We start from the raw sequence: 242118 nt of genomic DNA, 5'->3' as shown, positions 1-242118 counted from the left end.
ATTTTTCAGATGTGCATTATGGATATGATATTTCATGATCATCTCAAATATTGAATTTTCATTACTGTAGTTAATTGGAAAAAACAAATAGTAAGGAAACACATGAGAAAAAAAAATGATTCAACTAATGTAAGCCAGAAAGACTGATTCTAGTCAGTATGCACAGGTTAATTCTTTCTAGAATGAGTTGACATAAGATGATCAAAGAGAGGAGGAGAGAGAGATAGAAAAGAAGAAATGAACAATATTTTGAGACTAACTCATATTTTGGAAGACAGTGTGCAAAGAAACCTCATTGTCAAAGTGAAATAGCATAGCCAGACAAATAATATTTTAATTTGGCAACATAATGGTGCCATGATATAATACCACCACCTTAAATATATAGGTGTGTATATGCATATATATGCATATACACATTCCCTGTCTACAATCACTTTGTCCACTTGAAAGAAAAGTTAGGATTACAGAGGCTCAAGTTAAGATTCAAAGTCAGGTATTTCCTTAACATATATAAAAAATGGATGCAGAATATTAATAGTAGCATAGATGCATGATATATGTTATAGCTATATTGATTCTACATACCTAATTTCAGGGGTGGATTTGTTTGGATACTTATCAAATCTAAGACAAGACTGAAGAAGGCAGAGAGCACACGATTAATATTATAAACTCCTAGCTGCCTCACCAATCTGTAAACTCCTGGCTGGAGCTTCCAGTCTGTAAGGGGGGTTTTAAAAGATCCCTCAAGTTTGTTAAACCCTGTAGAGGGACCCAATCTCTAAGGGCCTGCCCCCTCCCCAACTGCTTCTCCCAGACTAACAAGAATCAAGATTAAAAAACCTCCTTTCAATAAAAGCAAAAAAACAGGGTTTATTTAGAAATAAATGTAGAAATAAGGACAAAGAAAAACAAGAAATACAACCTGTGAACTTGAGACACCAGACTCAGCTGCTTCCCCTGCGCCTCTTGCCTGCCCTCATCTCCTCTGTTGCTAGCTCCCTGTGGATGTAGCTGGCCACTGCTGCCACCATCTGCTTCTCCCTAGCTTGCTGCTTGCCCTATAGCCACCACCTGTGCTTCCTCTTGTCTCTTCTGTCTCCTCTCCTTGGTCGCTTGCCTCTCGTCTACCATCCCCCTTTACCATCTCTACCTCCCAGAATAAAAAAAAAACCCTTCTCTCACAGGAAACTTGGGCCAACCACCCACACACCCCAAGCTAATTTGCTGGCACCCCCAGGGCCCCCGCCCAAGGCTGGCTGGGTGTGCTCAGAGCTTGGGGTTTCTGTGCATACCCCTGGCTGGGCGGAGGGACCTGAGGCGTGTCCCAGGCTTTCTAATTTTAGCCAAAGATGGGGTTCCGAATCACGATGGATTCTTACAATATGAAAGAACACTGTTGCTCATTTTTAAGCCTCTGAGTCATTCACAGATAATCAAGGGAAAAAGGGGAGGGGGGAATGAGTATATTAAGTCAGAAAAAGAAAAGAACCTTGAAAATGTTTAATTATTGTTCTTTTTTTTAATTATCAAAAGAACAATAATAAAGATTATAAAAGTGAAAAAGAAAGTAAAAAGTAGTTTGTAGGTACAATAAATGTTTTATTCAGTAAACCTTAATAACATAGATATCTAAATATCTAATATGTTTTATTCCATAGGTTTTCTGAAGAATTTTTCTTTGGATATTTTGTTTTTTACCTACAAGCCTTATTAAGTTTTTGATACTGTGCATATAGATTCTGATACTGTGTTATGTCTACAGCAGTACTAAATAACATTGAACATATATGAGAGAAATTACAGTGGAATAAGCTAAAATCTATATTCTTATAAAGTAGATGAAACTATAAAGTTTCTGGGTACAGATCACTTCTGAACTCATATTTTAAAAGAAAGTAAACTCATTTGAGTTACTTTGTTTCATACTCAGTGACTTTTCACCCAATGTTTATTGTCAAATTGCTTATCTAAAGAATGTATTTTATTTAGTCTTAGTTCATAACTGTATATGAAAAAATTAAATACAGTTTCACCATTACTATCTATCGCTTTTTGAAGGGAGGAAAACCTGATCATTTATTTGAAAGTGAGTTTCCATAATAGCCAAATAATATCTCCTTAAATCTTCCCCTAAAAGGTTCATAATACAGCTTTCAAGGTGAAGGCCTAATCTACCTTCACCATTATTGAAATGAGGGATGATTTGGGGGGAGGGTTATGTTATACAAAAAGCAGGCAGTTGCTAACAATTGGATATTACAATTTGCTTCCTATGTCATTCTTTCTCTATTGCACCTCAAGACGCACCTAATGTTACCATAAACGAAATTTATCTTTCCCTAGTTGATTGTGAATTGTTTAAAACCTTAACTGCATACCTTGGATAGAGACTTTTCAAAACTACTCTAGCAAGTATACCAGACTGTTTAATTCACAACTTACAAAAAGCTATTGGGAGCAGCTAGGTGGCGCAGTGGATAAAGCACCGACCCCGGATTCAGGAGGACCTGAGTTCAAATCCAGCCTCAGACGCTTGACACTTAACTAGCAGGGCAAGACACTTAACCCTCATTGCCCTGCCTCCCCCCGCCCCACCCCCAGCCAAAAAAAGCAGCTATTTAAAGCTATTTAAATCATAAATTCTGAGCATTAAAAGGAATATTGTACATCATCTAATTCAACTGTATCTGAGCAGAAATGACATCTACAGCATCTCTAATGATTATTCAGCATTGCTTGTAAATCTCTAGTCATGAAGAACTCACTGTTCCCTAAAACAGTTCATTGTGCTTTGGGACAGTTCTAATTGTTAGCAAGTTTCCCTTTTACCAAATTGAAATTTTATTTTCTTCATCTTCCCCTTATTACTTTTTCTGTTCTACTCTCTAGAGTCAAGTAGAACAAGCCTACCCCCCTTCCACAGGATAGCCTTTTAAATACTTGAAGACAGATCCAACTCCAACTCATAGATGTGTACACACCCAAACACATGTCTTCTAAGCCAAACACCGCTTCAATGAGTCCCTATATGGCATGGTTCATGACCCCTCGTCATCCTTATTGCTTTTTTTGGACACAGTCTTTTTGTCAGTGCTCTTGCTGAGATGTAATGCCTAGGCATTATTATTATTATTATTAATGTACTAGTACAGAGCACAATACTCTAGATATGATCTGACTAGGGAAGCATATAAGTGAACTGTGTTAAATATTAAATATAGTTTTCGTACCCATCCTCCTACAACATAATAAAAAGGTTAGCAACATCAATAATATCTCCTATAATTTGTTCACCCAGATCAGAGAAGTCTATTTCTGCTTCTCTTACCAGAAGTAGGTACCTCACAGAAACCAGATCAAAGAATGAATAGGAAAAACATAATAATAATTTATTATTTTGTCCCAAGAAGAAATATTTAACACATGATCATGTGGAGACTCCCCTCCTAATAAGAGAGCTCAGAGACTCCCCATTTCTGAGAGTATATATGGTTTTTTTGTCCACTGATTACAGGGCATTGTCAGTTTCAATACTATGATACAGAAGCAAAGGCAATTTAACAATTTCAGTTATAACAAGTATGAAGGAAATACTGAAGCATCATGATAAGATTATAGCATTCCAAAAAAAAAGGATTTGGCAAGGATGAGGATGCCCAGATGTTACCATAAGATAGGGACTTACTATCCTGAGGGAAAAGAAGTCACCAGGTAGGGTCTTTTATCTGATAGCTATCTGGGTTCAGTTTGGAGTTCAGTTGAAGGACATTTTACTCCTATTAATCCAGGGTTTCATAAAAAATACTTTTGGATAATAAGGTACCTCCATCAAATCCAGGTGATCCATATATTCATATTAACAACTATAACCCCTCATGTTAGTGTACTGTTACTATGTACCCCCATATGCCTCTGCCCTGGACCCACATTCACAGATCATGTTTAAGATTAAAATTGCCCTTGTGACAATTTTCTCTAGGCACCCAAAATTTTCTCTAGGGATTTCTGAAACATAGAGATTCTAACTAGAGTTTCAGAAAAAGTTATCAGTTTTCTCTTTCCATACAGGGCACTCCAAATTTTCTCCAGTGGTCCCCGTACAATCCCCTTAATGGTCGTTTCAAATTTTCTTCAGTTCTTTTCTTTACGAAAAGGCACCCCAAATTTCTTCTTCTACTTGCTAGGACAATTTGAATGGAATTACAAATTCACCAACAATAGAACAAGCAGGCTCGGTTCAAGAGGAAATGAAAGATAAGGTAAGCCCCTAATCATCAGGCTTTCATAAAAGTAATTAAGAATTTGAAGGTGGTTACTTGGTATTTCTAGCCCAGCAGGTAAACCATATCCTATGAATCATAAGGATCCCACAATAAGGGTAAAAATCAAGATCTGTTTTTTTTTCCAAGATCAGTTTAAAGAGATAGAGAGACTATTAATAAACTAGGTAGCACTATCTTAGAATTACATAATTCATACTTCACATACTAATTAAAATACTCATGTTCCATGCAATAGTGCATTAGCATTCAAATAAGCACAAATCACAAAGAAACTGGTATGACTTGTAAGGAAACACATCAAAAAAAGTGCTTGCTGTGCAACTGCAATCTAAAACAAAACAACATGTCAGGTGTTTGTTGTTGTTTTTTCCTAGTGGATCCGAAAAACTAGTGAATCTAATAAGGAATATCCTATACAGAAAATCTTTCCAGTGGGTCCCCACAAATGAGAAGGGTCAATAGCTATCCAGTTGAGGTCTACGTAGACTCGGTAGATCACAACAAAATTACCCTTCCAGGGCCTACCAGCAGAGTGACTGGCTACCCAGCAACAGGAACCCCCCTCCTCACTTGAGCAGCTTGGAAACAAAATTACTCCTTCAAGGGCCTACCCCCAGCAGCAAGGCACAACATCACTCCTCCAGGGCCAGCCACCAGAAACACTTTGTTAACTTTAGCAACACAGTAAAAGGAAGCAGCTAAGCTGTGAAGCTCGGTGAAAACCACCAGCAAGACCCAGACACTCAGCACAAATCTTGGGATAGTTTAAGAATAAAGCCGAACTTGAAAAAAACCAAAAACATCAAGGCACAAAAAAGGCATAAAAGTGAGTAAACCCCCCCCAAAACAACAACAACAACAACAAAGCTTGACTATTGACAGTTACTACAATGATAGGGAAAATCAAGGCATAAACATGGAGGAGGACAATAGTAACAAAATGGCTACAGGTGAAGCTTCAAAGAAAAATGCAAATTGGTCTCACGCCCAAAAAGAATTCCTGGAAGAGCTTAAACAGGACTTTAAAAAGCAAATTAGGAAGTAGAAAAAGAAAACTGGGGAAAGAAATAAAAATAATGCAAGAGAATCATTTTACTGAAGAAAATAACTCCCTCCCTAAAAAACAGATTTAGCCAAATGGAAAAGTAAGTACAAAAGGTAACTGAAGAAAATAATTCTTTAAAAATTAGAATTGGGGGGGACAGCTAGGTGGCACAGTGGATAAAGCACCCGCCCTGTATTCAGGAGTACCTGAGTTCAAATCCAGCCTCAGACACTTGACACTTACTAGCTGTGTGTGACCCTGGGCAAGTCACTTAACCCCCATTGCCCCACAAAAAAAACAAAAACAAACAAACAAACAAAAACCCCCAAAATTAGAATTGGGGGCAGCTAGGTGGCGCAGTGGATAGAGCACTGGCCCTGGAGTCAGGAGTACCTGAGTTAAAATCTGGCCTCAGACACTTAACACTTACTAGCTGTGTGACCCTGGGCAAGTCACTTAACCCCAATTGCCTCACTAAAAAAAAAAATAGAATTTAAGTAATGGAAACTAATGACTTTATGAGACACCAAGATACAATAAAGCAAAATCAAAAAAGTAAAAAAATTAGAAGAAAATGTTAAATTTCTCATTGGAAAAACAACTGACCTAGAAAATAGATCCAGGAGAGATAATATAAGAATTATTGGACTACCTGAAAGCCATGACCAAAAAAATTCCTGGACAATATTTTTCAAGAAATTATCAAACTCCCCTGAAATATTGGAGCCAGAGGGCAAAATAGAAATTTAAAGAATCCACCAATCACCACCTGAAAGAGATCCCAAAATGAAAACTCCCCAGAACATCATAGCCAAATTTCAAAGCTCACAGATCAAAGAAAAAATATTGCAAGCAGCCAGAAAGAAACAATTCAAATACTGTGGAGGTACAGTCAGAATTACATAGGATTTGGCAGTTTCCACATTAAAGAACTGCAGGACTTGGAATATAATATAATGAAAAGCAAAGGAGTTGGGTTTACAACCAAGAATCACCTATCCAGCAAAATTGAATATATTCTTTTGGGGGTGAAATGGACATTTAAAGAAATAGAGGCCTTTCAAGAATTTCTGATTAAAAGACTAGAGTTGAATAAAAAATTTGACCTCCAAATACAAGACTCAAGACTCATAAAAAGGTAAAAAAAGAAACAAGAAAAACTGTAAGAAATTCAATAATGTTAAACTGTTTATATTTCTATATGATAAGGTAAGTCTTAATTATTAGAGCAATTAGGAGTATGTGTAAAGAGAGGATGTGGTCATAAGGTAATATTGAAGGGATGATAATATTTTTAAGTCTTAACAGCTTTATTATAAGAATAATTAGAAGGCATATATGTAGACAGAAGGTGTAGTTATAAGGTGACATTGATGGAATGACACCCCCAAAAACAAAATAAAGGAGTAAAACAAAATTGCATGGAAAAAAGGGAAAATTGAATGGGGTGAATTGTCTCCCCTCCCACACACAAAAAAAAGAGGCATGAAAGAACTAGAAGGTAGGATGGAGGACATGGGAAAAGATTAAACCTTACTCTCATCAAAGAAGGAATAGCAAACACACTCAGTTGGATATAGAAATCTATCTTAAGGAAGTTTAAAAAGGGATGGTGATAATAGAAGGGGGAGGGGTGACTGATACAAGGGAGGGGATATTGAGGAAGGTGGTGAGAAGGGAGAGGGTGGGGGGGTCATAGTGGGGGAGATAAACACATGAGAAATAGCGTGGAGAAAAATAAACAGTCATCATAACTATAAATGTGAATGGGATGAACACACCCATTAAATGGAAGTGGATAGCAGAATGGATTAAAAACCAAAATCCTACATTATTTGTTTACAGGAGTCCCTTTGTCTAGCAATACTCCAAGACTCTAAAGCTTGATTGTAGGCTACATAGGGATTTTCTTAAAAGTTTTTCAATATTCCTCTTAAAGTCTGCATTGTGACACATTTAGAAAGCTTCACTTGCCCCAATATTGCATTTTGGTAAATGGAGGAATCCTGGTCTTGGAGTCAGGAGGACCTGAGTTTAAATCTGTTCTCAGACACTTACTAGCAGTGTGACTGTGGGCAAGTCCTTTGGCCCTGTTTGCCTCAGTTTCTGTAAAATGAGCTGGAGAAGGAAATGCCAAACCACTCCAGTGTCTTTGACAAGATAACCCCAAATGGAGTCCCAAAAAGTCAAGCATGACTAAAATGACTGAACAATATTGTATTAGGCTCAATATAAATGAATGGGAATTCTGCACATTCCTTCCCTCTAAAGGGTTCTATAGAAAGGTAGAGAATCTGCTGTGATTCAGGGAATTTATGAATTTATGAAACTTTCTCATCAAAGCATCAAGTACATTATTGTTCCATTAGTTCTTTCCCCAGGAAATAATTCTTCTCATTCAATTTGTTCAACACAAGGAAATCCTTCCATCCCATTACTGGAGAGAGAAAACTGTTAATTGGAATAAAAATACTCAAAACTGAAAGAATCTAGGACTCTTGTAAGATATTGAATTCAAAGAAAGAAAATGAGTCTTGATAAAATAGAAATTTACCCATTGAATGACTTCTCTCATTCCAAATGGTTTCCCCTTGTATCCACAGTAGCTATTAATTAATCAGGACAAATTTAAATGTCCTAGAACAGAACAAGAGGTGCCCAATAACATCCTTTTCTGTAGCACTCATCTTGTCCATGGGGTTGATGTTCCTTTTCCCAAAGGGAATGAAACCATTGAGTTTAATGTTTTTACTTTATTTCAACCTGGATGCTTATCCTTTTCAAGAATGTGTTCCTCAATAAAAACAGACTTGTGATAGTTCTATTGGGTAAAAGATCAAGAGTGCGCATTTTCTTTTTCTCATAATGAACATTTTTATTTATAGTTTTGAGTTCCGGACTCCTTCCTTCCTTCCCCACCCCACTCCCTGAGGCAGTAAGCAATCAAATGTGGGTTATACATTATGTAAAACATTACCATATTAGTCATTTTGTATAAGAAAACTTGAATGACAGAAAAAATGAAAGAGCGAAAAATAGCATGCTGTGTTCAATCCATATCAGTTCTTTCTTTGTATGTTTCATGATTAGTCCTTTGGGATTGCCTTGGATCACTGTATTGCTGAGAATAGTTAAATCATTCACGATTTTTCATCAAACTATATTTCTGTCTGTTAAGAATGCCCATTTTCAGTCTTCTTTCTTTCTGTGTAATGACCATAGTCCATTAAATCCTAAGCAATATGTACTGAACCATGATTATAGCAAAAGTACTTTTGTCAAGCAATATTATAAGGCCATTGATTGATTCTAGTAGACTATATAGGGATCTTAAGAGCTTTCCTACCATTCTTCTTAAAAGCTATGTTGTGACATTAGGAAAAGACTCACCTACTCCACTGAACTCAATGTAAATGAATGGGAGTTCTGTATCATTCCTTTAAAGCTAGTCCAGGGCTCTACCAGCATACAAGTTTTCCAAGTAAAGCCATTCCACAGAGGGGCAGGGAATCTATTGTAATTCAGAGCATTTATTTGACTTCATACATTCCCCCTATTATCATCAATGCATCAAGTCCATTAAGGTTCTCCTTCAGTAAATGTTCTACACAAAGGAAATCAATCCTGCTATGAATTTAGAGAGACAGCTCTTAACTGGACCCAAAATACCATGGTTATTTTAGTTGTTGCATCTTTCAAAGAGTCTTGATTTATCTTGATATGTGGATGTCTAAGATGATATTTTACTCTATTGAATCAAATATGAAGTAAATACATTTATGTAATCCTTCAAACTGTGGAATCTCATATTGCTTACAAAATCATGTTTATTCCCCACTAGTAAAAATTCATCACTGGGGATTTCAATTCGTGTAGATAATTCTCATGAAGATTTTTGTATAAGAGGGAGAGTGGGCATATATGTCAGCAGTTATTGATGGTCTCTCAAATTTTTTTCAGAATCAATAATAATTATTATATAATAACATAATTGTTACATACTAATTTTCATTTTTTCTTTGGATATCTTATATTCCTCTATGCCCCAACAAATCACATCTATATTTGGTCCAATCAGGCTGCTTTTTCCATCATTGTTCTCTTAAGTTCCATTTCTACTTCTTCCATAAACACCTAAGAAACTGTGTTAGGGTAGTGGTTTTATTATGCTTAAAAAGAATTTGCTGAGGGGGCAGCAAGGTGGCACATAGGATAAAGCACTGGCCCTGAATTCAGGAGGACCTGAGTTCAAAATCCAGACTCAGACACTTGACGCTTATTAGCTGTGACCCTGGGCAAGTCACTTAACCCTCATTGCCCTACAAAAAAAAAAAAAAGAAAAAGAAAAAAGAATTTGCTGAAATGATTTTTACACATTTAAAATTTTTCTTCTGTTTGTAGTACTCTTTCCATTTTCATTCCTGAATGTCCTTGGGGATGACTTTGTTTAGTTGATTATCTTGGCAATCTTTCTCCAAATTTGCTTTACTCTTAATTACCCTCCCTTCTTAATTAGAAGATACTACTCATATTGTTCATCATTCTTCTTCATAAGGTTTTATAGATAAATTTGTATTCCAACTTGATGTTGGAATAGCCATCTCATTTCATTTGGCAACTAGCAATTGACTAAAGAGTCCCCTTTAGGCACTCTTTTTGTTTTCTTGTGGTATTGTATTGGTTTAATTTCTGGATTTAATTTTATAGTCAGTGTTGATGTTATTTGTCTTGTTCATTTTTTGCTATTTCTGACTTTCAATAATATTTGCACACTGTATCCTTTTCTTATAATTATTCTTTTTTTATACCAAATGTAGTTTGTTGTATTCTTGTTTGTTATAAATTCTGATCTTAGCTGTGGTTTGGAAATAATTTCCAAGTCAATAACAAGTCTTATAATAATAAAAAGAAGCAGAGTGGTATATTGGGTAGTCCCTCCTGTGACACATATTAGCTGAGTGATCCTGGGTAAGTTATTTAACCTCTCAGTGCTATAGGCAATTCTCTAAAACTTGTAGAGGTGTTGACCTGTATTAGTAGAGGGAGATACCTATAGCAGTGCAATCACATTCACATAAACAATATTATTGCAGTTATCATTTAAATAAATTATGAATATGAAATATAAATTATTTAATTAATCAAGTTTATTATTTTAGTGTATGCTTGAGATTTGTGTGTTGCTATAACATTGTTATAATTCTTAATTTTATTTTAATAAAATATGAGGTACACAATTCTTTATAGGGATTATTTTATAAAATTGGTAAAGGATTTTTTTTTTTGGCCAAGAACAAGGAATGCATGTTTTCATGTTTTCAAAGCACAGATTTGCCATGAGGTTCACTTAAACAGTCATGTTCCTGGTTCATTTAACATACTGTTTGATGTAAAAATAGATGAGACTTTCTCAATGTATCTGGAAAACATCATATTGACAATACTGATCATCTACAGATTGCTATACAAATGATGTGGGGGGGGAAAGGGAGGGAAGAGAGAGAGAGGAGAGGAGAGGGACAGGGACAGGGACAGGGACAGAGAGACGGAATGAACAAGAACTTTAATATGAGCTTGCAGTTAAGTCTAGGGCTATTTTTCCATGGAGGTTTTATTTTGCTTTTTCACCAGTGTGTTAAATTCTTTTAGAGCAAATAGTCACCCAGAATGCAATGAAAATAAGCTAATTTTTATCTGGAAACAAAATCCTTTGCCATTTTTATAAAAGTTATTATAAAAGTACAAATGGAAAATAACAGCAGATAACTTCTGAGGGTAGGCGTTTGCCAAGGAGAGATAAGGTGAAGAAATGGGAGCAAGAGGAGAGGGGATAAATTTACCAGGCCTCAGTAGCAACAATTAAGAGAAACTTCAAAATCTTGTTAAAGCAGGTCAGTAACCCAGACAAGTTTCCAACTGTTCATAATTATATTCAATGTGGGATAGCAGAGCCCTTCACTTATAATTAACTGGTAACTAGTAACTGGAGCACATCCACATTCCTTCTCCTCTCCCACCTTGGTACTCAAAAAATTCCTAAATTTACCCCATTCTGAATAGCTTCATGATCCTTAAGTCCCTTCTTCCAGGTGGGGAAAAGTAGAGTACCCATTTATCTCCTTGCTGATAAGGTCTACAAATGGTCACAAGATTTCTAACAAGTATTTCCTTCCATATAGAAAGTATATAGAAAGAATGAATAAATGAAAAGGCATTTATTGAGTATTTACTATATTCCAGGCATTGAGCTAAGTGCCTAGGGACACAAATACAAATACAAAGATAGTCCCTACTTCAAGGAGCATCTATCAGGGAAACCAAAATATAGTAGTGGCAGTAGTGGTGGTAATGGCAAGGGATGGGTTTTTTTGGACTATGAAGTCACAGGGATGGTGGGTCATAAATCAACTAACATGATCTTTCTAGTGTGTGAATTAAGGCACACTGCCTCAATTCTGGAGCTTGGCTCAGTTTCCTTTTTAGCCAACTATAGGTCTAGTCCAATTTCTTTCTTTTTAAAAAAAAATAAAATTTTTTTTTCCCAATTTCTTTCTTGTGAGAAAGCTTCATTCTGTTATGGGAGGTGGGTGGGAATTGTGTGAAAAGTTTATTTCATTGTTTGAACCTAGCCCTCTGTGATTGGGAAATGGGACCAACCTCCAACTGTTGTTTAGCGAAACTCAGGACTTGGGTTATGCTGACCAGAAACCCAGTCAGATCTAAAGTGTGATGCAAGTTTTCTCACAATTATACATTTCAAGCAACCCATATGACTTCTCTGGAAAATGGCCCTGTACTGGCCAATCAGTTACTGTTTCCTTGTTCCTTTGAATGAATTTATACACTTAGAAGGGACTGGAACACCTCTTTTCTGATTTCAAGGAATTGCACATGCTCACTCTTCCCCTCCCCTAACTCTTGAAACTTACTCATCCCCTTCCTAACTCAGAAAGCCCCATATCTTCCCTCCAATTAGGAATCAGATTACCTAATCTTGTATTCTGGTTTATATCCTGTTGTTTGCTTTTAACACATAAAAATCTATCTCCCTGGGGTCCAGAGCTAAGCTAATGAGGCTTACTCCCAATTTGTTATGCAATTGGCATGCATTACTTGATATGCTTAAAACTTTATTTCCTCAGTTACTTCAGATTTAACTCATCACACCAGGAACAGTATTGTTTTGACTACTATTTTCAAAGCTAGAGGTGGAAGAAAGACAGGAAGAAAAAGTACAATGGAACAAATATGGCTGGAGAGCAGCACCTTGATAGGATTGGATCAGACTAGGGTGCCAGAATGAAGCTGGGGAGCAGTTTGGAGACAGGGACATAACATTAATATAGCCAAAGGAAAGCCTTAAATAAAAGACAAAAAAAAAAAATCACGTGGGTAGGTTTATTTAAGATCTGCCCAAGCTTTCATTTACAAGAATATTTTCAGCAAAACACATACAACAAAACACAGAAATAGCATTTTAAAATGTTGACACATAAAATTTTAAATTGACAGCATTTACAAAGTAATATACTAGGCCTTTGGATAAATTATACATCCTTTTTCATTATCCATTCTATAACAATTAAAAATCCATACAGGCACAATGGAAAGTAATCTTTCTTTACATTTCACCTATTTACAAAGCTTTTCCCACTGCAGATATGTTTCTTATTGTAACTGCCAAGGTTTAAAAATGCAATATATTTAAAATGTATTTAGCAGAATATATAAAAATTAGATAAAAAGGAAGAACATTTTGTTGTTAAATAAAATGAAATTAAAAGGAGATAATAGAAACACTTCATAGGAAAATAGATTAATATATTCTGTTAGAACATTGTGATGTTTCTCATCACAGAAGGCAGGAACAGCACTTAGAACAAAATGTAGCAATCTAATAGCATTTTAATCCTGAGCACAGAGGATAATACAGCCACACAACTTTGGTCAATAAAGGGAAAAGCTAACATAAACAGAAATTATTTTTTAGTCTTAGTTAATACATTAAGGTAAATTGCATTCCAAGAAACATTATAGATATCAGGGACTATAATTTCATTACCATTTCCAATCTCTTACAATATGAAAATCATGTTAATTGTATGCTTAAAACAGTTAATTAAATGTTTTGCACTGTATTCCAGTTTCAAATCCTATACCATAACTGTTATGAAAGCAAACACAAAGAATTTTTATAGAGGTATATTACCTCTATAAAAAAAAATACTATAGTGAGACTCAAGCATATGTCTGTGTTTTAGATTAAGCATAGGGTATGTGAAATTGTATGAAGTGGATACAATTTATATTGAGCAATTTAGTTAAGATGTGTTTCCAGTTTATTTCATTCAGCAATGCTTGCCTAGTATAGGGCAGAGTATAAAAGAGTACACAGAATTTAATCACAGTTTTCCATTTAATGACTATCTAAATTTGTGTTTAATTGATGGTAATATCTTCATTGGGGTCTCCTGTGTCAGAGATTTGACCATCTTGCAAACTGCGTGCCTTCCAAATCCTCACAGTATGATCACTGAGAAATAAAATATATAAAAATAAACATATGCATACAGTAAAGTCAGGTAAAGAAAAGATTCTTGTAAATTTTCATTAGCTATTGGTCTAAATCATCATTGTTCTACAACTATTTCTGAAATCTGTATTCCTTCAATACTTCAGAAATATATGATTTTATCTCCACAAGGAGTGCAATGGAAATCCTCCCACGTTAGTAACCAACCATCATGAGTTGTTGGGTGGCCAACCTTCTGGTGATTTATCTGTCATCTGATGACCAGCCCGCTTAAATGTGTCTTCATATATGTAAAGACAGAAATAATAACATCCGATAACAGAGATACAGTTTGTCACTAGTCATATGTTTAGGATTTGACATAACTGGCATGGTCCTGGAAACCTGAAGGTTAACTCCACAGCCATATTTCCCTAAGTGACCTGTTAGAACCAAAAAGACCAAAGTGAGGTCATAGCTTCACTTGTTGGGGGACACCAGAAATTTGGCATAAGGTTAATTCAAATCAATTTAGTCTTACAACAATATCATTATTGTGTTTAAAAATATGTATGTGTCTACTTTGTGCTAGGAATTGGGATAAAAAGACCAAAATGAAAGTGGTGAATAGAGAGGATAAAGTATCCAAAGAATAAGTATATTAACAATTAAGTAAAGATGAGTTTGTACTTGCATTAAATGGCACAACTACATGTGCCAACTAGGAGCCCATCGAGAAATGGCACTAAACATTAACATAAAACTTACCAAGGACATAAAAAAGAGATGCTATAAATATGAGCACCTAGGACAAGTTACTAAACAGATATAATCATTATCAGATTCCAATATGCCCCTTTTGTCTAATCTTATAATGACATTAAAAATTAATTGACAGGGGCAGCTAGGTGGCTCAGTGGATAGAGCACCGGCCCTGAAGTCAGGAGGACCTGAGTTCAAATCCGGCCTCAGACACTTAACACTTACTAGCTGTGTGACCCTAGGCAAGTCACTTAAACCCAAATGCCTCACCAAAAAACAAACAAAAAAATTAATTGACAGTCTTATCAGGTGGCTATAAGCCAATGCTAGTAGAACTATTAAAAATGTTGTTTCATAGAACTTATGAAGACATATTAGTGATTATCTAATCTGTTCCTTGTTTTTTGTTTGTTTTTTGTTTTTTTGTGGGGCAATGGGGGTTAAGTGACTTGCCCAGGGTCACACAGCTAGTTAAGTGTCAAGTGTCTGAGGCCAGATTTGAACCCAGGTACTCCTGAATCCAGGGCCGGTGCTTTATCCACTGCACCACCTAGCCACCCCCTGATCCTTTTTTAAATATAGAAAGCACAATGTAGTCAAATGATTTTCCTGTGGTCACAGATAAAGGAAAATATGGACTTCAGTCTTCCAGTATGAAGTTTAGTGCTCTCATTACTATAGCATACTGCCCAGTCTTATTTATAGCTCCTCTAATATAAAAACAAATGAGAATTTTGGTGTTTACCAGAATTGGTAGCCATGTCCAATTCCAGGGTTTGATTGAACCTCAGTGATCTGAAATAAGAATATCTGTTTCTAAGGCTGAGAATCTAATCATGGTAACTAAAACAATTTGAAACCCCACCTTGCCAGATCTAACAATTTTTTAGGTTTATTTTCGCTTTTATGCTTATCATTTCCTATCTTTCATGAGATTTTCATATCAAATAGATGCCAAATATCACAAAACAGGTTAAACTCAGTTCTGCACAAGTTCTTAACAATCTTAGAAACCAAAACCAAAAACAGAGTTCAGATGAAGACAATTGCAAACAAAATACCAACCAGACAGATAGATTGAAGTGAACCTACAAAAATGATAGGGGAAGGGGAAGGGAACATGAACGTTCTAAATAAGGTTAACAAAACTCAGCACTGTTAGCCAAGATGAGTAGTGCAAAGGAAGGAGACAGTCTGTCATGATATGATATAACAGGAATGATGAGAGTAAGTTAGTCATAGAAAAAGAATAAGTAGGATAAATTCTTTTTTTTTAAATTTAATTTAATTTAAAAAAAAATTTTTTTAATGGGGCAATGGGGTTAAGCGACTTGCCCAGGGTCACACAGCTAGTAAGTGTCAAGTGTCTGAAGCCGGATTTGAACTCAGGAACTCCTGAATCCAGGGCCGGTGCTTTATCCACTGCGCCACCTAGCTGCCCCAAGCCACCTAGCCGCCCCGGATAAATTCTTATATGTAGGAGTGTCCAAAAGAAAGAGAAAGGATATAAGTTATGGCTAAAATTATTTCTGAATTCAGCACTTCAGAAAATCATCATCACATTGTTACAATTAGGAAAGACTCCTGTATAAATATATTAGTGAATTCTCTGGTGTAGCATGGTGAATAAATGTTGAATAGGGCTGTCACATAATGTGGCAAGGTACTTGTAACAAATGTTCATGACAATTACTTCACCAGATTAATTTCATTTATTAATAATTGATAATAATTAGTCATTGAGAAGCAGAATGTTATGCTGAATAGAGAAGTGTCCTTAGAATCAAGACACATGACTGGAACCAATAATAATAATAATAATAATAACCATTAATAATAACACAATTAGGGGCAGCTAGGTGGTGCAGTGGATAAAGCACTGGCCCCTGGATTCAGGAGGACCTGAGTTCAAATCTGAGCTCACACACTTGACACATACTGGCTGTGTGACCCTGGGCAAGTCACTTAACCTTCATTGCCCTGCAAAAAACCCCAAAACAAAACATGATATAATAATAACACAATTATATAATTGAAGATAATACTCATTTCCAAATCACTTACTAAAAATCTTATCTTCTTTTATCCTATAAGGTAATAAGAACTACTACTATTTCAAATGTAGGGAAGCAGGCAAGAAAGCATTAAGTGACTTGTCTATGTACAAGGGACTAGTGACAAGTTATATAAAGAAGTGGTAGAGCCATGATCTTCTGTGAAAAAATGGCTTTAAAAATTAGTAATTTCTGAATAATTTTTAAATTACCAAGAAAAAATTAATGACTTAAAATTATTAATGAAAAGTACAAATGTTTAATAGAAAAATGATATCCACTATTTCGATTTAATGTGAGAAAGAATATGTATCTCCCCCCCCAAGCATAAATGAGATATCATAAAGAGGGGCAGCTAGGTGGCGCAGTGAATAAATCACCAGCCCTGGATTCAGGAAGACCTGAGTTCAAATCCAGCCTCAGACACTTGACACTTACTAGCTGTGTGACCCTGGGCAAATCACTTAACCCTCATTGCCCCGAAAAAAAAAGAAAAAAGAAAAAAAAAGAAAAGAGATATCATAAAGAAATCTTAACACAGAGATCAAAGTGATTATATAAGTTATAGGAAAAATGAATTTTCTAGGTTTGAGAGAAGACATCTTATAAAATAGGTTTGAGAGAAGACATATATATTATAAAATGTCTCTGAAAATTAGACACAATATAAAAAACACAAAGAAAACCATATAGAAAACAGACTTACTCAGCTGCAGTAAAAATCTGGGTAGTATTGACACAAATGGCATTTATAGGACTATCATGACCCTTCATCTCTCCAACTGGCACAAATGTATCCACATTCCAGAGTTTCAAAATGCCTCCTCTGCAACCACTGAGCAGGATGGGATGGCCTGGAACCATGCCTAAGGCACACACCCAATCCTTATGTGCATTTGGAACTTGCTGCAGGACAGAAAGAAGAGATCAGAATATAAATGGAGGACTTCCCAACCCTCCTCATATAAAAAAAAGGGTGAAAATAACTGAAACAACTAAACAGGAATAGCTTGAAACTTATCTAAACTTTCTGTAGAAACAATTCATGGTTTAAAGAATAAAAAGAAGAAATATATCTTTTGTAAATGTATTTTCCAAAGATGAAGGTGAACAATAAGCTTTGGTTTTTTTTGTTTGTTTGTTTTTTGGTGCTCTATCCACTGCACCACCTAGCTGCCTGAAAAGCTTTGTTCATAAATATAGGATCATTATTATAATGACATCACATATTCGACGACTTCAGAGGCCATTTTACTGGTGAAGAAACTGAGGTCCAGAGAAGTTAAGTGACTTGGCAGAGGTCACAGAGGTAGGTTCTCAATTCAGGTGCTCTGGCTTCAGAGATCTGACTTCCACTGTTCTTTAAAGTTGGAGAGCTAACCTAATGTGTGTGAGTATATATACATATGTGTATATATATAGACATATATACTGCATATCATGTAATATCAAGTTACTTCCAAGCAACCCCTTAAGACTCTTGAGTTATAGACCAGTTGCCATCAAGAGAATGTTTCTTCATTGGGAGTTACTATTAATATAAAATATGCAGACAAAAAATAAATCTTAAATGATCATGTTACATCATCTTCTCCCATCTTCTAGTTGTACAAATGATGTTTTTTAAGCATAGGATTTTCTATACAATGACATTCATTTTATTCAGCCCACTGTCTGAGCCTACCCACAAAGAGGTCTTTGGATTAACATTCTGTAGTTGCCCTCCTCTCCAAAGAAAAATTTGTCTGTGGAATGAGAACAGCTGTGTAAAACAAATCCAAATTGTCTGTGTCTGAAAATGTCATTTTCAAAACATCTAGTCCTAAACTTCATTTTACATATGAATAGGATGATTCTCAAGACAGGTGCAGGGTCTTATGAAAAGTAGCATAGGATTCTTTTCCCACTATAGCTACAACTAGCATATTTCCTCATGTTTTTGGCAATGCATTCGTCCATTCTTTAAGTGCTAGAACATCAAAGGTTCATTTACCTAGATAAACAAGAACCAATATAGTGTAGTGGAAATAGTGTTAGACTAGGTGTCAAAGAACCTTAGTCCAAATTCTGGCTCTGTGTATCATTTTTGGCAACTCTTTAAAAAAAAATTTCTCTGGATATCAATTTCCTCAACTGTAAAATGAGGGGACTAGAACAGATGATTTTGTAGATGACACAAAAATGGAAGGGAAAGCTACCGTTTTGTGTAACAAAATCATGATCCAAAAATATCTTGATGGGATAAAAAGTATGTGCTGAATGTTAAAAGGTAAGATTTAATGGAGATAAATGTTAAGTCCTATACTTGGGTTAAAAAAAATATCCAGGGGCAGCTAGATGGCGCAGTGGATAGAGCACCGGCCCTGGAGTCAGGAGTACCTGAGTTCAAATCCGGCCTGAGACATTTAACACTTACTAGCTGTGTGACCCTGGGCAAATCACTTAACCCCAATTGCCTCACTTTAAAAAAAAAAAAATATCCACTGGGGCAGCTAGATGGCACAGTGGTTAAAGCACCGGTCCTGGATTCAGGAGTACCTGAGTTCAAATCCGGCCTCAGACACTTGACACTTACTAGCTGTGTGACCGTGGGCAAGTCACTTAACCCCCATTGCCTAAACCCCCCCCCCAAATATCCACTGTACATAATGTATGCACACAGCAACTTGTGTGAAAAAGATCTGGGGGGGGGGGATCATTTATATAGTGCTCACTATGTGCCAAGCACTATGCAAAGTTCTTTACAATTATTATCTTATTTGATTCTCACAAAAAACCAGAGAGGTAGGTGTTATTACTATCCACATTTTAAAGATGAGGAAACTAAAGCAGAGGTTAAGTGACTTGCCCATTGAACTCAGATCTTGCTTAACTCCAGGTCTAGTGCTCCAGCCACTGAACCACTTAGATTACTAATTATTAATCTCAATACGAGTGAATATTTGACATGCTAGGTTGGTGATCTATTCTGCTTGGAAATTTTTGAGCTAGATGGGATAAAAGATGGAAAAAATAGGAAGCTTTGGGGTCTTTGGACCCATATCATTAAATTTATAAATGACTACATAAAGCACTTTTTATTGTCTGTGTGTGTGTATGTATAAACATATATAGAGAGAGTTACATAATAACTATAAGCTGCTCTCTCGCTTTCTCTATATATAGAGAGCACCTTATAGTTTTTATGTATATTTACATATTTTATATGTATATTTTATAATTCAGTTTATAATACATTTACATTATATTTTATAATTTATTTTATTATATATTTACATATGTTATTCTCATTTGTTCCTTATGAAAACAAAGAAGGTAGTGTAATTATTATTCCTATTTTGCAGTTGAAGAGGGCTGAGGATCAGAGATTAAGTAGTCTTGCCAGAATTTGGTGAGTCAGGATTCAAACCTAGGACTTTTAGCTCTAAGTCCAGTGCTCTTTTCACTATATTAGGAGTTTTTAACCTTTTTGTTCTGGATCTCTCTGGCAGTTTGATGAAACCTGTAGACCTATCCTTAGAAAAATATTTTTAAATACATGAATGTGAAGGAGACCAATTATACTGAAACACAGCTATCAAAATATCAAATTACTTATTAAATTAAAATGTTCAATTATTTCTAATATATTTAAAGGAAAAACCAGCCTAATGGGGGCAGGAGTTAGGAAATTGTTTCCACCACAGATTACGTTGTTATTGTCAAATTAATATACATAGTTCAATATGCCAGGTCACTCTAATTTTGTGAATTCCTTTAATTTCTTACAGATGTAAGATGTGGCCATTATTCTATACCTTAGACTGTTAAATTCATGTTTGTATGAAGGAAGGCAGAGCTTTGCAGCACTGCTATATAAAATTCACATTTTCTTCTAACTGGATATTTTGCCTAACTGGAATTAAAACCTTGTTATGGTAAGTCCTGATTAAGAAGATCCTTAAAAGACATTTAGGTAGAAATTGTGCATAGAAGTTGTAGGGAACAGGCAATATGCTTTACTGCAGCATTCAAAGATCTTGTATTACCTGAAGAAGGTCTTTTTGAGACAAATCCCATTTCTTTATTCCATTGTCTCTGGATCCACTGAAAAGATTGTCCCCTTGTATAGTAAGGGCTTCAATGCCATCATAATGAGGGGGTTCAAAATTGTGAGTAGGACTTACAGTTCCAAGAGCCCCTTCAGTTACATCAAACATCTAAAACAATAGAAAGAAAAGGGTGAAATATTTATAACGTTAAGAAACAACTGTTTTCTTTTGAACTAGAGGATTTCATTGATATAGGGGAATTTCCCCATGAGGGAACATCTGTTAGCTATTTGCTACGCTATTTTGTCTTAGCGAGGTTCCTGGGGGCAGTAAGAGGTTAAATGACTTTTCCAGAATCATATAGGTAATTTCTGTCAGCGGTGGTACTTAAACCCAGTTCTTCCAGGCTTGAAGGCCATCTTGACATTATGTTTCTACTCTAAAATAAAGATATTATCATAAAATCGTCAGCACAAAGGAACTAACATGGATAAACTTGAACTCCAGTTTTTAGGCAATCTTTTGGGGGGAATGTGTTCATTTTTTATTATGAATTTAAACGTTTCAAAATACAATGAACAAAAGTGCCAGCCCTGGATTCAGGAGGACCTGAGTTCAAATCTGGCCTCAGATACTTGACACATACTAGCTGTGTGACCCTGGGCAAGTCACTTAACCCTCATTGCCCTGCCCTCTCCCCCCAAAAATACAATGAATAAAAAGGAATTGAATATGCAACTGTGAATATCTATTACTAGCCTGTTTTTGTTTTTGTTTTTGGTGAGGCGACTTGCCCAGGGTCACACAGATAGTAAGTGTTAAGTGTTTGAGGCCATATTTGAACTGGTCCTCCTGACTCCAGGGTCAGTGCTCTATCCACTGCGCCACCTAGCTGCCCCTCAACTGTGAATATCTATTACTAATTTGCCTTTTTTTCTATTATTGCACTTTTTACTTTTTTATAATTCAAATTTAACATTGTGGTTTCAACCTGCCCTGGATGTCTGTGTTCCTGTCTAACTTCCTATTTTTTTTTCCTGTTTGCTGATGTTCTTTTCTTCCCCTTTTAAAAATCTTTTATTTTTCTTCCAACTCCCTCCTCTCCAAAGAAAAATTTGTCTGTAGAATGAGAACAGCTGTGTAAAACAAATACAAGTTGTCTGTGTCTGAAAATGTACTTTCCTTTTTATACGTCTTTATTTTATGCCTCTTGATTTCTCATGTCTTGGTGAGAATCATGTTTAATCATATTTTCTGGAGTCCTGATTAGTTGCTGCATTGATCATTCTTAACCCTGTCACAGTTGTATTTTTATACAGTGTTGTAGTTATCATAAAAATTATTCTGCTCACATTACTTAGCATCAGTCCAAATAAATACCTCCATATTTCTCTTATTTTTCTCTTTTGTTGTTCCTTATGGCATCCATAAAATCAAATACTTTGTAATTTTTCTCAGCTATTTTTCAACTGATGAATGCTCATTTTGTTCTACTTCTTTGCTAAAATCAAGTGTTGTTATAAATAATTTTGTACATAATGCTTAGTAGTGGTATCAAGAGGTCAAAGAGAATACATTTTAGTGGCTCTTTGTCACTAAATTATTTCTGTTTTTGTTTTTTTGCAGGGCAATGAGGGTTAAGTGACTTGCCCAGGGTCACACAGCTAGTGTCAAGTGTCTGAGGTCGGATTTGAACTCAGGTCCTCCTGCATCCAGGGCTGGTGCTTTATCCACTGCACCACTTAGTTGCCCCCACTAAATTGTTTCTCAGAATTATCGGACAATTTCACAGCTACTTGAGTACATCTGTCCTCCCAAAGTTCTTCCAACAACTGTCATTTTCCATTTTTTAATAATTTTCAATAGTCTGATGAGGTAATAAATGAGGGTTATTTTAATTTATATTTCTTTTATTATTATTCATTTGGAACATTTTTTTCCTGTGGTTGGTAATAGTTTTCCTTTCTTCTTGTTTGTATCCTTTGATCATAACTCTTGTTCTTTTCTGCTTCGTTTCTATGGGAAAGGTTATAGAAAGGGTAGGAGAAGTTAAAAAAAATTGAGCTGAATATAGAAAAGAAAACCGTCTAGGTGAGTTAAAGAGGATTGGACTAGTGAAACTGAATTTGGGAAGGAGAAATTTGGCAAAATTGGGAACTGAAGAAAATTTAAAGGAGAATAATTTCCAGATCAAGATACTGGTCCAGATTTGATTTATGGGTTAAAAGAGAAGCAGGATCAAGGACAATTAAGGAGGATCAAGGAAGATTAGTGAGTAGAACATGAAGAAATACTCTCAAGAAAAGAGAAGGTTGATGAAGAAATAAGTGAAACAATCAGAGGGTTAAGTAAAGTGATCTAGTGGATTGTCCACCAGTCATTAAGCATTTATTAGGCACCTACTACTTGTTAAGTTCTGTGCTAAGTGCTAGGAATTGGTAGATGGAACAGAAGGGTGCAACAGGAATTTAGTACAAGGCTGAAGAAGAGGTGACTATAACCACAGTTGTGGTGTTTTTGAGATAAGGAAAATGATTTGAGTGGAGTTGTCAAGTTATTAAATTGTTGATAATTAGCTGTAAAAGTTTTAACTAGGTGCTTAGGGTTGAGGTATAAACACCACAAATAGTTTAAAGAATTAAGGCTGAAAACATCATCAATAAAGAAGAACAGAGGAAACTGTGCAGTCACATGCACTTGAATGTGTATTTGGTATTTCTACCTCAGCCTAGTGACTATTATCTGTGTTCCACATTGTAGGGTGATCTCCATCCTTGAGAAGGTGAAAGGCTATAAGGAAAAAATGAATGTTGATTCATGGGAAAATTTGGAATAGATCATTAAAGTGATAGATAACAGACATCATGCCCTACTAACCACACTTCCTTTTTGGTCAGTATTATTAAACAAATTGATGAGGGCAATATTGTAGATACAGACTACCTCAATTTTAGCAAAGCTTTGGATAAAATATATTACTTGATTCTTGTGAAAAATATGAAGATATGGATAAGATGATAATACAATCAGATAGATTTAGAACTGGTTGGTTGTTCAGCCTCAAAGAGTAGGTGTTAATGGTTATATGTCAATGTCCATTTCAATGTTAAGATTATTTTTTAGGAGGATCAGCAACATTTCCAGTGTCATAGGAATAAGAATCTGTAGCTTCATTATAAAAGGTTTTAAAGAACTTTTAGAAAACAGGAAATGGGAAAGAGGCATAGGGGATCCCCTTGCTTAATAAATGTTTGTTGAATTAAAAGAGAAGAATCCTCTATCAGCATGTACACTTGTTCTCATGCCATGAAATTTTAACTTGATACTACAGTGCTAGTAAGTCAAAAGACAAATATAGGATTGAAAACTAGAAAGATCAAAGAATCATGGTAGGGACTTTGGTTGTCAGCTAGTCCACTCTTCTTCACTGTATAGATGAGGAAACTAAGGTCCAGAGAAATTGTGACTTGTTCAGGAAGCAAAGGTGGAATTTGAAACTCAGTCTTCTGACTGAGGCAGTGCTGTTTTCACTACTGTTCTGTCTAAGAACAATATTTGATGAAAGAATTAATGAATGAAACAAACAGGAACCCCACACCTGGAACTAGGAAGTGCAGTGCTGAATTGAACTGCATGCTTTATCATCCATTATTTAATTTAAAAAGGCACAGTCAATAAAATGGGAAAAGATTGGTTGTAAGGCAAGAGCCTTGCAAACCTTTAAAGATTATAGAAATTCAAGTTATTATCATCTAAAATCCTGGTGGGCTTTGCTCAGTTTCAGAGATCTGAAGAGTTCCCATTGACTTTCAGGACTTATCAACACTAAAAAGTTATGCCACTATATGAATATATGTACATACCTTAATGTAGTGATCTTTGGAACCAGTGATGATCAAATCTTGCCCATTAGAAATCTGATCTACAGTAAGGCACATAACAGGGCCCAGATGACCAGTTAACTTTCCTGTTGACTGAAACCTTAAGAAAAAGAGAGAAAGAAAGAAAGGTAATTTGAGTATATCCCAGAATCTCAAAGTTAGGAAGAACTTCAGAGATTATCTTGTCCAGTTAAATAAAAACTTCTACAACATATCTGATAAGTGGACAAGACAATTCTCAGCATAAAAAAAAAATCTAAAAGTGCTAAGATAGTAAATTTCATTGATTTTTTCCCCCTAAATCAAAAAGGCAGACCTTTCTAATAAGTCTTGCTTCTGATTCTTTCACTCTATATACTTGAAGGCAGAAAAAAATGGTTATTATATTTAAAGGGGGAGATAGGAAGTAAACTTGGGAAATGAAGTCCAAAGCTGACTAATTCCAATAGTAATTTATAATTCCAATTTTACTGGAAATTTATTGGAAAGAACAGAGGAATTGGGTTCAAATCCTGGCTTTTGCCAATTCCTAATAAGGACAAGTAATTTAAAACTCCTAGCCTCAGTTTTTTCACCTGTAAAATAAGGGGGCTGTACTAGATGATCTTTTAACTCTATTACTAACTCTCTTAATTCTATTACTAAATCCTATTGTCCTATAATCTAGGTATTAGTAAAAATAAATAAACTAAAACAACATAAGCATCTGATTCTAAATCTAACAAAGTAACTCTATAGCTTTAACCATAATCCAAATGCCCTACCTTACTGAAATGCTGAGTTCTTAAAACATGATGGAAATTTTCTGGTATATATAGCTAATAATAATCTGTATTTTAGACTTTGAAGTAACTATAACATGTGAGTAGTGACTCAGTATCATTATGGGAAAATCTCTGTCATTCTAGGTCAGATGTAGCAAATATGAATGTGTAAGACACAGCTACCCTGGATGAATACTATGAAGAGGTTGAAAAGGTATGAAAATAATTATAATGGATAATATATTAAAATATAACTAGTCTGAAAACATCAGAACTGGGTTCTTGTCTTAACTCTGCCAGTAATTAGCTGTATGACCTTGGACAATACAGCTTCACCTTTTTTTTCATCTGTAAAACGAGAGGGTGGACTAAGGACTTCAGTGATTCCTAAGTCTTCTCTATTTCTAATCATTTATAAGTAATCACAGACACCTAACTTTTTTGAAGGTCCTAAAGTTGAATGTCTTTAGGTCCAAAAATACTAAAACAGTTTTTCTTTCTATATAAGGGGTTACAAAGATGCCTTAAGCTTAAGGATGCCAGAATTTCCTCACTACTTGTCTCTCAAAATTTTGACAAGATGAGTCCAGAAAAGTCTATTTTTGAGCATAAGATAAAATTACACAGAGCATTTAAAAGGTGATTGATTGATCACGTTGGCAAGCTTTTCTGTCTTATGTACAATTTTATCAAACAGAATGCTCCACTTTAAAACAAAACTCTTAGGTGCTCTTCCTGATCTACTCCATTTCCCAGACTTTTAGAGAAAGTTTATGTTTCATATAGTGTTTGGTGGCATGATTAAGGGTTAATTGTTTAACCCTAATTTGTTTAAGATTGAGAAGTATGCACATTATTACTCTAACTTTACCTCTAATTAAACAGTAATATCACACTACCATGAATATTGTTATCTTTTTACATAAAAATCCAAGTGTCCACTCTCAAGAATGAGATCCTGGAGACACAAGAGAAATAAGTCTTATGAGGTGGAAAAGGGACAGTTGCATAAACAAACTGGGATACAGGAGCCTTACTGACCCACTTGGATTTTTAACAAATATCCTATGTGCAATAGGATAGAGGCAAAATCAAGTAACAAGGTGAATATATAATTATGAAATGGACTTAAAAGATGATCAAGAGGGCAGGAGCAGGTGCTAATAGCTATAATGAGAACATCAAACTCTGTACCATTTGGAGGCTACCTATTACAATAAACTCTGGGACAGTATTTCTGAATTACCTGTAAAACTAAAGGTGTTAGAAAGAATAAGGGGCAGCTAGGTGGCACAGTGGATAAAGCACCAGCCCTGGATTCAGGAGGACCTGAGTTCAAATCTGACCTCAGATACTTGACATTTACTAGCTGTGTGACCCTGGGCAAGTCACTTAACCCCAACCCCAACCCCAACTGCCTCAACCAAAAAAAAAAAAAAAGATGGAAAGAATGGGAAAAGAAAACCATTTGTGACAACATAATGAGAGTCTGGGGAGTTTGGGCTTCCACTGTAATATTTATTTGTGGTCCCCTCTGTTGCATATGTCCCTGAGAAAGTCTGGTGCATCTACTATATGCTATAAAATGGCTAGGTCATGAAAAGGATTCTACCACAAAACAAATGACAGCTAAATCCTTGACAATGCCATCTCAATTATCCTGTATCTCTTAAATGGGCCTTTGTCAGTGGATCTGAGACCCTAAAAGTTAGCACTTGCAAGACACCTAGCAGCATTTGGAATCAAAAGATCTTGGTTAGAATCTGAGCCCAGCTGCTTCCTAGCTGTGTGATCTTGCACTTTCTGAACCTCAGTTTCTTCATCTGTGGCAGGGTGTTACAAGTACACAAGGTTGTTGTGAGAAGCAAATGTTGTACTATACAACTTTTAAGGACAAAACATTATCATTTTTATTTAATTACATACCTCTTCAGGTCCCACATTCTCACTGCATTTCCAGAAGCTGCATAAAGAAAAGTGCCACTTGGGTTGAGTGCAATTTGATTGATCTGATTCTCTCCAGAAGGAATAGTAACTGTACGGTTAGCACTTGTAGAGCAGGCATCACCGGGCATAACTTGACCTGAAGACCTTAACACAGACGAAGAAAATTATACTTCTTTATATGACTTTGTTGTAGGACTTCTGAAATTCAGTAGAAACAGTAGACTTACTCATTCTTTTAAAATTTTTGTTTTAAATTTGTATTATTTTAAGATAATGCTAAGAGTCATAAATCAAGCAACTCTGATTTAGCAAACATTAAACATTTAACAAACATTAAAAAAAATAGCCTTGGTAGATTTATAATCTCTTTTTTTTTTTTGGCAGGGCAATGGGGGTTAAGTGACTTGCCCAGGGTCACACAGCTAGTAATTGTCAAGTGTCTGAGGCCGGATTTGAACTCAAGTACTCCTGAATCCAGGGCCGGTGCTTATCCACTGTGCCACCTAGCCGCCCCCGATTTATAATCTCTTAGAAGGCCAGATTGTATGATACTTGCAGGGGAAATAGTATATCTTAGAAAATGCGGTGGGAGATCTTGCATAATTTGTTTATTGCTGAACTGACCCATTCTTCTTGAATAAAGTCCTTGTTTTCATGGAACTTATTAGACTAATATAGGAAGAATTAGTGATTTCATCAGCATAGGGGATTCTCACAGTAGGAACTCATTCTGCCATCTTAGATGGAAATCTATCTATGACCAGGTAGGTAAATTCTAGGAAGTTGTTTGAGTGGGGCACATTGAGTTTAAGTGATTTGCCCAGGGTCAAAGAGCTAGTCAGAGGCAGGATATGAGCCCAGAACTTCTTGATTTTGAGCTGAGTACTCTGTTCACTATGATGTATTACCTTTATTTTGCTTCTATCAAAGTAGGTTCTTAAAAAAACAATGCCCTCACAAATTTATATTTATATTTATTTATTCAATATATTTATAGTAAGATTTATAATGCTTTGGGCTATGCTGCTTTCGCCACTGAATAGATTTAATCAATGACTAATATTCTGAAAATACTGTTATTGTTTCTTAACTTTACTTTGGTGTATTATGACAACAAGAAAACCTGATATTTGCACATAGTTTTTGTTCTAAATTACTAAAAGAATATAGATGTTAGAAAAAAAAATTGTATTGCCTTCTTTTACTTACGTCAATGTTCGAATACACTTTGCTGAATCTCTAATGTCCCAAACTTTAATGTAAGATGTTGAAATAGTGAAGACCAAACTGGTGTAATTACAATATTTCACAGACACAACATTATTAGGATGACCACCCAGTGACATTATCTCTTGCCCAGTTACTAGATTCCATACTTTACAGGTACGATCTTAAAAAAAAAAAGTAAGAAAAGGCACATAATAAAATACATAAACATATTTAGGTCTGAAGGTATTTTAAGTGACACAAAGAAATAAATAAGTATTTAACTTTAAATAATATACCATCTAGGAGCAAAGGTACACGCCTAGGAGGGGTGATATCAAGCCATCTATCAACCTTATCATATGTGTTAATGGGGATGATAAGGTTGATAGATGGCCTGAAATCAGAAAATTTGATCTGTCTTGTGCTAAGCAAATCAAGTGTACACACTAAGTGGCTCCCATATGGTGAGCCCCTTAGAGTGGGGGGTATGCTAATTTGTTAAAGGAGAGGTAAACCAGAACAGATCAGAAATGGAGTGGGTCAAAACTCCATTTCTTATCAGTCCACGAGTGGCCGTTGCATTTCCAGCCTTTCTTATTATGACAACAGAGAATTCATTCCTTTACAACCTTCACTACTGTCAAATAATAACCTCAATTCTCCAGCCAAAATCTGAGATCAGGACTACATCAACCTGGTGAGTGGAAAGTAATTTTTAATCTATAAAGATGATGGCAAAGGTAATGACAAGATCCTGAAGATGTGTATCAAACTACATTATCCAGTACTCTCAAAGCAAACCAATAATGCCTAAGCAAATATTATAAAACTTTTGAAAATTACTCTCAGAGTTGTACCAATTGTACTATTATTGTGCTCAGAGACAATAATTGTTTCCATTTATTTGAAAGTGACTGATCTCAGCTCCAGGAGAAAATACAGGGTTAGGGGAGGGAATCATTTGGGCTCAAGAAAATGTATAAAAATAAATTGGACAGAATATTTTATATAATATTCTCCATAATGTGCATTTGGTTATTGCCATAACTTCAGTGTACAATAATAAATTCTAAAGTTGTTGTCTCCTAAAATCCTACTAAATAATTGCATTTCGAGTACTTGATGTAAGGCTTTCTTTTGTCAGGATTTTTCTTTACTTTTTTCCTAAACTCACAAGGTGGATGAAAGCCCCTAAGAACCCCTTAATTGCCTTCTAGCTTAATCTGGATAACCAGTAACTTGTTGATGTCAATCTCAATCAGGAAAACACATTTGTTTCAATTACATTTTTTTGAAGTTGCTTATAGGATCACAGATTTATGTGGTACTGGATGTCACTGAATCTACTCCCTCATTTTATATGTGAGAAAACTGAGGCCTAGACAACTTATGCAAGGCCACACAGCTAATAATTGACAAAGCCAGATTGAATTTAGGTCTTAAGATTCTAAATCTTGTGTTCTTTCCATTACAACACACTGCCTTCATGATTATGCTAGCAAACTAAGTCATATCTGCATTACTCTAATGTAACTTTAACTTCTTCTTTTTTTTTTTTTAGTGAGGCAATTAGGGGTTAAGTGACTTGCCCAGGGTCACACAGCTAGGAAGTGTTAAGTGTCTGAGGCCGGATTTGAACTCAGGTACTCCTGATTCCAGGGCTGGTGCTCTATCCACTGCACCACCTAGCTGCCCCCATGACCTTAACTTCTGACTACTAACTTACATTTAGGAAAGAAAGAGTCCATGATTTCTGGCTTTGACCAGTGGTTGTCCTCCTGGATTTGCTACAACCTTATGTGTCCTCATGATCTAATATTTCTATCCTCATGCACCAGTTCCAGTGGTAGCCCTGATGTAATATTGAAAGTTTGAGGTTATCTGTCTGAGTATATAAAACTTCAATAAGACTCTTCTGGACAAAGGGATTTTAAATTTCTCAGACCAGTTTATTTGGGTAGTATAGAGTAGAAACAAATTTCATTCATTTGAAATTATGCCTGCATTAGAGTTCTCTCTTATTTCGTCTACAACTGGATATTAGACATTGGAGCCTATCCCATTGTGTGGAAATGACCCTGGGCCCAGTGGACTCCAATGCTAATGGAACAAATGTCTTGGGAGGTCCTATAAAACTGGAACAATTCTAAATATGGGCTCAATGATAGACCACATATCACCCAAGGACCAGCCTAGTTAAGTTTCAAGAGATTTATTACCACAGGACTAAGTATAATGTGATGAGCATTTATGTTGACAGTAACTCATGATTACTATCTACTAAAGTACAATGCAGTTGTACAATACCAATAAAATAAGGGATGTTTGGGGTAAGTATAAAATTATTATTATTTCCTATGAACTATTATTAATTCCTATTATTAAGATCAGGAAGCTGTTCTGAAACTTTAATAACTTACTGATGGCTCAATTCTTGGCTTTTCAGTGTATCATTCATATAATGGGAATTTGTCTCTTACTGTGTGTGTGTGTGTGTGTGTGTAATATATATATATATATATATATAGAGAGAGAGAGAGAGAGAGAGAGAGAGAGAGAGAGAGAGATGATAAGAAACAGATACACACACACAAATTTGAAGTTTGAGTTAGATGATCTCTAAGTTTCTTCCCATGTCTAAGATTCTATGAACCTAGGATTTCATTAAGTTTATGTTAATATTTTAACTGTACTCACCTTTTGATCCAGTGAATAGAAGATCATCAGTGGAATCTATACATAGTACAGCTTTTGTATGCCCTTCAGCAATGTGAATGCACTGAAGTGGAGAAGATTTGATACTCTTTGAAGCAGGAAATGGGTTGATTATTCCCCTGAGGGGAAAAGAGGGATATAGTTGTAAATAACTATTACATGGTGTTGTATCCTAATTCATTTTTTAATCTTTGACTTTCAGAAGTCTTAAGTAAAAATATCAATGCTACATTCCTATTTCTATTATTTGAATGAAATGGCACAGTGACCACACAACATAGAAATAGGGAAATATAAAACTCTGGAAATCTAATAGGAATATAACTGTGCTATAAAACATATTACAAATCAGATTTTTAAAAAGCATGTGAACCATTATAGGGAAGATCTACATTAGGCAGAATTTATATATTTAAAAAAAAATGTGGGGTAATACAAACTCAATATTGGTCAACAACATGATGATACTGCCAAAAAAAAGCTAAAATAATATTAACTTACATTAATAGAAGTAGGATATAGGATCATAAACATAATAATTTCACTATACTCTACCTTGTTCACATCAAATTTGAAGTATCATAATCAGTTCTGGGTGTTACATCTAAGATGAATGTTGACAAAGAACATCTCTATAGGTGAGGAACCAGAAGGGAAAAGTCTGGAAGCCGTAATATTTGAGAAAGGAACTAGGGATATTTATCTTGGAGGAGAGAAGATTTAGGAAAGATGTGGTAGATGTTTTCAAATACATTGAAGGGATGTCATATCAATCAGGAACTGAACTGTTCTAACTTAAAACAGCAGAAACTAAATCCAGGAGATGGAAGTTATAGGTAGATATTGTTTGATAAGAGAATGTCTTTGAAGAAATGGGCTTCTCTTTATTAGAAGTATCTAAATAAAGGCTACATGACTTCCTTGACAGGGAGGATATAATAAAGGAGATGCCTTCAATAATTCGAAGGTTTCAACCTTACAGCTAGAAAAATCATCTAGATCAGAGGACCTTAACGTTTTTTATGCCATGGATCCCTTTGGCAGTCTACAGAAGCCCAAGGTCCTCTTCTCAGAATAATGTTTTCAAATACATAAAAGTAAAATACATAGGATTGCAAAGGAAACTCATTATATTGAAATATAATTATCAGAGTATAAAAAATTTATGAAACTGAGGTTATGAAACCCTGATCTACACTAACCCTCTCTTTATCTTACAGACAGAGGAACTGCAGCCCAGAGAGGTAAAGTGACTTGCCCAAGATCAAAAAAGTAATAAATAATAGAGAAATCTTGAACCCAGGACCTTTAACTCCAAAACCAGAACTTTCCCCACTATATCACGTTGCCTTTCAAGAAGATTATAATACTGTAAATATGCCTTCTACATTTAAGTCCCTATGATTCTAAATTCTTAGTATAGTCCCTATAACAAAAAATATTATTCAAAGTATAACATTTATTTGAATGCTTTGAGGACCAAGAAAAGTACAAAGTAAGGACTGGATGAGGTAACCTGAGGCAAAAGAAACAGATACCATAGTCATTTAGTTTAGGAGGGAGAAAAAGGAAAGGGGAACATATAATTCAAGGATGAATAGAAAGCTCATGAAAAAATCTTGCAATGAATATTTCTTCTTTAATATTGACAAATTAGGCTTGTATTAAATCTATAAACTAAAATATGTGTTGGGAGAAAATAGGTGATAAGAATAGTGGTTTTAACACATATATTAATGTCTATAATGCAAAATAATACATGTGAGGAAAGTGTTACTAGGAAGGAAAGGAAAAGTCATTAATCACAAGAAGAGAGGGCATTTAGGGTAACCTTCAAAGGATGACTAGAGATTTAGCAGCCAAAGAGGAGTAGGGCTAACAATTTAGTTATAAAGAACAGAGTAAAGGCATTGAGGTATATTTTCTCAGGGGGAATTATGATCAGTTTGGCTAAAGAATAAGAAGAACTGGAAGAGATATGGCTATGGTAGGGAGTAGCAGATTGTGGAAGAACTCTGAATGCCTAACAAAGGAGTGTGAATAGTTCTCAGGAGACAAAGTGGAACCATTGATGATTTTAGAGGAGAAAAATGACAGAGCCAGATCTATGGATGCATGAATGAATATGAATGTACATATAAAAATATGAACATTATTATGTAAAAACACATGCTAAATGTTAGGTTCCTGCCCACATTCTAATGGGTGAGACAACAAATATAGTAGATTTCAGCTATAAGTAATTGGTCCTTATGGTCTAGCATGAAGTTGTTATTAACATAAAGGCTAGATTATAGGGAGAGAGTAGAGATGGGAAGAACTGTCAGGAATATATTACAACAGGTAGCTGAATGAAGTCCTAGAGAAAGGGTAGTGGCAGTGGAAACTGAAGAGGGAATGGACTTAGAAAGATGTTGGCATATTGCTATCTACTGTTAATATCTGCTATATTATTACTACTACTAATACAGGTAGATGTAGCAGAATTAATGCTTTATTCATAAATAGTGGATAGTAAAATATCTCTGACTAGATTTAAATACTATTGTCTGGAGGAGGGGTTGTTTAATTTATTAACTTTGATTTTCCTCATGTATCAATTTGATATATTAGTATAAGTTCATTGATTTAAAGTTCTCACAAGTTTGGTCAGTTCATTTCAGGTTGTGTTCTTAAAATTCACATCTTTCTCTTTGGTCAGAAGCCAGTCAGTTAATGTTTGCTGAAAACTTAAAAAAACCCAAACAAACAAACAAACAAACAAAAAAACCTGGTACATCCTCAAAAAATAAAAATCTAAGTCTTTTCTATGCTACAGATTCTTAGTAGTCATACTCAGGTTGGGCTTAATATATTTATATACCAAACTCTGTGTGTGTGTGTGTGTGTGTGTGTGTATGTATGTGTGTTATTTTGATCATTCATATCATTCAAGAGGTGTCACATTTCTTCATCAAGTAAAATGTAAGGTTTCAGCCACAAGAATTATAGAGCAGTTCATTCTTTGGTTAATGCTCAGTGTGATAAATAGTTAAGAGTTAAACAGAACATAATTCATCTAATTATGCAATCTTCTATCTTAAGAGAAGCAAAACACTACAGTTGTTTTTACTTTCCTCCTTAGCTGTTTCCTAGGTGATGTGATTTCAAATGCTATTATTATAATATTTAATAATTTTAAATAACATTTCTCCAAATACTCGCCCTCTCTGATTTGACATACAACTTACTTTTCAGTAAACTGGATAGCTGAAAGAGGCCTGGAACTAATTTTTTCCCCATTCTTTTTTTTTTTTCTTTTTGGCGGGGCAATGGGGGTTAAGTGACTTGCCCAGGGTCACACAGCTAGTAAGTGTCAAGTGTCTGAGGCTGGATTTGAACTCAGGTACTCCTGAATCCAGGGCCAGCGCTTTAACCACTGCGCCATCTAGCTGCCCCCTTTCCCCCCCATTCTTAAGAATTTTAATACAATCATAAAAATAAGGAGAAAATTTTAAGTTGGATTTTGATTTTTCATTACAGAGAAATAGCCTTAATTTTTTAGTTTGAATGTCAATATAAATTAGGAATACATATAACATCCCATTTAAAATAATATTAATATGAAAAAGTCAAATTTTGAGTATTTTAAAGTAGTACAATAGAAATAGTTGTTATTTTTCAGCAAAAACTAAATTGAAAAAAAATTCTTAATTTTTCTCCAGGACATCCATAAAAGTGTTTAGCAATGAATGAGAACACTTCATCTCACCTTCATCCTGCCTACATTCTAGAAGACTGGCTGGTAATCAACAAAATTCTAAATAACAGGAAAAATAAAGAAACAAAAATAAACAAAGGGAAGGAGGAAGAGAGGGCAAAAAAAAAATGATGGAAAATTCCAAAAATCAAGTGTTATTTTTTAAATTTAAAAATCAATCATGGGGGCCAGCTAGGTGGTACAGTGTAAGATAAAGCACCGGCCCTGAATTCAGGAGGACCTGAGTTCAAATCCAGCCTCAGACACTTGACACTTACTAGTTGTGTGACCCTGGGCAAATCATTTAACCCCAATTGCCTCACCAAAAAAAAAAAAATCATGAATGTAATACCATATATTAAAATCTTATTTTCCTTTCTTTTAATTTTTTGGTTTGTTCTTTTTTTTCCTTTTCTTTGTCATTCATTTCATTCAAGAAACCTGTTGCTTCATAGGACTTCTTAAAAATTCTCAATTTAAATGAATATTTATAGCCATAAGTATCTCACCCAGAACCCCTCATTTCTATGAACTAATTATAGTTTAAAAATGGGCAATAATCCTTATTAGCATCTATGTATGTATAATTTTTAATTTTAAAAAATATTGTGCACACAGACAGCAAGCAAAGACTGTAAATTTTAGAAACCACCATAACAAAAAAGTTTACCCCTATTTCCCCCTAAAATGCATGCTTCCAAAAGGGTATATTTCTGGCAGGAAAAAGTAAAATTCAATGCAGGTATATGGTTTAGAAGAAAGAAGTACAAAAGAACATGCAAGAAAGTGAGATTTGCTTAGAAAATTCTCGAAAGACATTTTAGGAAATCAGTAAGAAAGAGATCAGAGTACAGGAAAGAAAGAGACAAAGTACCTGTGTACCTCCGACAGAGAGGAATCACTGTCATCAGACCTATAACGAACCGTGGTAATATCATGAGAAGAAAGAATACAGGTATCAGCATTGTAAAGTTTCTGAATGAACTGAACATTAATAGTACGGCTAACCCACAAATACTGCCAACATTTTGCTCATGGTGTTTTGCTTTTCCATTTGGGTAGATAGCAATAATTTTAATGGATAGTAGTCTAACTTTTACTCCTGGTTTTTTCTGTTATTCTAGGTGTTCCAAGTTATATCTTATTTAGTGGAAGAGTATTAAGGGCATAGAGAATGTGGGAAGGACAATAAGGGCATAAAATAAATTCCTTCAATTTAAAACAATTACTATTAATTTTCTTTAAAATGAAAAATTTTAAATCCATAAAAAGACAGCCTCTAACTTGGAAGTTAGGAATGAGTAAGGTGAACTTCAATTTCATCTTCAAAAGATGCATCAAAAATATTAAGACATAGGAAAAATCATTTTATGTTTATATACCAGTTACTGGGGGAGTCAAACTATTGGGATTCTGTGACATAAGCCTTCAAAAAATGGGGAATGGCCATGTAATCCTCAATTAGGCTTAGGAAAAGAATGGAATATAGGGTGGGGTTTGACTAGGGTGTAAGCCTGCATGAGACAAACCTCAAAGTCTGGAATTAGTTTTTGTTTAGTTTCCAATGCATTAGTATAATAAATGGCCTAGGAACTATTCTAACATATGACTGTTTGTTGAAAAGGAAACTTACTGAAAATAGAATGGGAATAAAGGAGTCACTGAAGGAAGGAAATGTATTGTGCATTTGGGGATTGATTATAGGTTATAGTAATTTTCCTTTTTATAATCAAAACTTTGCAAATAGCTTTCAGCTTTAAGAATATTATTTATAAAGTCAAATTAAGTTGGTAAATTTCAGTGGGAATACAGAACTATGTACAAGTTATCTGAATTATTCCAAATCTGGAAAAAAATTTCTTAGGACAGTGAAAATTACCATAGACATTATTTGGTGTTTTTTAAAGATACTTAATGAATGAGTAACTGTCAAAAGGAATACTCAATTTATTTCCCAAATATTGCCACAAGTATTTCTTAACCTAAATGAAAATAATAAAAGTTGTAGATATAAGCAAAAATAAATTAGAACCATTTTGACTTCACTTAAATTATTTCAAAACAGGAATTTTAGTTATATCCACTGAACTACATATTTTGTCTGAAATTTAGCAGAAAGTCCTACAGATTAATTTTTAAATGGCATTTGATGGCATCCTGTAAATTTTATGATCCACTTGAATACCTGAAGAAAATGAATAGCACAGAAAAACAAGCAAAGAAAAAACACACATACTCTCAACATGCTATTTAAATTTAAACTTGGCAGTACTGAGTTTTTTCAAGAGAGATTCTGATTCAATAACTTTTTTTGAGTTTGTTTTTGAAATCCTAATGCTCATTTTGTCAGAATGTCAAAAAAAATTAGACTCTTTTTTTCCAAAACCAGAACTGATACCATTCTTTGGTAGAGATGTTCTGATTCCTCAAAAGGATAAAGTCTACTTAAGAAAAGTCATTTATAAAGTAAGTGGATTTGCCTCTAGCAATACAGAATATTGCAGTGAGAGGAAATCATAAAAATTGAATTGTGCATGTAAACTTCTAGGGGGTCTTGAAGATGCATTTCTTTTGAAAGAATCAGGCAAGTCAAGCTCTGAAAGTACCTAAGTACTAATCTAACAGTGAATACATACTGAAGGAAAATAGTTTTCTCTAATTTTTACCCTGTATTTCATTTGAAGTCCACTAGAAAATAAAATTTTAAATATAGCAAGTGTTTAACTTGGGAGGAGATGAAAAGATATTTTGGAAACCACACTAAAGAACTTAGAGTGCCATGGAAAGTCCAGCTTTCCCCCTGCAACTTACTTATCCTGCTGAACTGATGTGTTTCCCTGAGAAACAGTAAGACGACTAAAAACATTCAGTTCATTACGGGGCCGGCTTGGTGGGGAAGAAGGAGGTGAAAGACTAGCCTCTGAGGTTCCAGAATCTGAGCTACAAGAAAAAAAGATTAAAGATGTGTCTTTAGTTGGTTATGATTTGTTAGAAAAGGTTGAATGAAACATGCCTAACATAGCTTTAATTAGATGTTTCCAGTATAAAGAAAAGATAAGATAGCATGCATTCTTACAAGAATTCTGATTAATGAAAAAACCTGCTGTCTGGTATTCTTATACTGGTACTTCAGAGAAAATTCTGTCTAAGGAAATCAGAAGTCAGTGTAAACATCTTGTTCCAATACATGCTCCAATACATGTTAGATTTCTTTATTCATAAGTTATTTATTTGCTTTATTCCTAAAATACCCTGAAGGATTTAATTCAGTACTATCAGTTAGGCAAAGAACATAAAAATCTGAAGCTATGTCTCTATGTATCTTTAGTTAGACAACTAAACAATCAGAGGATTGCCTCTCAGAAGTATGTGATAAATCAATGTGGTTAAAATAATTTGTATTATGGGTTTGCACTTGGACAGAGTCCTTTCTTGATATTTATTTTTGAAAAGCAGTTTGGCTAAGTGGATAGAAAGCTGGCCCTGGAAACAGTAAGACATGGGTTCGAGTTTGGCCTGACATATACTGGCTGTGTAATCTTGGGCAAATCACTTAACTTTTCAATTTCTAGGAAACTTTCTGATTATTAATTGCAGAGATGGTGCTGACCTGCATTGGTAAGAGGGAGACAACTTGCTGGGAGTTCTCTAGAGTAATGAAATAACAGCTTCAATCTCCACCCTAAGTTACAGATACATTATCACCGAAAAGTATTTTTTATCTGAGAGATGAATGCTATAGCAACTTACTGTTTTTGTTCCCTAGTTTTTGATTTTTCTGCTCTCTCAAATGCCTTTCTCTTTGTTAAAGGTGAAGGTTCTGGTATTTTCTTTTCTGGTAGAGATGGTGGTTTGGAGCTAAAAGGACATTAAAAATTTTTTGTAAGTATGAAAATTTAAAAATTGAAATATAATTTACCATATTGCCTCATTTATGAGGCTATTTGCCACATAAATAATTGTTTTACCTAAAGGAGAAATTTAGAAATGAGCATAATGTGAAAGAAGATTAAAAAAAGAATAGAAACTAAGGACAAGAAAACCTTACAAATTACTTAATTAAACAAATCTTACTAAATATATACATTTTTATGTGGTTTCATTTGAGATTCAAATATCAGTGGTACATTATTCCATGTCTATGCTAAACACACTTTAAATAGTGGTTAAATTAGATGTAAAATTGAACCACTAATTGTCAAGAAATTAATAAGATATGAGATATCATTGGGGTTTTTTAAATGAAACATAAAAATTACACATTTGACAAAAAAAACCACAACCATATAAATGATTGTTAGTTTTATTTAATATCATGGTAAATTATGGGAATAAGAACTCATTGAATTCAATTCAGGTAAATTCAACAAACATTTATATTTGAAAATTCAACAAGCACCTACTATGTATTACACTTTTTTACCTTTTTTTGTTACGTTTTAGTGTCCCCTATCCTGTCTAAATTTTATATTGTCTTATTCTTATTTTTTTATTGCAACAAAATCAGCTACGAGGCAGCTTATTTGGGAAAAAATCTTTGCTCTATATCTATCCTTGAATACTAAGGATTATTTTTGAATGACTTAAAGGAAATTTTAAAAGCATATTCCATAGAATAAGTGGGGAAAACGTGACTGTCAAAGCATAGGATATTTACTTATCTTAAAAGATGAATCTAATTTCAGTCATTTATTGACTAAATCTTTATCATAATCTCAGAAAAAATATACACAAATTAACATTTAACAAGGAGACATAACCAAGACAATTGTGCCTTCCATGATCAATAAAACCCATCACAAGGGCTAAATGATAAAAACTGCAAAAAGGCAAAAAGAAGATATTACCTGAATCTGGATTCCAGGCCATAGTCTTGGAGTCTTGAGGCTCCAAAAGTTTCTATTCATCTGACAGACTAAATATTTAAACATGCATGCTCCTAAAAAGCCACTCTAATCTTTTAAGCAAATTTTATCATGAGAAAGCACTGAAATGCTCAGCTGTGTCAGTTAGCAGTCAATAATAGCAACTGCAATTATATATGCCACATGCAAGAGATATCTGCCATCATTAAAATAAAATCTAAACTGAAGACATCAGATATAGCTATAGAAAATGAAGAAGGTAAAAGAACAGATTTTTTTTTGAGTGAGAAAAATGTGTTAATTACTTTATCTGCAACTTTCAAACCTGAGGTGGTATATAGATACAGATCATTATTTTTAATAGTCTTTAATATAGCCATGCTATTGGATCCACAAATTATGTGGTAAATTGTGTGTGAGGGTTAGTATGAAAGACGTCAATAAAGATCTGAACCAGAAAATGGCTGATAAAAATATTATAAGAGCTGTGGGGATAGGTTATAGTATTTGACCCACAAAAGAATATAATTTTTAAAAAGAACTATCTTTCAGCTATAGTTTTGTGTGCAATGAAAAGAAGTATTTGCCAGAATGTCATGTGAAAAGATTATGAAGGGGCTAAGAGTTGGGCTTTATAGTGACAGGGATGGATTCTGCAGTCCCTACTTGTGATACTTTAAGAAAAATATCTTTTGCTGGGAAATGCTCAAATGCAAGAAATTTCATGGAATGAAGGATTATGTAAGTTTTTAAAATTATATATTTCAAAAATAAATTACAAAGGATTAGTGGACATCTATTGTGTTCAAGTTCTGAAAATTAGGGCATTTGCAATGGGTTTGATATATTCTAATTCAGATGTTTAGAATTAGGATTAGAATTTATGTTTATGCAAGTGATCCTAAAACAAACAAACAAACAACTTTCCATTTAAAAGATCATCCCTAAAATTTAGAAACAAGACAACTTTAATTCTGGAAAAAAAAATTCACCCAGAAAGATCCAAAATCCACATAAACTTAAAGGTATGAAAAAAATTTTACTTAACACTATTTAGGAATACATCTAATACTTAATAGTCTGGAAATTACAGATCCTATAATTTTTAAAAAAAATGTTTAAACTACAGAAGATATTTGCTACATGCATATAAAAAGCCAAAAGACAGAAAGTTAGTTTAGCTAAGCCAAACTTACATGCTGCCTATCTTAGAAGGTAAGCCAGACGGGGGAATGAGCTCTTTTTCCCTAGCAGAAGAACCACTTGTCTCTGTATTCATTCCAATCTCTTGCCCTTCTGCAACAGGTGTAAGAGGGCCAGACAAGATGGCATCTCCTGTACTAGTATCTGAAGCTAGTTCACTGCTATCTGCATAGAGCAATTCCATTTGAGTTGTGGTCCTCCTTCGTGCCTAATACCCAAAGGGGGAAAAAAGCAGTTATAAGAAAACTATTATTCAAAAGATTAAGAAATATCTTAAACTCATGTTTTCATTTTTAATATTTAAAAAAAAAGTGTGCACCAGGATGTCATATGAGAAAATGAGGGGCTAGAGCTGGGCTTAGAAAGCAAATAAATGAAAACTTAAAATCTGCCACTTAATTACAGAACCACAAGTTAAAGCTTAATTGCTTCCTCTATAAAAGACTGAATATATTTAAACCATCTTATAATTGTTTCAAATTATAGTTGTACTATCCCTACAGAATCACTGTGCAAATTAGTTCTACCAATGATATATGAAAGCAGTTAGTAACAGCCTTAATAATTAAATTAGCGGGGCAGCTAGGTGGCACAGTAGATAGAGCACCAGCCCTGGAATCAGGAGTACCTGAGTTCAAATCTGGCCTCAGACACTTAACACTTACTAGCTGTGTGACCCTGGGCAAGTCACTTAACCCCAATTGCCTCACTTAAAAAATAAATAAATAAAATAATTAAATTAGTAGTACGGTAAGCCACTTTGAAGATTTCTGATGAAATCTACATATTTTTATAGCCTAATTAAGATTAAGCCCATTACAATGTCTTTAGGTGCTAGGTGACAACTTGGATGGGTGATTTAAATACAAGTAGATAAAGTGCACAGATGTGCCAATGAAATATTAGTAGTAAAAATTCACATTTTCCTATTATCTTTATTTCATCTTACCTTGTTCTTTGGCTTAACTTCACCACAAAGCTTCATGAGGTCGGAAGATAGTGAGCTATATGTAAATAAATCATTGAAAGAATGCTTAAAACTCTATTTCACAAATATTTATGGCTAAAAATTCTTAACTGGACAGTTTATCTTTGTTTTGCTATTACCATATTATTATGCCATAGTACGAATGGCAAAAACCATGCTAGTGAAGCACAAGCTCTGGAAGCTTTAAGATGCTGCTAAGGATTTAAGTAGGCAACTTAGTGGTACAATGGATAGAGTGCCAGGCCTGGAGTAAGAAGACATCTTCCTGAGTTCAATCCTGGCCTCAGACTAGCTGTATGACCCTGGGTAAGTCACTAAACCCTGTTTGCCTTAGTTTTATCATCTATAAAATGAGCTGGAAAAGGAAATGGCAAATTATCCTGGTATCTTTGCCAAAAAAATCACCAAATGGAGTCACTAAAAGTCAGACACAACTGAAAAACAACTTAACAACAAGGACTTAAGTGTGGTTCCAAGTAATAATGTCAACTTTCTGAGGACCAGTATTGTAGACAGGACTAGAACCAGCTGTTAGGCTATCCATAAATGTTGGCCTAACTGTTGGTTCTCTAAATGAGAGATCCTTATCCAATTACCAATGAATGTACTGAATGTACTGAAGGAAGTTTTCAATATAAGTGAAACCAGAAGACAAAAGTTAGTGTCAGTCAAAAGGAAGGATAACTCAAAAATTCTTCTTAAAGAAGCAAATAAAGGAGTGTGCAGGGCTAGTTTCATTGTACATCCAAAGATAAAAAGAAACACCATAATTTCTTGGGACACTTGATGTGTACTCATGATGAGCACTTGCAACAAGACAACTATGAAGATAACTGTGGATTATATATCAATATTTGTCATAGAGAATGAGGAGGTATGGAAACTCTAGGAAGATTACAAAAATATTCTTGAGGTTTTATCAACATATTTTTATCAGCATTGTAAAGGTAAGGGGCAGCTAGGTGGCGCAGTGGATAGAACGCTGACCCTGAAGTCAGGAGGACCTGAGTTCACATCTGGCCTCAGATACTTGACACTTACCAGGTGTGTGACGCTGGGCAAGTCACTTAACCCCAATTGCCTCACCAAAAAAAACCCACAAAAAAATAAAACCAAAAAAACCCACTGTAAAGGTAGACACTGGGAATAATAGTTCAAAAATAAACAGAAATATTTTCAGGATTAGGAAGTCAAAGGCTTGCACACTACAGCTAATTTTAATGCTTGTATAACACAGATACTTTCTTCAAAAATTATCCAGTTACTGGACATAGTGATTGGCTACTGTTGTGGCAGACATTTCTGAATCTGATGAAATGTATTAAGACTACTAACTAGTTATAGCGAAGATCTAAATCAATACCAAATTAGAAGAAAAAATTAAAATGAAGTAATGTGGGATAGTGGAAGGAATACTGGATTTAGAATTAGAAGATACAGATTCAAATCCCAGGTCTGTCACTACCTATGTGACCTGGAGCAAGTCATTTAACCCCTCATTATTAAATAAGTGGGGCTAGAATAGATGACTTCTAAGATCCCTTTTAACTTAAAAATACATGATCCTATGGAAAAAAGTATCAATCTATATTTTAATCAGACTGTATGAAATCAGACCCAGTATAAAAAATTCCTCCACCAATGCAAATGGAGACTTAGGTTATCTGAGGTTCTAAAATGTTAAGTAACTTGCGTAGGGTAAATGTGAGAGGTGGGTTTGAACACAGATTTTCCTGTCTTCTGTACTCTATGGAGTCTTCTACACCCTACAAAGTATGCCAAATAACCTCTCTGAAAAGATATGGTGTGCAATTAATAGAGTTTCAACTTTATCTTTTAAGTAAGCTATTGACACCAAGCAAAATGGAAAATGGATGAAAGGATTAATGTAGACTATCACCATTTCCTCAGAAAGCCAATAATACAGGTCAATTGTAATAGTGAAAAGCCCAGTGAATTATATTTGCAAAGGGTGTCTGCCACTGTCACATGAGTATCCAGAGCAGAGTCCATATCTAAGTCTAGATGTTCCTATTGGTGGGTAACATTTGGCATTAGGCTGGGCCTTCTAAATGAGATTCAGAATCACTCAAAATAGTTCCTTGAAATTATCTGCACAAGAAAAATTAAGTGGATGAAGAACACCAATTATGTAGATTATGATATGAAACTGGATGAACAGCCCAAAGACCAAGTGTAGTGGTGGTGGTACTTGTGGTAGTTGTTGTTTGGCTCTTTCAGTCATGTCCAACTCTTTGTGACCCTAGTTAGGGTTTCTTGGCAATGATACTGGAGTGTTTTGCCATTTCCTTCTCCAGCTCATGTTATATAGATGAGGTAACTAAGGCAAACTGGGTTAAAGTGATTTGTCCAGGGTCACACAGCTAGTAAGTGTCTGGGACCAGATATGAACTCAGGAAAATAAGTCTGACATTCTATCTACTGCACCTAGCTGCACCACCTAGTAGACTGATGGATATATATGTATGTGTATATATATATGTGTGTGTATATGTATGTGCATATATATACACACACATACATATACACATGTATGTATACACATATCGTTGTGTATACATATACATACACATACACACACACAGAGTGTGGTTGTCACTTAACCCCATTTGCCTTTAAACATCTGGGGCCATCTCCAGTTGTCCTGATATATATCTTGTCACTGGACCCAGATGGCTCTGGAGGAGAGAGTGAGGTTGGTGACCTTGCACAGCCCTCCTTCAGTTAAATCCAATTCAGTGCAAGTCATGGTCCTCTTTGAAAATGAAAGACAAACAACAATACATATATACACACACGAGAGAAAAATAAAATAGGAACAGTATTTCCTAGGGCCCTATCACATAGGTTGGGCTAGCTTTTCCTCAAGTTTTAACAACACAGGCTCCATTAGTTTTCCTTTAAAAGCACTGAGATTGGGGGCGGCTAGGTGGCACAGTGGATAAAGCACCGGCCCTGGATTCAGGAGTTCCTGAGTTCAAATCCGGCCTCAGACACTTGACACTTACTAGCTGTGTGACCCTGGGCAAGTCACTTAACCCCACTGCCCCATAAAAAAAAAAAAAGCACTGAGATTTTATCAGTTCAGGAGACTGAGGCTTCAACACTGACATAACTTCCTGGTCAACTGAGTACAAAAAGGGGGGGGGGGGGATAAGGAGCTCAGATTACTTTCTCAGGATTCTGACTGCAGAGAGGCCAGAGCAACTCAGAGGCAGGAAGTTATGTTCATTTAAATCAAGGCTATCTCCTTATTGAGCATCTTCTCCGTGCTACATCCTTTTGTCAACTACTAAATGATGAATGTTCCACAAGTCCCTCATTTCATTCAATTTAGAAGCTGAGGTACCAGGATGGCCTGACCTGACCAGACCTAGCCTACTACAGATGGACAATGGACTGAGCCCAGAATTGAAATGGAGGAAAACAGCAGACTGGATTTGCATTTGAGAAATTGCACTATGCTTTTAATTACTATAAGCTTGTCCCTGAAACAAAAGCCTATCTTTTAAAAATATAAATGCTTCTGGTAATACTTCATGGCTGCAAAAAGAACATCATAGTCTCCAAAGAATTAAAGGTGATGGAATGGTGTATTACTAATAAATAACTGAGCGCCAAAAACCAGCACAAAAGCTAGTATCAGAGATCGAGGTGGGATAGTCATATTTGGAGAGGCAAGCAACAACCAATGGACAATCAAATACTCTTTTATTATCCATATAAAGTAAAAGAATCCATAGAAAGGCCCTAGCACCTATGTGCTAGGAGCTCCCTGTGAAGCACTTGCAGAAAGGGGGAGGTATAGTGGATTAAGATATGCACCACTGAACTGAGTATCCATGTACATAAGATTTAAAATCCATTAAAATGAAGGATGTAGATAATATTCCTTTAGTTAAATAGTTTAAATAGTTTTTTCTACTGTACTTTAACACAGTTGATGTAATTTCTAAAATGGTGTTAAAACAAATCAAATACATAAAGTTTTTAAAGAGCTAGGGAAGTCATTTAACCTTTGCCTTAGTTTCTCCATTTATAAAAAAAGGAGATAATAAAAGCACCCACCACCTTAGGATTGTGACAATAAAATGATACGATATTTAAAAAGCACTTGGCAAACCTTAAAGTATTATGTAAATGATATCATCGTCATCATTATAAAAATAATTTTTACCTTCCCTCTACTCCTGGGCTGCTCAATGGTGCCTCTTCATCAGTACTATCCTCTATATTCTCTAAAAAACATTTCCAAAAAAAAATTAGATGTTATAATTTAAATCATAGCCCATAAACCAGCTAGAGTAAACACACACACATTTCTGTCCTAGTGATTAAAGAGAATAAAACATCAAAGAAAATTATTTTTAAAACTGCTTCTTCACTAGATTTTTTTTAGAATGAGGCAAAAGATAAATTTTTAAAATGGGAAGAAGGGTAATATAGAGCATGACATATCAAGAGTGGGAAAAATGCTGTGGATTTGGGAACAAACATATCCTTTGGTCCAAAGACACATTTTTACTGTATAGTCTCTCAGTCAGAAAAGAAAATCTTAGATTCCACCTTGGTGTATTATATCAATACTGGAAATCAACAAATACATATAAACTGTGTAAGTGTACTATGAAGCAAAACATGTTTAATTTACATTAATTAAATCAAGCTTGCAAAATAGAAAAAAATACCCACAAAACTGTGCCTGACACTAACACTGATCTGATTCACAAGTATATGAAAAACAAAAACAGATTTGCATTCAACAGATGTTAGCAGTTATGTAAACTTGTCCATAATAAACGTAGCTCCAGCCATTTCAGATAAAGCAGCAGACTAATAAAATCTAAAATATACAAATTTAATAGAGCCAGGAAAATAAAATAGCCACTCTGCCTATTGACATTCTATTATTTAAGAAATGGGGCAGCTAAATACAGTGGATAGAGTGCTCAGACTAGAGTCAGGAAGTTTTGTCTTCCTGACTTCAAATTTGGCTTCAGATCCTTACTAGCTATGCGACCTGGGGGCAAATCACTTAATCCTATTTACCCTCAGTTTCTCATGTGTAAAGTAAGCTAAAGGACATAGCAAACCACTCCAGTATCATTGTCAAGAAAACTCCAAATGGGGTCACGAAGTGTTGGACACAACTCAAATGATTGAACAACCATTTTGAGAACTTGCTTCCAATTCATTTAGTTTGTGCCTTTAAAGGAATATCATTAGGGAAATGATACTACTTCTGATCTCTTACATCTATACCCTTCTTTTTAGGCACAGAGCCACAAGCTTGGTTAACTCCCTCATCACTTGAAATAACCTTTTAAATGGCTTTCCTTCCTCGAATCTTTACTATTTTAATCAAAGTTGCTAAAGTGATACTTTCTAAAGTACAGGTCTAAACAGGTCACTCTCTTGATTAAGAAGGCCTAGTGGATAAAACTGCACTGAGAATAAAATATAAACTTCTTTAGTTTGATATTTAAAATACTTCACAATCTGGATCTTGCCTACTCCAGGACTATTTCACATTATTCCTCATCACATTCTCTACATTCCAGACGAACTAGCCTTGTTCACCATACACAATGTCATCACCCATCTCCATGTCTCACCTCACCTATTTTTAAGATTTTTGTCACTAAGGACTTGAAAAACATCAAAGAATATGAACATTTCCCCAAATAAAGTAGAACAGAAAAAAAAATGGACTACACAATAAAAACCCTGACTTGCAAGGTTTTATAAAGCATATTTCAAATTTAACATGTTAGTTTCAATGACCTACTTCTCTGTTTCCTTCTGAGCTTCCTTCTGTGTATTTCTAAAAAGAGACTCAATGATACTCCTTTCTTACATTTCTAAAATATCATTACTCTCCCCTAAATCCCTCCTTTTCTCACAATCCTGAGAGAAATAAGAAAAAAGTATAACCAAATAAAATTAATTTAAATATTGTTCATTTGTTCAGCACCTCTAATCCAATTCTCTGCCAGGAAATAGGAATCCTGAATAATCATCAATCTTAAACTTTGATTAAAGGTCTTAAGTATTTAGAAGTTTTGTTTAACAAAGCTACATCTTGAGTCCATTACCTTTCATTCAGGAGAGTAACATGGATAGCATGCTTTTTCACCTGTTCTCTGTAATCATAACTAGTCACTGCAATGATCAGAGTCCTTAAGTCTTTTAGAGTTAATTTGGCATTGCAATGTGATGTGATAATGATGTGATGTGATGGTATACATTGTTCTCCTGGTTCTGCCCACTTCATTCTGCCTGAGATCATCCAAGTTTTTCCAGGTTTCTCTAAAATGGATGAATTTTTTACATCACAGATTAGTTCTCATTAGTTCATTAGTTCTCCACTAGGACCATTCTACAAACCTCCACATAATGAGAATTTACTCTTTGATATGGGAAAAGGAGCTACAGAGGGAGATAGGAAAGGGGACCATGCACCCCTGGATGGAGAGGGTCAGAACACAGTACAAAGAAATGTGGGGGCCATGGATAGACATTCCGAGTTCATATGGACAGAAGGTAAACATGGGGGCAGGTGGGCACAGGAGGGCAAAAGTCTCTTCTCTTGGCACTAGTAGTCTTAGGTCAAGCCCCCAATCCAGCTACGGTGGTGATGGCAGTGGTCTCTCTGAAGGTCTGTCCTTCAGCTTTCACTTGGAGGATTTTTTTAAAAAGGTTTTTTGAGATCGAAGCTGTGGAGGGATAGAAGGCCAAGGAGCCCTAAGACAAGGGGCAAGAGTAAAGATAGCACAGTACTATACAGTAATATTAACATAGGTATTTTTTTTTTGGAGTGAAGATTTCTATCAGAATTATTTACTTAAAGTTGAATTTGAATTTGTATAATGTGAATTTACATAAAGCAAGAACTGTCCATATTTCTTATAGCACAATACTGTTTTGCTATGCTGATATATAATTTGTTCAGGTATTTCCCAATAGATGGGTATACACTTTGATACCAGTTCTTTGCTACAATAAAAAGTATAGCTTTAAACATTTTTTTTTTACACATAGGCTTTTGCCCTTTATTTGATTTCTTCAGTATATAAGTATAGAGATGGTATTGCTAGGTCAAAGGACAAATGACATTGTGGCTATACTTGCCACAATGTTGGATCCGGTTAAAATTCTGCCAACAATAACGTGGCTATCTTCTTGTATCCAGCAACTGTCATTTTCCATTTTAATCATCTATTAATCTGATGAGTATGACATAGAATCTCATTATTATTGATAGAACATTGTATATGTAGGCCCTATATTAATTTTGGAGCTTATTCATTCATTCAATAAACATTTATTAAGTACCTATTATATACCAGATGCTAAGTGCTTATTGTTGTATATAGTATAAACTTGGTCTGCCCCTAATTTTTGACAGACTTCTTTCTAGTTCTTCCAAAAGCCTTTGTGATTAATAAGTCCTTACCCCTGAGGTTTTTTTTAAGTGTTTTTGTAGTCCCTTTGCTAATATTTTATTGAATTTTTTACATAAATATTCATTAGAAATATTGGTTCATCATTTTCTTTCTATGTTTTATTTCTCCCTGGCTTAAGTATCGAGATAATATTTATCTCACAGAAGGAGTCTGGTAGGATTTCTGTTTTTTCTCCAACAATTTATGCAATATTGGAATGAATTTTTTATGTTTGATAGAATTAACTTATAAATACATCTGGTCTAATCCCCCATTCCTACTCTTCTGGGAGTTCATTTGTAGCTTATTCAATGTCTTTTTCTGAACTTGGGTTATTTAATCCTTTATTTCTTGTTCTGTTATTCTCGATTTTAAAAACAATTTGCAAATATTTTCATTTATGTTCTCAGTTTTTTTAATGTATAATTGGGCAAAATAATTTTTTCCTCTTTATTGAGAATTCTTTTTCAATTTTCTTATATCAGAAATTTATTTTTCTACATTTAATTGAGGCTATATACCCTAATTCATGGTCAATTTTTATAATGGTGTTTATACATAGCTGAGAAATCTTTATATCCCTTTTTATTCTCAGTAATCACCAGAGAAATAGGATAGCTAACCTTCCTAAAAATGATATTTAGTTTCTTTTCTTATTTCCTCTTTCTTAGATATATTTAGGTCTACAACTATTATAATTTTAATTTCCACTTATCCTTGGAGTTCAATTAACTACTTTTTCCTCAAATAGCTAGGTACTATGACTCTTAGCACATGTGTATGTATATAATATTGATATTATTTAATTATTTATGGTTCAATTAAGAATAACACAGCTTCCTCGCTTATCCTTTTCTGACCTTGTCTATTTTTACTAATGAGACATAATGAATTTTATCTGTGTAAATCTTTAGGCTTCAAGTGTGTTTCTTACAAACAACATATTATTGAATTCTTTCTAATCCATTCTGCTATCCTCTTTCATTTAATAAGGGTGTTCATGCCATAGACATTCACTATTGTGAATGTTCATTTTTATTTCTCTTCATATTCTTTTTCACCTCTTTTTTCCTCTCTTCTCCACTTATCCTTTACAAAGAAGAAAGAAAGGAAAGAAGAATTTATTAAAAACTGAGAATGCTGTTAAGTTCTAGGAATACAAATACAAACAAAAAAGCCAGTCCCTGTGTTCAAGGATCTTACATTATAGTAGGGGGAAAGTACCTAGCATAGGAACATGGTTTTGAAATCCAGATGCCAAAACAACAGGGTCAGGAAGGGAATGAAAGATGACTCGGGCCCGTCTACACAATGGAGGCTCCAAGAGGAGCAACTTGAGGAATGGTTACATGTTTCTAGGGTTAGAAGGTCCCAGGTGCTGAGGGAGTTCCAGCAAAAGACAAAATGGTTTCAAAGTCTGAAAGATAGAACAGGGGTGGGAGGCAAATGGCTCTTTGGCATTTCAAATTTTTTAATGAAAGAGGAGGGAAAGAAGGAAACAAGAAAGGAAGGAAGGAAAGATTAAGCACCTTCTATGTGCCAGGCACTGTGTTAAGTGTTATACAAATATTATTTCTTTTGATCCTCATAACAACTCTTCAGATAAGTGTTATTAACTCCATTTTTCAGTTGAGAAAACTGGATCAATTAAGTTACTTGCCCAGAATTATTTAGCTAGCAAGTGTCTGAGGCTGGATTTGAACTCATCTTCTTGATTCTAGGTCCAGCACTCTATCCACAGTGTTATCTTAGCTGCCTGAGTATGTAAATGGACTCTATTTCATTTTTCTCTCTAAAATTATACTCAGTTTTGAAGGGCAAGTTATTTTTAGTATTTGTCTTTATCTTTTGCTTTCAGAACACTTCATTCCAAGATTTCTTTTCCTTTATTTTACTTACTGTATAACCTTGTATGATCCTGACTACAGTTCCATTATAGCTCCTTTCTGGCTTTATGTAGTATTTTTTTCTTTAACTTAGAAATTCTAGATTTTGACAATAAGACTACTGTCTCATTCTCTCCTTCCCTCCCTCTGTCTCTGTCTCTCTCTCTCTCTGTTTTTCTCTATTTTAAGAGGTATTCTTTCCACTTTCACTTAGCCTTCTAGATCTACTAGAGTTGCACAATTTTCTTTTGTGACTTCTTAAATGGCAGTGGGCAGATATTTGTTGTTGTTTCAGCATGGTAAACAAACAGTTTGGTATTTCTTAAAGTTATTTCTAATTATCTGTTTATCAGAACATTTGTTTTTATATTTTCTTCAAATTCACCTCCCCATCATTGGATTTTATTCTAGTACTTCTTGTTGTCTCATGGAGTCATTGAGTTCTTTTATCTCCATGCTGTTTTTTCAGAAGTCCACAATTTGGGGAAGGCTTTCCACCATTTATTCTAAGTTATTTATTCTCCTCACAACTTCTTTTCCTCCAGAAATCTTAAATTTCATTTTTCATCTCCTATTTCACTTCTTCCAGTTACTGTTGCTACTTGTGACCAAGTCATTTTTCCTCTGTGGCTCTGCTTGTGGCTAATATGAATTTATTCTCTCCTGGGTTTACCTCTCTAGCTTCTCATTCCAAAAATATTTCTTCCTTGTGTTTTCTTCTGATATATGTATTTATCATATATATATGTGCATGTATATATGTACATATGCATATGTGTATGTATGTGTGTATATATACACATATGTATATGGATGTGTATTGTGTATATACTTTAGCTTCAGGATCAATCAGGTCTGTGTGCTCTGACCAGTCTTCTTTTGTATTCTTGGACAGGTTAGGTAGGCCATGTTTGTTCCTTTCCCTCTTGTACCATGGATTCTGCTGCTGCTGCTTTTCTGTATGCAGTGGTGTGCTAGGTCCTCTCCTCTGCCTTAATTCCTTAATTCAGTCTGATTCTTCTGGTGGAGTCAGGAGAAACACAAAGATTTAAAAGCAGGAAGAACAGGATTCAAATGGTAACTCAGGCACTTACTAACTCCTGAGCAAATTGCTTAATACTTCAGCACTTCAATTTTCTCATCTAAAAAATAAGAGATTTTGACTCACTGTGCTTTAATGTTTCTTCTAGCTATAAATATATGGTCTTATTTTCCACTAACAGCTCTAGCCAGTCTTTGTCTCCTCCTTGCACAAAGTTCCATGCCTTGGTAGGTTCTAGCCAGATGTAGGAGATCATGCTGGTCTGATGCTTCTAGAACCCTGGTGCAGGCACTCTGGCCCTGTCTTCATGGTCTATGACCTACAGAGGCTGCCCTTGGATTCTACGTTTGTTCACACAGGCCAAGGTCAGAATCTTTTTCAGCATTCCAATTATTGGCTTGTGACCCTCCTTGTCAGAGTACCAGTTGGCTTCAAGATTGAAGGTGGCTTCACTGGTGTGGCACCTCTCTCAACCTTCCCTGTTTTCACCCATTGACCAGAATTTATACTGGTTTCCATAGGAGAATCCCTCTTCCCATCTTCATGGATTCCAGACTATCTGCAGAATTCAAGTTGGCTACCTCTGATGTGGCCCCTGTCCTAGACTCCACTGACTTTTTAATTTTTTAAATTTTTTTGTTTTGTTTTGTTTTGTTTTGTTTTTGCAGGGCAGTGGGGATTAAGTGACTTGCCCAAGGTCACACAGCTAGTAAGTGTCAAGTGTCTGAGGCCGGATTTGAACTCAGGAACTCCTGAATCCAGGGCCGGTGCTTTATCCACTGCGCCACCTAGCTGCCCCCGACTCCACTGACTTTTAGTCATATTTTTGTGCAACTCTGGACTGAATGGAGGCACTTAGTTTTGTTTCTCTTGAGTTTTCTTCACTTTAACTCTCTCTGGGGCTCTTCTGAAATATTTGCTGGAACTTGTCAGGGAAAGCCAGTCTCCTTTACAATCCTTTTACATCACCATCTTAACCAGAAGTACTATCAACTCCGCACTGGAGAAACTCTATCTTCCTTCAAAGTTCAGCTCAGGTACCATGAATACTTTTGTGATCCTGCCAACTACTTGTCATGTAACACGTATATATCTTCTAAGAGGCAATGAGATTTAGTGAATAGGAAGTTGGCCTAAATCAAAACAACCTAGGCTCAAATATTCCCCTCAACCACATGTGACCCTGAGAAAGATATGGAATGAGGGCTACATTTTTGGATATGACTAATGTAGGAATTTGTTTTATCTGACTATGCATAATTTGATATAATGGTTTTAGTTTTATTTTTATTTTTCAATGGGGGAAAGAATAGATGGGAAGAAAAATTAAATGCTTAATTGAAAAAAATTTAAATTTAAAAAATTGCAGAATATAATTTGCAGAGAAGGTGCCAACCTGCATTGGTAAAGGAAAGTAATCACTGAAAGAACTGTGCATTGATGAAATCACAGGCCTATACCTGTCAGTTCAATGCTTTATATTGATTCATATGTATACATCTTACTTCACCTCAACAGAATTGAAGCTCTTGAGAACAGGGACTCTTTTTGTCTTTGTAACCCCAATACCTAGCACACTTATAAAATATTACTATGTAATATATACTACTATATTAATAGTATATATTACTATAATAATATATAACATTAATAATATATTGGTATATTAATACTAAATGTTAATACAATAACAATAATAGTTATATTATTTATATTCATTATATATTTACAATTATAATAAATTGATAATAGTAATTATTATAATGCAATATAATTTAATAATAGTAATTAAGTGCTCAGAAAGCACTTATTCCAACAATATATTGTTTTAAAAAAATACTTGATACGAAGATTTTACAGGGAGTTAAATTAAGAAGCTGGAACAAAACTGATTATGATCTAAGACAAAGAAACAATAAAAAATAAACTTAATTAGATGAGACACTCAGAAGAGACTACATTTTGCTGAAAGGTACTATTAATTACTCAAAGGATCTAGGGACTTCAATAAAGTCCTTTCATATCTAGATAAAACTAACCAAATAAACAAGAAACAAGTAAAGCATATGAATGAAATTCTAGAAAAGCTGTGTATGATAAACCTCTGGAGATTAACCAACATGTATAGAAATGAGTACACATATTTCTCAGCTGTTTGGGGCACCTTTACAAAAAGTGACCTTAAAACTTCACAAATTAATGCAGAAAAGCAGAAATACAAAATATCTTTTATGGACCATAATATTTTTAAAAATCAAATTCAATAAAGGGCTTCTAAAGAAAGGATTAAAACTAATTGCAGACTAAGTAATCATAAAAAATGAGTGGGTAAAAAATAATTTCATTAAAGACTGAGCACAATGAGGTAACATTCCCAAAATTTGGGGGATACAGAAAAGGCAGTCTTTAGTGGAAGATTTATATTTCTAAAACGTTCCATCAATAAAATAACTGATCAATTAATTAGTTATAATTAATGTAACTAAAAACCCTAAAAATCAACTAACTGAAAACCCCTAATTAAATGAAGAAACTAATATGAAAACTATACCTCAAAAGCTATTAAACTGTATATCTTTTGACCCACTGAAACAACTGTTAAGATTATACCCCAAATAAATCAAAGAAAGATGAAAAGATCAAAAACATTTCTAGCAGCACTTTTTGCACTAACAAAGATGTGAAGATTTAAAAGGGCAATTTCAGCAAATGGAGAATGGCTTAACAAGTTATGATTGGGGCAGCTAGGTAGCGAAGTGGATAGAGCACTGGCCCTGGAGTCAGGAGTACCTGAGTTCAAATCCGGGCTCAGACACTTAACACTTACTAGCTGTGTGACCCTAGGCAAGTCACTTAACCCCAATTGCCTCACCAAAAAAAAACCAAAAAAACAAGTTATGATTAATGATTGTGATAGAATACTATTATGCTATAAAAATGATTAAGAGGATTATCTCAGAAAAAAAACTGATGCAAGGTGGAAAAAAACCTGATGTAAAGAGAAGTGAGTAGAATCAGGAGAACAATTTACACAATACCAACTAAATTGTAAAGTTAAACAAAGGAACATTGATCAATATATAGTGATCAACCACGATAACTCATGATGAAACATTGTGCCTGCTTCAGGATAGAGAGGATGGACTCAGAGTGAAGAATAAGACCTATTTTTTGGACATAGCCGGTACAGGAATTTGTTTTCCTTGACTATACATGTTTGTAACAAGGGCTTTATTTTTGTTTTTCTGCTTTCTTGATGGGTAGAGCTGTGAAGAAGAGAACATTAGGAAGAAGAAAAGATGGATTTTTGTTGATTGAAAAAATTTTAATTTTAAAAAGAAATGAAATGAAGTCTTTGGAATGCTATAAAAAAGATTAATATACCGTTTCAATCATCTGAAAATTATATACACATATTTACGTGTGTATGTGCATGTGTGTGTGTGTGTGTGAGAGAGAGAGAGAGAGAGAGAGAGAGAGAGAGAGAGAGAGAGAGAGAGAGAGAGAGAGGGAGAGGAGAAGAGAGAGACACAGAGAGAAAGAGGGGGGGGGAGGGGGGAGGGAGAGAGAGAGCGCGCACACACAAGAGCCTGGACCTGAGATTTCAGTGGAATTTGATAACATTAACAATGAGGACACTTCTTCCATGATGACTTTTCAGTACCTGTTCTGTCGTAGAATTTTGACAGGACATTGAAGGATTAAGGGCCCAAAGTCCTATAGTCAGTTTATATCAAGGTCATAACTTGAACTCAGGTCTCCCCAATTCTAAGGCTGGCTCTCTGTCTACCCTGCCCTCCCTTCACACAATTATTGGAAAATCACATCATCTAAACATTGCTGATTATACCATTTAACTAGTTTAATTGTGAATTATAATGACTATTTAATCCACGTGGTCTGAACACAATTTTCCATTTAACTTTTCAGTTGCGTTTCCCTGTCCTTTACCTATGAGACTTTAAAGAGATTTTAGTCACTTCTTAAATTTTCCAATATAAAATTAATTTTGTAAAAATAACACTTCGTGGAAAAAGAACATTCCAAAAGAACCTTTCAGATTTTACCTTGCTGATGAAATTTATCTAATACCTCTGGGTATTCAGGTGCAAAGTCAAATACAGAAAGGCTGAATTTCCTAATATTATGTGTAGAATTACTCTTCTTAAACTGACAAAAAATAAAATTCCACATATAAGCCATGGAAGCAGTTTGAAATGCATGCTTGTCTCAATTTTTCAATTATAAAAATTATAAAATAAAAAATTATAAAAACACAAATACCTTAGTATACAACACTAACATTGATTAATAACGACATAATATGCAAATTCACAAAGAGCTTATGTTCCAAAATAAGTTACTTTGTAATGTTAAAACAAGGAATAGAAGTTAATAGATATGTCCTTAATTAATACTGACTCTACATTTCATTTATCTCGGCTGGAAGGAGAACATAAATGAAGAACATAAATGAAATCACAAGTTCTATAAAGAAATAGAAGATAGGAAGGTAATTAACGAAGGTATATTTCTTGCTTTTACCGTAGGGTGGTTAAGTGATGAATTGAAACACTAAATAGTTTTGAATTATGGGTAAAAGTAACTCTGTGATGAGTACATTTACAAAAACAGTACATGCAAAAGCAGTTGACTATTTAAAAAAACAACAATTACAACACTAAGATGCACCACAGTTAGTGAACATGAATAATTAGTAATTCATGCAGCTGTAGAGTACACAAAAAGCTAATATACTTACCTAATGATATGCTATCTAGATCTGTGTAAACAATAGTAAAAAGGAAACAAAAAGCAACACTCCAATCAAAACAGATCCAACTTCAAAAATTCCTGCATAAAATAAGACTATGTCCTGTTTAACTTCAGGAGAAGCAGAATAGATGCGGTAGCAAACACAATTCCATCCAAATATACATAAAGCAAGTAATAAAATCTGTTTAATGTCTTAATAGTCTTAAGGACATTCAAGAAGCTTAGTTGAATTTTTTAAATCACAAAAATGATAAATGGGATTAAATGTATTTTTAAGTGATTTTTCCTTCTGTTCTGGTCTATCTTCAAGAGTCCCTGCATGCAAATTAAAAATAGAATAATTTTCAGAAGCATAAGTAAATACAGCATCTATTCACAAAAGTAATAGAAAAAATATCTAGCACAGCAGGCAGCATGAGCTAAACAACCATGCATTGTATTAAACCAAAATGTAATCAAAATTACCTTGTAAAGCATGTCCTAGTAAAGCATCTAGCTCAGGATTTAATTCTGCTTTTTCTTTCAACATATGGAATAAAAGCTGATTTTGAGTGGCACTAGTAATTTCTGTTTGCTTAAGTCGACCTTCAAGAACTTTAATTTGGGCCTCTTTCTGCGCTGCTTGGAGACCCTGAAATATAACCAAAAATAAAAATTAAGAAATGGCTTCTTTGAAAACATGAACAAAACATTTCTCCTCAAATATCTGTATCATTGAAAGAAGATAATTCTCACCATGGGAAAAAGGGATATGAATCATAAAACAATTTAACATGAATTAGCCATAATCATATTTTTTACTCATTTCAGAATAAGAGGAGAAAGATGTCTTCCAGTCCCAGGTTTCAAATTAAAATGAAACCATACATTTAGATGTTCTTAATGAACATCTAAAAATGAGTACTAAGCCAAAGCAATAATGCTGGGATTCTTCAGACTTATAGGGCTTTTTATCTTTGCTTAGTGAAAAAGGGAAATCATTTTAGCATCTTTATCTGTTCTTTAGAACAGATACTATCTTAAAATAGTAAAAGATAAGCTAATAAAAAACAAATAGCAAAAGTGATTTCTGCTAGCTTTAACTAGCTAAAAAAGGATACATTACAAATGAGGGTCTAAAGTGAAGAAAACTAAGTTTCATAGTGGAAATTAGGTAAGTAGTTAGAAGTAAAAGAAGAGTTAGGATTTTAAAAGTCATCTAGGGGCAGCTAGGTGGCACAGTGGATAAAGCACCGGCCCTGGATTCAGGAGGACCTGAGTTCAAATCTGGCCTCAGATAGTTGACACTTACTAGCTATATGACCCTGGGCAAGTCACTTAACACTTATTGCCCCCCCCCAAAAAAGTCATCTAGTTCAAACTCTTATTCAATGTAGTAATTTTCTGCGCAGCATCCCTAAAAGATAAGCATATAAATTGTTTCAATAAGTCTAATTCTTGCTATACAGATATACATGGCTGGGATATATAGCCATATCTCATACAACACTTGCCAATCAATGTTTTTTCACAGTAACATCATTAATACATAGAATCCTAGAGTTAGAAAGGACCACAGATTCCTGACTAAAGCATGATGTTATAAAAAGGCCTATCTTAACTTTCCATTTGATTCTGTAGATCACCTATGACTGACAATTCCAGTTAGTACCTACACAAATCACTTAACCCTGTTTGCTTTCCTCATCTGAAAAATAATAGGGAAAAGGAAATGGCAAACTACTCCAGTATCTTTGCCAAAAAAACCCCAAATGGGGTCACGAAGAGTCTGACACAACCAACTGACAAAACAACAACTACCTAAGTCCAATGATATGAACTCCCCATAAAAATCAGTTTGAAAATAAAAGCCATTCCTGAATTGCTAAATGGTCAAAGGATAAGACCAATACACAGTTGTAAGGACCAAAAATTTTAAAAGGTTCTGATCACCACAAATCCAGAGGACTCATGATAAAATATGCTACCCACCTTCTGATAGAAAGGATGGACAATCTGATGGTTTGCCACCTCAGGGAGGGGGAAGAGAGGGGGGAGAGGAGGGATATATAGTTGTTAATCAATAAAAATTGGAACCTAAAACTATAAATAAAAATGTTTACTTTATATGTATGTGTGTGTGTGTGTGTATAAAGTATGGACTAAGAATTCAGATTGAGACATTTCTGGGGACATATCCAATACAAGAATTTGTTTTGCTTGACTATACAAGTTTGTAATAGAATTTTTTTTTTTAGCTTTCTCAACTTGGGGACTAAGGGATGGGTGTGGGTAGAGTACTAGGGAAAAGGTGGAAGGAAGAAAAAGTGGGTCTTCATTAAAATAAAATAAAATTTAATTTAAAAAAATCAATTTGACATATACATTAACATGTTTTCACAGAACCAATGAATGTTATTAGACATGGTAGAGGAGCTTACATAGAACTGGGCTGGATTTGACCAACATATTCCAGGATAGTATAAAAATATCATACTATATTTAGTATACTCACTAAATCATGTATTCATACTTTACCTTATTAATGCCCATTGACAGAAAATGGTCTAGAAGATACCGAGCTTCCGTAAGAGTACAAGCATTTATCACTGCTGTGACATCCAGGGTCTCTCCTTCTTCCTGAAGAAAAAACAAAATTGTGAACATTAATTTGAAGTAAATGAATTAACAACTATACATTGAATGCTCACTGTCTTCAATGTTGTAACAACTAATTTCTGGTAATGTAAATATTTTAACTTTTATACTACCATAGACATATGTAACTGAAAAAGTAGACATCATTTACTAAGAACAATAGAGTTGAATACTACTATGACAACTCTAAAATATAAAAATCAACAACAACAAAAAAATCACAAAAGGAAAGCCTCCAAACTATTTAGGTAGATCTTTTATAGAAGGTTTATGACAAAACATGGAAAAAATTCACAAAGGATTAGAAAATATAAAAGAACAGTAATCTCCATTAGTGGAAGTAGTACCTACTAATGACACTGCTAACTTGGAAAAGCATAAAACGTAGTCTCTGCCTTTAACATGCTTACAATATGTTAGAAAGAAATATGTGAAAAGAATTCTCTTAGCAATGAATTAATTGGCTGATTAAATAATTAATTAATAATATGAGGCAACACAAGGGACATATGAATCATAAGTCAGAAGGAAAGACTATGTCAGCGAAGGGTATCATAAAAGTATAGAATCCCAAAGTCTGAAGAAGCCAGAGAGACCATTTATTCCAAGTCTTCCCTAAGGTATGAATCTGTAGTATTAAAAAAAATTGCATTCCTACTTCATGGTAAGAAAATTATTCTTTTCTCTACTTTACAGGTGAGAAAGCTGGAGCTTTATGTAAGGTCTGAGCTTACCATTAATGGTTTGGTATTTAGCTATGTATTTAGTATGGAAGAGAGCATTCTAGGAAAGCAGGAACACATGATCAAAGCCATGAAGGAAAGAAAGAACATTCTCAGAGGGAGGGGTAAAAGAGTAATGAATATCTATTTGGTTAGAATGAAAAGCATTATCTAATGGGAAATAAAGTTGGAGAAATAGGTAAAAACTAAATATTGGAGAGTATTAAAATTTTGTTCCTACTTCAAAGTTATTTAGAATAAGAGATATTGAACAAAAGTCCCTAACCCTTAAGGTTATCTCTGTTCTCCCTCACTTCTGGAGCTCTTAGCACACAGATGGTATAGGGGTTGGATAACTGGTCAGAAGGAAATTATTATAGAAGATCCTTTGCTGGCATGGAGGGGTGGGAGAAGGGCAGGAATCTGTTGAGTTGCCCATAAATGGTCTTGGGTTGCAGACAGCACAGTAGAGAATGTGGTCATAAGGGAGAGGGGTCCTGGGTCACAGTCCAGGGTAGAAAAGAGAGCTTGTGGTTGCTCACAGACCAAGAGGGCAGTGATCACACCTCTCCTTAGATCATACCATCTTAAAAGAACTGAAAATTTACAGCCTTCCTCCCTCCTCCCCCCTGCCCTTCCCCAAACAAGTCTTTAAAGAGAAGTACAAAAAATCTGAAGCTTGGGATTGTGTCCCCAACAGAAACATAAAAAGGTAATCATGAAAGAGAAATTATAAGTGGTTCAATAAAGTTAAACTTTACATTCCTATATGGGAAACGTGATCTTTGTAGCTCCTAAGAAGTTTATCATTATTAGGGTAGTTAGAAGAAATGTACAGAAGACATGGGTATGAGTTAACTTTAATAGGATGATATTTTTAAAAATAAAATTAAGGGGTAAAAAGGAGGGATGCCCTGGGAGAAGAGGGAAGGGAGAAATAAAAGTATCTTTCATAAGAGAGACATGAAAGAGCTTTTTTAAGTGGTGGAAGACAATTCTTGAACCTTACTCTCATCAGAATTAGCTCAAAGAGGGAATAACATACACACTCAGTTGGGTATAGAAATCTATTGTGCCCCACAGGGAAATAGGAGAAAGAAGGGAGGGACAGATTGCAGGTATGGTGGATAGAGAGAGGAAGCAATCAGAAGCAAAACACTTGAGGGAAAGGGTGAAAGGAAAGAGAAGGCTAAACAGAGGAAAAATAGGATGAAGGGAAATATACAGTTAGCAAACATAACTGAAAAAAAAATTTATAAGTTTTTCTGATAAAGGCCTCATTTCCCAAATAGAGAAATCAAATTTATAATACAAGTCATTCCCCAATTGACAAATAGTGAAAGGATGTGAACAGGCAGTTTTCAGATGAAATCAAAACCAGGTCATATGTCATATGAAAAATGCTCTAAATCACTATTGATTAGAGAAATGCAAATTAAGACAACTGTGAGGCACCACCTCACATCTAACAGATTGGTTAATATAATAGAAAAGGAAAGAGACAAAATGTTGGAGGGAATGTGGGAAAATTGGGACAATAAAGAAATGTTGGTGAAATTGTGAACCAATTCAACCATTCTGGAGAGCAATGTGGAACTATACCCAAAGGACTATAAAACCATGCAAACCTTTTGACCTAGCAATACCATTACTAGGTCTGTAGCCCAAAGAGATTTTTTAAAGGTGTGGAAAGAGAATAAGGACCTATTTGTACAAAAATATGTATAGCAGCTTCTTTTGTTGGTAGTAAAGAATTGGAAATTGAAGGGATGCCCTTGTAGTATATACTTGTGTTATAAGAAACTATGAGCAGGATGTTTTTAGAAAAACCTAGAAAGATTTACACAAATTGATGCACAGTGAAGTGAGAAGACCCAGGAAAACAGTATACACAGTAAAAGCAATATTCTATGATGATCAACCGTAATTACTTAGCTATACAATGATCCAAGACAATTCCAATGAAAAATACTATCTGCCTCCAGAGAAATAGCTGATGGGGTCTGAATGCAGACCAAAACACACTATTTTTCACTTTAGGTCTGTTTTCTTTCACAACATGACTAATATGTAAATTTTTTTATGAATGCACATGTATAACATGTATCAAATGGCTTAAGTCATTAAGTCTCAGGAACAGGGAATGGGCAGGTGAGAATTTGGATCTCAAAATTTTAAAAAAGGAATAATAAAAACTATTTTTACATGTAAATGGAAAAAAATTCAAAATTAAAAAAAAATACATGCAAGGAGAGAAAGTATGGAATATTGGAGAGCCTTGGAGAGCCAGTTTTGGAGTCAAAATCTGGCCCTGACAAATCCTGCCTAGGTGATCACGAGCAAGTAATTTAATTTTTTTTTTCTGTTTAGAATTTTATTTTCTAAATTACATGTAAAAACAAATTTTGACATCAATTTTTTAAACTTGGTGTTCCAACTTCTCTTCCTCCCTCCCTTCCTACCCCCTAACCCCAAGATCTCAAGCAATTCAATCTAAGTTATACATGAGTAGTCATGGAAAACATCTCCACATTAGCTAGGGTGTGAGAGAAAACATATAAAAACAAAACTTCAGATTAAGGAATTGTCAAAAAAAAATGTGTTTCAATCTGTTTTCAGATATCATCAGTTTTCATAAGTCCTTCAGAGTCATTGGATCATTGCCTTGCAGAAAATAACCACATGCTTCCCAGAAAATAATCTTACATTATTTTTTTGTTTTGTTTTGTTTTTCATCTTACACTATTGCTGTTATTTTGTATATGGTACATTTCAGTCTGCTTCAGTTCATGTAGGTCTTTCCAGGTTTTTCTGATAACATCCTGTTCATCATAACTTTTATACAGTACCTTAAACTTGACAAAGAATTTTCTTCATAATTGCACAGCAGAGTAGGTAGCATATGTTTTGCCATTATAGTCAATCATCATAACTATTTCCCTCTATCCTATTCCTTTCCCATGATATTTACTCTATTTTCTATCTTCTTTTATTCCTCCTCAAAACTGTTTTACTTCTGACTGCCCCCTCCCCTGCTCTGTCCTCCCTTCTTTCACCCTTCCCTCCTTATCCTCTTCCCCATCTACTTTCCTGTAGGGTTAAATAGATTACTCCTCCCAATTGGGTGTGTATGTTATTACCTCCTTGAGCCCACTCTGATGAGATTAAGGTCTGTGTTCTAAATTTTTCAAAGTGTTTTGCTTTTTACTGCTCCCTCTCCCAATCTGTCCTTCCCTCAGTCCCCTCTTCACGCCCACCCCCTTATCTCCTTCCCCTCCCTCAGGGCAAAAATATATTACTATACCCACTTGAGTATGTATGTTATTCCCTCTTTGGGCCAATGCTGATGATAGTAAGATTCACTCACTCCCCCACTCCTTCTCCCTCTTCCCCTCCCCTCCATAAGCTTTTTTCTTGTTTCCTTCATGTGAACTACCTCTCCTCAGTCCACCTCTCCCCTTCCTCCTCCCCCAGTACATTCCTCCTACCCCATAACCCTATTTTAAAGATGTCATCATGGGTTAGCTAGGTGGTACAGTGGACAAAGCACCAGCCCTGGACCCAGGAGGCCCCAAGCCCAAATCCGGCCCCAGACATAAAACACCCCACCCTGCTTGCCTCACAAAGAACAAGGATAAACAAAAAATAAATGCTTTACAGATATTATCCCTTCATATTCAATTCACACCTGTGCCCTTTGTCTAAGTATATTCCTTTCAGCTGCCCTAATACTGAGAAAGTTTTTATGGGTCAGAAGTATCATCTTCCCATGTAGGAACGTAAACAGTTTAATCTTTTAATATCCTTCATGATTTGTTTTTCCTGTTTACCTTTTTATAACTTTCCTTCACTGTTCTCATTTCTCTTTTCATTCTTTCCTCCACCTCTAAATCCTCCTTCTATCTCTCCTACTTTCTCTGTCCCTGTTGAGTGCTTCCATGGCCTGAGACCAATTCATCTTTTTCTTGGAAGCTTTGAATGTTGGGGCCCTGAGGTTGTTATCCTCTTCTGAGGGTGCACCCTGATCTCCCTTGTAGCTAAAGAAACTTTCTATAGTTCTCAACTTTCTCTGCTTGCTCATCTTGCTGTCTTTTACTTGACTTTTAACTCCCTCTTAAAGTGGGGCCCTACTTCCAAGCTATACTGTCCCAAGTTTTGGTTTGAGGGAGGGCAGGTTTTTCTCTTCCCTGGCCTGTTCTCTGGTCCGAAGATAACCTCTAGCTGTGATAAAATAATGGAATTTGGCAGATACTCAAAGCCCCACCTAGAGATTAATCTAAATTGTTTGAATTAAGTGAGAGTGATTGACTGCTGATTAGCCTACTTTAAGTTAACTAGATTATAACCACACCTGGCTAGCCCTTAAGAAGGTATTGTTGGGGGCGGGGGGGGGGGGGGGGGCAGCTAAGTGGCGCAGTGGATAAAGCACTGGCCTTGGATTCAAGAGGACCTGAGTTCAAATCCAGCCTCAGACACTTGACACATTTAACTAGCTATGTGACCCTGGGCAAGTCACGTAATCCTCATTGCCCTGCAAAAACAAAAAAACAAAACAAAGAAGGTATTGTTCTCAGAAGCTAAGGACTTTGAACTCAAGTCCAGTGAACCAATGGATTTGGATGACTTCTACCAAACAGCTTGAAGCAGTGTGGAAGGACCACCTCTGCTCCAGACCTATAAAAAGCTTCCACACCCAGTTTGGAGGAGTTCACAGCTGATTTGGAGGCTCAGGGGTAGCATGCCTCTTGTGCAGCATGCCTGGGGTCTGTGTCGGTGCAATCTTGGGGTTGGACTCTGTTCTCAGCCCAGCACAGCCCCCTTTAATCTGTGTTTTGCTGGAAAATAATTTCATCCTGTCTTTTTGTGGCTTTTGCTGCTCCATGGCATTCTTTTATTGCTATTATTGGGGTAATTTTGTCAGGAGCTCTGTACATTTAATGTCTTTCCTCCACCATCTTGGCTCTGCCCCCACAAGTAATTTAATTTTGCAACACTTCAGGAAACTCTTTAAAATATAAATGGAAGAAGACGTGTCTATCTACATTGGTGGAAAGGAGTTTATTAAACTGGAAAATCCTTATACTAATGAAATAACAGGTTTGAACCTAATAATAACAATAATAATGCAAAACTTTCAGTGATTCCCCATTACCTATGAAATAACATATAAACTCAGCATTCCATCAAAAGTCTACACAACTTGGCTATATTTTCTAGTACTCCATTACATATACTATATTTTGTAACCAAATCTTACTATTCCCCATTCCATAATCTCATAATCTCATCCTGATCTTGCATTTCCAGACCATAAATCCTAGAATGAGATTTTTCTATTATCTTTCTCTGTTGAAACAAGACCTAGCACAAGTATAATCTCCTCTATTAAGTCTTTCTGATTTTCACATCCCACTTCAAACTATATAAATGACCTCTCCCTCCTTAAGTATTTCATATTATTTTATTTGGACCTCTCAGGTCCAAATAGGAACACATGGAACAGGAAGTTTGAACTATGTTTGAAGTATGGTAAATGTATGTACATTTACCATGTAAGTACATCTCATGTGCCCATGTGAGATTACATAAATTGTACTGAGGTCCTGTCTAAGGTTTGTACTGAGGTGGTCAGCAACAGTCTTCAAGGAGAAAGACAGAGGCGTGGAAGAGAGAAAAGACTGTAGCAAAGGCAGCCCAGGGCCAAGAATGCTCAGAGACTTCAGTATAGGCAGTGTCATGAGCTACCCCTGACTGACAAGTGGAATATAAACCCCATAGTTAAGGAACTTTCCTCCAGCTATGAATCCCAGAAGCTGAGGGAATGTCTTTTTTCACTTCCCATTTTCTCTATACTCTTTCTCCTCTCCAAAGAGATTTAAATCTGAAGTTTCCTGTTTCATTGTTAAGTTACCTTTTTACTGTTTCAATGATATTTTTGTTAAGCCTACAGCTTTATGAGGAGACTATACTAGACATTCAGCTTCCTTTCTCCATTATGACAGGTAGTAGTTACATTATCATATTCTATCTTTGTATCATGGTGATTTGTCTATATATCCCATTTACTAGAACATGTTTCCTGAAGATACAGACTTATTTTATCTTTGCATCCCTAGTATCTAACAGAGGACATGAACATAGATATTTGATAACTATTTTTTAAATTGCTAAATTTTTGAACTAGTTATAACCTTTAAAACACTTCAAATAATAATGATTTATTATTACTTAAAGCACCTAATTTTAAATATAGATATTTTTATATAACAAGAATATATAGTTAAAATCAAGTAAAATGAAGTATGTAGATTGAACAAACTAACTCAACAGTCCTCCTCACAGTGCTGAAGAAAGTGCCTTACAAAACATGCCCTAATAAATGTGCTGAAATACATATAAATTTCATAGGGCAGAGAGTAGAAATCTATCATATCCTATAGGGAAGTAAAAAGGGAAGGGATAAGAGAAAGAGCAGAGTGGAAGAGGGTACTGATAGAAGGGAGGACTGGGGGAGATGGTGGTTTTTTGAGGAGGGACAGGGTGAAAGGTACGAGAGAGAGAATGATAAAGGAAAAAATAGTATGGAGGGAAATATGCAGTTAATAATCTTAACTATGAGTATGAATGGGATAAATACCCATGAAATGGAAGCAGGTAGCAAAATTGATTAAAATAGAAAATCAAACAATATATAATTTACAAGAAACTCATTTTAAACAGAGAGACACACACAGAGGGTGTGGGGTAAGGGGCTGGAGCAGAATCTATTATGCTCCAACTGAAGTGAAAAACAAAGGGTAGCAATCATGATCTCAGACAAAGTAAAAGCAAAAATAGATCTAATAAAAAAAGATAAGGAAAGAAATTATATCTTACTAACAGGTATCATGCACAATGAAGTAATACCAATACTAATCATATATGCACCAAATGGTATAGGATATACATTTTTAAAGATGACGCTGAATGAATTACAGAAGGAAATAGACAGTAAAACTATACTAGTACGGCACCTGAACTTTCCCCTCTCAGAACTAGATACATCTTAAAAAAACAAAAACAAACAAGAAAGAAGTTTAAGGAGGTGAAAAGAATTTTAGATATGAAAGATCTCTGAAGAAAACTGAGTAGGAATACAAATGAATTTATGTTTTCTCAGCAGTACATGATACCTACCAAAAAAATTTACCATGTATGAGGGCATAAAAATATCACAACCAAATGAAGAAAAGAAGAAATATTAAATGTACCCTTTTCTGTTCATAATGCAATAAAAATTAAATTCAATAAAGGGCAATGGAAAATAGATTAAAAATTAAACTATGAGCATAATTGACCATGTCAATAATAAAATCAAAAGAAATCATATGATTATCTTAATAGAGGCAGAAAAGGCCTCTGACAAAATACAATACCCATTCCTATTGAAAACACTATAGAGCATAGGAATAACTGGAGCTTTCCTTAAAATGACAAGTAATATCTATCTAAAATCATCAGCAAGGGGGCAGTTAGGTGGCTCGGTGGATAAAGCACAGGGCCTGGATTCAGGAGGACCTGAGTTCAAATCAACACTTACTAGTTTTGTGACCCTGGGCAAATCACTTAACTCTTATTGCCCCACAAACAAACAAAAATAATAATAAAAATAAATTAAAAAAATAATTTGGATGCTATGTTTAGTATTTATAAAATCAAATCAAATCATCAACAAGCAATATCTATAATAGAGATAAACTAGAAGTCTTAAGAGTGAAGCAAGAATGCCTATTATCATCATCATTCAATATTGTACTAGAAATGATGGCTATAGATTGCAATAGAAGAAGAGAAAGTGAAGGAATTAGAATAGGCAATGAAGAAACAAAACTATCATTCTTTGCAAATCATGTGACAATATACTTAGAGAATACTAGAGTATCAACTAAAAAACTAATTGAAATAATGAACAAGTTTAAGAAAAGTTATAGGATATAAAATAAACCCCCACAAATCATTAGTGTTTCTAATTTCAAGTCCAGCAGTAAGAGATAGAAAGAGAAATTCAATTTAAAATAATTGTAGACACTATAAAATATGTGGGAGTCTACCTTCCAACACAAATTCAAGAACTATATGAACACAATTACAAAATACTTCTTACACAAATAAAGTCAAACCTAAACAAGATCAAAAGGTCAAGAATATCAAAGGAAAAAATGTGAAGGAAAGTGGCCTAGCCAGATCAGATTTCAAACTATATTACAAAGAAGTAATTATCAAAAAAATCTGGTACTGGCTAAGAAACAGATTGGTGGATCAGTGGAAAAGATTAGATATACAGTATGTTGTAATAAATGACCATAGTCATTTAGTGTTTGATAAATCCCAAAATTCAAGCTTTTGGGACAAAAACTCATTATTTGACAAAAACCACTGGGAAAATTGGGAAACAGTATGGCAGAAACTAGGTATGGACCAACATTTCACACTGTATACCAAGATAAGGTCAAAATTGGTACATGATTTACACATGAAGGGTCATACCATAAAGAAATTAGGAGATCATGGAATAGTCTACCTGTTGGATCTATAGATAAGGGAAGAATATAGGAACAATGATGATATAAAGAGCATTACAAATTATAAAATGGATAATTTTGATTTCATAAAATTAAAAGTTTTACACAAACAAAACCAATGTAACCCAAAATAGAAGGAAAGAAGAAAACTGGGGGGGGGGGCAGAAATTACAATAATCATCTCTGATAAGGGCATAATTTCTCAAATATATAGAGAAATGAGTCAAATTTATAAGAATACAAGTCATTTCCCAATTAATAAATGGTCAAAGTATGTGAACAGGCAGTTTTCAGATGAAGAAATCAAAGCTATCTACAGTCAAGAGCAAATGCTCTAAATCACTATTGATTAGAGAAATGCAAATTAAAACAACTCTGAGGCACCACCTTATACCCAGAGCAATATGACACCAAGGCTAATATGACAGAAAAGGGAAATGATAAATGTTGGAGGAGATGTGGGGAAATTGGGACACTAATGCCTTGTGGGTGGAGTTGTGAACTGATTCAACCATTTTGCAAAGCAATTTGGAACTATGCCCAAAGAGTTATAAAACTGTGCAAATAGCTAGGTGGTGCAGTGGATAAAGCACCGGCCCTGGATTCAGGAGGACCTGAGTTCAAATCTGACCTCAGACACTTGACAGTTACTAGCTGTGTGACCCTAAGCAAGTCACATAACTCTCATTGCCCTGAAAAAATAAAAAAAAATTTAAAATTTAAAAAACAAACAAAAAACTTTGATCCAGCAATACCACTACTATGTCTGTATCCCAAAGAGATTAAAGGAAAAAGAAAAGGACTTATATATACAAAAATATTTATAGCAGCTTTTTTCGTAGTGGCTAAGAAATGGACATTGAAGAGATGCCTATTAATTGGGGAATGGATGAACAAGTTAAGGTATATGGTTGTAATGGAATATTATTGTGCTATAAGAAATGATGAGGAAGCAGATTTCAGAAAAACCTGGAAAGACTTACATGAACTGATAGAGTAAAGTGAGCAGAACCAGAACCAGAACACAGTAACAAAAATATTTTTGCAATGAACACCTGTGAATGACTTAAATATTCTCAGCAATACAATGATCCAAGACAATCGCAAAGGACTCATGATGAAAAATGCTTTCTTCTAGAGAAAGAATTGATAGTGTCTGAATACAGACTGAAGCATACTATTTTTCACTTCCTTTCTTTTTTCTTTTCTTCCTTTGTTCGGGTTTTCTTTCAAAAAATAGCTAATATGGAAATGTTTTACATGTATAACCTATATCAGATTGTTTACTGCCCAAGGGATAGATGTGGAGAAGGAGGGAGTAATAGAATTTGGAACTCAAAACGTAAAAAAAAAAAAAAAAAAGAATGTTAAAAAATTTTTTACATGACTTGGGGAAAACAAAATATTATTTAAAAATAAAAGACAAAAATAAGAATTTGATACAAGCACTTTCAGAGGACCAACTTTAGCATTTATGGGCATAGTGTTATGATATTATGATACATTTATTGTTTGTTTTTGTTTTGCAGGGCAATGAGGGTTAAGTGATTTGCCCAGGGTGACACAGCTTAGCTAGTAAGTGTCAAGTGTCTGAGGTCACATTTGAATTCAGGTCCTCTTGAATCCAGGGCCAGTGTTTTATCCACTGCACCACCTAGCTGCCCCAGAGTAGATATAAACAGCTAAACCATATACTACCTTCACTTCTACATGTTTACCAGTTCATAGAAAATTCAAGTATTTTATGTCAAAAATTTTAAATTAAATGTTAATTTAAAAAATTTTCTACTACTCTAAGTCATCAAGTATTTTTTTTTTAATTACTGACCTTTGCTTCTTCCATCTGCATGATATTGGCTTGACAATCAGAAATACTATCGTTGATGTAATCTATATTTGCAGTTAGTGACTCCAGCTCTTCATTGATGTTAAGTACATTCCTATCACTATCTCCATTATCCTTGATGATTTTTTCCTTTCTTTTTGAAAGTTTTTCTCTTCTTTTTGTGAGTTCTTCACGTTGCTATTGCCATAAAAAATGGATATAAATGAAATAATCACAAAATCATCAAGGTTAATTAAAAACAAACTTTTAAAATATTTGTGTATTTGATCATGGAGAGAGTAATTTGAAAATAAAATCAAAATTGAACTATTATATGTCATACCTTGAGAAGTCTATTCATATCAGTCTCCATATTTGAAATTGTCATTCTTTGCATAATAATGTCTGTGACCCTACGCTCAAGTAGCTGCCATTTCATCCGGGCTGTCTTTGATGTAAACACTCGACTAGTCATTCCCTTTCTCTGGTATTTATTTCTGTAAAAATTTGTAAAAAAAAAACCATTTCTGAGTTATGAAATACAAACTTTTTCATTTATGTTAGACACAGGATACAAAGACAAAAATTGAACTGTTCTCATCCTCAAGAAGCTCCTATTCTATCTGAGCAGACAACACATATATCCATAAGTTTATGCAAAGTATTTGGCGGGTGGGGAGTGAGGAAAAGTTTCACATAGAAGGTGACAACTGAACTGAACTTTAAAGGGAACGTGGAATTCTAAGGGGTAGAAATGAGGAGGAAGTGCATTTCAACTACAGAAAACACTCTGTGAAAAAGCATGGAGACAGGAGAAGGCAAATGTGGTGTGATATGTGAGGAACAACAAGAAGGTTGGTCTGGCTAGACCAAATCATGTATGAAGATTACTAATGTATAAGGCTAGAAAGGTATGTTTAAGTATAACATATAGAGACAATACCTAAAATAACTTTCAGGAGAAAAGGAGAATTATTTTTACCTGGTACCATTCACTGGAATAACTGGTAATGCCTGAACTCTTGCAACTGGTATTTTCATTTTCTGTTGTACTACTGCTCTGGCTGAATCTGAATCTACAGAGGTTAGGCTAGAACCTGAATCCTGAACAGGGATATCAGGTGAGCTCAGCTTCCTTGCAACTTTCCCAGCTACTTTATCTGACATGGGTCGTACTTGCCGACGAAGAGCTGTAACCTAAAAGAGAATAGATGAATTCATTTCCTTGATATGAGAAACTATTAAATTTATCATAAAATTTCCAATAAATCCCATTACTATACCTCTTCTGTTTTACGACGAAGAACCACTTCTTGGTTTCTCTTTTGAGCTTCCAGGAGTCTGAGTTGATGCTACAAATAATATTAAAGAAATTAGAGTAGTAAAAATAAAAACCTATTATCTTTTACTTTATTCCATCCTCACTTTATTCCATATGGAGAGAGAATATGCTGTAGTGTAGAACAGCTGTCAAAAAAGCAGCCTGTGGGGCAGCTAGGTGGTGCAGTGGATAGAGTACCGGCCCTGGAGTCAGGAGTACCTGAGTTCAAATATGGCCTCAGACACTTAACACTTACTAGCTGTGTGACCTTGGGCAAGTCACTTAACCCCAATTGCCTCACTTAAAAAAAAAAAGCAGCCTGTGAAAAATTTGTAGCCCATAAAACTCTTAAGTGTAGTTCAAATCAAATTAAAATATAATTGGGAAATATTTAATAAAATAAATAAGGATATAACAAAATAGATATTGCATTTTAAAATTAAGTTAATAAATGGCCTGCAGAGGCTTTATTTGAGGTTTATTGGTCCCCATTTCTATTTGAGTTTGATAACAATGGTGTAAGAGTATTGAGCAGAAGATTTGGATTCAAGTAGAATTCTATTCAAACTAATGGGACATTTAATCTGAGACTCATTTTCCTAATCTACAAAACTAAGTAATAACATTAAACTACCTATTTCACAGAGTTGTGAGGATCAAATGAGATGATGTTTGTTAAATGTTTTATAATCATAAAGTGCTATATAAATGTAATCTGTTATAGTTTAAAATTTTTCCAAGTTACTTTACTTTCTTATTTCCTTAAGACTGATATATCTAGGGGCAGCTAGGTGGCATAGTGGATAAAGTGCTGTCCCTGGATTCAGGAGGACCTGAGTTCAAATCCAGCCTCAGACACTTGACACTTACTAGCTGCGTGACCCTGGGCAAGTCACTTAATCCTCAATGCCCCACCAAAAAAAAAAGACTCATAAATCTATTATGTTATTTTTTATTTCTACCAATTCTTATTAGAGGTGGTATCACATAGTAGATAGAGAGAAAGCCTTGAAGTCAGGAAGATAATAATTAAAGATGCACTATCTACACTGGTTGTATGTACCTGGGCAATTCATTTAATTTCTTAGTGACCCAAACACCTCTCTAAAACTATAGATGAAGAATAGTTACCAACTGACATTAGGAAAGGGATTTTCCTCACCAAGACCTCCTTATATTAATGAAACCACAAGTCTAGATCTGCTTCTTATCCCTACCCAAATAATTATTAAATGCTATGGGGCAGCTAGGTGGCACAGTGGATAGAGCACCGTCCCTGGATTCAGGAGGACCTGAGTTCAAATCCAGCCTCAAACACTTAACAATTACTAGCTGTGTGACCCTGGGCAAGTCACTTAACCCCAATTGCCTCACCCCCCCAAAAAAATTATTAAATGCTGAGATATCCATTAGTCAGTTGCTGATAAAATGGATATAGGTGTTTCATTGCAAATCATCAAATCAAATGAATAAAGCAGGATATCTAAAACCAGAGTAATCTCTAGCTATATCACACAGTTACAGGTGGCAGCACTTTGCTTTGCTTGCTTTTGAGATATGAATGAGAACATATAGATAATACTATAAATATCAAAACTACAAAGCAAAAGTTATGATAATGGTAGAAAATCAACCAAAATAAATACTTCCAACAGTGATATGGTGCAGTAGAAAGTCTTTTGAAATTGGATTCAAAAAAGCTTTGAGTATGAATCCTTTTTCCTACATGTAGTATCTGCATGACCAGAGGTAAGTCTTTTAAGATCTTAATCTTAGTTAATCTGGGGGCGGCTAGGTGGCGCAGTGGATAAAGCACCGGCCCTGGATTCAGGAGTTCCTGAGTTCAAATCCGGCCTCAGACACTTGACACTTACTAGCTGTGTGACCGTGGGCAAGTCACTTAACCCCCACTGCCCCGCAAAAAAAAAAAACAAAAAAAAATCTTAGTTAATCTGTAAAATAGGGATGAAAATATCACCTGAGCAATGTTAGAAAAATCAACTGAAAAGAAGCTCATTAAATTCAAAATATCAGTCGTGACTATTTTCAGTAGCAGGCTCTTCCAATAAAAAAGGTTAATATAAAATATAATATATATAGGTTTCTCCAATATAAAGGGTCACTTTGGGCTGCTGAAATTCAGGCATGATCTTATTGTTATCAGTGTTCAGTGGCTATTTTTGGAAATATTAACTTGTAGAGATAGGCCATATCACTTCTGTGTTACCAGGTTGTTTTCAAGTATTCCAGATAATGCCTAAGAATAGGGTGATAGTATACTTGAGTAAACTTAAGCAATATATAAGAGGTATGCTAGGGTATAGGGGGAAAGGCGTCTGACTAGCAGACCTGAATTCTCTGGCCTAATCATGGCACTGCCAAAAATTCCATATCTGTCCCTAGATAAGTCATTTCACTTCTCTTTGCTCACTTTCTTCATCTGAGAAAGGGCTGAACCAGATGATCTTTAAATTTACTTTTAGCTGTAAAATTCTATCAACTATATATAGTTACTACTATGAGTCAAATACAAGTGAGTTGAAACTTCTGTGGAACAGAAAAAGATAAGGAAATCACCAGACAAAAATTCAGTTCCCATGAAACTTGACTTGCTTGTAAAAGTAAATCCTATGATTTTTGTTGTATTATATCTTTTGTTTACAATGCTTTTCAATTTGACATTTTAGTGTTCCAAGTAGAAAATATTATTGCAGAATTTATTCAATACTTATTATTTAATAATTTAATTTAATTATATGTCACTATTAATAACCTAACTTTGAAGTTTTTTTAAAAGTCTTGATTAGGGGCAGCTAGATGGCGCAGTGGATAGAGCACCGGCCCTGGAGTCAGGAGTACCTGAGTTCGGGTCTGGCCTCAGACACTTAACACTTGCTAGCTGTGTGACCCTGGGCAAGTCGCTTAACCCCAATTTCCTCACTAAAAAAAAAATTAATTAATTAATTTAAAAAAAAGTCTTGATTACCTGGGAATAAACCTCAGAATACAGAAAAACATTTTGTCCTTTCAACTCAGTTATTTTCACGGTATGAGTCTCATATTAGTTCACACTCTAAAAGTCACAAGATTATGAAATGAAGAGAATCAGTACTCAGAAGATATAAGGAGCTCTCATCGGTGTTGAGTAGTCCCAGTGAGGGTATTCCCTCTTCTAATGAAAGTCAGCATCTCCTATGTAAAATATATTCTTAAATTGTTGCCTAGGACACCAAGAGAGATCACAAAACTAGTAGGTGTCTGAGTAGGACATGAATCTGGAGCTTCCTGGTTCCAAAGCTACTTTTCTATCCACTTGCTACTCTAGCTCTTTCAGAAGCAATTCTCAATCAAGAAGAACTCTGAAATTATTTTTAGGAACTCTTTTTTATTACATGCTAAAAGTCTCATTTCTATCTAGAATCCAAATTCATTATAACTAATAATAAATGACATTTAGAGAGCTTTAGACCCATTATGCATCAGTTCTGAGAAGTAGTACAGATAATTATTATTTCTAATCTATAGATTTTAAGGCATAGAAAGGAATTTGTCCAAGAACCAGTACATACTGTAACCTATGCCTTCTGAATTACAGAATCAGAATTACAGACTCTAGGAGTTTGGAAAGGATCTCAGATGCCATTCAGTCAAACCCATTCCTTAATATGAATCTTCACTGAAATGTATAATACAACACTCTTTGTTTATAGACCTCCAAGGAAATTTATTTTATTTTTGGATAGCTCTAATCATGAAGAACTTTTAACTGACATCAAGCCTAAATATGTCTCTTTACAACTTCTACTAAATTGATCCTAGTCCTGCTCTCTGGAACCAAGAAGAACAAGTTTCATGGGCCTCATAAGTCTTCTCTTCTCCAAACGAAACATCTCCAGATTCTTTAATCAAACCTCATATGGCATCATCACTAGGCCATTCCACTTTGGTTGGCTTTCTCTGTACACTTACTAGTTTGTTTTCTAAAATGTGGTACAATACAGTATAGTATTATAGATATAGTCTGATCACAGCATAGTTCAAAGGTACTGTTACCCTCCTTTTCCCTACACCTGGACACAATGCTCTTCTTAATCCAGTCTACAATCTTATTAACTTTTTTAGCAGCTATATCACACCTTTGACTCAAATTGAACTTGTAGGCCACTAAAATACTAAAAATCTTTTTTCAAGTGAATTGCTACTTTGCCATGCCTGGCCCATCTTACACTTGTTAAACTGATCTTTTGAACTCAACTGCAATAATTTACGTTTAGCCCTATTAAAATTGGATCATAATTCCATCTAGGATTTTTCAGGATCCTGATTTTGTCATCTAATATGCTAAATGTACCTCCTAATTTTGTGTCATTGGTAAATTAAGTAAATGTGCCACCCATGACTTTATCAAAGTCATTGATAAAAAATATTAAACAGGACCAAACAGGACCAGGAACAGATGCTAAAGCACTAGAGGCTTCCTTCCAAGTTAACATTGCACCATTCCTGACTACTTTTTGGTTCAACCATTTAAACACTTCCAAATCCATCTAATTTTGATCCTGTCTGTTTTATATTACTCTGTCACTTCATTATAGGAAGTGTGGCATAGTAATGAAGCCTCAGAGTCAGGAAAATCTGGGTTTAAGTTTTTCCTCTGCCATATAATGACTATATGACCTTGAGCAAATAACTTAAATTCTCAGTACCTCAGGAAACTTTCTATTGTAAAACAAGTAATAACTGCAGTTGCAGAAGGAATTTTTTCTCTAGAATCTATCAAAACAGGTGGTCTAGATGGAGAAGAAAAAGTTGCCAAACATATAAACGTTAAACACGGAAACCATTTTGCTAAAATAAAATGCCTTATCTCCCAACCTCTCTCTGCTTGCCCAAAGGTCCATTTTTATTTCCTGAAATCATATACATGTTATTGTCTTCAGGGAGGGTTCATAGAATCACATTCTAGTCCAGTATATTATCTGAACAGGAGTTTCCTGCTGAGAAGTGACTCATTTGAAAACCTCCTAAACTGATAGAGAACCTATTACCACAGAGGCAGCTCATTCTTTTTAGAATAACTATTTATTAGGAGGTTTTCCTTTGCTTTAAGCCAAACTCTGCCTCTCTGCAACTTCTACCTAAGTTTTGCAAGACCTGCCTGCTAACATAGAGGTGAACAAAGAGAGAGAAAAAATGACCAGTGAGAAATCCTTTTCTGATAAGTAACTTTTTTGAAGCTCCAGAAAGTTCTGTTTAGAATGTCTGATAAAAGAAACAGCTTACTTCTTGTGTGACTTTGGACAAGATGCTTAGCCTCCCTGGGCCTCAGGTTCTTCATCTGTAAGTGGTGATGTTAAGACTAGATGGTCTCTGAGGTCCTGTCAGACTCTGAATCAATGGTCCTCTGATCTTATTACCTTAGAGATACTCAGCTTCTCTCACTATTATTCTCCCTATGATTTTATTTACTTATACACACACATATACACAAACACATATATAATAATATTATATATTATTATACAATACATTGTGTTATTATATAATTATATATAATATGGTTCACATAATTTATATATAATATTACATACCTAAATATAAACTACCATTGTGGAATAGTATGGTTAATTTTAATTTTTTCTCTTCATAAATACACATATTTATCCAAGGAATTTTCCTCTAGCAACTTAAGAAATGACTTTGATGTCTACAAAAAATAGAATATTTGTGGGAGAGTTGAATTTTGGGAGAGCTAAAATCTTTAGACTCACATCTCGTTTACGCTGATCCTTTTTAAGTTGTGCAATCTCTCTGTTTCTCCTAGATTCTGTCATTCTGGCTTTTTCTTGTTCTTCTTTCATTTGTTTCATTAGGCGCACCTATATAAATTAGAGATAAATATCTCAGAATCACAAGAAAGAAGATTATACATACTCTATGTAGTTTATTTCATAGGAAAGCATTTGTAATTTTGTTGTAAAATTTTAAATGACCAGTTGGTTTCTGTTGGAGTGTTGGTACAAGATTAATGGAGAAGCAGGATTCTAATGTATTTTTATGCAAAATCTTCTATTTTATCCTTTTAAATTCCATGTACTGAGGTCCCAAGCTTGAATTTGTTAATTAAGAGTTATACACACAAGCATATTGATGTAGTGCTTCTAGAGTTGTTCATGCTTGGCCTTTTTAGGAAACAAACTGTTGTGTCATCTTAAAAGTGAACCAGTCTATCCATAGAACAAGTTACAACTGAGGGTCTTCCCTTCCCAGATTCATTTTAGTTTTTTTGACTAGGTAAAAGCAGTCAGTCTTTGCCTCATTTCTTACTCAGCCTTAATCACTAAATGGGTGCTGCCTCAGACAAACTGGAAAAGACCTTAGCTTAAAAAGTTCTCCCGCTGCATCCCGGACCATCCCAGTCATCCTGATCTTTTTGCCACTGGACCCAGATGGCTCCGGAGGAGAGAGTAAGGCTGGTAACTTTGTACAGCCCTCCCTCACTTAAATCCAATTCACTGCAAGTCATGATATTGATCTCCCTGATGTCATGGTCCTCTTCAAGAATGAAGGACAAAGGGGGCAGCTAGGTGGCGCAGTGGATAAAGCATTAGCCCTGGATGCAAGAGGATCTGAGTTCAAATCCGACCTCAGACACCTGATGCTAGCTGTGTGACCCTGTGCAAGTCACTTAACCCTCACTGCCCCACAAATAAATAAACCAATAAATAAATAGCAATTAAAGAAAAGAATAAAGGACAAAAACAATACAAATAGTATTTTAAAATTTAGAGAATAAATACATAAATAGTGACAAAATCATAAGAATTTCAACTGAATTTCAGCTGCTGTATAGGACAACAGTTAAAATGAAAACAGCATAAAGTCAATTATATCTCCACAGCCATAGTGGTAAGTGTCATTTGCAAGACTGAAAATCACTTTGCAGAACAAATATAGTTTACTGTCTTCTAACCTCAAATGACAGGTATTCCAAATAGCAAAATCTCTTTGGAAAAAAAAAAATCAATACCTTTGTTTTTTTCATCTCCATCACATCCTGTTGTAATTTCTTCAATTGCTTTTCATATTGGGATTGATTTTTCAACAGGCGTGCATGTTCTTTTTGAGCTGTTTGGAGTCGCTGCAGCTCTTTGTTCATAGTCTGAAGTTTTTTCTCATACTCAGATCTAACTTTTTTTGCCTTTTCTTCCGAGCAAGATTCCACAGAGCCTAAATAGCCCAAAAATATTTGAATTGTCTCAATGTGACACTCCTTGGCAAACTCATCACACTGTGCAGTGACCATCTTCATCTCTGTCCCAGCTCAGAGGTGAGCTTTTGCCTTATTTTGCCCAGAGCCAGACCTCCATGTCACTTTCAGGCATTCTCTAAACCAAGGCTTCTTAAACTTTTTCCACTCACAACCCAATAAATTTTTATGCAACCCCAGGCATATAGGTACATAAAATAGGTATACACAACTTTTTGCTGTTGCCAACTTTTTTGCAACCCCCACATGCAATTAAATGACCCTATATGGGATAAAGACCCACAGTTTAAGAAACTTTGCTCTATACCACGTCCCTACACTTATTCTATTTCCCCTTTCAGCCACCCATTATGCATTGTTTTCCCTCATTAGAATATAAGGTCTTGGGGGCCAGATATTGTCTTGCTTTCTTGTCTGTCTCCTCAGTGCTTAGCAGAATGCCTGGCACATAACTGTTCATACATGTTTTTCTCTGCCTCTGGTTCTCTCTATCTAACCTATCTCCACCTATCTACTTATCTATATGAGTTGCAAGTTTTGACTTCATCGATTCATAAATCAGGACTTTAAAGAGAATAATTACCCACCACAGATTATTTTCTAATAGACAAGATTCTAATAGACAAGTTTGTCTTTCTTCTTGAATGGAGCTAGATAGAGCAGTGGATAGAATGCTGGGCCTGGAGTCAGGAAAGTTTGTATTAAAATCTGACATCTAACACTTACTAGCTGTGTGATCCTGAGGAAGTCACTTAACCTTTGTCTGCTTCAGTTTTCTCTATTTTAAAATAAGGATAAAAATAGCACTTAACTCCTAGGATCAAAAGAGATAATATTTGTAAAGTTCTTAGAACTTTAGCATAGCATAGGACATAGCAGGTGCTTAATAAATGTTTTTTTCCTTCCTGATCACCCATTCCACTGCCCATGCTGATACACATGTAATTTTTTTAATTTTAGAGAAAAGTATGCAAATATAAATCAAGACATTAAAGGCAAATTAATTAAACAGCAGTAAGTAGTCTGAACTTTGTACAAAGTCTTTGTACAAATAGGGTCTTTAAAGGCTACAAGCCTGGGTAAGGAGGACAAGCTACGACTATTTAGTATAATGAGTCTAATTAATATTTTCATCTAGCTTCTCATTTTATAATTCTTCCGTCCATTAAGAGAAAGAAATGTAAGATAAAATCAACAATGATCTGTGAACATTTACTTAAAGTATAATTCTTACCTAAGTTTTGTAGCACCTGATCTCTTTCAAGTTGAGTGTCCCGAATTTTATGTTGTAACATCATTAGCTTTTCTTCATATTGCTTTTTCAGTGTCTGTAGTCTTCTCTGGCTATTTTCTAATTCATCAATCAGCTTTTGTTTTATTGCAATTTCACAAGTAATATGTGCTAAGTCTTCCTGATAATTGGCTATTTATTAAAAAAAGAACAGAAACAGTGAGAATGTGCCCAAAAGATGATCTTGGGCATAAGTTATTCAAAAAGAAAATTACAGGGCAAACCAGAAACTAAAGTCATTGAACATATGAAGCACCACATTAGTCTGACACATCAAACATTTCCTGTTTGAAGTATGAAAAAATCAAACAAAGAATCATTTTCCTATAGACAATATGAAAATATGGGTCAGTGGTCATAAAAGCTACTTTTGTGGAAATGAGAAAACAGTTTAACAGTTTAGACAAGTTCCCCAAATACATTTTAGGTATTAAAGAACAGGTACCTTTTTCATCTGACTCAGAATCAGATTCATCAGTGCTTTCACCAGCTTCAATGTTATCCTCATCCTCTTCTTCTTCTTCTTCATCTTCCTCATGTTCACTTGCTTCTTGGTTTTCTTCCTATAAGGTAAAATGTAATGAAAATTATTATTGGCAAAAATGTTGGTTTCCTTGTTAACAAGATATTGCTAAATGAAAAAAATATTACTTCTATGAAAAAAATTAAAAAGGCATTTTTCAAAAATCTCAAAATGAATGAAAGATTTTAAATAATAATGATAGATGAAAGACCAATTTTCCCATAAAACAAAAGTGTATCCCAAAACATCCCAGACACAGACCATTCAACATGCTTTCTTGATGACAGAATACAAGATATGCCAGTATATGAAGCTAACAGGAGGAAAAACATGTCCTTAATAAGTCTATAATCAAAGCAATAATTTATATCAGTATGCCACTTAGAATCTTGTTTTCAAAATATATTAAAAACAGGTGCTAGGAGTTATAAACAACAAAATCCAGTGATTAAAAAATATTCATTCTTTCATACTTACTACTTCAATTTCATTATTTTCTCTTTCTGAAATGCCCTTTTCTTCTTTCCTCTCCTGTTCAGTGTCTGTATTTTCCTCTTTAACAACACTAAGAGAAATGTACAGATATAATATTAAATTAAAGATGTTATTAATTTGCTTCCTCCTTCATCTATCTTCAAAATAATATTCTATGACTATTTATGAGAAGGTAGTCTCATAACAGATCAGATGATAAGGCTACATACTATAATGTCATGCTTCAGAGGAAGATGGAAAACATCATTCACTTAGTCCTAATTCACAGGACAACAGATCATTTCAAGAACAGACAATGAGAAAAGGATGAGATTTTTGCCCTGAAGCATGAGTGATGACACAGCTAAGAAGTGTCATAACTATAATTTGCTAATCAAAATGAGCACTAATCTTTTTTTCCCTTCTCCCACAAGAATATATATTTTTAAAGCAAATTTAAAATATACATATAATTTATCACAGCTAAAAATAAGGATACAGTCTGTGTCTCCACTGATAGCTCCAGTCAAAGTGGACCATAAAAACCAAGCTCAATTTTGCCTTGATGAGTTTGTCCACAATGCTGGACCTTTTTTCTTTAGCCATCTCCATAGCACTGGACTATTGTTCCTCCTTGTGCTATAACTAAAGTAGTTATTTTTTGTATCACTATCTTGAATATCCAGGTTGAGCTTTGAATGGATATGAAAATTCAAGTGGCTTCCTACAAAATTTATCACCCAAATGAATGCTTTCCTCTTCAATCATCAAGGACCAGCACCAATCTAAGTATAAACAGACAGCCATCTCAGATAATTGTTCATTCATTGTTCACCCAGTGCTGGATTTTAATGAATAAAAATGGGGCTTTTAGATGACTAGAGGCTCCTTCAAACTACAAATAATTCAATAAATAATGACTTAATGGAGACATTGCCTTTGGATGTTAAAAGGGAATTAACATGCCCTAGTTCATTAATTCTAGAACTAATTAGTTCTAGAATTTATCCAGATAAACCATCTAAACAAAATTGTTCTTTTACAGGATCATATATTTAGAGCTAGAAGTAACCTTACAAATCATTAAGTCTAACTCCTTCATTTTAGAGATGAGGAAATTGAGTTCCTGAAAGGTTAAGTGAATTGCCCAGGACAGAAATTTTAACGAGCCTTGATCTAAGATTGTACTTAAAAAGCTAAAATGACATTCTAAAAGTCCTAAGAATCAAAAGAACACTCTAAGAAGATATTAACAATGAAGCTTTTAATATAAAAATCCCCTTGTAATAAGTGAAGCACTATACCAGAATAACTTCACAAGGGTTTTGTAGATATTTTTTAGATATTCTGATGCTTCTTAAAAGTTTCCCCTCAAATATATAGATTTTTAATGTCTAATTTAAAATATAATTTTATTAAGATCTAAAATTCCTGAAGCATTTGATAAGTAAAAACTTAAAATCTACTATGTTGTTGCTTTTAGCAAAGAAAAGTTAATAAAAAAAATTTTAAGTAGAAAATAATGTGTGAACTGAACCTTTTTATTCAATTTTAAAGGATCAACAATTGTAAAAGCAAACAAGAAAGGAATATATTTATGGTGGTAATACAATCAGGAAAAGCAACATTAGAATTAAAAGTAGCCTATAAAAGTAAATTAGAAACTTTTTATTTCAACAATATATATACTCTGCCTGATATTATGGGAAGCAATCAGTATATGACCTTTGGGGAAAGAATGAGAGTGAAATTCAATGAAGCTTCACTTGTTCATGGATTTCCCATCTCCATTCAAACCAGGTTGGCCCCTACCTTCAAAGAATTCCCAGCAGTACTATAGCTTTTGTGAAACACTATAAATACAAGTCTGATGTATAATGAAGATGATGCATCATTATATTTCCTTTTTTATAAATGAACTAATCACAAGGGTATATTATGCAATACATTATATGTAAAAAGACAAGTTTGCATTATTAGAGAAATTTTGTATTCAAAACAAAGTGAATGTGCATATGTGTGCATCTTGGGCACACATGTATCTTATTTAAGTAGGTAACAAGGATTCACATATCTCATACGTTTCAGGGTCAGGATGATGATGAATAGAATCAGGAACCTTAAAGTAGGCTGCAAATAAGGGAGATGATCATATAGAAACATGATCATCTTCCTTATTTGCAGCCTACTTTAAGTTTCCTGGAAGAAAGTATGATTCTATTAGGAGAAAGAAATGAAGGGGATACTAAGAAAATTATGTTCTAACAAGAGAGGAAGGAATAAACAAACTGAGCAGATTTAGTGATTATTATCATATTACCATGATACAAAAGTTTGGTCTGAAGCAAAACAGATGCCACTGAGAAAGGATTTTTTGTGGAAAAAAAATTACATGTGCAATATACTGAATGCTTCTCTGTTATTCAATGTATCGGAACTGCTGATTTTTCTCCATCATAGAATCCCACTTGAAAATCCCGAAAGGTAAGTTAAACTCATTTACTTAAATACCAAATCAAGTGTTATCACCTAACAATATATCACTGGTAACAACTTGAGGCTTGGAACAAAGAGATAAAACAGGTAGCAATGAGAAAATAAGAAATCTGGAGGTCTTATATCCTCTATCTCTTCAATACTTCTTTAAATATATTTTCCTCTGGTCCTTACTAATCCAATCTAATTCCTCTTTTCCCCATTCCTATCTATTTCATTCATATTAACTTGATAAACTTCAAGTTTTCATAGAAATGCCCAGTCAACACATTTTTATCTCACTCTTTTACAACATTCAGTTCAGTGTCCCTCTTTTCTCAAGAATACTTAATTCTTAGTTCCAGCATTCTCTGAAAGTAAGTGGCCCATAATTTTTTCTCGTAGCTGATTTTCTTAAATTGGTTGTAGTATTACCCACTAAATCTGATTTATGTGAAACAAAGAAATGATCTTTCTGCATGGATTTTTTTTTAAACTTATACCTATGTAGGAGGGGAATCTGACTTTCCCTGGGTCACACAGCAAATCTGTGTCAAATGTGGGACTTAAATTTATTTTTTCCTAACTCTGAGACCATTATGCCATATTGTCTTTCATGCATTTTATGGATTGCTCTGTCCACTAGGGGCAAACTTATGTCTACATTTGTCCCCCTACTGAATGAACTCATGTTCATTTAAATTACAGCCAAATGGAACAAATTTCATTAAAATTCCAAATCAATCTTGCCAAATTTTATAACAGAAAAATCAGCAGTCCTGAACTATTAAATTAATTTAATTTACCTTTACATGTCACTTTTAAGAGTTTGCTTTTCTTTTTTTTTTCTTTTTTCTTTTTTTTCTTTTTTGGTGAGGCAATTGGGGTTAAGTGACTTGCCCAGGGTCACACAGCTAGTACGTGTTAAGTGTCTGAGGCCGGATTTGAACTCAGGTACTCCTGAATCCAGAGCCGGTGCTTTATCCACTGTGCCATCTAGCTGCCCCCAAGAGTTTGCTTTTCAAATCCAAATTTATACTTCACTATCCTAGTGTATGAGATATGGAGTGCTTAATATTAATGAGCCAATTTGTAATCGAAAACTAACCTGAAGCATTAGTTATGTTTTAAAATACTCTTTACATTCTAGAATATAGATTAAGCAGTCAGGAAGTAAAAATTAATGAAGTATTATTATACTGAAAAGTCATTAATCTGATAATTTATAAATCTTGTTAATATAACCATTTTAGATAATGCAAAGCACAGCTAATTTCTTAATGATACTTGCTCAAACTACAAATGTATTAGAAGTGTGACTTAAGGATGAAATGAAAACAAGTTATAAAACAAAATTATATTTTAAATTCAATTTTAAGAATCACCTTTTAAAAGTTCCTTCCCATTCACAAGCTTCAGTTTTTCCTTTTCTAAAAAACTTTTTGGCAATTTTTCTTACTAAATTTAGATGGCCTATTTAAGAAAAGAGAATCATAAGATCATAGCTCTAGAGCTGGAAGAGACCTCAAAGGCCATGGAATGCAACACTTTCATTTTACAGTTGAGGAAACTGAGACCCAAAGAAGTTAAATTATTTGCCCTTGCCATACAGACACATCACAGATGGGACTTGAGCCAAAGTTCCCTGAATCAAGAGCCTACTATGTCAGGGAATTAAAGACAACTGATGGCTTATCATATTCTACCATAAAAGATAAATTTCTCAACTACTTTGTTAATTTCCAGGCTGTTCAGCAGTTTATTAAAGATACTGATTCTTTTTTAAAAAGGAATTGAATAATGCAGTTTATTGTTGGATTGTTTCCAGTACTCTTCAAATTAAAGCTATGTCACCCCATTTACAATAGTCTAGTCTAATATATGAGGTTGCCTCATTCAAGTGACTTGAGTTGTTCTGTTTTACTTTGTTTTACTTTTAGGACAATTAAAAAAAATCATTCCTGATAATCGGATCTAAATCAATCAAATAGTAGATTTTCTGTGTGTGAATTGCAACTAAATACTGAAATAACATTTTAATTTTTAAAACCTGGGAAATATTCCAACCTTTTTTCTTCTTGATTTCTTTCCTCAAGTTTCTGAAGCCTTCAAGTACACGAAGTACAGTATTGGAAAGCCAAGCCAATGAAGGACAAATCAGACAGTAAGAAGTGAAAGTAACAAGAAGGTAAAAATGAAACATGAGCTTGAGGGCTTAAAATAAGTTTTCAAAGATATCATCAAAGATATCATCAGAGGACAATACACAGTAAAAAGGCAATACATTTTGCATGAATAAAGAGTAAGCAGAAAACAACAAAATCAATAAAATTTATAGTAGCTACTAAATTTATGCTTAGCAGTTATTGGAAACAATACTTATTTTAGCTTCTTCTTTTCCTCATCTTTCCCCCCAAAGCCTGCCTTCTTCCTGCAAAATCTTCTTAAAAGACCTTTTGACAGAAATACTAAAAGGCCATTTGAAAAAGTCTTAAAATTCAAAAAGTCATGCATTTATACCAAAACAAGAAGAGTGCTAATACTGGATAATAGATCACTATTTTAATACATTTATATTTACATTTTAATAATCTACACATTAACATTAAAATCTATAGAAAATGCAAACTTAAAAATTGCTAATGATACAACATTATGGTCAAATGGATATGTTTACTATGAAATCAGTGAAAAATTACAATTCTTGTATTTTAGTATTGACTCATAACAGTCGATTAAAGATTTTAGGCATTTCATTGCTTGTTAGAAACCAACCACCAAAAGAACAAATCATAAGCAATGGAAGTGATGAGATGGAAAACAATGCTTTTCACTAGTAATATAGAAATATATTTCATGTAAAAAAGTAGATGGGAAACTTTCAAAATAGGATTAACATCTTAAATGACATATTAAATATTTAATACATGAATGTTGGGCCATTTATTTATACTAAATACAAATATTTGTGTGATGAACAAAAACAAAGACCTGTTGTTATAGTCTAACAAATTTTAAACATTTTTCAAGTACCATCATTACTTAATAAAGAGAGAAGCTGAAGTAGTGGACAAAGCAGGCCCAAAGCAAAGTCTTCTGACTTTCATTCCAGAAGTGCGTATGTATATATTTTTTGGTTGTTTCAGTTTTGTTTTACAAATATTTTATCCACTGCTATTAAAAGAAATATATATCCATCTTTGAGAAGGAAGTACAAAGAATGATTTCAGCTATAAAAAGCATAATTTAGTAAATAGAAAAAGAAAAGTAAAATCACTAGTGGAAAGAACAGTTTCAACTCTTTACCACTGAAAACCAAAGTAATGTTTGAATATGTATTTAACAAAAATTTCATAGATAGGAAGGACATTTACAAGTAAGATAGTCAAAAAAGTTTGTGAATCTATTTAATTTACATAGTAAATATGTTAATATACTGAAAAATGTTTATATTTGAATTTCATACCAAAAATGAATATAGTGTTCATAAATTCCTACAGCCTAAATAAGCATGACAGTGACAATTATCTAAATAGCAATGAAACACACAGGTTAAATAGATTTTTCCACTAAAAAAGAAGATAGACTTAACCTCTTATTAAGAGGTAACTTGTGGTTTAGCTAAGGACTTTCTACCTTTGAACTTTATCTAATTACTTTCACATATTATATTCATATAGGTATGTACTTTTATTCATACCTGTATGAATGTATATAGACATTACACAAAATTAGAGCAGTCTTTCATATGAGTGTTTATAAGTCTTCTTTTGAAAATTTCCAATTTTTAACCATATTAATAATAGCCATATAAAGTGGTTTGTGAATTTATCTGTGACAAGTAATAATTTTGATACCATCTCACTTTTTTTACAGTATTGATCATACGTGTACTTCTACCAACAGCACACCAAACTGACCAGTTAAAACCAGTTGATGCTGTTTCCTCTAACTATGAATTTAATTCATACCAAACCGATGTTTCATTACTCTCTTTTGCTGTGTTTTAAAATACGCAGTCCTAAAGAATGGAAATTACTCCATGGAAGTATGTCAAAGTTCTAGTTCTTAAAAAGCACACTTCATTGAGTGTCAGAATTGTTGCAACAGCTATTGATGTGAGGGATTAATCAGATCTACAATGAAACAGAATCGTCAATGTCAATCGTCAATGTCAAGAACTAACAAACTATTGCTGTGATACATTTTAAATAATTCTCAAAGAATAAACAAAGACCTTTAAAGGGACCTGCTGGAAGAATTGCTGATTACAGTACAGTATAAGTTGTATCACAGGTCTCTTAAAGTTGAAGGGAAAGCCAAATTTGAGTTAAAAAACAAACTGATCATAAGCTAACCATTGCTATGATAGAGTGCACACACAAATACACACACAAAATCCCAACTTACCTGTTATGGGCATGAGACAATGCAAAGATTTAAGTACTGAAAACTGGGAAAAGGGAATCTTTACTGATAAAACTTACTTTACTTTATCAAAATGAACTGAAAAATATGTTGATATACTGATAAATTTAAAAGCAGAATTATAGAAATTTCCAAATGGAGATGGAATACCACAGCATGTCTTTGTAATATGCTACCTGTCATGAATAGTCAAGAAATTTATTCAAGACATAAATATCCTTCAATTGCCTGGAAACTCACTTGATTTAAACCCCACTAAAAACCTGTTGATTACGTTCAAGACTAACAAACAATCTGTTCATCAAAAGTATACTGTGTATTCAATATAATGGGCTGTGTCAGAAGCTTAGGAACTCACTGCCAATTTATGTGAAACAAATGAGGATATATAAATCACTAAATTTAATTATTTTACTTTTTTGTCAAGTAATTCACATACCACTCTATGTGTTAATTACCCATACTGTATTCTCTCTACATATAGATATGATATATATTTGATATCTTTTATATCTATACAAAATTTTTAATTTCAAGATTTTTCTCTACTCAATTTTCTTTTATCCTAGCTACACTGATTTTTATTTATGTGAAAGCTCCTTAATTTTATTTAAATAAAATTGTCTATTTTCTCTTTTATTTATTTTTTACAAAATAGATTATTATTGATCTTTTTTGTTTTTATACTGGCTAGATTTCTCCCTATATTCTTCTACTTCCCACTCCCCATAGGGCCATACCTTATAAAAAAGAATTTAGAACAAAATTCCACAAAACCTACCAATATATCTACACTTATAAGGAGGCTCCCAACCTCACCTCTGCTAAGGAGTGGAGGGAGGTGGTTTATTATATCTTCTTTGGGGCTGAGATTCTTTATTGTTTTGTACATTTATTTTCCACTGTTTTGTGGTAGTTGTTCTTTCCATTTCCATGTTGTTGTAAATGTGCATACTGTTTCCCCGGCTTTGCTCACTTCACTTCATAGCAGTTGATAAAGTCTTTTTCATGCTTCTCTGTATTCATCATATTCATTGTTTCTTAGAGCACAATAATATTCCATTACATTAATGTACCATGATTTATCTAGCCATTCCCTAACTGATGGGCATCTACTTTATTTCTGATTCTTTGCCACCACAAAAATTGTTGCTAAAAAATCTATTTGCAGCCTCTCTTTTTGTCAAAGACATCTAATCTGATCCTAGTGATAGAAGCTTTGGATCAAAGCTCTGAACATCTATCTACTTAATTTGCTTAATTCTAAATAGCTTTCCCTAATGGCTAAATTAAAAATGCATTAAAATTAACCCACATTATTAGTGATCTATAAGACTCTTTCATTTGGTTGTTTTTTTATTCTTCTTTAGAGAACTCTTTGATCACATCACTTAACCACAGTTCCTCCCTCTTTTAGTCAAACTCCTACACTTGCTCTCTTTATTCCTTTTTTTTCCCCACTTGTTCAACAGCCCTTAGAAATTCAGCTTCTGACCTCATCATTCAACTAAAAGTCTTCTCTCCAAAATTACCACTGATCTCTCTTTCTCTCTCTTTTTTTTTGAGGGGGGGGGTGGGGGGGTTGGCAAGGCAATGAGGGTTAAGTGACTTGCTCAGGGTCACACAGCTAGTGTCAAGTGTCTGATGTTGGTTTGAACTCAGGTCTTCCTGAATCCAGGACTGGTGCTTTATCTGCTGCACCACCTAAGCTGCCCCCACCATTGATCTCTTAATAGCCAATGGTCTTTTCTCAGTCCTAATTCTTCCCCTGGAGAACAGGGAATATCTTTTGTCTTTCTTTGTACCCACAGTGTTTAATACAGTGCCAGCCACAGAGGAAGCTTAATAGTTGATTGCTCTCTTGATTTAATGTTATAAAAAATAGTACATATGCATGCATTATAAAGCTATGTACATATGTACACATTATGTAAATAACAAGGGCTTGTAAAGATATAACATTCCATTATGGGATTTAAGTCCTCAGAGTCCCAATCAATTTTATAAGATATAAAGTATAGTCAGATTGTCTATATGCAACTTGTGGAACAACTTTACATACTCTGAGTTCCCTATTCTGATTATATCAAAAAAGGTCTATCACTAATAGATGGAGGAGTTGAAGTAAAGTAGAGGTCACTGAGCAGAGGACCCAAACCAAAAACTTCTGACTCTCACTTTAACAGTGAACATTCTCAAGATTAATTTTTTTTGCTTGTTTCAGTTTATATGTATGCATGTATAGATGATATTTTTTATTTTTACATAACTTAATTTTCTCTCTAATTATCCCTCCTTCCCCCTCTTCCCTATGCCATCTCAGAGGAAAAAGGATTTTAAAAAAAAAAGAGGAAGGGGGAAAAAATCAGCAAAATTGGTCAAAATATAGAGAAAAAATGTGAAAACATGCAGTACTCCACACACAGGGACCCTGCACTTCTATGAAAGAGTGGGAAGAGGTCTTCTCATGGATTTCCTTTGGGGACTTGTTTATTCTTTGCAATTTTGCAATGGATAGCAATCCCTTATTTGAGAAATTTGATTCAAAGAATTTCTCCCATTCAACTGCTTTATTATCCTATATGCATACATTTATTTGTTTGTGCATAGGTTAATTTCATGTAATCAAAATAACTATGTTGTCTTTTGCAATTTCCTCTTTACCTTCTATGGTTAATAATACATTTCCTATCTATAGCTACAAATGGTATGTTTTCTGCTTTTCTTGTCATCCTGCCATGTGATCTTGCTTAGTATCTTTAATATTAAAGTTTTCTCCATTTTAAGTTTATTTTGGAATATGATGTAAGATATTGGCCCAAGCCCAATTTCTGTCAGACTGTTTCTACTTGTCCCAGCCAGTTGTAAAAAAGAGAGTTCTTTTTTAAATAATTTATGTTTTAAGTTTATCAAACACTAGGTCCATTGTTTCTGATTCTCCCTTCTTTAATCCATTCAATTGATCTATATCTCTATTTTTAAACCAAAATCAAATTGTGTTGATGATTGCTGTTTTATAAAATACTTTGAGAATTGGAAATGCTATTTCCCCTTTATGATGACTTCTTTTCATTATTTCCCTTGATATTCTAGATTTTTTTCCCAAATGAATTTTCTAGTTCTGTAAAATATTCCCTTTTTATTATACTGACAAAGCACATCCATGAGCACTAAATATTTCTCTTGTCATTTAAATAATCCTTATTTCTTTGAGGAGTATTTTGTAACTGAATATGTAAGCATTTTGTGTACTTTGGTAGCATGACCTCCAAATATTTTCTGCAATGTGTAGGTTTCATTTTAAAATGGGATATCTCATACTATTATTGACTCTTGAATGTTGTTTCCATTATATAAATATGCTGGGGTCTTGGTAAATCTATTGTATGGCTTGCATTTACTGAAGCTATCCACTGTCTCAATTAATATCTTTCGTTGATTCCCTAAACAAACAATCAGGTCATCTTAAGAAAGGGATAGCTATCTATCTTTATATGTTTAATTCCTTTTTTTTGTCCTATTGATATTGGTACCATTTCTAGAAGTGTATCAAACAATAATGGGGAAAGTGGGCACCTTTGCTTTACTACTGTATTTACTGAGAATGCTTCTTATGTATTCCTATTATATGTGATGCTTGCTTTTAGTTTTAGATATTTTTTATGATATTAAAATATAGTCCTTTTATGTCTATATGTTGACAGTGACATTGAGATCTGCCCATGATCACACAGCTACAGTGGTTCAGAGAAAGGATTTAAATAATCCAGATCTCTATCCACTATGCAATGCTGCCTTTTTATAATCCCTTAGTGCTCTTGTAATTTATTCAACCCATAGCATGATATCTGACAGAAATTGGATGATGAATTATATCATATAAGAATATACTCAAATATTAATCCCACAATAAATATTAAGATACAGAAACTTCTCCAAAGTAATACTTATTCTTCTTGTAACTGACTGCTTATGATTTCTTATAATCATCTCACACTAATATAACTCCAAAAAGTATTTTATAGTTATTATCTTTGTGAACCTATGATCAATATTGAAATCCTGTTATCTGAATACACCCTCCCTTTCTTCTACTTCTTGTGTTCGAATTTACACTAAGCCTTATTGTCTTCATCATGACCTCTAAAATGAATTTCTCCTTATTCTCCCAATCTATTCATCAACTATAATTTCTTTTACTTTCCCAAGAAATTTTGATTCTATCTTTAATTATTTCAGTGATTTCATAGCCACTATCTTAGCATTCTCTCTCTATTCTGAACTTTTACCACTTCTGCCTTGCAAATTCTTAAGCCTCAGAAACCTTACCGTCAGATTACTTCCTTTAAGTAACAAAGGCAAAGTAACAAAGGCATAAGAATTTTATTTCATTTTTTTTTTTGCTGGAAAACCTCAAACAGAGTCACTGCTGCTTACCAATTCTTTTACTCAAGGCTCATTCATGTTAAGTCTCTTATCCCACTTCTAACTCACACATTCATAGCAATCAACCTCACCTCCCACTTTACAGAGATAATAAAGTTCATATGAAGTGAGCTCCCTCAGTGACTCTCAATTCTCTTAATGCCTCTTCAACTACTTTTCAATATTTCCACTTTTTCTTAATATCTTACTACTGGTTTTCCCCATTTCTATCCTCATTCTTCTTCTTTCTCTTCATTTTCTATCTGAGAAATTTCATTTACTCCTACAAGTTCAACAAGTGTCTTTATATAAATGAATCCCAAATCTGTATCTTTAGTTCTAAACCTGCATTTTCATCAGAATAAGTAGTGGATAACTCAAACTGCAAGCTCCACTAGCTCACTATAGCTAAAACAGAAATGATTAGTTTTTCCCCTAAAATTCTACTCTTCTTTCTGACACCCCTACTTCTGTCATTAGAATAATTAGTAAGCCAAAAACCAGATTATCTGCCATTATCTCCCCTTTACCTCCTACATTCAGTTGCAGCATTCTCTCAATTCTGCCTCACAATATTTCTCAAGTCACTTCTCAAAATCATTCACATATAATTCCCTTCTGATCTTCCTGTCTATTCCCAATGACATCAACCTTATCCAGGCTTCTATTATAGAAGTCCTATCTGGACTTCTATAATAGCTTTCCAATTAGTCTGCCCACTTCTCATCTAACTTTCTTTTTTTTTTTTTTTTTTTTTTTGGTGAGGCAATTGGGGTTAAGTGACTTTCCCAGGGTCCCACAGGCAGTAAATGTTAAATGTCTGAGGCCGGATTTGAACTCAGGTACTCCTGACTCGAGGGCCAGTGCTCTATTGACTGTGCCACCTAGCTGCCCCCAACTTTTAATTTTTTTCAATAAAAGTTTGTTTTGTTTTTTGTTTTGTGGGGCAATGAAGGTTAAGTGACTTGCCCAGGGCCAAACAGCTACTAAGTGTCAAGTGTCTGAGGCCAGATTTGAACTCAGGTCCTCCTGAACCCAGGGCTAGTGCTGTATCCACTATACATCTAACTTTAATAACATTTCCATATTAACAATCCCAACACAAAAAAACTGATCAAGTCACTCCCCAAAATTATTCAATTGCTTCCTGATTTAATTATAATATATAAAAACTTCTGACTTGATCCCAAAACATAAAACTGGTTGTCACCCCACAAAATCATTCAATAATTATTTACTAAGAAAACTTAGTTCTCACTACTTTCTACCATATGTTCTATCTACTCAAACTTGACTAGCCCTGCACGTCTTGACATTTTACTGCATTTGTGCCTTTGTCATGCCATTCACTAAAAATTCTATTTGCTAAATTCTATATAAACTTTAAGACTCAAACAAGAAGTAAAAAAAAAAAAGACAGGCATTTAGTAGATTTCAAATTCAATGAGTCAATAGAGTAATCTGGCAGTCAAAAAAGCTAACTACATTTTCTACTCAACAAAGAGAGAAGCACTGTGTCCCATGTAGACTTTGCTCCCACATTCTTACTAATATTTATTCTTTCCTTTTCTACTCACTGTTTCCTTGATCCTTGCAAATACATCCATATCCTCTCAACCCCAAAAAACTCTCACCTGATCCATCCATTCCCCCCAGATGTTGTCCTACATTCTGGTTCCCTGTTATCTGTAATTGGTGCTTGCAACTAGAACTTTGTATTTGATTCTGAGAACCATATTTTAAGAAGGACATTGTCAAATTAAAGCAAGGATGGTAAGGATACTTGAAATCATACAAGAATTATTTGAAGGAACTGAGGATGTATAATCTAGGAAAAAAAGACACAACTTGTGCTCCCAAATTACAAATTTAATGACAGCAGGAATTACATCCTATCTCCTCCAGTACTGCTCTAGTATGATACTCTAGAGAGCTTAAATAAAAGTTTGTTTTTTAACTGAGTTATCTATGGTGTTTATTTACAATTCTTAAGACGACATTTCCATCCAATATGTCATAGGGACAGGTAGCATTCTTCCCTCAATTCACCAAGTAAAGTGGCATTCAAAATGTACATTATACTGTGCGATATTTTGTGAACACCTAGACCTTTGTACAATTAAATAACAACATTTGACTTTCTAACTTATGACAATGACTTTTAAGTCATGTTACTAGTCTTAATTACTCTATTGGTAATTACACTTTATAAATGGGTAACTAATTACAATGTATCCTCCTTTATATTGCCACATTCAATCATCTATTTTTTTTTCTTTTTTGCTGGGCAATGAGGGTTAAGTGACTTGCCCAGGGTCACACAGCTAGTACGTGTCAAGTGTCTGAGGTCAAATTTGAACTAAGGTCCTCCTGAATCCAGTGCTTTACCCACTATGCCACCTAGATGCCCCCCACATTCAATCATTTATGATGAACATCTTTTAAGATGTTTATATCTTAAGTTAATAATTTCATCTACAATGCTTCCTAATGAAAACTATGCAATTCCTTGTGCTAATTATTCTGATGATTCTTTTCAACTCATAGCACAGAACAGATCTCAGTGGAAAAACTAAAATTTCTAATAATTTTGTTCAATACTCATTGACTGTATAACCTAATTTATGTTAGTTAAGCAAAAATGTCAAATAAACTCTAAGTCAAATATAATACTTTAGAACTGGAAGTTTGGCACAAGAATATACAAATACATACTCAGGAGGCTTATATAATAGATTGGCAGTTTTATAAAAATGAGTAAACACAGAAAATTTAGCTGATAAGCATTCAAACACAAAGACAAATTTTCATTTTCCTCTTCTTCCTCTGTCCAACCATTTTTTTTTAAGTGAGGCAATTAGGGTTAAGTGACTTGCCCACGGTCACACAGCTAGTAAGTGTCAAGTGTCTGAGGTCAGATTTGAACTCAGGTCCTCCTGAGTCCAGGGCCGGTGCTTTATCCACTGCACCACCTAACTGCCCCCTGTGCAACCAATTTTTAAAAAACATTGTGCTTCTCAAGAAAAAGTACATGAGCTGTTGACAAGAGATCATTTTCACCAAGGAAAAAACTGGATTGGACACATCCTTTTTGGAAGAAAGTTTTTTTAAAAAAGAAAACAACAATAATATAAAGAGCTACTGAATAATCAAATTAGAAACCTTACTCAGAACATTTAAAAGATCTAATGACATTAAATGATATTTGTAATAATCAGTTTTTCCTTTAGTTAAATACATCTACATAAAAATTTGAGGATATGCATGAGCCAACTTAAATGCATTAGAGAATTAGAAACAAATTTTAAAACTGAAAATATTGAAGTGCATATGAGTTTTGTTGAATGCAAGATGACTAAAAGCAAAAGTAGCTAATTCCACAGAGAGAAAAAAAAATCCCATAATTATACTTTTACTGTCAGGATCAATAAAGTAGATAATAACATGATAATTTATCTAAAATAATTTCTCCTATATATAAAAATATACTTGTAAGAAAAAAATAAAATCAATTTAATTGCTCTAATTTTAATTACTTTAAAACATTCTTATTTTGACATATACAGGAGGCAATATACTATATCTTGAACGCAAATTAAAATATGCTTAAGAAAAGCAGTTACTTAAAATCACTACCTTTTCTTCTTCTTTTTTTCTTTCCTTTTCAGTTTTTCTAAATCTTTTTTAGCCATATCTATAATTTCAATGGTTTCTTTCTCTGAGGAAAGTATGGAAGGAGAGAAAGCTGATGATCCACTGAAATATGGTGATCTTGCTGTAGCTCTTGTCAGGTTACGTCGAAGGTTCTCATTAGTTGCTTCACTTTCTAATAATTTTGCCCTGGTGACCAAAAAACCAGAACAAAACAAAACAACACACATACACACACAAAAAAATTCAGAGGTATTACTTAACATGCTGAAAGGTAAATTTAAAAAAACTTTATGAATGTAAATATTAAAGAAGGCTACTCTCCTTTATCAAAATTAGAGCCATTCCCCAAATAGACAAAGGATATGAAAAGGCAGTTTTCAGATAAAGAAATCAAAGTTGTCTATACTCATATGAAAAAATGCTCAAAATCACTAATAATTAGAGAAGTGCATATTAAAACAACTCTGAGGTACTACCTCATAAAAAGGAAAATGATAAATGCTGGAGGGGATGTAGAAAAATTGGGACACTGATTCACTGTTGTTGGAGTTGTGAACTAGTCCAACAACTCTAGAAAACAATTTGGAACTATGCCCAAAGGGCTATAAAACTGTGCATACCCTTTGACCCAGCAATCCCTACTTCTAGATCTGTGTACCAAAGAGATCAAAGGAAAAGGAACCATACGTACAAAAATATTTAGAACAGTTTTACTAGTGGTGAAAAATAACTGGATATTGAGGAGATGGCCATCAACTGAGGAATGGCTGAATAAGTTGTGGTATATGTTGTGATGGAATACTATTGTGCCATAAGAAATGACAGGCATGATAATTTTCAGAAAAATGTGGGAAGACATATGACCTGATGCAAAGTGAAATAAGCAAAACAAGGAGAACACTGTACACAGTAATAGCAATATTGTAAAGATGTGAAAGACTTAGCTACTCTGATCAATGCAATGATTCAAGACCTTTCTGTAGGACTTATGATGAAAAATGGTATCCAATTAAAGAGAAAGAACTGACGAAGCTGAGTGCATGTTGAAGCATAACTTTTTACTTTATTTCTCTTCATTTTTATTTATAACATGGCTAATATGGAAATATGTTTTGCATGATGTCACATGTATAATTGATATCACATTTCTTGCCTTCTCAATGTATTAGAAAGGGGCATGAGGGAGGAATAGAATTCAGACCTCAATTTTTTAAAATGAATGTTAAGATAAATAACAAATATACTTTAAAAAAAAAACCTGGGGGCAGCTAGGTGGCACAGTGAATAAAGCATTGGCCCCAGATTCAGGAGGACCTGAGTTCAAATCTGGCCTCAGACACTTGACACTTACTAGCTGTGTGACCCTGGACAAGTCACTTAACCCTCATTGCCCCACAAAAAACAAACAAACAAACAAAAAACCCTGGGCAGATCTATATGAATTGATGAAAAGAGCAGTGAGTAGAACTATGAGAACACTGCACATAGTAACAGTAACAATGTAATAACAATCAATTGTGAGACTTAGCTACTGTGATTAATATTAATAATAATATGTGACAACTCCAAAGGATTCATGATAAAAAATGTTATCCACCTCCAGAAAGAACAGATTGAACTCTGAAAGCAGACTGCAGAATTTTTTAAAAAATGTATTCTTTACAATGTGTCTAATGTGTATATTGTGTATGAGTTCATATTTATAATGGGTATTTCTTGCCTTCTCAATGAGTGGGGAAGAGGGTGGAGAGACCACAGAGATATAAAAGGAGTAGTAGCAAAATACCATTGATATGTTAATTTTGTATATGTAAATTACTTCTAATATTACAAACTGGAGAGACAGGATTCTTTCAGACCACTCCTATAGCAAGGAACCCAAACTATGTCACCAAGGCTACACATTCTAAAAATATGAGTGAAGCTGGTAAACTAATCCTAGAAAAATGTGAACATACATTGAGCTCCAGACCTATTAATTATCTCTACTATAAAAATCACAAAGAAACTCTTTTTCAAAGGAAGAGAGAATTATTCTTGTACCTATAAGAAAGATAACAGAGAGGTTTCACTGAATAATGGTATCTGTCATCAAGTCCATATGATTGCAAGCCCAAAATAAGAGGTAAAGAACTCAAAATTCACTAAGGAGTAGAAACTGTATTAAGAGTTGGCAAATGAATTTGATTTAGGCAAATCAAGCAAGTCAGAGAGAAACTGAACAGGGATGATCTTATAATTTGTAAAGGCCTAGAGGCCTAGAATAATGTTAATTATTTTTCTATTCCCTTTTCAGTTTTCCCATTAGAATGTAGGCTCTCTGAAGGCTGGACCTATGTGATTTTACCTTTGTAAGACAGGTGCTTAATAAATGTTGAATTGCTCAACTCCTTTTTTCCTTTTCACTTAATTCTTTAATAAAATTTCTGTTTTGAGAAATTCCAACATTATTGCTGTTGGTTGTCCTTTGTTTTCTTTTTCTTTTTTTTGAGGGGCAATGAAGGTTAAGTAATTTGCTCAGGGTCACACAACTAGTTAGTGTCAAGGGTCTAAGGCCACATTTGAACTCAGGTCCTCCTGAATCCAGGGCTGGTGTTCTATCCACTGTACCACCTAGCTGTCCCCCTGTCCTTTGTCTTCAAAGACAACCAATGTGTGTGATTTAAGTGAAACAGAGTTGCAAAAAGTCATCAGCCACAGAAGTCCAACGGCAAGACAAAAGTCAAAATGTGTTGATGGCCTGGGATGCAGTGGATGACCTTGGAGTCTTTGATGTCTGACCAAGTTCTAAGTGCTCCACAGCACCTGCTTCAGCGACTTTCACAGCCATTGGAACAAATTGTTCTCATTCACCCCTTCCATCAGGGAGAGTCTGAGGGGTTTGAAGCCTGTCAGTTACCCTCAACCTGATTTAGCCCACCTACCAAGTCAGTTTTACCAGGTTTTGGCCACTGTGCATGCTAAAGCTACTTGAAGCCACTGGTGAGAATTGGGTGACTGGCTAGACGCCAAAGGTGAATGAATAGTCCTGACACCAGAGGTACTAGTCCTCCCTTAACACCACATACACCCCTGAACTAAGGGGAATATTTCTAAACCTAACATAGAAAATACATAAATTCCTAGAACCCAGGTGAACTCTCTTAGTTCAGAAGAGCTAGTGGACCAGGGGTAGAGAGTGGAGAGATGGAGAGTCAAGGACAATCATGGACAAAGTTTCCTATACTTTCTTACTTGAGACCTCAGATTTGAAAATGGTAATAAGAGTAGAACCTGAGTAACGTATAGGTTCAATTCACTTGACAAGTGAGTAGCAGTCCCATAACCCCAAAATATCATAGAAATCTCCCAAGGCAAATTGGGATGGCTGTTTTAGAAAAAAGGCCTACAAATTACAAAAAATACGTTCTCTAAGGGAATTCCTAAAGGAATGAGTAGAGCAGGAACAATTTTCCTTGGAGCACAAGAAAGATGGGGTGATTAAAGAAGTAAAAACATAAGAGGCGCAACAAGGCTTGCAAGGTTTTGTTTTTTTCTCTATAATTTTTAGATGAAAAAAACTAAGTCTGGTTCAAAGTACCACATACAATTGATGATGTAACATGCCACTGACTGAAGAAACCAGTGAATCCAACTCCCTCATTTTAAAGATGAAGAAACTGAGTCAAAGAGAGATTAAATGACTATGCAAGGATTATGCAGCTAGCAAGTATCTGAAACACATTTTGAACTTAGGTCTTCCTGACTTCTTGTCCAGAATTCTGCCCACCATTACTGCCCAGCTGCCTCAATTTCATATCTAGTAACTAGCAGAGACAAGATTAGAACCCAAGTCTTCTGATTCAACACTCATTGCTCATATATATAAATGATAAATATATTATTTGCCTTGTTCCTTAAGTCTAACATGACTCAAGGCCTAAAAGATTAAAATTACAACATTCTGAAATAATTCTTTTTCTGTTAATATAATTGTTTGTAAAATAAAAGCAAAATCTTTTTAAAAAGTGAATATAAGCATGTACATCAGTAAGATCGAGCCATACCTGAGATCTTCTATTTCTTTGATATAGTTATGGATCATATTGCTGATCTCCTCATTACCTTCTCCTGAAAAATGAAAGGTAACAGAAAAATTTAATAAAAAATTTCGATGAATTCAGAACATCAGCCAAATAAAAAGTAAAAGCAAAAGAAGTTTGAATAAGTTTCATACTGAGATCAATTTAAATGACTAAGTAGATGAGAACTGGGTGAACTATGTGAGTTGTTGAGGGAAGGTTTTAATGTAAAAATATTAGGCAGTGAGCTTAAATCACAACTTGGAAAAATGTTTGTGTTATTTAATAAATGGCTCAAATGATAAATGAATGATTTAAATATGCTAGATACACTGCCTTGTCTTGGCAGAGAGGATTGTGAAGCTCAATGAAACTATGAGCAATGCCATGCAGGGTTATAGTTCAGACAAAAAGTGATCCACTAAAGAAAATGGCAAACTACTCCAGTATTTTGGCCAAGAAAACCCCATGGACAGTACAAAAATGATAAAAAAGATGACATCAGAAGATAAGTCTCTCAGGTCAGAAGGTGTCCAATATGCTACAGGGGAAGAGTGAAGAACAACTACAAGTAGCTCCAGTACCAATGAGGTGGCTAGGCCAAAGCCAAAAGGAAGCTTAGCTGCAGATACAACTGGTAACAAAAGAAAAGTCAGAGGCTGTAAAGACCAATTTTGCTTGGGAACCTGAAATACAATACCTATGAAGCAAGGTAAATTGAATGTGGTCAAACAGAAGATAGATTAAACAATGATATTTTGAGTGTCAATGAACTTCAATGGATGGGAATGGGTGAATTTAATTCCAGTGATCACTAAATACACTACTGTAGACAATAATCCCTTAGAAGAAATGGAATAACCATCATAGTCAATAGAAGGGTGAGAAAAGTAGTACTGGGGTATAATCTCAAAAATGATCAAGTGATACCCATGTAAATCCAAGGCAAACCATTCGACATCATAGTAACACAACTCCACCCACTGATGCTGAAGAGGCCAAAGTCGCTCAGTTCCATCTTCTAGAAATAACGTCCAAAAAAGATGTCACATACATCAAAGGGGACTGGAATGCCAACAAACTAAAAGTTGACACTACACAACATATGGTCAATATGGAAACCATATTTATTATATACTTTGTAGTGAAAGGTGGAAAAGCTCTATAGAGTCAGTTAAAACAAGATCATGAGCTTCTTATTTCAAAATTCAGACTTAAACTGAAGAAAGTAGGGTAAATCATGATACTATATAGGTATGACCTACATAAGATCCCTTAGAAATATATTTAATATATTTAAAGGATTAGATATGATAGGTAGGATGTCTGAAGAACTAGAGACAGAAGTTCACAAGATTGTACAGGAGGCAGAAACACAGAACATTCCAAAGAAAATGAAGAGCAAGAAAGAAAAATGGCTATCTGATGAAGCTTTACAAATAACTGGAGAAAGAAGGAAAGGAAAAGGCAAAGATATACCCAACTAAATACAGATTTCCAGATAATAGCAAGGAGAACTAAAATTTGCTTAAATGAACAATTCAATGAAATAAAAAAAAAAAAAACCAGAATGGGAAAGACAAGAGATGTCTTCAAGAAATTTAGAGATAACAAGGGAAAGTTTCATGCAAAATTGGGTATGATAAAAGACAAAAATTATAGGGATTTAACAGAAGCAGAAAAGATTAAGAAGAGGTGACAAGAATACTCAAAAGAACTATACAAGAAAGATCCTAACATTACCAATACCCACAATGGTGTGGTTACTGATCTAGAGCCAGACATTTTGGAGAATGAAGTCAAGTGGGCCTTAGGAAGCATCGCTAACAAGTCTAGTGGAAGTGATGGAATTCTAGCCAAGCTATTTAAAATTTTAAAAGATGATGCTGCTAAAGTGCTACACTCAATATGTCAGCAAATTTGGAAAATACAACAATGCCCACTGGATTAAAAAAGATAAATTTATGTCCCAATTCTAAAGAAGGGCAATGCCAAGGAATGTTCAAATTACTGAATAACTGTATTCACTTCACATGCCAGTAAGATTATGTTTAAGATTCTGCAAACTAGACTTCAGCAATATATGAACTGAGAACTACCAGAAGAGTAGGCTGGTTTTCAAAGAGGCAGAGGAACTAGAGACCAAATTGCCGATATTCGCTGCACTGTGGAGAAAGCAATGATGTTCCAGAAAAGCATCTATTTCTGCGTCATGACTACACTAAAGCTTTTGATTATGTGGATAACAACAAAATGTGGCAAGTCCTTGAAGAGAGCTTGTCTCCTGAGGAATCTGTTCATTGGCCAAGAAGCAACAGTTAGAAGAGAACATGGAACAACTGACACATTTAAGACTGAAAAAGGAGTACAAGGTTGTATATTGTCACCTTATTAATTTAACTTATATACAGAGTATATCATATAAAATGCCAAGCTAGATGAATCAAAAGTTGGAATTAAGGTTTTCTGGGGGAAACATCAACAATCTCAGTTATTCAGATAATATCTCTTTGATGGAAGAAAGTGAAGAGGAATTAAGAAGCCTCTTGAAGAGGGTGAAGAGAGTACAAAACTTGGCTTGAAGCTTAACATCAAAAAAACTAAGATCTTGCAGCTGGTCTCATCATTCCCTCACAAATAGAGGAAAAAGAAATGGAAGCAGCATCAAATATTATATTCTTGAGCTCAAAGGTCACTGCAGACAGTGACTGCAGCCATGCAATTAAAAGATACTTGCTTCTTGGGAGGAAAGCTATGGCAAATATGGACATCATCCTAAAAGATACAAATATCACCTTGCTGAAAAAGGTCTGTATAGTCAAAGCTATGGTTTTTCCAGTAGTAATGTATGCTTGCGAAAGTCGGATTATAGGGAATGCTGAGCACCACAGAATCAACACTTTGAAACTGTAGTGCTGGAGAAAACTTTTGAGAGTCCTTTGGACAGCAAAGAGGTCAAATCAGTCAATACTTAAAGAAATTAATTCAGATTATTCACTGGATGGTCAAATACTGAAACTGAAGCTCAACTACTCTGGCCACATAATGAGAAAATGAGAATCACTGGAAAGGCCCTCAAGTTGGGAAAGACTGAAGGAAAAAAGAAAAGCAGATGGCAGAAGATGAGATGGATAGATAGTATAATGAAAAGAACAAACATGAACTTGGACAGACTTTGAAAGATAGTGGAGGAGCCTGGTGTGCTATGGTCCACGGGATCACAAAGTCAGACACAAGTAACTGAACAGTAATTACAGTATAAGAATTGTCCTTACCTTTTTATTTTCAACATTCACTTAAAAAAGAAAACCAAATTCAGAATACCTGCTCTTGCAAGGATCTGGTTGGCTTGATCACTAACAAGTTGTGTTATTCGGGTTCTTAATGCATCAACAGTTTCTTGCATTGCTTTAATTCTTACACGCAAGTTATTATTTTCAGTTTGTAGCATGGCATTCTCATGAAACATGTCATTGATACTTTCAACGCCTTCCTCATCTATAATTCTTTTACCCTGAAAAATGAATTTTTTTTGTTGGTTGATATACTTCAAAATAAAGAGTTTCTAAATAAGGACAGAAATTAGACTACCAAAGCATCTAGTTCTTTATTCTTGGCCTGAACCAGTCATAATACAATAAAAGTATCTCCTTCCTTCTATTAAGATCTTCTATAGTGAACACATCATTGTTATTAATATTATTAGAGTTTTCAATGAGTTTTACATTATTATTGATTAGGGCTAGGAACTATACCTATGACTTAATTGGCATGGGGATCTCTGGGGTGAGGAAACTCTCTGAATCAATGCCAGTGCGCAACTAATAAAGTCTTAGAGTTGCTTAGCAGTGAGAAGTTACTTAAAGTCATACAGCCAGCATGTCTCAGAGAAAAGACTTGAACACAAATCTTTCTGCCCCAAGGCCAAATTCTTTATTAACTATAGCAGGCTGCTTCTAATTATTGGTAAAATTCATGATAATATAACAATAACTCATCTACATAATACTTAAGAGTTTACAAAGAACTTTCCTCATAGCTTTTCTATAAAACAGGAAATAATAACCAATATATATGTAGTGCATCAAAGTCTATGATGCACTTCATTATCTCATTTTAATCTCACAACAACTTTTTAAGGCAGTTAATGTAATTATATTGCTATCTTGTATTTTAAAGATAAGTAAATTAAGGGTACAAGAAGGTAAGTAACTTTAGCTTTAGCTAAGTAACTTTAACTAGCCACACACACACACACACACACACACACACACACACACACACACACACACAGTATAGTTCCTCAAAAGCATTCACCACATTCTGTTTTGACTTAAAAATACAAAGTTAAAACACTCAAATGCATTGGCTTACAGTTTTGTACTCCATGAGTTCCATCTGAAGTCGTGTGATTTCACTACGAAGTGCATTAATCTGTTGACTGGCTCTGTCCTGATTGACCATAACCTTGTTCTTGATATTTCGAGCACGATTGGCATATTTTAGTGTATTCAAAGTTTCCATGAAATCTCTGTCTGATGGACTGACACATGCTATCATGACTGTTTGGCTGTTAAGTTACAAATATTACTTGTTTACTGCTGGGTGAAAATGAAATCCAACACAGAAAATAATTATTTTGTATTTTTGCTTTTTGATCAAGGAAGCAGCACTTTGGCTACTATGTTCTAGGCTCTGGTAGTAACTGCTACTAGAGATACAAATATAAAGAAAGACACAACTTCTACTCTCAAGGTTTTTTATATATATATATATATATATATATATATATATAATTATATATTAGTGAGGCAGTTGGGGTTAAGTGACTTGCCCAGAGTCACACAGCTAGTAAGTGTTAAGTGTCTGAGGCCAGATTTGAACTCGGGTACTCCTGACTCCAGGGCCGGTGCTCTATGCACTGCGCCATCTAGCTGCCCCTCAAGGTTCTATTTTAACATATTTTCTTCCAACAATATAAATGACTTCTATACCATTAGTTAAGAAATACAAGCAGTTTTTGAAAAGCTAAACAAAGGAATAAAAGTTTCTCATATTATTCACTGTTTGGAATGCTCCCCCATCTCCATCTCTGTTTTATAAAACCTAGTCTGTCTTTCAAGAACTAAGTAATATTCTATCTCCTCCAAGTACGACCTCATTATTCCCCTCATCTTTAACCTATAATATTGTGTACTGCTTCCATGAACTGATCATTATACTTTAAGCTGAATGAGCATGTCATTATCTCTACTAGCACCTCCCAGTGTACACAGTTAATGTTTGCAAATGAACTCATGAATAAGTGAAAATCACAGCATGACAGTAGGTAAATTATTTTTTCTAGCATTCAAGTTATATGTAATGTAGGACATTTAGAATTAAGAGAAAATATAGCACTATTTACCTTGCTTATTTCAGAATTTTATACAAATTTTTTAAAAAATTAATGCTGTCCAGTTCAATTCAACAAATATTCATTATGTATTTACTGAATGTTAAGCAGTACATTAAACATTGGGGCTATAAAAATAAAAAATAAGTGAGACATATACATAAAAATCTATAATAACAAGTTGGAAAATGATTAAGAGCACAGAAACAGTAAAACAGAGTAGCCAGAGAAATCCCAAAGGGGAGGACCATAGGTATAGGAGGGGGACACCAGAGTGAGGTTTTAAAGGGTAAGGATTTCCACAGGCTAAGATTTGGGTGATGGAAATGGGGAAGGTTCAAGGCCTGGAGGATGGCAGGCTTAAAAGCACATAAAGTGGGCAGGATTATCATGGAATAGTGAGTAACTTGGTTTGACTGAAGTATAGAATATTCAAAAAAAGTTCAAATAAGGCTATAAAGGTAAGTGAATAGTTTGTTTATCGCCTTAAACACCTGGAGTTTGTATTTCAATCAGCAGATAATAGGGACCTATTAAAGGTTTTTAACCAGGGAAGTGGAATGATCAGACAGACATATACATATTTGGATTTAGCAAAGACATATTTTATACTGAACATTAAGAGTATACACTGCAGTCTTACAATTAATATAGTATTAGCACCGGAATTTCAAAGTTGTAGAATTTTTAAGATTCTAGTCAAATTACAGTGGAAAATAAAAAGAACACATTGCTTTATGCACTTTGTTCTAAGTCTCCCCTTACAACATAATGTAAGTGAAAAGAAAGGGGTTTTTGTTAAGCATGCTCCAATTGTTACCCCTATGAAAGACATATGTGGACATTCTCATATATTGGCACTCCTACATTAAGAAAAGTGGAGGGGCAGCTAGGTGGCACAGTGGATAGAATACCGGTCCTGGATTCAGGAGGACCTGAGTTCAAATACGGCCTCAGACACTTTACACACTTACTAGCTGTGTGACCCTGGGCAAGTCACTTAACCCCAATTGCCTCACCAAAAAAAAAAAAGTGGAAGGGGGTAGTTAGGTGGCACAGTGGATAAAGCACTGGCCCTGGATTCAAGAGAACCTGAAGTTCAAATCTGGCCTCAGACACTTACTAGCTGTGTGACGTTAACCCTCACTGCCCTGAAAAAAAAGAAAGAAAGAGAAAAGAAAAGAAAGAGAAAAGAAAAGAGAGAGAAAGGAAAGGAAAGGAAAGGAAAGGAAAGGAAAGGAAAGGAAAGGAAAGGAAAGGAAAGGAAAGGAAAGGAAAGGAAAGGAAAGGAAAGGAAAGGAAAGGAAAGGAAAGGAAAGGAAAGGAAAGGAAAGGAAAGGAAAGGAAAGGAAAGGAAAGGAAAGGAAAGGAAAGGAAAGGAAAGGAAAGGAAAGGAAAGGAAAGGAAAGGAAAGGAAAGGAAAGGAAAGGAAAGGAAAGGAAAGGAAAGGAAAGGTGGATATAGCAAAACTGTTAGTAGATATGTCATGTGAATGACCACTTGATTCCTTTAAGAACTGTCAGCTTATCCAAGTGTCTTGCAACACAGCAGACATTCAGTCATATTTGGTCAATTGATAACTGCTGATTTTTGCTTTATGAGAACCAATACATTATAATTTAATATAAGAAGTCAAACCCAATATTTAACTAATATTAAAGTGAAATAAAATATAAAATATTTTCTTTGAAAAAGCAGTTCTATCAAAAGTTTAGATTCCTGTCATGGAGGATATACTGCATAAAGTCATAAGAGGAAAGATTCCTTAAATATAATGAAGATCTCTATATGTTTTTGTTGTGTTGATTGTGTTAAGCCATAGAATCTCTCTTCAATAATATATGTGAACATTCAAAAGAGATTTATTTAGATACAGGAAAAATAAAGTCTATGAACAAGAAATATTGTTCTGATTATAACAGTTCTAGGGTAACCCTGAGAAGGACGATTTAGAAATGTGAAAGACAGAAGGAAGGGAATCTACTTAGGAGGGTATTATAATGGTCCAAATAGAGGAGGAAAGGACTATACAAAGATTGTAGCAGTATGGGTAAAGAGAAGAGAATAAATGTGAGATATTCCATGTTATGAAGGTAGAACTTAGGAAATGGCATCTTATTGAACATGGAGTATAAAGTAAAGGGAAGAATCCTTTTTCCTCACTAATTCTTTGTGAAAGATGACTCTTCATGGTAGGATAAAATTGTCCCCTTAGTTGTTAGTAAATTGTTATGTATATACCTAACTATTTATAAGTTGTATCACCTCAGTAAAATGTAAAGTGCAGGAGGCTGGTTTTTGCTCCTTTTTTCTTTTGGTCCATACTAAGTGCTGAATAAATGCGTGTTGGACTGGAATCAAAAAGACTAAAATTTATTATCAAAATGATATAGGACAGAAGTGGTACATATGCAGTGAAAGACAAAGCAGAAAGATAAAAGTAAAATAGTGTCCATAGGGTGATTAGCTGGAAAGTGATTCCACAAACAGAAATAGGGAAAAATAGGGAGGAAGAGCAGTTTCTTCCAGAGAGATGGTAAGTTCAGTTTGGGATCTAATGAGTTCAAGATGCTGACAGGACATACAGATGGGGATGTCCAACAGGCAACTGTAGATGTAGGAGTAGAGTTCAGGATCTGAAAGTCATCTACACAGAAATGATCACTGAATCATGGGACTACATGATTTCATTACAGAAGGGTGGAAAGAAAAGAGATGAAACTTTGGAGGATACCCATACAAAGGGAGAATAATGAAAGTAGAGAACAAAGGAACAGTCATACAGGTAGATGAAAAACCAGCTGAAAATGGTATCACAAACCAAAGGAAAATGAAATGAAATGTACAAGAGCCAAATGTTGAGAGGAGTGGCTCAGGGCGGAGGGGTGTGGGGTATGGGGGGAATTGGATATAAAAATTTAGGGGCTACTGGTGACTTTTGAAAGAGCGGTTTCCAAAGAGTAGTTTTCCAAGAGTTTCCAACATCCTGTAGATGTTGAGGAGTAAATGGGTTGGTGGGGATGTAGACAGCAAACATCAACTATTATTTCCAATTCAGACTTGAAAGAGAAGAGAAATAAAAACCCAAAGTTTGTGAGACTGTGTCAAAGGAATTATTTAAATAATAGAGTATCTGAACATTTTTGTAGGCAACAGGGAAGGAGTCAGTAGACAGAGACTGAAGATAAGAGGAAATGATTAACTTGTTAAGCTCCCCAAAGAAATAGCAGTTGATAGGAGTAAGAGCAGAAGTAAAGTCAATTTCAGCAAGGATAAGAGCCACCTCATCTAAGATTAGAAAAGAGGAGAGAATTCGTGAAGATGCAGGAGATTTTGAGATACAGAAAGGGGTAGATGAGGAAGTGTATGATCAATAGCCTCGACTTTCTCAATAAAACAGACCAGGTTGCTTGCTTGATAGCTGAAGAGGAAGGAGTTGGATGAGAAACAAAATAGCAAAACTGTGGAGTGATACCAAGTACTGAATAAAATGGATTTGCACGCAGGGGTGAGGATAAAGTTAAATAAGTATGAACCTGCAGTATACTCCAATCAGCAATATAGATACCACTTACTAAAGAGGAAGAAAGAGGATATAAAGCAACTTTATTTAGCTATTCCCTGCCTTAAATTGTGAATGGAATTCAAATTTCCTAGACAACTCATTTGGTGAATCCTTATTAATACTCCATTATACTGTGAGTTCCTCAAGGGTAGATCCTTCCTTTGTATCCCCAGAGCTTAGTTACTATCTGGTACATAGTAGACACTTAATATGCTTAACAGTAGACTATAATGACTGATAGGCAAATTTTTTAAATTCTTAAACTTAAAAAGCCTAAGTGGGATTAATGTATCATCTAATTGATGTCCTTTGTTTTCGTGTACTTGAAAATGCTACAGATTAGAAAATTAAACTGGTTTAATTTCCAATTATGAGAAATCTATTTTCTCTCCCTCCCACTTAGCACACATTGAAAACAAAAATCCCCATAACAAAAATGCACTCCCATTGGTTGTGTTCAAATATATATATTTCATTTTGTACTCTGAATCCACTGTCTCTGTCAATTAGCGATAGTATGCTTCATCATCAGAACTTTGGAATATTCGATAGTTTTTGCATAGATCACAGTTCTTAGAACTTTCAAAGTTGTCTGTCCACTAATCCATGGTTGGTGGAGTTGTGAAAAGATCCAATCATTCTGGAAAGCAATTAGGAACTATGCCCAAAGGGCTATAGAACTGTGCACACCTTTGATCCAGCAATACCACTGCTAGGTTTATATCCCAAAGATATCCCCCAAAAGAGAAAAAGACCTATTTGTACAAAAATATTTATAGTAACTCTTTTTGTGGTGGCTAAGAATTGGAAATCAAAGAAATGCCCATCAATTGGGGGATGGCTAAATAAACTGTGGTATATGATGGTGATGGAATAATACTGTGCTAGCAAGCAGGATGACTTCAGAAAGGCCTGGAAAGACACGTATGGAAAGATGTATAGTGAAGTGAGCAGAACCAAGAGAGCATTGTGTACAGAGACAGCAATATTGTTTGATGAAGAACTGTGAATGCCTTGGCTTTTCTTAACAATACAATGATCCAAGACAATCCCAAAGAACTATTGATGAAATATACCTCCAAAGAAAGAACTGATATTGATGGAACACAGACTGAAGAATGCTATTTTCCACTTTCTTTCATTTTTTTCTTTTATTCATTTTCTTATACAAAATTACTAATATGGTAATGTTTTATATAATCACATGTATCTGATTGTTCGCCAATTCAGGAAGTGGGGAGGGAAGGGAGGGAAGGAGGAATAAAAATTAGAACCCCAAACTATAAATAAAAAATGTTGACTACTTAACTTAAAAAAAAAAAGTTGCCTGTCTTTACAATGATGCTTTTTTGTTATTGTCATTTCAGTTATGTCTAACACTTCATGACCCCACTTCGGTTTTTTTGGCAAAGATACTAAAGTAGTTTGTCATTTCCTTCTCCAGCTCATTTTTACAGCTGAGGAAGTAAGGCAAAAAAGGATTAAGTGACTTGCCCAGGGTCACACAGTGTCTGAAGCCATATTGGAACCCAAGAAGATTAGTCTTCCTCACTTCAGGCTGGCACTCTCTCCACTAAGCAGTGTAGCTGTCCTACAGTGATACTACTGTTGTATAATTTTTTTCTCTTTCTGTTCACTTCATTCTTCATCAGTTTATAAAAGTCTCATTCTCCTAATTCTGCTTAATTCACTTTTCATCAGTTCATACAAGTCTTCCTATGTCTCACAAAAAAAAAAAGAAATAATCTGTTTCCTTATTTCTTACAACACAATAGTAATCCATAATAACCATTTGTTTAGCCATTTTCCAATTAATGGGTATCCCTTCAATTTCTGATTTTTTGCCACTACCCTCCCCTTTCTCCGTCCCCCACACACACACACGCGATAAAAATTTTTGCCATGTAGGACTTTTTCCTAATTTTAACTCATTTAAAAAGTACAGAGCTAACGGTAGTATAGCCGAAAGAAGGGTATGTACTGTTTAGAAACATTTTGCATAAAATTCCAAATAGCTTTACAGAATGGTTGGACCCATTCGCAGTACCACTAATAGTGAATCAATATGTTTATTACCACACTGCCTTTCTAATATCTATCATTTTTCCTTAATCTTTGCCAATCTGATCAGTAGTAGGCAAAACCTCAGAATGGTTTTAATTTGCATTTTTCTAATTAGTATTGGAGCATTTTTTTCACCTCTGATTTTGTTGAAAAGAATTCTAGTTTATATTCATTACATATAATGCTCACTCTTGCTTTTATACATATACTGTCAATCATTTTAAGAAAAGCTACATTGATTTCTGTTTTCTAGTATTTTTAACAGAAATGGGTATTTTTTTTTGTTAAAAACTTTTCTGTAACTATTGATGTAACCATATTGTTTTTGTTGGGCTTTTTATTAATATAGTTAATTATCATTTTCCTAATATTTCCTAATATTATACCAACCAACTGGTTTTCAGGCAGGCCTTCTTAGTATAATCCAACATAGTCATAATAAGTAATCTTTGTGATATTTTATTTTAGCCTTATATATTTTTTAAATTTGCTTCTATATTCATTAGAAATATTGGTTGATAGTTTTCTATTTTAAATCTATCTGGTTCTGGTTTATATGTCAAGACCATATCTGTGCTTCAGAAAGTATAAGATAGGATCCCTTCTTTTGCTATTTTTGCAGTATAAGTAACATTGGAATTGTTCAGTGAATGTGTGTGACAATTCAGTTATGAATCTATTTGGTCTTGGATTTTTTTCTGACTTTGGAAGTACATTTATGGCTTATTCAACTTCTTCCTCATGGATGGAATTATTTAAATTCACTATTTCTTGCTCTGTCAATTTGGGTATTTTATATTTTTGTAAATATTGATTTATCCCAATTAACTTGTCGGTCTTATTTGCATATAGTTGGGCAAAATAGTTTCTAATAACATCCAGTATTTCTTCTTCATCTGCTGTGAATTCACCTTTTAATTTTTGATACTTGTAATCTTATTTTCTTCCTTTGAATCAAATTAGTTAATAGTTTATCCCCCACCAAAAAGAAGCAGCTCCTTACAGTATTAATATAAATGGAATTTTTTTCAATTTAGAAATATAAATTTTTCTCTAAGAATTGTTTTTGATTGCATCCCAGAAGTTTGTGGTCTCATTGTTGTCACTGTCTTAAAGTAAAATTATCTATCATTTCTATGATTTGTTCTTCTGCCCATTCTTTTTTTTTGGGGGGGGGCGGGGCAATGGGGGTTAAGTGACTTGCCCAGGGTCACACAGCTAGTAAGTGTCAAGTGTCTGAGGCCAGATTTGAACTCAGGTACTCCTGAATCCAGGGCCGGTGCTTTATCCACAGCGCCACCTAGCCGCCCCCATCCTATGAACTTTTAGATAAGAGAAAAAGGGAGCCACAACAATCTCACATGACAGCTCCCTCACTATGAGCTTTCCATACTATGCATGATCAGATGAAGTCATCTGAATAGGCTATAGCAATATGGTTCAGATTATTTGTCATTTAAATATAGTATTGACAAGACGGTGGAGGAAAGGCAGTGAGTTCTCAAACTCATGACACAATCCCTCCAAAAAACATCGAAATAATGCTACAGGACAATGCCTGGAGCAGCAAAACCCAAAGAAGAATGTGCTGAAATCATCTTCTAACCAAGAATGGCTTGGAAGGTCAGAAGGAGGGAGCTGCCGTGCTGAGACAGGAGTGGAGCCCAAACCCACAGTCACCCTGACACAGATCCAATCCCAGGAAGGCCTCACCAGAGAAGGAGACCCCCAGAGCCTCTGAATCAGCTGAAGTGCCAGTGTTGTCTGGAACTAAACTCACAGTCTGGTGAGAGGGCTGAGCCCTTGGCAGGGGGGAGACTACAGGGGTCTATACTTGTGCTGAGGCAGAACTTGGGTCTTTCACCCCTGCTGAGAACCAGGAGGTAGGCTTGAGTAGCAGTGGCCCAGGTGGGGGAGGGGCACAGGCTAGTCTGAGCTGACAACTACAACACACAAAGCTGGTTGATTAGCAAGTTGGTCTGGGGTCATCTATGGACCAGGGAACAGGCCAGTGAGTGAAGAACCTGATCTTCCTTAAATCATACCACCTAGGACTTCTGAACCTTGGGATACTGCAGCCTAGAAACAGTGCCCCACTTTGAGGAGCTAAAAAATCAAGTAAAAGAAAAGCAAGATGAGCAGACAGAGAAAGGTGAAGACCATAGAAAGTTTCTTCAGTGACGAGGAAGATCAAGGAGCACCCTCAGAAGAAGATGGCAACATAGGGCCCCTATATCTAAAGCTTCCAAGAAAAATATGAATTACTCTCAGGCCACAGAGGCCCTCAAAAAGGACTTTGAAGATAAAGTTAGAGAGGTAGAGGAAAAAATGGAAAGAGAAATGAGGGTGATGCAACCATTCATCAGTTGAATAAGCCCCTATGGCAAATCCGTGGTACAAAGCTGATACTTAAGAACTCCACATTTTCTACCATAGAGAACATCATGACAGCATTAAATCTGTGGTACAAAGTCCATGCTGAAGAACTGCACATTTCCTACCATAGATAACATTTTGATAGCATTAGAAAAAATCAAGGACAATTCAGAAACCCCTTCCACTTTGGAGTGCAGGGAATTGGGGAACCAGTTAAAACAATGTGGTATACCCCAAACTCTAGCAGCATAATAATTTAACTTTAACAAGCTTTTCCTTCTGCAGGTAAACCACTAAAGCACATGGCCTTGTTTTCTGGCCTACCTCAATCTCCATCCCCTCCCCCTACTTAACCTTTGTTCCTTGAAACTGTCTTTTGTTGTTTTGTTTTGTTTTTTAAAGGCCTTGGAAAGGCCTGGAGTTTCATCACATCTTTAAGTTTCCTCATGAACACAAAAGGGTGCTTAGCAAACCTTTTGCATTTTTGTTTTTGTTTTTGACTTTTATTTCTTTTGCTTTCTTTTTAACTCAATTTTGTAAACTAAATGAATTTTCAAAGACATTTTAAATATATGCTGTGGGGCCATTGGGCCTCAGAAGCTATCACAATTTTTTTTTAAAAGAACCATGGGTTTGATGAGTTTGTTTATGGGATACTGTTTTTTAAAAAAAGGGTTATTGAAACCTATTGCTTGATTTATCAATGAACATATTAAATATTGAGTCTTGCTGATTGAAGTTTTATTTCTTTTTGATAAATTGATTATCACTTTAAGTATCTGTTACTGTCATACTAAGTAGAGAATTCATGTATAAGATGATGTGTTTACTTGCTCAAAGAAGATTATGGAATAATGTCTATTATTATCAGCTGTTTACATTCATTTATCATTTATATGTCATTATACTCTGGGTATGGTTTGGAATTATTGTATATATTATAAGTATATCCTCAGTTATGCAGCACAATACACTTTTACCATCATATTGTCTTTGGTGAAATTAATATGAGATTTATGAATTATGGAAACTTATCATTTCAGAGACTAACTGCTCTTACAATGAGCTTGATGCAGGCCCTGGAGAGAATATATGTACAACAGGAAGAAAGACAGGTACACATAAGCCCATGGTTTGCTTAGGATGGCGACTATGTAGACCACAATTGCTGGACATAGTCCGGTTTCTTCCTCTCTCCCTCCTAAAATAGCCTGGTGTCATGGAAGCTCCAACACATGCACCTAGTTTAACTTAACTTGTTTTCTTTTTCTTTCACTCAGTCTGATAGCATGGTCAGAATCTATCCACCTATGGCCTAGCACAATTGCCGGATGTCTCAAACCATGATATGTGGTACGGTAACCTTTCCATAACATTTTCAGGTCCCATGGACACATTACCAAATTTGGCTTTGATCCAGACACATGGTGGTAAGAAGTGTTATAGATTGCATAACTACCTCAACCCCATAAAAGAGAGGAATGTAATATTTTTTTTTTAGTTTGAGTATGAGTTATATTTTTAAGAATTCTCACTGTTTAATTTGATCATTGACAATGGTATGCTAAGGATTAGTAAAAATCCAGCAGTTCAACAGCTAAAGAAGTGAGTCCAGAGACAACCAGAGTCCAGACCAGAGTCCAGACTAGAATCTAGTTTTCTCCTGATGACTAGTCCAAGAAGACAAGAGCTCAGAGACTTTAAATGAACAGTTCTGTTTTGTTGTTTTTGTTTTTCCTTCTGTTATTATATACACCATTTGTAACATGTACTTTCTGCAGAGGCCCTCCCTCTGCAGGTCAGTGTCAAAGCATCATGAGGGACCACCCCTCTAGACAAAACTTTCCTCTCTCCCTTTTCTATATTGTCTATATGTCTATTAACATATTGTCTATATGTCTATTAACATATTGTTTGCTAGCATAAGGTATTATATTATGTTATTTTTGGCTGTTTCATTGAGCAAACCACACGTTTTACAAAGAAACAAAGGGGGGGAATGTGGTAAAAATTATTTGTGATAAAATTTATTTTATAAATAAACACTTTTTATAATGCTTCTAAGAAGTTTGAGAAAAGTTAAATAGTGTACTATTTTATTTTATTTTATTTGTACTTCACAAAGTACAAAATTTTGTTGATATTACGTTATTTTGTATTTACATAATTACACTGTAGCTTGCAGCCCTGACACCTGGTATTTACCTTTAGTTTGAAATAATCATTTTTCCTAGATGATAGAGTACTTAAGAAAAATATGTGATATTTTATTTAAATGTGCAAAAATTGGTTATAAAAATTCAGAACAAACTTCTTGACATTGTAGAAATGTTCTCAGCAGACAACATATATTGAAGTGATAGGCAATTTTTGATGACAGGAGGCAAAAAAACATGAAAAAGTAAGAACCAATAAAAGCAAATTAATAACTACATTTTATGACACTTAGACTAAGAAGTCTGTCACACACTGTCAGAAAAGTAGCAAAAAAAGTATTCAAATACTTGTAATAAGTATGCTTTGTACAATCACTTTGCAAACTTGCTTTCTAAACAATTCTCACAGCTCATTTGATGAATAATTAAAACCAGGCATTTATTAAATAAGAAATATGCGGGTAAAGTGTTTATTTTTCATACCTGTTACCACCAAGGGAATCCTGCAGTAGTCTTGTTAGTTTAGAGTCTCTATATGGTACATGAGTGGCTCTCTTACTTTTATCTCCCAATGCACTTATTACATTTCCAAGTGCCAACTTAAAAAAAAAAGATGCAAAATCATACAATTATAATTAACTTCAAAGAAACTATGAGTTTGTGGAAAATAAGATTAAAAACTGGTTGCAACAATATTTAAAGCTCTAAAAAAAATTTCAATAGAATCTGCTTAGCATATACCACAGCATAAGACATATGGAAAAGTAACAAAGTCCTGTTAAAGTCTCTAAAAATAGAATTATTTCACTGCTGGTGATATCTAAAAATTTACAGAATTAACAGGATATCATTTAGTGCTTTTGCAAAGTCATTAACTCACACTGCTAAGCTAGAATACACTTCAGATATCATATAGTTCAACTTCCTCACTATATAGTTCTCCTTCCTTCTATGACCACAACTATCAGAATGCAGCAAAGCAGACTCTGTCATCACTGAAGAACTGATCACATTAGTGATTAAGTCTATTGAATTATGATCTCTTTTGGTATTGTTACATATTTACCAAATTCATAAGACGAATACCTGTCTATCTGTATCTCCTTTTTTCCACAGTCCTTCCAAGTTGTCACAACACCAGAATTGTCTAGTCTTTAGAAACTATGTCTCTCAATAAAGGAAATAAATAACTCATGCTCATTTAAGAGACAGAATAAAAAATATACATCAGCGACTATTCTAATAATGGTTCAACTCTCTAACTTATAGTGCATTTCAAAAGAGTTTAGAATGCTCAGAATCCTGAGCCTAAAACACTACCAGAAAGAGTAACAAATCCCTACACATCTCTTCTCATCACAAAAATAACTGAAATCATTCCCATAATGCCAGCAGTTTCTGCAGTTGCTATTTTCTTGCTGTGCAGGGACAGACTACCAATATTGCTCTTCCTCAGAACTTCACAGCAATTATTAAAACTCAAGAATATAATCTTCTTCTCAGTTCAATGTCCAAGCCTGATAATGAGATCATTAAAATGGGCATCAAAATAGGTATAAAAGTCTGGCCTCTCTTGTTCTATGCCTTATTATCCAATGGATCAGAAAGCAACCCTGGTCAATTGCTTCCCCTATATCTTATCAATGACAGACAAAAAGGGATCACACTCAGAGGCCTCAATCGCAGACCTAGAGTAGAAATGGTTGATGAAGAAATGAAGGGAAGCAACACACCCTGATATGGACAAGCAATATCTCAAATTGCCAGTACTGCATATAGATGTCATAAGCACTAAGATGAAGTATCTTGGCATAGAAAAACATGTTCAATTTTGTAATCAAGTCATGCAGCACTCATTACAAAAAAATTTATTCTACAAGGAGCTTCATATACTATCTCTTCCATATGTCCAAAGACACCTTCCAAGTCCAAGATATCTTCCAAGTCAAACTTTGTTCCTAAGCTTTATGGAAATAACAAACTTTACTCCAAAAATAAATGTGTTTTCCAAGATAATTTAAAAATAAGTTTTTTTCTTCCTACAATTTTAAAATTTCTTTAACTTTCACATGTTATTCATATATTTAATAACCTAGACGGTCCTGAAATTTGAAACAATTATTTCTTGAAAATTATCAAAATTTAGTATAAATTCAAAGCTTACCTGAAAATTCTTCTCCCCTTTGATTATGTTCAAAATCATCAATATATTTTGATTTAATTAAAAAGATTTTAAAATAATTAAAAGGACTTCACAGTAATTAATTTTATGTTAATATCAAGAACAAAATACAAATTAACTAAATTTATAATTAGGATTGTAAATTAAACAGATACCAATAAAAATAATTTTAACCAAAAGTAATCCAATAATTAATGGGAAAAACAGGATCTCAACTTGAATCAATATACTGGTCATTAAATTAAATTATAATTTCATTTGTTAGTTTCTATCTAAAAATCCCTCAGTGATCTGTTTATGTAAATATTTTCTCTTAGTATATTATGAATTACAAAGGAAAAGAAAGACTAAAGGAGTCCGTTGGTATATTGACACTTTTAATCAGCTTAGCATCTTTAATCTTACTAGACCACAGTTGATGGATATTCCTTCTTTGGCTCTTTCTCCAGTAGCTCCTGTACGTTTTAATCTTTCTGATCCAGCGAGATCAACAAAATGAAACTTTGCAGTAAGGGTTTCAAATTCATTCATTGGGGCTGATTCCATTATCATCTTATTATCAATTACATTTTCCTGCAATTAAGGAAATAAAAATCCAAGAAATCTGGTTAATATAATAATAAAATGCCATATCCCACTCTGTGTGTACAACATGAGAGGCAAACTGGAACAATGAATGGAGCCTCAGAGTTAGAAGAACTATATTCTATTCCTGCCTTTGAATCACAATGTCTATGTGACCCTGGACAAGTTACTTAACCTCTCAGTGATCAAGGCAATTTTCTAAGACTATAAGTTGTAGAGAAGAAGATGAGCATTAGTAGAATGTTTCCTCATTGGGAGTCCTGATACCAAAGAAATCACAAATCTTGTTCAAAAACAATGTGTAACATAGCCAAGGAAGTCAAACACAAAAGTCCACATAATAACATCCAAAGCCTGGATGAAGGAACAAGCAATAGGAACCTTCTTAAGTGTGTTAAATATTAAATCCATTATACAGATCAAATAAAAATTACTTCATTGGTACATGTTGGAAAAGGAATTATAGTGGCATGTCTATCAAGCCTTGTTGTTGCTGTTGTTTGTCCTTCATTCTCAAAGAGGACCATGACACTGGGGTGATGTTACGATTTGGACTGAATTGAATTTAAATGAAGGAGGACTATGGAAGGTCAACAACCTCTCACTCTCTCCTCCAGAGCCATCTGGGTCCAGTGGCAAGATTATAAATCAGGTTGACTGGAGATGGCCCGAGATGTTTAAGGCAATTGGGGTTAAATCACTTACCCAGGGTCACACAGCAAGTAAGTGTCTTGAGACATTTGAACTCAGGTCTTCCTGAGTCCAGGGCCAGTGCTTTATCCACTGTACCACCTAGCTGCCCCAATCAAGCCTACTACAAACATAGATATCACAAGAACTGGAATAGAAGGGCAAAAACTATGTTCAGCCACAATCACAGCAATGTCTAAACTTGTCTCTTAATTTTACTAACATGCCCAGTGGCAAGGAAAACAAAAATGTTGTTGAGACAAAGAATGGGAAGATGATACAGCTGAAAAGGTGATGAAATGCTACTTCATTAATAACACTAAAAGACTAAGAAAGATGATGTTAATGAAATGTGATACGTGCTAGTCAAATGCCAAATTGACTTTCTTTCCGTTCCTCACACATAGCACTCCACCTCCCAGCCTCAGCATTAGCTGTTCCATCTCTGTCTTGTAGAATGCATTACTTCCTTGAAAAGCAGTTTAAGACTGTGGACTGATCCAGCCATTCTGGAGAGTGGTTTGGAACTATGCCCATGGGGTTGTAAAATTGTGCATACCCTTTGACCCAGCAATACCACTATTAGGTCTTTATCCCAAAGAGATCACAAAAAAGGCAAAAGGACCCACATGTACAAAAATATTTATAGCCGCTCTTTTTGTGGTGGCAAAGAATTGGAAATTAAGGGGATGCCCATCAATTGGGGAATGGCTAAACAAGTTGTGGTATATGAATGTAATGGAATACTATTGTGCTGTAAGAAATGATGAGCAGTCAGATTTCAGAAAAATCTGAAAAGACTTACATGAACTGATGCTGAGTGAGATGAGCAGAACCAGGAGAACATAGTACACAGTATCAACAACATTGTGTGATGATCCACTGTGATAGACTTAACTCTACTCAGCAATACAATGATCCGAGATAATTCTAAAGGACTCATGATGGAAAATGCTCTCTACATCCAGAAAAAATAACTGGAATCTGGATGCAGATTGAACCATACTGTTTCTACTTTTCTTTTTTTTTTTTTTTTGGGGGGGGGGGCAGGCACGGCAATGAGGGTTAAGTGACTTTCCCAGGGTCACACAGCCAGTAAGTGTCAAGTGTCTGAGGCTGGATTTAAACTCAGGTCCTCCTGAATCCAGGTCTGATGCTTTATCCACTGTGCCACCTAGCTGCCCCTTTTTTTTCTTTTTTGAGGTTTTCCCTTTTGTTCTGATTCTTCTTTCACAACATGACTAATGCAAAATTTGTTTAATGTGATTGTACATATATAACCTATATCAGATTTCTTGCTGTCTTAGGGAGGGGGGAGGGAAGGAGAAAAATTTGGAACTAGAAATCTTATAAAAACAAATGTTGAGGGGGCAGCTAGGTGGCACAGTGGATAAAGCACCGGTCCTGTTTTCAGGAGAACCTGAGTTCAAATCTGGCCTTAGATACTTGACACTTAGACCCTGGGCAAGTCAATTAGCCTGCATTGCCCCACAAAATAAATAAATGAATGAATGAAATTTTAAAAATAAATAAATAAAATCAAGGAGCTGGACTGCATAATTCCTATGGTCTCCTCTAGCTCTAACATAATACACTGATATTTGGGGAGAATAGAAATTTCAAGCCTTCTCCCCAATCATTCTATCTGTTTACTGTTTTTAAAAATAGCTTCGGGCAGCTAGGTGGCACAGTGGATAAAGCACGGGCCTTGGATTCAGGAGGACATGAGTTCAAATCCCGCCTCAGACACTTGACACTTACTAGCTATGTGACCTTGGGCAAGTCACTTAACCCTCATTGCCCTGCCCCCCCCCAAATTAAATTAAATTTAAAATAGCTTCATTTTGAAAACAAAAAAATCCATGTAATAATCAGTGTTGAAGGCACAATTATCCTTCCAGTCATCCAGATTTACTATTTTAAAGTCATTTTTTACTTTTCTCTCTACCTTACTCCTTATATCCAATCTGTTGCCCAGTCTTGTTGATTCTACCTCCACAATACATGTCATATACAACCTCTTTTCCACACTTACAAAATCAAAACCTTAGTTCTGGCCTTTATCACCTCTTACTTCAACAATTGCAAGAGCCTCTTAAATGGTTTCCTAGCTAGTCTCTGGATTCTCTAATCCTCTATCCAGCTGCTAAATTGGCATTCCCAAAACAGTTCTTGTTGCCTTCATCTGCTCAAAACAACAACAACAAAAATCCAACCCTCTTACCTGTAGAATATACCCTTTGTTTGGCTTTTTTCTTTTCTTTTGTGAGGCAATGGGGGTTAAGTGACTTGCCCAGGGTCACACAGCTAGTAAGTGTCAAGTGTCTGAGGCCATATTTGAACTCAGGTCCTCCTGAATCCAGGGCTGGTGCTTTATCCACTGAGCCACCTAGCTGCCCCATTTGGCTTTTAAACCTTTTTACAACATAGCTGCAGACTACAGGTCTAATCTTATTGCATATGCACATTTCTTTTCCTCAGCCCTTACATTCTGGCCAAATTGGCTTGCTTGCTGTTAACTAACAAAAAGCATCAAGTTGTTCCCTGTGCCTGGAACTTAAGTACTCTCTCTTCACCTCTACCCTGTAAAATACCTATGTTCTTCAAAGCTTCAAGTGATAACAGGAAACCTACCCTGATCATCCCAGTTGCTAATGCCCTAACCCCCACTCCCCACACCTTCCCACAAGAAATTGGGTATATATTTTCTAATTTTCTATGTATGAAGCATCTTGGGGTGGAGCCAAGATGGCGGAGAGAAGCCAGCGAGTTGCCTGAGCTCTCTTTCTGTTCCCTCAAAAAGAACATTAAATCAAGCCTCTGGATGGATTCTGAAACTACAGAACCTTCAAAGAGAAGGTCTTCCAACCAAAGATAATTTAGAAGACTTCAGAAAAGGTCAGTCTAACTCAGGCAAAAGGGAGGTGTAGCACACCGTGGGTTGGGGCAAGTCAGCAGGAAGCTGTAGGCCACAGCCAAGCAACTGAGGCCCCTGGATCCTGGCTCAACAAGCTGGTGGCGCAGCGGGACAGTGGCAAAACCCACCTGTACCAGCAAAAAGGGCAGGATGCCAGCTAGAAGGCCACCCACAGGACAGGCACAAACAGGCCTAGCAATGCCAGCACCTGCTGCCAGCAAGCCCAGGGCAGTGAGAAATCCACAAGCCATAGGGGCCTCAGTGTAGAAAGCCAGTGACACAGCCCCTATACCCCAGCACAAGAAGCTTGAAACAGGGACAGTGGTGGCCCCAGAGCAGACCTCAACTTTAATTTTCTATGTACATGGTGTTTCCCTTGAAGATTATACAAGACTATCAAAGAAAAAGCTTTCAATATTGTATTTATATCTCCAATGTCTAGTAATAATAATTATTAGCTAACATTTATGTAGCACTTTAAAGTTTGCAATGTGTTTTAGATGTTATCTCATTCGATGCTCAAAACAATATTGTAAGGTAGGAATTATTATTATTATTATTATTATTTTTATTATTTTATTGATGTGGAAACTGAGGCTGGGAAAGGTTAATTTTCCCTTGGTCATGAATTGTCTGAAGCAGGATTTCAAACTCAGATCTTCTGAATTCCAAGTCCAATACTATCAACTGCTCCATCTAGCTGCCTAGGATAGTGCTTGGCATATACTGAATAATTTACGGAAAATCAAATTTTAATTTAAGGAACTCAAAGAGTTTGAGAAATTAGGAAAAGAAACTTACAGCATCCATTTTGGGACACACTCTGGTCTGACACAAGTGAATGGTAAAAATGGCATGTGAACGAGAACTCTGCACATTCATCTGAGTACTCGCAGTGGTTCGAGATAAAGCACCCAGCTTTAAACACTGCATCATCTAGAAAACAGAAAAAAGAGAAAAGAATAACACTTGACCAATATTTAAATGGCATACAACCTGACAAAGATTTACCTTAAATGGTTAAACAAATCATTTACTGATGTATAGAATAGAGTTGATAAGATACTATTTTACATCATTATTGTAGGTGCAGCCAATTTTTGAGATTAAATACAAAGTGCAATAGTGTATTATTTTAATAGAGGAAAAGCCTATAGGATTTATTGGTTCAATATGTTTTAACATTTGCAGTTTTATTCCAAAATTATTTTCCTAATTAAGCTTTTGCACAGACTGAAAACATATATGTAAATATGCATGTACACACACGCCGCACACACACACCAAGTCTTTTGCTAACTTAAAAAAATTTTTCACAGTAGTCTCCTTTAAGAGATCACAATAATATTAAAACTGTAACAGCAAATAATGCAAAAGGATTCTGATTCTGCCTCTCATCCATTTTTATCCCATTGTAAATTTATTAAAAGAAATGATCTTTGTATTTCAGTCCACAGCCTAAAGCTCTAAACACAGTAAAAGCTTTAAAAATGTTCAATAATTATTTGAAATATAAGGTAGTTATCACCTCTGATTCTGTATTCACACTACGTGTTGTAACTCCCACAGTATAAATTCCTCCAGTTGAATCTTCATGGATTCGTATATTGGACTTTTTGTTTTTTGCATCAATGTCACGTGTGGTATCAAAGAGGTCAAGAACCTCTTCATTATAAAGCTAGCAAAGTAAAATGTAAAATGTTAGTCTTGATGAAAATTTCCTTTTAGATACTACAAAATTCCTTTTCCAAAACTACTTATCTCTCAGCTATTTATAACTATATCTCTTTAATAAGATTACCATTTAAAAGCAGCTAATATAAGAGGCAATTAAAAGTAAAATAAACTCTACTAGAAAACAGTATTCACAAAAGGAGTTGTTGAAGGTACATAATGTAGAAAAACATCAAATGACTTTTTAGATGAAGATAGGCAAAATGGAAAGATCAAGGTAAAAATTTCCTGTTAAATGGGGTAAATAAATGAAATCAAAGCTTGAAAATAGATTTGAAGGATTTATATCACATAGGGAAAAATATATACCTCACTTTTCACATATCCTGAAAAATTACTTTAGGCACTCCAAAATAAAAACTTAACATTTCAGTTGGTTTAATATAGTAATTAACAAAGTTAGGTCTTCTTGGAAACAAGCTGAGCAAATCTTTGTCAGGCAGGTCAAGGAATAGGTCCCAGTAGTTGAAAAGCATACATTCAATCATGTAAAATGTAAATGTATTTAGGAGCAATAAGTTTATTGCTCTAGAAAGTTAAAAATATTTCTCAGGTGAACACTGTTTCTTTTAGGGGATTTGGAAATCATCAGCTACACCATCCCTTAATAAGCTATCAGTAAGTCATAATAATATCACCATCATAATAAGACAATAGAATATAATATTTTGATATAAGCTACTTCCTTGGTAAAACACATATTGTTGTACCAAATTCAGGTATCTTGATCATATATGACAGTTTGTTTAATTTGTGACTTGAATGTTTAACTGTGAAGAAGATGAACTATGAAGGGGCCTTGCAAAAATGATTTCAGTGGTCTAAATGGGAAACTTTAATAACTCAATCCATTTTATGGATTAAATAACTAAATTCCTTTAAATGGGGAACAAAACAAACAATATTTAATTTGAACTTCCTAGCACATAATTTTATTAGTTTAAGTGTAATCAATACTTTTTTGTTATTTTGATAGATCCATGAACTCCCCTGTCTCCATCAATGTACTCCTCCAAGGGGCAGCCGTGGATAGAGCACAGGCCCTGAAGTTGGGAGGACCCGATACTAGCTGTACAACCCTGGGCAAGTCATGTAACCCCAACTGCCTTAAACATCCAGAGGCATCTCCAAAATCCCTGGTATGTATGTATGTATGTATGGTTGGTGATTTTGCACAGGCCTTCCTCACTTAAATCCAATTCACTGCAAGTCATGACATCATCCCGATGCCATGGTCCTCTTTGAAAATGAAGGACAAACAACAACAATTCCTCCAAACCTTCCTGTCATCCTGTGCAATTCTTGACCATGCTTTTCTCATCATTTCTCTTCACAAAGTATCTAATATTCATAAAACTACCAATATAGTATTCTGACTAATTTGTTCCACATGACAGGCCCTACTTTTCTGATCATATATGCCCATGTGATGAATTTTTCACTACTTTTAAGTGCAAGTCACATTGGCATATTATACAACCTACATACAATTTGTTTCTGCAATTTTGATTTTTCTGAATCTGTAGCATTCCATGGTTCACACACATATAGTATCATTGTTAAGTACACTGGGGTTGAAAAGATGGGGTCTAGAGACAATGAGCAGCTTACAATATGGAAGGCAAAATTAATAAAACTGAGAAAAAAACCAACTCATTGAATAACAACAAACATTTGATCCTTACAACAATCCTAGGAAGTGGGTGCTATTAGTATCCCCATTTTACAGATAGGGAAACTGAGACAAATAAGTTAAGTGACTTGCCCAGGGTCACACAGCTAAGTAAATATCTGAGACAGAATTGGAACTCAGAACTTCTTCAGGCTAGGCCCAGTGTTCTATCTATTGTGCCACCTATCTGAATTGATAAATACAACTAGGAGCTGTTTAAAAACAAAAGCCTAACTTAAATTAAAAAGAAAAACAAATTAGCATATCAACATTATAAAAATGAAGAAATTTGAACACTTTTATAAGCCAATAAAGAATTACAATAGCAGAACCATGAGAACAATTTAGAGACAACACTAAAAATAAACATCTCTGAAAGCTATAAAAATTATGCATTGCATAGCATCAATGATACTATTCAATGTAAAGGTGAAGGCTTTAAGGGAAAGAATGAGATAAATTTCTATGTACAAACAATAGGTGAATTTGTTTTGCCTGACTATGAATATTTATTACAAGAAATTTGTCATTTGTTTTTAAATAGAGAGGTGGGGGATGCTTTAAATGTGAATTGTTACATGAACTTTCAGATGAAGTCAATGCCCAAATGCAATAGGTATTCTTTATACAATTTCCCCCCAAATATCTAGGGCAAATTCTATTATAACATTTTAATTTTTTTTAATTAAAAAAATCCACCTTTTCTCCCTCTCACAGCAACCCTCTCTCCCTTTCCCAACTGAGAACGAAAGAAAACAAACATCTCATTGTCAACATTTAGTCAAGAAAAAGAAATTCCCAAATTGGCCATGTCCCCCCCAAAAATGTCTCATTCTGAACTTTGAATCCTTCATCTTTCTATCAGGAAGTGTTTTATCATATCTTCTAAAATAGTGGTTAATAATATGTTTATCAGAGTTCTTAATTCTTTTAAAGATGTTTTTCGTTACTATATTGTCATTAATATACTTTTTTCTCCTGGTTCTGTTCACTTCAGTTTGCATCAGTTCATACAAGTCTTCCTCCATTTCTAAAACCATCCCTTTCAACGTTTCTTACAGCAAAATAATATTTCATCACATTTATATACCCTAACTTGTTCAGCCATTACCCAATTTATGGACAGCCCCTCAGATCCCCATTCTTTGCTACATCATAAAGAGCTGTAAATAATCTTATGTATCCTTGGTTAAGTTTGTTTTGCTTAAAACTAATCCCTCGGGGTGGCTAGGTGGCGCAGTGGATAGAGCACCAGCCCTGGAGTCAGGAGTACCTGAGTTCAAATCCGGCCTCAGATACTTAACACTTACTAGCTGTGTGACCCTGGGCAAGTCACTTAACCCCAATTGCCTCACTTAAAAAAAAAAAAACAAAACTAATCCCTCCTTTAACCTACCCTAATTCCCCTTTCTTCCTTCTTCTCTTTCCTATTTCCCTTTGTGTGTATGTGTATTTTCCCTTCCTTGACCAGTTCAGAAGAGAACAAGACCCATATGTCAGCTGCTCTTTCTCATCCCCTCCTCCTTTTTGTATAGAACTACTCAGATTAAATTACATTAAAGATATATGAGGGACAGCTAGGTGGTGCAGTGGATAGAGCACCGGCCCTGGAGTCAGGAGTACCTGAGTTCAAATCCGGCCTCAGACACTTGACACTAGCCGTGTGACCCTGGGCAAGTCACTTAACCCCAATTGCCTCACTTTAAAGAAAAAAAAAGTTATATGAGAAAAATATTCTGAAATGAACAGTGGTTCTTGCCTGGTATAAACATTTATCAAATTTTTTATTCATCATTTGTCATGTAGTTTTCTTATCAGAATGAGTTAAACATTCATGTCACAGAATCTATCAATGTACAAAATTAAGCACAAATAAAAGGTTTTCACAAAAGATACAATACATTTCAAAATAGCATAGTACTATATGCATATATTAATTAGTAAACACAAATAAACAGCTCTTTTGACTCATGATGAAAGATCCTATCTATCTCCAGAGAGAACTGATAAACTGTGAGTGCAGACTGAAGCATATATTTTTACTTTATTTTTCTTGCTATGGGTAATATAGGAATGTTTTATATGACTTTACATGTATAAATGATATATTTATCTTTTCAATGGGTCAGGAAAGGGCTAGAGCAAGAGAATTTGGACCTGAAATTTTTTTAAATCAATATTAAAATAAATAAATTTTTAAAATCAGTACCATTTAAAAAAATAACAAGTGTTTTAAAAAACAATCTTAATGTTACTACATGTTTTTAATTATCATATGTAAAAATATAAAAATAATTCTTGCTGAACCACTTAACTGAAGACAAAGTTTCTTAAAAGTTGAGAAAATAATTAAATATTACCTCTAAGAATTGAGAATTAACTTTAAAATCGGGAGGTGGAACTCCATTTTTAATAGCAATTTCTTTTTTTTCTTCAATACACTTAAAAAGATGTTTAACAGCACGAGAAATGATACCCTGTTCTTCTTCAATGATATTAACATCAAATCCTGTTCCCATAGTGTATGTTTTGCCAGCTCCAGTCTAAATATAAGAAAAAAGGAAAATGAACAAACTTACCAAAAAGAAAATACAGTTTTAGACAATGTCAAGAATAACAATAAAACTGTACTGAATCAGCATTTCTGTTAAGGAATGGCTTGATCTATTTTTTACCATTTAGTCATAATTTAGTACTTACTTGTCCATAAGCAAAAACTGTAGCATTGTAGCCCTCAAAACAACCTTCAATTAGTTTTTCTATACATTGTGTGTAGATCTGTTCTTGCTGGGATTCAATATCAAACACATAGTCAAAGGTAAAAGCTTTATCTTTCCCTAGAAACACTTGAGGTTCACCCGGTGTGACAGAAGTACAAATATGGCATCCTTCAATTTTTTCTTTTGCAAGCTGAGGTCGAATTCTGTGAAAAACAAACATACAAATAAGATGATTGGGCTTTATTCTGGAGTACTACTTAACACCTATTATATTGGCTAATAGGAAAGAAGAGGAAAATGACAAATACTGACAGGGATGTGGGAATTGAGACATTAATACATTGCTGGTGGAGCTGTGAACTGATTCAACCATTCTGTAAGAGTAATTTTATATGCCCAAAGGGCTATAAAATCACATATGCAATACCTCTGGCCTAGCAATACCAAAACAAAAAGGAAAAAGTACAAAAAAGTACTTATAGCACCTTTCTGGTGGCAAAGAATTGGACACTGAAGGGATGCCCATCAATTAGGGAATGGCTGAACAAAGTGGTATGTGATTATGATGGAATACTATTTCTGAGAGCAGGACGCTCTCAGAAAAACCTGGACTTACATGAACTGATGCAAAGTGAAATATACTGTGTACAACATAACAGCAATGTCGTAAGATGACCAGCTGTCAATGATTTAGCTATTCTCAGTAATAAAATTATATACAAGACAACTCTGAAGGACTTATAATAAAAAATGCTACACAACCCCAGAGAAAGATCTGTCTGAATACAGATGGAAGCATTATTTTTTTTACTTTGTTTAATTTCTTGAGTTTTTTATCTGTTTCCTTTCAGAACATAACTAATATGGAAATGTTTTCCATGATTACACATATATAACCTATACTGAATTGCTTAACATCTCAATGAGAGGTTTAAGGAGGGAAGAAGGGAAAGAATTTGGAGCTCAAAATTCTAAAAATGAATATGAAAAATTGTTTTTACATGTAATTGGGGAAAAATAAAATACTAAGTAAATTCAAAAGAAAAAAAATCATTGGGCTTTCATTAACTCAGGGTCTTTTGCTTAGCTGTCAGTACAGGTAGCACAACTACCTCCACCATAAAAAGCAACAAGAGAGGGCAGCTAGGTGGCGCAGTGGATAAAGCACCGTCCTTGGATTCAGGAATACCTCAGTTCAAATCCGGCCTCAGACACTTAACACTTACTAGCTGTCTGACCCTGGGCAAGTCACTTAACCCCCTCTGCCTCTTAAAAAAAAAAAAAAAAAAAAAAAAGCAACAAGAAATATGGTGGACTAGAGTAGCACAATCACTGTCAGCTACTATTTACTTTCACCACAAAAGAGTGACCTAAACTTAAAGAACTAGCTCCAAGAATGAAAAAACAAACAAACAGAAACTTGCTAAAGAAAGACCCTGGTTTTCCAAATTATCTGCCCTTAAAGATGTTGAAGAAGTTGTTAAGGATTTTTTAACCAAAGTGAATATGAAAAAGGTGTTGACCACTTGAAAAATGTCACAGTTGTCTATGGACAGCAGGTATTGCAAGTTTTGTTGCAAACTCTTCCACCACCAGTGTTCCAGATGCTAGGCTATTAATAATTAGTTAGAGAATTGTTAAATAAATAAAGTTTATTTGAAGATCATGTGGAATGGGAAGCTTATAGATATAATAAAATCAGGATAAACTATACATATCTTGAATTCTTAATCAAGAAGATCGGTAGGAGGGAGAAGCTAGGTGGTGTGGTAAAAATTATTTGGGGTAAAGATTAATATTCCCATTTTTAGCTAACTCATTTGGGAGGGGCCACACCTGGCCCACCCTCAGATTACAAAGGCAGCTTTTTGAAGGACCTTCCCTTTTGGGGAGGGAACATTGAATGCTCCCAGAAGGGAGGTGGGTGATTTCTGGTATGGAAGCTAGCTTCTTTCTTTCTGCTTGGGCCCTTGAGGTGGCAGCCATGCTGGTTCTCGGTCTGGTGGGCTGTTCAGGTTTGGGTGAGTTAATGACGGAAAACCCCTAAATTCCTTTGAACTAGCTTAATTGGAAATCAGTCTGGGTTGGATAGGTTAAGTTTAGAGTTAATAACATTCATCTGCATTTCCATTTCCTATTTCCTTATCTTTGATTTTTATTAGTTTCACCTTTGTTGTTTTAATTCCCAAGTAATAAAATCTGATCTTTTTGTGAACTAAAGCTTTAGACACTCCTTTCTTATTGGACTGGGAGAAATATCTAAAAAAGGGGCTGTTCAGAGGGGAGGGTTAAATCTTAAAGTCCCTCATATTTTCCGGGGCCCCAATATTAAGGCAAGTCAACCCAAATAACGCTCAGTATATCAAATTTTGGCCCTCACAGTGGTTGCAGTGGATAAAGCACTGGCCCTGGATTCAGGAGGACCTGAGTTCAAATCCCGGCCTCATACACTTGACATTTACTAGCTGTGTGACCCTGGGCAAGTCACTTAACCCTCACTTGCCCCACCAAGAAGGAGGTGGAGGAGGAGGAGGATAGGAGGGGATAAGAAAGGGAAATGTACTGAAATCATTCAAAGTTTATTTTAATTTTATATAGTTAAGTCTGCCTTGACTATTTAATAAATGTTTTGGTTATAAATTTTAATTACATAAACATATGGTGTGAATTATTTAAATTTCACTGTTACTATATAATTATAATGTACATAAAACATTTATATTAAAATACCTACAATTCTTTTTTTTTTTTTTGCGGGGCAATTGGGGTTAAGTGACTTGCCCAGGGTCACACAGCTAGTAAGTGTTTAAGTGTCTGAGGCTGGATTTGAACTCAGGTCCTCCTGAATTTCAGGGCCGGTACTCTATCCACTACACCACCTAGCTGCCCCCACCTACAGTTCATTTTTGAAAAGCAAAGTTAAAACAATAAAAGAATTTTTGCACTTTGTGTAAAATTTTTAAGATTATTTGAAATCTGTGATATATATAATTCAAAATCATGACACTTTCTAACTATATAGAAAACTTTTTAAAATATTGTTTTTTTCTTTTACACTTACTAGCTGACACTGCCATAAAATATTGGTTAATGCCTTTGAATTGAAAATCCTAAGTGAATTTAAAATGTATTTACTTTGAAATTAATTTTAATTTTATTTAAAGACTGACCTTACCAACACATCAAAAGTATTAAAGTATAATGACTCAATATGGAAAGTACTCACCAAAAGCAATACAAATTCTAGAAGAATACTTTTCTTCAGCTAGGTATAAAAATGTATTCTTAATAAATTCAGCTACTTATCTCCACAATAAAATTATTCTTCATTTTCTCTTGAAGGATTGGCTATAAGCAAAAAAAATGGGGGGGGGGTGAAGCTGGGAAATTGATATTTGCCTCTATGCCTTTTCTTTTCCTTCTACTTAGTCTCATGTCCTCCTCAATCAGTGACACTGACCTCACTCCACACCCATCCCTCACTTCTCACCCTACCAGCAACAAGGCTGTACTAGCACATCCAATGACAAGACATAGATTTGACACTAGACGAATAAGAGACTTCTTTCTAAATGTACACAGAGGGCATGAATCACAGAATAAGAGTCTAGAGTTGCCAGAAAAAGGATGAGTAACGAGAGAGTAGGAGACTTTTTTCTTTTCTTTTTTTTTTTTTTTGGTTGCATGAAAAATGAAGTTTAAAAAACTAATGTATAAGAGTAGTTGAATGGGAGGAAAAATATAATTGCCTGAAAAAGGAAAAAAAATACTGAAAAGAAAAAAGGGAGGGTCTTTGCTTTAACCTGAGATGTGAGAGTGAATAAATTAGTACTCCTCAACAGGAGATAGGTAGCATGTATCAGGAGAGAAGGAGACATATTTAAGAGATGTTGCAAAAGTCTATAGGCCTTGGCAACTGATTGGATATGGCATGTGAGAGTTTAGAATTTAGAAGTGAGGATCACACCAAGGTTGTGAGACTTGGGTACTGAGTGAATTGCAGTGCCCTCAACATTAATAGGGAAATCTGGAGGGCAGGGAGGTTTAGGAGGAGGATAAGTTCAATTTTGGACATATTGAGCTTAAGATGTCTAGTGGACATGCAGATCAAGATGTCTAAAGGCAGTGGAGATGAAAGAACAGGATGTGCACAAAGAATTTAGGGCAGACTAGGTAGATTTGAGAATCATCAGCAGAGAGATGATAAAATCTACCATTGCTGATGAGATAACCAAGAGAAATAGTATAGAAAGAGAAGAAAAGGAAGGCTTAAGGTTAGAAGAGCATGAAGTGACAAAGTAAAGTCAAGGAGAATAAATTATGAAACAATGTAAAGACAAACTACTTTAAGAGACTTAATTCTAAACAAAGCCAAGCCAACCCATGATTACAGAGCACTCATGAGAAAGTATGCTGCCATTTCCCTGATTAAAGATGACAAACTGAAGATTCAGAATGAGATGGACGTGGCTAATGTGGGATTTTCTCTTTTTTTGCTTGACTATGCATATTTGTTGCAAAGGTTTAATTTTCTTCCTCCATGGAAATGTGAAAAGAGAAAATAAATGTTTAATTGGAGAAAAATTTTAAATTAAAAAATATCTCTCTCCACAAATGACTCCTAAATAACATCCAAGCCAATTTATTCCCCTAAACCTATCATATCAACCTCAATATGTTTACAAATTGAACTCATAAATCCTTCCTTCCTTCCTTCAAAATTCCCCTATCACCACACTTCTAGTTACCCAGACTTGCTACCGTAAAAGTCATCTTTGACTCTTCTTTCTAATAACTAATGACACAACAAACAATAATAGCATTTATATAGCACCAGCTATATGCCTATTATGTGCTAAGCCCTTTACAAATATCTCATTTTATCCTCACAAACAATCCCTAGGGTGGTAGGTGTATTATTTTCAGTTGAGAAAACTTGAGGCAGGGGTTAAGTGCCTTGATAAGATCATATAACTAATAGTATTTGAGGCTGATTTTAATTCAGGCCTTTCTGACTCCAAGCCCAGAACTCTATCCATATACCTACAGATTTGAGAGAACTCTCATTGTCTGTATCTAATCAACTGCAAAGTCTTATCAATTCTACTTCTATTACAAAAATCCCCATCTCTCTACCTATGGTCACCAAGCTAGTTCAGACCTTCCTCATCTCTCCCCCCTAACTACTTTAAGTTTTGGAATAGGCTTCTCTCCCCCAGTCCTTCATTTCTCTAACTGAATCTCCACATAATTGCCAAAATAATTTTGTTAAGGCACAGATAAATCTAATCATTTCCACTAGTCTACTCAAAAATCTTTAGTTGAGTCCTAATATCTCAAGAATAAAATATACATTTCTGAGTCTAGCATTCAAGGTTTTCTACAATGTCTTCTTCCTAGCTTTCTTTTCATGCTACTTCCATTCTCAAACTCTTTATCTTAGTCAAACTGGATTACTAGCTGTTTCCCAAATTCAGCATTCAATCCCCTAAACTACATCCTTCAAAATATCTCCAATGCCTGGATTCTTCTTCATTTCTACCTCTCAGAATCTTTGTCTTACTTGAAGACTTGGCTCAGATGCCACCTTGTCCAGAAAAAGTCTTCTCTGACCCCTAAACAAATTGTTAATGGTTTCCTCCTTCCTCAATTTACTCTGTATTATGACTATGTTCATTTTATATTCCTCCATCTAGTACAGATGCTAAGCAACTTTCTTTGTATTCTTTTTTTTTTGGTGGGGGGGGGGTGCGGGGTGATGAGGGTTAAGCGACGTGCCCAGGGTCACACAGCTAGTAAATGTCAAGTGTCTGAGGCTAGATTTGAACTTATATCCTCCTGAATCCAGGGCTGGTGCTTTATCCACTGCGCCACGCAGCTTGCCACCCTTTCTTTATATTCTCAAGAACTTTCATAACTTTATTATATTGAATTGAGCAGGAAGGTGTTTTTTGTTGTTGTTTTAAATGTACTGAAGAGTTTATTTTCTCATAATTATACGCTCTACAATATAAACTATTGTTTGAAAACAAAAGAGGAAGTCCTAAAGGGAGCCCAAGTCTTTGTGAAAAGATTTTGAAAATCCAATTAAATTTTAAATACAAGTTACCTCCTAGTAGCAGCTTATCCGTAGTCTTCAAGAACAGAAACAAGCCAGAGTCAATAAGAGTGAAACATCAGAAGTTTACAAAATTTTAATCCCATACAAGAGAGCATGAATACACACACACACACACACACACTTTTTTTAGTAGCATAAGATTAGCATTACACTTATGACATCAAAGTTGGTACAGACACTAAACACTTGCCAAATGTTCCCATTTTTTGAGCAACTACAATGCTGTTTATTTTCCCAGTGTGAAAGAGGTTGTTTTCCTGAAAGAACAAGCAAAAAGGGGAGGGAGGAGAGGAAAAGTACCTACCACCAACCAAAATAAGTACCCTCCTTAATGACCATTACAGCAGGATCCACAGGTGAGGAAGCTACAATGTGGGAGCTAGATAGGACAGTGGATAAAAATGGAGCTTGGAGTCAGACAAGATTGACATTAGTCTTGCAAAGGGAGGCCTCTGCAGAGAGTACATGTTACAGATGGTGTATATTATAACAGAAAGAGAAAAAGAAAAAAAAACAACAACAAAACAAAACTGTTCATTTAAAAGTCTCTGAAAGTCTTTTTCTCAGATGTCCTCTAGTGTAGTCACTGGAAGGAAGTCTTTTCAGGGGTTGATATGTAGGATGCTGGTAATAAGCCAGGAAAATTTCCTACAAAATTGAGCTTAACACAACTTTAAAATAGCTTTGTCAATAATTAAATCAAACACTGAAAGTTCTCAAAAACATGTCTAAGTTGTTACACATGAAACATATAATAAAACAAAATTGAAACATTTCTTTAAAATTAATATTAGCTATAGTCCCCCTTATGGAGGGTAATTAAGAAGACAATTGCTGCGATATTAATTTTTAAAAATAATTTTTATCTTTGTTTCATCACTTTTTGCATCATCTGCCTAATTATCCTCATGCCATTATGAGAAATTTAAAAATCTAATATAACTGGGTAACAGATGTCAAAGCCAAATTCAACATGACACCTCAGACACTCACCGGCTGTGTGACCTTGGGCAAATCACTTAATTCAGTTTGCCTCAGTTTTCTCAACTGTAAGTGAGGATAATAACAGCAACTTATTTCCCAGCATTGTTGTGAGGATAAAATGAGGTATTGCAAAAATGCCTGAGCCTCTCTAGATGTGTCAGTTGTTATTGTTGTTAACTTAAACATTGGGGGAAATCAGTTCTTGTTTCATTTCTAGGATGTTACCTGGAAACATTTATATTTTACAAAAGCAAATGGTACCAAATGATTTTAAAATGGTTACTTTCATTAGAGGCCAACTATATACTGGGGGGTGGAAAGAAGCACAGAGAGTCAAGGAACTTAAAAATGAAATCAAGTGGGTTCTTTTTAACAAATGGAGAGGCACTAAGGTCACTTTCATTAATACATGTCAATATGGTCTTGTTCTGGTGACCGTAGGGAACTTATCACGGATCTAGGGGAACAATTTTCCTATTTGCTTTCTATAAATTTCATGGACAGTTAATAAGAATTGTTTTAAAAAAAAAGGCAAAAGGTTACCTATCTTGTTGGACGTCTCTTGGTTGCTAATGTAGTCATTGTTACTGGAGGTGGGTCTAGTGAACTTAGAAACAAACACCTTGTCAGTTCAGGGACTGGGCTTTTCCTGCTAGATGAGGTCCAGACAATCCGGAAGGGTTGTTAGAATTCATCTATCCAAACTCATTTTACATATGGGGAAAAATAAGCCCAGGGAAGTGAACTGTCTTGCCCAAAAGGCAAGTAAGAGCCTGTGATTTAATCATGGGACCTCTCCTACAGGTCCAACTCTCCAATCTAAAAAAGATTTGTTAAATTGAGTTTTGAATTATGTGCAAAATTAGTGATTTTTGTCTGCTTCTTTCAGTAATTAACTACATAATACATAATTCAAATATCCCACAATTCTCATGAACAAAAATAAATTTTTTAAGCGTCCAATGTTGAAAACAGTGTGATTACACACTTCAATTCTTAATAAACTACAGAGTGGACAATCTTTAGGAGGAGCTAAATGGATAGAGTGGCTAGAGCACTGGGCCCAAGTGTCAAGAAGATTCAAATTAGACCTCAGACACTCCCTGGGGTGCCTCTGGGCGAAGTCTCAACCCCTATTTGTCTCAGTTCCTCATCTGTAAAATAGGGGCACACTGGAAAAGGATAGAAACCCCAGGGACTTGGTCTGCAGGTCACGTGGCGGCAGATACAACCTGAACAACTCTAAAATATTGTGATCTGATTTTTATACAGAAATCATATCTTATCAACCAGAAGGCTATACTTTCATTTTTTAGTGGTTGATAATCCTAGAAAACAAAAAATTGGTTCACATAACAAACACTTAAAACCTTTCAAAAGCTTAAAGAATAATACTAATACTGGCAATGCAGATAGAAGTGAAGGTTTCAATAGGACTGCATGATAAACTGCTTGAAAAGCTAGGTAAAGGATCTTTTTGAATGTGCTGTTCCCCCCTTTTAAAAATATTCTTTACATCAAGCATTTAAGAAACAAAAAACTATGGTGCTTTTCTATGTAGCTGTTTTATAACTGGTGTATATGAAGTTCAAAATAACTACTAAAAAAGCTCTACAGTGTTGTTGATTATTTTTGCTAACAAAAACTTTCTCTATTTTTAACAGAAGGCAGACTGTTCACTGCCATCCCTGAAAACACTGAGTTGGTCATTCTTAATTGTGCAATTGGAAAAAAATGCAGAAGAAAATAATTAATTCACTCAATAGGCTCACAAGGGAAAGCTATTTTCTTCCTGGAAAGTCTTCATGTTAAGAAAGATTAGTCATCATCTATATACTCCTATATTTTTTTGATGAAAAGTTTAAACTAAAGTTCAAAACACAAAGTAAAACAAACAAAAAAACCCAACTCAGTACTAAATAGTATTAAGATTTAAAAGCCCCCAATTATTTTCAAACAATATTTAAAACAACAAATGAAGAAGACTCAAGCCCAATGTAGTAGGAACTTGATGTACATAGCTCCCTATGGCCTCCAACATCAAACACAAAACACTCTGCTTGATAATCAAAACCTTTCATAACCTAGCCCCATCCTGTCTTTCCAGTTGTCTCAAACTTTACTCCCCACCATGTACTCTGCAATCTAATGACACTGGCCCCACGGCTGTTCCATGAACTATATACTCCATGCTCCATGTCTTGTCTGGGTATTTTTCTGGGGCTCTCCATGCCTGGAATGCTCTCCCTTCTCAACTCACCTACTGACTTCCCTAGCTTCCTTTAAGTTGCAATTAAAATCTCATTTTTATAGGAAGCCTTTCCAAAGTCCTCTTAATGCTAGTGCCTTCCTTATGTTAATTATTTCTTATTTATCCTTTGTGCGTGTGTATACACACGCGCACACACATTTATATAATGGGAGAGACCAACACGCAAAATAATATATATAATGTATCCTTTGTGTATAGATTATATATACATGTGTTTATATATATATACACACACAAAGGATAAATTGTGTATGTGTATTGTTAAGGGCTAAAATTCTAGCTAGTCTGTCTAAAATATCTAATGAGTGGTCGCCAATAATTATAAGCTTTAGCAAGAGTTAGGCTTTTAAGCATTTATTAAGGAGAATAAGGAATTTGATAAAGAGAGAGAGAAAGGCCTACATTCATTTATCTATTAAAGGGAGAGCGCATTTCTAGCTCCCCTCTGCGCCAGAGTCCACAGAGAAAGAGCGAGTCAGAGCACCTGGCTCCCCCTTCTTCCTCCCACCAGCGAACATCACTTCCTGATGCCAAAGAAAAGACGCACGGTCTTGCCCTCAGAGAGGTTTCACCTCATGGCGCAGCTTTTCTACAGTAAGTTTCCAGCAGGTGGCGTCATTCCAATCGTTACAGTATGTGTGTGTGTGTGTGTGTGTGTGTGTGTGCACGCCTGCGTGTATTGCATGTTGTCTCTCCCATTATATTGTAAGCTCCTTAAGAGCAGGGGTTGTCTTTTGCTTCTTTTTGTATTCCCAGCATTTAGCAGAGTACCTAGCACCTAATAAATGTTGATTGATTGATTATGGCTATAGTTTTGTTTATTTTGGGTGTTTTGACCACTGAATATATTCAATTTGGATCTAAGATACTTACAAAATGATTAAAGAATTTCCTGGTGCTCTCCATGAGAAGCATTCCTGAAAGCTGGGGGATGGGGAGAGTATTCAATTGTTTCTATTCTCAAACAATCAATCAACAAGCATTTATTAAATGCCTGTTATTTGCCAAGCACTGTGCTGGTGAAACACAGCACACATCAGGCCATGCACACCACCATGCATGTACCCACAATCCCTATTCTCAAAGGGTTTGCATTTTGTCTAGGGAGGCAATGTGATGTAGTGAAAAATGCACTGAATCTGAAATCTGGAGAGCCTTATATTTAAATCAAGCTATTTCTGGCACTTAACTATGTAACCATATGCAAGTTGCTTAACTTCCTTCAGTTCAGTTACATAATTTCTAAAATGGAGAAACTATAAGAACTTTACTTCACACTTCACAGAACCCTTGTGAGGATGACATGAGATAATAGATTTATATATATATATATGTAAAATCATATACACATATATACATATATATTATGTTCATATATTATGAATTTTTATCTAGTGTATACACACACACACACACACACACACACATATATATATATAAAATATTCTTACTGAAATCCAGCTCAAACACCACCTCTTATGTAAGGCTTCCCCTGACTGCTGGAGCACACAACTGCTCCCTGCCCTCCTCTACACTCTGATATTATTTATGTTCTGCATTATTCATTTGGCACTTACCCAGCATTAGACTCATGACTCATGCCAAAGTTTTAGACCTGGAAGGAACTTTTTGAGAGATCTTCTAGTACAGTATCCTCAATTTAAAGTCCAAAAAAAGTGAAAGGACTCACCAAGGTCACAGGTGATAAGTGGTAGTGAGGTATAGAACCCAGATTATTTTACTCCTACTCAGTGTTCTTTCCACTACACAAATTATTTCTCTTCTAAAACACTGATTTTCCCTATAAAAACAGCTTTTACATCAATATCACCCTTCTACTCATCATGTGATCTAGAATCTCCTCATTTAACAGTCAGATTACTGCAATATCCTAATTTCCCTCTGTTTCCCTTTTCTCCTAACTTTAATCCTGCTGCCAGATGCTCCTAACACCTACCTCACAAGGCTATTGTGAGCATCAAATGAGGTAATGTAATTAATTAAAATGCAAACCATAAAATACTATATAACTGTGAGTTGTTATGATGACAGTGATGAAGGTGGTGGACAGACGATGATGGTGATGATGATGACAACAATGATGGGCCACAACTAGACAATGAAACTTTGGCCCAAATAGCAATTCTAGGTATTATTAGCTAGTCCAGAAAAAAATTAATCTATAATAGATATTATGCTACATATTTTTCTGTTTTAAGAATATACAAAATATGTGATACAAAATATCACATAAACAAAGTAAAATTATTTCAAATACAACATTCATAAAAGTTTGGCTTTAGGATTAAGGAATAATCTGGAGTTCTGTAAATAGTATCTAGTATCCATGTTTTTTCAATCAAATCACCAAATATTTATTTGTGCAATATTATGTGCAACTCAATTACATTAGGTATCAATGAGTAAAACAACTGTAAGCCCTGGTCTCTACCCTCATATCAAAGGAACCAGAATCAGGGAAGCATACAGTGCTGATACCTAAACCAGAAAGAGCAGGGAAAAACGTTAAAGAAAGAAACTTATAGACCAATTTCCCTAATGAACTAATGAAAACTCTAAACAGAATATTAGCAAAGAGATTACAGCCATTTATCACTAGGATTTTGTACCAGGAATGTAGGGCTGGTTCAATAGTAGGAAAATCATCAACAAAATCTACCACATCAATAATAAAACTAACCAAACATCATATGATTATCTCAACAGATGCGAGAAAGCTTTTGACAAAAATAACAGCACTTATTACTACTAAAAATACTAGAGAGCATAGGAATAAATGGAGTTTTCTTTAAAATAAGTAGTATCTATCTAAAACCATCAGCAATTATATACTTAATGGTGGATAAGCTAGGAAGCCTTCCCAATAAGAGTCAGGGTGTAAAGCAAGGATGTGCATTATCACCATTATTATTCAATACTGTATTAAAAATGTTTAGCTATGGAATTATGAGACAGAAAAAAATTGAAGGAATTATTGAAGGCAAGGAAGAACAAAAATATCACTCTTTGCAGTATGATATAATGGTATACTTAGAGAATCCTAAAGAATCAACTAAAACTTGCTTGAAACAACAACTTAGCAAAGTTGCAGGATATAAAATAAACCCACATAAATCATCAGCATTTCTATATATGAACCAATAAAGCACAGCAGCAAGAGATAGAGAAATTCACTCAAAATCACTGCAGACAATATAAAATATTTGGGAGTCTACTTGCCAAAGCAAACCCAGAACATTTTTCACACAAATAAAATCAGATCTCAACCAGGTAAGCTGAGCTATAATAAAAATGACAATTCTACTCAAATTAATTTACTTATTCAGTGGCCATTACCAAATTATGAATACTTGTTTCATAGATCTAGAAAAATTAATAACAAAATTCATCTGAAAAGAACAAAAAATCAAGAATATCAAAGGAATTTAATGAAAAAAATGCAAAGGAAGGTAGCCTAGCTGTACCAGATCTAAAACTATATTATAAAGTGAAAACCATCAAAACTATTTGGTACTGGCTAAGAAATAGAGTGGCAGATCAGTGGAATAGGTTAAGTACAAAAACACAGTAGTAAATTAATATAGCGATCTCCTATTTGATAAACCCAAAGACTCTAGTCTCCAGGATTAGAACTCACAATTTGACAAAAAACTGTTGGGAAAACTAGAAAAGAGGATGTCAGAAACTAGGCAGACACCAACATCTTACACTGTATACCAAAGTAAAGTCAGAATGGGTACATGATCTAAACATAAAGGGTGATACCATAGGCAAATTAGAAAAGAAAGGAATAGTTTACTTATCAGATAGATCTATGGAGAGGGAAAGAATTTATGACCAAAGATGAGATAGAGAATATTATAAAATGCAAAATAGATCATTTTGTTTATATTAAATTAAAAAGCTTTTGCACAAACAAAACCAATGCAACCAAGATTAGAAGGAAAGCAGGAAGATGGGAAACATATTTTACAGCCAGTGTTTCTGTTAAAGGCCTCATTTTCTAAACTATAAAGATAACTGAATCAAATATATAAGAATACAAGTCATTCCCCAACTGAGAAATGGTCAAAGGATAGGAACAGGCAATCTTCACATGAAGAAATTAAAGCTATCTATAGCCATGTGAAAAAAAAAATGTTCTCAATCACTACTGATTAGAGAAATGTAAATTTTAATTACTGAGATACCACCTCACACTATTCAATTGACTAATATGACAAAAAAGGAAAATGATAAATGTTGGAGAAGATGTGGGAAAATTGAACACTAATGCACTATTGGTGGAGCTATGAACTGATCCAATCATTCTGGAGAGCAATTTAGAACCATGCCCAAAAGGCTATAAAACTGTGCATACCCTTTGACCCAGCAATAACACTATTAGGTCTATATCCCAAAGAGATCATAAAAAAGGGAAAAGGACCCACATATACAAAAATATTTAAAGCAGTTCTTTTTGTGGTAGCAAAGAATTGGAAATTGAAGGTATGCCTATCAATTGGGGAATGGCTAAATAAGTTGTGGTAAATGAATGTAATGGAATGCTATTGTGCTATAAGAAACGATAAGCAAATGGATTTCAGAAAAACCTGGACTTACATAACTTGATGCTTAGTGAAATGAGCAGAACCAAGAGAACATTGTACACAGTATCAACAACACTGTGTGATGACCGACTGTGATACTTAGCTGTTTTCAGCAATGCAACTATCCAAGACAACGTCAAAAGATTCATGATGGAAAATGGTCTCCACATCCAGAAAAAGAACTATGGAGTTTGCATTGAAACATACTATTTTCACTTTTCTTGGGTTTTTTTGGTTGTTGTTGTTTCTTCTTTCTTGTGTTTTTTTTTTCCTTCTGATTCTTCTCTCACAACATGACTAATGTGAAAATATGTTTAAAAGGATTGTAATGTCGGGGCAGCTAGGTGGCGCAGTGGATAAAGCACCAGCTCTGGATTCAGGAGGACCCGAGTTCAAAGCTGGCCTCAGATACTTAACACTTAGTAGCTGTGTGACCCTGAGCAAGTCACTTAACCCCCTTTGCCCTGCCAAAAAAAAAAAAAAAAAAGAAAAAAGAAAAGGATTGTAATGTCTAACCTATATCAGATTGCTTGCTGGCTTCAGGAGGGAAGAGGGAAAAAAATTTGGAACTCAAAATCTTAAAAAAATGAATGTTGAAAACTATCTTTACATATAATTGGAAAAAATATAAAATACTATTAAAATTTTTTTAAAAAAAAACTTGTTACTGTTTCAAAAAGCATGAACCTATTCTTATAAGCTACTCTTCACAAAGATTCCCAAACATTTTTGCTCATTTGGCAAGTGATAATTGTGTTGCCTTAATTTTCTATGACTATAGAGTGTATCAAAGGGAAAAATAGGATTGGAATGCTGAGATGAACTCCAAGTCCAGGTTCATTACTTGCATTACATGGCAGAAAATTCACTTTAAAAAGTATTGCATGAAAAAGTGATCAGAAAAAAAAAAACCAACAACATAGGATACTGGTTCTGAAGACATCATTATTATTTATTGAGTTTTTCAAGTAATTGTAGCAATTGAACATTATTCTGTCCAAGAATGTATCTTGCACTGGGGGCAGCTAGTGGATAGAGCACTGGCCCTAGATTCAGGAGTACCTGAGTTCAAATTCGGCCTCAAACACTTGACACTAGCTGTGTGACCCTGGGCAAGTCACTTAGCCCTCATTGTGCACAAAAAAAAAAAAAAAATTGAATGTCTTGCATTTGTCCCCTCATAGTATAGTGAAAATACCATTGGATTTGGAGTCCAAAACTTGAGTTATTATTCTAGATCTGACTTTACATTGACTTTACATTGGTCAAAGTGTGTCCCCTAAACTTTAATATCAGTAAATAAGAGAAGTGTCTAAGGTCTGTTTCAATAGAATCCTGTGACTTCTTTCTCACTGTCTCTACCATTTATTCAGGTCCTCAGGTCACTGCCTAACCTATTGCAATAGCTTGCTAACATTCTCTATATTACCAATTTATCCTGCATATCACTAGGAGAATAATCTTTTTGTGTGACAGATGTGATCATATAACTGCTTGGCTTAAAAACGTTTAATGGCTCACCACTGCTATCTAAAATAAATTCCTAACCTCCCAGGATGTAATCTAAAGCCTTTCCCAACACACCTTATTCTTCCAGGTGTATCTCCTTTTGCTCAACTGTCCACTCACTGTCCTCCCAAAACATGTTATACGTTCCTATCTCCCAGTCTTTGCTTGCAGTGACCCCCTCTACATAAAACATCTTCATTCTTCTCCCAACTCTACCTAGTAAAATTCTGCCTATTCTTCAAAATGATGTTTGCTATGAAGTCTATTCTTTTTATTATAAAATTAACAAAATATGAAAGCATTTTATATGTATAAAAAGAAAAATGATTGCATAGGAAGGTACAAATATTTATTATGCAGATTGTTTTTCAAGGATACATTAAACTTTCTCTGCTTTTCTATATACCTTTCTGGACTATTAAATTTATGATAGTACCATTACTTTCTCTGCTTGTCTATATCCCTTTCTGAACTTTCACTCTCCTCTTTGTATTTTTTAATGTTTCATTGACTTTTTTCTTTCTTTTCTACTTTTTCTTGCAACACAATGACTACCTACCAACCTTCTCCCCAAAATTCTTCTCCTCCACACCTAAAAAGCCTGCCTTTATAAATAAGTATCATCATGCAAAAACAAACTCATACATTGGTCATATCTGAAAATCTATGTCTCATTCCACACCTCTAATGCATTAGCTATCTACAAAGTATGGAAGGTATGCATTTTTCTAGTCATGACTGGAAGAAAAAACACTTTAAAGACATAAGAACTGAGATCAAATACCATGAACAACCATGATTCCGGTGGACCCATGATAAAGTAAGCTTCCCATGGGGGCAGCTAGGTGGCGCAGTGGATAAAGCACCAGCCCTGGATTCAGGAGGACCTGACTTCAAATCTGACCTCAGACACTTGACATTTACTAGCTGTGTGACCCTGGGCAAGTCACTTAACCCTCATTGCCCCACAAAAATAAAATAAAATGAAAATAAAGTATGCTTCCCACTTCCTGACAGAGAGATGATGAACTCAAGGTGTAGAATGATGTGTATGTATATATGTGTGTGTGTGTGTGTGTGTGTGTATAAACACAAACATACACACACATACATACATACATATATCAGAATCATGTATGTGTACTGCACTTGTAGGGACCAATTTTTAATTGGGGAGTGTTAGCTAGGCGGCTCGCCACAATATTGGGGCAAGGAAGGATACCATCCCTCAAAACGGAGCAGGATTTATTTAACAAGAATGAACTTAAAAAAAACACAAACAGGATCAGGAGGATTAAGGGCAAGGAAATAAAATGGGGAAAGGGAAGTAATACAACCTGAATCACACCACCATCCAGGAATCAGCTGAGAACACACAGCAGCGTCCTGTCGCCTTCCAGCTTCAAGCTAGAATGGCAAAAAACCTCCCTTCTTCCCAGGAGACCCCAGGCTGACCACACATAGCCCCCAGCTGGCCGCTCTGACAGTCATATGACTGCCCTCACTGGGCTTCCAATCATTATCATTTTCCCAGGCCCATGCAGGCGTTGGCGGTGGTGATGACATGAGGTGCCAGTGCCATGGCGATGGCTACAACCAATGGGCGGAGTACTGTGCCATTTGCAGAGGCCCAGGCCAGTGCGTGCACCAAGGATTTTTTAAATTCTAGCCAAAAGATGAGGTCATAGAAACCTCAAATAACAATTAATTCTTTACACGCTGAATTCAATAGTTACAAATAGCTATATACAGAAATAGATATTTATGTATGTATATATGCAAAAGAGGGGGGACAGATATATTTCAAGGAATCATTAATGAAAACTGCTCAAATCTATTATAATCTGAAGGAAATTTTGAAATGGAAAGACTATACTATTCATGTCCTGAAAGAATCTCAAAAATCAAAATTGCCAAAAACATCATAGCCAAAATCCCAGTCAAAGACAAACACAGAAACCATACACAAACAGATCAAGTACAGAGGACTCATATTTATAAATCACATGATACCTGCCTAACAGTTAAGAATAACCTACTCAGCAAAACTGTAATCCTACATTAGAATACTGAGCCAGAGTTTGAATGCTGGCACTGCCATTTAATACTTAGTTGAGGGGCAGCTAGGTGGCACAGTGGATAGAGCACTGGCCCTGGAATCAGGAGTACCTGAGTTCAAATCCGGCCTCAGACACTTAACACTTACTAGCTGTGTGACCCTGGGCAAGTCACTTAACCCCAATTGCCTCACTAAAAAAAAAAAAAAATACTTAGTTGACTTTGCGCAAGTCGTTTTACCTTTCTGGAAGACAGCTTCCTCATCTGAAGAAGGGGGGGAGGGGGGTTGACTCAATGATCTCTACAACCCTTTACAACTGATTCTATAATTTTAGATTTCAATTTGTTTCTACAACTAAATGTACAAATGTACAAAAAAAAACTGCTTCAGATTAAGCAAAATTGTGAAAAATATAACAGAACATTAAATAAGTTACTTTTCTTATAAATAAGCATTGGTTTTTAAAGTCAAGGGGTTTTTTGGTTCATTTCAATTATTGGTTTTGTTTGTTGATTACTTCTGAACTTTGATTTTCTAAGTTAAAGGTTTCAGCTGCTAAATAAAATTTAAGTCAGAAAGGTAAGCCTAAAGGAGCATACCTATTTCCCAGCTGTAAATGGCACCTTCACAAAAATTAACCATATATTAGGGCATAGAAACTCAACCAAATGCAGAAAAGGAGAAATATTAGAATAATATTTTTCAATAAAAATTATATTGAATAAAGGGCCTTTGAAGGATAAATTAAAAGTTAGATGGAGGGAGCAGCTAGGTGGCGCAGTGGATAAAGCACTGGCCCTGGATTCAGGAGGACCTGACTTCAAATTTGGCCTCAGACACTTGACACTTACTGCGTGACCCTGGGCAAGTTACTTAACCGTCATTGCCCCATTAAAAAAAAAAAAAAAAAAGAAGATGGAAACTAAATAATCTAATCCTAAAGAATGAGTGGATAGAAGAACAAATCAGACAATAATCAATAATTTCATCAAATATAATGACAACAATGACCACATACCAAACTTTATGTGAAGCAGCCAAAGCAGTCCTTGAGGAAATTTTATCTCTCTCAATGATTCAGTCATTTTTGAGTCCTGTCAGACTCTTCATGACCCCATTTGGGGTTGTCTTGACAAAGATACTGGAGAGGTTTGCCATTTCTTTCTCCAACTCATTTTACAAATAAGGAAACTGAGGCAAACAGGATTCAGTGACTTGCCCTGGGTAATGCTATATTTGTCTGAAGCTATATTTGAACTTGCTCCAGGCCTAATTTTATAGGGGGGTGGGAACCCTGATTAAATAACTGATTAATTTTATTTCAAAAAAGAAAAAGACAAAATAACCAATATCAAAAATTAAAAGGGTGAAGGCACAAGCAATGAAGATAAAATTAAAGCAATTATTAGGAGCTTTTTGCCCACTTTTACATCAATAAAACTGACAGTTGAAATGAATAATAATTACAAAAATATAAGTTGCCCATTTAAACAGAAGAGGAAATAATATTCTATCTTAGAAAAATAAATTGAGCAAGCCTGAGGGGAAAAAAAACACACAGGACCATATGGATTTAAAAGTGAATTCTGGGGGCAGCTAGATGGCACAGTGGATAGAGCACCAGCCCTGGATTCAGGAGTACCAGAGTTCAAATCCAGCCTCAGACACTTAAACACTTACTAGCTGTGTGACCCTGGGCAAGTCACTTAACCCCAATTGCCTTACTAAAAAAAAAAAAAAAAGTGAATTCCACCAAACACACTAAGAACAATTAGTTCAAATACAAAATAAATTGTTTGAAAAAATAGGTAAAGAAGAAAGTTCTACCAAATTCTCTCTTTGATACAAATATAATTTTGATACCTAAACTAGGGAAAGCAAAAACAGAGAAAAAAAAACTACAGGCCAATTCCTCTAATTAATATTAATGCAAAAATTTCAAATAAAATACTAGCAAGGAGATTACAGCAATATATCACAAAGATCATATAGTACAACCAGGTCTGAAGGGCTTGTTCAATATTAGGAAAACTATCAGCATAATTTACCATGTCAATAATGAAAACAACAAAAATTATATGTAGTATATGTCAAAAACATATTTTTTTAAATAATAATAAACATTTTTATTTAAAGTCTTGAGTTCCAAATTCCGTCCTTGCTTACCACCTTAGGGAGGGGAGGGAAGAAAGAAATCAGATATAGGTTATATATGTCCAATTATGTAAAACACTATTACCCTAGTGGTCATTTTGTTTAAAAAAAGACATTGAAAGTAAAAAATAGCATGCTTCATTCTGTGTTCAGTAATAGGTGTTAAAATTAGCCTCAGGCTCACTGAGTGGAGCTGCCCCTCCCACTCTGTTTCAGCTGGGGGGGCGGGAGACCTCTGAGCTGGGCTAAGCTGTGGGAATGAAAAACCCCAGGCCCCAGGTGTGGCGTGGCCCGTGTGCACAACAGAGAGGTTCACGAAAAACTGGAGGGACACCAGGGTTTGCTTCACCTAGCCCCCAGCTCCCAATGCATGCAGCAAGGGGCTTGGCCGGCCCTGGGGCGGTCAGCCTGAGTTTCACCTGAGAGAGGAGGTTAATAAAAAAACACACTGGGAGTTCGCAAGAGGACAGAGTAAGGGGCTTTTGGGGGGTCACTACGGTACAGAAAGGGAAGAGAGACGCAGGTTCACAGCTACGGTACAGAGCAGGGTTGGAGAAAGAGCTAGTGAGAAGGTAGAGACGCTGAGAGGTCAGTGAGAGAAGAAGTGCAGGGGTTCGTCGCTAGAGTACAGAGAGGGAAGTGAGACATTAAGGAGACTAAGGGAAGTTAGACGGAAAGGGGGATGCTAGAAGAGGGTCGGAAAGCAGTCAGGTTGTACATCTTATTTTCCTGTATTCTTATTTTTAAATTGTATCTCATAAATAAACCCTCTGCTATTAAATTGGAAGAGGCTTCTTAATCTTTTGCTTATCAATTTGGGAGAAGCAGTGTGGGATTTTTAAACGGTCCTAACAGACTGGCTTAGGAAATTAATAGCAGTCAGATAGCCAGCCAGTCAAAGTCCACAGATTAGGGCCCAGTAAGTAAAAATATTCTTATGAATGGCAACCATGAAGGGACTTACATCCCAGATATAATTTTTCTTATAGACATAATTTTTCATATAGCCCACAGTTATAATTTTTTCATATTAGATATAAAATTTTTTTTTTACACAGTCAATATCAGTTCTTTCTTTGGAGGTGGATAGTATGCTTCATCATTAGTCCTTTGGGATTGTATTGGATCATTGTATTGCTGAAATTAGTTAAGTCATTCACAGTTCTTCATCAAACAATATTGCTTTCACTGTGCACAATGTTCTGGTTCTGCTCACTTCACCATACAACAGTTCATATAAATCTTTCCAGGCCTTTCTGAAATCATTCTGCTTGTCATTTCTTATATAGTACAGTAATATTCCATTACAATTACATACCACAGCTTGTTTAGCCATTCCCCAATTTATGGGCATTCCTTTGATTTCCAATTCTTATCTGTTCTTTTAATTTGGGTTGCAATGGTACTGTTTGTGCAAAACCTTTTTAATTGTATATAATCCAGATTATCTATTTTACATTTTTTAATGCTCTCTATATTTTCTTTGGTCCTAAATTTTTTCCTTATCCATAAATCTGACAGATAAACTATTCCATGCTCTCCTGATTTGCCTGTGGTATCATCCTTTATGTGTTGAATTTTGTTGTTCCTACGAAGAAAATGCTGATGGGTTTATTTTGTATCCTGCAACTTTGCTCTTATTGCTATCACTTACATTCCAGTACAATGTTGAATAAGAGTGATGAAAATAGGCAACCTTGTGTGAGAAATAATTATTAATAATCAATATCTTGGGGCAGCTAGATGGCGCAGTGGATAGAGCACCGGCCCTGGAGTCAGGAGTACCTGAGTTCAAATCCGGCCTCAGACACTTAACACTTACTAGCTGTGTGACCCTGGGCAAGTCACTTAACCCCAATTGCCTCACTAAAAAAAAAACAAAAACAAAAACAAAAAAATAATCAATATCTTGGGAGATCCAGTGGTCTCGCCTTCTTTTTTAGTCCTTTCTTCCTCTTTCCCCCTGCCCCAACTCAAAGGTCTAGTTAGTTCTCTACTGTTGGTTGAGTTGTGAATGGATCTAACCATTTTGGAGAGCAATGTCTAAAAGTGTGCATACCCTTTCATCCAGCAATACCGCTGCTAGGTTTATATCCCGAAGACATTCCAAAAAAAGAGAAAAAGACCTATTTGTACAAAAAAAAAAAAAATGACAAACAGGATTATTTCAGATGTATAGTGATGTATAGTAAAGTAAGCAGAACCAGGAGAATGTTGTGCATAGTGATAGCAATATTGTTGGATGAAGAATTGTGAATGATTTAACTATTCTCAGCAATACAATAATCCGAGACAATCTCAAAGGACTAATGATGAAGCATACTATCCACCTCCAAAGAAAGAACTGATATTGACTGAACACAAGCTGATGCATGCTATTTTTCACTTTTATTTTTTTCTTTTATTCAAATTTTCTTTAAATGACTAATATGGTAATGTTTTACATAATTTGGACATACATAACCTATATCTGCCTCAGGGAGGGAGAAAGGGGGAGAGGGAAAAAGGACAGAATATGAATTCAAAATTTTAAATAAAAATGTTTATTATTATATTTTTTAAAATAAAATAAAACCACTGAGGGGGGGCGGGGTGTAGGGGTGAGCAACAACAACAAAAACAACAACAACAACAACAAAAAACACCAGTAAAGAAAGTAGGCTTCATCTGGGTCAAACCCAACCCAGGCTTACAAAGAATCTTGGGTGGAGACAGATCAGTTTCTCTAGATAGCACCCAGGTGGAAACTATTGTGCTCTAATCAGCTTGGGTGGGGGTCTACATTTATTTTCCTCTGCTGTCATCTTACTAAGATTTGAGTAACCAAAGTCACTCAAAAAACAAAGACTCCATTTTATAAAATAACTCCAAATCTTGTCAACCAATTAGATCTGATTGCTATGTGATGGACCTCCTAGTGTCTTTGGTCTGAGAGAGACAGCCAATAGACCATCCTTTTATTAATAACCTGTCGGCCTATTAATAAAATTATTGAATTGACCAGAAACTATGTTTTGTCCCACTTGATTCTCCCCTGAACATACACATGATACTTCCTGAAGGCTTTTGATAAATATTACTTAATCATTTTAAGGTAAGCTCCATTTATTCCTATGCTCCCTAGTTTTTCTTTTTCTTTTTTTTTTTTTTTTGGTTGGGCAATGAGGGTTAAGTGACTTGCCCAAGGTCACACAGCTAGTAAGTGTCAAGTGTCTGAGGCCGGATCCAAACTCAGGTCCTCCTGACTCCAGGGCCGGTGCTCTATCCACTGTGCCACCAAGCTGCCCCCTGCTCCCTAGTTTTTCAATAGGAATAGGTATACTTTCTCAAAGGCTTTTTTTCCATCAATTGAGATACTTTTGGTATTTGTCTCATTTTCTTTAATGAAATCATCAATTATTTCTATGACACTTATTTTTTAGGATTCAATTACATAGTTTCCAATTAATTTTAATCTATCTTTCCATTGCCCATTATTGAATGTAATTTTTATTGTATTATGATCTGAAAAGAATGCATTTATTATTTCTTCTTTTGGCATTTGGTTATGAGGTTTTTATGACCTAATCCATGGTCAATTTTTGTGTAGGTGCCATGTACCACTGAGAAAAAGGTATATTCCTTTCTATCCCCCTTCAATTTTCTCCAGACATCTATCATATCTAACTTTTCTAAAATTTGGATACTCTACCATTTGGTGCATATATGTTTAGCATTGATATTACTTCACTGTGTATAATACCTTTTAGCAAGATGTAGTTTCCTTCCTTATCCCTTTTAATTAGATCTATTTTTGCTTTTTCTTTGTCTTAGATCAGGATTGCTATCCCTGCTTTTTTTGTTTATAATTTCAACTTAAACATAATAGATTCTGCACCATCTTTTTACCTTTACTCCATGTGTATCTCTCTGCTTCAAATGTGTTTCTTGTAAACAATTGTAGGATTCTGGTTTTTAATCTACTCTGCTATATGCTGAAAGAAGAGCAAGCATGTTTCTAAATACTATTTTCTATAGCAGATCATTTTTAGTGGTCTCACAATGGAGTAAAATGGGTAAGATGGGTAAAAATGTAAGATCTCATTGTCTTTTATTTAATGATTTTTTTTAAAGCATTTAATCTATAGGACAAAATGAAGTCCTTGAAGGCTTTCTGTAGACAAGAGTATCTCCCATGTATATCTTAAAATTATATATAGAAAGACCTCTCTTACATTTTTCTTGAGACTTAGGAAAAAATGTTGTGAAGAATGGAAAAATATATAATTTGATTACGCTGATTTTCACATTTTATATAGGTAATAAAAATACTGAAAAAGTAATATGGTCACTGTGGACTTTCCTTATTCCAGACAACCTACAACCCTTTATCAAGAGACAAATTTGAAAGTACCTCGAAAGGTACTTTTGAAAGTACCTATAAAGGTATTGAGTACTTATTAAAACTTTGCTTTGAGACTTCAATCTGAAGGATTTTCATAATATCCCTGATGATAAAACAAATACAGAAAAAGAATGGGTCTAGCAAAATAAAACAACTATTTAACCAAGTTCTTCAAGGAGAGAATACATACATACATACATACATACATACATACATACATACATACATACATGTATATATATATGTGTGTATATATACTTTTAAATTTTTTCCATAGTCATTTCAGATAGCAACTCTATAAAAATGATTAGCTAAAAAGAATTAATGATATAAAATTAAACCTCTTGCTCTCCTTATGTGCTACAATTTTGAAGCTGAATATTGCTATGGGCTGCCATTTTGAAGCTGGATATTTTTATAATTGTTGGCCTATAAGTGCTGGTAGGTTAGATGATTGGAAAAAGACAGACACAACTGATATTTATTTTGAATAATTATTTTTTAATTTTAATTTACATTTTATTTTGTTTTTATCAATTAAATAGCATTTATGTCATGTGCCTTGCACATTGCTCTCTTCAATAAAACAAAAAAGCAATTTTGTAGATGCAAAAATCTAGCCCCAGAGTAAGTGATAAGGGGTTACCAATCTTTTCCTAGTACTGTGTCTACTCAGAAACAGTTTGCATGTACCTGAGATGGAGTTCAGTATACTTTTAACTATCCTTCCCCAGGACCACTCCAGCTTCCTCAAACTGACACATTATGGGGGGCAGAAACCTGAAAGGGGCCTCCCTTCCTGAGGGCATTGATATATACCACTACATTGAGGACAAAAAGTTGATTAGGGTCTCATGATGCCACAGTAACAGAAGCCCTAGATCAAATGGTGGTCATATGAAGAACAAAGGCCAAGAAACCAATCCTAAGAAAATCCAGGGTCCAAACCATTTAACCAAATTGGGGGGGGAGGGGGGGTCATCACAATAGGTGGGGAAAACCCACAAGATTCCAGACATTGTCCAAAATAAGCTACTGACACTGACTTCCCCACTATCTAAGAAGGAAGCCCAGAGACTTATTGGACTCTTCAGGTTTTAGAGAGCCCACATTACCCAGCTAGGTATATTGATAGTCCCCATTTACCAAGTCAGCCATAAGTCTTCTTCTTTCAAGTGGGGTCCAGAAAACACTATAGCCTTAGAAGATTTAAAGCAGGTTGTCCAGTCTGCCCTTAAGCCTTTATGACCTTTCAAGGCTCATGTTTCAGGAGGTCTCTATCCATAAGGACAAAGCTGAATCAAGCTCTTAGCAGATGCCAAGACATGACCAGAATAAGTGACTGTCAAGTTTCATTCATTCATTCAATTCAATAAACATTTATTAAGTGCCTGTTATGTACCAGGCACCATGCCAAGCTCTGGAGATACAAAAAAGAGGCAAAAGATAGTCTTGACCCTCAAGGAGCTTACAATTTAATGAGAGAGACAACATAAAAACAAATACATACAAAGCAAGCTATCTACAAAATAAGTAGGAAATAATTAAAAGAGGAAAAACACTGGAATTTAGAGGGGTAAGGGTTCTGGAATTCCAAGTTTCCCAATGTGGCCCTTTGTACACTACTTTTGAACAGCAGTTGTTTATCTGTTACAGGTCCATAGTTGCTAGTGAACAGATGATGCAAAGTTATACAATCACCCTTTGTCCAAAACTGCCTATGAATTGGGTGATGCAAGATAGTTCCTTAAGAACACTGTTTTGCCTGATTTAACAATGGCTTTATCCACTATGAGAAGCACATGCAAACACGCTTCAGCAGCTACTTCCCCAATGAATCCCTGGGAATGGGTCCCTAGCAAGTCCTCTCAGTGGGTTGAGCTCTAGGCTATATGGCTGGCATGGAAGAAATCCTTGAGGTATAAGGAAGAGAATTTATCCCTCTACATCAATTCCTTGAAGAATCAGGGGAACCATGGGTCTGGTGAAGTGGTCTGGGACCAGGAAGACACAAGACTAGACAATCAAAAATTTATCAGGACCAATGAAGGAATTCTACCAATATACCACTTCATATAATTGCTTGTGGAGCACGACAGCACCCATGAGTGACATTATATGCTGTGCAACTAATATGGAGCAATCACAAGAAAAGAAGAGGTCAGGGAAGGGGTCCATTGACAATATGGATAATTGGGAATGGTGATGCCATGTGGTGCTAGGCACAGAACCGTTTTGATATCTGTAAAGGACAAGGAAGCTATTCCTGCCCAACTGGGCTGCTTGTACAAGTAAAATTGCCCATCTAACACAAATGTTCTTCAACTTGTCTCCAACTGTTAAAACAGCACTTTCCTACCTCAGTGCAAGAGTTTTGCCCCCTGCTAATCGAGAGCTGCATCATCTCTGCTACTTTATTGTCCAACTACCTAGGAGCAATGCCACCCAAGGAAAAAGAACAACTCTCCAGTCTCCTGGTTTCTGGGATCTAGCCTCCAGGAAGATTTACCTGGAGACATATTAGGATAAGATAGGATGGGTAAAAAAATACCTCTCTGCTGGTTATTCTGCTTTACTAGTTAATATTACTTACACTTCCAAAGTGATATGATAAAACTACACAAAAAAAGTTACATATGACGTTTGCATGATGCATAGGCCTTTACTTCACTAAATAATTTCAATGAATTCTATTTGCCTATTCTATGATCAATTTTTTTATCATTTTATCCATTGAATATCATCAGACTTCATCAAAGTCATCAGAGCAGTTTAGGAGCCCAAGAGGACCAAAAAGAGAGCTAAGGAAGGGAAGAGGAAAGGATTCCTAAGTGCTATCGGGTCTTTCAACTGTCTGTTTGTCGCAAATAGTATATGGAAAAAGAAGAGTAGAAACAAAACTAGAGAATCCTATGCAATCTATGCAGGAAACTCAAAGACATATGGGTACAGATGGTATTTAGTGCATTGTTGCTAGCTGAAGTTAGGGACACTAATTAGTTTAGATCCTCTCTACCTTTTCCCAGTATATCACAAGTACTGAGAAACATAAGAAACCAAAATGAAATAATAATAATAATAATGTATCTCCATAAAAGTCTCCACTGTAAAACAGCATTTAATCACATATTCTATGGAAGCATTCCCACCTTGGATTTTAGAAAATTTTCAAATATATAGAAAGGTACTACTCAAGAGTAGTAAAGGAAACATTAACAGAAATTATGGAAGAGGGCAGGAAGGAGGGTATATTGCATGCAAATTACTACCTCTCTCAACATACTTATTTCTCATTTGTCTCTTTAATCTCTACACTTGTTTAAGTGGGAGACTTGAGGAAGGAGAAGAAGGGGAAAGTGGAGGGAAAGCCTTGGCTGCAGGGGTTTAAGTCTGTGCACTGAACACAATAGCAAAGTTAGTCACATCAATGTATATGGGTTATTTGTTACCCTCTTGTGCTTAATTAAGCAAGTGGTCGAGAGGATGACTAAAAGTCAGATTAGTGAATGTAAGGAATATGTTATAGTTGTGTAAAAATAATAACACTAAAATAATTGTTAAAACCATTACTGGAGGAGCAGCTAGGTGGCGCAGTGGATAGAGCACCGGCTCTGGAGTCAGGAGTACCTGAGTTCAAATCCAGCCTCAGACACTTGACACTTACTAGCTGTGTGACCCTGGGCAAGTCACTTAACCCCAATTGCCCCACCCAAAAAAAAAAAAACCACCAAAAAAAAAAAACCCATTACTGGAAAGGTTAGAGGCATGGAGAGAATTGATGCAATGAGTACCTCAAAACAGTTCTATTTAAAAGCTAAAGGGAAACTGAGAGTGTGAGAAAGTCTTTTACTTTTGGGTGAGACAATTTAATTCAGTTCAACAAGCATTTATCCTGTTAAGTTTAAGGAACTGAGGACACAAAGAAAAAAAAAAAAACAATCCCTGCCCTAAAGGGCATTATACTAGAGAGATAAACATGTACAGAAATATGAATACAACATAATTTGAGGAAGGAGAAAAAATAATAAAGGATGCAGAAATTCTTATTTTAGGATGTTGTACCTGGGATGAGCCTTGAAGGAAAGAATGACATTTTAGTATATGATAATAAATTGAAATAGGAAAATATGTAACAATCTATGATTCACTAACAGACAATAGAAACAATCACTATAAAACACTTTTTAAAATACAAGACCAATAAAACTTCATACATATAATCTAATTTATTGTAATTTGGAATATTCCAAATGCATTAATGTTTTGATAACAGAGAGGTAGTGGAATGTAGTAGAAAGATGATATAATGCTGATTGAACCATACTATTTCTTTTGTTTTTGGTGCTGTTGTTTTTCTTTTTCGAGGTTTTTCATTTTTGCTCTGATTCTTCTCTTATAACAGGACTGATGCAGAAATGTTTGATGTTATTATATATGTGTGTGAGAAAATTTTGAAATTGGAAATCTTATAAAAACAAATGTTGAAAACTATCTCTACACATAACTGGAAAATAATAAAATACTTTTATTAAAAAAAAAGTAAAAGATGATATGACTTGGAGTCAGAAAAGACTTGGCTTTGAATCCTTGAATCCACTTAATTAAACTATCTTCTGTATGAAAAGAATAACATTTGGGCCATCTACCTCACAGGATCATTGTGAGGAAAGATTTATGAGATAAAACTTAAAGAACTATGGAAATGTGAGTTACAAGAATAACATTTTATTTTCAATTATTTTCAATTAAACTAATTGAAAAATGTTAAACTCATGTTTAAGAGTCTAGAATGTGTCACTCCTCCACCACCCCACCCCCAATGCTTTTGATCTAAAGTAAAACTGTTTAGGCATGCCATTAAAGAGTAGAGTTCTCTGAGGTACCACTTCACACCTATCATAGTGGCTAATATGACAAGAAAGGATAATGTTGGGTGTTGGAGGGGATGTGGGAAAAATGGGACACTAATGTTCTGTTGGTGGACTTGTGAACTGATTCAACCATTCTGGAGAACAATTTGGAACTATGCCCAAATGGCTATAATACTGTGCATACCTTCTGATCCAGCAAAGGTCTATATCCCAAAGATATTTAAAAAAAAAAAAAAAAGGAAAGTTCTTTTTGTGGTGGCTAAGAATTAGAAACCAAAGGGATACCTATCAACTGGGGAATGGCTAAACAAGTTGTGGTATATGTTTGTAATGGAATATTACTGTGCTATGTAAGAAAGGACAAGCAGAATGATTTCAGAAAAACCTGGAAAGATCTGCATGAGCTGAAGCATAGTGAAGTGAACAGAACCAGGAGAACATTGTACACAAAAACAATCAATATTGTTCAATGAAGAACAGTGAATGACTTAGCTATTCTCAGCAATACAATGATCTAAGACAATCCCAAATGGCTGATGATGAAGCATACTATCCACCTCCAGAGAAAGAACTGATATTAATTGAATACAGACTGAAGCACGCTATTTTTCACCTTTAATTTTTTTTCTTTTATTTAAGTCTTCTTGTACAAAATGACTAATGTGGAAATGTTTTCCATAATTGCATATATGTAACATAGCTGATTGCTTACCATCTCAGGGAAGGGAGGAGAAGAAGGAGGGCTAGAATTTGGAACTGAAAACTTAAAAAAAGAAAAAAAAGAAAAAAAAAAGAATAGAGTTCTACAACATTCTCATCAGCATAATCCCTAATTCATCTATAGCAAACCACAACTTGACCCTCTCCAGAGTTCTCTGAAGATCACTGGGACAAAAGGATTTTGGTGTGGATCCTGGTTCTGCTCATTTCTATCTATATGGCCTTGGACAAGTCACTTAGAAACTACCTGGGCCTCAGTTTGCTTCAGGTCATAGACTTAGATCTGAAAATGATCTTAGAGGCCATCAAATCAAACTGTCTCATTTTACAAATGAAAAAAGTGAGATACAGAAAGGGTAAGTTGCTTGCCCAGCTCTTAAGTCAGCAGCAAATGGTTAGTCTCAACAATATCTAAAGCCCTTTGAACTCTAAAAATTATAGTCCTTTTTGGTATAAACCTACTTGTTAATCCCACTTCACTACTAAAAAGTATAGACTTTCGAGTCTTCCCCAAATATATTTTATAATAATATCAATTGAGTATAAAAGCTACTTTGAAAGAAGTTTCCTGAAACATGGAAAGTCATGTGTCTATACTGAAACAGATTTAACAAGCCACAAATTTGAAGAGATTAAAAATGACAGAATTTTAAGAGCTGTTATAATTGCACCTCGTTTTTAATTTGGCTGGTTGGTTTGCCTCTGGTGCTATAAAAGGGTTCTTAACTCTCCTCATTTTCTAATCCCTCAGATATAATAAAGTTGAAATATCCTCCCTGATTCCTCTCTCACAAAAAAGAAGTGCTTAATAGAATGGTCGGGAGAGGGATGGGCATGGAGCAAAAATCGACCTCTATGCTTAGAAATGCAAAATGTGAGACCTTCAAATTGCACTGATTTGTTGATAGAAATGCTGAAGACCAGAGATTCAGCAAGGCTGAATATTTGAGGCTGAATATTTTTTATCATATTAATAACTAACTAAATTGTTAGTTATAGAACAGTTAAGAAATTGTTATATTATATACCCTTTTGCTAATTAATTTACATAAATATTTATTATTAATACAGACAATTTTATTATACATTCTGTGGTATGCATACAAACTCTAGAGAGCTAACTTTCAGCATGACCATTTACACTTCAATTAAGCACAGAAATCTATCCTTGATTCATTGTTTTGTTGGCTATAACTTAACAAAGTGATGGAGAAAGTATAAATAATACAGATTAAATTCAAAAGTGTTTCGTGAGTATTTTTTTTTTATTCTGGAAAGCCAGGTATTAATTACTTATCAGCACACCCCATATGGGAGACAACACAAAAATATCTGCTACAGCTACAACATTCTCCTTAGTGTTTGAAATATAAAACATGGAATAAAAAAGTACATAGAAACATTAGTTATTCCTTCCACATTAAGGAATTTAGGGGTGCTGTACCCCTGTGATCTGGAAAATCCACATAAATCTTTTTGGCCTTCCCTTCATACCAATGAAGAAGGCTGAATTTTTTCCTTTTCTTTTATGGAGTGTTTACAGTACCTCATTGTATAAGTTGGGTTAAGTATTTGGTTGTAGGTTCTGCTGACCTTCGTCTGTTGTCTGCGGCTTCTGCAAAACTCCCCAGAAATTCCCATTTAATTTCTTATGCTGACCCATGATATATGGAGACCTCAATAGGGAAAGTCTCAATGTGAAAGGGATAATTGTACTGATGATTCAAATCACCCTCTAATTGTTAGAAAAAGTCAAAGAACTGATGTATACTCAGAAACTTTCTGCTTTTGCTCCCATATTTATCTATGTGACTTGGCTGCCTCTGCCTTGAAACAGCTGCCATCAAAACAATATTAAAACTGACAGGAAGTATATAGCTCAGTGAATTTGTCCATGATTTTGCACCATTTGTGTAGTGGATTAGATAGATTTGAATTTTATTGCTAAACTGAACAGTGTAGATTGATTTTTTAAATCTGCTTCTGAGCACTAGTAAGAAGTTGTCTTCCTTGCAAGGATAGATGGTGGCATATATGTAATAGTTAACTTTAAAGGACTGATTTCAAACATTACGAAGTTTGCTGAAAAAAATGCCCAAATTCAGAGTATATCAGAATCAGTGAATCCAGCATTCACTCATAATATACTTTTTTGCACTCTGGTGCAAATATCCCAGAATTAAGTACTAACTAGAGTCAGTATCTATTGTAATAGCAATCCCCCTCCCCTCAATTTAAAGTTTAATTCTGGATCCAAGTTTTTTGAAAACTGACATTGAATATACTTTGATTTTGCAAACCTTATCATGTTCCAAGATTAAGTGTTTCTCAGTCTTGATTTAACATGGACATACCATTTAATAGAAATACTTACAGAGTCTCTATGCAGATTCAGAAGTGTTTGGGTTGTGTTACCTGGCAGATTGATTACATATAAAATAGGAAACACTCTTCCCACTTATGCCTGTAACTCTGGGATATATGGATCTGGATCCTACCAGTTGGTCAAATTCATGTTTTAGATACAAATTGTACCTATGCCCATTATTGTTGATTTTTTTTATAAGGCATGGCCAGAGCAGCTTCAATAAATGGATCTTCTTCTTTCCCTTCTCCCTAAAATGTTGAAATGGGAATTACATTCTTATTTATCATAAATACCCATGACTGCTATTACGTAGTATAATAGCACTGTTTCTTGTAAATAAAACATTGCAATTTTCAAAGCCATCTTTGAAAATGGACCTATTTTTACATTTTGAATGGTATTGTTTTTCAAATAAAGATGAAATTCTAAGTAAAAAAAAAATTATTTTGTTAGCAGGTTTTCAAAAACAAATCATATTGGGGCAGCTAGGTGGCGCAGTGGATAAAGCACCAGCCCTGGATTCAGGAGTACCTGAGTTCAAATCTGGCCACAGACACTTGACACTTACCAGCTGTGTGACCCTGGGCAAGTCACTTAGCCCCCATTGCCCCACAAAACAAAACAAAAAAAACCAAACAAACAAAAAAACAAATCATACTAACTAGCCCTAGAGAACAAAATATTACACAAGTACAGGTATAGGAAAGAAGAAAAGAGATTATTAAAAAAAGAGATGGCTAAATCACACAGAGTAATGAGAGGAAAAAGTCATAAATTCCCTCTCTCACACCCTACAGTTGCCAACACCAAGAATATCTAGCAGTAGTTCACAGTTCATAGAATCTATTCCCAGAACCAGAATATCCAAAATGTAAAGCAGTCTCTGACATAACTTCATGCTCATTATTGGGACAGGAACTAAAGTACAACTGTATAATGATTAAAAAGCAACACCCCAAAACACTATTTTCTCTAACAATATTCAAGACATAGTCACAGGTCACACGGGCCTTTCTCATCCTGTGGAATAACTTACAATTCCTTTCTTGCTTATTTGAATATAGTCATAGTGATATGCTGAACAGTACACAATATTCACTAAGTTTCTCAATCACCAGAGCAAGAGGATAAATTTACGAGAAAAAAGAATAAAGGTTTTTGGAAGACCAAGGAAGGACCAAGAAAGGAACACATAGGAACTAGTAAGGACAAGTAGGGATATTACATGTTACCTAGTCTCTTATCTGATAAGTGAGGAATCTGAAGCCAAGAAAGGTTAATGACAGCATATAAAGTGCTTGGTGAATCTTAAAGCACAATTATCTAAGTACATTATTACTATAAGGAATTAATTGTGATTTGGGGTTTTCATAACCCTATCTTTGCTTTATTATGGTCAGACTGAAAAAAAATGTAAGCTTGAAAAGCCTAAGAGAGGATGGGTGTGTACTCTGAGAGATAATTGAACAAATGGGAAGAGTTCTGGCCACAGGGAACATTTACTGAAACTAAGTAACTATGCCTCCCTCTAATAGCTTTCCCATGCCCACATCTGGCTAGATTATAATGGGCCAGCCCATGTGGGTGTGCTGAGCCAATCAGAGACTCAGCATGGCTTCCCTTCCTGTGGGAGAGTCAGTTTCAGTTAGACATACAGTTGAGATTCAGTTAGAGGGGTTAGAGATTCAATGAAAAGGCAGTTAGTTAGAGAGAGTTCTGAGAGAAACAGGGAAGGAAGGCAGACATTTAGAGGAGCAAAAACAGAAGAGACTGCATAGCTGATTCTCCTGAAAGCTACAGATTTTGGGTGTGGTGAGTTTGTCTGTGTTTTCTTTGAGGCAAAACCAGCTCTTGGGAGCTAGCTGAGCTGGAGGCAGATTCAGGTGCCTGGGGTCTTTTTACCCCAGAGATACATGCATTGTTTCTAGTTCTATTAATCTCACTTGTATGATTCAGATAGTGTTTTAAACTTGTTCCCATTAATAAACCTGTTTTGTTTTTGAAAGAGGCTGTTTCTTTTCTTACTCAATATTAAGGTGAGCCACCCAATTAACTCTTTCCATACTAAATTTGGCCCTTGCACTACTATTACTGCTGCTGTTATTACTATTACTACCACTATTACCACTACCACCACTACCACCATTACTACTACCACCACTACCACCACCACCACCCAATGTCATATAGCTAATTGATTAGATAGTATCCTATCTAATGAGAAGATCTAGGTTCAAATCCCGTGACAGATACTAATCAACTCTGTGACCAGAACAAACTAACATTTTTTTGAGCCTCGGTTTTCTCATCTGTAAAATAAAGTTAATAATATTTGCACTATCTGACCTAAGGTCAGCTAGGTGGCACAGTGAATAAAGTGCTGGGCCTGAAGTCAGGAAGAGTTGAAGACATTTACTAGTGTGAGAACCAGGGGCCCCTGCCCTCTGCTGAGAAAGCATGAGATGACCTTTCTGAGGTTTCTAATGTCAAATTGGCATCCCAGAAGTTCATGGACCTCCTTTAAGTCATGTCAATCAATGGACTTGAATGAGTCCAGCCAATTAGCTTGGAACTGTGGGTGGGGACCACTGGCTTCCTCTTCCACAGGGAACTTCCAGTCTAACTGATGGCTAGGGTAAAGAGCTTTTTTTTTTCCCCTCTCTCTCTAGTGTAGATCTGAGCCAGGGTTTTCCCATTCCTTCAGAGACATGTGCACATGCTCTAGTGCTTTCTCTCTCTCTCTCTCTCTCTCTCTCTCTCTCTCTCTCTCTCTCTCCCCCCCCCCTAATTTCTAATATACTTTAATAAATGCTTAAAAGCCTAAACTGTTGCTGAATTTAAAAGTAAATCCTAGCTAGTTTCCCCACACACACTGGGGGGCAGGTAAAGACACACACATTAGATTTTAAATGTCACACTTTGAGATTCTGGGGAACTGTTAATTTCTGTCTAACTCAGTTTCTTCTTTGTAAAGTTCTTAGCATAGTATCTGAAATAGTATTCTATAAATTCTTGTTCTCTTTCTGTCTTTCCTTCCCCACAACCATTTTGTAAACCTTACAGCACTACAGAATTGTGAAACATTCAACAAATAATTTGATTAAACACTTATTATGTGTAAGGCTCTGATGATATAATTTTTTTAAATAAATGTAGTTATTATTGTTCTTGGTTGATAATGCCTTGCCCCTCTCAATCACTTTTTGTGGGAAGATTTTGGAACCCTAGAGAATCTGCAAAGTTAGGAATGGGGCGGGGGGGGGGGGGGGCAGATAAAGAGTTCTGTTTCAGAACTTCAAAAACTAAAATACATTGGCAAATGGTACAAAATAATGAATAAATGAACCTAAAAACACATTAAGTATTTAAAATTATAGTTGTACAATTTTTTTAGTCATGTCCAACTCTTCATGATCCCATTTGTGGTTTTCTGGGTAGAGATACTGGAGTGGTTTGCCATTTCTTTCTCCAGCTCATTTTACAGATGAGGAACTGAGGTAAGACAGGGTTAAGTGACTTGCTAGTCACATAGCTAGTCTGAGGCCAAATTTGAACTCGGGAAGAAGAGTCATCCTGATTTCCTGACTTCAGGTCTAGCACTCAATCCACTGCTGAGACCTAATTTTTTTAAAAAATTCATTTAGGGGCAGCTAGGTGGCGCAGTGGATAGAGCACCAGCCCTGGAGTCAGGAGTACCTGAGTTCAAATCCAGCCTCAGACACTTAACACTTACTAGCTGTGTGACCCTGGGCAAGTCATTTAACCCCAATTGCCTCACTAAAAAAAAAAAATCATTTAGACATTATTCACAGAAAAACTGAAGGAGCTAGGTGGCACAGGGAATAGAGTAAGGAAGACCTGACTTCAAATTTCACCTCTGGTACTTACTAGCTATGTGACCTTGGGCAAGTCATTTTGCCCTTGTTTGCCTCAGTTTTATCAAGTGTAAAGTAGGAGAATAGCCCCTACCTCTCAGGGTTGTTTGGAGGATCATCAGATAATCTTTATGAATCACTTAGCATAAATGTTAGTTGCTATTATTGTTATTGTTGTTGTTATTATTATTATTCCAAACTCAAATTCTCCTTTGAGCAAGAAATATGTGAATAATAATTTTTGATTAATGAATAAAGTGGCTTTTAACTATACAAAACTTTTCTTTGTATGCTCCATATTATCTGGCACACACAGTCAATAAGTAAGTAGCACGTCTTCCCTTACTCTGAAACTCATATGACAAAATGGCATGTCTAATTTTGACAGAAAATAGTATGACCAACAAATATTTATAGTCATTATCACAGAAAGGAGTCATACAGGTGTTTGCAAAAAATTAACCAGAAGAGAAATTATTACACAATTTCTTTCTGGGGGAAGTAGAAAGAGTAGGGCAAATTATGAGACACTGCCTAATTGTTGGTTTAACTGCCAAAACACTTTCAGAATTCACTGAACTGGAATTTCTGGTGCATCTTTCCCTACACCATAATTATGCCCCCAAAACATCACCCAATTGGCATGCAAGAAGGTAAGAGCTTAAGAAATAGTATGAAAACATTAAGGAAACACTCCTTATACTTTGCCTGAAAATTATATCTAAACCAATATTTTAGAAATCAAAAAATGTTCTCATTTACTTATGTTATAATTTTATAGATTACTTATCTTCATTTTTAAAATCATTTTCAACTGGATCGCCTAACACTTCAAATTTGTTCCTTTTCTTTTTCCCATATGAACACTAAGTCAAATGATCTGTGTAAAAAAAAAAAAAACCACCAAAAAAACCCCCAAACTAAAATGCCCAAGGGAAGTGTCTATTTCAAAAACAAGTATATCCTCTAGTAAAGTAAGAATCCTAATATCTGGTGTCTGACTCTCTATTTGCCAGTCTGCCATTTCCTTCTCCAGTGTGCCCCCATTTTACAGATAAGAAACTGAGGCAAATAAGGGTTAAGTGACTTGCACATGGTCACACACTATTATGTGTCTGGGCTTAATTTGAACCCAGGTTTTCCTGACTCCAGGTCCAGTGTTCTGTCTACTGCACCAGGTTACATATATTAGATCATTTGATTTATACGACTCTATGAAGTCTGAAATTCAGGTATTATCATTGCAATTTCACTTATGAAGAAACTGAGGTTGAAAGTAATTTCTCTAAAGTCACACATCTAATAAGTGTTATTGTTGTTTGTCCTTCATTCTCAAAAGAGAATGATTTGCACTGAATTGGATTTTAAATGAGGGAGGGCTGTGCAAGGTCACCACCCTCACTCTCTTCTCCAGAGCCATCTGGGTCCAATGGCAAGATATATAACAAAACAACTGGAAATGGCCCTGGATATTTAAAACAACTGGGGTTAAGTGTGAGCGTCTTACTTAAACCCAGGTTTCCTTCAACTAAATCCAGGGCTCTTTACTTCATTTAGGTATATCATGAATTCAACTCAAAACAGAACTAATGATTCTTTTTGAAATGTCAACTATATTTTATTAATTACTTAAAGCCACAGTTTGCTCATCTGTAAAATAAGAAAGTTTGATTAGAATCTCTAGATTTCCTTCCAACTATAAATCTTATAACACTAAGATCAATCTTTGTCCTAATATCTCTATTTGAGAGGCTCTTCATTCATTAGCACAGTATGATTCAATATTCAATGAATCCATGATCTTATCAATGTGGATATCCATTCCATTTGGTAAAGATTCAAACCCATTCATCTACACCTCATCCTCTGTGATTCATATCTGTCTCCATTTTCTCCACAGGGGATCCATCCAATGGATTCAATGGAAACTTTCATATCTTGAAAATATTTCTATGTCATATAACAGGAGTGCCAGCCCTGGAGTCAGGAAGACATCTTCCAGAGATCAACTCTGACCTCAGAAACTAACCCAGACTCTGGGAAAGTCACTTTACCCTATTTGCCTCAGTTTCCTATCTGTAAAATGAACTGGAGAAGGAAATAGCAAACTACTCCAGCATCCTTGCCAAGAAAATCCCAAATGAAGTCATGAAGTGACATGACTGAAAATGACTAAAAAAGAAGACTAAACAGGTCAAATGTTTCTGGGCATTTTTCTCTGGAAAGATAAATTTGGTATGTTAAAATAATGTACCAGGTAAAAGATTTTCTGAAATTCAAAATTTTATCTGAAAGATCCCTATCAATGCCAACCCAACATTAGTATAAAAGGTTGGTAAAGAAATACACTTCAAAGAATTTTATCAATCTTTTGAACACTTTTGAGAAAATTTAATTGTCAAGTAGCTGCTTAAAGATGGGGGGAAAATCTAACTCCAATGACATCATATTATAGCATCAAAATAGAAGTAGTGCCTAATACCTATTACAATTAAACCTAGGCTGTAAGTTTAGATTAATAAATCATACCTGCAAAATTAGATTAATAACCTAATAGGTTATTTAAATAATTTATTAAAATGAAAACTAGACTGCATTGCATAAAATTCAAAATCAGGTTCAAGGATACATATTCTTAACTCCTGAACAAAAGTAAGAAACAGAGCAATTTCCTCTGCATCTGATTTTTTTTTCCTTGCTCCTGACATATTTTTGGAGTTGACACCCTTTAGGGAATATGTCATCTCCTTAGGAAAAATAAAGTCTGAACTTCACTGAGTCAGTCCTATGAGGACAAGAAGTATTAAAAAGCACATTTACCAATAAAGTCCAAAGTTTTAATTATTTATATTATGGCAGAGGGCCTTTCCTCATCTAGGAGTTCCCTATGTCAATGAAATAAGAGATCCTGTCCCTATTCCCTATTATCTTATGGGATACATATTTTAACAATAAATTGTTCTTATTCAGTTGTTGCTTTCAATATGCTCCTTTATTTTTCTTTTTTTTGTCAATTGCCAAACACCATTAAATTCAATAAACATTTATTAAACATCTACTATGTGTAAAGTATTATACCAGATATTGAGGATACAAAGACAAAGATGACAGAGAGTCTGTGACTTCAAGAATCTAGGTAAGTCAAGCAGTAGATAGAGTACCAGCCCTGGAGTCAGGAGGACCGGAGTTAAAAATCTGGCCTCAAATACTGGACACTTACTAGCTGTGTGACCCTGAAAAAGTCACTTAAACCCAACTGCCTCAAAAAAAGAAAAAAGGCCATCTATTTGGAGGAAGGCTACAAAGTAGAATGTTATAGGGGCAAAAGAGACAACTAGACAAAGTATACTTAAAAAAAATGTTTATTACATGTTGACAAATCTCCTTAAGAAAAACAATCTATAATAATGAATATTTTAAGTCAGCTTCTCACAATTTACAAAAAAATTTTAAATGCTCCAGAAAGGAGGCAGCTAGGTGGCTCAGTGGATAAAGCACCAGACCTGGATTCAGGAGGACCTGAGTTCAAATCTGGCCTCAGACACTTGACACTTACTAGCTGTGTGACCTTGGGCAAGTCACTTAACCCTCATTACCTGCCCCACCCCCACCCCCCAAAAAAGCTCCAGAAAACTACATATCACATTGAGTTCATTCAACAACACTCAACAAAATCTATAATACCAATGAAAGGCAAGGTACTAACTATGCTAGGCTACTGAGGGAAAATACAAATATGAACAAGACAAAAACAAATAACATTTAGTCCCTGACAAAAAGGAACTTATAATCTGGTAGGGAATACAACAATAAATAGAATACAAAGTATGATAAATGAGAAGTACAAAACAAAGTATGAAATTTCAGACAAGGGAAAAATTACTTCTTTCTTGGGGGTAGGTGGGTAGGTGGATGGAGGTTGAGCAGGGAAGAAAAAAAGGAAAGTTACATGGAGAAAGTATCATTTGACCTCGGCCTTAAAGAATGTGAAGGATTTTAACAGATGAATTTAGACAAAAATTAGCAATGTGAGAAAATAATGGGATTTTGGGAGCCCAAAGGCCCCAGCTGAGGGGATTGATTGGATTAAGACTGATTGGATTGGGGGTGGCTAGGTGGCGCAGTGGATAAAGCACCGGCCCTGGATTCAGGAGTACCTGAGTTCAAATCTGGCCTCAGACACTTGACACTTACTAGCTGTGTGACCTGGGCAAGTCACTTAACCCCCATTGCCTGGCCAAAAAAAAAAAAAAAAAAAAGACTGATTGGGATTGATATCTCTCCCCGTGCTCACCCATCTCGTACTCTTTCCGCTATCTTGCAGTGCCACCACCATGGTGCGCATGAATGTCCTGGCAGATGTTCTCAAAAGCATTAACAATGCAGAAAAATGAGGAAAACAACAGGTTCTCATTAGGCTGTGCTCTAAAGTAATCATCAGGCTCTTAACTGTGATGATGAAGCATGGTTACATCGGCAAATTTGAGATCATCGATGATCACAGAGCAGGAAAAATTGTTATGAACCTCATAGGCAGATTAAACAAGTGTGGTGTAATCAGCCCCAGATTTGATGTTCAAATGAAAGATCTGGAAAAGTGGCAGAATAATCTGTTACCATCCCATCAGTTTGGGTTCATTGTGCTTACAACCTCAGCTGGCATCATGGACCATGAGGAAGCAAGATGAAAACACACAGGAGGAAAAATCCTGGGATTCTTTTTCTAAGGGTGTAAAACACACATACAAATAAAATGTTCCAATGGACAAAAAAAAAAAAAAAAGATCCATTGGATTGACTGCTGATTAACTCGCTTAAAGTTAATTCAATTAAAACCACACCTGCCAGGCCCTCAAGAGGATGTGTTCTTAGAGGGTGTGAACTCTGACCTCAACATGGGACCACCCTCAAGTCCAGTGAACTGTAACGATTGGAATGACGCCACCTGCTGGAGACTTACTGTAGAAGAGTTCCACCCATGAAGTGAAGGTCTTTGAGGGCAAGACCAGGAGTCTTTTCTTTGGGAAAAGGAAGTGACGCGGGCGAGTGGGAGGAGGAAGGAAGAGACTGGCGCTCAGTCTTGCACTCTTTCCTCTGGACTCTGGTGGAGAAGGGAGCTAGAAATGTGCTCTCCCTTTAATAGATAGGAATCTAGGCCTTTCTCTCTCTTTACCAAATTCTTATTCTCCTTAATAAATGCTTAAAAGTCTAACTCTTGCTAAAGCTTATAATTTATTGGCGACTACTCATTAGATATTTTAGACAGACTAGCTAGAATTTTAGCCCTTAACAGAACCAATGGATCTGGTTGATCTAGCCAATTAGCTTGAGGTAGTGTGTAAGGGCCACCTCTCCTCCTGACCCATAAAAAGCTTCCACACGCAGTTACTCAAAGTTAAGCTCTCTGAGGTGCTCTTAGTGGCAAAGGACTTGGAGGAAGAAGCAGGCCAGGCAGGCTGAGCTCTATTCTCTCCTCTAAGCTATCTAGGCTTTCCTATCTTTCAGAACCATGCTTGCTCTCTTTACTAATATTTAATATACTTTAATAAATGCTAAATGCCCCAAAGCTGGTGCTAAAGCTTCTAATTTATAAGTAACAACTATATTAGGAACCCCAGCTAATTTTCCCCAAATTTGGAACAGAAATAAAATGACCACATTTAGTTTCACACACCACAGCATCTTGGTATCAGAAATGGTATGTATGATAAAAGAAAGAACATGTCTCCAGAAAGCAATAAGTCGAGACTAGCTGGTGTATGGGATATGTGATGGTAAGGTAAAGCTGGAACCAGATTCTGAAGTGTCCTGAAAGCCAGGCTAAAACATTTGGATAGATAAAAGGCAACAATAGGTTCCCAATGTCTTTTCCCATACCATTTTAAATTTTGTTTTTAAAACAGTTCTTGTTTTTATATAGCAAACTGACCTAAAAGCAAACACTTGGTATTTGTTTTCTTAGTCTATGAATACAGTAGGCAGTAGACTAGAACAGTATTAGCCATGACAATTTCATTCTATGCCTGACTTCCTCCCATCTTGAAAGATAGAGAGGGACTAAAGTTGTGATTACATTAGCAAGGGAATCAACCAGGTGGAGAAACTCTGCAGATTAGCATGTCTCTTCAATTTACAATCTTTTTTTTTAAAGTGAGGCAATTGGGGTTAAGTGACTTGTCCAGGGTCACACAGCTAGTAAGTGTTAAGTGTCTGAGGTCATATTTGAACTCAGGTACTCCTGACTCCAGGGCCAGTGCTCTATCCACTGCGCCACCTAGCTGCCCCTTCAATTTACAATCTTAAGAGCAGTTAAGTGACTCAGGCCAACTCTCCATCCACTATAGCATGATGCTTCTATAATAAATAGTTTAAAAAGCCAAAAGAGAAATAGTAGCAAGAAAGAGAAAAGAAAAATGCACTATGGATTTGGGTTCTCTATTACTCACTACCTGTATGACCTTGGACAGACTCTCTCTGAGCCTTAATTTCTTCACCTATAAAATAGGGTTGTTAGACTTGATAGGCATAGATTTAGAGTTGGAAGGAACATCAGAAGCCATCAATTCTAACCTCTCATTTTACAAAGGAGGCCCACAGAGATTAAAAGACTTGCCCAACATAGATGTTAAGCATCAAAAAGGATTTGAAGTCAGGGGCTCTGACCCAATTGTACCATGCTACCTCCCCTTACTCCAGTCTAATAGGACTAGCTGCCTTCCAGTGACTAAGACCCCATATAGTTCTAAATTCTATGCTTCAAATAAGCAAGGTAATATATAAGCAGCACGATATAGGAAGCAAGTTAATTACATTAGTACTTCAAAAATGTTCTAACATTTGTATCACACCCTAAAAATGATGTTGGGTATTTTTAACCATAAAAACTGAGAGTTATGACTATTAATTACAAATTTTCTAACTTAAAAATATTGTCACCGAAATGCTATTACTGTATACAACTGAAGACAGCATTTTTTAAAGTTTTAGACACAGAATTATACATGAAATGAATAGAACAGAAATGAATTCTACGTGGATATTTACTCTTTACATCTTTGATGTAGTATACTTGTCTTATAGATATATAGATGCATATGTATGTAAATATTATATGTATATATTTCATCTCACATCCGGTATTTTGGGGATGGATTTTTATTACTTCTGGGGGGGGAAATGAATACGAGAGAATACTAGTACTTAGCTAAACTAATGCATTTGTTCTACCTGAATACTTCATTAATTTTTCAAGAAGTGCACAATGATGTTGCAATTTTCCATAAACACAACGGTCATATCTTTACTTCCAGAGAATAAATGAAACTTTTAAGTTGTAAAGTTTAAAACATTCAATAATGGTTGTACATTCCATTAGAATTTGCTGGCCAAAGTATAGTTTGATGAAGGCCATACAGTCTCAAAACTGCACATATAGTATCTGACATAATTAAAATATTATCTTGGAACCATTGTGTTTAACCTCAGGATGTTTTATTCATTCAGAATAGAAACCTATTTAATCCCTCTACTCCTGAAGGGATCATAATTTTCCTCTTGTTACATATGAACTATAATGGTTCCTACCTAGTGTTTAACAGAACACCCAAATAAACAAGTAGGTTACACACGTACACAAAGAAAACAAACAAAAACCTCCCAGGCTTATCTGGTTCTTTCAAATGCTTAATAAAGCATTAAAAATGTGAATATTTTTAGTGTTACACAATAATCGCGAGGGCCTTTCACAATCTTTTATTTTTTGTTTTTTGCTTTACAAAATTGATACTTGTATGACTGTCTGTAATAATAAAAATAACACCAGAGCCTAAGAGGGAGAAGGAACAATTATACCAGGCCAAGCAGGACAGGCAGTCGCCAAGGGCAGCCAAACATTTAGTAATTGTCCATTGTGTGTATTGAGGGTGGGAGGAGGGAGAGAGAAATGTACTTGTCTCCATGTGAAAACAGACACCATAGCTCAGGGGGTGCAGCCACCTGCGAAATCTATGAGCCGAAAAGGAAATCGGGATTACATCCCAGTATGTCTACATGCCTCTGTGCACACACACACATTCGTACGGGAGCGAGTTAAGAGGTAGGAGAGATGACGGAGCCTCATCTCCATAGTCAGTTCCTACAAGTCTCTCCCCGCGCTGCTCTCCAACAAGAGACTGACATGGCCGGGGCATCGACGTGTGCCAGTAGCTCAAGACTTTCAAACGCTACACCAACATCACACGGACCCCCGCCCCCACCCCGCACGAAGCGCCCGCACACTTCGCCTCGAGTCCTTACCTGACAGCTACCCTCACCGAGCTCTCGTCCTGGGCGCCCCACATGCTCCCGGTGCTCTGCGCCCGCTCGGCCCGGGCCAGAAGCGGACGATTGGGACAGCTCACACACTAGGGGCCTCCACTGCCCGGTGGCACCGAGGGAGGGAGGGGGCCTCACGGCTTAAAGCGGAGGCCAGAGGCGGGAGGCGGAGGCCACGGCTCACCTCCAAATCACTCCTGCCATGTTGGGTGACTGAATGGAAAGGTGGCGACTGGAGAAACGGGAGGAGGTGGAGAGTGATTCACCAACCACTCCGAAAGAAGCCGCCCCTCCCTCTTCTCCTCCCCCAAGAGGATCTTAAATGGATCGCAGGCCGGTTTTCCGCCTCCCTCGAAGCCCTCCTGACCCAGTCCGAGGCCCGCCCCCTTCCTTCCCGGCCCTGCCTGCGGCCTCCCAGCAGGCGTGGCTCCGGCTCCTCCCGGTCCTGCAGGTTCCTAGCTCCGCAATGCGTCAGGAGCTGCAGCCGCTCCGACCCGCCTTCCTTTCCCACGCCCTGCTCTGTGGGCTCCCACCCAGGAGAGGGGAAACAAACATACGCATGGACATAACACTGTCTGTGCCCATCCCTGCAAGGAGGGCTTGAAACTAGGCAGATGGTGTCCAACTCAGTCTTTGTTTTCAACCTTAGCTTTACTAGTATTCTCCCCAGCTTGGACTCCTCTCCCCAACCCTCCCTACCACCCCCTCCATACCCGACACCCTCTTTGCCAAAAAGCCTTTCTGCCAGGCAAGCGCTTTCATTGTCCATTAACACGGTGCTCTCTGGCTTTTTAATCAGTTACAATGTATAGCATTGGGGGTAAAAAGGGAAATTATCTACTTTGAGAAGCCTTACTAGATTACACTTAAATCATTTATAAATTATGATAAACGCAGTTGGGAACTGACTGACTTTATTTAATTTCTTTCCAAGGCCAAAGAATTGCCCGGGGCCGACCAGATTTTGTCAATTCTAGCTTCTGTTTATTTTGTAAATCTCCCCCCAAACTCTCTTCCAGAGATTCCCAAGGTTTCTTCCTGATCTTCAGCTTGTGCCATTTCCTTCTCCACTTGAATTAATTGATCCCCCAAAATAATTACCAACCACACAAGAATGCTGTATAATGAATTGGCCTTGAAGCCAGGAACATCTGTGTTCAGATCCCATATTGGCTGTGTGACCCTGGGCAGATCACTTTATTTTTCAGTATTCTAGACCAGGGCTTCTTAAACTTTTTCCACTCATAACTCCTTTCCCTGGAGAAATTTTTATGCAATCCCAGATATATAGGTATATAAAATAAGTATACATAACCTTTTACTGTTGCCAAATTTTTCATGACCCCCACATTCAGTTATGTGGCCCTATATGGGATGGCAACCCCCTGTTTAAGAAGCTAGGCTTTAGGCAACTCTAAGACTCTTCGTTGAAAATAAGGTGCCGGGGCAGGAGGACCTGAGTTCAAATCCTGCCTCAGATACTTTACACTAGCTGTGTGACCCTGGGCAAATCACTTAACCCTCATTGCCCCACCAAAAAACAAAAACAAAAAAAGAAAAAAGAAGGTGTCAACATGAATTAGTAAAGGAAATTCCTTTCTGGAGTTTCCTATGCCAGTGAAATCACAGAGCTTATTCTTATCCTCTATAAAAAATGGTAAGGGGATGGGGGCACCAAGGAGAAGAGGTGAAGCATAATAGGACAATACCTTCAAATGCCTTAGTGTAATTACAGCATTGGATCATATCACTTCCCTACCTCCTGTGGCTTCCCCTTGCCTATAGATTCAAGTCCATACTTCTTAGCCTGGAATTCAAGGTCCTCCATGTTCTTCCCCCTCTACATTTCTGTATTTATCTTGTTTATAATCCTATAGTATATTTCAGCGTAACTAGACTGCTTCTAGCTTCCGATTGACATTCTTCCTGCTATTCCCTCAGCCTGAAATCTGTTCCAACACTCTTCTCTGACTATCAAAATACTACTTAAGGGGCAGCTAGGTGGTGCAGTGGATAGAGCACCGGGCCTGGAATCAGGAGGACCTGAGTTCAAATCCAGCTTCAGACACTTAACACTTACTAGCTGTGTGACCCTAGGCAAGTAACTTAACCCCGGTTGCCACACACACACACATACACACAAAATCCTACTTAGAAGTCTTAACTCATACAGGTGTCTTCATAAAAATTTTTTCTGATGTATTCAACAGAATGTTATCTCCTTTATTATTTATTTCTCTTGTAAAATTTTGCCACATTTTTCCTTATTTTGTAATTAGTTATATATTTGCCTTTTCTCCTCCACTAAACTATAAACTATTTAGGGAAGAGATGGAATCTTGTTCCTTTTTGTATCACTCCACTACCACTACAGAGCATAGAAATCAGAGATGTACATGAAAGAATATATAATGGACTAGCTTTCCCATTGGGAATGAGGTAATTCAGTTCAACCAAGAGACAGTGTTCCAGATCTTGCCCAAGAAGTTCCCCAAAGCCTCTATGGTAGCAAACTGGGAATAGAGATATTATCAACATCTCCTCTAATGTCAGCTTCTTCCCAAAGTCTTTTTCCTTTAGCAACCTGTAGTGACATTGGCATCTTCTATCCTCTTTCTCAGAGTTGGAAGCCAGAAACACTCAAATCAACTGCAGAATCTGAAGAAACTTGAAGAGAGTCTTGAGCTTGAAGACACCTAAAGAAGGTCTGAAGAGATTGGCCCTCTCCTTTTTCTTGCTCTTATTAACTTTGCCTCACTGCTCACAGTCACAGGGTGTAGATTTCCACAGATGAGAGGAGTTCTATAACAATGGACTTTGGGAATGGGGTACAGATGAATTATCCCCAAAATATATATTCATATTTAAACACAGAAATTGTTTCCAGAAATCCTTTGTAAATGTCTAGAAATTTAAAGAAAGAATGTTTCAACTACATGAAAGAAAATAGAGAATTATAGATATTTTAGGAAACCCTGCAAACTAAGGACTCTACATTTCCCCTCCATTTTGGAATAAAACAGAACCCGGATCCATGGAAGTCCCATTCCCTTACCTACCTCATAGGTAGAAAGTTGGATTAGATAATTTCTAAAGTTTCTTTAAACTCAAAAATTATTATACAATTCTTTAATTAAAGGCTTATCCTATAGCATAACAGACATTTGGATTTGTTAAATTATGTTAAAAATTGTGATAAGCTATTATTTAAATTCTTCTAATTATTTGGGTTGCAATAAAGCCAATCTTTTTTAAGTAATAAATATTTTTATTGATAGTTTTGAGTTCCAATTTTTATCCCTTCTTCCCTCCCTTCCCTCCCCCCCTCCTGAGCAATCAGATATGAAACAAATCTCTTTTTAAAAAACTTTATGGGACAGATTCAAGGTGGCAGAGAAAGGGCAAGAACTCTCCTGAGCTCTCCCCAAATCCCTCCAAACAACTTTAAATATTGACTAAAATTGAACTCTTGTTTTTTTGTTTATACTTGGATCTGGGTGAAAGGCCTGGGTCTCAGTCCCAGAGTAGCACACTAGAGCTTGTAGAAACTCTGGTTACAGTTCCAAGGTTCAAAAGGGTGCTTTTGACTACTCACAGACCAGAGTACAGGCTAGGAGTGTAGTAAACCACCTCTTCCTAGATCATACCATCTTAAAGGAACTGAAAACTTATAGGTCCCCAGAATTATCTCTGAAAATAGCTGCACAAAAGTCCTGAAGTTTGGAACAATGCCCCTTCTACCCCCAGAAGCAGAGCCCCACTTTAGTATGGAATTAAAAGTCTACAAATATGCTAGAAAAATGAGCAAACAAGTGAAAAATATACTTACTATAGAAAGTTACTATGGAAGTTACAAGGAAGACCAAAACACAAACTTAGAAAAAGACAACAAAATCAAAACTGCTACATGCAAAGCCTCAAAGAAAAAATATGAATTGGTCTCAGGCCATGGAAGAGCTCAAAAAGAATTTTTAAAATCAATTAAAAGAGTTAAAGGAAAAATTGGTAAGAGAAATGAGAATGATGTAAGAAAATCATGAAAAAAGGGTCAAAAGCTTGCATGCGCGCGCGCGCACACACACACACACACACACACAGACTGAAAAAAATAACACCTTGAAAAACAGAATAGACCAAAAGGACAAAAAGGCACAAAAATATGATGAAGGGAAGAATGCCTTGAAAAGCACAATTGGTCAAATGGAAAAAGACATTAATAATTTCACTAAAGAGAACTCCTTTTAAAAGCAGAATTGACGTGGGGGACAGAGCCAAGATGGCAAAAAAAAGGCAGGGAATTGCCTGAGCTCTCCCTGAAACCCCTTTGAATATCTTCAAATAATGCCTCAAAACAAATTCTGGAGCTGCAGAACCCTCAAAAGGATGGGATGAAATGAATTTCCAGTGAAACACAACTTAGAAGTTTGTCAGGAAAGATCTGTCACACCTTGGTTATAGTGGAGCTCAGTACAATGTAGACTAGCACAGACTAATTCCCAACAAACCAGGAGTAGGCCTTGGGGGGAGGGGGGAGGTGTGGGGAGGGACAACTGAATCAGTGGTGGCCATGGTGCTTTCCAGACTTCTCAGCCCAGAGATGATAAGAGGGTCAGACAACTGATCAAAAGGAGACCCACAGGCATCTTTTTGCTGGCACAGGGGGCAGACTCTGTAGCTTTGCCCATACTCAGATGTGGGTGGCAGTTCCAGTGTGAGGAGGAGCACTAGCATGCCAGAGTTTGTGACCCTCTGGGAGCAGGGACCCTGGTCACAGTTCCAGGGCAGAAAAGAGTGCTAGTGGTCATTCACAGACCAGAGCACAGGCCAGGAGAATAGTAAACACACCTCTTCTTAGATCATACCACCTTGTAAGAGCTGAAACTTAAAAGTCCTCAGAATAATCTCTTAAAATATCTGCACAGGGGCAGCTAGGTGGTACAGTGATAGAGCACTGGCCCTGGATTCAGGAGGACCTCAGTTCAAATCTGACCTCAGACATTCAACACTTACTAGCTGTGTGACCCTGGGCAAGTCACTTAACCCCAATTGCCTCACAAAAAAACAAACAAAAAAAAGAAAAAAAAATATCTGCACAAACACCCTTAAGCTTGGGACAATGTGTTCTCCAGCCCCAGAAGCAGAGACATACTTTAGCAGAGTTAAAAGTCAAGATATAGGCTAGAAAAATAAGCAAACAAGAGAACTATGGAACTATGGAAGTTACAAGTAAGATCAAAACACAAACTCAGAAGAAAACAGTCAAAACTCCTTCATCCAAAGCCTCAAAGAAAAATGTGAATTGGTCTCAGGCCATAAAAGAGCTCAAAAATGATTTTTAAAATCAAGTAAGAGAGTTAGAGGGGAAAATGGGAAGAGAAATGAGAGTGATACAAGAAAATCATGAAAATCGAGTAAAAAGTGTGGCAAAGGAAACACACACACACACACACACACACACACACACACAAATACTGAAGAAAATAACACCTGAAACAACAAAATAAGCCAAATAGTAAAAGAGGTACAAACATCCAATGAGGAGAAAAATGCCTTGAAAAATAGAATTGTCAAAATGGAAAAAGATATACAAAAATTTACAGAAGAAAAGAGCTCCTTAAAAAATAGAATTAGCCAAATGGAAAAGGAGACATGAAAGCTCACTGAATAAAATAATTCCTTAAAAATTGGAATTGGGCAAGTTGAAGCTAATGACTTTATGAAACATGAAGAAATAAAATAAAGAAAAGAAAATCAAAAGCATGAAAAAAACTTTTAAATGTGAAATATCTCAGTGGAAAAACAACTGTCTTGTCAAATAGAATTAGGAGAGATCATTTAAGAACTATTGGACTGCCTGAAAGCCAGGATCAAAAAAAAAGGGCCTAGACATTACCTTTCAAGAAAAATCAGGTAAGATTGCCCTGATATTCTAGAACCAGAAAGTAAAATAGAAATTAAAAGAATCCACTGATTACTTCTTGAAAGAGATGCCAAAATGAAAACCATCAGAAATATTATAGCCAAATTCTAGAGTTCCCAGGTCAAGGAGAAAATATTGCAAGCAGCCAGAAAGAAATGATTCAAATATCTGAAGCCACAGTCAGGATAATGCAAGATTTAGCAGTTTCTACATTAAAGGACCTGAGGGCTTGGAATATGATATTCTGGAGGGCAAAAGAAATAGAATTACAACCAAGAATCACCTACCCAGAAAAGCTGAGTATAATCCTTTTATGCAATCCTGACGAAAAGACCAGAGCTGAATAGAAAATTTTCTAATACAAGACTCAAAAGAAGCATAAAAAGGTAAACAGGAAAGACAAACCATAAGGAACTCATTAAGGTTAAACTGTTTACATTCCTATGTGGGAAAATTATACTTATAACTCCTAAAAACTTTTTCATTATTAGAGCATTTAGAAGGAGTCTACATAGACAGAGGACATGTATATGAGATGAATATGATGGGATAAATATCTAAAAAAAATTAAATTAAGGGGTAAGAAAAAGGAATGCACTAGGGGAAGCAAAAAGGAAGGGTAGAATGGGGTAAATTATCTGACATAAAAGAGGTATGAAAGAGCTTTCACAGTGGAAGAGGAAATGGGAGTTATTGGGGGAAGCATGTGGACCTTATTCTCATCAGAAATGGTTCAAAGAGGGGACAGCTAGGTGGCGCAGTGGATAAAGCACTAGCCGAGGATTCAGGAGGACCTGAGTTCAAATCTGTCCTGAGACACTTGACACTTACTAGCTGTGTGACCCTGGGCAAGTCACTTAACCCTCATTGCTCCTCAACCCTCCCCCCCAAAAGAAAGAAATGGCTCAAAGAGGGAATAACATACATACTCAGTCAGGCACAGCAATCTGTCTTACCGTACAGGAAAGTAAGAGCAGAAGAGAATAGCGGGGAGAGGTGATAGAAGTGAAGGCAAATTAGAAGAGGTAAAAGTCAGAAGCAAAATGCTTTTGAGAATGGACAGGGTGAGAGGAGAAAGAGAGTAGGATAAATGGGGAAATGGGTTAGAGGGGAATACATAATAATCATTGTGAAAAAAAATGTATAGCAAGTTTCTCTGATAAAGACCTATTTCCTCACATATATAGAGAACTGAGTCAAATTCATAGAAATAAAAGCCATTCCTTAATTGATAAATGGCCAAAGGATATGAACAACAGTGTTCAGATGTAGTAATCAAAGTTATCTATAGTCATGTGAAAAAAATGCTGTAAATCACTATGGATTAGAGAAATGCAAATTAAAATAACTCTGAGCTACTACCCCACACCTAACAGATTGGCTAATATGACAAAAAAAGAAAATGACAAATGCTGTCAGGGGTGTGGGAAAATTGTTCACTGTTTGTGAAGTGGTATACTGATTCAACTGTTCTTTAGAACATTATGGAACTATGCCCACAGGGCAATAAAACCATGTGTACCCTTTAACCAAACGATATCACTATTAGGTCTATATTCCAAAGATATTTTAAAAAAAAGGAAAAGGATCTATATGTAAAACAAATATTTATAGCAGCTCTTTTAGTGGTAGCAAACACTTAGAAATTGAAGGGATATCCATCAATTGGGGAACAGCTGAACAAATTGTCATTTATGATTGTGATGTAATACTATTGTGCTATAAGAAATGACAAGCGGACTATTCTCAGGAAAACCTGGAAAGACTTAAATGAACTGATGTAATGTGAAATGAGCAGAATCAGAAGAACATTGCATAACACTAATAATAATATTGCATGATAATCAAGTGAATAACTTTATTCTCAGCAATACAGTGATCTAAAACAATTCTGAATGACTTATGATGAAAAATGCTAACCATCTCCATAGAAAAAAATATTGGAGTATGAATGCAGACCAAAGCATGCTTTTTCTTTACTTCCTTTATCTTTCTTAGATTTTTTTCTGTTTTCTTTCACAACATGACTAACATGGAAATATGTTTTGCATGAATGCAAATGTATAACTTATATTAAGTTGCTTGCCTTCTCAATGGGGGGGGGCAGTGAGAGGAAGGGAAGGCAAGAATTTGAAACTAAATTCTTTTTTCTTTTTTCTTTTTTTTTTTTTTTGGTGAGGCAATTGGGGTTAAGTGACTTGCCCAAGGTCACACAGCTAGTAAGTGTTAAGTATCTGAGGCTGGATTTGAACTCAGGTCTTCCTGACTTCAAAGCCAGTGCTCTATCCACTGTGCCACCTAGCTGCCCTGAAACTAAAATTTTTTTAAACAAATGTTAAAAATTATTTTTGCATGTAATTGGTGGAAAAGTAAAATTTTAAATATAAAAGAAAAAACTTTATAGGCTCATTTTGCAAGCTTTTATAACCACTTAAAAACCACATATTTTAAATAAATTCCTAATCACTTTCTTTAATTTTCTCTAGCTCCTTCTTCTTCTCCCCCCCCCCTCCTTTTCCTGGTTATTTTCAAAAACTAATAATTATGACATTTATTAATTCTTATTTAAGAGAAAATAATGAAATTATAGTCAAAATTTAATACATGTGCTTACCAGAATCAGAATTTAGATTTTTCAAATATACTGAACATCTTGTGCCTAAATTCTAGAGTAAAGAAGAATGTCAAAGGACAAAATGTTTTCTCATAGCATGTGAAGTTTTGAGAGATTTTAGGTTATAGCTGATACATTTGGTCTAAAGAATTTCATGCTCACTATAACCCAGTCTGCTCCCCCAAAGACCTAGACTAATTATTTTCAAATGTAAATTATCCTTCTTAAGTAATGTTAGTAACTTGAGCCAAGTTAGTAATATGAATTCTTTTTTCTAACTACACAAGACTGAACTTGATTCTATAATAAATAAATCTTCCCTTTTTCTACTTTACCTCCTACCCTACTTCATTCCTCATTTATTATGCTAAGAACCCTGACCTTTACTTTCTATTCTCATGTAAAGAAGATACAAGGAAGTAGAAAGAAGTTTTCATAATTATTTTTTCCTTTAGGAATTGTAAATAAAATCTTGAATCAGACTTGATAACATTATAAGGCAGTAATGCATTGGCTGACTGAAATATTATTCATGTTTCTAGTTGTTTTTAAAAAGTTAACTTGCAGGCTTATAGGTCATGTAAGAAAAAAAAAAGGGAGGACTAAACATTTTCTGTGATTCCCCACAATCTCTCAAACCTTTCCAAAACAGATATGCACCAAAGATAAAACAACTTCAACTCTCTCTGTGGTTTGGATCACCAAGAATCCAAAATAAGTTAGTTAGAATAAAAACAAAAACCCATGAACTCTTTGATCCTCAGTACCCTTCTACCACCTCCCAATACTACAGGCAATGAAGCTTTATTAGAAGACCCAAGATTCAACAGAGGTTTACATGAAAATCCCTAAGTTTCCCTTCCTCTATCCAGTGCTATGGAGAGCCCAGCACCAGGCTACAGAAGTTTGTTCACACCTTGAAGGGCTATGGCCCTTCAGGAACAAAAGCCTTCTGGGTACTGCAATCCAGATGCACAGTATCGTAAAGTTCCGAACTTCCAGTGCAAGGCTGGAGAACTAAGAAACAGAGGGATTAGAACAGTTCAACAGCACAGGATACCACAAGTTTGCAGGCTACACTCTACCAAGCCTAAGGGAAAGAGCACAGTAACTAGCTGTAACCAGTTCTGACCACCTAAAAGTCACTTGTGGCAGAGGATACCTAAGCTGGTGAATTGCCCCATTGTGGGAGGAGGCTGACACACTTCAAGATGCAGACCCCAAGGAAACTGCAATCAAAAGGGAGGGAGTTAAAAAGAGAATGATGGGGAAAATAAGAGGGAAAAAAGACTGAAATTACCAAAGATTTCAGGAATAAGAAAATTTAAGACCTTGAATATAAAAAGATAAGTCAACAGAAAAAAAAAAAACAAGCACAGTTACAACAGAAGGAAATAGGGCCCTCCAGATCTAGAACATTACTCCAGGTATCCATAAATAAACATTACAAAACAAATGAAAATGATCTAACACTTAATGAGATGGAGAATCCTGTGGAATTTGAAAGAAAAAAACTGGAATCCTAACACACTTTCTGAGTGTTTTAAAAGAAATGAGAATTATGAGAGCAGAATTTATGTCCTGTACTGCAAAAATAATAAGCAGGATAGAAAAACTAGAATCTGCAATGGCAAGCTGTGCCAAAGAAACAAAAGAGAAAATGATAAATTGGGAGTGCAAATACAAAGAAGTAAAAGAAAATCTAGAAGAAGAAAAGCAAAAAAGAATATTAAAAGAAAATATACTCATACAATCTTATCTCAAAGATATATACATATACATACTTATCTCAAAGACAAGATGCATAAACATAAACACAATAGAAGACTACAACAAAACAAAAAACTTTAGCACAATAATGTAGAAAATAATAGAAAACTACCCAGAACTGCTGAACATAGAAAATAAAAGCCCAATGGAAAGAGTTCACAGATCACTTACAGAAAAAAGCCCAAGGCTTCAAACTCCAAGGAACACAGTGCTTAAAGTTAAACAATTCAAATTAGATACAACAAGGTCTAGAAGCCACCAGGAAGACTTTCGAAATACAAAGGAAATGACCTTTGAATAATGTAAGATTATTCTGTACCCACTAGAAAGAGGTAGAAAGAGCTATAGAGCTCAGGATGCAGCCCATCCTGTCCTCCAAGTCTGAGTTTAACCATAAAGGATAAAAGATGCATGTTGTAAAGAATTAATTGTTATTTGAGGTTTTTATGTCTCGGCACACACATGTGCCTGGGGCCTCCAAAAAAACTGCACATGCTTCCCCCCACTGGTTGTAGCCGTTGCCAGGGCATCTCGGCACCTCATGATCATCCACCACTCACTGACGCCTACAATGGGCCTGGCAAACATTATAATGATTGGAAGCCTAGTAGAGGGCAGTCATTGACTGCCAGAGCGAGATCATCTTATTGGTTAAGGGGCTTGAAGGCTCTGTGGAGTGGGGGGAGGCATTTCTAGGTTTGGGGGAGGAGAATTGGGCATTCTGAGGTGGAAGCTGGAAAGCGACAGGTGTTCTGCTGCATATTTCAGCGATTCCTGGCGGTTTTTTTATCCAGGTATTATAATTACCCCCTTCCTCATTTTATTTCCTTTCCCTTGATCCTACCAATCCTGTCTGTGGTTTGTTTTTTTTTAAGTTCGTTCTTGTTAAAATAAATCTTGTTCTGTTTTGAGGGAGGCTGCCAGTCTCCTTCCTTGCCCCAATATTGTGGCAAGCCCTTGAGCTAGCACTCCCCAATTAAAATTGGTCCCCACAATGTTCAATAATAAAGAAGAGTTTGAAACAATTTTAGGGGGGAAAACCAGAACTGAAGAGATTACTTGCTTCTTGAATATGCCAACCATCAGAAATTTGGGAGAAATAAACGTAATACAGCAGATAAGGACAATCACAGCAGAATGACAACAGAAAGACCAGTAAGAGATTTCTTTCTAAACATACACAAGGAGACAGGGGTAATGGTGGAAATTTGATAACAGAGAAGAGTATATTAGGGAGCATATGAACAGATCCTGGCAATAACCCTGCCTACTGGTGAATCAATGCCTTTTTCTGTGGGGCTACATTACAACATGGGAGGGACAAAAGGGGGCGGGCAAAGGAGGAGAGAGTATGTGTGATGTTCCAGGGTCAAACTCAACTAGCAATGAGAGAAAGGTGACCTTTATGGTCTTCAAAAGAGAAGAGCCTACAGGGCAATGGGTGAGGAAGAGCAAGAAAGATTGAAAAGGGAAGAGGGGATAAGGAAGGAGGTCTTACTTCAGAACCTTGAGAGGCAACTGGCACCTGAACTAATGGCAGAGCATGGAAGCATTTTGGACTCAGAACATTTTGAGGCAAATGTGGAAAAAAGGTAACTATGGGAAGGTATAGGTCAGTAGTGGGCTTCATAATCAGCATCCTCTTTGACTCCCACAATGACTAGCATTGTTCTGGAAATGAGGTACAATGAACAAGGGGAATCTGAGGACCAAGCCCTATAAGGCAGTGGCAGAAAGTGCCTAGAGGGCAAAGCCTAGAATGGATACATGAAGAATACAGAGAAAACAGAAAGATCAGGTAATTATAGATATCATGAATCAGAGAATGAAAGTCTAGTATAGACAGAAATAGAAGATAAATAATGTATAGAGTGAGAGAAATCCTTTTTGGAAATGAGTACAAAAAATGAAATTTAAAAAACTAACAGGGGCAGCTAGCTGGCGCAGCAGATAGAGCACCAGCCCTGGAGTCAGGAGTACCTGAGTTCAAATCCGGCCTCAGATACTTAACACTTACTAGCTGTGTGACCCTGGGCAAGTCACTGTATGAGATGATTATGGATTTGAGTCAGATTAAACTCTGAGGATGGGGTCTGGAAGGTACCCCGCCCCGCCCCAGTATAGTTAGTTTAAAAGTTTATTGCTTGTCAAATTCTCACTGTCTCCTTTAAGTTTTATTACCAATTAACAGTATTTTTACTTCTGCTCAGTCTCCCCACTTGTCAGCTACATATTAGTTTTATCTGGAATCCATCATGCGTCAGAACCCCAGTCCCTGTTGAGTGGGTCGGGGAGTTTGCCCACCAATTCAATACTTGGGACTCAAGAAGAAAGGATGGGGCTCAGCACAGGATGTGGCAATTAAGTTGAGACCAGATGTTAAGTGACATGTCTCTTTTTCTCAGAGCAGAATCCCCTTGACCCAACAATGGATATTCTTTTATTCTTTATTTCTATTTCTTTGATTTCCCAACATAGCCGAAGATAAATTTTAACCCTGTCATCCTTCTAAAATTAACACAACTACAAAACAATGCTGAAACACCTGAGTGACTCTTCCTGTTATTCAAGTTGAATATCTTTAGAGATAGGGGCCAGGAGAGGGGAGTCAGTGGGAACTGTGAGATCTGAAATATCTGACTGTCACTCCCCCGTTCCCTCTTCCTTTGGTTTGACCTTGTTCCCCCTCCCCTTTTCCCCCTTGTTCCTGGAACACGTATGCATGTCTCCATACATTGATCACGAGCTAAACACGCACCCTGGGTGAGACAGGATTGGATGTTAGATTGTGAGCTCGCCCTAGTGTGCATGGGGACTTCCCCTCTGACCAACATTCCTATAAAAGGTCAAGGCATGTATTAGCTATTGCGACTCAGTCATTGAGTTTGCCCATTCCTGCAGGAATGTAATAAATCTGTGTCTGCTTGACTTGGTGGTCTCTTCGAGTTATTTGGGTAAACTGAGGCAGTTTGCCCCAAACACCACTTAACCCCAATTGCCTCACTTAAAAAAAAAAAAAAACTAATGAACAGCACTAGCTGAATATACTTGACCAATAGAGAGGGGAAAAGAGGGGGAAGAAATATATAACAAGATCATAACAGAAGAGAAAAGGGAACTAATAAACAAAACCCTAAAGGGAAAGGGCTGACAAATGAGAAAAGAAGAACAGGAGTGAGAAAAAGAGAGACTAGCTTCAAAATACAATTAAAGTAATCAAGAGAAACATAGTACTATGTTTAAAGAAGAGGAGGAAACATAATATTTTTTAAAAAAAACAATTTTAGAGACAAGTTGAAGAAATCATAAACCTAACTCATAACTTTGAACATGAAAGTATTAATCAATCCAATAAAATGAAAAAAGTGACAGATTGGATAAGAAAATACAACCCTAAACTTTGTTGCTTACAAGAAACACATTTGAAAAAACAAAGACATACACAAAAATGAAGGGGTGGGGAAAATTTTATTATGCATCAAGTGAATCCAAAAAAGCAGGAGTTGCAATTATGCTATCAGAAGAGACAAAAACAAATACTCAAAAATTTAAAGGGATTAAAAAAGGAAACTGTACTATGCTGAGAGGAATTACAGATGGTAAGTTAATATAAATAAAACATACAAATTTTAAAAGGAAACCTCTGAGCTACATGAGACAGTAATGCAAAAAATGAGAGAGAATTCAATATCCCCTCTCTCAGTTTTGGTAGTCTACTAAGAAAAAAAGCCAAAGGACAATATGAAAACAACCTATTTCTAGATCAATTAGAGGTTTTTCACCCATTTATTTAGAGTTTGAATTTTCCCTCTATTACATGTAAAAACAATTTTAATGTTTTAAAACTTTGTGTTCCGAGGGAAACTAGGTGGTGCAGTGGATAAAGCACTGGCCCTGGATTCGGGAGTACCTGAGTTCAAATCCAGCCTCAGACACTTGACACTAGCTGTGTGACCCTGGGCAAGTCACTTAACCCCCATTGCCCCACAAAAGAAAAAAAACAACAACAAAAAACAACTTTGTGCTCCAAATTATCTTCCTCCTCCCCACCAAGAACACAAATAATTCAATATAAATTATATATGTGTACTCATGCAAAACATTTCCACATCAGTCAGGTTGTAAAAACCAGAAAAAAAAACTTAAGAAAAAAGAAATAAAAAAAAAATATGCTTCAATCTGTATTCAGACACCATCAGTTCTTTGTCTGGAGATGGATCACATTTTTTACAAGTCCTTTAGAGTTGGATCTTGGATCTTGGATCATTGCTTTGCTGAGAATAACCAAGTCATTCACAGCTGTTCATCTTACAATATTGCTGTTACTTTGTATACAGTACATCTCACTTTGCATCAGCTCATGTAACTCTTTCCAGGTTTTTCTGAGAGCATCCTGCTCATTATTTCACAGTTACTATTGCTAACCAAATTTCCCTCTATCCTATTCCCTCCCCATGTCATTTACTCTATTCTTTATCTCCTTTCACCCTTTCCCTCCTCAAAGGTGTTTTGCTTCTGACAGCCCCCTCCCCTAATCTTCCCTCCCTTCTATCACCTACCCTTTCCTCTCCTACTTTCCTGTAGGGTAAGATAGATTACTATACCCAATTGAGTATGTATGTTATTCCCTCTGAGCAAATTCTAGTGAGTAAGGTTCACTCACTCCCCAGCACCTCCCCATCTTCCCCTCCACTGTATAAGCTTTTGCTTGCTTATTTTATGCAAGATACTTTACCCCATTCAGCCTCTCCCTTTCCCTTTCTCCCAGTGCATCCCTCTCTCACCCCTTAATTTTATTTTTTTAAAGATATCATCTCTTCATATTCAACATACAGCTGTGCCCTCTGTCTAAATATACTCTATCCACCTGCTCTAATAAAGAGAAAGTTCTTATGAGTTACAAGTATCATCTTCCTATGTAGGAATGTAAACAGTTTAAGCTTTTACTACCCCTTATGGTTTCTTTTTCCTGTTTACCTTTTTATGCTTCTCTAGAGTCTTGTATTTGAAAGTCAAATTTTCTATTCAGATCAAGTCTTTTCAACAAGAATGCCTGAAAGTCCTCTCTATCATTGAATTCCCATTTTTTCCCTGAAGTATTATACTCAGTTTTTCTGGGTAGGTGATTCTTGGTTGTGATCCCAGTTCCTTTGCCCTCTGGAATATCATATTCCAAGTCCTCTGATCCTTTCATGTAGAAGCTGCTAAATTTTGTCTTATCCTAACTATGGCTCCACAATACTTGAATTGTTCCTTTCTGACTGCTTGCAATATTTTCTCCTTTTACCTGGGAGTAATGGAATTTGGCAATAATATTCCTGGGAGTTTTCATTTTAGGATGTCTTTCAGGAGGTGATTGATGGATTCTTTCATTTTCTATTTTACCTTCTAGTCCTAGAGCATCAGGGCAATCTCTCTGACAATTTCTTGGAAGATGACATCTAGGCTCTTTTTTTTTTTTAAGTGAGGCAATTGGGGTTAAGTGACTTGCCCAAGGTCACACAGGTAGTATGTGTTAAGTGTCTGAGGCTGGATTTGAACTCAGGTACTCCTGACTCCAGAGCCGGTGCTCTATCCACTGTGCCACCTAGCTGCCCCTAGGCTCTTTTTTTGATCATGGATTTTAGGTAGTTCAATAATTTTCAAATTATCTCTCCTAGGGGCAGCTAGGTGGTGCAGTGGATAAAGCACTGGCCCTGGATTCAGGAGGATCTGAGTTCAAATCTGGCCTCAGACACTTGACACTAACTAGCGGGTGACCCTGGGCAAGTCACTTGTCCTTCATTGCCCCTGAAAAAATTAATTATTATTATTATTAATAATAATAATAAAATTATCTCTCTTTTCAAGTCAGTTATTTTTCCATTGAGATATTTCACATTGCCTTCTATTTTTTCATTCTTTTGGTTTTGCCTTATTGTTTCTTAATTTCTTATAAAGTCATAAGCTTCCATTTGCTCCATCATAATTTTTAAGGAGTTATTTTCTTCAGAGAACTTTTGTGCCTCCTTTTCCATTTGACCAATTTGGGTTTTCAAGGCATTCCTTTCCTCATTGGCTTTTCATACCTCTTTTACCGTTTGGCCTACTCTGTTTTTTTGATGTGTTGTTTTCTTCAATATTTTTTTGTGTCTCTTTTACCAAGCTGTTGACTTTTTTTTCATGATTTTCTTTCATCACTCTTATTTCTCTCTCTATTTTTTCTTCTACCTCTCTTACTTTATTTTCAAAGTCCTTCTGTGGCCTGAGACAAATTCATATTTTTCTTGGAAGCTTTGGATGTAGGAGCTTTGACTTTGTTATATTCTTCTGAGGGTGTATTTTGATCTTCCTTGTCACCATAGAAAATGTCTATGGTCAGCATTTTTTCTGTTTGCTCATTTTCCCAGCCTATTTCTTGACTTTTAACTCTTTGTTAAAGTGGAGCATTGCTTCAAGGGCGGAAGGTGCATTGTTCCAAACTTCAGGGGGGTTGTGCATCTGTTTCAAGAGATACTTCTAGGTTTTTGTAAGTTCTTAGTTCTTCCAAGGTGGTATGATTTAAGGATAGGTATGTTTACCATTCTCCTGGCCTATCTTCTGGTCTGCAAGCAACTAGAGGACTGATTCTCTGCCCTGGAACTATGAGCAGAATCCCACTCCACTGTGGAGCTTAAAAAGACTTTAAAAATCAAATAAGAGAGGCTGAGGAAAAATTAGTGGGAAAAATGAGAGCAATCCAACATAATCAAGAAAATTATGAAAAGAGTCAACCAATTGAAGAAGAGATAAACAGGGAAACTACATTATGATAAAAGATACCCTAGAAAATGAAGCAATATTAATTCTAAACCTATATGCACCAAATTATATAGCACCTACATTTTTTTGGTGTGAGGGCTTCCTAGCCCTTTTCAGAGCTGCTTTCCATCTTTGCTGCTTACCAAAAACTCTGTAGCATGCACAGTGGCCACACTGTAAGCCCTTTTGGCAGACGGGCTAAAGCAGGTGGAAGGTCACTGAGAGGCAACAATAGAAAATTTGACTTTCAAATACAAGACCCTACAGAAACATAAAAAGGTAAACAGGAAAAAGAAATTAAGAGGGATGTTAAAAGGTTAAAGTGCTTACATTCCTGCATGGGAAGATAATACTTCTAACTAATAAGAAATTTCTCAGTATTAGGGCAGATGATAGAAATAAATTTAGACAGAGGGCACAGGTGGGAATTGATTATGAAGGAATGATATTTGTAAAGCATTTATTTTTTGATCACCTTTTTGTGGGGTCCTTGGAGTTGGATGACATGACATGTGTCTGAGGCTGGATTTGGGCTCTGGTCCTCCTGGGTCCAGGGTGGGTGCTTTGTCCAATGTGTCACCTAGCTGCCCCATGATGACATCTTTAGGGTAAAATTGAGGGGTGAGAGGAATGCCCAGGGGAAGGGGGAAGGGGAGAGGTAAAATGCGGTGAAATCCCACATAAAAGAAATCAGAAAGGGCTTATGGAGTGGGGGGAGAGATGGGGGAGGAGCAGGGCAGTGAATGAGCCTTACATTCATCAGAACTGGCTCAAAGACCTTAATCTCTTCAGAGTTGGCTCAAGAATGGAATAACATACAGACTCAATTGAGTGGAGTAATCTATCTAACCCTGCGGGAAAGTAGATGGGGAAGGGGGTAAGGAGGGAGGGGTGAAAGAAGGGAGAGCAGATTGGGGGAGGGGGCAGTCAGAAGTAAATTACTTTTGAGGAGGGATAAGGTGAAAGAAGACAGAAAATAGAATAAATATCATGGGAAAGGGAATAGGATTGAGGGGAACAGTTAACAATAGAAACTGAAAAAAATTTTGAAGCAGAGGAAAGAGCAATGTAAGATGATGATTGATTGATGGATGGATTGATGATGATTCAATGAAAATGGGGATTGATGACAATGAGGATGGATTGATGAAGATGATGAGAATTGATTTGTGGTAAAGATTAATATCGGAAGTTTTAGCTGAATCATTTGAGAGATTGTGCATGCTACTGAAGCAGCTTTTAAAGGACCTCCCCTTTTGGGAGGAAAATGGAGAACGCGAGGAACTTCTGGGACACCAACTTAAAAGTGAGGGTGGAAACGGAAGTTTGCTCTCTTTCTCTCTCTGACTGCTGACTTAGCCGTGGCAGTGCTCTGGTGAGGGGAGTTTGGAAGGACATGGTTGGTGTTCAGTCTTGGGTGTGCTGGTTCTCGGCCTGGCAGGCAGTTTGGTATTTGGTGAGTTTTATAAAGGAAAATCCTAAATTCCTTTAAACCAGCTTAATCTCTGGAGTCGAATAGACTAAGCTTAGATCTAAGACTATTCATCTGTATTTCTACTTCCTTATTTCCCTAATTGGTTTCACCTTTGTTGTCTAATTAATTCCCAAGCAATAAAAACTAATCCCTCACAGATTAAAGCTCAGAGGCTCCTTTTCTTATTGGCCTGGGATATATATATATATATATATATATATATAAAAGGGAAAGTTCAAAGAGTGAGATTAATGCCCTGTATGTCCAATTTTTAATCTCACAGATTGATAATGATGATAAACGTATGGTACTTTGCTGGGCTATTGTGAAGAAAATTCTTTGTCAGGTATAAAGTACTATATAAATGCTAACTATTACTGTTGTTGCAAGAATCAACCTCATGGGTTTATTGTAAGGAAATCTCTCTTTAAGGTACTATATAAATGTAGTTTACTATAAAAAAAAATGATGAGCAGGATGCTATCAGAAAAACCTGGAATGACCTACATGAGCTGATGCAACGTGAAATGTACTGTATACAAAGTAACAGCAATACTGTAAGATGATCTGCTATAAATGACTTCCTTATTTTCAGCAATGCAGTGATCCAAGACAACTCTGAAGTTCCTATGAAAAATGTAGTCCATCTATAGAGAGAGAACTGATGCTGTCTGAATACAGATTGAAGCATAATTTTTTTTGTTAGTTCCTTTATCTGAAATTTGTTTTTGTCTGTTTTCTTTCATAACCTGGCTAATGTGGAAATGTTTTGCATGACTGCTATGTATAGCTTATATTGAAATGCTTGAGTTCTTGGTGGTGGGGGAGGAAGGGAGAAAGAGAATTTGTAACACAAAGTTGTTGTTTTTTTTTAATTTGATGTCAAAATTTGTATTTATGTATAATTTGGAAAAATAAAACTTAATGGGAGAATTAAAAAATTAAATTAAATTAAAAAATAAAAATAGGGGCGGCTAGGTTGCGCAGTGGATAAAGCACCAGCCCTGGATTCAGGAGTACCTGAGTTCAAATCTGGCCTCAGACACTTGACACTTACTAGCTGTGTGACCCTGGGCAAGTCACTTAACCCCCATTGCCCAGCAAATAAATAAATAAATAAGGAAATACAAGTAATGAATAATATTAAAAACCCAAATAAAAACTCCCAAACATTCCAAATTGCATGATCATCTCTGGACCTATAACAAATGATAGTGGGGAGAGTAGGCATCCTCTGCTCCCATATTTATTGGAAAACCTTTTTTTTGAATCCCCATTGCATATGTTATTTACTTTTGGTTTTATAGATCATTACTTTCTATGATATTAAAAAAGTCCCCTCTCTGCTTATACTTCATAGGAATTTTAGTATAAAAGAGAAAGGGAAATATTGCTCTAAATATCTACAAAAATCCATAAAATATCTTGGGAATGACCTACCCAGCATACCAAAGACTTATATAGATTCAAATTGCAAAATGCTTTTTAAAGAAATAAAGAACTAAAATAGTTGGAGAAATATTCTGTGTTTAAGACTAGGCCACGCTATCATAATAAAAATGATAATACTACCAAATTTAATTTATACTTTAATGATAAATCAATTGAATTATAGGGGGATTTTTTGGAATTTGACAAAAGGATATGGAAAATGGAAAAATTATTTTTTTCTCTGATCAAATCTCTCACTATCCAACACATATAAACCATTATATGCATATGTATATAATATATGTATGAATATACACACATACCTATAAAACTAATAGCCATTCTCCAAAGGATAAGTAACCAAAGAATATTTACAAACAGCTCTCAAAAGAAAAATTACAAAGTATTCATGACCATATGAAATTTTTTTTTCAAATCCCTAATAATTAGATAAATGAACATCAAAGATTTTTCCTCACACCTTGAAAGTGTGCAAAAATGACAAAAAATGACAATGTTAGAATGCTTCTGGAAGTATAGGCAGAAAATTTTGGTGGAGCTGTGAAATGGTAGATTCATTTTGGAAAGCAATTTGGAATTATGCAAATAAAGTGATTAAAATGTCCATACCCTTCAAACCTGTGATAAAATAATGGAATTTGGCAGATGCCCAGGGGCCCTACCAGATTGATTTAGTATTGTTTGAATTGGGTGAGAAAGAGAAACTGACTTAATACCTACTTAAGGATGATTGGATGGAGGCCACACCTGGCCAGCCCTGAGTGACATGTCGGTGTACTACTGACATCAGCAAGAGACCAACCAACCAGCTTGAACGACCTCCTCTTTGGGGGAGGGAGAGAGGAACTAGGAAGTGGATGCTCTCTCATAGAAGAACTCTCTTTTTGGTGAGGAGGAACCAGCTTGGCGGCAGATGGAGAATGGAGGGATGGGGGTGGGGGGCCCTCTTAGTCATCCGGACACCAGCTTGGTGGTGAGAGATTTCATGTGGGCTGCTATACCAAATTAGATCCGAGCTAGGATTTCCATGTTATAAGGAATCTGTTCTCAATTTCTCTCTTCACTAACTTATAATATATATTTAAAGAAATCTTTAAAAGCCTAAACTCTTGCTGAATTTATCAGTGATTTTAGCCAGCCTAGTAACTAAACTTCAGTATAAGAATTAGAAGAGGCTTCAAATAGTTGGGGGTAGGGAGAAAGAGAAAGACAAAATAGAATATGAAAAGGAAACACAGTTTGGGTAAAAAGTAATAGCCATTAGGCTATTAGGGAGATCTGTCTCTCAATTTGTGTGTGTCTTTGTGTGTCTGTGTGTGTGTGTGTGTGTGTGTGTATGTGTGTGTCTGGTATTGATTGTTATTAGTGATTGACAAGGACTGGGAGCAGGGCTCCTATACTGTCAGGTGCTTCTCCTGCTTCTCCTTTTTTTTTTTCTTTTGCCCAGCAATGAGAGTTAAGTGACTTGCCCAGAGTCACACAGCTAGTAAGTGTCAAGCATCTAAGGTCGGATTTGAATTCAGGTGCTCCTGAATCCAGGGCTGGTGTTTTATCTACTGAGCCACCTACCTGCCCCCCAGGTGTTTCTTAAGCAAGAGAATGACTATGCTTGAGGAGCATAACTTTGCTAGTTGTATAGTAAATGAATTGGAGTTAGAAAAGACAATTTCATAAAGAAAAAAAATTACAATAACCCATGTAAGAGGTGAAGAAGTCCTAATGAGAACAATAGCCATATGAGTTGAAAAAAAGGTGACAGATATGAGAAATGTTATGTGTTAATTGTTAATATTGTTAATTGCCAAGAATTGGCAACTAATTAGATACATGGGTTAAGGATGAGTGGAGACAAGGATAATTCCAAAATTGAGAACTAGGTTGGAACATTAGAATTATCAAGTCACATAAAAATGCTTTAAATCACTAATAATTAGAGAAATGCAAATTAAAACAACTCAGGTACCACCTCACACCTAGCAGATTGGCTAACATGACAGAAAAAGAAAATGACAAGCGCTGGAGAGGATTTGGAAAAACAGGTACACTAATGCACTGTTGGTGAAGTTGTGAACTGTTCCAGCTCTTCTGAAGAACAATTTGGAACTATACCCAAAGGTTATAAAATTGTTGCATATCCTTTGTTACAATAATATTTAATTTCTCCACAATTAGATGTAAAAACAATTTTAACATTCATTGTATTTTTTAACATTTTGAGTTCCAAACTCCATCCCTTCCCTGAGATAGTAAGCAATCTGATATAGGTTATCCATGTACATATACTTTGTTTCACACAGCAATACCACAACTAGGTCTGTATTCCAAAGAGATCAAAGAGAAAGGAAAAGGACCTATATGTACAAACATATTTGTAGCAGATATGTGTGTGTGTGTATATATATATATATATATATATATATATATATATATATATATATATATATATATATATGTATTTTTTAGGGGGGCAGTGAAGGTTAAGTGACTTGCCCAGGGTCATATAGCTAGTAAGTGTCAAGTGTCTGAGGCCAGATTTGAACTCAGGTCCTCCTGAATCCAGGGCCAGTGCTTTATCCACTGTGCCCACTAGCTTCCCCAGAGAGGATAACTATTAATGAGAGAATGTCTAAAGAAGTTGTGGTAAGTGACTGCGACAGAATACAATTGAGTTATAAGAAATGATGAGGGGGACGGTTTCAGAAAAAACCTGGGAAGACCTATATGAATTGATGCAGAGTGAAGTGAGTAGAACCAGGAAATCATTGTACACAGAAATAGCAATCTTAGTAACATCTTATTGTCTTTGTTACCTGTCCTTAATCTCCTGCAATTTCATCAACTAAAACTAGAGGAAATCAATTGATCATGGAATCCCCTGCTCAGTCTTTCTGTTCCTATCTACCATAACACATCCTACCCCCATTAAATACTTGTCATCTGCAGTAAATCAATTGGGGTGTTTTGGGCATATTTATCCATATTATTAATTCTGCACAGCTCTCTAATGACTTACAGAGGCTCAAGCATTGTTTGGAATACCTTCCATACCAATGAATTGTAATAAAGTTTCTAATAAAATCTATATCATAGTTTTCGAACAATCTGGAAATTGGAAATCTTCCATGAGGGCACAGGCCTATCATAACTAGTTGGCCTAGAAGCCTCACTATAATCTCTAAACTCACCTCCAAATACATCATTCCACAATTCAACAAATAAACACAATTTTACAAAATTCTTACAGTTTGTACACCTGTCTCTTTGTGTACCAAGACTTATCACAATCTAAAGACAATTAGAAAAGAAAGAGAAGTAAACATGATATAACACCATTTCTTTTACAAAACAATATTTGCTTTAAAAGACATAATTGGGGCAGCTAGGTGGCGCAGTGGATACAGCACCGGCCCTAGAGTCAGGAGTACCTGAGTTCAAATCCGACCTCAGACACTTAACACTTACTAGCTGTGTGATCCTGGGCAAGTCACTTAACCCCAATTGCCTCACTAAAAAAAAAAAAAAAAAAAAAAAAAAAAGAAGACATAATTGCAAATATACAAATTTACTCCCCCTACAAGTAGGAAGCCTAATTCCTTTTCTCCTTAAGCCCGAGTCTTAACTCAGTTCCTATAAAGCACAGTCCCAGTTCTAATTTCAAAATCTTGCTGGGGGTTCAAATCCCAGGCAGCCTGGTTTCTCAGGGCTTCCATACAGCTTGGTTGGCTACACTGCCCTACCTGCAGTTCTGATTCCAAGGTCATCATGTCTGGAACTTTTGGTCCAGTGAGAATCTCCTCTAACACTTGAAAGTAAGGACAGAACAGAAACAAACATTCCTAGGCCCATTTCTCATAGCTGAGGTAAAAAAAAAGGACACTCCTTACCCTCACACTGGTTCAGTTTGTGGCATCCATGCTAGACACAGCAGATAGGAGTCTCTGAAAATAGTACAGGAAAAAAATGGCAGAAAAGGGTGACAGCTCAGTCTCACCAGATTTAATGATGCATGCACCCAAACAAAGGAAGCCAATCCATATACACTGTAGGGGATGCAACAGAATCCTTGTTAGATAAACTGGACATGCTCGAAGACCCCTTAAGGCCAGCTCTCTGTTAGAACCAGGCATTTTCAGAGAAGTCTGGGTTACAATGGAAAAAAAAGAAAAAGAAAGCTGGAAAGAAGGAAAGAAGGAAGGAAGGAAAGAGAGAAGGAAGGCAGGCAGGATTAAAATCATGAGCTTCACTTCTCAAAGGGAAAATCTAGTCCCAAATAATCCCTTAGAGCATGTGGGGCTCCCCAGCAGTGAATGGGGACCTGGGGTCAACTATGTCTCCCCTTTACTTTCAGATGAGATACTAAACATATAGGGCATTCCAGATGGAGGTCCAGACTCATATGTCACTAAGTATAAATAGCATACTAAACTAAATAAATAAGCTATCTTAAAAGTCAAGCAATCCAAAAAAGTTTCCAAAAATCTGTGGGACTCAAAGGTATTTTTTTTGTGGGGCAATGAGGGTTAAGTGACATGCCTAGGGTCACACAACTACTAAGTGTCAAGTGTCTGAGGTCATATTTGAACTCAGGTCCTCCTGAATCCAGGGCTGATGCTTTATCCACTCCACCACCCAGCTGCCCCCAAAGGTATTAAACATTTGGGGTTGATTGCTTGGGTTCTCTAGATAGACCTTATCCTATCTCGGTCAAGCTGAGAGACTCATGACACAATAGACATGCAGTCTGGATATGCTCAAAAGTAAAATGAAGCAATCAATTCCCACAGTGTGATTTAGATGTATTGCTAGGCAGCAGTACTATAGGGAAATAATATCCATACTGCTTATATCACTCTCAGTACTAAAATGAACAGCATAATAAACACCATAATGTAACAGATATCAGTACTTAGTCATTCAACCATGTAAAATTCTTCTCAAAATAACTGGTCAAACTCTCTTTATACCTTACCCCACTTATACTTGGAATCCAGTGACACTGCTATTCCTCATACACAATACTCCATCTCAATATTTCTAGTATTTTCACTAACTGTCCCCCATGCCTGGAATTCTCTGCTTGTTCATCTTTGCCTTCTGATTCTCCTGGCTTCCTTCAAGTCCCAGATAAAACCCCACTTTCTATAAGAAGTCTTTCCCAATTTCCTTTAATGCTCATGTATTCTCTCTGTAGATTATCTCTAATTTATTCTGTATATATCTTGTTTGTACATAGCTGTTTGCATGCTGTCTACCCCATTAGACTGTGAGCTCCTTGAGAGCAGGAACTGTGTTTTCCCTTTCTTTATATGTATAATGCTTGACACATAGCAAATGCTTATTGACTGACATCTATAACTGGAAGGATTCCCTTTTGTCCCACTACCCCTCTTCTACAATCTTAACCCAGATCCTTATCACTTATTCTATTGTTTTTCTATTTTACTCTCCACTTAATTTTTTAAAATTTTATTATTTTTTTTAGTGAGGCAGTTGGGGTTAAGTGACTTGCCCAGGGTCACACAGCTAGTAAGTGTTAAGTGTCTGAGGCCGGATTTGAACTCAGGTCCTCCTGACTCCAAGGCCGGTGCTCTATCCACTGCACCACCTAGCTGCCCCCTTACTCTCCACTTCATGATCTACCTTCCAAAGCTAAAATTTATTTTTCTTGTGGCTATTCTCTCCCTTCCTCCTTAATTCCTTCCTCTCCTCTCTCCTTGTCCCTACTGTTTCTCTAATGAGTTTAATTTCAACACCAAAATTTGTATTTGTGTATTCGAGACTCTTTTGTCCCATTCAAATAATAATGATGTTCATGTGATGTCAGTTCTCTCCACTCCTCCCTCTATGTTTGCATATTCTTTTTAATATCTATTATGAGAAATAGTATGTTTCATACTTTCTTCCCTAGTGTATTCCTCTTCCTCTTTCCTCTCTTTTTCTCTCCTATGACCATCAAAACAGACAGACTCACCCCACCAATATTCTACTTGAACTCCTATGATTCTTCTTCTTCTTTTTTTTTTTTTTTTGCAGGGCAATGAGGATTGATGTGACTTGCCAGGGTCACACAGCTAGTAAGGGTCAAGTGTCTGAGGTTGGGGATTTGAACTCAGGTACTCCTGAATCCAGGGCCAGTGCATTTATCCACTGCGCCAACCTAGCTCCCCGAACGCCTATAAATTAGTGAAGTCATTAAGATTCTAGATAAAACAAAATATAAGCCTTTATCACAAAGTCTATTTTCTCAACCATTATAAAGGATGCAGAGGGCTTAGGAATTTGATATTCAAGAAGGCAAAGGAGCTAGGATTACAACAAGAATAACCTACTCAGAAAAACTGAGTATAATCATACAGGAGGAAAAAGACAAAAATGAAATTTAATTTTTTTTAAAGCATTCCTATTGAAAAGACCAGAGCTGAACAGAAAATTTGACATTCAAATACAAGACTCAAGAGAAGCATAAAAAGGTAAACATTAATGAGGAATCACAAGGAAATTAACAAGGTTAAACTGTTCATATCCCCATGTGGGAAGTGTAACCACTAAGAACATTATCATTAAGACATTTAGAAGGAGTCTACTTAGAAGGCACTGGTGTGAGTCCATTGTGTTGAGATGATCACAAAAGAAAAGTAGAAGAATGAGAAAGAGAGATGTACTGGGAGAAAGGGGAAGGAAGAGGAAGAATAGGTGAAATTATCTCACATTAAAGAAGCATGCAAAAAAAAAAAAGCATGCAAAGAAGAGTTTTTACAAGGGTGGGGTAATGGGGGAGGTAAGAAAGGCTTGAACCTCATTCTCACCTGAACTGGTTCGAGGAGGGAAGGAGATACACACACACACACACACACACACACACACACACACAGAGTTGGGTGTGGAAATTTATCTTACTCAAAAGGTGAAAGGCTTATATAGAAAGGGAGGAGCAATAAGAGGTAAGGTTGATTAATGAAGGCATGGTCAGAAGCAAAACAGACTTTTGAGTAAGAGACAGGATAAAAAATGAGAAATAAATAGAAAAGAATAGGATAGAAGGAAACACACAGTTAGCAATTATAACTGTAAATATGAATGGGATAAACTCACCTACAAAATGGAAGAGGATTTTTAATTCATTTAATAAATATTTGTAAGTACCTAATATATGCCAGGCACTTGTGTTAAGTGCTGGGCATAAAAAAAAATATGCAGGGGCAGCTAGGTGGCACAGTGGATAGAGCACTGGCCCTGGATTCAGGAGTACCTGAGTTCAAATCTGGCCTCAGACACTTAACACACACTTATTAGCTGTGTGACCCTGGGCAAGTCACTTAACCCCAATTGCCTCACTTAAAAAAAAAAATTAAAAAAAAATATGCAAAAGACAGTCTCTGCTATCAAGGAACTTACAATCTAATAGGGCAGAAAGGATTCAAACTAATATAATACAAAGTGAGCTTCATATACAATAAATAGGAAATAATTAAAGGGGAGAAGGCACTGTAATTAAAGAGGTGTTAGGGAAGACTTCCTGTAGAAAGTGGAATTTTAGTTGGGACTTAAAGGGACCCAGGGAGGTCAGAAGTGAGAAAGGAAGAGGGAAAGTGTTCCAAACATAGAGGACAATGAGAACAAATGCCCAGTGAGGAGAGATGAAGTGTCTTGTTTGTGGAACAGCCAGGAAGTAAGTGTCACTGGATTGAAGAGTCTATGTTGGGAAGTTAGGTGTAAGAACACTTGAAAGGTAAAAGGGAGCTAGGATATGAAGAACATTTTGTAATTGTTCCTGGAGGCCATAGGGAGCCACTGGAGTTTATTGAGTAGGGAGTGGCAGGCACAGTGGATAGAGGGCCAGGCCTGAAGTCAAGAAGACCTGAGTTTAAATCCAGCCTCAGACACTTCCTAGCTGTGTGACCCTGGGCACACAGGCTTCAGGCTCCTCACCTACAAAATGAGGATAATAATAATACTTTCCTCCCAGGGTGGTTGGGAGGATCAAATGAGATAATAATTATAAAGAGCTTAGCACAATGCTTGGCACATGATTAGCATTATGTAAATGTTAGGTATTTTTCTTTTTTCTTTCTTCTTCTTCTTTTTTTTTTTTTTTGCAGGGCAATGAGGGTTAAGTGACTTGCCCAGGGTCACACAGCTAGTAATTGTCAAGTGTCTGAAGGTGGATTTGAACTCAGGTCCGGTGCTTTATCCACTGAGCCACCTAGCTGACCCAAATGTTAGCTATTTTTATAAATGTTAGCTATTATCATCATCATCATTATTACTTAATGTTCTAGGCAACAGTTAAGGTGCTGACCTGCATTGAGAGAGGGAATTTTCTCTTCGGGAGTTCCCTATAGCAATGAAATTACAGTTCTTATTCCTATATACCTACACCTTTTACCTAAGTCCAGCATCTATACCCTAACTATCAAAACTATAAAAATCTAAGGAGACCTGGTTTACTTATTGCAATACTCCTTATTATTACACCAAGTGAGTAAACATTCCAGTAGTCCTGGAAATAAAACACTTTTCCAAAGGAAAAAAGAAAACTTAAGTGTTTCTTTTTGTTGTTTAGTCATTTTTCAGTCATCCCTGACTCCTTGTGACATCATTTGGGATTTTCTTGGCAATGATACTGAAGTGGTTTGCCGTTTCCTTCTCTAGCTCATTTTATAGATGAGGAAACTGAGGCAAACAGAGTTAAGTGACTTGACCAGGGACACAGAGCCAGTAATTGTCTGAGGCTGGATTTGAATTCACGAAGACAAGTCTTCCTCACTCCAAGCCCAGTTCTATTCACCACCTACCTGTCCCTAATGTTTCTTTAGTTCTGTATAAATGTTTATCATTCTATGCTATTTGGAATAAATTTTAAGAAGCTTCCTTTGAAAATGGAAATCATTATGTAAATACAAAAATAGGAATTCTAAGAGTTTGGACAACTTTCCCTTGATATAAAATTCATTCCTTGCTAAATTTTTATTCCCACTATTCCCATTTTTATTCCTAATGGGAGAAGGGGGCCAGCATGGCAGAAAAATATTCCAGGCTGAAAAGGCCCCAGGTGCTGAGGGAAGTTCTAGAATGAGAAGCTGAATCATAGTGACAAAGTTTAAAATTAGAAGCATAGCTGAAGAGCACCGGCCCTGGAGTCAGGAGTACCTGAGTTCAAATCCGGCCTCAGACACTTAACACTTACTAGCTGTGTGACCCTGGGCAAGTCACTTAACCCCAATTGCCTCACTAAAAAAAAAAAAAAAAAGAAGAAGCATAGCTGAGAAGGTGCACTAGAAGTTAGCACCATTTCTATATTGCACTGGCCTCCCAAAGTTACATTAAAATGCAGCATTACCACTGCATTTCAAAGGCCATTCCTGAATGTCAGTTCTTGTTCCTTGGGGCTTCAATGCTAACCTGACTCCAAAAACAAGATGTTGATATACCATGACACCAGAGTGTCCAACCCCTTCACCTAGAATGGAAAAGAACACATGCTAAAGCCGCATAGCCTTGAATTCACAGGTTGCATGGAACTCCCAAGGCCAAATACCCTCAGTGAAAGAATCCAAGAAATCTATCAAGAACAGCCCAAAAGAAAAATGTCTGGTACTCTCTCTCTGCTTACTGTTGTCTTTTTGAAAGCCTTTATATCCAAAGAACTTCCTGTTCACCACATTGATAATCAACTAGAAACAGTTACAGAATATCTACACATGTTCCAATGTCTCTCCAAGGCACTTCAATTATGTGTCATGATGAAGTAGCCTCCCTAGCCTTACCATATGGCAAGACTATCAGAATCACTCTGTGGATGTGCTATTTTACCACAATTGTGTATCATACAAAGTCCTGATACTAGTCCAGGTGATAATTTAGATGATAGAGACATATACTTTGGTTGCTTTTTGTTTGTTCTTTAAAGATTAATGATAAAATTAAGCCACATGCAGATGATATTACATGATTACTCTCAATCTAGGAATCATGGTAAAATGGCCCTACTGAACAAGAGTCTATTATAATGTTGTCACTTTGTGTATACTGAGCCAATGAAGAATATTTCCATATGGCATTGTTTTGAGTGATTTGGCAATATTAATGATTCAGATGATTTAAAAAATCTCTGCTCTGTAGTCAAGATATTAAGCAGTATCTCTGACAAATGTGTCCTTTTAGAGGGATGGATGGTTATTGTAATTCTTTAACTTTTACTGATGCTTTTTAAAAATACCACCATCATTTTATAGTACTATCTTCCCCCAAATAGAACTACCTCTTGTAACAAAATATGACAGCCAAATATGTCAAACAACTGACATATTTCTCATGTCAGATAGTACATGTCTAATTCTATGAGTGTAGCCTACTCACATCTCTAATGAGAGGAAGGAAGTATATCTCATCATTTATCTTATTGTTGATATAAATAAAGGCAGCCTCATATATAAACAATATAAGCAGTCTTCAAGGTTATTTCTCAGTAGTTCTTTGCTACCTCTGGCAAAATTGGTGATAATGGCTATATCAGTTTGGACTTAGGGACTTAGCCCTTTAACAGATAGCCCTCACCCCATTTCCTGATGAGGTCTCATAGGACTATTTCACCTACAACTTATATTAGATTACATCTACAAAGCAAGATTGGCATTTAGTGAAACTCAGGGATGAGCCTTTCTGAGGCTCATGTTCCATCTGATTTCACTGAGAGAAAGAAATGGGAGCAGAGTCAAAGCAGAACTCAGTGGACAGCTATTATTGCATCCTCCCTCCTGGAAAAGAGCAAAACGTTCAGGTTACTGTATCCTACATACTTCCCTTCTCTCTGTGTGCCCTTCCCTCTCTACTCAGGCACAATACCCAAACCTGGCTGGGAATCTGCAAATACTGGGTACACTGTCTATCTGCGTAGACTTTCCTATTATAAAATGCTGACTGATGCAGATTTTGGTTTAATTTGATCTTAGCATTGACTCACAAGTTAATTTTTCCTTTTCACTTTGGTATGAATTCTATTTTGCTCCCTTCTGCTAAGTACCTGTGATTATACACACTTCCTCTTAAAAGATCAGAGACATTTGTTCCATAATAGGCACTTAAGCAGAGTCAGAGGTCTCAAGGCTTACTAAGATCATTAATAAAACCTTCTAACATTCCCTATGGAAATGAAACTCCCTCGATTTGTACAAATGGTTTAATGAAAGTCTAAGCGATTTACCTAAGATCACAAAGCAAGTCAATTGTAAATACCAGTTTGGAAGCCAGGAGGCTCGATTGAGAGGGGTTTTTTGTAACATCTAAATAATACTTCTGTTTTACTTGTTTCACAATTCAATGTGATCTTAACAATACTTCAGTGAGAGTCTGCCCAAAAAGACAACAGCACCTTTCTGTTTTGTAATATGATGCCTATCTCTGCACATGCAAAGTGAATTTTCTATCAGGCTTCACTGTGGAAAGTTAATGAACTACTTCACAAGATCATGACAAACTAAATGGGTAAGTAAACCTAAATTTCTTTCATTATAGGTGCTTTACCAATATTGGTCGCTCTTTTAATATTGGAGTTTAAATTTTTTCCTACTACCCACTTCACTTCACCCAGATCTTTCTAACTCGCATATTTATAGGGAAGACACAGATCCCATCATTTTTGTGAACCAGACATTAGCCATTACAATATTCTGGCAAGATGGAAGAGAAGGTGTTTTATGAGCTGTCAACACAGAGGCCAGGCCTGATTCAGGTCAATCCCCAAATTGTTTATCTTCAATACTGTAATAAAATCATACATTTGGAGATCAACAGTTAATAAAGTTTGAGTTGGAAGGATCATGTCTTTTTTATTACAGTTTTTTTTTTTTTTTGGTGTGGCAATGAGGGTTAAGTGACTTCTTGCCCAGGGTCACACAGCTAGTTAAGTGTCAAGTGTCTGAGGCTGGATTTGAATTCAGGTGCTCCTGAATCCAGAGCCGGTGCTTTATCCACTGTACCACCTAGCTACCCCCTTTTATTACAGTTTGTATAGCTTTGTAACTAATTGTTCTCTTAATGTCTGAGAGAATTCACTTATAATCTATCTGGGCCTGGAAATTTTTTTCTTTTGGGAGTTCATTTACACCTTGTTTAACTGGATTCATATTGGGTTATTTAAATAATATATCTCTTGTCACAAGTTTTTGTTGTAACTTTTGGCCAAAAGTTTGTACGCAAACTTTTAAGTTTTATGTAATCAAAATTGTCCATTTTACTTTCTATGAAATCTCTGTCTCTTGTTTGATCATAGAGACCTATCCAGAGCCTGATGCTTGCTCCTCTAATCTGTTTATAATTACACCCTTTATATCTAACTATATTTGGAACTTGTGCGCAGTGTGCAGTGTGAGATCTGGTTTATATGTAGCTTCTACCAGACTGTTTTCCAGTTTTCCCAACAGTGTTTGTTGAATGGTGAGTTCTTGTCCTAAAAGCCAGAATATTAGGGTTTATCAAATAATAGGTTACTGTATTTGTCTGTTCTACTGATCAACTTCTATTTCTTATCCAGTAACAAATTGATAATTATAACTTTGTAGTATAGTTTGAAATCTGGTACTGCTAGGTCCCCATCTTTCTAACTCCCCCCACTTAATTCCTTTGATATTTGATCTTTTGTTTATCTAGATGAATTTTGTAATTATTTTCCATAATTTTATAAAGTAATGCTTTGGTATTTTGGTTATTATGGCACTGAATAAGTAAATTTAAATTAAGTAGCACACACTATTTCTCCAATTACTTAGAGCTGTCTTTATTTGTGTGAAGATTGTTTTCTTGTTTGTTTTGTTTTGAGTTTTTGTTTTGTTTTGTTTTTGTGAGGCAATTGGGGTTAAGTGACTTGCCTAGGGTCACACCGCTAGTAATTAAGTGTCTGAGGCCGGATTTGAACTCAGGTCCTCCTGAATTCAGGGCTGGTGCTCTATTCACTGTGCCACTTAGCTGTCCCAGTGAAAATTGTTTTGTAATTGTATTCATATCGTTCCTGTATGTATAACCTATAGTTATTTTAAATGCAATCTCTCTATCTCTTCCTGCTGGAATTTATTGGAAACATACATAAATGCTGATAATTTGTATGGGTTTTATTTTATATCCTACAATTTTACTGAAGCTGTAATTGTTTAGTTCACCCTGAAAAGTTCTATTAGGAAACTATAATTTTATCTGCAAAAGGTGATAATCTTTTCCCTTTGCCTATATTCCCTCAATTTCTTTTTTTCTTATTGTTAAAGCTAATATTTCTAGAAATACATTAAATGGTAATGACTTATCCCTAATCTTATTAGAAAGGCCTTTAGTTTTATTCCTAGTACAGAAAATGTTAGCTATTGATTTTAGATAGATATTATTTATTAATGTGATGGAATACTATTGTGCTATAAGAAATGACAGGCAGATTTCAGAAAAACCTGGAAAAACTTACATGAACTGATGCAAAATGAAGTGAGTCAAACCAGAGTTTTGTATACAGTATCAGCAACATTGTGTGATGATCAACCATAATTGACTTAGCTCTTCTTGGCAACACAATGATGCAGACTTATGATGCTTTCCAAAGCAAAAAGAAATTATGATGTCTGAATGCAGATCAAAGCATATTATTTTTACTTTCTTTATTTTGTTGTTGTTTTTTCCTTTTGTAAACTATATTAGTCTTGTTAATATGGAAATCACTAATATGGAAGCATGTTTTATGTGATTGTACATATATAACCTATATCAAATTGCTTATCATCATGGGAGGAAGAAGGGAGAAAATTTGGAACTCAAAATTTTATAAAAAATGAATGTTAAAAGTGTCTTTACATGTAACCAGAAAAAATAAAATATTACTTTTAAAAAGTATGGTTTTTGTGGGGCAGCCAGGTGGCGCAGTGGATAGAGCACTGGCCCTGGAGTCGGAAGGAACTGAGTTCAAATTCGTCCTCAGACACTTGACATTTACTAGCTGTGTGACCCTGGGCAAGTCACTTAATCCCCATTGCCCCATAAAAAGGCAAACCAAAAAAAAAAAAGTATGGTTTTTGTCTTATAGAAGATTTAAAAAGTTTTTAGCCTGGATGATTATTCAAAAGAATAATTCTACCTCATAGTGATATTTGTGTGTAAATTAAGAAATAACCAGTTGGGTTTTCAATTTTTTTAGAACTATAAATGAATTGAACAGGAGTAGATTAGGGTTGGAGGAAGTTTCTCAGTACCTTAGTGTTCCAAGCATATGTTAATTTCTATTTTTATGTTTGGGCTTTTTCTTTGTCTATTTGAATACCAATTTGTAAAGGGTGGGATACCTTTTTTTTTTTTTTTTGGTGAGGCAATTGGTGTTAAGTGACTTGCCCAGGGTCACATAGCTAGTAAGTGTCAAGTGTTTGAGGCCGGATTTGAACTCAGGTCCTCCTGACTCCAGGGCCGGTGCTCTATCCATTGTGCCACCTACCTGCCCCAGTGGGTTACCTTTTACTGGCAAATAGTGACATTACTAGTGCAAAACTATGGTTTACCAGGACTTAGTTTTGATCATGTCCCATACATTGACTTAACACTTTAGAAGAGGAAGTATGCTAAATGGATCAAAGAGGCAGGTAGGTAGCACAATGATTTCAGGACTACATCTGGAGTCTGGAAGACCTGAGTTAAAATCTAGTCCTGAGCAAATCATCTAAACTTTATTTGACTCAATTTCTTCATCTATAAAATTGAGATAATAATAATAATAATGACTTTCTCTCAGGGCTGTTGTGAGGATAAAAATAATTAATATTTGTTAAGCACTTTTAAAACTTTGAAGTGCTATATAAATGATAGCTACTACTACTACTACTTATTATAAAAACCCTGTAGAATGGGGGTCTGGCATATAGGCAGACCTTATCAGATTATTCATATAGTGTCTTTCTACATAGAGGACACTGAGGAAATACCTTTCAGAAGAATAATAGTGATATGGAAGGGAGGTATGTTGGGGACACTATGGAGCATGGGTAGACATTCCATACTTGGTTCTAGCTGGCTTTGTTGGAAGGAACCTTTTCAATTGGCTGAGTATCTCAGAACTATCTGCATCTTCAAAAAGCCTGAGTCATCTTCAGTTTTCTTTTTGTTTCATTCATGTCTGGGGAACTTTGGTGACCAGAAAAAGGCCATAAATTATAGAAAAGGATTTAAGGCCTCTTTGAGAACACATGGTCTCTGAGAAGCTGCGCCTCCCTGACCTTTTGGTTCATTCTAGGTGTCAGGAATAGAGTTTCCAATAATAGGAGAGTGAGATACAGAAATCAGAATCTAAGCTGCCAGCCAGCAAGGAGTGATCTCTGGGACCCCAGGAAAGGGGTTCATCTGGTAGTCATACTGCACTGCGATCCAGATTTGATGGAACAAATAATACATAGGAGTTGAGTTAAATTATGAGTCAAATTCTTCCCCCTCCCCCAAGATGGTATAGGAAAGGTGATATCCGCAAGGTGTTGGGGAAAATAAACTTAATATTCCTTTATAAAAGCTAACTGGTGTTAAGTGGTATAATAGAACTTCTTGACTCAGCCTTTCATCAAGGACATAGCTATGAGGCAATTATTGCTCATCAACCTGATTGAAGCTGATGGGAAATATGTTTGGAGAGTCAACATTGAAGCTCTAACCCAGCAGATGAATACAATCATAGACTTCCCCAAGGTCCAGGCATCCTTGACTGGCCTTACCTCAGTGGTACCAACTCCTGATTTATCCAATCTAGTTACCATATTGAGATCACATGTCTGTTGCCTCAAACTCAGATCCTCTCAGTCCTAAGGGGTTGGCCATTGGATCCACACTGACCTACCCTAAGACTTCCTGGCCAGTGTCCTTCAAGGCTTCTGTCCTAGCAGTTAGTTCTTATTCCTTCCCCAGCTCAGAAAACCCTAGGATAACCCTAGCCTGTGATTTCCCCCAGACTGAAGGACTATATGACAATAGGCCCATATTCCTGAATGAGGTAGAGGTGCCTTTTGTTTTGTCCTTCAGTGTTGCTTACACAGGACTTCTTGAATCCTTGAAGTTAGAGTTGTTCAGTAAGGGCCCTAAAATAAATTTAAGTAGTAGAGATTCTCAGGGAGACCCAAAGGACCTTACCACCAAAGGATGTGGTGTAGTGAAGGTAACATCCTAACTCCCTTGTAGGCAAGTTCTTCTTTAAAATGTATTGAAAGGGGCAGCTAGGTGGCGCAGTGGATAGAGCACCGGCCCTGGAGTCAGGAGTATCTGAGTTCAAATTCGGCCTCAGACATTTGACACTTACTAGCTGTGTGACCCTGGGCAAGTCACTTAACCCCAAATGCCTCACCAAAAATAAAATAAAATAAAATGTATTGAAAATTGGGGGCAGCTAGGTGGCGCAGTGGATAAAGCACCAGCCTTGAGTTCAAATCTGGACTCAGACACTTGACACCAGCTGTGTGACCCTGGGCAAGTGACTTAACCCTCAATGCCCCGAAAAAACAAAAGTATGGAAAATTACATTGAGATTTGATTGACTTAAGCTGTGGACATCATTCCCTGGTCACTTGAGTATAAAATAACCATGAGGGGCTCTGTCTAAGGCTTCTCTGGAGGACCTCAGAAAGCAGGAAGCATCACTTACTGAATCAATGTGAGGTGATTTTGTTGAGTTTCTCTCCTTTCCAATGACTAAGCAAAACTTTTTAAACCTTTTGAATGACTTAAGAGTCATTCTACCTGTATTGTTCATAAACTACCAGGGTCCTGACCTCAGTCAGGCCTGGCCTAGAATGGGAGCCATATTTTAAGCCTCCCCACAATCCCCATGCAAGTTAGACTAGCTTTTTTTTTTCCTTTAAAGGCTTTAAACTGTCCTTGAGACCACTGATAAAGTTTTCTAGTTAAAAAATAGCCATGGCATGAGGGATGAGAGCTCCGCCCTTAGGCTTCTGACTACAGACTAGCAGGATGAACAAAACCAATAAAGGAGTGCACAGCTTAATCAAGGCTATACATGGATAAACAGCCAGTCATGTTAACTGTTCAATGGACTACAATTGTCTCATTTCATTCTAATTTTATGCCTAAACTATCAGGGAAGTGACCCAAGTCAGGTCTGGATACTCAGCTCTTTACAGGCTTCCAGTATTTATAATTATCTAACTATTGAGTTCTTATTCACATAAATTAACACTGAGGTCTTTTATCACAAGGTATACAATACACCTATCTTTCTACTAGTAGTCCTAGCTTCCCCTATATTCACACAATCTCCTTTTGTTTTTCCATATTGCTTTGTGTATTTGCTTAATATGTAATTCCCATAAATAATCAGCATGATAGAACATGCACTGTGCAAATGCCACTCCTTGGTTGTGTTGTGAGAAACATTGAGAAAAATGCCTAAACATTTTCATACCTCTGACTGGCATGTTTTATTTTTTAAGTTTTCAATAATAAGTAATTTGGGGAAAGAAATATACATGAAAACAGTTATATCTCTGAAGAAACTTAAAAAAAAAATTTGCCCTGATCCAGAAGTAACCATATCTGAAAACAATCAGAAGATACACCAGTAAGAATTTTGACTGGCCAAGATAATGAGACTCTGCATGACTAGATTGGGTGGAGGCTCTAGTTCAGAATAGTTTTTAAAAATTAAGAACAACAAACAACAATTGTCCAACATAATTAAGAGCTTAGCAAAGCAAAACTTTCTTCAGCTGGGATCCAAATAAAGTCATTAATATAGGGCATGTTTCTGCCAAGTCTGAAGTAAAGTATATCAGTGACATACCTTCAGGAATCATGAGACCACAGATATTTCCAAGTATAATACTTCTCCAGCCAGTTCTCCTATTGGGAAGGAAGAAATCAGCAAACTCCCTGAACCTAATGAGAGTCCCCAAATGTCCAATTTATGGCTTTACTTAGCCTATCATTTAATCACTCACTATGTCATAATTTCCTCCCCCTTCTAGACTGACCTACCCCACTCCATAAGGGCTGAATTTGTGTTTTTAAATGTTAAGTAAGAAATAGTTTTGCTTTGAGAATTTTGCAAACATTATCCCTTGTGATGACAGGGTACTCTAGGGTGTCATAGAACTGGGGCTAGGAATCACTACCATGAAGTGTCTGACTCTCCAGTATTCCTTCAATAGAGCTGTGATCTCATAAATGGGGGTGTTCCTTTGAAAAATATAGATTGCAACTCAATCATGCCTGTTTTTACTTTATTATATCATGAAGCACCACAGTTCCTTAATGGAATAAAAGTATCATCTGTTTGCTATGGGGTTTCCCCCCATATTTGGTATGAAAGATAATGCTCACTGAATTATGTCACCTTTTGTTACATAATCTCAATCTGGGTTATTTGGCACATGGGATAGTTGTAATTTTCCTACAGTTTATCTCTATCAACCCTTTAAGTGTGAATAACAATAGCACTTTGTGTTTCCAAACAGCATCTGTACCAAAGGAAGTGAGTCTAAATCTCTGAAAAAAATCAATAAATTTGCCTGGGACTTGCTACTAACAAATTTAATTGGTCTAAAAGTATTTTAGAAAAGACTCATGGGAGCCAAGAAATGCCCTCATTCCTTGTTGGGGATGTGTAATTTAAGATTCTAAATGTGGATTCTAATCTGTTCCCCCAGTTTTGGGGGAAACTGACTAAAAATCACTGATAAAACGAGTTTAGGTTTTTAAGGGTTTATTGGAAAATAGAAAGAAAAAGATTGAGAACAGAATTCTAACAGCCTGGCATTCCTATCTTTCCTCAAATTTCCTGTGAAGTCCTCTGCTGCCACCACCATCAAGTCAGGAAGCCAAAAAGCCCCAGCGCTCTCTGAGCAAGCTCCCTTTCCTCCTTCGTGTCTCCTCCCAGACCATAGGAGGCTCCTCAAGTTGATTGGCTGGTAGCCTTGATAGACAGCACCCATTAGCAAACGTCATTTCCTGACGCCAAGGAAAAGCCACAATGCCTCTGAGGCATTTTCCTCATGGTGGAGCTTTCCCACAGCAAGTCTCCAGTAGGTGGCGTCATTCCAATCATTACAGTGATCTTATCCCAATTTTGCTCTTTACTCATTTGCTTTTTGTAAAACAAGGGACAATTTACTTTTCCTTCTCAGTTTCTCTCCCTGTAGAAGTAGTATATTATTTATATGCTGAAGAAATTCCAGTAGGCCAAGTGGATTAATAACAGCTAATAATAGGTATCATTTATATAGTGCTTAAAGGTTTATGAAGAGTTTTACATATGTTATCTCACTTTATCCTCACAACAATGGGGGGGGGGTTATCATTAGCTTCATTTTACAGAAGAGGAAACAAAATCAGACAGAGGTTAAGCAATTTGCCCAGGGTCTCACAGTTAGTAAGTGTCTGATGCTGGATTTAAACTCAGGTCTTCTTGACTTCAGGTACTACATTCTATCTACTGTGCCACCTAGCCACCTACAAAAGTCTTTTGAGGTAAAAATTGTAAATTTCTATTTTCGTGTCTCTAAAAGAGTAATGACACGTCGGTGGATTCTCAATAAATATTAATTTCAATGAATTACTTTTTGCATAAAAACATAAAGATATTTAAAAGAGTTTTAGGGTGTTAGTCTCTACATAGAAGTAAATACATTACTTTAAGTTATCCCTCATTCAGGCTAGTCCCTCTGTAATCATTTTGTTTAACACTACCATCTCAACTTTGAATAAGGGTAATATAATAGGGATTAGAGCTAAATGCCCCATCTCTCAGATCAGCTTCACTCATAAAGTTTTGGTTGTGGGGGGTGGGGGGGGTTGCCTTTTTTTTTTTTTTTTGGTGGGGAAATGAAGGTTAAGTGACTTGCCCAGGGTCACACAACTAGTAAATGTCAAGTGTCTGAGGCCAGATTTTAACTCAGGTCCTCCTGAATCCAGGACCAATGCTTTATCCACTGCACCACCTAGCTGCCCCCTATAAAGTTTTGAAGTATAAGTTCTGCCCCTAAACAATAGGGGCAGAAAACTGTAAGATGTGCGTCAGTGAAAATACTCAAACTGTTATGGAAAAGGGAGAATATCAGTCAAAAAATTCTTTCTATCTATGCCTCCTTTGACTAAATTCCAGTACTCCACTAGTAATGAACAGGCAGCAAAAATCTATCAGTCCTATAAAATCCAGTCAGTGAGTTAGCCTGCCTAAAAAGCAATGAGAAGGAAGGGTTAGAGGTACCAACTAGAGGCAGAACTGTGATAGTGAAGCAGAAACATCAGGAGTTGACCATGGTAGCTTTTTTCAACTGACTGGACTTTGACATTTTGGGAGATCATGAATAGAAAAGTAGATGGAAGAACACCTCCAGCTCCTAGTGAAATTGATCAAGTACAACCACCTGAAGTATAATAAGGAAGTCCTGGGTTTGGGGCATGCCTATAGGTTCATATCTAAAGGGTAGGAGAGGATAAGGACACAGCCTGTACATTAATTGTTTTAATATATTTTTATTTTATTCCCTTCATGTCTGTGTTAATTAATGAGTAAGGTATTACCCATAGTCAAACCTTGCTTATATAGTATATATATATGCCAAGCATGAGTGAAGAAAGTAGAACTTCTTTTGTCCTGGGCCAAGAGAGTAATTGGACAAATCTATATAGACAATTTGTGGACACAAAGTAAGTGTGTCTACCTTTCAAATGGAGATAGGAGACAGTGGTCACCAGCAAGACCCAAGCAGAGCTAGATTTAAGCACAAGAAGAGTTGACTTTTGCCTATAATAGATGACATTTGTACAGTGTCTTACAGTTTATAAAGTGTTTTATAGAATCTGAATTAAACCTCCCCCATGAGGTAGATAATATAAATATTATTACACTCATTTTAAGATGAGGAAACAGAGACTTCTAGAGAGGTTAAGTGACTTGCCCAAGGTTACACAGTGGCTCAATGACAGGAAAAGATTCAAACATGAGTCGTCAGATTCTAATCTTTTCACTTTACCATATCTGCCTTCCTGAAGTTATGAAAGTTAAGTTTGGAGGAAGAGAGCAAGGCATAAACTCTCCTGTCATTGCACTGAGAAGAAAGTAGGAAGCTGGAAGGACCACTATCATCACAATATCATGAACATCATAAAGTATGAACATTTCCATATATACAGAAGAGCTAAAGAATATTGTACTTAAAACCAAGAATCTCCACTATATACAGATTATACTTTTTAAAAAAGATGTATATTTAATTCAACTTGCTAATTTTGATACTATCCTGCTTGTCTGTCTCCTCTTATCTTTCACTTATTTATTTTTTGGAATTGTTATTATCAATCTCTTTCCAGTGAAAAATACCATGCTCACCCCTATCCCAACCCCAACCCCTACACAACAACAACAACAACAACAACAAAAAACCCAAACCAACAAACCTTCTTTGTGTAATGGAAGGACTGGCCAATGAGGGCTTAGTCCTTGAAATATGCTCAAATTTCTCTTTCCTGGTGAAATGCAGAGCATGCCCAATAGTCCCTGTCTCTCCCCTAGTAGCTTTCAAATGAGAGACACTTCTGTGAGCAGCCTGGTAGGGTTGAAAGGCAGTAGTAAACTGTATTCTCTCCATGTGTTTGTGAACACATCATGTCTCTATTTCTTTTTTGTTTAACATTTCCTGGTCTTGGGTCAATGAGCAACCACTGAGACTCAGGGCCTCCTACCAAGAACCAGAGTTTTTAACAGTTAAATCCAGGTAGAAGCCTCCTGATTGACCTTCTTCTTCTTTTTTTTTTTTTTGGTTTGTTTGTTTTTTTTAGTCAGGCAATTGGGGTTAAGTGACTTGCCCAGGGTCACACAGCTAGTGAGTGTTAAGTGTCTGAGGCCGGATTTGAACTCAGGTACTCCTGACTCCAGGGCCGGTGCTCTATCCACTTCGCCATCTAGCTGCTCCCTGATTGACCTTCTTAACACAACTCAGTTGTGGATTAGCCTGTCAGCTAAAATGACACAACTTCCAAGGATCCAGCTCAGCTGACCAAGGGAGCACCTTGCCCTAAAGCAAACTTAGTGGGGACTTTTAATAATTGTAATCTTTATATTGTTTTATATAGCTAGTTATGATAGGACTCCAATACGAAGTCATTTAGGCTAAATGATCCTAATACTCATAAAGCATATAGGCAAAGAGAGATAAAGGATTAGGACTAAGAAAAGACAATTTGGCAGTTGAGAGATCATTGATAACTTTGAAGATAGCAGTGTGAGAATTGGAATTATGCCCCCTGCTGGAGAGATGCTGTAGGGAAGCTCTGCCATGAGGAGAAGGCATATGAGGATAAGCCATGAAGCATTAGCGTCCGGAAGCTGGCTGGCTTGCAGCTGTAGAGCCACCTGTTAGTTCTGTCAATCAGGGCTGCCAACCAATTAGCATGGGCGCTGTGTGTGTGTGTGTGTGTGTGTGTGTGTGTGTGTGTGTGTGTGTGTACGGCCCTATTTCTGGTGGGAGAGGAGGCTTCTGGGACGAGGAAGGAAGCGTTGGGGCTTTGGGTTCCTGACCTCAGGTTAGAGAGGTTGGATGATGGGGTCTCTTAGAAATAGTTAGATCTATTACCTCTTTCTCTCTCCTCTCCAAATTCTTATGCTCCTTAATAAAAACTTAAAAGTCTAAACTCTTGCTAAAGCTTCTAATTTATGGCGACCACTCTATAGATTTTTAGACAGTTTAGCTAGAATTTTAGCCCCTTACAGATGGCAATATTACAGCAGTTTGAGTTTAGTGATGAGATTAGAAGCTAGATTTAATAGAGTTGAGAGGTGAATGAATGAGAGGAGGGAAAGTGGAAGCAGCAATTATATACAGCTTTTTCAAGGAGTTTGAGAAAGGGAGAAGAGATATAGTATTATAGTTTTAGGGTAACCTAGGATCCAGTGAAACTTTTTAAGGATGAGAGAAATTTGGGCATGTTTGATGGCTGTAGGGAAAGAACAAATAGAAAGAAGTTAAAGATTAAAAAGAGAAAGGATGATTGAAGTTGCAATCTGCTGGAGAACATGGAAGGGATAGGAACAACGGCACTTGCCAAGAGAGCTTTGTTAAGAAGAGCTATTTTATCATCAGAAGTTACATAAAAGAGGCAGGGGTGATGAATAGTTTACGAGGTCAAAAGGTTTTGATATGGGGAAGCTAGGTGGATAGAGCACCGGCCCTGGAGTCAGGAATACCTGAGTTCAAATCCAACCTCAGACACTTACTAGCTGTGTGACCCTGGGCAAGTCACTTAACCCCAATTGCCTCGCTAAAAAAAAGGTTTTGATATGAAGAAAAAGGGAGAAAAGGTATCTCAACCCCAAAGGCTTCCATTTTCTCAGCAAAGTAAAGAGGTGTGGTCCTTGGAAGAGAGAGATGGAAATGTGGGGATTTTGAATAAGAGAATGTTTGAAATACCTTATCTGGGGAGTGAGACTGATAATTATGGAAGAATAAAAAAGATTGACTTGATGTAGTGAATTAATTGGATTGTAATTAGGTAGCATGAATTTTAAATGTATCTAGTCAGCAGAGTTGTGACACATCCATATATTCATCCATATGTGACACATCCATATGTTCAGCAGCCTATGAAGATGTGCAGAGGAAGCTGCAATCTAAAACCAATCCAAAGCTTGTTTTGGCAAGAGATGAATGGTGGTAATAGGACATCTGAATGAGATTACCTAAACCAGGCTCTGGAAAATGTATGCCGCACAACTAAAGGACACAGTATGAATTCGTAGATACTACTAGGGGGTAAGGAACAACTAGAAAAGTAAATGTTTTCTTTTTGGAGTGTTGTAGCATATTTTCTTATGCAAAATATAATACTTTGGTTAATAGAATCATGGGATCATATATCTGAGTCTGGAAGGGATCTCAGAAATTAGCTAGTCTAAATCTTTCATTTTATAGGTAAGAAAACTGGGAAGTTAAATTTTTTCCCCTCCCTCCTCTCCCTCCCCCGCCCAAGACAGCAAGTAATCTGATATAGGTTATATATGTACAATAACATTAAACATATTTCTGCATTAGTCATGTTATAAGAGAAGAATCAGAACAAAAAGGAAAAACCTCAAAAAAGAAAAACAACAGCACAAAAACCAAAAGAAATAGCGTGGTTCAATCTGCATCCATATTCCGCAGTTCTTTTTTTTTCTTTTCTTTTCTTTTCTTTTTTTTTTTTTTTGATTTGAAGAGGCTTTTTCATCATGAGTCCTTTGGAACTTTCTTGTACTGTTGTATTGCTGAAAAGAATCAAGTCTATCATAGTTGATCAACACATAATGTTGATGATACTGTGTACAATCCTGGTTCTGCTCATCTCACTCATCATCAGTTCATGCAAGTCCTTCCAGGTTGCTCTGAAATCCAGTTGCTCATCATTTCTTACAGCACAATAGAATTCCATTACATTCATATACCACAACTTGTTCAGCCATTCCCCAATTGATGGGCAGCCCCTCAATTTCCAATTCTTCACCACCACAAAAAGAGCAGCTATAAACATTTTTGTACGTGTGGGTCCTTTTCCCTTTTTTATGATCTCTTTGGGAAAAAAGATCCAATAGTGGTATTTGCTGGGTCAAAGGGTATGCACAGCTTTATAGCCCTTTGGGCATAATTACAAATTATAGAGCGTTTTTTTTGTGGGGCAATGAGGGTTAAGTGACTTGCCCAGGGTCACAAAGCTAGTGTCAAGTGTCTGAGGCCGGATTTGAACTCAGGTCCTCCTGAATCCAGACCCGGTGTTTTACCCACTGCACCACCTAGCTCCCCCAAACTCAGGTCCTTCTGACTCCAGAGACAGCACTCTCTCCACTGCATCATTTGGCTGCCCCTCTGGCACATAGTAGGCACTTATAAATGTTTGCTTGACTAACTGAAAATGAGCATTGGATTTGGAAGTAAGAACCCAAGTTTCAGTTCTGCCACTGTGGGTAAGTTAAGTGGCCTTGAGCAAGTCACAACCAACCTGTTGTACCTCAATTTTCTTATCTGTAAAATGAGAGGATTAAATGAGATGATCTTTAAGGTCTCTTCCAACTCAAAAATTCTATGGTTCTAAAAAATAGCTTGGGGGCAAGTAGGTGGCACAGTGGATAGAGCACCGGCCCTAGAGTCAGGAAGACCTGAGTTCAAATCCGGCCTCAGACACTTGACACTTTGAAGTCCAAGGGAAGAAACAAGCCCAGTCTCTCCTCCTAGGCACTCCATTTGGGATTTCACTGTGTGAAGCCTCATAGACAAGAACAATTTTAACAGAAACTGTTAGCACCTAATTTTCATAATTTATTGGCTTAATTACAATATTGAAATAATTTTTGTTCTTTTCCAATAACACCAATTTTCAATCAGAAAATACCTGTCAATTTTGATTAAATAAATATCATAATCAGCAATTATCAGCAGAACTATGACAACCTAGTATATACATTAAATTCATTTCTGTTGTCATCTATGATATTATGGTTGTTAAAATTATTTTGGGATTGTATTGATATGATTAAGATTTCTTAATTTTAATTACATTAGTTAATCTTAATTAAACTACTTTTTGTGTTTCTGCAGAGACTGACATTTCAAAGTCTTACAGGTTGACTAGATATTGTTCATATGAAGAAATTGTAATGGGAAATGTAAGTGGAATAGCTATATTATTTTCAAATTCTTAGAAACGGTCCTTTGAACAAAATTAAAAATCTTTAAGAAACTGACATGATAAACTACTAGAAGAATATTTTTAAAATGAGAAAATTAACATCATATGCTAAATAAAAATGTGACTATTGAATCTATTTTTTCAAGATATGTTTTTATATGTTGAAAATATCCAATACATTAATAACATTGGGGCTATTTTTATACTTCCAGTTTGCAAATGATGACAGAAACTTAATTTAGCTTAAGCAATTAGCTAGCATAACTCACTTTAAGCATTTAATTGCCATCACCTGGGCATGATATGTTGAAATACAAAATCATCTTTTTCATTAGTTTATGAACCTCCAATTAAATATATCTATATGTGAATGAATTCACTTAGATATTGTTTCATTACCAATGACCAGGATTGGGGGAAGCTAAGTGGTGCAGTGGATAAAGCACTGGCCCTGGATTCAGGAGTACCTGAGTTCAAATCCAGCCTCAGACACTTGATACTTAATAGCTGTGTGACTGTGGGCAAGTCACTTAACCCCCGTTGCCCCGCAAAAAAAAAAAAAAGTAATTAGTATATTCCAGAAAAAAATCACAACCTGACCAGGTGATTTACATTATACAGCCTAGGACTAGCATGCTTTCCCATGGGAACACATTTCCTTATAAGTTCTTCATATTAACAATACTTAGACTACCCATAGGCTTTTTATTTTTGTTTTTTTTGTTTGTTTTTTTTAGTGAGGCAATTGGGGCCAAGTGACTTGCCCAGGGTCACACAGTTAGCAAGTGTTAAGTGTCTGAGGACCCATAGGCTTTTGAAGTAATGGCATGCTCTTCAAAGAATGCAATTAGATAGGAGCAGTGTCCTGAATCCACACATTCTTCGAGTACAATTTATTTAGCCATTCCACATTCAGTAAGCATCTATATTGTTTCCACTTACTCACTACTAAAAAAAAGTCATAATAAAAATGACTAACAAGGATTTAGGTTATTTTCAAATATTTATTATTGTCTGTTATGTGGCTAGGCACTGTGCTAGGTTGATGGGAACACAAAGCCAAAAGTAAAACAGTTCTTGCTCTCTAAGAGCTTACTATCTAGTGTGATATACACACATACATATATACATGCATGAAGATGTACATGCATACAAAGTAGACACAACATAATTTGGGGGAAGGGAGGCAACAACAACTGGGGGATGAAGGCTTGATCTAAGCCTTGAAGAAGCCAGGAATTTCCAGAGGTAGAGATAAGGAGGGAGTGCATTACAGGCATGGGGGAGACACCGATTTCAAAGGTGCAGAAATAAGAGATGTCTTGTGCAAAAAGGTCAACTTGGCTCTACTGTTCAAAGACTATAATGCAATTTATTTTATTCAGTCCTCATTTATGTTGATCTTTGCTATGTTTGACTTATTTTGCTAAGCAAGCTAGCCTGCAGAAAGGGACATTTTAAATTTGATCCATTGGGAAAAATGTTTATCTCCTTGGAAGTGTATGTATACAACACACACTATATTGGTATGCATACAATGCAAACCAGTATGCATATAAGTTCCACTATATCTGTTTTCTGGTGAGATGTCTTTCCACTTTTATCCTTTCCATTCTTAAGCCTTTTTCCACTAGAGAGCAAAGGTCCCAAGTTAGCAACTTGGATTAATCTAGTATTTCTGTATTTAGGTCATTTTTACTTCCAATCAATCTAGATACATAAGGTTGTAATTCACATGATAGAAATCAAGTAATATTACTAAATTGCACAGCAAATAAATTATAGTTATTTAATATTTAAAATAGAAATTACATTTATTGCTACATTGTTCATAAAGGACATTAAATAATATAAAATTTCAATAAAGAAGTGTTATTGAAAACTTATCCATTTCACTATTTACACAGAAACTAGAGAAGAAGAATAAACTAATTGTGGATTATAAACTTTTTAAAATGTGTTAAGTACATGCAATTTTGGTTATGCACTAGGTAGATTATACATATTAGATTTTTCAGAACATAGTTGTTCTTTTATTTCTTCTTAAGTCTTCTTAATATATGTAGCCCTCATTCTAAGTAAATTTGAAGTTACAGAATTGAAAAAGAAGGGAACTAGTTAAATTTTACATGACTTGAAGCTTTAAACTTAATGAATACTTAAGGAACATCATATATTAGTAGATCATGTAGTCAGGAAGACTTGAGTTCAAATCTGACCTGAGACACTGTGTGACCTTGAACAAATCATTTAATCTCTGTTGCCTCAGTGTCTTCCACTGCAAAATGGAAATAATAATAGCACCTACCTTGAAGGGTTGTTGTGAGACTTAAATGAGATAATATTTATAAAAGCACTAAGCACAGTACCTGGCACATAGTAGGTACTATATAAATGCTTACTCCCTTCCCTATTAGTTGTAGCAATTACTGAAGTATAACATAGTGTTAGTGTCATCTATTTCATATTGAAACTATTCTAAACAAAAGAAGGGAACAGGGGCAGCTAGATGGCGCAGTGGATAAAGCACTGGCCCTGGATTCAGGAGTACCTGAGTTCAAATCCGGCCTCAGACACTTGACACTTACTAGCTGTGTGACCCTGGGCAAGTCACTTACCCCCCATTGCCCAGCAAAAGAAAAAGAAAAAGAAAAAAGAAAAAAAAAGAAGGGAACAAAATTATGGGAGTTATGTAAGAAGTTTCAAAGAAAAAATGTTTATAGTTGAAGAATGGTTCAGAGTAGATGATCTTAAAGCAGAGAAAATCATACAAAGAAAATGCAAAGAATGGTCATAGAATGATGGTTCTCAATTTTTGTACCACAATGTCCAACAGGCCAAAGAGACATTCATCTGCTAGCTATCTTTTTATTTTAAAAAATTTTAACTCTATAACTTGAAGAATTTGTTTATGGGATCACATCTATAATTTATAATATTAGAGAAATCAAAAGGAAAATACAGCTCATAAATGTGCTTTTCTTACATCTTTGCTAGAAAGCAATTATTATGTAAAGTAAGGACCTTACATCTGATCTCTTAACATTTTATATACATACATACATATATATATATATACATATATATTTAAAAACAAGAGCTGATCAAATAAGCCAGTAAAATTTAGGAGATTTGAAAACCCCACAAAAATTAATAATATAAGAAAGACTTAAGCTAATAAATGAAACATATAGAATAATTTATTTAGTGCCTACTATGAGAACAGCATTGTGTGTCAAGGATCATGGGTTGTATAATCTGTAAATAAAAGTCTGTGTCATAACATAGTCATTTAACTCAATTAACTAATGTACTATTTTCCTCCCATGACTAAATGCTTAACTCTAATCAAATATCTTTTGTTTTCTTATGCTCAAGCTACTAAAAAAAAGTATAAAAAGAAAGATGTGGGCTTAAATCACTACATATTAGGCAGCAAATACACTCTGAGGCAGTCATAGAGAGTCAGTCACCTTCCAATTTAACGACATTTTTTTTTTTTTGGTGAGGCAATTGGGGTTAAGTGACTTGCCCAGGGTCACACAGCTAGTGTTAAGTGTCGGAGGCCGATTTTGAACTCAGTTACTCCTGAATCCAGGGCCAGTGCTTTATCCACTGCACCATCTAGCTGCCCCTAACAAACAGCATCAATAAATCTTTTTTTTTTTTTTTTTTGGTGGGGAAATGGGGGGTTAAGTGACTTGCCCAGGGTCACACAGCTAGTAAGTGTCAAGTGTCTGAGGCCAGATTTGAACTCAGGTACTCCTGAATCCAGGGCTGGTGCTTTATCCACTGTGCCATCTAGCTGCCCCCAATATTCTTTTTGACATCATTAAGTGAAATTTATCTCTCACTAATTTTTATTAATATAAGGTCAGTTTCTAATTCAAGAAACAAATTATTTTCCTGGGTTTATGGATCAGGAAATTATGACAACCAGATTTCATTTATTATTTCATGCTAATCTTATTATTAATCATGACATTTTACATAGAACTAATGATTCAAAAATTTTTATCTTCAATTTGTATAAAAAGAAACCATTCCATATGCAAGTAAGTGTGACCTTGCTTAATTTTCAAGACATATTATAGTTGACATAATCCAGAATGATTTGATATGTTGCCTTTATAGAGGATACATTGTTTTGGCATCATGCTTGGCATATTGTAGAAATAATAGTGTAATCTTTTCATAGAATGTAATTTGCTTTCCAAGTTATAAAAATTTTTTAAATAATTTTTTAAAAACTAAGTTTATATTTCATCATGGAAGTTTTCTTTACTGAAGACATTTAGGTAGTGTGCAGGGTGTAGTTTGAGTATTAAAGTATGTACATGTGGGTTTTCTCTTCTCTTCATTCCTTGATGTATCCAAAGATAGCTGCTTGATTTCTTGATTTTTTTCTCGTTTTCCAATGAATATGATAATGGGAAGAGAGAAATATGATACATCATAGTGGATCATTATGGAAACAGCTTGAATGTTATTAGAAAGTAAAAATTTTAATAAGCCATTCCCACTGTTAGGAAACAACTGAAAATAAGAAGGTACAAAGAATGTTTCTCAAGGAACATGTGAATGTGGGTGACTTTCAATTGGCAACAATGATTTTTAAGTGCACCATGAAAATGTTATTATTCAAATCTCATCCAATCTTACATGTGACAAATAATGCAGTTGTACTTTATTATATGGATAGAATGTGCATGAAATGAGAAACAGGATGGCATAGTGAATCAACAAGGCCCTTAGAGTCAAGAAAATCTGGGTTCAAGCCCCACATCTGAAATATTTTGGCTGTGTGGCATTGGACAAATCACTTAACCTCTCAGTACTCTAGGCAACTGTCTAAAACTATCAGTTGCAGAGAAGGTTCTGGCTTGCAATGGTACAGGAAACTTCCTTATCTAAGAGTTCCCTATGCCATAGATCTCCCTGGGAGAGTCCTGATGCTAAATACTCAATAGATGCTAAGGGTTTAGAAACTATTGGATTTTTTAAAATCAGAAAGTAATGAAGACATAACAGTCAAAAATAGTAGTCCAAATGAAGCCTTTTTATTTCTTTGTTTTTCCAATAACTTCCTTTTTCATTCATGAAATTTGACCTAGAATTTAACAACTAAGAAGGCAAAAATGGTGTTAATGCTTATATGAGTCATTAGAACCTGAGGACACTAAAAGTTTAGATTGTTCTAGTTCTTTTTTTCTGGTCAGTCAACATGGTGTCACAAGCACCAGAAACCTCAAATACTGTTTTTTCATCTGTTTGGAATCACTGAGCTATAGAAAGTAAAATTAATTGAAACTTTTACTTATATCACTATATAGAGCAGACATATATGTAATGTGCTTTGTAAAATTTAAAGTGCACTATCATGTTAGCTATCATTATTTTAACCCATGTCACCTAGATATTCTGTATAATAAAACAAAAATATCAAGTTAATTGCATAGGAATAATTACTTCTTATGTACTCCTTATGTGCCTACTATATGCCAATGACTGTGCTGTGTTGGGGATACAAAGAAAGGCACAAAAGAATTCAAGCTCTGGAAGACAACATGCAAGGAACTGTGTACGAACAGGCTTCTTGTTGAAGGTGGGATTTTATCTGAGATTGGGAGGAAACCAGGAGGTGAGAATAAGGACTATCTTTCCTTGTCCCTGACTGAATAAATTCTAATGTCACCCACACTTTTTATTTTATCATTGTTACTTAGCCAACAATAGTATTAACACAAAAATGATTAAATCCAGTTTTCCTGTCAACACATCAACTAATCTGCTTTCATTTCCTAACCAGTTAGGTTTGGGGAAAGATGATGTTCTATTCGTTTCCATTCCAATATTTTTGGAAGGTCTATTTTTTGTTATAGCATAAAAAATAATTTGGCGCCTCTTCTATTAGAGACTCATAAATTTTTCATTTCTGGACTATGGTTACATGTAGCTACATAGAAAATAATAAGTTGAATCAAACATTTTAGGGGATCGTCCTTTTTTGTTTTGGCCATTCATTATTTGAAATTAAGGGGCTCTTAACAGATGTGAAATTCTCACTAAAATGAATTGATGCTACATGCCGGCATCAAATTGTTTAAAGTCTAAAATTATACATGAACAACTAAACATATATATCATTACTTTCACAATGTTTTGGGTTTTCCAGTGGAAGTTTTCAACCACTCATTAATAAACTGCTTTCTTTTTGTTGAAATTCAGCAGCCACTAGGAATAATGAATAACATAAAACTTAAGTATAAATGTACTGGAATCCTATATAAACATTTTGTCTTATGCATCTGTACATAAATTTCAAACCTTATATTGTTTCATACCTGCAATAAATTTCATTTAATATAGTAGGCACATTAAGTAGACTGAAGAGTCTGATATCTTGCCTATATTCATTCAGATTGATAAAGTCTCCTTTTGCTGATGAACTGGACTTTCATTTGGAATTAGAATACGCCATAGTGATTACTCTTTTCCCAATGCAGTTGTTTATTTTCTTCTCAAAGTTCAAAATATATTCTGTCTCCATGCTGAAATCTCATAAATCATTTTTGGCTGGCTGATTTTTCCCTCTGTGTTTAAGTTAGCACATTGCACGCATTGCAATAGTGTCTTAGAACTCATTAAAGTCTTCAACAGCAATGACAAAAATTTTTAAAACACATCAGAATAGGGGCAGCTAGGTGGCACAGTGGATAGAGCACTGGCCCTGGAGTCAGGAGGACTCAAATCCGGCCTCTGACACTTAACACTTACTAGCTGTGTGACTCTAGGCAAGTCACTTAACCCCAATTGCCTCACCAAAACCAAACAAAAAGACAAACAACAAAAAACCCACGTCAGAACAAATTAAGATGTTTCATCTTCTTTTCTGATAGTTTTCAGCACTGAATCTTCTCCCAAAATTTCACATAGTTCATTGAGTCTCTGCTGCATCTTGGGAATACCAGCTAGTTGGGATTCCAGTTTTTGTTTTTCTTCACTCAGTGACAAACGAATAGCTGTATCCAATTGTTCAAAGCGCCAACCTCCTTCTCCATCAAACTGTAATAAATGAGTATGGTATTTCCTGCATAAGCAAATTAAATTAATACTATTAGCAAATGATTGCAGAATAAGGAAGATGCTTATTTTGCAAACAAAAGGTATATAAGGAAGAGGCTAATCACGATGGGAGTTTAAAGTCTTTATTCTTGTCCCTTCAAAATGCTTATTGTTTCTATCCTCTTTATTTTATTATGGAATATAAAACAAGTCATGCTAATGCATTTGATCATGTTCTGTGATCTCTGAAATAACCTTAGCTATGTACAAATAATATACAAAGGAATAAAATATTACCCAGTATCCTGAGGGAATGAGGGGTTCCAAAAGCATACTTTAAGTGTTGGAACTTTTTTAAAAATTAAGCATTTTTATAAAAATCTTTCTAAAAGATACTACACACTTTATGGGCATTTTTCTTCAATTTTCCACCCTCAATCTCGTGATTTCATGAGAATAAGAGAATAACTGGTATGGAAATACCCTGCACCTGCAACTTATTTGTAATTTTGTAACTTCTTGCATAGAGAGTTGCCAGGGACACTGAGGGGTTAAGTAACTTCCTGTTCATACAACCAGTATGTATCAGAGGTAAGACCTGAACCCAGGTTTTCCTAAATATAAGGCTGACTATCTACTCTGCCATGCTGCCTATCATATCCTATATTTTGAGGATTTAAAGCTATCATGAGGAATACCAATTACTAAAATAATAGTAACGGTTCTTTACAATTTGCCATATAGCTATAAAGAACTTTGGCATAATTTTCTCATTTGATCCTTAAAATAATTCCATGAATTAATTCAAGTATTATCATCAGCATCATTATTGTTTTCACTATGTTACGAATGAAGAAATTTAAGCTCTGAGATTAATTAACATGTACGAGTTTACATAGCTAGTAAGTGCCAGAATCAGGCCAAACACAAGTTTTCTGACTCCATGTTTAGTCTTCTTTTATTTTTTTTAACACTAATAATGTGCCTTTACATTTAATAATTCCAGTCTATGGCATTTTATTAGTTTTTATATCTGCTTTTTATATTTTTTTCTGCTTCCCCCTTCACCATCAGGCTATCAGCTATGACTATTGTCCATGCTCTGAGAAGCCCTCAGCTACATTTGATAGGCTGCTTCTAGGCTTCTACAAGTTTGTTATAATTTTACCTGAAATAATAGTAAATGCTCTCTGCATGAAGACTTGACAAATGCTTGTGTTTAATAACAGGTTTTTTTGTAATATAGAAACCTTTCCCCTAACTTCTAAGTATTTATTTAGCTGTTTGAAAAAACAAGCAAAACTTGAGGCTATTTTCCCCTCCTTTGTGCATAAGTAAATAACAGCTAGTATCTGTATAATGTTTTATCTGTTTGCAAAGTGCTTTTCTAATATTTCATTTTATCCTCATAACCCTGGAATGTAAATGCTATTATTATCTCAATTTACAGATAAGAAAACTGAGGCAAAGCTTGTTCAGGATCACACAGTTATGTCAGAAGCTGAATTTGAACTCATGTCTTTCTGACGTTAGGTCCAGCACAGTATCCACTTCACCACCTAGTGGCCACTCAAGTTAACAAAATGCACAAAGTCTAAGAGGACATTGCCTTTGCCTGTAGCAATAAGATATGCATAAGATTTTTAAAAAAGAGAAATAGAAATATCCCTAAAAGGAGGAAGAAAGAAAACAAAAGAAATGAGGAAAAATAAATGAGAGGGAAATGAAGGAACAAAAGAATATATAGGCTCCTTTATAGCATTTTGTCTATTGAACTTCTGTGTTTACCTAGGTTAACATTAGCATCCTACACTGAGGAGCATTATTAGGATGCCATAGCTATTACAATAATTTTTAAAATGACATACTTCAATCCTGACCAAGCTCTTGCCTTTAACTTCTTATTTAGGTTGGGCCCACCACTCTGTTCCTACAGCATTAATTGACTTCTAAATAGGAAGAGAAATATGCATAGGTGTTCCTTGTCCAGAGTTTCAAAAGTATGTCCTCTAGGTGTAAAATATCTTAGGGCATCCCTATGTCAGAAGAAAGAAAATATTGCTGCGACTAAGATTGATTGCAGTTAACCTATAATATACTTCCATCAAAAAGAAAAAAGTGCAGGAAAGTGGTCAGTGAAGAGCTATAATTTTATCCAGGAATCTAATAATTTAATAAACTTTTGCAGCTTTGACATTTACAGATATTAGCACTGATTTTCTACTCATCTATTACATGAAAAGTCAATAAAATTTTCTCTGTGCTGGTACTCTGAAGCCCTATATAATATAAACCTCTCAGAGACTGAGGGGAGCCTTCTTCTGACTTTCCTCTTGTACCAAATAACCTAATAAATATCTAAATTTATTTTGGGGTTTATTCTCATGGCTAACATGATTTATTTTAAAATGTCAAATTAACATGCCTAGAAGGTAACATGGTATTCAAATTCCAGAATAGCAGGATAAAAATTTTTTTCCAAGTGTACATGAGAGACAAGTCTCTTCCTTTTCCATTTAACATAAGTTAATTTGATTTGGGACCAGCTCTGGAAATATAGTTCAATACTACACAGGAAGAACACAAATTGGTCGTTATTGCCTTGGCAGAATTCCAGAGTAAAGGTATAATTGGCTTAAGATTTCATTCATTAATTCAATAACAAACATTTATCAAACTACTACTGTGTGCAAAGCTCTATATTAGATACTGAAAATACAAAGATATAGGTATATATGAATATATGTGTATGTATGTATGTATACACACATATGAACTAGACCTTACAAGGAGTTTATAAGAGTACTAGATTTAGAATCAGGAAATGAGTTCAAATTCGCACTCTGTCAATCACTACCTGTGTGATCTAAGGCAAAGCACTTAATCTTTCTGGATCTCATATCAATCTTTTAAATGAGGGGTGGGAGAAGATGATCTTTATGTTCTCTACAAATCCAAATTATATTATCCTATAATGATAGAGAGGAAGGACAGAGAGGAATGAGGAAAATATGTACAAAAATAACTATGTCCAAAGGAAAAATTTCTTTATTTCTCTCTCCAGAGGCCTTTTCTCAGTCTTTATCTTTTTTTTTACTTCTTTTCACCATATGACACAGTTAACCATCCCTTCCTTCTGGTTTTCATGATACTTCACTATCCTGTTACCTTCCTCCCCCTCTGACTCATTTTTCTCAGTTTACTTCCACATGTGGGTGTTCCCCAGAACTCTGGAACTCTCTTTTTCTCTCTCTACACTGTCTCTTGGTGATCTCATATATTCATTTATCATTTCTATTCAATGGTTTCCAAATCTACACATCTCTACAATCTACCTCTCCTCTCCATTGCCTGCTAAACATTTCTACCTGATGTACTACAGACATCTCAAATCCAAAATGTCCTCAACAGATCTTATCTTTCCTCCCCCCAAATCCATTTCTCTTCCTAACTTCCCCATTTCTCTTGATAGATCGTATTATCATTCTTCTATCCACTGTGATTCATCCTAGATTCTTTGCTTCCCTCACGTCTAAGATACAGTTATTAATTCTTGATGTTGTTTCATATTCATTCCTTTCTCTGAACTTACATAGTTATTACCCTATTTGAGGCCCTCATAACTTCTTGCTTCAACTATTGCAATTATTCTCCTTGCCTCCATTCTTTTCCTTCTCCAATCCTCTTGCCTTCTGAGGCCAAAGTGATAGTCTTAATGTCTGACCGTAATCCCCATGCTCAAGAAGATTCACCAGATCTGTATTGCCTCTAAGATAAAATATAAACATCTGTTTGCCATTTAAATACATTCACAATCTGTCTCCAGACTGCCTTTTCAGGATAATGAAACATTACTTCTCCCTAAAGCACTCTCAGGTATAGTTAAAGAGGTCTATTTGTACCTTGTATGTGATAGTCCTCCATGATTGGAATGCTTTCCCTCCTCACCTCAATCTTTTTGAAACCCTTGCTTCCTTCTAAGCTCAGTGCTACCTTCTGCCTTTCCTGATTCTCTTAACTGTTGGTGCTATCCCTGCCCCCTTCACTTTGAATTTATTTTGTAAATATATATCTTACATTTTCTTAATTGACCATGCTGTATACCCTCCCACCCACCAGAAGAATATTAGCTTTTTGAGGGCAAAGTCAGCTTTATTTTTGCCTTTATATCCTTAGTCTCTAGTATAGTGACCAGCACATAGTTGGTGCTTAATAAATGCTTGCTGACTAATGTCCAGGTGAGGTGCTTTGAGAAATCTGAAGAGAAAGAAATCACTTTCTCCTGAGGGCAGCTTTGTGGAAGAGGATAAGGAATACTTTCTGGAGGACCTGGTCATTGGGTTAGATCTTAAAGAAGGGTGGGTGGGGGAAACAGCTATTAGGTACTAGACACTGTTAAGCACTTTATAAATATCTCATTTGATAACAAGCTTGGGAGGCAAGTACTGTTATTATTTTCATTTTATAGTTAAGGAAATTGAGGCAAACAGAGGTTGTGACTTGCCCAGGGTCACACAGCTAGGAGATGTCTGAGGCCAGATTTTAGTTTGGGCCTTTCTGACTCCAGGCTCTGCTTTATTTAGGCTCTATTCACTGCACCACCTTGCTGCCTAAGGGAGGGACTTAAACAGATGGAGACGGGGTGAAGACAGGAGAGGAATGCATTACAGATATGGTTTGAACAAAGGCATTGGAGTCTGAGAAGGGAAGTTATAACTATGGAACAGAGACAAGTCCAGTCTGTCTATAATATAGAAAATGCATAAAAGGAGTGGTATTTGACATTTTTGGAAAGGTAGGCTAGAGCCAGATTGTAGAACACCCTTAATGTCAAGATCAGAGGTTTAATATTATTAAATAGTGTCAATGTTGGGAATGGGAACAACAACAGAGTGTCTGAGAAATATATTTCAGGCCAAATATTTTGAGTTCTCCAGGAGGGGAGTCTCACCTGAAGAAGCAAAGATTCCCTGAATGAACAATACAAAAGATTTCAAAGAGTTAGGAACGGGGTAGGGGATGGGACAAAAATTGATTGGTTAAGGTTCCTGTTGCTGGGACTTGAAGCTGATCTGGTACAATAACCCTTTTACCCCATTTCAAGGTTAGGGGTTTCTGTATACCAGGATGTGGGAGGTGAGGTTATATCTCAGAACAGCTTGCACAACATATCATGTCCTAATTGGGGTTGTTTGCATTGCAAGCACTAAAAGGAGAATATAGATATATGCGTGAACAAAATTCAGTGATTCTCAAAATGAAGTGGCTCTGGATCCATAGTAGGTAATCTGGAGCCACTGAAGGTTTTCAAATAGTGAAGGATTATTGAATTATTCTTTTTCTTTCTTTTCTTTTTTTAGTGAGGCAATTGGGGTTAAGCGACTTGCCCAGGGTCACACAGCTAGTAAGTGTTAAGTGTCTGAGGCCGGATTTGAACTCAGGTACTCCTAACTCCAGTGCCGGTGCTCTATCCACTGTGCCACCTAGCTGCCCCTTATTGAATTTTTTTATTTTTGGTGAGGCAATCGGGGTTAAGTGACTTGCCCAGGGTCACACAGCCAGAAAGTGTCAAGTGTCTGAGGCCGGACCTGAACTCAGGTCCTCCTGAATCCAGGGCTGGCGCTCTATCCACTGTACCACCCAGCTGCCCTTGTTGAATTATTTTTTAACCTAAGTCTTCTTATGTCACCCAAAATGGAAGTTCAGAGGCCACACATGGGCCCAATCCCACTGCTAACTGGCAGAGAAGCTTTGACTTCTTCCCTTTCCAACTGAGCTCATTTTGCCTCTTCTTGGGTAGTATGCTGATTCCCCAGTTTTGAGGGCTTACCATATGGGTGCCAGACTTAGGGGAGACAACTGACTGGCTGTAGATTTACTACAGCTCAGAACTTCTAAGCTCAAACTATCTTCAAAGTTCAGTGTCCCCTAATGGCAAGGATTATAAGCAAGTATCACCTCACTGAGTGTAGTGAAGATTTTTAAGTCCTGGAGTAATGTTTGAAGATGTATTGAACAGGGAAGTGCATATTGAAACTAAATATTGCCTTATTCTGGATTGTACTTAAATCAGCCTTATGTGGGGTGTGGAGTAGTGGGGAGGTATTTTTTTTTTAACAAGGTTGTCAGAACCACTTTACACCAATCTTCAATAGTTGTTTATAACAGTTGTCATAGTTGTAATGGTTACATTACAAATTATGTAGAAATCCCTGCCTTCAGATGGACTCTGAAAGATGGGGATTTAGGAATGAAGCATAAGATGAGATATGATCTCAACTACAAAAATTCTAAAGGCTTAACTTGAATTGAAGTCCTCTGTATATCCAATGCTTTACAAAAGTAAACATGCTTTTTCTACAAGGGCCTATGAGGTTTTCAAGAGTAAACTCAAGTGAATCCTATGAATGCAGTACAACTTTGAGATTTGTTCTGGCTGAATACTTGGGACATGAAATTCAATCAACTGTCATAGTCCATTGAAGCTAAAATGGTGATGTGAGGTAGAACTTTCCTGGAAAACAGGGGACTCTAGCAAGTTAAAATAACTTTAGTTACTAGTATTGTACAAGGAAATAAAAACTTTTGAAATGGAATGGGAAAGCAGAGAAATCATGATATTCTGCATAGAAATATTAAATAACGAAGTGTTTTCTAGTTTTTATACATAGAGTACATTTTGAGTTTATTATTATCAAATTCTACTTCATGATAAATTAATAGAAACAAGCAAAAGATCTATGAGAATACTGTCAATATATTAAAAAAGAAAAATTAATAAAAATCTTAGGATTTTAGTTAGAATGCTATATTACATTTAACCTTGTTGAAAAAGTTTCTTTTTCTTTCTTTTCTTTCAATTGCATTTGGGGGCGGGGGGGGGAGGAGCATCAGTTATTTCTTTTGAATACTGCCCTAGAAATTTGGGAGATGAAAGTAAAACTGATTTTTTTCTTTCTAAAGATTAGGAAATTATCATGTCAGCTATCCTTTCTTAAAAGTATATATCATATTTTATATTTCTTTTCAAATCCAATTTATAGCACCTCAAAAATTTATCATATTTTATTTCTTTTCAAAACACACACATAGTGATTTCAATAACAATACATAGGTATCTCAAAAAACTATTTGAAATTGTGATGTGAATTTTTAATTTCATCTTGGTAATCAGTGCACATCATAACAGAAAATTGAAAAGTAAGTCATAGAAATGCTTAAATATAATCTCTGGCTTCTAGTGTACAACACTGTAGCAACATAATTCCTTAGATGTTTGATTAATCTACAATCTGAAAAGAAAATGAATAATTAAAGACATTAAATTTGGAACCTTTGTAAGAACTTACCAAAGAGAAGGCCTGTGTGTAATTGACAACAAGGATATTCCAGCACTTTTTGCAGCCTGAAATATCTTCCCTTCAACATCAATGCTGACTGCACTAGTACATTCATCCAGCAGTGCATATTTTGGTCTTTAAAAATAAACATTAACATGTTAAATTTTATTTAGATCACAGCATTTTATACATACAGCATGGGCTTAAAGCTTAAAAGTTTCACTTTTTCTAATAAAGGTAGTATGTAGAAGATTTTTTTCTTTTTAAATTTTTTGAGACTAATTTGTGTAGTAGAGGTGTTTAAAAGTTCTTTAAAAGTTTGATGGCATTCCCCTGAAAACCCATCTGGATCAAGGTTTTCTTTTCCTTTTGGTAGTTTCAATTTTCTTTTCTGAAATTGTATTAAGATCCTTTTATGATATTCTGATAATTTAGGTATTTCATATTTTTGCATATAATCCTCCATTTCTTTTCAATTGTTTTGCTTGCATATGACTATATCATAGGTTCTAATATTCTTCTTTATTAGTTCTCCATTCTTGTGATTTTGGGGGGTTAATTTTTATGTATTAATTTGATTTTCTGGGGAGCAGCTAGGTGGCACAGTGGATTAAAGCACCAGCCCTGGATTCAAGAGGACCTGAGTTCAAATCCAGCCTCAGACACAGCACTTTCCTTCCTCTTTTTAATTAATTTGGCTAAATATTTCTTATTTTTGCTGGCCTTTTCAAAGAACCAGCTCTGAATCTTGTTCAGTTCTATGGTCTTTTTCTTTATCAAGCCTGAATAAGAAAACAAAAATGATACCTACAATATGTTGCTTAGAGGAAACACATTTTAAAAAAACAAACAGATATACACAAAATAAAACAGAGAAGAAAGAATTTTTTTCTTCCTATGCATCAAATGAATCTGAAAATGCAGGAATTGCAAGCATGCTGATAAAGAAAAACAAATATTCAAAAAATAAAAAGGAATAAACAAGGAAACTTGTTTATGATTCCAGGAATCAGAGACACCATGGAACCAATGGACAACAGACAGAAAGGAACCAATATAAGTGTTTGTCCTGTCCCAAAGCCCACTGGTATGAGCCTCTCCTTATTGGTGGAGATTATTGTCCCACCCTGGTGTCAGAAGCAAGAAGGAGTTGAAGAAAGTTGGAGAAAGGAGAGCTCATCAGTTCTAATTAAATTGCTTAAGGTCTCTTCCATTTGCTGTGTCTCTTTAGTCTTATTCAAGTTCTCTTCAAGCTTTGAATCACTTTGGGCTCTGCAGTCACTTTAAGGCACTTCTGGTTTGGGGTAGATGGATGGTGCAGTGGATAAAGCATTGACCCTGGAGTCAAGAGGACCTAAGTTTAAATCTCATCTCAGACACTGTGTGACCCTGGGCAAGTCACTTAATTCCAATTGCCTGAAACATCTAGGGCCATCTCCAGTCATCCTGATGTACATCTTGCCATAGGACCCAGATGGCTCTAGAGGAGAGAAGCTTCCTTCACCTTCCACAGCCCTCCCTCACTTAAATCCAATTCGGTGCAAGTCATAATATCACCCCATTGTCATTGTTCTCTTTGAGAATGAAGGACAAAGAACAACAGGAACTTCTGATTTCTAGTGGTTGGTATACTGGGTCAAAGGGTATTTATTCACAGTTTTATAGCTTTTTTAGGCACAATTCCAATTGTTGTTCAGTTCTTTCAATTGTGTCTGACTTTGTGACCCCATTAGGGGTTTTCTTGGCAAAGATACTGATTTGCCATTTCCTTCTCTAGTTCATTTTACAGATGAGGAACTGAGTCAAACAGGGTTACCTGACTTACCCAGGGTCATATAGCTGGTAAGTATATAAGGCCAGATTTGAACTCTAGTCCCAGGACTCTATCCATTGTACTACCTAGCTGTTGCCAAAAAATATTAGAACAAATCATAAATACCAATATCTCATGTTAGAAACATATCAGTGCAATTGACATTGACCACTAAAGCAGGTACATGAATCTGTATGTAATGGACTCATGATAGGAATGCTTTCTTTTATTATGCACCAGTATTATATTACGCCAAAATTAGTAATAGATCGCATCAGTTATAGGCAAAGCCTTAACAATATCTTCAACTCGAAGTCACACAACAACATATTTTCAGCTAGTGTAGAACAATTATAGGACCCCTTCCTGCTTCTCCCCACACACAAACACAAACTTGATTCTTAAGCCTATGTTATAAGAAAATAAAAATTGTTGTTTGTCTTTTGTTCTCAAAGAGGACCATGACATCAGGGTAATGTCACGACTTGCAGTGAATTGAAGTGAGGAAAGCCTGTGCAAAACCTTACTCTCTCCTCTAGAGCCATCTAGGCCAGTGGCAAGATATATCATCAGGATGACTAGAGATTGCCCCAGATGTTTAAGGCAAATGGGGTTAAGTGACTTGTCCAGGGTCACACAGTTAGTAAGTGTCTGAGGTGAGATTTGAACTCAGGTCCTCCCAACTTTAGGGCCACCTAGCGGCCCTGGAGAAAATTGAATGGTAATAGAAAGAAGTATACATTTTTCTCAGTGGTACATGGCACATACACAAAAATTGACCATATATTAGAACATTAGCAGGAGGAACCTGGGCTTGCAGAAAGTGGTATTTGACCTGAATTTTGAAGGAGCTAGAGGAATCTAGGAGCTAGAGGTGAGAAAGAAAAAACTAAGTGGAGGGGGCTGCAAGTGCAAAAGCACAAAGAGGGATAATAGAGTATTATTTCTGAGAAATAGTAAGTAGGTGAATTGCAGAGTACATTAATTATATGTGTTATATTGTCAGGGAGTAATGTGTGAGAAAGGTAGGAATAGGCCAGGTTATGAAGGACTTTATTTTTTTTAATAAAATTTTATTGATATCTTTGGGTTTTTACATGATCAAAATTTTTCCTAGTGGTCTTCCCTTTCCCCCTTCTAGAGAATTATTTCATGTAACAAACCATATTTTTAGAGAAAAATCAGCAAAACCAACTAATACATTGAAAAATATGAAAATATATGCATTATAACAATACATATGTGTATACACATTTGCATTATAGTGGCTGTGTGGCCGTGCAATTCTTTTGATGCTTCTTAGATTCCATTTTTTTATCTGGTTTCTATCTTATAACTGACTTGTGATAAAATTTTAATTTGTTGAAGAAGCTTATTAACGGGCTTACTGAACACCCCTACCCTACCTAGACATGCACATCTTGGCCCTCCATGACTATATCCTGATAAACGACCATCTTTTGCCCTGTTTTTTGGCATTAAAGTCATCCTCATTGAGATGCCCAATGTCAGGCAGTATTTTGCTTCTCTCACACTTAAAGAAAGCCTCCTCCCCTCACCATCTGGGGAGAATGTCCTTGAAGAACACTATGAAAGCCCCACTCTAATCCCTAGTCAGCAAAGTAATCACTGCCAGTGGTTGTATCCTACCTCAGCTGATGCCTGGGGATCAGCTCTTCTTTCCCATAGGTATTACTGAATTTCCTGAATTGGACCTGCCCACCCCGCCCCAGGTATTCCTCCCCTCTTGTCTTTCCTATTCCTTTGATGCTTGTGCTGTTGGCCTCTGGACCTTGTTTCCATCACCATTGACCTCCAATAGTGGTAAATGTCAATGTGCCACTAAAAAAAAGACTCCTGTAATGACCTGGAATTATCTCTCTCAGTATGAATCTAACTGAACCAGTTGGATGGGTAATAAGCTGAGCCTTGGCCACCAGTATCTTCTTTTAGCTCATGAGCCACTGACCAGGAAAGCTGAAACTACCTTTCCTTGAAGCTGGGGACAGTCAGCCTCTATCTTCTCTAGAGAAAGCAAGGTCCAGGTCACTAAACCTCCTGCTTCAGCAGTAGGGAAGCCCTTTCCCTTTAAGTCCATGAGTCATTGACCAAGGTTAGGGCTAGGACCCTCAGCAGCTGAAACTTGGTGGGCAATAACTCCTGCATTTACCAAGAGATCAAGGTCTAAGAATTTAAACCCCATGCCTCAGTGACTGGGAATTTCTCTCCTATTGTGTTCTTTAGATTCATGGGATGCTGACCAGGGCTAACAATAAAACTTTTGTATTGGACACCTGCACCCCAGTGGAAGGGTGTTTCTTCTCTATCATGCCCATGGAGAGGCTTGAACTCCTATCAACGCACACACATATACATATATATATACACATACATATATATTATAAATACATATACATATGTATATAAGTGGGTATGTAGTTGGTGATAGAGATACATACACATATATTGCAATACATATATGTGTATACTTATATGGCATGTGAATATGTATATGGGATCTTCCAAAATTCTTAGTGTTTATGTGTATATGTATGCATGTATATATGTGTGTATGTATGTAACTTGGATACCAAACCCTTCTCTGAGAAATTGTATACAAAGGATTTTTCCCATTCAACTGTTTCCCTTCTTTTGTAGATGCATTATTTTTGTTTCTGAAGATTTTAAGTTTAAAGTAAACAAAATTATCTTTTATCTTTTCTAATTGCCTTTCCCCCTTATTTGGCTAAGAGCAAATCTCCTACCCATACCTGTCAAAAGCATGTCATCTGCTTTCTACTTTTTAAAAAATAATGTGACCTTTAATATTAAGGTCACATATTTGCATTTATTATAGAATATGGCATAAGGTGTTGATCCAAGTTTAATTTCTGTCAGGTTGCTTTCCAATTATCCCAGCCGTTTTGAACAAATAAGGAGTTTTTCTTCCAAGTAACATGTTCTTGGGTTTATCAGACACTGTGTTACTGAGTTTCACTTTTCTGATTCTCCTTTACCAATTTTTAAAAACAAAAACCAAATACCTTTGACAAAATACAGCAACCATTCCTATTAAAAAAAACACTAGAGAGCTTAGGAATAAAAGGACCTTACTTTAAAATGATAAGGAATATTTATCTAAAACCATCAGCAAGCATTATCTGTAATGGGGATTAAGCTAGAAGCCTTCCCAGTACAGTCAGGGGTGAAGCAAGGATGCCCATTATCACCTCTATTATTTAATATTGTACTAGAAATGTTAGCTATAGCAATAAGAGAAGAAAAAGAAATTAAAGGAATTAGAATAGGCAAGGAGGAAACAAAACTATCAACCACTCTTTGCAGACGATATGTTATACTTAGAATATCCTAGAGAATCAAATAAGAAGCTACTTGAAATTATTAACAACTTTAGCAAAGTTGCAGGATATAAAATAAACCCACATAAATCACTAGCATTTCTATATATTACCAACAAAGTCCAGCAACATTAGATAAAAAGAGAAATTCCATTTAAAATAACTGTGGACAATATAAAATACTTGAGAGTATTCCTGCTAAGACAAACCCAGGAACTACATAACCAGCACTACAAAACACTTTTCACATAAAGTCAGATCTAAACAATTGGGAAAATATTAATTGCTCATGGGTAGGCCAAGCCAATATAATAAAAATGCCAATCCTACCTAACTTTATTTATTTAGTGCTATACCAATCAAACTATCAAAAATATTTTATAGATCTAGAAAAAATAATAACAAAATTCATCTGGAAAAACAAAAGCTCAAGGATATCATGGGAATCACTGAAAAAATATGAAAGAAGGTGGTCTAGCAGTACCAGTACTAGATTTCAAATTGTATTATAAAACAGTAATAATCAAATCAAGCTGGTACTGGCTAAGAAATAGAGAGATGGATAAATAGAATAGAATAGGGATGAATTACACTATAGTAAATGACTATAGTAATCTAGTATATAATAAACCCAAAGATCCAAGATATTGAAACAAAAACTCATTATTTGACCAAAACTTCTGGGAAAACTGGAAAACTGTATGGCAGAAATTAGGCATAGACCAACATCTCACACTGTATACTAGAATAAGGTCAAAATGGGTACATGATTTACACATAAAGGATGATACCATAAGCAAATTAAGAGAGTATGGAATCATTTATCTGTCAGATTTATCGGCAGAGGAATAATTTAGGACCAAAGAAGATATAGAGAGTAAAACAAAATGTAAAATAGATAATTTTGATTGTATAAGAATTAAAAAGTTTTTGCAAAAAGATTACAAGGGAAACAGAACCTGGGGAAGAATTTTTGAAACAAATATCTCTGATAAAGGTCTCATTTCTCAGTTATATAGAGAACTGAGTCAACTTTATAAAAATACAAGTCATTCTCCAATTGATAAATGGTCAAAGGATATGAATAGACAGTTTTCAGACACAGAAGTCAAAGCTATCTATAATCACATGAAAAATGCTCTAGATCATTATTGATCAGAAAAATGCATATTAAAACAACTCTGAGGCATCAATTCACACCTATCAGAGTGGCAAATATAACAAAAAAGGAAAATAGTGGATGTTGGAGGGGATGTGGGAAAGCTGGGATGTTAATCCACTGTTGGTAGAGTTATGAACAGATTCAACCTTTCTGGAGAGCATTTGGAACTATGCCCAAAGGGCTATTGAAATGTGCATACCCTTTGATCCAGCAATACCACTGCTAGGTTTATATCCCAAAGACATCCCCAAAAAGAGAAAAAGACTTATTTGTACAAAAATATTTATAGAAGTTCTTTTTGTGGTGGATAAGAATTGAAAATCAAAGGAATGCTCATCAATTGGAAAATGGCTAAACAAGTTGGGATATATGATGGTGATGGAATATTATTGTGCTATAGGAAATGACAAGCAGGATGATTTCAGAAAGGCCTACATGTATGAACTGATGTTTAGTGAAGTGGGCAGAACCAGGAGAATGTTGTGCATAGTGAAAGCAATATTGTTTGATGAAGAACTGTGACTTAACTATTCTCATTAATACAATGATCCAAGACAATCCCAAAGGACTAATGATGAAGCATACTATCTACCTCTAAAGAAAGAACTGGTATTGATGGAACACATTCTGAAGCATGCTATTTTCACTTTCTTTTAAGTTTTCTTATACAAAATAACTAATATGGAAATGTTTTACATAATTGCACATGTATAATCTGGTTGCTTACTCCTCAGGGAGGAGTAGGGCTGAGTGGGAAGGAAAGATAAAATTTGGAACTCAAAACTTTAAATTAAAATGTTTATTATTTTTAAAAAAGAAGTGTTCATCAGTTTTCTTCTATTGTTTATTGCATTAATCATTTATTATTTCTTTATATTATATCAATAATATGATATGTTACTAATTTATTTCTCTCAAACCACTCACAAAGATAGTGCTATAGTTTCATGCTCTCTTAGGAATACACAGAGTATTTTCCTTTGTCTCATAATATTTACTAGAGATTTTTAGATTTGTTTAGAGGTCTTAGAGGCATCTTCCCTCCTGTTACTAATAATTTCCTTGTTGATTTGCCTCTTTATGCTAATTAATGTCTTTGGTAATTTCAGTCTCTGATTTCTATATATTCATGGAGGGCTGGACTTAAAAGCTATCTCATCTTCTTTCCATTCTGGGGAATTCAATTAGTCCCTGTCCCAAGTGACTTCTGAAGGGACAGAAATAGCTCCATCTAGATGCCAGTCCCTCTTCCTTCAGGGTTGGTGCAACCTCATATATACTTGCAACCTATCCCAGTTCCTCCTGTTCTTTGTGTCTCTGGATTAATGTTGTTGCAGCAGTGCACAATGCCAACCTAGACAGAACACACTCCTGTTTTCCTGTCCCTACACCTCCACATATATTAGATCAAAAGGCCTTTTAAATCTTCTAGAAATGAAGTGGTAAATTCAAAAAGCAGATATTACCATATGAAATATTCATAATCTCCAAACCATATGGGATGAAAAACTTTCAAAATATAGATCTAGTAGAAGAGATCAAAGTCTTATGGGAATAGAATCAGGTACATATCATCCCATTTGTTCTACCTGCTATCTGAGGACACTTGTGACGGTACCACAGAAGATGAACTTTATTTCACCCTACAAAGATTTTTATCTGCCTATGCAATGGTTCTTAGAATATTAAATATCAATCTTTTTTTTTTCTTTTTTTTTTTTTTAGTGAGGCAATTGGGGTTAAGTGACTTGCCCAGGGTCACACAGCTAGTAAGTTTTAAGTGTCTGAGGCCGGATTTGAACTCAGGTACTCCTGACTCCAGGGCCGGTACTCTATCCACTGCGCCATCTAGCTGCCCCTAAATATCAATCTTTAATTGATATTTTAATCATTAGATATCAATCTTTACGCTTAAAAAAAGATATAAATCTTTAATTGAGATTTTAATCAATATTAAATATCAAGCAAACTTTAGGATAGTGACTTGTCCCAGGATCATTCTACCTGAACCCCATCAAAAAGATGGGAATAGGGCAGCTACGTGGCACAGTGGATAAAGCACCGGCCTTGGATTCAGGAGTACCTGAGTTCAAATCCGGCCTCAGACACTTGACATTTACTAGCTGTGTGACCCTGGGCAAGTCACTTAACCCTCACTGCCCTGCAAAAAAAAAAAAAAAAAGATGGGAAAAAAAGAATAATAATAACAACAAAATAATGGTTAGGGATTTCTGACATAAAAGGCAATAAGAAACAAAATATACTCAACAACCTAAAAATGGAAAATTCTGTGAATTATTGTCAAGTAAATTTGGTCAACTAAGTACTGCTTGGTATTGTGATTTCACAGTTGCCTTAAAGGTGACCCAAATATTAGCCACTGTGTTGGATAAGAATACAGCACTCTATATACTATAGTAAATCACACAATTTCATCCATTCAGATTACTTCATTCTATTTTGTCAAGAAAAAGAATGGAATGATTTTGTGAAGGGGGAGGGGAGCTTGCATATTTTCTACTGTAAGAAATAATTATGCTTCTTACTTGAGGACAGGAAAG

General features: G+C 35.7%; 2 protein-coding genes and 1 pseudogene across 12 annotated transcripts in view; 1 reads left to right on the top strand and 2 right to left on the bottom strand.

The window, feature by feature from the left end:
* Positions 1-12712: 12712 nt before the first annotated feature.
* KIF21A (kinesin family member 21A) lies at positions 12713-173570 on the bottom strand. Of its 9 annotated transcripts, XM_043967828.1 has the most exons (37): positions 173120-173569; positions 128878-129100; positions 128538-128720; positions 124300-124449; positions 123573-123707; positions 118985-119152; positions 116881-116996; positions 105216-105411; positions 104166-104355; positions 100827-100890; positions 96763-96966; positions 86341-86379; positions 81802-81889; positions 81247-81364; positions 80745-80933; positions 79271-79470; positions 78012-78119; positions 72203-72271; positions 71902-72116; positions 71263-71416; positions 70923-71117; positions 59692-59793; positions 57640-57805; positions 57161-57181; positions 46203-46263; positions 41966-42020; positions 41010-41224; positions 38699-38806; positions 37760-37888; positions 35823-35861; positions 31192-31328; positions 28495-28675; positions 27265-27429; positions 24557-24674; positions 20691-20861; positions 17369-17568; positions 12713-13867 (listed from the first exon to the last, which is right to left on the bottom strand). In XM_043967828.1, the coding sequence occupies exons 1-37, from the start codon at positions 173161-173163 to the stop codon at positions 13774-13776; spliced, it is 5010 nt and encodes a 1669-aa protein (XP_043823763.1). In that variant the 5' UTR covers positions 173164-173569; the 3' UTR covers positions 12713-13773. The 9 variants fall into 9 exon arrangements, with proteins under 9 accessions (XP_043823763.1, XP_043823766.1, XP_043823764.1 ...); XM_043967831.1 differs by lacking the exon at positions 35823-35861 and having other exon boundaries at positions 173120-173570; XM_043967829.1 differs by lacking the exon at positions 57161-57181.
* Positions 169156-169607, top strand: LOC122729138 (annotated as a pseudogene).
* A 49001-nt stretch (positions 173571-222571) lies between the features above and the next one.
* Positions 222572-242118, bottom strand: part of ABCD2 (ATP binding cassette subfamily D member 2) — a 121529-nt gene continuing 101982 nt past the window's right edge. For 2 of the 3 annotated variants that reach the window (XM_043964933.1, XM_043964935.1), the window contains 2 exons: positions 233233-233358; positions 222572-225908 (listed from right to left, as the gene is read on the bottom strand). In XM_043964933.1, the coding sequence (XP_043820868.1) occupies positions 225689-225908; positions 233233-233358 (346 nt within the window). In that variant the 3' untranslated portion in view covers positions 222572-225688. The remainder of the gene's footprint in view (positions 225909-233232; positions 233359-242118) is intronic. The other variant, XM_043964934.1, reaches the window with a different exon arrangement.

Source organism: Dromiciops gliroides, chromosome 5 (assembly GCF_019393635.1).
Source record: "Dromiciops gliroides isolate mDroGli1 chromosome 5, mDroGli1.pri, whole genome shotgun sequence".
NCBI lineage: Eukaryota > Metazoa > Chordata > Mammalia > Microbiotheria > Microbiotheriidae > Dromiciops > Dromiciops gliroides.
Note: the sequence above shows the minus strand (reverse complement) of the source record. Positions and strands in the feature narration are given on the sequence as shown.

Excerpts from the sequence above, each read along its gene's own strand:
- KIF21A (XM_043967828.1), bottom strand. The coding sequence starts at position 173,163 with ATGTGGGGCGCCCAGGACGAGAGCTCGGTGAGGGTAGCTGTCAG. Across the intron at positions 129,101-173,119 it reads TCGGTGAGGGTAGCTGTCAG|AATTCGACCTCAGCTTGCAA; the intron begins GTAAGGACTCGA and ends TGTTTTTCACAG. Across the intron at positions 96,967-100,826 it reads AAAGAAATAGAAGATCTCAG|GGCAAAATTATTAGAAAGTG; the intron begins GTATGGCTCGAT and ends TTTGGTCACCAG.